This window comes from Scomber japonicus, chromosome 1 (assembly GCF_027409825.1).
Source record: "Scomber japonicus isolate fScoJap1 chromosome 1, fScoJap1.pri, whole genome shotgun sequence".
NCBI lineage: Eukaryota > Metazoa > Chordata > Actinopteri > Scombriformes > Scombridae > Scomber > Scomber japonicus.
Window position 1 is genome coordinate 29420527 of NC_070578.1, and position 243793 is coordinate 29664319.

At 39.9% G+C, this 243793-nt stretch overlaps 11 protein-coding genes across 14 annotated transcripts; 5 read left to right on the forward strand and 6 right to left on the reverse strand.

Annotated features, from left to right (window-relative positions):
• The first annotated feature begins 37815 nt into the window (after window positions 1–37815).
• On the forward strand, window positions 37816–51783 carry sema6dl (sema domain, transmembrane domain (TM), and cytoplasmic domain, (semaphorin) 6D, like). The gene is made up of 19 exons (XM_053318837.1): window positions 37816–37936; window positions 38487–38598; window positions 39705–39765; window positions 39980–40042; window positions 40168–40269; window positions 40531–40621; window positions 40857–40976; window positions 41318–41406; window positions 42299–42516; window positions 42613–42744; window positions 43386–43541; window positions 44019–44192; window positions 44525–44665; window positions 44897–44974; window positions 45091–45149; window positions 45743–45799; window positions 46333–46515; window positions 47604–47845; window positions 47941–51783. Exons 1-19 carry the CDS (start codon window positions 37816–37818, stop codon window positions 49069–49071), a joined length of 3330 nt encoding a protein of 1109 aa, XP_053174812.1. The 3' UTR covers window positions 49072–51783.
• Window positions 51784–71720: 19937 nt separating this feature from the next.
• LOC128358544 (E3 ubiquitin-protein ligase RNF128-like) lies at window positions 71721–74393 on the reverse strand. Its single transcript, XM_053318874.1, has one exon. The coding sequence runs from the start codon at window positions 74160–74162 to the stop codon at window positions 73077–73079; it is 1086 nt and encodes a 361-aa protein (XP_053174849.1). The 5' UTR covers window positions 74163–74393; the 3' UTR covers window positions 71721–73076.
• A 3799-nt stretch (window positions 74394–78192) lies between these two features.
• On the forward strand, window positions 78193–84096 carry slc24a5 (solute carrier family 24 member 5). Its single transcript, XM_053319950.1, has 9 exons — window positions 78193–78349; window positions 78671–78850; window positions 79742–79825; window positions 80127–80230; window positions 80393–80493; window positions 81046–81329; window positions 81451–81657; window positions 82954–83055; window positions 83396–84096. The coding sequence occupies exons 1-9, from the start codon at window positions 78193–78195 to the stop codon at window positions 83716–83718; spliced, it is 1542 nt and encodes a 513-aa protein (XP_053175925.1). The 3' UTR covers window positions 83719–84096.
• A 443-nt stretch (window positions 84097–84539) lies between these two features.
• On the reverse strand, window positions 84540–94977 carry myef2 (myelin expression factor 2). Its single transcript, XM_053320383.1, has 17 exons — window positions 94827–94977; window positions 93363–93565; window positions 92557–92609; window positions 91535–91542; window positions 91343–91436; window positions 91003–91194; window positions 90758–90911; window positions 90616–90665; window positions 90471–90531; window positions 88588–88689; window positions 88067–88111; window positions 87853–87948; window positions 87648–87743; window positions 87395–87439; window positions 85784–85968; window positions 85319–85370; window positions 84540–85097 (listed from the first exon to the last, which is right to left on the reverse strand). The coding sequence occupies exons 1-17, from the start codon at window positions 94934–94936 to the stop codon at window positions 84934–84936; spliced, it is 1710 nt and encodes a 569-aa protein (XP_053176358.1). The 5' UTR covers window positions 94937–94977; the 3' UTR covers window positions 84540–84933.
• A 5035-nt stretch (window positions 94978–100012) lies between these two features.
• Window positions 100013–100258, forward strand: ctxn2 (cortexin 2). Its single transcript, XM_053321719.1, has one exon. The coding sequence runs from the start codon at window positions 100013–100015 to the stop codon at window positions 100256–100258; it is 246 nt and encodes an 81-aa protein (XP_053177694.1).
• Window positions 100259–105753: 5495 nt separating this feature from the next.
• Window positions 105754–117465, forward strand: slc12a1 (solute carrier family 12 member 1). 3 transcript variants are annotated; one of them, XM_053324346.1, is made up of 26 exons: window positions 105754–106150; window positions 107509–107649; window positions 108065–108140; window positions 109286–109381; window positions 109790–109929; window positions 110022–110132; window positions 110245–110356; window positions 110487–110614; window positions 110877–110961; window positions 111208–111368; window positions 111456–111563; window positions 111692–111815; window positions 112024–112125; window positions 112313–112468; window positions 112566–112665; window positions 112831–112942; window positions 113224–113364; window positions 113964–114070; window positions 114192–114274; window positions 114899–115018; window positions 115754–115882; window positions 116358–116469; window positions 116677–116763; window positions 116889–117024; window positions 117164–117231; window positions 117330–117465. In XM_053324346.1, exons 1-26 carry the CDS (start codon window positions 105887–105889, stop codon window positions 117463–117465), a joined length of 3135 nt encoding a protein of 1044 aa, XP_053180321.1. In that variant the 5' UTR covers window positions 105754–105886. The 3 variants fall into 3 exon arrangements, with proteins under 3 accessions (XP_053180321.1, XP_053180313.1, XP_053180329.1); XM_053324338.1 differs by having other exon boundaries at window positions 105754–106144; XM_053324354.1 differs by having other exon boundaries at window positions 105754–106144; window positions 115760–115882.
• Window positions 117466–119993: 2528 nt separating this feature from the next.
• Window positions 119994–122909, forward strand: dut (deoxyuridine triphosphatase). Its single transcript, XM_053323267.1, has 7 exons — window positions 119994–120119; window positions 120816–120972; window positions 121283–121374; window positions 121528–121572; window positions 121690–121764; window positions 122523–122593; window positions 122717–122909. Exons 1-7 carry the CDS (start codon window positions 119996–119998, stop codon window positions 122771–122773), a joined length of 621 nt encoding a protein of 206 aa, XP_053179242.1. The 5' UTR covers window positions 119994–119995; the 3' UTR covers window positions 122774–122909.
• Window positions 122910–123373: 464 nt separating this feature from the next.
• On the reverse strand, window positions 123374–183891 carry fbn1 (fibrillin 1). Its single transcript, XM_053323294.1, has 66 exons — window positions 183605–183891; window positions 183103–183389; window positions 181262–181344; window positions 179663–179761; window positions 178608–178703; window positions 177576–177671; window positions 171202–171399; window positions 170108–170233; window positions 168854–168979; window positions 167513–167665; window positions 167151–167417; window positions 166402–166554; window positions 166188–166307; window positions 165940–166065; window positions 164909–165031; window positions 163635–163757; window positions 162480–162632; window positions 161857–161910; window positions 161599–161724; window positions 161360–161485; window positions 161118–161237; window positions 160591–160728; window positions 160449–160499; window positions 160211–160336; window positions 159852–160079; window positions 159638–159763; window positions 158227–158355; window positions 156543–156668; window positions 154954–155079; window positions 154706–154828; window positions 153796–153921; window positions 153065–153190; window positions 148933–149055; window positions 148336–148458; window positions 148110–148235; window positions 145739–145861; window positions 145348–145470; window positions 145046–145213; window positions 143695–143763; window positions 143454–143579; window positions 141492–141614; window positions 141217–141375; window positions 141020–141091; window positions 140803–140928; window positions 140533–140655; window positions 138681–138806; window positions 138467–138583; window positions 138219–138344; window positions 138013–138132; window positions 137107–137232; window positions 133570–133722; window positions 133426–133488; window positions 133228–133347; window positions 132882–133001; window positions 132664–132786; window positions 132000–132131; window positions 131067–131192; window positions 130114–130320; window positions 128970–129095; window positions 128608–128730; window positions 127882–127998; window positions 126498–126626; window positions 126282–126401; window positions 125525–125756; window positions 125272–125446; window positions 123374–124831 (listed from the first exon to the last, which is right to left on the reverse strand). Exons 2-66 carry the CDS (start codon window positions 183291–183293, stop codon window positions 124448–124450), a joined length of 8733 nt encoding a protein of 2910 aa, XP_053179269.1. The 5' UTR covers window positions 183294–183389; window positions 183605–183891; the 3' UTR covers window positions 123374–124447.
• A 16430-nt stretch (window positions 183892–200321) lies between these two features.
• Window positions 200322–211380, reverse strand: LOC128360851 (SHC-transforming protein 4-like). The gene is given in 12 exon segments (XM_053321421.1): window positions 200322–200434; window positions 200515–200666; window positions 201144–201234; window positions 202265–202337; window positions 203249–203441; window positions 204182–204308; window positions 204413–204464; window positions 205797–205850; window positions 206446–206565; window positions 206685–206745; window positions 208557–208627; window positions 210826–211380. Coding segments are annotated over 12 exon segments (1662 nt in total).
• A 1869-nt stretch (window positions 211381–213249) lies between these two features.
• Window positions 213250–230332, reverse strand: secisbp2l (SECIS binding protein 2-like). The gene is made up of 18 exons (XM_053323209.1): window positions 230086–230332; window positions 225188–225420; window positions 223000–223327; window positions 222741–222879; window positions 221847–222070; window positions 220990–221014; window positions 220752–220867; window positions 219964–220074; window positions 219751–219861; window positions 219477–219644; window positions 219121–219262; window positions 218577–218752; window positions 218277–218418; window positions 218014–218176; window positions 216933–217153; window positions 216605–216759; window positions 216183–216402; window positions 213250–216093 (listed from the first exon to the last, which is right to left on the reverse strand). Exons 1-18 carry the CDS (start codon window positions 230104–230106, stop codon window positions 215465–215467), a joined length of 3324 nt encoding a protein of 1107 aa, XP_053179184.1. The 5' UTR covers window positions 230107–230332; the 3' UTR covers window positions 213250–215464.
• A 2340-nt stretch (window positions 230333–232672) lies between these two features.
• cops2 (COP9 signalosome subunit 2) lies at window positions 232673–239761 on the reverse strand. 2 transcript variants are annotated; one of them, XM_053323242.1, is made up of 13 exons: window positions 239613–239761; window positions 239005–239118; window positions 238826–238903; window positions 238605–238730; window positions 238421–238510; window positions 238243–238320; window positions 237708–237882; window positions 237413–237591; window positions 237182–237234; window positions 235690–235787; window positions 235500–235582; window positions 233973–234031; window positions 232673–233186 (listed from the first exon to the last, which is right to left on the reverse strand). In XM_053323242.1, the coding sequence occupies exons 1-13, from the start codon at window positions 239664–239666 to the stop codon at window positions 233042–233044; spliced, it is 1332 nt and encodes a 443-aa protein (XP_053179217.1). In that variant the 5' UTR covers window positions 239667–239761; the 3' UTR covers window positions 232673–233041. The 2 variants fall into 2 exon arrangements, with proteins under 2 accessions (XP_053179217.1, XP_053179208.1); XM_053323233.1 differs by having other exon boundaries at window positions 239598–239742.
• Between the last annotated feature and the right edge of the window lie 4032 nt (window positions 239762–243793).

The following is a 243793-nucleotide window of genomic DNA, read 5'->3' on the forward strand; positions in this document are numbered from 1 at the left end:
CAATATAAACTGCATAACAGCTGATTACATATTAATATAGCAGTTCTAATAATCTGATTAGTATGTGGATTTAACACAATTACTTTGTAATACCATGGGTAACATTTTCAATGCAGGAATTTTCTTTGTAATGCAATATTTTTACAATGTGGTATTGCAACATAAATAAAGGATCTTAATATGTCTCCCACAACTGACTGTATTTAGTTAGTGTTGTAAAGGTTACACATGAAATAATTTGTTGTAACCATTTGGTCACTGAGTATTAATATAGACACATTGTTAAACTGTAAGCAAAGCAGCAAATTGCATTGAAATACTAATTTTTAAATCAGACAAATTTTACTTACTAATTTTATGGATGGGCCTTGAACAAACAGCAAGAGATTCTGAACAACTGCATAAGTAGGTTACTTACTGGAAGTACTGTGTAGGTACAACGTCATCAGTCTACCAATTGTCTTTTAAAGGAAATCTCTTTAAAATTCACTTTTTGTAATTTGTGATTCAATTTGAAGAACGTCCCTGAGACTGTCTGGCATTCCACTATCCAATCTATCTGATGATATAATTTGTATCCAACCTCATTTGAAATTTTAAGAGGATGGATGGTCCATTCCCCTTAGTAATCTGTCAATACAGAGCACTTAGTGGAGACACAGTTCCAAAAGCACAATTGAAAGTGTTCTAGCAGGGCTTGATCTTAAGTCAGGTCAAACCCACTTGCTTCATGTCATGGGAGCCTTAACATACTATGTCATTGCTTGTTACTAACTTGCCTGGCGGATTGTAAGCTGTTATTAGATAGAATTACTATTTGTTACAGTTTAGGCACAATGTGCAATACACAAAAATCCCCGTCATAACAGTGGCCCAGAGGCTGAAGTATTTAAACAACGGTGGTATAAAGACTACTGTTAGATATGTGAGTCTGAGACAGACAGCCAAAAAGGTAACTACCAGTGAAATGATTACTGGGATGAACTAATGTGCACTAGACTGTGAAAACATCTCATCATTATGTCTTTTTGTCCCTGCTACCCTTAACTTTCAGAGACATTTATATCCATCTGAGTGAAATATGATTCAGCAAGTTAGAGGACAGGAAGCCAAGGGAAAAGTGGACATGAGAGAAATGTAGATAATGCTGCCTTTGTTCAAGTTTAGTTATGCTGTATCTTTTTGAATACAAAGTCACAAAATGCCTCTGCCATATACAAACCATATGTGACATGATTTTTTTTTGTTCAATGTGTGGGAGTTTGCTCATGTCTATTTTCCATATTTTTCTAAGTGGATGGAGATCTACACCCACTCGGAAGGTCAGACCTAAGCCACAACTCCACACCAGCAACAGATGGACAGCAGCATACTTTCAAAAAAGGTACAGTGATCAAACCAGTCAAGCTTAAACTGAGAAGGTGTGTACACATTAACTCAACATTAAACTTTGTCAACAATGTTTTGAAATAACGCAACCTGTGAGTGAGTCAACTCAAGAATTACTGTATACAGTGAGCAATTAAGATAATATCATGTTACTGCAGGTTTCAGTGAAGGAGTGGAACTAATCTCTATTTTCCAGTCTCATGCAAACAATGCATTAAGACTTCAGTAAATAAAACTGTCTCAAAGATAGAATATGTGATTAACTGAGTCAGACAAAACTGTGGATTATGTTTAATGTTTACATATTCAAATGTTGCTACTGTTCTTAATTATTCCTACAATACCTTATGTGTGCATGGAAACTAAGGTATGGTTAAGGAATGGCAGGCAGGACAGGAGAGATGAACCAGTAATATAAATTTCCAGATGCTCTCTCTTTGTCTCTACTCTGGTTTTCATTCTCTCTCCTCCAACTTAACATCTTATCATTCCACACCTTAAAGTTGTAGCACCATCTTCGGGGAAAAAAAGTTAGCTCCCAGTTAACTTCAATCAAGTTAACTTTCCACTCTCAAGTGTTGTTCTTTCACACTGGGTCCCTGTCCACCCCTGTTCACTAACATACACTACACTACATACAACACTGAGTAAGATGAACATGCATTTTGTGAGAAAAGACAGCGTAAGGTGTGAAAGAAATGGATTGACTCACCCGACCTTGAAAGATGTATTTAAAGTCAAGAGCAAGCAGCACATGCACCTTCAAAGCCTGAAGATCACAGCCCACTAGTTGTAAAGCCAAAGCCCAACAAGATTGTTAAGACAACCAATATTTTTACTGATGAAACAAACCTCCACCAAAGTGTCAAACTTTGCTGTATGCACAAGTTCACAGGCTGAAATAGTTTCATATGTCTCAGTGTGAGATAAGTCATTTCGGCTGGCAAAAACTAGTTCAAATATATGTGCACCTTTATAACAAATTAAACTGCTTCTACGACCCCCCAAAGACTTTTTTTGTTGTTGATGTTGCTATCTGAGTTTTTTACATTGCTATTTCTGCTTTCCCTGGGTTGCTGTTACCTTTTAATCTTTGTGCATCCGCAGTTCTAAATTTGCAAACAATGTAAAGCAACAGAGCGACTGTACACAAATGCTAAATTAAGCTGCTGTTTTTTATTGTTTTTATGGGCATTATGTTGGGGCAAGAAAAACTTTTTGTTGGTATCACCATCTTCACCCTTTTCTTCCCGACTCTCTCATTGAGAGATCTGGCTTTGGTTTAATAAGGGCAGCTTAGCTAAGTTTGAGAAAATACATAAACTCTTAGAACAGGAGCTACCAAGACATGACTGTGTCGTTCAACTGCTGTACCCAAAGGCTCAATGTGGTCTACAGTTTCATGGTAGATAAACAGATTGAATGTGTGATACAACACTAATCTATATCTATGTCACGCCTAAAGCAGAGTTTACACGTACACAGTAACTTCAGTGGAGTTGCATGTAGGCTTCGCAGTTACACCAAGACCCCTCAAAATTGTAACCACACATCGGGCCAAAGCGATGATTGAGGTGGAGATGTAGATGGACCATGCGAGGACCGCAAAAACTGCGATTAGCTGCTTGTGTTTTCTCCTTTTCTGGTGCCAGAGATTGTTGAGATAAAGGCTTCTCCTTTTCAGGAACACACAACTAGCAAAGTCATTGCACTGCAGACCTTTGCCATGATTGCTGGTGTGAACAAATGTAACAGCGATTGCATGGTGGAGAATCTACATAGCCCACTGTCATTTTAACACAGTAACTATGGGGAATATCACTAAACCAGAGTACGGCCCCATCATGTACAATACATGTTTCTAGCTTTGCAGTGGTGAAATCCTTTCAAATCTAATTCCAAACATAATCAACTATAAATCAAAACTTATAGCACTGGTATGTACAGAAAGACAACCATTAAACCCTTGCATCAACTATAAAGCCATCTTTAGACTGTTTAAAATAAAAAAGATGAACGATATTTTACAGTGTTTTTGTTCGCATCCAATGTAAGACCTTGTTCACCCTCCTCCTCCATGACATCATTCTGTCTGGGAGTGAGGTACGTGATTGACCTTCAAATGTCTTCAGACATTACAACATACTCCAGACCCATTCTTCTTATCTTCCCTGCAGTGCAACCCCTTAGAAAAACCAGAGTATCAAAAATGATCATTCATTTATATGACATAAGTATAATACACAGACAGAGTCTTTGCTACTACTCAGCGCTTTTTAATGGCACTGTGGTTTCAATCCACCTGGCCTCATCTCTTTTACTCTCTGTATCCTTACTGTAGGGGTTGACCTTCCTTTACACTGAGAACTGAAGAAACATCTTCAGTCTTGTTATGAATTGAAAACTAATTAGCTCAGAAAATGCTTCAAAGATATCTACTCCTCCTGAATTTCTCTACTTTCTATACTAACTGATTTTGTTATGGTAGTATCTTTTTAAGTGCATGTTTTGCCCGGCTCCTTTTTCTTTGCCAATTGCATTTTCGTTGTATTACAGCAGAGCCGCAGGAATACATTTTCTTTATTTACAGTATTTTGAGCCCAATATTCCTCTGTGGATAGAACATTAGTGCATTTTCTACATTGTCAAAGTAATTGAAACAGAAGGCTAACCTTTATGGATAAATAATCCAATTATATTATTATGAAAAGAAAGACTGAGTTTTTGTTTGTCATACAATAATAGTTTTTAGGCAAAGGTAGCTGTTCCATTTTTATTTAATTATTAACACTATGGAGCTTTTTATCATCAACATGTTTTTGTGCTCACATTAATAAGTTTTTGCAATAGAGATCTCTTTAAAAAAAAGGCTGCCTAAAGGTGTGTTGTTATTCAGTGTCCTTTAGCTACCCTTCATTCACAGCCGTATCACACTCATTACAAATCATAAATTTCACTATGCCAGGATTTTAATGCTGCCAATTGCTGCTGTTTTGATCGAGTTTATGTACCACACACACACACACACACACACACACACACACACACACACACACACACACACACACACACACACACACACACAAACTGGTGTACTCATTAGTCATTCTGTCATAAAAGCAATGTCAGCATGAACAATAAACACGGCTCATCCAAAACAAGGCTTTTGGATGTCTAAAAGAAATAGTGTTGGCAGGCAGTGACTCTAACAATGCAAAAACCAAATAGGCCACACAGACAGTACAGTACTTCATGTAATACAACGGCACACAACACCTTTGGGCCTGTCTGATTACAGTAGGTGATAAAGCAGTGAGAAATTAGCCTATCTACCAGACTATCTGAAGCAAACGCAAACAAGGAGAAGTAGGACAGAGACACAGGGGGAGGGCATAGATAAAGCATACAGAAGAGCAATTAAAGAGAGATGAGGAAGGATCATCAGAAGAAGGTGGTGGGTGACGAGAAGGAGGAGGGGAGTGAAAAAGGCAGTTAAAACGTCAATATTTGCCTACTCCTCCATACAAATGTGACAGAGTGAAAGGTATTGCTACACAGGTCAACGGGAATATTTTTACAATGTATGCTAAATATAATAAATGGCAAGAAAAGTAGACAAGTAAAAATTAGCAGTGAAGGAGGAAGGTAAGAAAGAATAAGAGGGTCTGAGAGGAAAAAAAATTGTGGTCAGCTGGCCAACATTGCTCGGCCATGAAATACTAACTCTGGGAAATATGGACATTTCACACACCTATGAGCAGTAGTGAAGTATTCCCTGCTCTGATGTTCACACAAAGCACAGAGAGACAGTTCAGCCTGAGACCAGATGGTTCAAAATTCTCATACACATGCACACACATACACATACCAAGCGACGGGTGAGCCTCTGATGCTCTTGAATTTTGGGGGTTTACATGTCTAGACATCACCTAGGCAGTGGCAGACTGGTTCCAGTGGCAAGCGTGTGTCCGGATGCATAATTAACAGGCTGGTTTGGCACCTGACAGCCTCAGAGGTCATGGTGTCCTCTCCATTAGGCAGGCGCCTATCAGCCTCTGGATCACCTGAGCACGTCCTTGTCCCAACAGCAGATTGCCCAGAGGACATCAGTCACATTATACAGCCCAATCAGGGGCCGGGACTCACACAAAGGCCTGAGCACAGACAGCTAGAGATAGAGTACAGTGGTGATGTCTCCCAAATGAAGCTGAACTGCCACTCAGTGCAGATGGGGCACAAGACTGAGCACAACCCGTACAAGGATACAACCTTCCACATGCAGACACGTTCTTGCAATGGCACAGATCAACACAAGTGCATGCTGACGGACACGTACTGATTCAGCCTGACTGATGTTGCCTGTGGCAATTAAATTGGTTTCTTTACTCAGTGCTGGATACATTCATATGTCTCTTGAATCAGATTTTCCGCAGAAACTCCAATGATGGGTGCAAATGTGTTTCTTTTAAATGTCAGTCCCTCGTAGGTCAGTATAATTGTGTTTCTGAAAATGCCACAGCAGGTATCACCAGCTTTAATTTATCTTGGACATTTTGTGGCATTTTGTTGAGACGTGTTGAATAAGTTTTGTGATATCAATAAAAAAATAAAAGATTACATGGACTTTTGTTTGAGTACCAAGACCCAACCTCTGCCTGCGACCAGGTGATAGGATTTAAAGCGGGGGCCAGCATCTCTGTCATCACACTCATATTAGTACTGCTGCAGTAATACTAAATACTTAAGTCAGCAATACCTCAAGTCTGATGGAAGTTCTAAAGCTACTTCAGACCGCTCACCAAACAAAACATTAGTTCCCACTCAGAGTGCAGCTCTAAATCTCTGGGCTCCCATTGACCTGGAACTGGGCCTCAACACAATACTGAAAGACTCCTTTGAGAGGGCCAGTACGGCAGGCAGGAGTAGGAGGGGTTTGAGGGCAGGGAAGCCGGGCTGGGATACTGTGAGTTGGGGGTCCCTTAGCTCCTGTTTCTCAGCTTAGAGTGATAGGCCCAGGGAGATGAAAGACCCTTAGACTCTGTGAATTAAGCTCTAGACAGGTCTCACAAAACTAGATGTGGTAACACAGGGCCTCCTTCAAGACTGCAGAATGACTGCTTTCAATTTGCAGTCCTATTGTCTTTCTTTAGAAAGCGACCGTTTGACTTCTGATAGGCAGCAGTGCAGTGGATATGTGCTATTGTTGTGGCTCAATTGAAGGCTTCATTTGGTACGTTAGGAGCTGTAATGAGATTACAAATTCTACTTTTGTCCCTTTTCATGCTGTTATCTTTGCTTTGATTCAAACTGATGTGGCCACGGAAGGATCCCAATTTCAGCTTACAATTTCAGTTAAAGTTACTGCAAGGAACATTCATTTTGTGTTGATTTTGGACAAAAGCAGTAGTGTTTCACTGAATGAAGATGCATGTCCCATGAGCACCATCATGAATGAAAGACTCAACTTATTTTTAATACTTTAAAAAAAAAACACAGCTTTTTGCAGGATGCATAGCAATGAAGTAATGTGGTAATGTATTGGCTATTTGTTCCTATGTAAGATTAATAATTGTAATTTGACGATGGTGAATGGAAATAAACTTTGTTTGAGCACTGGTCATACACCTAGTTTAAGGCTACATTCACACCAATCACACCAGAGATGAGTAGAGGTGTCATTGTTTGTTTGTGCTTTAGAACATAATCGCCATGAAACAATCAAAAAATTAAATCTTATTTCTCTGATTCTCTGCTTTATTCTCCTTGCTGTAGCTCCCTCTCCTCATTCACTCTCTAGCTCACTCAACCACTGCTGCTCTCTCTCTCTCTCTTGCTTGTGCTCTGAGCTTGCTCACACTCTCTCTCTTTTTCTTGTCTTTTTTAAAATGAGTCTGGAAGCTGACATGTTTTTTTACAAAGGGGAATGTCCTCCAGGTATCCTCCCCTCATCCTGGTAACATCTTTGTACTTCTTCATGCTACATGCTATGCTATGCCGTGTATGTAATGTAATGTAAACATAGGCCCTTTTGGTCTGTAAATCATTTCATCTGATTTCACAGTGTATCTGATGTGGTTGCAGGCATTTAAAAATAACTATATAGAAATAGTCTTCTCACTGATGATCTTGTTTGCTTGTAGGTCATACATGGGCTTTGGTATTAAATTGAGACTATTTCATAACCAGTTAAAAACTCCATGTAGTTGCTTTAAGAGTCCTTATTGATAAGGAACATTTCTTAAAACTGAGAGGCACCTTAGGATTTAGTGAGCCCATAGACAACCGGTTTGATGAACCAAACAGCTGTGATCAAAGCTGAAAATGCTTTTTGTACCTTGTACCATTAATTTTTCTACCTGTCCTTAATACAGGTAGAGATCAGGTAAACTAGCTGCTTGGGTAGTGTTTTCCTTGTTTCTTGGCAGGTCATCTGTGAGCATCTTGTGCAAAGGGGGTGAGTAGGAAACCAGGCTAATATGTCTGTGTTCATGCTGTCAAGCAATGCCCTTGCTCCTGAAGCTAAAGGCACCACCATGCTACGTTAGAGTTGTATCACCCATTAGCAGAACACGAGGGAGGACTGAATGATGTGCACCTAAGACCATAACTACACTGAGTTGGCCACCTCATCAGTGCTGCAGGAATTGCTGCTTGCTTCATTAGCAGTAGCACTTACATGGCTTACTTTGTAACATTAGCACCACCTATGCTGTTTACCTAGCGATTGTTGAGACAGAAGATGAAGTAGGAGTTGCCACTGAGTTCTTTGCAGAGTTGTAAAATACTGTATTACAAATATGTTTAATGGGGTTAATACAGGAATGTCAGTAAAGCGGTCTTCATTGATCTATACATTAATATGGATGATTCTTACACTATCATGTTGTCCACTGGCGATTTGTACAGTATGAAAACCTTCTCCTTCTGTTCATTAAATCCCTGCAGGCATCTGAAGGCAGCTAGACAGATATGTGTGATAAATCTCCCAGCTTCCAATTTGAAAAGTGCCGTGCCAGACCGCAGTGCCATTACACACAGCCGTCTGCAGCATTTTACTTAATTAAATTATCTGAAAATAACACCAGGCTATTCAAAAAATAGCCCCATAAACCTCTATACACATTAGACTGGTCAGTCATAACTCGGTATTCTGCCTTTTTGTGGCAGACATCAGATTCATTTAGAGCTCATTGATCTTGTGCATCATTGTCTTCTTTGCAATTTTATTTTTAGTAGACGTTTCATATTTTATTCTTTAAATGCATTACAGTGCACACATTGATGTGTCAATTACTGGGAGATATGGTAGTACTGCAATCAAATTGGACAGTCTACTTCTGTTGTTATTACTGTCTACTGTAATAATCTATTGTAAAACTAAAATGCTTTTGATTTTAGAGTGGATCTTGACCTGAAACCCCCTAGTTTGTCATTTACACATATAAACTGTGTTTTCAGATTTATTCGCCTTTGTGTAGATGTAGTTTAAATCCTTTTGTATTTAAAGGCTTTTGTGAGCCGAAACCGAGCTTACAGTGACTACAAACGTAACAACAGTGCTATATGGCATCCTGTTATGTATCCTCACCGTTGTGGTGGCGGGAAAATCCATTCTGCACCTGTCATTGCCCACATAAGCAAAATCATCACTGAGCAACAAAGAAGAGTGGACCACACAGCCCTTCTGGCCTCTCTGGCCTAGTTTGCCTTCATTTTCCCAGCCAAGAGTTCTTCACAGAGTTCTTCACAGAGCTCTGCCCACGCTTCCATCCTACTTGTCTGTCAGCTAGCTGTGGAGGTTTTGTTTTTAGTCTGAGAGTGCTTTAATCCTCTCAAAAAAGTCTGAAAGCAGTTGGCTGGTCAGTCTTGACCATGTGATGAAGGGTCTTTTTGTTCCCCTTTGAAAATATAGATGTGGGTCAATCGTAAATACACCATAAAGAGGTTGGCTGTTAAAATTCACATAAAGAGTCTGATCTGAAAAAAATGATACGCTTCACTAGAGAACTTAAACTATGCAATTTGCATGATAAAGTTTTGATCTGTTGGTGGAGCTGTAGATGTGAAGCCAACTGCATGCAGACATGCTCACTGTCTGTGATGAGGACAGTTTTTTCTCTCACAGACCAGGATCTCATTTAAGTGAAGTGAATAAAGACTCTACATCAGTTAACCAACTTTAAACATCTTCACTTAATTCACACACACCAACACACCAACACACACACACACACACACACACTCACACACAAACACAAACATTGCCCAATTAGTTGCCGTAGCCTGTGCTATTAACATTCCATTGAAGGCAACTGTCAATCTGTGACACAGAGACACAGGATGAGTTTCTGTCTCAACCGTCTTCTCCCATTATCAGACGTCTGTTCATTAACAAATGGAAACCACACACACAGAAACACAGACAAATAAAAGCAAAGTAGCCATCATCAATACTCATTTTACAACATTTGTAAGTAATTAACACGTACTCTTTTGTTAACTCTTGTAATTGGAGGGAATATTGATCAGTAAATGGAGTGTTCCGTTTAGGATTTCATAAACTTGCAACAGAATTCCATAACAAGTCAGAGCCACACAGAAACTGAGATTTACATCAATCAATATTATATATACCTATATTTTTAGGAGAAATATCACAGTCAAAGTTCAGACATTTGTATTTATTCAATTCAGTGATAATAACAGTCTCATCAAGCCAAAGACATCGAGCTTTTCACTCGAAAATTGCATAAAAATGTAGACATTTACCTTTTTTTTTTTACAAGCACAGATTCTGCTCAACCCCATTATGCATTCCCAAAGACAGCGCTACGTTGTCAAAACAATTTTAAAACAATTCCATAAGTGCAAATTATCAGATACAACCTAATAACAGACAGTAATGGAAAACCAACCGCTTTAACTTTGTCTTCCAAAAATAAATGAATGGTAACAGACAGAGAAGATTACCTTTCTTGCTATAAAAAACAAAAAACTGAAAATAACTTTTTTTTTAAACTAGGGTATAAGGTTCATATTACATTTACAGAATAGCAAAATAGATCCTATTTGGATAACAGCACGATTTTATGTGGTTGAAGATTATTTTTGTTGATATTCGTGTTTACAGTCACCCTTGGTTGAATTATGTTCCCAATAGTGACAATTGATTAAGGCAACCATAGTTTATCATTGACCAAAACATTTTAGTTTGTCGAAGTGTATCTTTCAATGGAGAGCTTTATAATATTCAGTCAGAAAAAGTGGACAGGCTGTGATTCTAAAGTGGCTGAAACACGCATGCTGGAATAATTTATAAACTGTCATTATAATGCTTAAAACAGCCTCCCAAAAACTCCTCCAGTTATAAAAAGAATGAGCACAGTTAGATAAACAGTTTTTATCAGCTGTGTTTTCTCTTGTAAAAGCGCCAATATGCCTTCACCACAACGTCACCCCATACCCTTCTGTGACATGATTGAAAAATTCCTCATTTACTTCTTTATGTGTGTCTGTGTGTGTGTGTGTGTGTGTGTGTGTGTGTGCGTGCCTGTGTGTGTGTGCGTGCCTGTGTGTGTGTGTGTGTGTGTGTGTGTGTGTGTGTGTGTGTGTGTGTGTGTGTGTGTGTGTGGCTCTGCTGAATATATGTTGTGTCACAGGATCACCTCCTGGGCCAGGGCTTTATTTACTGACCGAGTTCAGTGTGTGTAGTGGGACCTCAGACGCCACAGATCACTACACGACCTTAATTATGTTATCAGTCAACTCCGGGTGTAAATATCCCAGAGAACATATTGGGCCCAGTGGGAAACATGCACACAAAAATGCACTCACACACAAACACACACAGCTAGTCACAAACTCTCTCAAATGCATCCAGTCCTTTAGTCAGCATCAATCACATTCTATTTCTGCCATCTGACTGATATGTGTGTGATCAATATGTCTTAGGAGGCACAGTGTACTTCTTATTTACAATCTTAGCGTCTCACCAGGTCTCAGACAAGGAAAGGGGAGGGCAACAAAAGAGAAAAATTCAAACCTCACTGCAAAGGATAGTTACAAGGAAGACAGTAAGACAGAGACAGATAGACACACACCGGGTGGGTAAAAAAGGGGGAGATATGAAAAAAAGAACAAAGTAGCTGCTCCTCAAGGACTGCTCTAAGCAGAACTGCTCTGTCACACATTTAACATTTATAACACACATAAAGCACATGCACACTCACACATGCACATTTAGACACATCTTGACATACTTCAGTGCAAGTAGCAGGATTGCCAGAGTCAGAGTTGTTTATCCATAGTGAATATATGAAATATGGAGGATGGCTGTGTCTGGCAGCCGCGAGCAATACAGCCTGGATCACTGGGATAAATAACCATCTTGTGCCAGAGAGAGTTCAGGTTTGTTTTCAAAGGACGCTCCAGCCAACATTGTTATTTTGGCTCTGAGGGCCTGCCTGGACCCATGCTGCAATAATAACTCACTCTTGAGATAACTTTCAATATTTTCACCTCTGCTGTAGAATAGCAAACAAATGAGAGAACCAAGTATAAGGTATCACAGCACTCTTGCCATTTGGTGCTACTTTGGATGTCGAGAGTTCAAACTGCACTTTAATTAAATCCTCATCCTTTATGATTTATTTCTGAGGTCTCTCAGTAAACCCAACTCTGCTGCTGCTCAATAAGAAAAATGTGCAGATTGAATGGTCTATTTATCGCACCTTCTTTATGAATTTTTCAACACATCACTGGCTTTTGATACCTTACCTGACACAAACTACCACTGACTTCCTCACAGTGAAGACATGCCTGAAACTATGTATTTGTCTTTGTCTTAATGGTGCGTATATTTGTCTCTGTGGTGTGCTTGTTGATCTGTAGCTGGTATTTTAGTGTCACTGGCCTTGCTGCGGTGACAGAGTAATTACTATGTGTGTGACCCTCTCCCATCCTGTGCTGTCCTGTCTAATTGTGGTTGTCACCACGACTTCCACTTAGTTGCAGATAAGAAACTGCTGGATGCCCATACATGCAGACTTAAGTCTCTTTTCACAGAGGGCACATCCCAAAGATAAATGTGTTTACTAATAAGTTGTTCTTAGCCTCCATTCAGGCTGTTCAGTGCCTGTCAGCTGGTGACTAATTCTCATCAGCATCAGCACAGGACAGGCAGAGGTGTGATATTACAGTGGTGCGTTAATTGGTACAGTATATAGCTTGTTGTAAAAAGGAATTGATAGAGAAGTTTTGTGACATTTTTTTATGAAGACAACATTGACTCACAAAGTGCAAATAAACTGATTATTTAGATCATTACATCAAGAGGGCCAAGTTGTGTGTGTGTGTGTGTGTGTGTGTGTGTGTGTGTGTGTGTGTGTGTGTGTGTGTGTGTGTGTGTGTGTGTGTGTGTGTGTGTGTGTGTGTGTGTGTGTGTGTGTGTGTGTGTGTGTGTGTGTGTGTGTGCATGCGTGTGTGTGCTTCAAATGATGTATGATGAGTTGTTTGACCTATTATCATGCGTGAGCTCTAACAGCCAAATGTACCATTAAACCCTTTGATTATATAAAGAGACTTACATAAAGCCCGGAGCTGGCTAAAAATACAGCGCCCAGTGGTCTCAACCCTATATATAGATCCACCACTGAATAATTCAATACAAGTAAAGTCTGACAAAAAAAAAAGAACACAATTTTACGCAACAACTCAACAGTCTGCCTGCCTGCTGAGATTTGAGGTCACCACTGTAAAGTGGTTTTAGCAAAGTTTGCAGCTGTAGTTTTTAGTAGGCAGTAGAAGGCAGGGAGAGGTGAAACAGAGCTGAAGATAAGCAGGGATGACTAGCTGTGAATGAGAGATCACAGACAGATTCATGTTTTGTTTTCATTTTTCTGTTTGGTAAATTGAACTGTTGGTGGCTGCTTGTGATGCTGTCAATACAAAAACGCTTTGCAGCCCAACCTGTGGCCTCTGTGTTGTCTGGAAGAATAAAGACAGTGTTCAGTTTTAGAGTTTTATTTTGATCTTCAGAGAAAGGGACAACAGCAAAGGGAGATATGTGCTTTCAAAGTGACTGCTTGACCTTGGTGCACTGGTAAAGAATTCATCAGCTGTTGGCATTTTTTCAACATGCATGAGCCATCTTTTATGCAAACATGAAGCTGCGCCTACAAGCCACCATGCCACATAATATCATTGACTCATAGACAAATACACACACAAACATATACACACACACACACACTCACACACACACTGGAAAGCAATCATTACATATTTATTTGAACACGTAAACTTTTAAACACACACACGTTATCCTTTTAAACCTCACCCTATCTCTCTCTCTCTCTGCCTTATACACTCACACATACAAATATTAACACAATTGTGAAAATGGCCACTCCTTTCTCCACACCTTGTTTTTGTTTTTATTTCACCTACAGTTACAAATCAAGGCCCTTTCTTAATCTGCCGAAACTGACGATGCTCTACCTTAGCTGTAAAGTCAAACAGACACAAACCCCCAACTAGGATGCCCAGACACAAAATAGCAGGAAACCTTGTAGCTGACTAAACTGATTGGACAACAGCTTGAGCTAATGTTGTTTATGGGTTTGAGAATGTTTTTGTGAACAGTAAGCTGACTCTGGATCTGTGTCCCATACCCAGAGGGGAGCTGACGGATGGGATGAGTAGTAGACCATTTGGCGAAACTTGAAAGCCTTCTTGCTTGGACCCTAGTGAGTCTGTTTGTCACAGCTCGGAACACTCGGTTTGACTCTGTTTGGACGTACAGTATGAGTGTGTGTGTTTGTGTGTGTGTGAAAGATTGTTTGTATGCACGCTAAGATCCTGGCACGACTTTCCTTATGACCAGAGATTGTGGATTCAGAGAGTTCCTTTTGATCTGGTTTGTGGTAGAGCAATGAGGCATCCAGGGGAGAGTCAAAGGAATAGAAAAAGTTCTCTTTCTTTTATTCTCTTGATATGAATGACTCTGCAGGTAATGCATGGTCCTGACAATCCAGTCATTATGGAAGCATCTGCAGTATTGTAAGTCTTAATACAGCAAGTGAAATTACTCTTTTGATGTATAGAAACTTATAAACAGTAGTAGGAGTACTTGTTGAAGTGAGTTAGCCTCAAAGTGTCCATTGCTGTATAAAACTATCTTAAAACACAAGACGCTTTTGGGAGAAAGAAAAAAAAAACATTTTGGGAACATTTTAGGAACCATAATGGTTAGCAGAATGGGCAATTCCACTGAAATTTTCCATCTGGATCTCATCACTGGAAGGCAGTGAGTGGCTTGCTCCTACTGCGGTGACTGAACTCACCACACACACACACACAAACACACACGCGTGCACACACACACACACACACACACACACACACACACACATATATATGCATACACAATGACTCATCCACGACAGGAAAGGGAAGTGGTGTATAGCTAAAACATGTATAACTGTACCTAAAATTAATTGTTGCATCCTAAAAACATAGTTTAAAAGTCAACCTAACCATGCATGTACATTCCTCTGTAGGGCACGGCCCCATATATAGTGTGGCTGCCATCGTATGCCATGCAACTGGCAAACAAGTACCTCATTCATGCTTTCATGAAAGGAAACTAAAGTTCAGGTTTTTTGTCCAATCTGGTATTCGTGAGAGTATGAATTCAGTTCAAATCAGTCGGCAAGGACAAGGATTGCAAAATGAGATATCCCCCTTTTTTCAAGATTTCTGGCCTCAGCTTTTCTCCCTCATTTCATCCTTTGACATCAATGGTTTTGTCCCATTAGCAAAATTATTTCTTCCCTTGTCCTCATTAATTGTTTTTCAAAAATATCTATAATACCAGCTAAGATTTAGAATTTTAGTAGTTTTAGAAACACACTTTGCCCTTCCCCTGGTGTGAATATCACTCTCAGATCACTGCATGCTGGCTGAAACCAACTAACTTGGCAATTTACTGACCACCTGTTATGCTGGCTCCACACAGGCAGACTCATATACTTTAATGAAGATTACATTTTTATTGAGAAAAAAAATGTGTTCCGTGTAGTAAAAATTATTGGCTTTGTTGGTTGTGTTTTTTCAGTTCACCGGTCTATAGCATTTGAACAGCATGCATGCATACTCATGTGCATGCACAATGCATAGAAAATGTGGCTAAATATAGATTCCACTATGCATTCCTCTGTGATCTTGGAACGAAAACATTTGACCCTACTCAGCTCCAGCCACAGAAAGGAATAGCTGGTATAAGTGAACATTTATCAGGAAGAAATTAGAGAACAGAAAACAGGACAGGTGGAAAACATTGCCTCTATTTGCTCTTTACCCAGCCACTTGACTTCAGACAGCGCACTCTGCTCTCCTTTTTTATAGAAGGCCACTACAGAAAGATAAGAAGGAAGATAGTGGCGAAAACACTACATTAAGGCTGGAGTGCAGGACCTTTACATATAAATGAACATCTATTACAGTCAAGCCTTTGCCAAACGAGAATGATGATTAAGCCTATCACCGCCAGGTAAATCTCTCTGTGTTTCCCAGTATAGGTTTTAGTCTGGTGCCTGTGGTGACATTATTGTACTGATGAACAGATTTCAACCTGCAATGATTGCCAGAGCTGAAGGGCACCCATAGAGCATGTGTGCAGCTCTTCTAGACTTTGCAAATGTTATCGGACTGAATGGATAACATTCTGTGAAATGAGCTTAAAACAATTTATCCAGTGTTTTACAGTCACAAAAGTAGGACTGTATTTACACATGTACTCATAAAACTGGACAACCAGATGACAACTATATACCCTCACTGCCAGAGGGGGGAGACAACAGTTCCGCACTGCAGGTTTAAGGTCGCAAAGTTTTTCTGTATGTAAATGGCAGTGAAATACATTAGAGAAAGGGGCGGAGGAAAGAGGATCACCTCCTCAGCCACAGTTTTACCCTGACAGAAATAAAACTGTATGGATCATCAAAGGGTTCTTCCCACTCACTTCCTGCTTGCTATGTTTAGACCTGTGTTCTCTCTGGCAGCCACCATCAACTTTGGAAACCCTCTCTGTCTGGAATACAGACACTGGTCTGGGGTCAGATGAAGATCTTCCCCTCTAGAGGATGATGAAGCTCTTTAAGGCGAGAGCTCTGATCGAGCATCTCATGCCTCAGGCAGGGTGTGGTGTGAGACAAGCTAGCTGATGGGAACCTGGGGGACTCCAGATCAGCACTGCCCAGCAGTCATTAGGAAGGTAGGAAAGCTATAGTGTGAGTTGGAAAAACACTCAGCTAACAACCACATGGCCTCAGTCACACAGATCTGATCCAGCAGCCCTTTCTGACCCCTCATAACTCATGCATCCACTTATACACACACAGACACACACACACACACACACACACACACACACACACACACACACACACACACACACACACACACACACACACACACACACACACACACACACACACACACACACACACACACACACACACACACACACACACACACACACACAGAGAGAGAGAGAGAGAGAAAGAGAGAGAGTCTTAAAGAGGCCATGACTGCCCAACAGTTTGGAGAAAACAACTGTGTGAGCTGCAGCAGAGTAAATTCTCATGTATTGAGTGTGAGTCTGCATGTTTGTGTGTGTGTATGTGCGTGTACGCATGCATGCACTTGTGTGTGAGAGAGAGGGGTGGAGTTGAGGCTTTTCTATAGAGCGAAAGCAAACAGTCCATAAAGAGGCCCTGCCACTCTCCCATTTCAATGTAAATGAGTCTGACTCTGTTAGGGGGTTAAAGAACTCTCTAGGGGCCTGGCGACTACCACCGCTGGGGTCACACATGCGCATGCATGCACACACATACACGCAAACAGAAACACACAACACACAAATGCACAGGCACAAACATGCACGCACGCACACAAATTCTGAGGCGAGAGGCCCAGATAAAGAGCTCAGAGAGCCTGTCAGAGTGTCAGCTCCCATTAGGCCAAAGGCTGTTGTGTGTGTGTGTGCAGGCAGGCGTACTGCTTTTTACATTTCATTCAGCACACACATTCTCTTTTTCTCACACACACATCCTCCCAGAGCCGCCCCGCCTGGCTGACATGCTGTTTCAGACAAGACACACAAAAGACAACGGAACCCGCCTGAAAAGACAAACATCTACTACATTTCCTACATCACACACAGCAGGAAAAAAGAGAGGAAACAAAACAAGCTTTAAATGATTTTAGATGAGCAGAGGTTGCGCTGAAAAATGTGGAAGCTTGCAAGGATTCCCTACATGATTAACCTCTAGCGAATAAGAAAAGAAACTCCTTCAGTAGTGCTGCATTTTAAGTTTCCAGTTTCAAACATCAGAGTGCAGTATTTATTTGTCATGGCAATGTAAACTGTGATGTCACACATTATTATACAGTAACTGAGTGGAGAGCGGAGAGTAAACCACATCACAGAGATGGGGGTGGAGGCAGAAAGAGTAGAGAGACTCAGAAAGGTTGCATAACCTCAGTGACCTGCACAATTAGTGCTGCGCTCCCTTGACTGCCTGTGGCCAGCAAGTTGTATGAAGCAAGACGGGACTGTTAGGACACAAACACAGAGCAAAGGAGGGCTGATCTACTCCCACAGAGCCTGCAAAAACATATTACAATTTAAGGGGGAGTGGCGACAACAACAAGCTAGAGGGGGAAAAAGACAAAGAAATACAGAGAAGCACAAAGGAGGAAAAAGCTTTTAAGCCCATGTTCAACCCAAATACTCGTAAATAGAGCTGTACACACCCACATGTCTCTAGCCACGCGTGCCCTGACTCAGCTGTACAACACATCCTCATGATGAAGCAACCACATAGGTTGATTGTACCTGCCCTCCAGAATGACCCACAGGAATGTTTTCTGATATGGTGTGTTTATCTGCAGTAATAAAAAAGATGTTATGCTGTGGCAGTGCTGTGATTAGGGTCTGGTTAGATTTTGGCACAAAAACCACTTAGTTATGAAAGATAATGGATTGGGTTTGAATGATCACTTTTTGTTAAATGCAGGGGAAGTCATCAGAGCAGCTGTCTGTGTAAGGACATGACAGTCTCCTGTCTCCTGCACCCATCGAATGGTGAGGGAAGGCTGGCAAACTGTGGAGAGAGAGGCCATGGCCAATTCACATAGAGAGCATTTTCTCACGGTACAGATACGCTTCAATTTTATTAAATGTGTCAATCCACACAGCATCCAAGCCAGTCTTATGGAGACCCCCCCACATTTTTTTACGCTCTGAGTCTGTTTTTGTCATGTTTAGTGAAGCATAATCTGAGCTGTACCAATTAATCAATGAATACAAACATTGTCGATTTCTTCCCATGGAGCTGACATGCAAACTATTAAGGTTCAGTAAATTTCTGCTGTCTGTCAGCCTGGTGAAGGCAGTCTGGCTGCTGTACTCTCAGCTCCTCAGGAGCTGCAGCTGACAGGTGGCTACTTCTGTGGACAGAGATGCTGAACGCATGTCGAGTGTGAAATGGGGAGGAGTGGATGCGGAGTGTGGATGAACTGTTATGCTCACAAGATGATTTTTTTTTTTTACTCGTGATACAGTGTGAGAGGAACAGAAGTGACTCAACAACTGACACATTGCTGTGGATTCCACCATATTTGTCTTTTGGTTGTTGCCTTGGAAATGTGTGTCCATGACTTTGGGGGATGGAGCTTCTCAAGAAACACGAAAGGAGGGGTATATTTGTTTGGGTGTTTAGTTTAAATGTCAACAATCTTTCTCCAAAATGGACAACTCTACATACCTAGCTATATATCTATATATATATATATATATATATCTAGCCATCCACTCAACCCGCCTCATCCTAATATGAAAATGTATCACCTTATAATGATGTCATCTCAAGACCAATAAATGGCATCTGTCACTTAAATATAAGTATGTGTATATAGTATAGCGTCATCTATAGCCATTTTAGCTGGCTGAATTATTGACCAATAATGTCTTCTCCATAGTGAGGATGGGCTGGTCAGGCAGGTGTGTCAGTATGTGTTAAACTCTAAAGCATTGGCATGCTGAGGCAGCAATATTAGCTCTACCCTGATAATACAAAGTGTCAATGGTAAAAAGAATGACTGGGATGACTTGAAGTCTCTTTGTACTTCTTTTCTTGTTTTGATCCCTGGTCTTTAGATCTAGACCTTTCTTGCCTTCCATTTCAGTCTTTTATGTCTAGAGAGCAGTCTGACAGCTGTTACTAAAAACAGTTGTATAAAAACAGTGTATGTGAACTAGGGGGAACTCCAGCCACCACAGAACATCATCCTATACTCACACACGGCTAGTCATGCTACTGACACACAGCGCAGTCTGACTCCCCTGCCTAATCACTCCCTCTGTTCAAAAGCTTGAAACCACAGCCCAGACCCCCTCAGGCAAGAGACTGATTCGCAAGCATACAGTCAGAATCTTTCCCGTACACATGCTCATTATTGAGTTCACTTTTCACCCACATTTATCTTCCCCAGTATAGGGATTGGCTGTGCATCAGTCATGGCCCTACATGTAGACACAGGCTCAGACCGGTGGGCAAATAGAGAAACAAACACACAAAAAACAGACGCATACAAACTGCTTATTATGGAATTACTGCTGACGTTCACATGGGCTGAGCAATAAGTGTGCGTGTGATGTATTAACTTATCAGGAACCTGCAGGTCTTTCAGGGATACACCAAAGAGCTACGGAATGAGTTGAAGAGGCCATGTTTGGCCATGCTCGCTAATACTGATTCAGTACTACAAATAAAATAGGTATTTGAAAGTGCTTTTGCCTCCCAAACTCTGGCCTGGAGATCAAAGAGCCTACAGTAATAAAGCTGGCACGGGCTCACATAAAATCTTTAAATATAGCTTTTCAAATTTAGAATCAGACAACATGCCAATTTGGGGTTGTGTCACAAAGTACAGTTGAAAGTATCTAGGGAAACATTTTGTACATGTAGAGAAATGTGAGAGCTGTAATGTGGATTGTGTATTTCTAGATGTGATATTTACAGAATTTGAATTCAGTGATGCATGTCCATTTTTACAGCTAATATTCAAAAAAAAGTTTCTCAAATGCTTCTTGACTGACAGAATGATTATATTTTCAAACACTGGATCCTCTTTAGGTTCAGATGTTAATTGATGTTTTGGGATTACATGGGTTATTATCTTGGAATGCATACCTATCATACCTATGTCAAAAATTAGTATATACAATCAGGCTCATACGTATGTTTATGTGATTAACTGTCTAAATCTGCCTGAAATTCTAGTAACACACATGCTTTTTAAAATCCTCTCCTTGTCCAGAATCCTCCATTCTGCGCTCCAACAGTGCCGCTCAGCCAAACCACCTCTAAACCCCCCGTCACACAATACCTGTTGTTTCTACTATTTGGCTGTAAACACAAGGACAGGCCATAGCAAAATGCTTACATTCAACTCTGTTCGTAACAAGGGCGAGGCTATTGCTGTAAGAAAACGGCAAGTCAGCAACATTTACCACTTAGAGAAATGGAAGTTCAGGGCACTGGGCAGTGGCTCAGCAGCCTCCTCACCCATGAAGTATAGATAATTGTTTTGAGAGCCCCTATTGAGATCTGCTGCTTCATTTTCATCTCTCCACAGTGGTGGATATTATATAGTGGTGGGGACACCATGATCTACTGAAAGTGGCAAACTGTATAATAACCCTCTGACAGCTACGTGCTAGTTCTTCTCTATCAAGCAACAGATGTGGGAATTAGCAGGATTTCAGAGGGATAAAAAGAAAGAGAAAGAGACCAAAAAATAAAGAGATGAAAATGCAGACAGACAAAGAGAAGGATGTCAGAAAGGGAGACAGAGAAATGGAGAGAAGCAGTGAATATAAAACAGATTACCTAGGATAAGGCTCATTGGTATGACTTATCATCTGCTGGTATCCATGACTGCAGCTGTAACCTTTGGTAAATGACTCTACTTAGTCCACGACACGACCACCAGCACGATGGGAGATAAAATTAACATCCCACGGCAACAGTGCACAACACACACTACACATGTAACATACAGCACGCAGAGACAATATTCATTATTATATTCACAATATTCATTATTTGCCTTCATGAGAGAAAATATTCACTGTTCACCTTACTCTACAAAATGGGAGGAAATATAGCATGATGTAGATTACTGTGATATTATAATTTAAGGAATTATCCCATTAACAAAGCATGGATGGAGAGACGAGAGGAGGCAGAGATGTGAAACACAAAAGAAGATTTCATTTAACTTGAGGAATGGAAACCACAGAGGAGGGGCTCAGAGTGGGGAAAAGACTTTATTTAACATGCAGGATACCACTTGTCTATAGCCCCAGGTAGGACAGAAACACAGAGCTAAGCTACTTCAGCACTCCATCCACCAGGAAAAGTGCAGAGAAAGGGTTTTCCCTCTAATGGAAGCCATTAATTATCATATACCCTTATACTTTACAGTCATCACCATGTTAAATCCTTTAGGAGGGAGTGGATATTATCAAACATAGTGTTTTTCTGCACTGCAAAGGGTTTGTCTGTCTGTCTGTCCAGAGTACACTTAATGGCTTGTACACACTGGACCTTTCTTATGGAACTGCTTGATGTTATCAACAGATGAATGGCCATACAGGTCAAAGGTCAAGTCCAGCTCAGTTGTTTTGACTCTGAAACCCAGTGTGTTCACTCTGCTTCCTCTCCTCTAATCCCCACCAGCTGCGCGTGTTTGTGTGGACATGCGTTTAAGTGTGTGAGGCTAATACAGAGATAAAATAGGAAAAGTCAGAGTTGTGTGATGCTGTTAAATCCAGAGGACTTAACAGGGAAATGAGCTAAGTTTACTTCAATTAAATATAATCTACCGACGGGAGACATAAGACATTATTTTTATTCAATGACAGCTGGTATCCAACAGGGGCAAAGAAATCTATCAAAATATTCATTTGGCGCAACGGGAAGGAGAAATCAATCCCATAAAAACAGAGCACTTAATAGAGTTCCATTAAACCAACTCTTTGAGCCATACAGACATGGCCACACCACTGCAGAGAGGGCATTGAGAGGCCACACAGTTTTCACCAGGCTACAATTTAGATTGAATAAAGTCATGCTCCATTTTCAGCCAGTCCTGACAACTGTTTTTTTAAATGACACCTGATACCCTCACACCCCCAACGCCCCCCTCTACCACCATTCGACTGGAGACACACTTGAAGAGGGGCATGCGTGGGAGGGAGGGAGGGGAGGGGGGATGAGAAATGGATGAGTGGTGTTTTGGAGACATGTATGAGGGGGTCAGACGCCAGGGTTGCACATCTCTGTCCAGCCAACATACACGACTGTCTCCAAGTGTTTGTGGCAGGGTGCGTTTCACATTCCACCTGGTTGGTGACAGTCGGAGTGAAAGTCTGTCACATATTTCCAACCATTCGTCCCAGTCAAGTAGTTATGCTGGAGTGTCACAAGCTGGAGTGTTAGTGAAACATTTGATAAATCTGTTTTTCAAACCTTTCAGACAGACTGGTTTTATTTTCATAGTCTGATTTTATTAGTTTTGGCCATCATTCCTGTAGGTTATAGTAATGCTGTATTCATACTGCTGTGCTCAACATAATTAAAAGAGGTCAGACAGCTCTTATAGGTTTTCTATAAATCCCTAGGTTAGTAAAAATTTAGCTTAGAAGAAAAAATAAAGGCAAACTGTACAGGAAAAAAAATCACAGTTGTGTGCACACTGTTTTCCAAACCAACAATTGTTAGATACTTTAGGTGTGCTTGCTGATTATTCCACCTTCAAATGTAATAAACAAGACTTATCAATTAAAATTCCAATTAACCATAATTACAAAAGCTCATTTCACTGGGGTGTATTTAGCCATGCTCATTTGGGTTTTATTTGTCAAGTTTTTGGATATTGGTCTCTGCCATTCTCGTACAATGGAAATTAATAGACATTTGTTTTTGGCACTTGCAGCATTGAGAAACTGTATTCTTTTTAAATGGCAAGACATCTATCTTTCCATAAACAATGTCCTGGTTACTCAGAATAATCCACAGGCCTGACTGTGAACAGTTTTTATTAGTCCTCCAAAGAAATTTTGAAAAGTCTTTTTGAAAAGTAATGATTGTGTGTTTTGTGGATTACACAGAGAAACAGGGACACGGTTTCTTTTTATCGTTTCAATGAATTTACTCTTTAAAAGCGAGGCTAATATTAAAGGGCATGGGAAAACATTCGGTCTGTCTTAGAGAAAACAAGATCGACATAACACAGCGATCCACATCCAAGTAAATTTCACAGAAAAAAGTAATCCGGGATCCCATCTAATCCCAACTACTACTCATCTATCTCTTGATCCCCTGAGGAGGTGTGACATAGAAGCTGGGAAGCAGGAGCCAAAGCATGTTGGAGCTGGTCAAAACCCCAAGTGTGGAGGATGGAAAGTATTAACCCTGCTACGGCTGGCTGGAGAACTGGGTGTGCGCTGCAATATGGGTCTGAGAAGGAAAGATTTCCCTGTTGGTGTGTGTTAATTAGGCTAGAGTTAGTGGGGCCTGCTACAGCTTGTCTGATGGCTGACCTGGAGAGACGGGATTACCTTCTCCAGCTGCTCTCCTCCCTGCTGTCTCCCCTAATGCCACCTTTATTAAAGGGACAGGTGACGCTGCCTGTATCTCTCAATCATCACGATTGGGCTATTTGGTAATAAGGTGTGTCACAACCAGCTGGACGTAGAGCATGAGCCAAGCCACGTACGTCACGTGAAATGTGGGAAGACTCAGTATATTTACGTAATATTCCTGATAACACTAAGAATGCATGTCAGTCTTTATTTCACTGACTAACTGGCCTGTGACTTTATGAGGAAATGAGTAATAGTGAAACTGATAAAACAGTAAATGGAGCTGATACAGCGGGCAGAGTCCATGGTGAAGGGATTGTGTGTTTGGTATGAGAGTATAATAATCAGGCGTGATGTGGGTGTGAGCATAAACATTTGCTCTGCAGTTGAGAGTATTTGCATGCACATGAACATTTGATATGTGATAAGAGCTGAAGACGGTCCAATGAATTCCAGCATACTGGTCCTCCTTGTAAAGCCCTGCATTTGTTATTGTCATCCAGGCGAGGCCATTCTTGTCATTTCCTCTCTTACACACACACACACACACACACACACACACACACACACACACACACACACACACACACACACACACACACACACACACACACACACACACACACACACATATACACACACATACAAACTCACACCCTGGCCCCTAGCTGACTCTGTGTGGACACCTGGTCTGGATCTAGCGGCCAATGGCATTCCCGAGGGCTGGAAGCTTAATTCCCCAGATTAGCCTATACAATCCACTTTTGGGTTAACCAGCATCACATCGCACCAACTCGACCTTTGTTAACACCCACTCACAATTGCTTACAAACACAGATGTAGAAAAAAAAAGTAAAATAAACAACTGTAAAGATAATATTAACTACAAGCTCCATAGCCCTAAAGATTAATTTCACTCATGAAGCCATGTGTTTGCTCTCCTAGAGAAGTTTGCTTACCACCTTTGAGAAGCAGAAAAGATGCCATTTGCAGCATTTATGGTGTTTTGCTGACATGAGACATTTGCTCGCCCCAGCCTGTAGAGAAAGTCCCTGGATAAAGGGCTTTTCCCTTAAATCCTTGATAGCCTCCAAGCTCCAAGGAGGACTTAGCTGGCGACTGACAGCCCGGATGGGAGGTAGGACCGGGTGTTGATGCCTGAGCTTTTGACTGGAACTGAGGTTGGGGAAGGGGGTAGGTAAATATTTGGGCCAGCAGTTGTGGTATAAGTGCTCCCTTTGGCAGTTTGTGGAGCTTGTTGGAGTCAGAGTGAGGGTCAGGCAGCTACAGATATGGCTGTGGGAGATTCCTTCAGTTTCAAGATCGTCCTACACATGGCTTCCTCAGTGTGTTGGTGTGCATTGCTTTGTTTTGTTGGGTAAATTCAGTGTTTTGATACAGTACCCGGAGCTCTTTCACCACAGAAGAGCTCATAAACATCAGGGAAATGTTCTTTATCGTAAAATTTTATTTATACATTTAGCATTCCCCGTATATTTTTACCACCTGTCTTTTATGGTAGTTGTATTTTCCACACATTGCATAAATATACTTTATATAAATAAATATATACGTCTTTTCTCTTACCTTCTGTTTTTTTGGATTGCAATGAACCACTACTGATTCTGGTTTGAGGATGTGCATCAGAGTCAGGGCTGTGAACTCAAAGGTAAAATATCACGCTGGAGACAGTAATTTCTGTGTGGGTGGTGCAGTTGGCTTTGGGGCCCTGGAATGGCACCTTGCAGCTGCCCCAGACCTCTGTGTGTCTGCGTCCGGTAGTGAGGTCGGAGAATGCAACAGCTACCTCCCAGTGCGGCCCGGACAAGCTCCTACACACAGCTGTTCACCATACAGTCAGTACCACACACAGCACCTGTCTGCATGTGTTTGTGTGTACGTCTGTCTGTGCATGTATGTGTGCTAGCCCAATTGCACACAAGAATAGACCCATACTTCAGAGCGTGTGAACAGAGCAACCTCTGTGCCTCTTCCTTTCCTGGTCACACTTCAACCTCAGCCTGCTAAATCCCACTTCTATCCTCTTCCTCTCTAAATTAAGTCATATCCACCCTTCCTGAAAATGTCGACTTCTCTGTTAGCTCATTAACTTCATTACTGGGAACGTGACAAGGTCTCGGATAATTCTCGTGGTTGACTGCTATGTTTAGAGCATTCATTAATGGAGCTACAGTGATGGATTTTAGCAGAGATGTTATGGGATCAATGCTGTAATGAAGGACATAGTGTGTAGGAGGAAGCATTTATTATCATTATCAGAAGTAATAAAACTTTTGCCCCCTAACTGTGGCCTCCCTCCCACACCAAGTGAATGTCAGTGTTAGGCCTGGGCCAAGAGTACGATCCTTAATTGGTAGAAACATTGTCCTAATGGTGTCAAGGTGGCATTGCATTATAGGCACATCGTCATTCATTTCATACATAAGACAGAGGGCAACTGTGTCACCCATCAGTTCAAATCTGCTATATTTCATATGACTCTCCTATACGCAAGCACTTCGATAGCCAAGCAGATTAAAACATTTAGATGGGAACTGAAATGGGATCAATAAATAATGAGTCGAAAATGTCATGTGTGTCACTCAATCATCAGCAGTTCACATTGATATGGCAGCTTATCGCAGGCTGCAAATTACCCACAGCACTGGCTATGAATATGATTAGCATTCTCATTTTCCCCAAGAAAACCCTAATAAACACAATTACATTATATCAGAATTTATTTCATACCTTTCCATGCATTTCCTTGAGTAAATGTGACACTCATCAGGATTGTATCAAAGCAAAGTAGATTCTGTAATTTCCTTAAATTTAAAGCAGAAAACAAGCTATGACAAAATAGATTTGATTCTCTCCTTCCCTCATCTACAAAATAGTCTCATAAAAAGGAAAGTGAAGGAGCAATACGGGAAAAGAGAGCACAGGTCATTCTCTGCAAATTAAGAGTTATATGTTTTCCTGCTAGATCCTGTATTTATTAAACCGTTGGCTATAAAACTAGTCACCTTTCCCTGACCTTTGGTTAAGAGAGACTTTTTATAAAAGCAGCTGATGAGGACGGCATAATTGTCAAATTTACAATATGTGACATATAGCTCACCTCAAGAACAGTAAAAATGTTATTTTCTCCAGTTATGAGCTGTATTCAAAATGAAATAAGAATTCTTCTCACTTTTTGTGTAAGTCAAAATAAACCAATAATAGCCCACTGAGGCATTCCAGATATTTTATATTTGTCAAAAGATGGTAAAACAATAACCTTCTCATGGAAAAGGTTTACTAACATTTGAGGGTGACATGCTATTAACTTCTGTGGCGTGCCAATGACTACAGAAAAATCCCTGTATAATATATAATACAATTCCTCTTTTTTAAAACAAGCTAATGTACTATTATGCCGTGCTATTTATGACATTTATTCCTTTACATTCAATATTTGGGAGGACCCATCACACTGTTTAGGTTGTGTACCACTTTCTACTACATTGAAGTTAACCTAGCTTGCTAACGTTGCTAACTCATTCCCATCTGACATTACTTTTTATTCATGTTAAATAAACACCTCCTGAGACTTTGGCAGCTATTGCACACTCAGTACTGTTTGTTCCCTGGTAGAAAGGGCCTAGTGTTAACTGTCTCTCTTTCATTGGTGTCCAGACTGTCAAAACTCACAGCAACAAGTCATTCTTGACCTTGGCACTCTTTTATCTTTTTTTTTTTGTGATTCACTTTTTATTAGTTTATAGCAGAATAAGACATACACGTACATATCATATCACAAGCCAAACAATGCCAAAACAGAACACCTACAAAACAAACAGACACACAGAGGGAGTTCAACAGTAACTACACATATACAAATATGTGCATGTAAATGCAGACTGATTACATTTTTTTTTTTTTTTTTAATTAACAGAAAGGGTGCAACCCACCATTTTACTAAGATACTGCTGTATAAGGGCCCCATATTTTCATGTATAGCTCTTCCTTGTCAGAAGCCATCTTGGCCATTTCGTCAAGCCTGACCTTGGCACTCTTGTTTGTTTCCATGTATTTAAAATCACCATGCAGATTCGCTCTCCTACAGAAAAACATGTTATCACAGCAGGAAAGAAAATACAATTTTCATTTGTATATATACATGAAGATACAGATTTTTTTTTTAGAAAAAATACATTTAAATTTCAGCTAGCCGTTAAAAATCTAGCAACCTGAGATAAATACAGTAAGATATCACTTGTAGACAAAGTATTTCATGTATCTGTTATAGTATCAAGTATTGTTTTAACATGCCATTTGTTGTTTACTCAAATCCAAAAGGCGGGGCACCAAAGTGAGTGAACAGATTTTTGACATGGGTGGCCGTAGTGGATCCGGCTGAGTTGGGGATTTAGTGAAAAGGTCTGCATGTAGATTGGAGGACAAGAAGCTTCTCAACAGGACTGCACAGTCAGGTGACAAATGGTGCCCCAGGCCAGCCAAGTGCCAGAAATGGCCTCTTAATCAATCAGAGGTCACCATGAAGGCTTACGCCAGACTGCTCCCACGCTGAGAGGCAGCCATCTGATGGAACACTCAATGCCAAACCACGAAGCACACAACCTTTTCTCCTAGTTAGTGCTCCACTGCTGCTGACACTGTCATCTTCTCATTGCTTCTGAAAACTGGACCACTCCTGCAGATGTCTTTGTCTTTCTTTTGCTTGATGATTATGAAAGACATGTGTAGTCACTTTATCCTTCTTTGATATGATGTGAGATGGAAACTGAGACATGTTTAAATTAAACTTGAATCTGTAACTTAATCTTTATTCCTCCAATTAGCTGGTGGGAAGTGGGGACATTGCAGTAAAACATCAAACCCTCTGGCTCTCCAGCCACTGACCCAACCTTAAGCCTGCAACCCCCATCATTGACACACGGCCATCTGTACTGGCATTTCAGGCAGTAAATAAGGGAGTGGAGGGTGGTGCATTCTCTGGTAGGCCTAACTTAAGGCCAAGCCCTCACATTCTCCTCTGCACCCCAAGGCCCACCCTCACACACCCCCTGGGGTTGACCTACACACTGCAGAGTCCCCAGGGGAACATATCAGACTTTGGGAGTAGCACAGCCCTTCTGTCCTCTGTCTACCCCCCCACCCTGCACGCATATCACTCTACTCTCCCACAATCCATCTCTCAATCATTCCACCGTTTCCAACATCAATACATTCATCTGTCCATCCCATTATCAATCCAAACAGAATCTCAAAGACCTTTGTCTATCACCCATCTGTTCACTTGTACTACTGTTTGTGATTGTGTCTCCATTTAATCATATATTCTCTTATGACTGTTGAATAAATCTCTTCTTTTATTTTCAATTAAAACTTTTTTTTTAAAAGTACGATCATATCACTTCTAAAGAATTCCTCAACCTCATAACTTCACCCTTTGGTTTTCTTACTTTCTCTATCTTGCTAGTAATTATCATTAGATCACAATATGGGATACTTTGTCATATAAACTAGACAATCCTACAGATGAATTATCCTTTTATTAATGTCATTGGGTCAGTGATAATTCACATTGATTAGCGTAAAATTAAGCTACAAGCAGATTAAGAATTGTAAAAGCCAACAATTGTACACCAAAACCTATTAAAACCTACTGAAACGTTGTCACATTTCCATTACACTCCTAATAAAACTGCCAATTCAATGGAAAAAAGCTGATCAATACAACCACCAATCACCAGACACCCACAGATCCATACATCTATTCCCTTGACCTGACACTTACTACCTGCTTCTGCGCAAACCTTCGACACATTGATCTATCCATCTTCCCCCCTTTCCTACTCGTAGATGCTTGTGCTGATTCAGTCCCCACAGGATACAGGAGGATACACACAAGTAACCCAGGACTGACAGAAACACTGACCGGCATGATTGAAGCACAAGGGACACAAGGGACAAAGAGAGGGCGAATAAAAGTCACATAAATGAGAAACTAAACTCCATCAGCTGACATAACCCTGGTGAGACTGTAGAAAAACTAAAGAATGACAAAAAGCATAGCATATGTCAAATGAAGAGACATGATATCAACATGCAACTCCAAAAAAAAGAGGAAGAGAGTAGGACAAGTGAGGGGAAAGCAGGGACAAAGACATGCGAAGAAGTGCCAAACAGGGATCAGGCAGATCAGCAGTGCAAACTAGTGTTTCCTGTTCAAGTATTGAGATGCAGATCCCACTTTCCCAGCTCATAATGGAAGCTGTCAGGAGTGTGTGTGAGTGGGTGAGGATGTTCATGTGGGAGAGATTCTCACACATCTGCTAACCTGCAGCTCTAATGGGGTGCAAATGGGCCTTCTTTGTCCAGCGTTTGCAGACCTGGTTGGAATGACCTGACACGTTCGATGACGACTTCAGCTTAGCATGCACACAGGAACACGCACTCACACATTCATGTTTACATACACATGCACATGCAGAAAGCCTGCTGCCTGCATTGTAGATCCAGCTGAAAAAACAAACAGGATAAGATAATAATCTAAGATAATAATCTTGAATAATCTTGTGAAGATGTATGATGCATCTTAAGTTTGTAGCCTCTATTTTGGTTTGCTTAGAAATCTATTTGTGGTATGAATTCATATATGGCATTTGAAGTTGAATGTATGAATGCCACTTTCTTTTTTTCTACACTTGTATGTCTCAGTCCATAATAATGACTCCACTTTGTAAAGAAAACACACTTTCACAATGCTATGAAGTAGAGTAGAAGTAGATCTGTGCTTAAACAATCTCCCTCTTTAAATCTAAACATTTTCTAAAGCAGCCACAACTCAGCCGAAATGATTTTAACTAGGCGCTCTTGCTGACTTGGAGTTGGGGGATGGGGTTTAACAGCGAGGAGGGGAGGGAGGGGGGCAATACGGGGTCACACAGAAGAAGAACTGGGAGGGAGGGGGGTTTGCTTTTTTTCTTTCTCTCCGGGCTCAAGGAAAGAAAGGAAGGAAGCCAGAGCAAAGCAGAGAGAAGCCCAAACCAACTGAGAGATGGATGATGGGGGGAGGGACTGGAGCAAGAGCGCTGCTTATTGGTAGGCTGTGGATCTCTCTCTGGATGGATTGACTTAGCACGGGTCGAATTACACCATTTGCCGTGCATTAGTTTGTTTTTCTCTCAGCAAGGAGAAGTTGATTCACTACGACGCGCATAATCTATTTTTTGGATTACAGCAACACAAAGGGGATACAATATAACTAATTCAGATGAGGTGAGTTTTCTTTGCAGATATGAATATATACTTTGTTGCGGCGCATTACGCAGTGAAAGTCGAGGGGGGGAAACTAGAGAGGAGAAGTCTTTGCTGGGAAACAAAATATTTCTTCTGACCACGTCGCTATGCTGCTCTGCAGAACTGATGGTTGCAGGACAGAAATAGTTCAGGTCCGCACTATTTATACTTATGCTTCAGTCTAACAGACTATGCATTCATTCATTCTTTATAGCCTGGGACTGGCAGCGTTTATCTGTCCGGTTCGGAAGCGTCTTTCCAGCGCTCATTACGGGGCGTAATAGAGAGTCAACCAAATCTAAACTGTTTACTCACCTCTTTATTTATGTGACAGTTTACCCTCCTATTGAAGCTGGCAATGCCTTATTGTATTAACTTGCATAGACGCATGATGAAACCATGTATTATGATAATGAACACAAAGTTTTGAAGATATTCTGTATAGTATAAACAACAGAAGCAGGATTTGTGTCACTATAGTTATTATTTTTTCACACCGGTGGATATGTGCTGTATCACGCTCTCCTTCAGTTCACACGCCTTCTATCGTTTTAACCGGCATTAAATCAATGATTGTACGTGAAGTAAAATGCGCGCTGTAGCGAGGATAGCGCGTCGTTAATGTTTATGTCTTTCCCCTCTGGTTTCCAAAGTTAATAGTAGTGGAAGGGGCTGGTGTATTGGGTGTATGAGGGAGGGGGCTGTGTGGTCGTGGCTCTGCTTTGAAGATCAGTCATCAGAGCTAAGGGGCCCGAGGACGGAGCAGTCAGAGTCATAATGCTCCTATGTGGCGAGCGGAGCTGAAATCTTTGCGCAACTGGATAAAAAGCAACCAAAAGAAAGAGAAAAAAGTGGGTCCGGATGGAGCTTAAAATAACAGGAATATTACATGTTTTTTTCTTAAATGGATTACCAAAGGAATATGACATTCAGTCGGATTGACCCATTCATGAGTGAATTCAAATATTCAAGGTAGGTGTCCTCTGTGATTTTAAATGATACGTATTTTTCTTTCTTTTTTAGGATACATTAAGTATTGTATTTTTAAGATAGATATCGAATTTAATAAAGGACATTTTACTATTCGCTTCTTTTTAATCCGCGGAGATACTTTGTGATCGAAATTTATAAAAGGGAATCGAGTCCTGCTTAGATTTCAAAGTAGCCTAAAATATAACATTTTAGATCAGATACACACAGATGATGACTGACCAACAGTAAAATCAGAGTTAAACCAGTGTCGAGCTTTAACAGACCTTTCACGCTGAGAAGTGTCCTTATTTTTACTACAGTCACAAAATCTCACCTATTTCGTTATGGGTTTTTTCTGAGTTTTGTTAAGTGATTCACGATAAGAAATAAAGTGTTTTATGATATTTTAAAAATTAAAATAGGAATGAAGGCATTAACCTGCACATAAATGATCGGATCATGCTGGCCAACACAGTTTCTACAATAAAGACGAGTTGAACGTACAGTTTTACTTAAATGGTTGTTGAGTGTCCTCTCTCTGATATACCTTGAATTAATTTGATGTATTCTCGATTTCGTCACGGTATACCTAGCTATATTGGATAATACAATGCGTTTTTGGAGGCAGAGCAGCACAGAAGCCCAGCCCTGTGCATGCATTTGTGCTGTGGAGGCAGTTAAAGCCTCAGCCCCATCACTGTTGTCACTCCATCGCTGTCCCTTTGTTGTCTTTTGTATGAGTCCTACATGTGGACTAAAGCGGTCTGAAAAGATTTACCACGGATAAAACTTGAATGCCTTTACGCCCCAGTCAGTACAATGCAAGCATTTGAGCCCGGGATGATACATGGATTGTGTGCGCAAAAGAGGAACGGAATATTTCCACGCAAAACTTTAAAAAATGACCAGCAAGTGAAGTAAGAAAAACAGAATAATGCAGAATAAACAAATAGAGAGAATCAAAATGGTTTAATTGTTTTATTAGAAGGCGTGTATATGTGTAAATAGTAGTTTAAGGAATTGTTCTACTGTGTGTCATCTGAGAAGATGAGCCAAATGAAGGAAAATGAGCATGAACCAAAAGAGAAATCTCATGGTTTATTCTCATATTGTCCCTATTGGATGATCTGGTGTGCTAAAATAATTGTAAAATCGAACAAAAGCGTACAATTATATTTAATTTCAGTTAATTAAATAATTGGTATAATTTTCTCAAAAGTGTATAGGCCAATCCCAAGACATAGCTCATTTATTTAAACACTTGCACCAGGTTTTTACACTTCCCTGGAAATCTGGGGTGTGTGAGCTCTGTCACAGAGATAGGAGAACCCCATTCTAGTTAACTGAAACTATAAACTTAGTGTTGGCAGGAGCACCCCCACTACAGCCAGGTTAAACATCAGAACTAGCCATAAGTGCACTGACAGCACAGCTGGCTGGTGTGTCTCACTCCGCCTCACTAGACATAGGGTCAGAACTCAGTGACCAGAACGGCCGTCGTTAACCTCCACTACAGCCAGTTATAACCCGGAACAACTGCCATTAAACCATACAGTGATCAGTGTTAACCCCTTTACAGCCACATGTTTGCCCTAAGCTGCTTCTTGGAAATCAGATTATTCAATGCTGAAATGGTTGAGTAATAAAAGTTGGACCCTTTGTGCAGCATTTGGAGTCAACATGTTTATATAGTTTGCTTTGTTATTTCAGAACTCCCTTTTAGGAGCCTCTGAAGCGCTCTCCTGAACATAGGGCCACTGACCGGGGGTGGGGCTCTATTGTGTTGACTTGCCCAAAGCCCCTTTTGTTTCTTGGTCACACCTGCAGCTCAGCCCCTTTGTGCTCGACTATAGCAGAACTACTGCTGAGAACTGCCTTTCTCCTGTTTCACTCCTCCTCTTGCCAAGGTAGAGAAGAAAGGGAGGGAAGCAGAGTTTAGGGTGGCACAGCCATCCGCTTCAGCCAAATCTCTGAAGCAACAAGTCCAACCAGGCCCCTCAGAAGTGATCCTTAGGTAAAGAGCAAGTGATTAGGGGGTAGTGGTTATTACTGAAGTGGGAAAAGGAGTAGTAATCATTTCTGGGCCTGTGTGGTGTCTGCTTTAATCATCTGGCTGACTCACTCTCCGCCGTGGCTGCATCTTGATTACTTACTCAGAGTTAAGACAACCGCATTATAAGACATATCCAGTTTTGGACGGTCTGTCACGCATGCTTACACATGCATTTACACATACAAACACCAAGTGTGAGGAGTGAAATGTCTGAAACTGAACTCCTGGGCTATCTGATTTCCTGTGCTGTTAGGTTTACAGCTCAGCATGGTGCAGGATGACAAGTCAGGCAGCCTCAAGCAGCAACAGCCATTGTTCTGCTGGGATTACATCCACCCATGACATTCAAACACAATTTACGAAACATCACGCACTACTGTTGTTTGCCATCCTTTTATTAGCTCCAAATTCTTCCTAATGGGTCTCCCCTGCAAAAATACATCTAGCATTGCAGCCGGTGAGAGATTGTGGCAGACATATGTCAGTGAAAGCAGAGCTAAAAGCAGACTATGTGTGTTAATCTGTCATTTTAAGCTTGGAACAGTAAATCTTCAGCTTTAACTACCAGAATTGGGCTATAGACCCCTACACCCACAAGCAGCAGAAATAGCAATCCTCCAGACCCCCTCCCCACTTCTCCCATCCCCCGTGTTTAACACCATGGGCCTGAGCCAACAACATCAGCAGGGAAAGTGCGTGGTTGTAGGACATTGAAAAGCCTGTAATAACAGAGGTAGAGTGAGGCAAGGCTGAATGGCACTGAGTTGCGTGACAAGCCCAGCGTCTCTAGGCTTGTTGAGGCCTATATGTACATGTACGCACACACACATACACACCCACCCACACACACTCAGTCACACACTCACTGGAGGGCAGGAACCAGAGAGTGCAAAGGAATAGTCAATAGAAAACATGCTGGGCTCACTAGAGATTGAGAAGTAATTTTAGATCGCTGACCTCTGGATGTCTTCTGTTTCTGTTTTACATTAAAGTTTCTGAGGAAAGCCTTCGCCTCCGCAGTATGGCTATTACCATGCAAGGAATCATGGGAGATTGGAGCTGAGCTTCTGCCTCTGGTTGAAGTGTTTTTCTCTTGAATTGTTTAGTGGGAGAGAATGGCAGGAAAAAGCGATGTGTATTTCTGTGCTTAGGAAGAGGCGATACAGAGCAGAACTCTCAATTCTGACATCCACAGAAATGATTTACCTGTGAACATAGCCAAGTTTGGGCTTGAAGAACAGTCTGCAGCCTGTATGATAGCACTATAGAATTGAAATGCAGAGCTTGGTTTATTTACCTTTCATAGCTCTCCTTTTTTTCTATTGTTGTGAATTTTGTATCTATTCCTGTCTCAGGCTTCTCCTAGAAACTCAGCAATTTATTGCTTGAGTTTTAACACAGCACATTTCTTGGTGCCAGTGTCTAAACCAGGTAGTAAAAAAATTGCCGCAATGCTTTTAAGGAACATCACTGTCTGTCTTTGTAGAGCAGTATCATCACTTCTCGTTTAGATAAAGTTGCTGACAGTTGTTCTTCTCTATAGATCTGCCAACCAATGTGCACAGATCTGTGTCCAGAGATTTATTCGCATCCAGATTAGAGTATAATGACTACTCCAGCACTCCATCATTGATCTCTTTAGTCTTCGGAAGAATGAGATATACTTTTACCCTCATACAATCTTCCTATTTTGTCAAAACATCAAACCATTCATTTAACTATTAAGTGGACTAATTGAGATGAAGCACCATTTCGTCCAGGCCAGCAATGTCATAATGACATTGCTCTTTCAAAAGCATCAGGATCCCACAGAGTACTGAATTGGCATGATTACACACAGTTAATGACTAACACTTAAGCGTTACTCACTTCCTTTTTTCTATGTAAAATATTTATGTAGTTGAGGCGATGGGGTCAATTTTTATATTATGTAATTCATATACAATATATTGACAAATGACAGCTGTGCTGATATATATTGTAAATGTCAGGTAAATACCTCACACAGTCTGATTTTCTACTTTACAGCCTTGTGTGTTATGGACCATTTAAGTCTGATAATGTTTAGCGTGTTACAAGAAGAATGTGATCAGATTTGGAGAAGTTTTCACAGGGCTACAGTGACATGGCCCATAGATTGCCTCTGCTGGCTGCTGATCTGCCATGCTTCCTGTATGGATCAATCAAAGCACTAATGGCTTGGCAGGCCAGGCTCACAGACAGACTGGAGCAGGTGTGCTTTGGGGCTAATTGAAAAATGAGTCAATATTGCGTGTGTTTGTGTGTGTGTATGTGCGTGCACATGCATCAGTCTTTGCATTACACCATGTGAAAGAGTTATGTATGAGCAGCTGTGTGTGTGTGTGTGTGTGTGTGTGTTTGCGTGTTTGTGTGTATCCATCCCAGTGTGCTCCCAGCTAATCCATCCCTTTGCCTGTGTGACGTCTCCCGGTAAATTGTTTATATCCGTTCAGGCTTTGCCTACATGAATAATTTGTTTGCCTTATAAATATTTGAATGTACACCGATCATTAATATGCACAGACACAGTCTGTCTAAAGCTCTTCCCCACGCACCCACATACACACTAAACCCCTGCCACTCCCACAATAAATTGTTACAAATGTAGTTGCTGGTGTACCATGGCTACAATCAGATGCTATGCAAACTATTGTCCACAAGAATTACTACTATGTCAAAACACCTGTCCGCAGCTAGATTCTCATAACACAAAGATGAGTGAATCACTGCACTGCAATAATGCGCACCAGCCCTAAGGAGAGGCTGAAGCAATAACAGCCAACAGAGCGCTAATAGAAGTCGGCTAAGGTCAGAGCAGAGGCTGCACTACTGATGGTGATGAAGTTGCAATGTGCTGATTAGCGTTGAGCCTGGCCCAGGACAAACCAATCAGAGCACAGATGTACAGAGACAGCAGGCCTGCCACGTTTCTAACAGAGTGGACTTCCGCTGCATCCAACACAGACCGAGACACCCCACCGGTCAGTTGGCTGACCTTCCCTTAGACAGCAGATGCAGGGAGAGGTAGAGGGGAAGCGCCAAGCACCACCACTGAGAGCTCAGTCATCAATAAGCCAGAGAGGGCATTATGTGTGCATTATGTTTGTATTTTACTAACATAGCGGGTATCTGCAGACACATGGAAAAAAACATGGAAAAGTGAATATTGTGCTCTTTTCATCGTTCTGATTTTCATAAAAGACTATAACTTGGCCATGAAGCTACAGTTTTTAGCAGTATGAGTAAAATATAACCCGGAATGTGATTACACATTAAGTAACAAAAGCTTGCGTTTCTGTGTTTCCAGGTAACATCTCCACTTGTGTGAAACAGGAAGTGTCGTCTGTGAGCAGCCATGGGCCAGAGAGCTGCGCTTCTGCTCAGTGAGCTGCTGCTGCTGCTGACAGCCTCACGCACTCTCCTCGCAGTCAGCTTCCCCGAGGACATCGTACCCCTCGATGTCGTTGACGCACACTGTGAGTACACACACGCAAATAAAGTGAGCAGAGACAGGGGCAGAGATTACAATTTCTACAACATCACCAAAAAGTCAAGCACTATCCTCAATATACACCTTTCACATGCTCCAGCAGCTGTGTTGTTAGGTTCAGTACACATAAAATAAAGAGACACATAGGCAGTCTCCTTCTAGTCGTGTCAGCAGTTCAGACACTAGCGTGTCATATCCATAGTAATAAAATCAATCTGCTGTATTGTCAGGTCTGGCATTAAGTGGATTTCATTTTCATCTTTGAGATGCACTGAAAGAACACGTGCTGACGTAGGCATACGAACACAACACAATGACACACAGATATAATTACACATAATAAAGATATTTGTATTGTACCATTACCTTAATTGTAGGAGGATTTGTATAAAGCACATAAACAGCATATTTAGGTCTAATCAGTACAGTTGGGTTTAATGTAGCGTGAGGTGATTGTGGTTTATCCTTGCATGGGTGTCTGCTTCTGCCACAAGCTTCCCATTAATAGCATGTGTGCGTGCATGATGTTTTCACAGTTTCACGAAGGTACCCTGTGTTCAGAGGCAGGCCCTCTGGCAACGAGTCACAGCATCGCCTTGACTTTCAGCTGATGACCAAGATACAGGACACTCTGTTCATCGCTGGCAGGTAAACTCAACACACACACACGCACACTATCTCCCTCTCTCTCTGTCTCTTCCTTTTTCTTTCACACATCCCCCACACCAATATACTCAGTCACTCCTTGGCAGGTAAACAGTGGCGCAAGGGGGAGGAAAAAAAGCTCTTAATGTTATTGGATCTGTGGCTTCTAGGCCTGCATCTGATGTATATGGCCAGTATTGATCCAGGAAAGACGTCTATCATCCCAGGCTGATGCTCTGTCAGGGATTTCTTGGCATCTTTACATGTCTTTTTGGTATTTATGGGCACTTGGATTAATCTGACCGCCAGCACTAATATTGTAGCAGGAAATCACCTTGACATCTACAGTATAAAACTCCCACCCCTGGAGCCCCTGTAATCGCCACCACATGTATCACTGATGTCAGGTGAATCCTCCTAGTGCCAGTTTGGGGTATTTGCATGTATTTACTGAAAGTGAAGAGACGTGTTGTTTTTCAGGGATTGATTTATTTTTTTTAATTTGGATGTAATTTTTTTTAAATAACTGACATATAATCACAATATGGGACTGTCATAAAATAGTGTCACAGAAAGGATAATCAGGTAAATCAGTAGTCACTTAGCATTAACCTCTGCAACACTCTGTCTACTATTTGATATTTTACTATATTTTTGGCTCATCATTGTGTTTTTAGACATAGCAAGAGTAAGATTTTTGTTAACACAAACCCAAAAGTTGCATTCTATTTGATGCGAGAAGAGGCGGAGAACATAGTTTACAATAATTGAGATTTCTCTTGTCACGAGCACAACTCTGAAAATCTCCCAATAATAGTGAATAAATAGAAAAATGGGAAAACAATGTAAATGAGCTGCTGATTATGCACCCAGCTCCCTTTTAGTACGTACAAAACTAGAAATTGTTTTGAAAATGGTAATGTTTGAATTTGGATCTTAACGTGGATTGTATCATTGATTTCTTAATCCATTTTTTTGCTCTTTTATTAATATTCAAAATAAAGTCCCAGATTTCTTTTAAACAAAAAAACTGACAATTAAGAACCCTAAGTTTATTCATAGTACTGCTGTGTTACTGAGCTGTTTGTTTTGTTGTTTTCTGTCCACAGAGACCAGGTGTACCTAGTCAGTCTGAGAGAATCCTACAGGAATGAGATCATTCCTTACCGGGTAAGATTCTCACCACAAGCTGCTCTCTCAGTCCACAAACACAAAAAGGGCTCCATAGAAAATACACAGCCATTCATCACAAACTGGACAGGTTGTAAAATGAGAGAGTGGAAAAGGGAGGACTGTGTGTATGAGTGTGTACATGTATGTGCACTTTTAGTGTGTAGTGCCGTGCATGTGTCTAATGCTCTCTGTTTTTTTGTTTTTTTTATAGAAGCTTACATGGCGATCGGGCCAATCTGACAGAGAGATGTGTGCCGTCAAGGGAAAACACAGAGTGCGTACCGAAATAATTCACCTTGCACCTTTTCTTTCTATTCCACCGTATGACAGAGACGTTAAGTGTGAGCAGGAAAGCTGGCTGGCTCTCAACATGGTCCTGTGTTTTGTCTCTGTTTTTAGGACGAGTGCCATAACTTCATCAAAGTGCTGGTTCCCAGAAATGATGACCTGGTCTTCATCTGTGGTACCAACGGCTTCAACCCAATGTGCAGATACTACAGGGTCAGTATCTGCAGCCAGGGCTTTCCACTGTACTGTAATGAGTAAGAGTTTGCATGCTGAGATGTCCACATATTCACACACACAAAACTAGTATTGTGTGTATTGAGTCTTTAAATTAATTACAATTAACCATTTGTGTAAAGCAACCTAAAATTGACTAGACTAGTTTACTTATACATGTGCATGCTGATGTTTGTATGTGTGTTCATTGTGTCCTTCAACAATCCCTCTTTAATGTGTGGGTGATTATTTATCCTTCAGCTGGATAACCTAGAGTTTGATGGGGAGGAGATCAATGGACTGGCACGGTGCCCATTTGACTCCAAGCAAACCAACGTTGCCCTTTTCGCTGGTAAGGGTCAAACACACACACACCCACACACATAGTTGGTCTTACTGAAGAAGAACTAATGTGTTCCTACTTATGCTCTCATTATCACCTCCGTGTCTTTGCTACAGTAAAACTGTGCCTGCAGCGATAACAACTCAGCCAATTAAGCCTTATAAAATAAGAGAAACAACAAAGCAACTGAGACCAGCATACCCTAGTTTTTAGTGAATGTGCTCCTTGTTGTCTTGTTTCTTAGAGGGGAAGCTGTATTCTGCCACTGTAGCTGACTTTCAGGCCAGTGATTCGGTCATCTATCGCAGTATGGGTGATGGATCAGCCTTGAGGACTATCAAATATGACTCCAAATGGCTGAAAGGTAAGCAAATGCACCTTCAACACTTTCAAGCTTTATTTCTCATTCCCCAAACCTTCATGGACACACACATGTAAACCTGGCAGATAGCTACATACCCACTGTGCCATTGCATGGTGTATGTGTGTATGTATGTATGTGGCTGTCAGAGCTTTTTATCGGAGTGATAGAGAGCTCTCCTGCCTTGCCAATCTCCATGGGGATATGTCCTGTTCTCTCCCAGGCAATCTAGGTCACCCCCAGTCATATACAGCCTTGTACAAATCCCTGAAATATTCAACATGCACAGTGGTGGTGACGGTGCAGAAATACACTTCAACTCTCTGCCTCTGTCTCTCCCTCAGAACCTCATTTCCTGCATGCAGCAGAGTATGGGAATTATGTGTACTTTTTCTACCGAGAGATTGCAGTGGAACACAGCAATCTGGGCAAGGTAAGACAGTCCACCTGCCGTTTATAATACATTATATATTCTGCACAGATGCAGTGTGCAGGCCTTTATCCAAAAACAAGGTTACACCTCCCTCAGTGCATGCATTTCTGTCACAAATGGCCCCAGTGCAAATGGGGCCCATTCAGGCGATGACAGTACGACGCATTAGAATACACGAGAAATTTCAGCAGTCAGTGTTTGCTGGGAATGTTCTACTAATGTAAAACCATTACACAGTGAGAGGATTTGTCTCCCAGAGATTGCATGCTCTGTGTCTGCCTCTCTATGACACATACACATATGCAGAGGGCATTAGGATGTTCTGTGTTTGAGGCCAACTTCAGATTTGACCATGCCTCATCCTGAGCTGGTCTGGCTAAGCCACAGAAAACCACCCTCCTCCATCAGCCACCAGCTAATAAATTTTTCAACCCTACTAATGCTGGGGTGACACCTGGCCTCTGATGGAGGTTTGCACCGGTAAATTATTAAAACTGTTTAAGCCAACTGCTTCACACATTTAATTTATATTCTAAGCCTTGATAATGCTTTACAATCAAACACACATTCACATGGTGTTGCATTAGGCCAGTCAAGGCCATTCATTGTCTTCCATTTTTAAATATTTGCTCTAGTCATGGTGAACAATCTCCACACACAAAGTTAAAGATGAAACTGTGTGTATGTGTTTGTGTGTGTGTTTGTGTGTGTGTGTTTGTGTGTGTGTGTGTTTGTGTGTGTGTGTGTGTGTGTTAAGTTGTCTGTGCCGCCGAGATGCTACAGGATGAAAAGATGCATTATTCAGTATGTTGAAGTGTTTTCAGTGACGTTCACTCAGCTTCCTTCCTCTTCCACTCGTCTCTGTCCTCTCTTAAACCCCTGCTCGTCACAGGTTGTGTATTCTCGTGTGGCCCGGATCTGTAAAAATGACATAGGTGGGTCACAACGAGTGCTGGAGAAACACTGGACATCATTTGTGAAGGCGAGGCTGAACTGCTCCGTGCCAGGAGAGTCTTTCTTTTACTTTGATGTACTTCAGTCCATCACTGACATCATTAACATCAATGGAATCCCTTCGGTGGTGGGGGTGTTCACCACACAGATGAACAGGTGAGCCAAGGTTGCTTTTAGCTAACAAATCCCAAGGACAGCAATAAGATATTTAGAAGTGAAACGTGACCATTACATTGCTCTACTTCTCCACAGTATCCCTGGGTCAGCAGTGTGCGCCTTCTCCATGGCTGACATAGAGAAAGTATTTTTGGGTCGGTTCAAAGAGCAGAAGACTCCTGACTCTGTGTGGACTCCATTTCCAGAGGAGAAGCTGCCCAAACCTCGGTAAGAATTGATTTTTTTTTCTCCTCAGAAGATATTCAAATTCAAAACCATCTAAAGCTAGGAGTGAAAACAAAACAGCAACCTTAGAAAAGATCTTTAACCTAGAACTTCAGATCTTAAACGTGACTTTTCTTGGAGCAGTTGGCCCTTGACATGACGAGCATCTGTTTACCGTCTGTCAGTTGTCCCCTTTTCTTAACCCGTCTTTGTCCAGGTTAAACTCAATGAAATCAAATATTTTTCACTACTAAGGGACCAGGTTATTAGTTATGACCCAGCACACACATTCACCATCTGCCGATGATTAAATAATTAATTTGGTATAATTAGACACAATGCATATTTAACCTGTTCACAGTCAGCACGTATATTTGTAGCCCTGTCCTGTGTCCAAAACACAAAGACCACGCAGCACCTCATTACCCTAGTAAATCATTGATGGAGGATAACCATGCATATGTATATTTTATGTTTCCAGCTGAGGCCTTTTTGTGATCCTAATAAGCACCTGCTCCTCTCCCCCACCCTCTCGCTGCACTTTCCATCCATTTCAATACACATTATTATTACTCCCTGGTGTGTGCTCATATTGGCTGCTCTTTGACCTTTTGCCCTCTGTGTGTGTGCACCCTCCATCCTAGACCCGGGAGCTGTGCAGGTCATGGTTCAGCTGCATCCTTTAAGAGCTCCATCGAGTTCCCTGACGAGACCCTGCAGTTTATCAAGTCCCACCCTCTTATGGACACGGCTGTGCCTTCCATAGGGGATGAGCCTTGGTACACCAAGACGCGAGTCAGGTAAATGAGATCATTGGTATTGATACTGGTGCTAAAGCAATACCAGAGTTTTGGAACCAATACTTTTATTAATACCTTAGTTTGAGAAACATAAACAATGTTTCTACAAAGCCATTGTTGCTTTTTATAAACATCACTAATAATAAGATGAAATAAATACAAAATGTCAATAGACAACGCTGACAATCAAAAAGTAGTGAGGTTCAATACCTAGCTCTATATGATGGCTTGACAGTTAATTATTTACTGCAGATTATCACACATGGAGACATTAATATTGAAATGTATCTCATAGCTTATGTGGTCCACTATACATAGTCATGATGTTGACACCAAATGCAACACATAAAGAAAAATGTTTGACCCCTAGTAACAGAAGAGCAGAAGTGATTTTTGCATTCAAAAGGCTTCTCCTATTTTGCATTGGTTGGATAACCCCTGCTGTGAGTAACACAAACCTCTCTGCTGTGTTTGAAGGTACAGGCTGACAGCACTGGCTGTGGACAATGAAGCAGGGCCCCACAAGAACTACACAGTGGTGTTCATCGGGGCCGAGTCAGGCATTGTCCTCAAGGTTTTGGCCAAGACTTCCTCTATGTCCCTGAATGACAGCCTGCTTCTAGAGGAGATAGACGTCTTCAACAGAGCCAAGTAGGCATCCATGAACTTCTCACCCCCTCTGTCTGCCTCTGTTCTCTTTTTCTCTTCCCCCTTTGTCTTTCTGTTTGAGGAGTCAGCAACTTAAAGCTTCCTAGAACAGATGGCTGTTTCTGTACATGCACTGTGTACATGTGATATTTTGTGTGTGTACGTGCTTATTTGTGGATGCACACTTGCATGTGACAAAGATTAAAATCCTGTTAAACTGTGAGAAAAGGCTTTATGTGACTTCTCCACCTAACAAGTGATTAAATCTACGGGGACTGAAACAGTAGACAGACTTATCTGATAAACGTCTGATCGGGTTTCTCTTCCCTTTCCAGGTGTTTGTCTAGCCATGAGGATGACAAGCGTGTCGTCTCGCTGCACGTGGACAAAGATGCCCACAGCCTGTATGTCGCCTTTTCGAGCTGTGTCATCCGTATTCCCCTGAGTCGCTGTGAAAGGCATTCTTCTTGCCACAAGTAAGTGACGTGCTGTTGCACACGTAGTTGGTTAAAGTGAGCTTTGTATGGTCAGTCATAGGTTTGTGACTTTATTGTTTTGTTTCCAGTAAATGTCAGAAAGGTAATGGAAACAGTTTTATGTGTTCTGGTTAATGTTCAGTCAGTCACAAATCATTATAGTGTTCTTTCAAGAATGATTAAACCCAGTGATCTAATAGTGGGTGTGTGCTTGTGTTTGTGTGGCACCAGGTCATGCATCGCATCAAGGGATCCTTATTGCGGCTGGAAGCCTCATGGAGCCTGTGAGAGGATAGAGCCTGGTGTTTTGTGAGTTCAAGCCTCAGCTCTAATATAAAGTGCAAATATAGATGAGAAAATGAGATCCCATGAATTTTTTGCTGCTTTTTGATTAATCTCTTTATTTGTCTCTCGCTCTCTCTCAGAACTGGCTATGAGCAGGACATTGAATTAGGAAACACTGCACACCTGGGGGACTGTCATGGTAAGACTCTCATCTCCATACCATACCATCTATTTCCAGACACATAAATATGCACACATACAGATACGCAAACACTGACACACACACACTGACATGCAAATGAAACACAAACTCATCTCCACATACACCATGAGCCTGCACACTCACACCAGCAATCACTCCAGTAACTTACCCCTACATAAGTCTATGTGCAGTATTAACACACACATCTACATACAGTACATGGCCACTTGTAACTAATGCCACCTGCGAGGCAGAAACATGGACATGTACAATTGACGGTCATGTTCAGCCGGTGCAAATGGTAGAGGTCTTATAATATCTGATAACCAGAAAATGCACCTTTACTAATTTTACTTTGAGATGTCTGTCCCTTCATTTGTACCAGCTAAACATGACCCAAGCTGAACCACAGTATTGATCAGAACCAGAGGGCTTCCAGTGACTCCAGTGAGAAAAGGACACTACTAGCGAGTGCTTCATATCTTTATTGTTAAACCAACTAAACTGCACTCTTAGTATCTCATAGGGATTTTATTTTTTTTACCTCTGAATTCCCTTATACTGATTTCTTGTCCTTTTAATTCTTTTAGCGTTTTTGGGCACTACATCAGCGCCAGATTACAAATCATTTGGCGACCCTACCTCTGGTTAGTTTGATCTTTTACTCAAATGGTTTCTTTCCTTGAGTTCAGCATCTCCAACCCTGTCTTTCCACCACTCATTCATCTGTTCTTACCAAACACCTCCTGAATGCTAATGTCACCTGCTTCATTTTCAACGTCACAAACAACAGATTTACCAGGCGATATTGGTGCTCTATCGCAACGAAGATTCACTTCTTCCTTTTCACTCATCACTCCCTGTTCCGATCTGTCCTCCCAATTGCATGCCCACTATCATCCCTTGGCATCTTTACTGTTGTGTACCAACTCCTTTTTGAACCTCAGTGTCCTCTTTTTTCTCTTTTCCAAATTGTCTAAACAAAAACCACCAGAAATGTACTTGCATTGGTTTGTGAACATAAAATTTTGTTTAAGGTTAATCATGATAAGTTTCATTTATTATTCTTTCGGACACTAACATTTAAAATTACCCATTGCCTATGCCTACTAACTGGGATGATAACAGTATGCTTTACCCACGTCTGCACCGTTTGTTAACAATTTGTTTGTCACCACAGACATGGAGTTTTCATCAACGCCAGTCACTGTCCAGCCCAGTGGGCCCATACCCCCCCCAGTACTCATACCCACTCAGAGCCCCAGCTCTGGGCCTGGTCCAGAGCTCTACGGCTCAGGCTTTGTGCAGCAGGATGACCCAGCCACCTCCCATTCTTTAGACTCTATCCCAGGGGGCCAAGAGGGTAAGGCCCGCAGGGAGGCAGCCAGCATGCTGCATTGAGCCCGATATGATAGCTGCCAACAACTGTTACTAAGCCACACAAACGAGAATCCACACATAGGCTCACTTTGGCAAATACACATTCACACCATGGCAGCTATTTAGGATTTCTAGTAAATAACATGGCAGATTGTAATTAAGTATCTCATTAAGTATTTTCAAAAATACATATTTTTATACTATTTCCATTACATATATTATTTCTGTTTTTATCCATATTATATTTTTATATTACCATTGTTTTCTTTCTTTTAAATTGTAATAGTGTTATGCTCTTCCTTTCTTTTCTTTCTTTCTTTTAATTTAATTATTTTCCTCAGTTCTAATCATTAAACCTTCAACTCCACTATTGTATTCTTTCTTTAAAAGCTTTAATTTAGATTTAACTTCTTTCTCTGCCAATATAGATCTTTTAACCATAGCCCTAGTAACAGTTTACCCTGGCTGGTAGATCATTGGCTGGGCCTGCTCTGCCACATCTTTATAGTGGCTGCACGGTGGATGACTAACTCTTTCAATGTCTGTGGTTACTAACAAACCTCCAGTAGAGGAGCAGCTATCTCAACATTTGGAGGGCAAACACTGCACCTCTTTCCGCTGACCAACTTCCTGCTGGTTGATCTTTTGAGCGAAAAGATTGATTCGGCTGTCTGTCCCAGATAAGAATACAAGAATACACTCCTAACTCTTTGGTGATGGTTAAACGTATGACGGAATGCCTCTAGTGGAATAGTTCAAGTTCTCCTTTCTAAACTAACATGGCACGACTTCTAATAGATGGTGAAATGGATGTGGGTACCTAACAGCTTCTGCCAATTTTTACCATATTTCTTCTTCATCTGTGATGACTAGGAATGTGTCAGTATTTATGACATTTGGTTGTGGTTGACTGGTTACATTGTATGAGGAGAGGTGTAAAAGCAGAAACTCATGCATGGTTGTGTTCACACACAAACACGCACATTTCTGCCATTGAATGAAGAGGGACGCTTCACTGAGCGCTTCGACTGTTTTCACCAAGGGGTTAACCAATGCTATGTTGTGTTGTAGGTGTGTGGGATATCCAAGCAAGTGAGACCAACCAGATGGTCCACATGAACATCCTCATCACCTGCGTGTTTGCTGCTTTTCTCATGGGTGCTCTGCTTGCTGGTCTGATTGTCTTCTGCTACCGAGACTCATTCCTCCGTAAGCCAAGACATGTCCACAAGGATGCAGAATCTGCACCATCCTGCTCAGATTCTACCGGAAGCTTTGTGAAGCTCAATGGCCTCTTTGACAGCCCTGTAAAGGTACAGTCCTCAGAGCTTTTGTGGAGGAGAGTGATTTAAACATGACGTGAAACTGAATTTAATCTTGCTTTCATGATTTATTTTCGTCTACATAGGAGTACCAGACCAACATGGACTCTCCCAAGCTGTACACCAATCTGCTGAGCAATGGCAAAGACCTGAATACTCCCAACGGGGACACCAAGACCATGATCCTGCGAGATGGCTGTCAGCCCCCTGAGCTGGCTGCTCTGCCTACACCAGAGTCCACCCCTGTGCTTCAGCAGAAAGGCCTGCAGCCCATCAAAAACCAATGGGAGAGGGCTCATGGGAAGGCCAGTGGTCCGCGAAAGGAGTCCAACTCATCAGCCATCAGTCCTCAGTTCCTCCCTTCTTCTCCTGCTCCACCTAATTCAAACCCTCACCACCCTCACCTTGCCCTAGGACACTCTCATATCCCTAGTGCGGTTGTCCTGCCGAATGCCACACATGACCACCCTAACCTTGACAACGGAGATGATACACTGCCACGTTCATCTGAAAAGAAGCAGAAAAATCCAGATTCTAAAGGAAGTAGGAAAGACCAGAAGAGGTCTGTGGATGCTAGAAATACCCTAAATGACCTTTTAAAACACCTCAATGACTCTGTGGCCAACCCCAAGGCCATTCTTCAAGAGGGATCAGGGCCACGCCCAAGACAACACCTCACACTGGAGCCAATGGAGGAACTGACTGAATTACCCCCCAAGGTACCCAGCCGTGAAGCCTCCTTGTACTCTCCTTCATCCTCCCTGCCGAGGCACAGCCCCACTAAGAGGGTGGATGTTCCCATGCCCACCACTCCCACTACACCAACGGGCAGCTTGAGCATGGGAGACACCCTGGAGAGGCAAAGGGGGGGTTACCAGCTCCATCGGAGTGCCTCTCACAGGCACTCCTTATCCACCTCACCAAATGGGGTAACCATGGGGGTGTCTGTGTCTCGCCAACACAGTATGAACAGAGGGGGTTACATGCCCCCAACACCCCCCTCCAGACTTGACTCTCATGGCGGAGTGATGGGGGCAGGAATGCACTCCGCCCATCCGTCCTCTGTTTCCCGACAGAGCAGCTACAGTGGGCATGGCTCGCTCCCTCGCACAGGGCTGAAAAGGACCCCTTCGCTAAAGCCAGATGTGCCCCCTAAACCCAATGGGTTTTCACCACAGACTCCACAGATGCGAGTGGTCAATAAGTACAGTTATTAAAAGAGCATGGACACCTCAAAGTGAGCTCTTGGCCTTGACTGTAGAGCTTTGAGCCCTGAGGGCTTTGGGTGGGGGGTGGGGGGGGTTTCGGATGGGGTAGGGCCTGGTGTGTGTTTGTGTATCGACTTGAGGTGTGTTCCCCCTTTAAATGATATGCACATTCACTCACACTAAAAAGGGAAAATCACACATGTGGCCAAAGATACTCCTTGTGGCTTTTTCGCTCCCTATGTTTTCATCTCCCTCCCTAGTCATGGTAGCCACAGGATACGAACAGAGGACAGTGGTGAATCTGCTGCTCCCCATTGTATCTGGGCTTGGGTGTCACCTGTTCCCACATTAGGTACGAGGTTTATGATACCAGCAGTGGCCACTAAAACGTCTGTGTGTGAGGTACCAGGTCAAAAACAGTGGAATACTTGAAGAATGGGTCTCATTTGTTACTGCCCTTGAGCACTGTCTTCCCACTAATGTGAACTGAAACAGAGAGGAGAGGTAGACCATACGTTTGTTAGTAAGATGGCTGGGGGCAGAAGAGAGGAAACTCGATAATTATCGGGTGAGTTAAGATACATATGACCATAAACAGTTAAGAATACAGAGATAAAGAGTATATGATTGTGTGCATGTGTTTGTGTGTTGAGTGATTGGAGAGCAGGTTTGTGTAAAGGTTTACACCTGTTAATCAAGAGTCGGGCCACATGCAGAGGATGTATGTTAAGACCTTTCTAAGACCTATGTCACCGTCTCTCATTACAACTGTGATGTTTCTTTGGTCTTTGTTTTGAACCTATCTGAACCAAGCCTAAACCATTTTTGAATCATTCTGTGGTGTTTCTGGTAATTAGACTAGGCTGAAGTTAAGTTGGTCATGCTGGGTGTAAGTCTATATTGGGACTTTGCAACTCGCTGGGAAATTTTCCTTAATACATATGCTGCTATTGGTTTTGGACATAGTTTGTCTTTGATGCATTTATTTCTCTACCAGACTTTGACAGTCCTGTTATAGGTGTGCAGATCTGCATGTGTGTGTGTGTGTGTGTGTGTGTGTGTGTGGGCGTGCACGTGTTATATTGTGGACAGGGGCCAAGAATTACAGTTGAAGCAACCAAATGCACTGTTAATACTGATGGTTAAAAAATTATTCTCTCCTGGACTGAAACCTCTGCCCCTTTGTAGGAATTATACTGGTGGCTGAAGAGACCTCTTTATGTAGCAATGGTATTAAGAAAAACATACATTTCTCATATCATATGATAAATTAATTTTGAATAAAATGATTTGCCTTTATAATGTTTTACTATTTTATTTAAGGAATTTACCATATGAAACTAAAGCAACACCAATGGTTTAGCCCATGTACATGAATTCAGCATTTCAGGGCACCTCTGTTAAAGTTGTGAGTCCCCTAATAAAAGAACACTAGAATTTTCCTCCTACATTAACCCTATTAAAGGTGTAAACTGACCCTAGAACAATACATGGATGTAACTGCTCTGTCATCTGTCGTGCTGGTTCTGCAGCCCGTGTTCCCTGTGCAGCTTCCCTGTGCGTGGCCAGTGTACAATCAACACAACATTTACCAATGTGTCCAAATGAGTCATGCTGGGAATGACAAGATCCTGTATATACTTAAATACTATAAATAAGGAGTATAAATATTTTTAGGCAAGTGAACCTGAATCTGTGCATTGTGTGCCTTATTCACAAAATGATCTACTACAGTATATATATTGGCAATGTCAATTGGTTCTCTGTATCTTATTGTCATTTACTGTATAAACAATTTTTATATGATCAATTTTAAATTCTGCAAGATGTGTTGAAAGATCACTACCTAATCTCAACTGAAGTGATGGGAAAAACAAATTGACCGATACACATTCCACATGTGAATGACAGTCGTGCAAAAGCAACAGTCAAAAACACTTTTTCTGGGTATAAATTGATTTTCTCCTTTATTGCCGGTGTTGAAAAGAATGGTGTTAATCCACCACGTAGAGGTGCCATGCAGTGAATGTATTTTCTTGACAGTGGGATGTAGGGTGGTTATACCTTGCACTGTGGAGCAGTCGGCTCCACACAGCACATCCTGCCCACAGTCAATGTATTAACACAGTGTTCAAATGAAAAGCCGTCTTTAGGCATGGGCTGCGGTTACGCGGAATATGTAATTCCCCAAGATTGCAGTGACAGAAAAATTTTTCTCTTGGCCAGTAGGAATGACTGAGGGATGATTTCTCTTAGCAGTGGGTGCATCATTTGGGTGACATCTGCAATCTTATCTGAGTGTCAGTTGCCTGTTTAGCCCAAAGCCACATTTTGTTTACAAGTGATGATTGTATGTAAAGACTTTCTGCCTGTCATCTAACCAGTGTTTGGGCTCTCTTTTCTACTAGACACATGCACATTGACATACACAAACATACACTGCTCAACTGCCTTGTACATTGCAATATGAACTGGGTCTTTCTGTTGCAATCTAAATTGAAGCCTTTATATTTCAGTCTGAGCTCTGTGTATGTGCAGACGAACCGGATTTTGTCATGTAATTTTGATTTTAAATACTGTGCAACATGGCGATGCAAGGCCAGCTATATATATATGATCTTCAGAGTATTTGAGCGTGTAGATATGTTGTAAAGTTGTACTGTGAATGTGTAAATAATAATGATGGTCTTTGTTTCATGATATTTTTTGTTGATTTTTTAACACGGCATGTATAGTTGAAATAAAACATTACTGCACAGAAAAGAGTAGTCTTAAGGGATTTTGTTCATGCTGTGGACATGGATTTTAACTTGGTTTGGTTTTGTAAGTTGACTCCGCACATTATGTTGTGTGTTTCTGGTGTGAGAGAGCATAACGAAGAGCTGCACGGACTTAAAAATCAGATGCTCAGTGCCTTGTATATCCAGCCTAAGAGCCGTGAGATTTATTCGGAACTTAGAGCATGTCTGGGGTGAGGGTAATACTGCCTGTGTCCTATAGCTGGGCTCTGTGAACTGACTATCAGAGACATTAAGAGTCTGCAGGATGATTATGAGCTTCAGACTATTTTTAGAGCTGGGTTGTTTTGAAGGTTGGGGCCAGCGCAGAGTCAACCACACCAGAAAGCATGTGGGAAAGTTTCCAAAGTAGTATGTTCATGTAGACACTAAACATCTGGACTAACTACTGCTCAGGGCATAAGATCTAAGCCACCAATGAGCTGTGGAAGAATGCACACTCTCTAGCACATGCATACATTTAGATGCATGAAGCATAAACATCCAGAGCACAGTGTTTTCCGCACAGATAGGACTGTGATAAGATTAGTTGACAACAACAAAGAAGAAAGGAGAGATGTTTGAAGGATAATCATTTCCCTGTGTTTCCAATTTGCGGAATGGAAAATTATTAAATTACTCACTGATGAATGACCATCTCATTGCCTACTCAAAAAGACCAAAAAAAAAAAAAGCACAACGAAACTCCAAGTGTTTTTTCTTTTTCAGATGCGCTTCATAGCACACAACATCTGATAGGCATCTTTTCTAAGGGCTGGGTTATGCTTGAAAAGAGATAGTTTGTACGATGTGCTGTCAGATCATGTCAGAAAGTTCAAGTGTTGTAAAAGTGTAGCTGCTCACAACAGCCCCACTCAAAGGCAGGATCATGAAGTGCACCTGTTGTTATGCACATTCTGTCATTTGAAGGTTGACTGGCACTGTTTTGATTATGTAATTTAGTTGTGGCTTCTTCCTCTGCAATGGCCTAATATTATCTAACTGAAGAATTTGTGCCACTAACTTTTTTTTCTCCATGAATCCCACCCCCAGATTTTGCATAACAGTACTGCATATTCATAAAAAACTGTTATAGATGTAATTCAGATTTTCTTTTGCCAGTATTCTGGTAATTCAGTTAAAATTTGCACTAGATTTGACTGTAGAGAGAGGGTAAAACACAGTCATTTGAGGATAGCACTGCACATTTACAGGCATTCAGAGCATTGCACTCAATTTTACACATGAAAACTGACAGAAATATTGTAAAAAAAAAACAATGAATAAAAAGGGAGTTCAAACCCTGCTTACCTTCTCACCTTTGTGAAAAGGGTGCGAATGTCATTTTCAGTTTTGAAAAAGTCCAGAAATTGTTGAAATTGATGTAGCTCCCCAAATTGCAACATCAGTAACGTGTGGGGAGAAGGGGTTTCTGAAGCTATTAGACAAACTTTCGAGCACTTCTTATCAGGCATACTGGCAGCTTAAATCCAGAAATCCGGAAAAATACAGTGTGAAATAAGACTTGGTGATAAAACATGGGGACATAAATGCAGAACATCTGTCCAAATGGTTCAAAATCACAAATGCTGGATGTCAAAGGGGCTTAGTGGTCTAATACACTCCACATAAGAGTTTGAATATGTCATCCCCATCTCTGTCTTTCTCATATTTCCTGTGCCTCCCTACTCTATACTATCACATACTATCAAATAAAACCAAAACACGCCAAAATACAAACTTTTTATCATCATATATAATCACCAGTTTAGGTGATAACTCTCTGTCAGCAAGTCAACAACAACATAAACATTCAAAGCCAAATAAGTTAACAAGGAAATAGTTTTTCATCTCACTGATATGCACATAAAGAAGAAGTGCAGTAGGGTTTTGAGGGTAAGGCTCTTGCTTTTTTTTGCAGGGAGGTGATGCAGCCCTTTGGATGTTTGGCCAGCAGGCTTTGTGGCTCATCACTGCCATCAGAATGTTGACACAAGTGTTCCTTCATTTGCTTTCAGCGAGACCTCCTGAAAACTCACACCTCCTAGCAACCCAGCTCTCTCTCTCTCTCACACGCGCACACACACACACACACACACACACACACACACACACAAGAGAAACATTCTCCCCTTTGGGTGTTCTAACAGGGGCTGGGGTGTGATTTGGTTGGGAATCGGGAACAACAAAGAAGCGCCTCTTGCTATTCTGATGTACATCCCATCCTCTCAATTTATCAGATGGTCTCTTTGAATTAATGGAGGCAAATCAAACACAGCTAGTGATTCTGTAGCTGTTTCATTCATTTGTCCATCCGCCCGGCCACACTTTAGTCTCATTACTAGCACGGACTGTTCCCACACAAAAAGCATGCGTTTCTGTGTGTGTTTCTGTGTTTGTGTATGTGTGTGTGATTGTGTGTGTGTGTTTATTTCAGCTCTCAAGGGACAGAGGAAGTACATGCTAAAAAAAACACATACATCTCTTAGTTAAGTGTAAGTGGAACACAGCAAGGTCACTCATCTGGATGCAAGAAGATGAAAGTAAATTGCTTAAATAGAAGTACAGATTAAAATGTGCTTTGAAACAGCAACGACACACACACACACACACAAACACACACACACACCACATGTAGTACATACTAAGAGAGAGAAAGATCTGATCCATTTCTCTGCTTTTTTGGCTTTCTCTGCCGCATTACTTTAGAAATTTAAGGATGGTGATTAGACTGAAAATCATCCATCTGTGCTCCTTCCTGTCCTCTTTTCTTAAAAGCCCGGAGGTGAAACCAGCGATTTCATTTACAAGCCTCAGTCATGTAAAGGTGCTTAGAGGGTTTCTTTGTGGGCTTTAGCAAGTACATGCACTCTCTCTCAGATGCATTAAAACCTGACAGTGTCCGGGCAATGCTTCATTTTAAAAGTGGAATTAAATGGCAGGGAGGAAGTCGACATTTCTCTGAGTTGGATTGAAAAAAAAAAAAAACTTTTGACGCTTTTGCAGAACAGCCTCTACAGTCAGAAAAGCCATCAAAATCTAATCCACGTGTCAAGAGCCCTTACATTGACAGTTGCTTAATGGCAAACACTGCTTTGAAAAGTGACTTAAAAGGCAAGGAAAGTAAAAGCAAGGAAGAAAAAAGGTCTGTTGAACTAGGAGGACATGGAAGTGCAGACATGAATGTACTAGTATTTCCTATGCCTTTATGAGCAGATACTAACATTTTGATTGTGGATCAACTATAAACAAAGCAGCTTCATGAGGGGAAAAAAAGCACAGCACATTGAGGGACTTTTCCCAGTTATCCTTTACTGAAGCTCAGCCAAGCTCTACAATCAACTGCATTGTCACCAAAGACAGAGAGAGAGTGAGAGAGATGGCAGTAGAGTAAGAACTAGGCTACAGAGATTTTAATTCATTGGCATATTATATTATGGATGCTAAGATTTCCCTGCAGTGAACGGCTGCTGTGTTCCTAGATAACCTCTAGAAAATAACATGACATTTTTTAAGCCTGCGTCTTTTTTATCAGAAGAAGTAATTATTATGAAGGGATATGGAATGGGATACATATGAAAATAATTAGGCCCAGACTGCAAAGACAATGCATTATATTACGCAATGAAGTCCAGAAATTACTTACAGAGAATAGGACATCAAATCTATTACTCATCAGTTTTTTCTTGCACAGTAAAACTGTAGCTCTGTAGCCTCATGTTAACAAAATAAGCACATTAGAATAATGAATTTTCTCGCTCCCTTTTTTCACCAGCAGTTGAACACACCACGGTGCCTGCCAGGGCATGTTTTCTCTTTCAAGTAAGATTCAATGTGATGGATGCATCATCGCATTTTTCATGCCTTTTAAGTTTAAAGTGTCATTTACACACAACACTAAAGTGGAGTGAAATCACATGCTGCCTAAGAGGGAGGAAAAGCCTCCAGAAACCTAGAGCTGTCTATGTTCTGTAAAATGGTCCAGTGTAATGCATGACTTTGTAGTAAGCATAGAAACAGTGTTACTTCATTAATATAAAATTGCCCTTCTGCTGAATAAATGTAACACGTTAAATATGAACAATGTGATTTAACAAGATAGGATATGTTTGTTTTGTTACCCTGCTAAGTTGGAATTGTGGTAATGAGGAGACAAAAGCTATCATTGTTTATAAAGATATGTCAGTAAGGGCGAATATCTTTCAGGGTAAGATCATGGTCTGTAAACATTAGCATAGCATGCTAGCCACAAGCTAAATGATAACATGTTAACAACATACTGAAGCACTATTTATGACCAAAGGAAGAGAGGTATAGATGTTACATAAGGTGAACACATCTATTCTAAATGCTAACTACAGAAAAGTGCCAAGGTGTCAATAAAGCCCTATTTTTAGTTTAAGTCATATTGGAGTTAGGCTACTGTAATTACCAGTCTCAGACTTGTAAACAGTGCTCAGGTTAAGTTGTAATTATGACTTGGAAACTCAGATTGTTCTGAAAGCTCCCATATATCTGACTGAGCACTTAATAATAAGGCGGCGATAGAAAAGTACCATTAGCAACATCTGTGACCTCAGTGTTCAGTACAGCCATGTTTGTAGTTATTTTGAGTGAGTAGAAAAAAATGGACTGTTTATTATTATTCCAGGCAGCCTGCAACATCCCTGACATCACAGATACTTTACAAGATACAACCCGCTGCCAGGAAATCTAAAAAAATAACCTTTTGACTTTTCCCCCCTGAGTAGTATAGTTTATGTGACCAAATCACAGAGTAACATACAGAGAGGAGATGGGCTACAGTTCCAGTTTTAGTTTCTGAATAACTCTGGAAATTTAAGTAACAAGGTACTGAATCTAGATTAATGTCATTTGGTATTACAATGCATAGCGTCAACCCTGTGATATGAGCCAGTCTGAGAGAAAGAGTCAAGAGACACAGATAAAACAGCGTTAAGAGCAGGAGGAGAGTGAGATGAATATCTGTCCAATGTGGTTCTTTAAGATGCACAGACTCTGCTCCAGCACCTGCAAGCAAAGGTGCTTTATCTGTCAGATTTCATCTGCTCACCCTGCCGTGTGTGTGTATATGTGTGTGAGTAAAGCGAGTGTTTTGGAGAAGGGGTGGGAGAGTGGGGCCAAGTAGCAGCGAGCCTATCAAGCACACATTCACTTAGCAAGACTGTAAACACCTGACATTTGAGTCTCACTGTTGTTGTTAGAGTAACACATGTTCAGAATAAGGATTATCACAACAAAGTGTCCATCTGATAGCTACATAACAGGCAACCTGCTTCGTCTGGATGGAAATAAACAACTTTATTTCTCTCTGTCTTTCTTCTTCTTTTGTTTCTTTCCACTCTCTCTATCCGACCCCCTCTGAAGCCTGACTAAGATTCTTTACAGTGTGGGTGTTCTGGGAGCTTTGTTGGTAAACCAGCAGATTATCCCAATTGCTTTATGACTAAAGCCTAGCCTACTATTACGGTGCTTTGTCATTGGGAAATCACATCTTCCCAGACACGCACCCTGAGACACACCCCGACACACACACCCTATCCCTGAGGGGTGACGGGAACATACACATTGCAGACAACAGGGCCTTCATCACCTGCAAACCTCAAAGCCTGGGAAAGCCCCTGATGCAAAAATACATACAAATACACATAAATATCTTCTAGTGTAGACCTGCATGGCTGAATTGCCAGGATGCTGTAATAATGATAAAAAGCTTTCACTGTTCGTGTCAATATTTCTTCATAAAACAAAGTGCCCTTTTAATTGCAGTTCAGATCTGTAGAGCACACCTGCACATAGACAGAAGACATGAATTGCAAAAGTCCTAAAACATTAATGTGTCTCATGGATCCGATTATGCAGGGCAGTTGTAAGCGCAGTGCACTGGCGTTGTTACCCGGCTTAATTGAACATAGCTTGGATCTGACGTTGGCTAACAACATGAAGTTAGCTCCCTCCTGCATTAGTGCCAGAGCAAATTAATTCTCCCTACAGATCAATGGGCTTATAGTCTATACACATCAGCACAGAGAGATTTTACAAGCAGGCTGCTGTATCAGCTGCCTAATTTTCTGCCGCTACGCTACAACCATCCCCCAACCAACCTTGTTTATCATTGGGAAGAAATCAGTGCAACACTCAGAGGGCAATACAGAGCCAACAACTTTCTCTTGTTGTTTCTCTCCTTTTCTTCTATATGTATGTGGCCTCGCTGCCCTACACAGAGTCCAGATCAAGACGTAATGGGCATCCCACTGGGTAGATGAGCTCTCTCACACTCTTCCCATCCTGATCAAACACTGTCTCTTTGTACCAGTAAGGCGCATCTCCAGTCTTAGAGAGAGCAAAGGATTGAAGGAGGGTGGCTGGAAGGAAATAGAGGAGTGAGGACAGAGAGTGACGGAGGGGAGATGATGGCACGAAAAGGAGGGAAGAGCTGAGTGCCAAGATGTTGCACAACAACCCCTAGTCTTTCCAACAGGCAGAATTATCATTCAGGGCAAAAACACATCAACAACGATCCAATACCCTGGACTCACAGGATACAGCTTAGCACCGCCCCCACACCCAATATTACATACCCACACATTAACTAAAAGAAGCTTTCAGTCATTTATATGTCTCTATATATAGCTAAGAAATATTATATTTCATTCCTATAGAGGTTACAGTAAACCTTACAGAATAAGACTGGTGTTATTCTATATTTTTCATATTGTCAACAAATCCCATGACAAGTCCATCTTTCTCTACCATATTTGTGGCTCTTAGCCCCAAGCCCATTTCTTCCTTCTGAAGATGTAAATCTTTAAAAACAGGCCTATCTACAATTTCATTTTTAAAAGGGCTATGTTATTTCTTAAAACAACTTGCCATTGATGTTTTAGTACATTTGACTTAAATAGGACTATATAGTGCATTTGTTGTGGACTATCTTCAGCTGTGGATTAATACACATGCATTAGTGAGTATTTATAGCCTCAAAATAAAACACAGTGCTCATGTTTATCATAATGAAGGAACACCCAGCATTACTGTTCAAAGAACTGATTCGTTGTTGATTTTGGTCTTTTCATGGGATTGGTTTACAATAAGAAAACATAAAACAACAAAAGTCTTTTCTTTTAAATATCAAATCCAAAACTATTATATACTTTCACCACAGTTACTGGAGATGCACACAAACAATACGTTTGAATCAGTTTCATTTTCACAAATGAATAAAAGCAAAGCCACAACAGTACAAAGAAGCCAGAACTACAGACTTTTTTTAAAGGTATGGCTCTGGCTTCAATTAACTTTTCTTTTAGAAATGATAGACCTTAACCCAATTTCAGCACAATGTAACTGTAGCAGTAGTCAGAAAAAAACTGCTTTCACAATACTTTTTCAAGCTAAATCTTCATGCATCAAGTGCTTTTAAAATCTACATCATGTGGGGAAAATGGCCAAGAACATTTAGTCTCCGACAGTCTGCCCTAGAGTGCTGTTCTTACAATACTGGCTAGTCAGAGTAGTAGCCTTAGCTTAGCGGTTGCGCCTCTGCATGATGTGAAAAGTAAAAAGGCTGTCGTCTGGCCTTAGGAGCACTTCAAAAAGCCCAAAGCAGTGTGAGCTGCAGCATAAGTGACAGACACACACATGGGGTCAATGGCTAGTGTGTGTATGTCTGTGTGTACTGTGTGCATGTGAGTTGCCACATAGGTGCACGTGAGTTTGTGTACACCAGCGCATGTGTGTTTGTATGTGTGTTCTGTGTGTGGGTGTGTGTGTGCTGGGTGAGGGGAGGCCTATTAAAAAGCTGCCTGAGGAGAGGGCTTTCAGTAAGGAATCTATGGGGGGCAGAGAGGATGGCAGGGCCATTGTGTGTCAGAGTTCCATCCTGAGAGCTGGAATTAGAGCCTTTCTCCTCTGCTCGGCTGGAAGACTCTGTACCACCACCGACCCCATGTTTAATTAGAGCAACTCTAGAGAGACAGCCGAGGGAGAAGAAGAGAGGGAGGAACACGAGCCACGAGAATAAGAAACAGACGAATGAAAACACATAATCATTGAGGGAAAGAGGGGGAAAAGCGAAAGAAAAATTGGATTCACACCGCTTGGCAATGCTGTGCAAGTTTGATTGGATGTGTAATGAGGTGTATGATAGCAACATGATGTGAAATATGATAAAAGTTAGACCTGGTGGTGTCATGACAATCTCTGTAGCACGCCACTGATTGGAAACAACAGCTAATGTGACTAACTTTCACAGGGTGCATTCGACTTTCAATTCAATTAGCCTCCACTTTTTCAGGAGTCCTCATGTAAACAATGTTGAGGAGTGCACGAGATGCCTTTTTGGAGGTTACAGTCCAATAAAATTAGGTAAACAAACATTAATGGATGATAATGAATGTGAGCATTATCTCCAAACAGAGTGGCCATTAATATTGATGATTGTTTTTATCCCACAGTATTGCACACCAAAGCAGCATCAATATTTGTCAAAGCAAATGAGTGTGAGAATGTACATTTATCAGTAATTGGATAACTAAATGGAAAGATGGAGGAGATAAACACAGGCTGTTGTCTCCTCTGCTGATGATCTACCCGTTTAGGTTTGTAAGGTTCATTTATGTTAAATGGGTTGATTGTTATGGGAGGTAAACAAGATGTCAAGCTTTATTCCAGAACAACTCATTCTGCTTAACAGTTAATGCTATTAAGACCTGCTGGTAAAAAATGGTTTGTCTTTGAAAGAGCTGCTTGTTTTTTAAACTGGCAGGCGATCAAAACTGCTGTCCAACTGAAAAGGCAAATAGTACTGTACATGAGTATAAATGTTCTTGTTGTTGATTTGTAGCTGTGTGTGTTTGTATGCCTTTAAACTCCCACCTGACCAGATTCCTCACAAAGAAAAAAAGGTTTAGTGATGTTGATTATGGATGTTCTGAGAATCCCATGTCATAATACTGCAGAGCAATTAAATAGGAAAAAGGCCTATCATGGGACATCACAAGACTGGGTCTATAGTACACACACATAGACACACACTCCCCTAGCGTGCGGTGTGTGTTGACCCTGTCTATATTTGGGCTTTCTCTCTCCAGTGTGTCTTAATCCCGCTGTCTGCTGTGTTCCACCTGATTAGTCTGATCATTCACTTCTGACAGGCCCATTTCTTAACCCTACAAACACACACACACACACACACATAAAGCACACTCGTACAAGCAAGCATGATACATCACACACGCAAACACTCTGACTCGAAGGGCAAGAAAATAAAAAGCCTGAAGAGAATGACGTGTTGGCCAAATCACTCACAAGGAAAATATTCCATCATAGCCTGCAGTTACCAGTGTCACACATCACTTCACATGGCCAGTCACAAATACTGGCTCATTTAATGCGAAGTGCACACACACACACACACATTCTCACAAACACATAATTAAAGCTGATCAATGTATATAAATCCCTTAGGAAAGGGTTTCCACATCAAAATATGCATAATGAATCCACGTATATTCTCCTCAGGGATTTCAGGGCTGAGAGATAGAAAAGTATGAACTCAGGAAGCTCAAAACGAATGCAAATGTGACTGTGGGTAGAGGCTATGTCTCTCATACAATGCTGAACAATATTGTCCTTCACCTGCTGAGATCTGAAGCAGTAATCAAGAGGCGTGGAGAGCCATGGTGACTATTTCTGTGCGGGGGCCCTCGCTTACGCTGACTGACTCCCTCAGGCTGCAGATAAGAGTCAGGATAGTTTGTGTGTGTGTGTGTGTGTGTGTGTGTATTCAAGCATGTAGGTGACGGAAGTGTATCCCTCCCCATCTGAAAGCCATCTCTCTTTCTCTCTGATGCTCTTCCTTTCATTGATCGTGTATTCCGGACGGTTCCTCGATGTCCAACCTGCTTTTGTTGGAACTGTTGTTGTTGTTGTTGAAGTTGATTTAGTTGAACTTGCCGTGCCTGAACTCTGAGGGACCATTCTGCTCAGTGGCTGTAAATTACATTTATTTACAAGGAGGATAAAGAGAGAAGGGAGAAAATGTGCGTCTGTATATGTGTGTGTGTGTGTGTGTGTGTGTGTGTGTGTGTGTGTGTGTGTGTATGTGTGTGTGTGTGTGTGTGTGTGTGTGTGTGTGCGCCAAACCAAGACAATATCACTTTCTAATAAGGCACCTGTGAGAGGTTTATATAAGTTGAAAAATGAAATAAAAAATAGATCATCTGTAAGTAGAGAGTGAATTATTTGATTAATCTGTTTGCTGATCGACATCAAATTGGCAACTATTTTGATAATCAAATAACAATTGTTCAAGCAGAAACGCCAAACATTCTCTAAGTCCAGCTCTTCAGTAGAACATGCTGCTTTTCTTTGTGTTATGCGATAATAAATTGAATATCTTTGGGTTTAGTCTGTTAGCTAGACAAAATTAGCAATCTGATCACATTCTCATGAGCCTTTAGGAATTGCAATAACCATTTTTCACTACTTTCTGACATTTAACCAAATGATGAATCAGTTAATCAAAAAAATAATTGCAGCCAACTTTAGGGTTTCCTGGTTGTGAAATATCCCTTTGGCTGGAGTTTATACTCCTCTATTCCTCTTTGCAGCTTGAAAAAGTTCCTTTCCTATTAACAACTTATTAACATTTACAACAGATGTGATGGACTGTTTTCTGTTACTCATTTTCTAAAAAGTCCTCACGCAACATTAAAAACAATCCATCAAGTCTGCAGTTGTATAATACATTGTTAATGAATGGATTGTGATCCATACGCACTGCTGGATTTCTCAGAGCTCAACATACAGCACAGAAGTCCAACAACAACTCACCGCTCGGGTTCAGATTGGCCATAACAAACAACATAAGGGTGTTCATATGTGTACCTGGTACCAGAGCACCCTAGGCCAAAGGTCGATGATTGACTTTGTAGTTGTATCATCGGACCTGTGGCCGTATGTTTTGGACACTCGGGTGAAAAGACTAGCGGAGCTGTCAACTGATCACCACCTGGTGGTGAGTTGGATCAGGTGGCGGGAAAGACTGCCGGACAAACCTGGGAAGCCTAAACAAGTGAACTGGGAACGTCTGGCGGAGGCCCCCGTACGTGAGGTCTTCAACTCCCACCTCCAGAGGAACTTCTCCTGCGTTCCTGGGGAGGGTGAGAACATGGAGCCAGATTGGACCATGTTCAAGACCTCAGTTGTGGAGGCAGCTGTGATGCGGGCGTTGCACCGGTCGGTCTACGTTCCAACCCTCACCTATGGTCATGAGCTTTGGGTAGTGACCGAAAGAATAAGATCGCGGATACAAGCAGCTGAAATGAATTTCCTCTGAGGAGTGTCTGGGCTCAGCCTTAGAGATAGGGTTAGGAGCTCAGACACCAGGGGGAGGCTCGGAGTAGAGCCACTGCTCCTCCGCATCGAAAGGAGTCAGCTGAGGTGGTTCAGGCATCTGGTAAGGAGGCCTCTTGGATGCCTCCCTCTAGAGGTGTTCCTGGCATGTCCAACTGGGAGAAGACCCCAGGCTAGACTTAGAAAATGCTGGAAGGATTATATATCCCTTCTGGCCTGGGAACGTCTGACGAACGTTGCTGGGGAGAAGGATGTCTGGTTCACATTGCTTAGCCTGATGCCACTGTGATAAGCGACAGAAAATGGATGGATGGATAGATGGACAACATACAGCAGAGGAAAAGCTAATCACAAGAAAGAAAAACAAGTTGTTACAACTTACAAATGTTTCACAAAAGGTTCCTTACGAGATAATAGCACTTGAAACACAAAGCACAAACATTCATGCTATTTCCCTGGTGGCATCCTAACCTCACCTAAACCACAAATCCCAGCTCAGTCTAGACCACACAGGAAACTCTCACAAAGAGCTGTGGCTGCAGTTTGGAGAAGGTGAACACAAACAAACTTTGTCAAGTGATTCCCTCTGTCTCTCCCACTCTCGTCGGTGTAACAAATCCTCTTCCAGCCTGAGGCCAAGATCCCCTTTGTTTACGTGGTGTCACGTGGTTTTCTACATGACCCTACCTGAAGCCAGAGAGTCATATCTATTTCTCATCTCCTGCTCCACATCCCTCCCTCTCTCCCTCCCTCCCTCCCTCTCTGCTCAGGCCTCGGCTCAGCCACAGACCAGCTATCCCATTGCTTGGACAAAGGAAGCTTCACTGGGATGTAACTCATGCTTGCACATATAGAAAGTCAGGACAAAGCCTGCCATTTTCCTCTGGCAACAACAACACCTTTTGTCTTCGCTCATAAAAGAAGATACACCCTAAGCATTTGCCAGCAAGAACTAAAAGAGTTACAAACAGTCTCAACATTAATTTGAGATAAATTAGACACAAAGAGAATGCATAATAAAAATATGCCCTAAAACACCATCAGATTATCCTCTTAAATGTAATGACATTTTCTAATCCGACAACAGGGGCTGATCAGAAGGACCTCTGTGAACCCAAAATTTGTGCCAAAATTACACATGAAAATCAGGTGACACTGTAAAATTACTGTACTGTACTGTAGTGTTTAGAGACTTATTGCACACATTAAATAAGATTAATATGTGAATACACAAATTATTATTGTTAAAAACGACTTCTGCTATTTGTTTATTGTGTTTTGTAACCAGGAATAAAACGTACTCTTGCATGTACAATTCACAGCAATAAACAATCTGGATCTTATCTCAGAGTCCAGTCTCCTTGCTGCTTATCTGCTTACCATGTGATTTTTACTGTGTGTAAAATGTTATTGCACTTCATAAATGTAAAGGTCACAAGGAATCGGTACAGTTATAAATTTGAAGCAGATATAGTTGAAGTTAAAAACAAAGACAGGATAGAGGTGTTGTAAAATATCATAAGCTGTCAAAAGAATTTAATATCATTCTTGATTCTAGCCAGGAACAAAATTGTTTATTGGTTAAAGAGAACAGGGATTTGGAGTTAATTGGATTTCTTGGTTAGCAAACAAGAAAAAAGGTAGGGAAACAAGGATATTGGCAGAAAGAAAACGATGTACTTAAATAAACATTATGCTAGTTTTTCATACCACTGTGATCCAAATTATAATACACATAGGCTAACTAATGAGACAGGTGATCCCTAACTTCATGAAACATAGTACCCACTCAGTAACCACTGTGTCACACACACACACACACACACACACACACACACACACACACAGCATCGGGATCAGGTGATTTGTGAGTAAGGTTATATTATAGGGTATATTTGTATGATCTATAGATGTACAGTGGTAAAGCCTGATATCCTCTATAGAGACTCTCCAGAAAGGAGAGTTTATGTCGATCTGTGGTTTGGTTCATAAATCTTTTTAAGATCTAAACCACCCTCCTTTAGATGCTACCTACACTGCAACCTCTTTATATTCCTCCCCCATTACCGTTCCATCCTCCCCCACCTCTTCCCATTTCCCATCTATATCATTTCACCATGTGAAAGCGCCTGCTGTACCAACTTAAGCCAGCAGACATAGCACACCCTGGCATGATGACTTTGCATGAATACAAATGCAGGAAAACGTGGTGTTGCAGAAGTAAACACAAGGCAGACACAGAAGGTGTCTCATAGCAGTTTAGTAGCAGACGGCTTACAAAGTCAGACAGAGGTAATCCAACTGGTATGACAAGTTACATTCTTCCAAATTACTTCTTAACACATCACACATCAAAACCAGACACAACATTTGCGTGTTTAATGCACTAAACACACAGAAAACAATACTAACCAATTAGAAACTTATATAATGAGTCTGTTCTTTATTTTCCAAACAATGCAAGAATCTTGACTTGTTACTAATGAAATTTCAGTGGAATAAGTTAAGTTAATAAGTCTTTTTACATTTTACATTATAGTATAAATTACACAAAAGATCTTACATTGAGAAGACATTGACATTAATGAGTAAGATTTCATGTGCATCAAGTCTATGTACATTTTAGCAACCTACTTTTTTAAAATATAGCCGTAGCTGAGCCATGCCCCAGCACTCACCCTCAATGAACAATAATTAGGACAAACCTCCAAGTGACTTTTATTGGTGAACCAAATGGTAGCCACAGCTTGTGGACAAACTGTGTAGGAAAACCCAGGCAGGCCTGTGACAGATGGTCAGAATGACTGGGTGACTGCTGTCAATGTGTGCTGCGTTCAGGAATGCATATTCAGCACAACGACATAGAAAGAGACAGAGAACAACCTGAAGCTTCTGTTGTGTCACATATAAACCCACACACACACAATGAATGGGGACACAGACACTCCCACACACATGCACAAGAAGCCAGCAGGACAGAAAAATACAATGGTAGCAGGAAAAGACAAGCAGGGACATATTTGTTGCTAGCGCCATGGGACTTCTGCCTGCTACATGTTATGCATGCAACTGAGATTCATTTTCTAACTCCCTCTCAGCAGCTCTCTCATGTCCAAATCCTAATATAAACATCAAATCCTAAGCAATGCCTCTTCCTTTTCCCTTTGTCCTGCTAGCTCTTTGCAATTAAGCAAATGGGTCATTAATTAATCGCTGCAGGCAACAGGACACACAAGGAGTTAATCAGACTGGATGGATGGACTGCTGGGAAAGAGCATGACACACATATACACACATACATAAGCACACACATACACAATCACATGCCCACTTTCACAAACTATTGACATTTCTGAAAAGTGAGCCTCCAGTAAGATATGCAAGAATAAAATTACAGAAAATGGCAGGAGTTGATGAAAAGCAGCTTGATCATTGATTTGTGTTGTCAAACTGTGCTGAGTGGCAGTTTCTTCTAGGAGGAAACTTTGGTTGAAACCTTGCCTCAGGCCATCAACATTCAGAGTGAGACAAGAGGATATTTTTCCAGCATATGATGATACACAGCTCAGTCACTCAGTCCGAAGACTGCTGACAAATAATTTTTATGAAGTATAAACAAATAGGGCTATTGATGGGAAAACCACACAGGATTCTTATAGGCTGGATTTTTACTTAGCAAATTGGTGTGACAAGTACAGGACTGGTCCTAGACAGATGTGGGCTCAGTGCTGAGACATCAGTTTAGCTGTTGAGACACAGACAGATTGAGATGCAGACATGTTTCTCAGACCTTTTCTGCTTTATAGGTGTCTTTCTCTTGAGGCACATATAGCATCTGCCTTTATCTGTCTTCCTCTTTCTCTGGTTCTCTTCCTCTCTCCCTCTAATCTCTGTGTGTGTTTGTGAAATAGACATGTCGAGGTTGAAATGAGGTTATAACACACAAAAAATGTTGGGAACATTTGGAAGCTTCAAAAGAAAAGGAGAATAACAAATGTGTGCCACACCACAGAGCAGAAAGTACAAAAACATAGAGGCGACATTTACTATTAATGACTATTACATAAATTAAAGTAGGGCTGCCACAATCAATCCACTGATTGTTTTCTCAATTAATTGATTAAACATCCTGTTTATAAAATGTCAGAAAACAGTGAGAAATGCTTTCATAATTTCCCAGAGCCACTAACAATTCAAAACCCCAGAACATTTAATTTGTTGTCATATAAGATGAAGGAAGAAGCTAGAAACAGTTAATGTTCAGTAGTTCTACTTGACATATCTCTAGTTAATTTTCTGTCAATTAACAAACCTAATAATTGACTAACTTTCAGCTGTACATCGATGACACATTATTAACCACTAATGACCCAACCTCCAACTACGACATGCACAAAAATATATACACTTGCATGTAGCTCAGTTTCAGGAAGAGTAAATGTAAGATCTGTGGTGGCAGACTATATTCCTGCTAGTCAGCATAATACTGTATTCATATTTCTCCAGTTGGTGGGAGACTTAATCATTGCAGTCCATTTGGCAGTTAAACTAAACCACAGATAGATATGTATGTCATTATGATTAAGAAACCCTGAGTAAAATAAGGACAAAAGGACAAAGGCATAACACACATAGCCAGACACATAAAAGCATCAGAAACAATAACAAAAATCACTAACTAAAGGTTAAAAGTTTAAAATCCACCAGTGGGATGAGATATTCAAGTTTTAAAATCCTCTGTAATACATTTCATTTATAAGGTGCAAAGTAGTGGAGGTCGGTCTTTTCAAGTTCAGTATTTACCCGAGGTGTAACTGGTCTGGTGAGCAGTGATTTGACTTTGAGAGGAGAGGTGATATACTGAGGCAGTTCTTGCAAGAGACATTTATAAATAAAAATGATAGAAGGTAGTTCGCGTCCTGTTGCTCGTAAGGACAAGCCTAGTTTTTCATAGTGCACAGCGATGTGTACGATATTTATCTCCTGTAATGAAACGCAAAGCACAGTGATAAACTGCATCAAGCTGTTGTAGTAAGGTAGAGTGAGCAGCATGACAATAAAGGAAAGGCTTAAAACTTAAAATAGATGAAACGCCCGGTGTCTTTACCTAGGGTGGTCATCTGGATCATTGAGTGGGATATAGATAACCATGCCACATGAACTTCCTTCCCTGCTATTGAGTTGGAAAGGAAAGGGATTTCTTCCTGGGACATTCTTTCCATTTCCTTTAACCTCATATGCCAAGCTGCATGCCTTTTTACAGTCAGCAGGAAAAGAGAGCAATGGAGGGTGAGAAGGCTGGCATGTCAAAGGACAGGACAAGTGTGGCCGTAACGACAATGACACACAGGATGAGAGTTGTTTTGTCCCATGTATTTAGGTATACTCAGCATTGTCTGATGTGCCATGGGGACCACACATTATGCTGGGGACATTAAATATATGTGGACATGTGGAGCAGACTTTTCCTGATTAGATAATACTGGCAGACATTTCAGCATGCTGCTGCATTAAAAAGCCACGAGCCACTGAGACTGAGTCTCCCTAATAATGTGACCATAAACTGATAGGCCAAAAGACAGAAATCCTGCACGAAAGAAGTTGTGACTAATATACTCAATATTTGCACTTCATCACTGAGTCAATGAAAAGTTAAAGATGTGGAGAAGGGATTACATACCCCTTATATATAATTCATATATGTATATTTATATACCAAGGCATTTGATCTTCCACATGTCTTGAGGCTGCAAAATGAATTGTCCTGTGGGGATAAATAAAGTTGTTTGATTGATTAATTGATTGATTGATAATGGTCTGCTTAAGCAATACAAAAGAAATGTTTTATGTTGTGCTTACTGACTAAAATGGATTAATTTGCTTCTTACTGCACTTTTGTAATCACATTTTCCTCCTTCATTGGGATAATTACTCAAGACAGTCTGGGAATAAAGAGCCAGAGACAAGACAAAATACAATAATTTAATTAGAAAGACTTTCTTTTCTTTCTCTCAACTAAAACTGCACATCCACAGCAGAGAAAAAGACACAGAGACAGATAGACAGACAGAAAAAAAGACAGCCAAACAGATAGACAAATAGACATGTGTGCATATGTGTGTTGAAGCCTCAATAAAGATTAAGAGGGGCCAAAGACAAAGAAGAGAAGGAGAACTGGGCCGTTGGAAGAATAAAGCAGGTGAAGTACTCTATTTCATTATGGCAGGATTTATTACTTTGTACTTTCCACTCAAGCAAGAAATTGATCCTGTATCTGAGACCAAAAAATGAAAGGATGGGACTGTCTGGATAACGTTTTTACCTTTGCCAGGACTGAATTCAAATTCATTGCGAGTGATGATATTCTCCACCAGGTGGTGTTGCAGGGCTATTATAACCTTAACTGGGACACTGAGTCACAGCACTGGGCACAGGCCTTCAGCTTAGCCTAACACCAACGTCATCTGTTTATTTAACCACAAACATAGACCTACTCGTTATATCTTTTATTCAGTCCCATGCCTCCACGTTCTTTCCGACAGAAAGCATGAGATATTTATTATGATTAGACTGTACAGGAGTAGATAAGGTCTGAAACCGCTCCAGTAGTTAATTCCATTGTTTGATTCTTTTCTGGAAGTGAAGGTCAAGTGCGGTGTTAGAGTACAGCCACACACTAGTATGCCATTAAATGAAAACCTTCTGACTCAATTTTCTCTTTAACAACTTCAATAAATCAGAGGAGCACCACCGCTGAGCAGACCGTGCCTCTAACCCCGGGCTTGCTGGTTGTTCCTAGCCTGGCCAGTTAGTTCACTATTGATTCTCTGTCTCCCTGTGATACCACTATAACCATCTGACCTATGAATGCTGAGCTCACAGCTCTGGCCTGAAATCCAGTACACGTGCTGCCCTCAGAGGGGAGAGGGAACACAATGAGAAAAAAGACTCGGTTCATCCTCTGAGCTCCACTGCTCTCACAAAAAACTTGTGCCCTCAGTTCATGTCCAGTTAGTCTACCTGATTTAGCTTTTACACCTATTCCCCCTACCTCCCCTCACCTGGATGTTTCATATACTTCAACTCCACTGACACAATATAACCTACACATACTTTTTAAAGCGAACTCTTTTATGGTACTGTGAGGATAGCTTTAAACCAATAGTTCAGTGCCAATATGAACATGGAAATAGGTTTTCCTCTCAGTAATCATTCCTTCTGCTAATACTGTCCATTAAATGGTCCCTTCTAAATGTGCTTATAATGGAAGTCATGAGGGACAAAATCCAGAGTCCTCATTTCTGGCAAAAATTTATCTAAACATGTATCTGACGCTAATGAAGCTTCAGCAATTAGTCTTATCAAATGGATATCGTCCAAAGTCCATTTCATATCAACGTGATATGAAATTAATCTTTGTATTTTCCATGACAGTGTTTCCTTGTTGAGCTGCAGTAACAGGACTACAACATAAAGGGGAAATTCTGAACTAAAAAAAAATATATATTGAAAGATTTGGATCGATAAAGCTCTGTATTAGCTCCAGATAAATATTTACAGAACAATGACTTCTGTCCCCCATGATTTACATTAGGAAGGAATCTCTTAATGGTCAGTATGAACAGGAGGAAAGATTACAACAAGAAAAACCTGATCAATGTTTATTAAGGCACATGAATATTGTTAAAACTGACTTGAAAACCTGAGAACCTACTTTTACTGACAGTATGCTATAATGCAGTTCCCAGCCTGGGGGTCATGACCTCTCAAGATGTCCCACAAACATTTTAAGGAGTCACCAGACACCTGTATTTACACAACATAATGTATATTTCTTCCCAACAGACTCATACACATCTTTAGGCTTCTGAAAATCCTTTAAAATGAAACTATCCGAGACGGAAAATAACTGTAAAACTGTAAACTGCTCACTTAGCATGTTAAGGTCATAACCTGTGCTCATGCATCAGAAAATGACATTCTTTATTTTAAGAGGTCAGGAGCCAAACAGGTTGGCAACCACTTGTCTTAAGAACAAGCTCATTTTACAGTGTGTCAGCTGTTTATAATGACACCGACTCGCTCCGTGAATATGCTCAATAGCCTCATTAAATTCTTAGAAAGGCTTGCAATTTTGTTCCACATTTAACTATAGATGTACCTCTAAAAGGCACTCGTTAAAAAAAATCTTTCCATTCCATTGCCATGCAGCTGCGTATCTCTACGTGCTCGGTCAGGCCCCTCTACTTATGTGATATGATGATTATCCAGCTCAAGCTCAAGGTGTGTGCAGATCTGCTCCCACCTGTGCAGAGGTAATTACAGATCCACTCCCCTCCAAGAGTCATAATTCTAAAAGTGAGGCATTATTTAATCATACATAGACCCAACATAAAGGAACACACCTGCCCATTCACACACACTCACATATTTCCAAAAATAATCCTACATCCGCCAAACACACACACAGAGAAACGCCATTCTTATAAGCACATATGCTCGTAAATTTGGCCTCATTTTGAGGGATTTATTGCGTTCTAATAAGCATCAATGTGATTTAATACAGCAAGTATATTCATTTTTACAGAATTCATTTTTAAGACTCCTGGAATCTGTAACATTGCAGTGAAAATGATTTAATATAGAAAAATATATTAAGTACCATTATCAGTTTATCCCCACCAGCAAACAAGGAAATGAAACAATTCTTTAGCGTTATCATTTACCAAGGGACAAACCTTATCTAAGGAATTGGAAGAATTGTTAAATATATTCTAAAATGTACCCATGTGAGAGTTCAGAGGTAGACCACAGGGATAGAATAAACTCCAATCCAAATAATTCAAAGGAAAAACCTGGAAGACTTGCTAAAGCATAAGAATTTGTGCATACACATGGAAATCATCTGTTCAGAGAAAGAAAGGAATATACATATTTTATGCATAACTTTCATGTTCAATCTCATTATAAGGTATATATAATTTCAAAAAACAGTACACATAAAGATAATTTCCCCCTATCCAGCAAATATTATATCTCTTTTTACAGTTATATGATCTATGGTTTCATTGACATTATTACATTGCTGCATTACTGTGGGACTTCTCTATTTTTCAATAGAAGCAACACATCAGGATGGAACTAACTACTCTCACTTCATTTGCGGTAAAATGTTTCTATAAATCATGTTTCTAAAGAGTCTCAGCCCCTCAGGTGATATTATTCACTCATCACAGTGAAATGTGCGTCATGCTGTTTTTCCTGTTGAGGGTGTGTTCATAAGGTTGGCTATAAACACAGCCTGACAACCTGACTATGAAAAGGAAACAAAAAATATATTCCAATTTAAAAAGAGTAGACATCAAATCAAAAAGTCAAATTGTTGCTAATTATGGGAATGAGTATATAATACACTCTGCTCTGGTTTTTAAAATTAATTAATTATTAATTTTCAGGGACTGTGACTATTTGAGGAAATTTGGCCACGATTTCAAACAGATATTCAAATGTTCTGCTGCACTTCCTCCCCAGCCAGTGTTGTGTTTGTGTTCAGTATGCAAAACAGATATTTGACACTGGCATCAGTCCACAGCTACTCATTTTATAATCTAATTGAATGACCTATGGTTAACTTTATGAACACACCTGATGACTACACACATGCACCAAAGATGGACACAAATAAAATGTAATGTTAAAAGTCCATTAACATCTATATATCTGTGTTTCCTGTTAGGACATTTTAATTTGATTCCATTGTGCTGGTTCAATCGATGTGTCCCAGAAAAAGTTGATTTCAAACAGGTAATGTGACTGTGTCCTAGTTTGTTGCTGTTTTGTTTCCGTTGCTGTTGCTGTTCACTCTCTCGTGGCCCGTGAATCTCCCTCAAAGGCCCTGTTGTCATAGCTGTTCTGATGTCTCAGTAGGTCAGGGTCCGCTGGGTCATTCAGTGGGACCTCATATAAGGGATCGCCTCCTGTTATTGTGATTACAGTGACCTCTGGTGTTGACTCAACAGAAATATCTTTTGACTCTTCCTCAACTCCCAAGGCCTTCAGGATGTCACACTTACACATAGGGCAGGTCCTTTTCTCCAGCAACCAGGGCTCAATGCAGGTTTTGTGGAAGATGTGGTCACATATCAGCACTGTCACCACTTCGCCTGCCTTGTAGGGATCAATGCACACAGCACACATATGGGAGTCGGAATCAGTTTCATCATCCCCTGTCTTCAGTTTGCGCACTTGTAGACGTCCAATCGCCTTCTTGGCCTCCGATTTCAGCCTTCTCTCATCGCGCCTGTGCATGCGCATGTTGTAGAGACGGTTTGCAGAGACAAACACAAAGTAGGAAATCGAGGCTGCTGTCACAATGAAGAAGGCGATGGACAGGAAGTAAAGCCAGTAGGTGTCCATCCAGGGTCCGTGAGGGCTGCCTACATCAATAAGCATCTGCACTTCTGTTCCATTTTTCACCAAGTTGACAACCTCCATGCCCTGAACGTTGCCAATCATGATGGCCACAATACCAGCTGCATCCGAGTGCGTCATGTGAGTGGTGCTGTTGCCACTGCCATCCACATTATACACAACCACACCTGATGCTCCTTGACGTTTGGCAGCATTGATCTTGTCACTGAAGGTACAGTTGCCCCTTTTAATCAGGGCTATCCAGGGTGGAACGCTGGAATTGCGAGTGTAGACAGGATCTGGACCACAGCCTCTGGGATCTCCCTTGGGAAGTGCAACTATGCCTGAGGCTTTCGTCACGGGAGAGCTACGGCCATACACCCCACACTCACAATACCGGTCCTCAGTCTTATTGTTGCTGTTAACATAGCTTATTTCCACTACAGCTGTCCAAAATACCAATGCTGCTGAACAACGAGCAAGTCCTGACAAACACAGCAAAAGCAATAGACCATGTTGTGTCTCCTTACCCATGGTAACGCTCTTCTTTAAACAACAGGAAGCACTCTGTTAGCTTCTTTAGCTTCTTTAAAAATCCTTTGTGAGTCCCAGTTCCTGGTTGTTTGAGCCCCAGCGATCTGAATACAACTACAGTTTCAGCCAACCTGCTGTCAACGGTAATCTGATATGAGTCTCTGGTAACATAACACGAGCTATGCGTCAGCCACTCACCTCTCGTTATCTTCCTGAACCTTGAACACTGAGCATTCTGCGCAGAGGGCAGGGCGCTGCTATTCAACAAGTTGAAGTACAAAAAAAACACAGGGACCTGTGCTGTTTCCAGAGCCAAGGAACAACATTCGAGAAGGCAAGACGCGATAAGCAAATGATAAGGATAATTTCATGGACATAGGTCAATAACAGAGCAGTCCTGTGAAACTCATAAAAGCTGCTGAGTTTCCTTGTGTAATGATGACTAAGGCAACTCAGCTGGTTTTTCTTGTTTGACTTGTTTCCTTCCCCTATTTCTTCAACCAAAACTGAGAAAAAAAGGAAACACGTATTACTCCACTGTCTTGTGCACAAAGACAAATGCGGACTGCTCTCAGGTCAAGCCTTAACAAACATGTAGAGACTAATTATACATGTGTTATGTAATTCTCACAGGATTCAAACACAATCACATGGTAAAGTTTCCTGTGTTTGGATTGTTAAAGGTACTCAGCTAAAAGCATAGCAGTGACAACTGAGATGGAACAGGGCATTGTCAAGTTTCCACTGTATCGTCTTACACACAAGTGAAAGCCCACATACACACACGCGCACGCACACACACACACGTACACACTGAGAGAGACAGGAAGGCTTCCAGTGACAAAAGAGATGGAGAAGTTTCTGGCCGAGTTACTTTACCTTAGTTCTCCAACACGCACGCACGCACACACACACACACACACACACAAAAGCAGTACACAGGCTCCTGCAGAATGTGCTGTTAAATAATTTATCTTGGTGGGACAAAAATCTGTAAATAAAAGAGAGCCTGGTATTTATTCTTAGTATGGGTGCAGCTCACAGTACTTGATAACGAGAACAATGGTGCTGCTATGACCCTTAAATGCCTGAAACTGAAATATTTACCTAACAGGCCAAAGTAAAATGTACGAAACTCTAATTTATGTTGTAATAACTAACACTGTTTTTGTTTTTCTCCATACCATATTTGGGTGAATTTAGGGATCATATTTTCATACAAAGATACCTAAAACTTTCTGCACATATACTGGCATCTGCTGGTCAGTTAGAGGTCTGATCAAAGACAATAATAAAGTGCAATTCATTCAAGCCCCTCCCCACCTACCTGGCAAGGAAGAAGTTGATAAGGGCAGGTGTGCAGAGCAGAGCATGGAGTCAGCAAAACTCTGTGGATAACAAATAGCATATCTGCAACAATTAGTTGATTAGTTGGCAACTATTAAATTAATCACCAATTATTTTGACAACTGATTAATCATTGTGAGAATTTTTAAGAAAAGAGTGTCCAAATTCTGTATGTATATGTTTTCTGGTACCTTTAGTCTTCTATGACAGTAAACTGAATATTTTTGGATAGATTTGGATTCTTTGTGCATGATAAACTGACTTCAAAACTAAGAATAGATCTAAAACCGACTGAACCTGAACTACACACTGAAAAGACTGACTAACAACTAAGGCATGAGGAAACCTGAACATACCAAAACTCTGAACTTTGTTACACTATAGGGGACAAGTAATTACTTCAGAGGCACTAAGGGCATCTTTATGGCTTATTCAGAAGTTGAATAAGTTAAACTATAGTCTTTTATTGGTTTTAACAACATGTTTTTCTGCTGTAATATAGCAGAGAAATATGGATTGTGAAACTATTGCAAAAAATATTTTGCATAAGGCCTCCAAAAAGCTGGAAAAGGCCCATCCATAATCTAAATATATTCAGTTTACTATCATAGAAAACTAAATGAACCAGGACATTTTCATTAATTACTAATTTTCTGTCAATCAAATAATGATTGCAGCCCTATATTACACACAGTAGCTATGCCTGTGGAGTAATAACTTGCACCTTTAAAAAAAAAAGATAACAACAGAAAACTGTAGTCAAATTATGTGGGTTTGCTGTTAAATAAACAAATAAATAAACTTCTATGAATAAATATGGAAAAGATACAGAGTATAGCATAACCATGAAATGTGTCATTGTGAAATGAAATGGCAACTGAGGAAAATGACACAACAAATATAAAAAATAGACTTTGGTCCCCGGATATTTTGCAATAAAAACAGCTGGAATTAAATTGCAAAAAAAATACATTTCAACAAAATAAAATAATAAAATAAAGTACGGTACACAGCAATAGAGAACATTTGTGTTTTGTCCTTGTGTATGTGTGTTTTGTGTAGGCTAATGATTTTAATCGTCTGTTAAATTTTAAGCGCTTTTGGTCTCGATAACACACATGATCGTCACACAAAAGCTACACATTAACCACAGCAATGCCAGCGAATGCCTCACACCTGTCTAAACCAACTATACCACACAGGGGCGCCATTCACTCAATGTTGTATAGTATTACTTGACAATAAAGTATTGTTCTGATTCCTGACATCCATCATAACAAGAGCAGCACGTGCAGTTTAATGTGCCGGGGAATCAAAGTGCCACATAGACTTTAGGGAATACCCCCCTTGGTGGCAACCTTCAAAATATCTTATTAAACGTTTTGCATCCATTTTACCTGCACATCAAATTGTCATTATTAACATAAATTAAATAAAGAAGGAAACTTACCACTTGTTTTGTTGGTGGTGTGGATTGTCTGCAGCGAAGATTGACGTTTAAATCATTAACTTTTAGTTTCCTTGGCGCGCAGATGTCTTCACTTGTGCACAGAAACCGCAAGAGTGGTACTCTGTTGACTTTGGGGAAAACTTGGGTCCTGTCTAGATGGTAACCCTAGCCTTGCGAAAGATCTCGCGAAACTGATCATTTTAACCCAAAGCACGAATTTTCCCTAATCAAGTGGACTGTGTGCCTAAAGCTAACCAGACCTGAATCACAGCGTCGTTACATTAAAAAACATAATTATTTCTGTACAATATGATCGTCGCATACAATGAAGGAACTAAGCGTTCAAATCTCGCGAGAGATTTTCACAATTTGGGGGTTACCTTAAAGATACGCAACTTGGGGCATGTCCAAACAAGTCTGATACCCCATACTCCCCTACAAAAACACCACACACCCCCTTTTAGTTCATATTAATTAAACAGCATATGTGGATGTTGTAATCAGACTAGATCATATAGTTTACGCTGAAACATTTGGTAGTCAACAACTGAAAAGCTTAATAACTGTAGGCAGGATCAATCTATGTACTGATGTAGCCTAAAGAAGACTGAGATTCAGGTGAAAGCTCGAAGAAAGCTCGTAAGTGGGTTTTTGATTTGAGATTATTTTATTTGATGCTTTGTCATGTTTTCTCGTTGTTGTTTGTTTTTTTTTGTTTTTTTTTATATATATTGTGTTGTTGTATATTGATATGTTGTCCTGTTGATGGATATGATCAATCATAAATCAATCATCAAAGTGTTTTAGCTGCAGGCCTATAATAGATATTCGAAAGCTTGACCTATAGGCATGAAAATTGTTGTGAGGTTTCTAAGAAAAAGGAAAGAAAAGACTGATTTTCCACATTTCCACATGTGGTTGGACCTTGTTATAGTTGAGGTGGGTTTATCCTGTATTACATCCCTGAGGCGCCTCACATACAGGAGTCTGCTCAAGTCGGCTGGAATGACTCGCAACTCGTGATCCCCCACTCTTAGTAACACCAGGCCTTAAAAGATGCTTTCTCCCCCCCAGTAATCTCTCTCTTTGCAAACTCGTAGTTGTAGTGTAGTGTTAGATGCAGCTCTAACACACAGCTTCAAGCCACATTTAATCTTTGCATGCTTGTTAGAGTTTATGACTCCTTGGAATAATTCCTAATTTATCTTCTTTCTTTTTTTTTTTTGACTCACCATGAACAAAGTTACAGCTCTGCAGAAAAAGAAGAGAAAAGATTTTATTCCTTACTTCCTGGGATTTGTACTATTTTTGTATTGCACGCTCCATCTTGTGTCATTCACAGCAAAAACAGCTCAGGAAACCCACTCTACCAGGGTGCGTCGGGCTCTTGGTGAGAAGATTTATATGTGTTTGTGATAATCAAGTCTATATAAAGTATATTTAAACCCCAGTATAGTTTTATAGAATGTTAGTCTAATTTTATAACCTATTTAATGTGTAATTTACAAATGTCACAGCTCATTTTTGTGCTTTTACAAACTGTGAGTAATCAATTGTGGCTCAGCGACTGTGACTGTTTCCTCCACTAATACTCATGTCTTATTGGCATGAAATTCCATGTAACTGCCATTTCAAAGTTTAGACAGGCTGTTTGTGTGGTGTTGTGAACAATGAGTACTGAACAATATGTATGTGTGTCTTACTATTTCAGAGAATGAAACAGAGTGTGTCTTACCACAGTCTTCTGAGTTTCCTGCCGGCTTTTTCACAGTGCAGGAGAGAAAGGATGGAGGGCTCATCATTTATTTTATGCTTATTTTCTACATGCTTTTGGCTGTAGCAATAGTCTGCGATGATTACTTTTTGCCATCCTTAGAAGTGATCAGTGAGCGTAAGTGACATGAAATACAAGCTATTTGATGTTTGTGTGTGTTTAAAGGGAGTGTGGACAAAGCTTAGCTCATTACATTAACAGTAACTGTAATGTAACTGTTGGAATAATAGGGTTTAGTCTATAACTTGGATTAAAACCTCACTAGTTTTATAATAGCCTACTTGTATATTCCATTAACATGACTATTATAAGGTGTTTTATTAAGGTATATGTAATTCAAGTTGAAAGTTTGTTTGCAGTTTATATTGGTTTCATCTGGGGGGGGATTTTATGGTTTAGATTAGTAGAATTAGTAGACTAGCACCTAACAAGTATTTCTATTACTGATTAATCTGCAGGATATTTTGTCAATAAATCTATTAATCGTTTGGTCTAAAACTGTGAAAAATGCCTGTTATGATTTCTTTGTATTTATGGTGACATTATGTTTGATGCAAAAAAGGTTCAAATCCTCACATTAAAGCATTCAGGCTTAAACAAATGTAAGACAAAGATTAATTACACTAATACACTACTTTACAGATGCAGTAGACAGATGGACAGTGATAACATTGACAGATTGTGTACATTGATGTATGTTAAATAAATAAAAATGATTTGTGGGAAGATAATTTTCACCAGGGTGTGGGTGGGCTGTGTTTCTATTCTTGCTGTAGATGAGGGTATGTGTAGGCTACCGCAATCAGAAGTTATAATACACACATTTAACTAATAAACTGAGCAAGGATGGATCATTAAAATAACAAAGACACTGTAGACAAAGTATAATTATTTTCAGTTATTAATTTTGAGGCTGTTGGATTATACAGTATATCATCAGGTGTGTTAACTTGTACAAAAATGCATATTCTAATCATGTATTCTGTCTGTTTTCTGTATCTCTCTCAGGTCTGGGATTGTCTCAGGATGTAGCAGGAGCAACATTTATGGCAGCTGGGAGTTCTGCACCTGAGCTGGTGACAGCCTTTCTGGGTAATCATGCATTTGTATAATAATTACAACCACCAATGTCAATGATGACAATGGCATCATCATTACTGTCGCTGTCTCCTTACCAAACCTGATGAACTGTGACTTCAGCACCATATGGGAATAGAAAGAGACTGTGGCCTTTGATTAGGACATCTTTCCTCTTGGCACCTTGTTTGCTCCCCAGGCCTTTAGCTCATCCTTCTTATCAATGGTGCCATGTTGTCTCATTGTCTGCTGTGCTGATATGTGTTTTTTTTCTTGTTGTTGTTCATTTGTTTTTTTAATGTGTGTGCTATGACAGGTGTGTTTGTGACAAAGGGAGACATTGGGGTCAGCACCATTGTGGGATCAGCGGTTTACAACCTCTTAGGAATCTGCGCTGCATGTGGAATCTTGGCCCCTATGGTACATTCTGACGCATGCACACATATTCAGACAAAGATTACATCCATACCAATCACGTGTACTACAATAAAAGAAGCAACTTTACTGTGTCAGAGCGGAAGAGTCTCTGTTTGCATTGTGTTTTATATGCTGTAAACCATTTATTTTTGTTCTCTTCATTAGGCAGGACGTCTCACCTGTTGGCCTCTGTTCAGGGACTGCCTGGCATATGGCATTAGTGTTACAGCTGTTATTGCCATAATATCGGATAGCAAGGTGTACTGGTGAGTGCGGGCTGTGACTGTGTAAGACCTATCCATAAAAGTGGTTGTTTATTGGTGTTTACTGTATCTTGTCACTATGAACAAAATAGCATAAAAATAGATCACAGGTAAAGTACCGAGTGGTACAACGCTGTGACTCACACACGTTTATTACTTACAGTACCGTATAGTGCAATAAATATCCCGTTTTACCATATCACATCATAACACAACAAATTGTTTATGACATGTTTCTATGACATGTACCAGATTAACTCAACTTTGGTGATTGCACAATGAGACAAACAAGGAGCGTTGTCTTATTAAGATCAAGATATGGAGTTTTATGAAAGCTAAACTAGATATTTTTTTGCTTTAAAATAAAGAGATCAAATTGAACTATAATAAAATGCACAACAATGTTGGCTAACAACACCAAAATTAAATTGAAAACAAATTGTTTTTTGTCTGCAATCCACAGAACTGTCACCTGAACATAGGTCTTTTAAAAATAACCATTTTAGACATGTAACACTCTTCAAAGTCATTTATACATGTATGTCTTGTTTACAGGTATGATGCTGCCAGTCTGTTGCTGGTCTATGGTGTCTACATTGTGGTTCTGTGCTTTGACATTCGCATCAGTGAGTTTGTCCTGAGGAAGCTGAGTCCCTGCTGCACCTGTCTGGGTAAAAGGCCCGGTGAGAAGGCGGAGACGCAGCCACTGATGGGCTGGAATGACGAAACAAGTCTGCGAGTCCACAGTCGCTCCAGAACAGACAGCGGGATCTTCCAAGATGACTCTGGATACTCTCAGCTCTCTCTCAGCCTGCATGGTCTCAATGAGATTCCTGAAGGTAAGATGCATCTTGCAAAGATGGTGTGTCCAGCTGTTGACACGCTTGCTTGACCTTTATAACACCCCTTGATGATATGATAGTACCCTACCCATAAGCTGTTTCTCTGCCTGCATCCCAGAGCATAAAAGTGTGTTTTCCGTGCCGGAGAGCGACTTTAAAAGGATCCTCTGGGTTTTATCTCTACCCATCATCGTTCTGCTTTTCCTGACCATCCCCGACTGCAGGAGAAGGTTCTGGAAGAAGTGGTTCGTGGTAACCTTCTTCATGTCAGCTGTCTGGATCTCAGGTTTTACATACCTGCTGGTGTGGATGGTCACTGTTGTTGGTAAGTATTGTTTAACTATGAATTCATGATGAGCTCTATGTATTTCCTTATGTCTTAAAAGGTGGTCAGCAGGTGTAAGTCACTCAGTGTGTTATGGAGCGTTCGTGGATCACAAGTGTTTGAAACTTGTGAGAAAAAATGTGTGATTTGCAGAGTAGAATCACATGTTGGTCTGCTGGCTAATTCCTGAGATGCCATTGTCCTGGAAAGTTAAGACGGGGGTTATTGTAGCTCCAGTGGGCCATGTGCCTATCCAGCCGCAGAAGGATTACAGGCTGCTTCACCCCTAAGGAAATACAGTCATGTGAGCCGTGGTGTATACAGAACTACCCACAGGCACGGCTCCAAGAACAGCTTCACCCTCTCCATCTACAACTGAGATGTAAAACTGACCTAAGATCAGGATAAAAGGGCAGCTTCATCATGTGACAGTGGCAGGTCTACTGAAGTATAATGAGATTATTATTCTGTAGTCGTAACAAAGACTCAGATGGAGGGCGACTTTAGTCTTATGAAAGAGCAGATGGGAGACTGAGCAGATACAGTGCAAACATACAGTATGTGATTGAAAAGGTTTCCCTGTGGCTCTGTTCTGCTCAGTGACATCATACTGCGTGACTCAGGGGTCTCATGAAAGTCTACAGGGAGGATGGGGATTCATTTCAAGTGTTGGTTCAAAATAGTGGACTACTATTTGGGTTTAAGACTGAGGGTGGGGCTCTGCTGGGTGAATGTGGTCTTATGACGTCAGTATTTCTAAAATCCTGATTAAAGCCCTCCCTCCAGTGATACAGTTTCCATCAATCATTTGGTTTATTTCTCAAATCACAATTGAAACATTCACACCATCTACTCACTTGTGCACTCCATAAAACCAATCTCTTATCCTGCAAATACACATTCATGCAAATAATTGTGTACAATTGTCTGCTGTTTCCTACATTATCAATTGCTTATGTCACGCTGATGAAAGTGTTTTATACTGGATGATGAAGTATTTGTCATTACGATGGCACTGACATGTTCATTGATATATGAGTTACTTCTGAGAGATGAATTTAGGATTTTGAGTTAGGTACGGGCTTTTGCAGGTAATCCATTGTGTGGTGCTGTTTGTACCAATTGTTTTGAGAATTCACTGTTTTCTAAATGTTAAGCATGATTTGAGAAAAGTACCAGATCAAAAAGAAAAACAAATGTATTAACTCTATAGCCACAGTAAAGATCAGCTGCTGTTCTCTTTGTAACTTGATGATGTTGGTAAAGGAATCTGACGTTGGTGTTTTGTTCACACAGGTGAAACACTTAGCATCCCTGATACAGTGATGGGACTCACTCTGATGGCTGCTGGAACCAGTATACCTGACACCGTAGCCAGTGTGATGGTGGCCAGAGAAGGTAACATCAATATCATGTTTTCCTGGTTATGTAGTTTGAGAACCCATAACAATACAGAATATGAAAATGTTACGTTACAATCCTTTACTTCACCACTGTTGGGAAAACTCCTTTAAGTTAAATTCTCACAATTATATTCAAATCTGGCAACTGCCTAAAATGGTTGTTTTTAACCAGACCTTGTGAAGTATTTCTTCTTGAACCACATTAAATTGGCAACTATTGCTATTTAAGTGATAACTACCGCCATTGAAAATGATAGTAATCATAACTTCAAAACCCAAAGTCTGGATAGGTGTCGAGACTTGAAACCAAATTTATAATTTTCTCTGCTTAACAGGGAAAGCTGACATGGCGATGTCCAACATCGTGGGTTCAAATGTATTCGACATGCTCTGTCTTGGACTGCCTTGGTTCATCAAGACTGCATTTGTGGACACCAACAACCCTGTTGAGGTCAACAGCACCGGACTGTTATTCATTTCCGCCACACTCCTCCTTTCGATTGTCTTCCTTTTTGTTGCTGTTCATGTGAACGGATGGAAATTGGACTGGAAGTTGGGAATTGTTTCCCTCTTCTGCTACATCCTCTTTGCCACCATGTCCATCCTCTATGAGCTGGGGATTATTGGGAATAATCCCATAAGACTGTGCAGTGACTGAGATCTGACCTTCCCAGGACCAAAGCCATATTGAGACTCTTAACAGTCCAAAAAGAACAAGAAAAATGTTAAGCCTGTAAGATCCTCAAATGTCAAGACAAGGAAGCGTGATCCCACTCCATCACACTTTTGAAGATAATGTGCCACAGAAGACGTGCTGGTCACATCTCAGGAAGAGAATGATCTCTATTATTACATATTTAACAAAAGGTGCCAAAGATCTTGATACTCTTGCGTGTGCCTATCAAGCCTATGACCTGGACTGTTACAATACAATGAAGACTCATTATCCATTAAGTTCTGGCATGTCTTACTAAAGGCACATAAACAGAGAATCTGTTGTCACAAAGGTGAACAACAGACCAGAGAAGTAATAAAAATGTCCATTGAACTCATTCACCGTGTTCTTCCTTCTGAGCAGGCTGGTAAGAGACAACAAAGAAGAAAATAAACATCATCAAAAAAACCCTGATAAGGATTTATGGTCTTTACTACCTGCAAAGGAGGCAGAGGAAAAAGCCATAAAATTGAAGAGGAAAAAAAACGGAAAACTTTCCACTTGCATACTCTTATCTAAAAAGTGCAAATAGAATTACTTTTCTTTCTTTCTTTTTTTTTTAACATCAACTAGCAACTCTGCACATCTTAAATGGGCATAACACACTTCACTGATGTGTGCTGAGATTTGTTACAGTGAAGTGGCAACTCTCTCCAACTAAAACAAAAACTACTACTGATCTTAGAGGTCTGAAAAATGAAATAGCTTCGTGTCATGAGACTTGAAGACCATGCCCAATAAAATTCATGCTCATTCAGTTCTCTTTCTACCAGCCTTTGTGCTTAAGGCAGAATTTCACCACTCCAAGAGGCCACTATACGGCAGTGTTAAGCAATAATGTGTAATGGATCAACACCTCCGGTTTATTTTACACACTGTGACAAACAGCTTTGAGACTTTGATCCAAAGGAGATTTTTACAACCACCAGGTTTAAAAATTAAAAAGTTTATTTGTTCAAATAAACTGCCTGACAAATTAAAAAGGGCTTACAAAACAAAAGATAAAAGAGCTATGTAGTATATATATATATAAACAAAAAAAATATGAAACAGTGGAGACATGGAGATATGAATTAATAGTGTTTTTAAAACAAAACAAAAGATCATTGGCAAGAGGGCTGAATGTGGAAGTGTGTTAGCTTGACTTCTACAAAAGATCTAGGCGTTGCGATCGATGCGGACGTCCACCTCTCGGCCATTGATCTTGGTTCCATTCATCATCCTACAGGCTTTCTCAGCACTCTCTGGTGAATCAAACCTCACCGTTCCACAGCCCTTTGACTTGCCATTCTCCATCTTGATCTCAGCGAACATCACTTGACCTGCAGTTAGCAAGAATAAGCAATTAATGAATTCTGAAATCACAATGTTTCACAGTGTAGATACATTTTAAACCTCACATTTTGGCATCCTTGTTTTCCTACCATCCATGTGCCAACGTAAGAGGAATTCTAATATTTGAAGTGTATGTGGTATGTGATCTCAGAGTTCTGCTGATACATCAGTAGTAAACATTTTATGAATACAGAGAAAAAAGACTCACCACAGTGGCTGAACTTCTCTTTCAGCTTCTGCCACGTAAGATCGTAGGACAGCTGCAACACAGAAATAGATTCTTAAGTACAAATAATATGTACAGTATATTAGTAGTATAAATCTGAGAGAAATATTAAAATTAAAAATGAATGCATGGATAAAGCATATGGTACAAATACATCCCCATGAAGAGATGAGCTGAAATGTAAAATCTTCCAACTATAAAAACCCTACCACTCATCAGCTACTAATTTATAGCATCATTACCATTTATATGAATGCATTACGAGCATAAATTGTGCCACATCAAAACTTCAATCAGTATGAAGGCATCAATGCAAAGAAATGTATTTATCAATGAATGAATAATTCAGTTGGCAAGTCACAGAGATTAAACTAATCCTATTTAAACAGACAAATTATCTATAGCTGCAAAGTTGACACGAGAACCGAATATCAAGCTTGAGCTTACATTTCGCACAAAGATCTGACAGCCTGCTTTGGACCCTGAGCCTCTGTCAGACATGCCTCCACCCATGTGGCTCGGACCCCCACCTCCGTAGCTTCCGAAGCCACGGTTCATGTCCATTCCTGACATGCCCATACGGTCAAAGTTGGAGCCCATGCGATCCATCGACATGTTGCCCATTCCACCACCTGCAATTAACACACAGATGCACAATATGAGTAAGTTCAACAGGGTGCTATATGGGGGCTCCAGCACTGCTCATGCCCCTGCACAGACTGATCAGGGTCATTTATATCAATAAGATTTTAAGACCATAGCAGTGATTTGGTTACCCCGGATATAAAAAGAGCCATATACTACCGACCTAATTCACACTGACACCGGTCACTGAATTAGTCCAATGATGCGTCACTTAACTGTGTATACAACACTGTAAAACTCTCTTCATGCCAATATCGCTATTCCATAACAAAACATCAGGTGTCACAGAGTCCAATGTCACTGACACTGTTTGCACAGGAGGGGCATGCTTTGTACCAGTTTGTATTCTTAGTCATCAAATAAACTCCACAAGGCAGAGTCAACAGAAATTATGTGAATTACCTTGTGAACACATATTATTCATTTACCATTTGTATCTTGTGTACAACTGCACGTGTCCCAAGATAATGCAGTGTTACACATAATGCCACTGACATAATAATTACAAGAAAAGATTACTGACAGTTTTCTTTAAATATTTTAAAACAAAGAATGAAACAAGTGTTCATACACATGGCGATGACCTGGCCGTCTCTAAAAAAAAAAAAAAAAAACCTGTCTGTAATATTGAGGACAAGAACTCCAATCATCACATTTACATGGAACTAGGCTCAAATACCAATCTCAAAGCATGGTATATTCACTGAGGTATAAATGTAAAAGGAAGCTTTGGAAGCAAACATGCTACCAAAGGTGTATTATGAAAACTGTCACGTTCTGAGATGGCGCCCAATTCACTCCAATGCACACAAATTGCAAACAAAGGGCTTTTTCCAAGTTTTCTCATTCTTGGCCTGCACAACATGTAAATTCATTTTTTTCCTCTATCTCTGCCTGACTGGCTTTGTGCCCAAACACCTACATAACTCAAAAATAATACATTAAGACACTTGGTGCTTATCAGATACATACTGCATCTAATGATTATGTGATAATTCATTTTATAATCGAGGTGCATGGAGAAGTTTTTCATCCAGAAGGGGTCACAGAGCTATTGATTCTACTTGGTGATTCCATGTTGTATAAGGACATTCTTGTATTGAGGTCATCTGATTGAAGAGCCATCTCTCTCAAAATGACTTGGCCACCCATCAACTGCTCAGAGAGTGATGACACTTAATGACTTGCTACATCATCATAGACCAATACCCATCCCTTTGTTTACATGACTGGCTGAATAATCTCTCAAAGGACCATGAAATGGTAAGGACTAATACATTTCAAAACTCAATAGTGTTAAAGCCACCTGCCATTTGTCTAGAGACAGCCAGTGTGTATTTATAGGGGAAGGCCATCTGACATATAACTAATATTGGATTCAATCATAAAAACTGGATGGAATATCTCACGTACCTAATCCAGTCCCAATGTGCCCCATGCCTCCTCCAAAACCACCACCTGGAGAAAAGGATGCAAGTTAGGTTAGTCCATGTTACAACAATGTCACAACAGCACACACAGAAACAGAACACGTTACAAAAAGTAATCCCTAAATCTCATAAAGACTCAGCACTAATCTACAGAGAGGAACCTGCTAACATTCACTATGTCTGATGTTTAGGTATGTATGCTAATCAGAATTGTTTGAAGTCAGAGTCTGGCTTACCCATTCCTCCAAATGAATCACCAAATCCTCGATTCATGGACATGTCACCGTGGCCAAAATCACGATCCATTCCTCCCATTCCCGACCGGTAAATATCTGAAAAGAAGAATAAAACACTCAATAACACTTAAGATTTTTTTTTAAAGTGCAAGATCAGGAAACTGAACCTCATCTCAGCCAATTAGGATTGAGTACACTTTCTTACCTCCCATCCTGCCAACTGGCGCCATGTCTCTCCCTCCAAAGCCTCCCATGTTGCCCATGCTATCCATGCCCCCAAAGCCTCCGCCACCACTCATTCCTGGCAAAAGCAGCACCACATTTAATCATTTCTCTCTCCTTTCCTCAACAGAAAATAGAAAAAGGTCCCACAGCAATACTTCACAGACAGAAAAAAATAAAATAAAAAAAGATCTAACCTGCTCCAAGTCTGTTCATTCCACCATAACCTTGAACATCTATACCTACAAGAGAAAAGGAAGTCTTTCACACAATGCTAATGGACATATACACTAAATATAATGGCTACATATCCACACAAATATACTGCAGGTAGCCTGATTATGAAACACTGTTCAAAGGGGACATTAGGGACAAGGTCAGTTATATACTAAACAGTGTAGAAATCCAGTGTAACAGGCCTAACGTTTCTTATCTCTTTAACCCATATTGAAACTGCCACAGGGTCAAAAGATGAGCCCCGTAAAGGGAAGCCGAGAGTTAATGGGCGCATGGTTCACACATTAACTGTGTGAAATGGATGAAAATGCTGGTCAGAGTTGTTGGTTCATGCTGTGTTGTGGTGCTAATGTGTTGGATCAGTTAGTGGAGATGTTTCTTTGTGAGAAATATTTGCCTCTAAAGACAGTATGTATGTATGTCTGTAGCATACGTGAGCATTACCTATCCTACACAATTCAAAATATCAACTGTAACTGACCTCCAGGCCCCATGGAGCCCACATTTCCTCCACTGTTGAGACGGTTAGCATTTATAGGCTGCCCTCCAGGTCCAAGTCCCATGCCAATGCCACCTAGACCACCTACACACGACATACACAAAAAAAAAGAAGCATATGATATGTAATTAAATTTTTCAGTTTTTGTTGACATTGTCAAAAAAGTGATAATTCTATTTTGTTTATTACTGAGGTTGTACTAAGTGGTGGTGGTGTACTTGGGTGCATTACATTGAATGGTGTTCTTATAATTTTGCCCTCCTCATGTATGTTAATGGAGAGGACAAAATATTAGGATCACCTTTCAATATAATGCACCCTAATACATCACAATCACTCAATAATGAACATAAAGCAGAATTTTCACCTTCTTGTCAAAAAATGTATAAGCTTCATAAATGTATAATGCTGCTGTATTGGATTAAATTAGATTGCACATTGAGTCTATTTTATATAGTTAACTTATTCTCTGAACTATATGTTATAGTAATTACAAGTTAAATAGTATTATACAGTTAAGTAGTGATATTCAGCTTCAGTAGCATCACATTTTTGTTGAATCTGCCTCACTCTCTCTCTTCAGGTCTGTTGAATGAGAAACATCTGCGTGACTTAAAATTAACGTTTTGTAACATCAGCTGATAAAACGTGCAGCACCGCAGCATTTTACACATTGCGCCGCTAATATCACCTGTTTAGTTAGAACCATTCATATACTCTGAGCCGGTTAGCCTGAAACTTGTTACTATAGTAACGTCACAGTTACCCGTCTGAGAATTAACATTGTTAATGTTGACATCACATGGGGCTGTTTGCATTAGTTTTTCGGGCTCGGCTGTTTTTTTCTGAGCAGGTTCTGCCTCAGATGATGTAGATTTATGTTTTAACTGTGTTTGTTTCCTTAAACTTAATATCACTGTTAGCATGTCTGTGTTATGCTAGTGGGAGGTGCAGAGAGACCTACAGGTGTGTTCAGGGTCGGAGTGAGACAGTTGGACACAGACTGTAAGCACCGCTGCAGACGTTGGTTGAACATTAATATACATCGCTGTAAATGTGTACGAGAAGTGTTGGACTGCGGGAATATATATAAAATGTGTGTTGCTTAGGCAGCCACCTAAACTGTAAAGTGCTGTGGGAAACCCTGTGTGAGAATTTATGCATAGCTCAATCAGTATTCAGTGATGTGAATGACATTCATAACACTAACATTGCTGTTGAGGATGTTGTACCATGAAGGCAGCCTGTTAGTGAAAAAACAAATGTGCCGAGACACATCTTTACTGCATCTGCAATGCACCAACCCTCACTGTTCGCACTGCACAGACCATACCAAACTTTAAAGGTTAACAGACACATTCACCCATATATCATTTAGCACATTTAGTGTAATGTTTCTGCATCTTTTTTTTTCATAAATAAGCAAAGTAAACAGTAACATTGGTGTCTGCTATGATCTAAACCGACCTGACAAGTGTTTCAATCCAAAACCTCCTACTTTTTTTTGTTGGCAAAGAACACAACCATCTATGAAAAAAAAAACATCATCTGCTGTTTAAACGAAACAGAACCAAAGAGTTTTGAGATACCCCATGTCGTATTGAACTGCAACTTCATGTACAATGTCTGCATGCCTTTATGTGTGAAGCTGCACATATCCTGCTGGTAGTAAAAAAGTTGGAAGCTACTGCATCTTTACTGCTCCAACAAAATGCCTGCAGTTTTATTATCATGAGCCATTCATTCACAGCAGGCATCATATCCCAGACACTGACAACGTTGGTGGTATACTCAATTCACTGAGCTTATTACTATAGATGTGAATTTGATATTAACAGCTGACAGAGAGATAACAGAGTACTCACGTGGTAACTGGGGTGTTTTTTCTACTTGATGGAAATCATCAGGGGGAAGAGATTTCTCATCCTGTAAAACAGCAACCAATGTAAAAACACGTTTTTCCAACATCTGTACAACTTAAGCAGGGTGATGTAATGAAAAATAACATACCATTTTAACGTGCATCTGTCTGTCAAAGAGCATCTGCCCATTGAACATGGCTGAGTCCAGAGTCAAGGAGAAAAGTCACTGTAAAGCTGTAATGCATTGCTGTGTGTTTTCTGTTTTATTTCCATTTTAGTGGTAAGGATACATATGGCCTGAACAGCCTCCAGTGACTGCTCAAAGGTCACAGTCCCCATTCCGCGGCTCTTTCCATCCTTGTCCTCCTTCACATCTGCTCGTTTCACTACACCTGCCATGCCAAACACCTCTTTTAACTTCTTCCAGCCCACTTTGAAATCAAGCTGTAAAAACAAAAACAAATTTTAATTATAATTTAAATGATTAATAATCATTATCAGTTAGATTTGGGGATAGTTATCACTATGTCCTTACATTGGCCACAAACACTGTGTTTCCCAGTCGTCCGGCTTGCAGTGCATGGATGACCTCAGGTGGGATGTTAGGGTTGTTGGCAATAGAGGGTGGGATGTTCATCCCACCAGGCCCCATGTCCTGCCCACGTCCTCCCTGTTGTCCTCCTCCAATGCGCTGCAGCACACGCCGGGCATGTTCTCCATCTGGGTCCTTGAATAACAAAATCATTGCAGTTTACCTCTCAATTCAGATAATATGGCAAATGTCAAATTTAGATGATCGCAAGGAATCAGTCAAGTAAGTTCTGCTAAACGAAAAGTCCATTTTGCTGTACTCATATACCATCATTTGTCCTCACCTCCTTGATGTTTAGGGGTCTTCCATTTAGGTCATGCTTATTCATAGTTTCTATTGCCTTCTTCACAAACTCTTCATCTTTGAACTCCACCACACTGTTAAATCAGAGACACAGAACACATTCAATGAGTCCATGTAAGCCTAAGATTAATAAAAGAACATTTATCTTTGAAAATGCATTTCAGTTTCTTACCCACAGCCCTAAATAAGGTTGTAATAGGGGTCCAGGTGGTACACATATCCAAAGCAGAGGGAGAAGACAAAATACAGTTAAAATCAAGACAAAGCACTTGACCAGTGTAAATTCAATGCATCTACATGCTTCTAGTATTTTCTATAGTGCATGTTGGCCATATTTTGTCCACTGGCCTGAGCCAGCAGGTTAATAATTGTGTTCAAATATATTGCAAACCAGATAGACAGGCCAATAACAAAATATTCTCAATCATTATTCAAAGCAATGTTAGATAATCTATAGTTTTTAAATAACAACAATAATAATAATAATAATAATAATAATAATAATAATAATAAGTGTATCATTTATAGCAATCTTTCGTACAAACATTAGGCATTAACAGATACAGTGCATTATGTATTGTCATTTAACATTTTAATGTTTTGAACTGGACATTAATATCAAAATAGTAAAAAATAAAAATGCATTAAACGTATTTAGTACATGATTGAGAATTAACTAGTTTTACCACAGCAATAAAAAAAATGTGTGGTACACCTACACATCTAAGTTATGCATGTATTTAAAATAAAAACATGTCAATAAAAAAATACTACAGGACCTTAAAAGACTGTTTTGTTCCTTTGAAGAGAGAGCTGTGCCATATAACAGAATTGTAACATAAGATTTTGAGATGTGAGGGTCAATCAATGGACAAATCACACAATCCACATTTCCCTTTGGAAAATAGCCAAACAAACAAACTTTTACACCAATTGAAATGACAACAACAAAAGCAAAAGTGTACTCTTGGATGAGTTCATTAGGCTACTTTTCCAAAATCAACAGGACATCTCCCTTTCAAATGAATATCAATCATTAGCCATCTACCAGGCTCTAAAAACAACCTACGGTAACTCCAGTTCAGTAGCATAGTGAGACCCAAAGGATCAGAACCTAAAAGAGCACTTAGAGATTAATGAGAGCCTGCTGAGGGCATTTAAAACCTCGTGCAGCAAGTTGGCCACATCACTTACCCTTGACTTTCCTTCTGCATCCTTAAAGAGCTCCACGTATGTAACCTCACCAACTACATGAGACATACAAAGGAAAAAATACCAAAAGAACAAAGGAATTTAAGTCACCAAGTCTTCAAGTCGCCGTCGGCCTTGGCAATGCCGCTACAGATGGAGATGCCCCGTTAATGATCAACAGTCAGCCCAGACCAACATCCCACCAGACAACACCATGCCTTTCTGGGCAATGACTGAGATACCAAAGGCCAAGGCCAGAGATAAACACAGCTACATTAAACCTGGGAAATTCAAAAGACTTCAACATTGATCAGTTGGTCAACAAATTCCATTCATAGCAGTTGAATTATTAGGCTGTCCGTTCACCTTTCAGGCCTCTAGAGACCCCCATAATTCAGAAAGTAGAACAGAATAATTTCATTCATGTAATCAAAGTTCACCTTGCAACAGATGCAACAAAATCATACAACAGTCAATTCTACTACAGGTTTGAGGTTACATTTTGAAGCTGACAATGCCATAAAACAAGTGACAAAATAACTAAATTCATCTTCCTTTTCTCACAGACATATCAGCCCAAACTAAATTAGTGCCCATCCAATAAAAAGAAAAAAAAGAATAACCTAATATCACTATGCTGTTTCCCTACTATGTGAACTAGGAACATCCAGAGAAAGGTGGGAACTAAGTGACTACTGCTAGAAGCAGGATGATCCATCTGGTAACAAAGGAAAAGATGTCAAGAACTTCTATTCACCTAAAGACTCAGAAAGAGGGGGAAACACCAAGCCCACCACTGAAGAAATTACCTTTCTCACGCATTAGATCTTTAATTGCCTGCCACTTCATATCATAGGGGATATTGCTGATGAACACACGGTTCCTGTGAGCACCCTTCTTTTCTCCACCATGTTTGTCTTTGTAAGGATGGTAGCGGTTTCCTCTTCTGCTTCCAGAAGACTTCTCTTTAGCATCATGTTTTTCTTTAGAAGGCTTGCTTTCCTCAACATCCCTACAAAATGCACAAAGCAGCAAGTGAGAAAAAGTTAATTCAAAGTTATGTATTAAGTACATTAAAAGAACTGCCTAAAAATGTTTTAAAGAAAATAGCACATTCCTATTGAGTGTTATTTATTTCAATATTGGGACTGTTTCAGTACACTGAGCTCTATGAATATTACATTAATGACTACACTTTCCTTGCGGACTAAGTCAAAACGATCATTGAGTAGCATAATGAAATATTATCACTTATGTATGGGAGAGCTGAGTAGGAAGGGGAGGGTACTTGATAAAGAAATGTGCCCACTGAGTACAACATAAATGTGGTTCTGACAAGCAAACACAAAAAAAACTCTTGAGTCTGATGTTGATAAAAACGAACTTCCTTCATCTATACAATGACTGAAGACAGACTGCTCACCTGAACTTTTATTTTATTGTTTATTACATTGTTCATCAGATGTTGTATTTCAGATTCATATTTTCATAGTCTAAGTACTATTTGTGTATGCGGCTGTTAACATAGGAATATACTCGTGTGGATTATTCAGGTATGGATATATGATGTGTCGATTATCCAGGTGTAAATATTTAGGTCTCTGGGTTATCATGCTATACCTAGCAATAGCTACCTGACCTTTCTATTCTATTCTTTTTTAGTATTTGAGTTAGTTTATGTGTTATTGTATATTATTTAGACCATTAACATTTGTTTCTTTACATACACTAGTAAGTTTAGTGTTTATAATTTTTAATCTAAAGACTTAAAAGTTGCCCTGCTAAAAAAAATTGACATCTGGTGGCGTGTGAGGGGCAAATTCAATTAGCTAACAGTATCATCATTTGAAGCTGCCTTCACGTTACTGTCACAATGAAACACGCACAACCGAGCTGAAAAGAGCTGCAACGCTGTTTAAGTCAAGAGTAAATTGTTTGATTCATGTAACTAAAAAGGTTACCCGAGGTTAAACAGGCTTTAAATATAGAATGAGGTCAGCTTTAGCTATCAGATTAGCTATGCAACTCCCCGCAAAGGTTGACCTATTGCACTGTGCTTCACGTTATACCTACAGTGCATTATTTACAGACTCCAGATAAAAAGAAAATAGCATATTTCTGGCGCACAAACCAAACAGCTGACCACGCAGGTCCTTACAACATGGTTTACAAGGCTGCTTAGCTAACAATAGCTAGCATACGAGGACTCCATTTTAGCTACGCGTGCTAACGGATGCACAAGCAGCACAGAACAAAGCCTCGTTTTCACCCACGTTTTCACGCCATTCGGTGTTTCTTCAGACGTGTCTTCGATGTCGGACTTGACGGATGCGGTAGATTCCTCTTGCTTTGGCTCTTCGTCAAGAGTCACAACATCTGCCATGTTGAGGTTTGTTTGCCACTGCACAACACAAGATGCCCCTGATGATGCTACGCAGTTTGAAATGTGCAGTGGCGATTTGTGCCGCCAACGCGAGATTTGGCAGCTGTTGCTAGGCAGCCTGGGTGAATAGAATAGAATAGAACGGAAAGGAATATAGAATAGAATAGAATATACAATAGAATAGAATGGAATAATATGGCGCGGAACGGCAGATAGATAGATAGATACATTATTGGTCCATGGACAACACAATATGTATACACAGAATGTATGACTATTTTCATTTCATTTCTATAATAAAACATCTAAAAGCAAAAATTTTGTCAGATGGGGAATCCTGACAAAATACAAAATCTCACCAATTGTGGTCTGTGGTCTAATTTGTGTCAGTTTAGAGGTCCTTTGCATGAAAAAGTTTGAGAACAACAGGAATAAAATAGAATAAATAGCAGTTAGGTAGTTGTGGAGGAAAGTTAATGAATCAGCACAAATAAATTAGGCATATTTGATCAGGTTGTGCATGTGATCCCACTGTTGGCAGACAGGAGACAGCAGATGAATGGCAGAAAGTGACTGACAGGCCAACTGGAGCCAAAAAACTGTCAACTTTTAATAATTAATAACAGAACAGTGGCCCCACCCAAAAAAACCACATGTAGCCAGTTCTGATCAACACATGTAAAGTATCACCGTGAATCAGTATGTCCTGGAAACATCTGCAAATTGAATTATGCAAATTACATAGTGAACAGTACATTGTGCATTTGTTTTTCTGATTTGTGTCACCGTAATTCACTGAGCAGTACCAGTAATACCTATAATCTACAATACCCCAGGCAGCTCGCTCACAGTGTCAGACAATATATGGCTTGCCTTATTGATCATCATACAGAGCCAAGTCAATTCATCATTCCTGAAACTATTGATTGATACACTTTTACGCTCGTGGAGGAATAATTCTATTTTCTTCATCCAATATACTATAATATTTGTAGAGAATATGCTCAGCAAGTCTGTGCAGATGTCACCACCAAGATAAAACACTTAGAAGTTGTAAATATGACTTATAAATATACCACATGAAGTTGACTGAACTCCTAGAGAAACCTATGTTCAGCTCCTAACTGTTAAAACAGTTTTAACATAGGACAAAATAAAAATGGGACATTTTGACCTTGAAAATAATCATGTTCAAACCATAGTTTTAAGTTGTAAGTCATTTAGACACCTGCACATGTTTCCATCTATACAAGAAACTCTAATGGGGCAATTCAATACCAACTGTCATTTAAATCTTTACATAATATTTCCAAATATTCTAAAGAAACATTTCCAGGTGTTGGATACACCATAGGGCATTCCCAGGATCACTGTCACACTTCCAACAAGTTTACACAACAGCCACATCTAGATAGTGATTTTATGTGTTCATATCTACAGTATCTCTTTAGCAGAGCTTATCCAACATCAGATATTGCATTGCTTTTTACTGTATGTTTAAATGCATGTTAAATATACCGGTATTGTGATTTATTTGCTTACATTTATGCAGTTCGTTATATCAAGTCCTGTGTCATAAATGGATTGCAACTAACCACGAAACAGGTTGACCTGTGAAATTGCAGTGAAGTTAACCTTTAACATATAGTGCAGTACATGTATTACTCTGTCCATGAAGAATCTGGTCAATAAACTGATTGTTCATTTCCTTGTGGGCTGTTTCGTGGCAAACATCCAGCAGATGATCGCTGCACAATTTGTAACAAGAGAAATGATTAAGTAAGTTGGCTTCATTAACAAAGTACGGACAGCTGACCCAAGTTACTGCAGGTAATTTAGTTAATGTATGAGTGTCATTTATAAATTTAAACTTGGGCGTGACTAAATCTATATCTGTGGTCAGGTAGCAGTTTTTTCATCTTTTTTTTCTTGTTCTTAAATGCAGTGTAAGTCAATAGATCATGTTGTTGGTAGTTACTAAATAATACTTCTCTCTAGTGGCTCCTTGGAAACAACCACCTCTACATTATGATTTTAATAAAAATATTGCAGATGATTATATTAATTGTAAATAGTCTCCCCTTGCAAAATATAATGTAAATTTAATTAAGTTGTGGGCCCCAAGGAGATTAGTAATTGCTACCGTCACTCTAATGGGAATAAGAATCAAAGTATTTAAAGTCCTTGACATTTGACTGCATCTGTCTTTGTACTCTGTCGCACATATCATATTATGACACTGTAAAACAAGGTGTGGTGGAGTTCATTAGCATTAAAAAGGATACCGTGAATGAGTCCCCACAATCATTAATTTACAGTTCTCAATATCAGTTTAGCTCTTGACTTGCTGAGATAAAAGACAGACAATCTTGATCCTTGTGTTCTATAATCAGTGGATAATATTTTAAAATGCTTTATGCAACATGTTCAGATTATCTCAGCCGTTTCTGTTTTAGAGCCAAATAAGTCCAAAGCACATCAGCACATGGTGATTGTTATATGATAAAGACAAATGAGAAGCAAATGTCAAAATGTCTGTGAATGTTTGATAAGTCCAGTATGAAAAGGCTTAGGTAATCCTTTGTTCATTGTAATGGATTAATAATATTAATATCAATTATTAATACATTAATGATAAACTATTCACAGTCTCTTTAACTCGACTTCATCACTGATGTTTGCCCACTTTTGTGCTGTTGGCCACTAGTTTTACATTTTGACCTTGTCTTGAATTGAAATGCAGGTGATTTCACTGTCATTTCATTCAGCGTGACCTCTCCTCATCTGATTTTCAAGTATGGTCCTTCAAACAAATGTCAACAAAAAAATTGTAGCATTGAGTCATTCTAGCTCATACAAATTCAGTCAAGTATTAACAGCACAGCAACATTAGAAATTGCTACTAACCCAAGGCATTTCAAGAGACACTGCAGAGGCTTGAAACTTTGAAGTGAAAGTCAATGTGAAGGAGGTAATACACCTCTGCATTTACATTCTCTCTGGGAGATATTTTGTTCTGTTTACAACTGAAAAAAGGGACTTCCTTTGCCACTTGTAAAAGCCATGAGATAGTGCACATCACACACCAATGATGACCATCTCCCCTGTGGCATGCCTTATCCTTAGATGCGAGTCACTGCACCACTGTGACAAAAACTACATAGCTGATATGAATCTGCACTGCATAGCAACGTAACAGATGGCAAGACGCTTCACTGCTGCATTTTGTTACAGTGAAAAATAAGATGATCTGCTATGTGTTTCTATACAATGCTGCCTTTCATTTACTACAGTAAAATCAGACATATAGTAATTTCTGTTCAAGTTCTATTCTCATCCCCTCATTATGTTCAGGGAGCTTGCATTTGTAAGCTTTTAAGCAGAGGAACTAATTCAATTTGACCACAGCAAACTGTACCAATTAAAAACACATCATCAAACCAGGCTTGGAGAATAATGCTGTACTGTACCAAAAATACCTTTGCAGCAGCATTTACTATCCAGGAGCGATGAGAGGCAGCATTTCTCCTGTTGGCTAAGCCATGATATTCCTGTCACATTTTAGTGGAGTCATTTTGAGAACAGCCAAATGAGCCAGGGAGGGCAGAAGAAGGGAGAAGAAAAACAAGAGGCAGATTGCTTGTTTATGCTGCTGCATCCGTCCTGGTGTTGCTGAGGGGGGGAAATGTTGTGAATGACTGAGGCAGCAGAGCAGCTGAGTGAGACTAACAAGTGGTTGCCATGCAGCAGGAGCAAGCGTGCGTGCTTCTGGAGGGAGAGGTAGAGAAACAGAATGATAATGAGTAGGAGGCAGCAAGTAAGGGAGCAGTATCTCTGAGAAGAGACACATATCATAGTCTCTCCCTTGCTTCTGTTTCTCTCTTTATCTCTAGCCTTTTGTTTTGATGAGAGATTAGCCTAGCACATTCAATATGTCAGCAATGGATGGGCTCATGGATATATGTCTGAGGTCTCCAAGAAAGAGGAGTTGTTCGCAAGAAACGGCAGCAACAGGTTTGTGAAGATGGCACGATAATGACGGTGAGACGGCTGCTTTTCTTCCTTAGACATTCACAACAGAAAATCTGTCAATGCAGTCTCTCTCTTCACCCCACCTCACTCCCTCCCTCACTCCCCTCTCTCTCACCATGCATACTTGTGCAGTGTCCTCCTCATCATTCTACTTCCTTCTCCATCGTCTGTCTTTCCCAATTCTCTCTGTTCGTTCCCCTGTCCCTGTCTGTATGTACCCTCTCTCATCTAGCCCCCTCCCTTCCTTTCACTCGAGCCACCTGCTGCTTGTGTTCATACGAAAGATTTGGGAGGAAAAGAATGACAGAGGCAGACTTCCACTTGTGTGACCATGGCAATTTTGTGATCATGTTTTGTCAATCACCATCGTTTTCTTGTCTAATGGAATTACACTGTCTGGCAGGCATCTGCTCACACGCAACAGGTAGAGCCTTTTCTTCTAAACCCAACATACATAACGTCACATCTTCATGATAATGAGTTTTCATTGATATCTTAATGCTATGCCTATGTTTAACAGTTGGCTATGCACTGCGACAAACTGTAATTCTAACCCGACTTAAAGGAATGTAGTCATAGCATTGGCTCATATTCCTGCACTGATGTCCTTTGATTGTTGTGATTAAACCCATCTTCATGCAGTCACCCTCACTCTTCTGTTCATGTTTGCTTTTTGTAATTTTCTGAAAAATTCCCAGAGGGGAAGACTGAGAGAGAGATCGAAGTCTCCAGACATCTTTTTGATACCACTATTTATATTTACATGTAAACCCTGTTTCATAGTCAGCTCATTTCTCAACATCAAATTTAGCTATCTTTTATTTCTGCTACCATAACTGCACATTTATTTCTCAGTGCATACGCATGATACATATTCAATGTTTAGTAATACTGAAGTAGGTTGATTAACTTGATTATCTCTGCACAATAGACAAGACAGCACTAATCTGAAGCCATCATATAATCTTTGTTCAGGTAACATGCAGGCTTATAAACGCCTGACCCTATCAGAGGAGAGATGAGGCACCTAGATGTTGGTTTACCATGTGTAGTGTCCACTACAACCACTCCCTTGCTGCCATGAGCGGAAACGACATGATGGCGCACTCTTTGACCCTGGAGCAGAAGACAGCATTTGCCTTTGTGGGGATGCTACTGGTGTTCCTGGGACTGCTGATAGTTCGGTGTTTCAGGATCCTGTTGGACCCCTACAGCAGCATGCCTTCTTCCAACTGGGCTGATGGCATCGAGGGGCTGGAGAAAGGGACGTTTGAGTACGCCCTTACTTAACACAGGGACAGACGCATCCATAGATGTTCTCACAAACAGAAATGCCTATATTTACACAATTGCATTCACATTCACACTAACACACTTGCACACATGCAAACACACCCAAGCCACAGTCCCATAAAGCCCTTGCACCTGACACTGACACATCATTAAGACATCTCTCTGTGATGGACTGAACTAAGAGACTGAAGCTGTGTATGTTGTTCAATGTCTTTGCACTGTTAGTTCAGAGCCAGTGTAGAACCTCTCTACTGTATGTGACTATATGTTGTTGTGTGTGTCTGACTGAGTGTGCGGCAGATGCTGTGTCATATTCTATGCCCTTCTGCCAGTGGGTGTGCGTTTCAGCTCATCAAATTACATGAAAATGGCTGAAGCTCCCTTTAACCCATACCTGCAAGTTGAATGTCTGTAGATGATAACGCCAAGAAGTGGACACTGGTGCGACAGGGTGTGGTGCAGTGGGATTATTCAGACGTAGTTTGAAGACTCAGGGACATGATTCCTTATGTGAACTAAGAATGGGAAAAAAGAGTGGTTGCATATCTGCATAGCAGAGCTGTTCTGCAAATGAATGTATATGGCTGGATACAGGGTATTATGTCAAACTAGTGCTTTGTGTGGACTTATCAAATCCAATCTGTTGGCGATTCAATGGGATGCTGCTGCTGCTGCTGCTGCTGTTGCTGCTGCTGCTGTGTGTGTGTGCGTGTGTGTGTACAGATTGGTCCTTTCTATGGTGTCTTGGTTTTTGAAGGTAACTGAACAAACTGTGATTTACATTACGGTGTTACTGTTTCTAAATGATGCAAAAACAACTCTCAGAGTTTGTACTGCTGCTGTCTTTGAATGATGGTATACTGTATGTTGCCAAAATTCTATGTCTAAGTGAAAGAAATAACACAACTGTTTACGTTTTGACAGTATCTGTCTGAAAAGACAAATGATGATGTTGATATATGGACTGTCAGTTGTTCTGTCTGTCAAGCATTCTGTCTAAAGATTGGCTGATGCGATCAAGCCAAAGAACTTTAAAGAGAAAAAAGGATTAGAAACTAGGAAAGACTCTTTCTCTCTCTCTTAGCGCTGCTAGTTTTCTAAAGACAAGGAGAAACTCTCACTACCTGTCTGCAGAGGAAAAGGTCATATGGAAAATAGAGGTGGGATGTCTGTCAGCACTGCACATGAACATCTTTCTCCTCCTTTTCTCAGCCATCCTCAGCCATCCTCACCTGCTCTCCTCTTTCCAGACAGAGGAAGACAGGACAGTCTTAGACAGAGAATCTGTAACATGGCAGACTGGTTGAATCTTGAGTGTTCCTTTGCTAATTTTTACGGTCCACGGTTTCTCCTTAGTGCTGTGAATCTGCCTTACTGTGACCTTCAATGGGTTTATGTGCCTTCATCTAGAAACATTAGAGCACCTGTTTGTGTATATACGTGTGTATGTGTGTGTGTGTGCGCGCAAGCGTGTGTGTGGCATATCATGATGACAGATAGTACGTCTCCTGACCTGTTGCTTGCTCAGCTGGTGGTAGAGATTTCTCATTGATATAGATTTGATTCAATTATGTGAAATAAATAGAATTTCTTCACTTTAAAATATTGTTGGTCAAATCTGTGCTTTATGGGTATCTTATTGAAATTTTTGAAGCATATGAAATGAAACATAATGTTTGTGAGATTCATTTAACAAATATATTAAATGACAAAGCATACGTTTTTACACTGTGGCAGTCCTATCGAATTGTCCAACATCACTGCTGCACCAGAGAGGGGTTGAGAGGGTGTGTAAGAACAATACTAGAAGTAAAAGAGGTTAATCAAAACTGTTAACTGTAACACTGAGAGGAGTTAATTCTTACAGGAGTTTGTGATACGTATGAGCAAGTGCGTCAATCATCTAGAGAGAGAAAGGAGCTAATGCAGCAACAGAAAACGATACACACCAGCATCCATTGACAGTCTGGTAATAAGACAGGCTCTGCAGAGCCTACCTGTCTTTCCTCTGTGGTCGGTTCACAGTTAGAGGCCAGGCCACTGGGCACACCTCTCTTGACACACATCATTTGTCTGGAATGCAATCATTGTTGCATCATTATCTCTGTCACCTATGTGACATCCTTATCTGAAATCTATTTTTAGTGGAAAAAAACACTGCCCCTTTCCTCTCCAGCCTACAAGCCCACTAACCTTAAAAGAAAAATGAACCTAACTTCTAACAAGGGTTGTAAATTAGTCACATTTTGACAAATACCTTTGGGTTGCATTGTATTTTCAGATCTCAGTGTTCAATCAGGCCGTGTGTTGTCCTGACTGCATACATATGTAAAGTCTATACCATAAATCACTTTCTCTTCATTTGCTGCATTGAAAGTTGAGACTCCTGCACTCATCTTTTGTGGATGAGTGAAGCACTGGACAGTAAACAGAATAGTCAAGATATTTAGAAATGTTTATCTTTTGGTGATTTTTAATTTTATTTCTATTTTGAGGTTAAGTGGTAATTAAGACACTAATTTCAAAAAGTAGGATATAGGCTGAGTACTTTCAAAATCCTTGTTACATAATGTAGGGGTCAGTCTATACAAATGAGTCATTTGAAAAATGAACCTTAGCTTTTGCTGATTATCAATCAGTTTTATTACTTGTGGTCTTCGGACCTCAGAAGCTATGTCCTTGTGATACGGCCAGAAGATAAAATAGCCTTTCTATTACCAAAGCTATCTACAGTAAACTGCTGTAATATACAATTAATGCTACTTTCAGTGCAGTAAAAATAAAGAGACGGGTCAGTGAACTGGTGAATTTTGTAGCTTATGTGTTCTGTTATTAATTAAAAAGGCTGTGTTTTATGCCTACGACTTTATTGAAGGGTAATTTCTTTTTTTGCACAACACAAATACAGTTTTTTAGTGGTTCGATCAGAGAATACTGTTGCTACTGCTGCTGTAAATACTGACGGAGGTGACAAGATCATATTACACTTTGTCAAAAGCTTGCATTGGTTGCTTCATGTTTTGAAATGTCCTCACGTCAAATCTAAAGCCTGAGATTTGTCTGTCAAAATGATACCTGAGTTAAGCCTGTCAAGATTTTAGGCTTGGCCTTATAATGATCATCTGCACAGGCCTGTATGGGTGCATAGGTCAGTGATTACCTACCATAACATGAATAATGTTTTATAAAAGTTATTAATGATTATTAAGCAGTTATGTTTAATAATTTACTTTTTATTGTAAGAACTGTACTTGCACAGTGACATAATCCACTCAGTTCTGGGATACCAAAGAAATATCAAATTTCAATTCAAATTTTAAACTTAACATTTTTAACATAATTGAATAAAGTAAAATAAAATGGGATCAACCATATTTAGATATTTTTATTTACTATGCATATGGAGTTTTTCCAATTTTAATATTTATGACACCATTGAAATAATTGACTTAAAATCATAGGAAAAGACATGTATGCACAGTATATCTTTGTCTGGCAGAGCACACTACGGTGCAGCAGGTATGAAGTCTTGAGTCCATACTGTCAGCAGGGACTGATGATCTATATGCAAAGTCTTAATCGTGCATATGGTCTCTTGTACATTTTGGAATAGCTTGTTTTGGTCTAAAATGGATTATTGTATTGTCATGTAAGGACAGATCAGGTGATATAATTAATTTGATGAAAGTCTTATATATCTGATTTCCATACATTTCTTTATAACAAAGAGTGGATCATGTTTGATTGGAAATATTTCATTTTCTTTATGACAGATATACGTGTATATATATATAATTACCAGGGATATACTGACTGGACCAGAAGCTGAGATGAGCTATATGGTTCCTCCAAGTTTAATTATTTCAGCCCTTTAAGATGTAAGAATCCTGTCTGCTGCTGTATGCACTTTTGCATTTAATCACTTTTTTTCACGTTGCAGAGAGCAGTGCGAGGTTTGATAAATGCTGCAGAGGGATTTTTTTCCCCTGCCTCTTCCTTTGGACATCAAGTAGAGTGCAGATTGCTTTGCCTCTTCTCATGTAGTCCATACAAATTGGAGCATAAGCATCAGCAAGTGCATATGCTGGCCATAGATGCCATAGAGGATCAACAGTTCTCTGAGGAGACCTGCAGACTCTGAATTTACTCAAGCAGAGCAGACAAAAGTCTAGCACCCCTGATAATAAAAAAGGAATCACCTTAAAGTCCAGAGTGTGGTAGAGTCAGTAGTGCCTGAGGATCTCTAACTGCACTAACATGAGTGCAATGCAGCATAAAATTAGACTTTGTTGTATTTTAAAACAAAATAATCTGACAAGGAACATGTGACAGGATTAATGTCGCCATTAGCAATTGAATTTATGCCTTGCATTCTGAGTGAGAATGCAATAAAGGCAGGAGTGGAGTGGCAGGAGCCATTTAATTCCATGTGGAAATTTTTCTTTTCTCAGCATGACTCAGATGGTATAATTCTTCAAGAAAATAGTAACAACTTTCCGAATCTGATAAGCATTGTGCAATTGATTGCTCCCTTTCAATCTTCACATAAAACACGTGCTGAAGTATTTTTCTTCACTTGTGATACAGCCAAGGTCAGATTTAGAGTCATTAGCCTGCCTTTCACAGTGTGCATAAATCACTGTGGTATATCAGTAATAAGGAAGTTTACCTGTAAGGAGGCCTTTAAAAGGCACTTCAGAAGTCATGTGGCCATAGAGAAGTGCCTCAAGCATGTTCCTGTAATTCATAGTCTCATATTAACTTTCATTCTTCTCTTACAGCCAATCCACCAACTTTCCTTCATAACACTTTGTGACAAAGAGTATCGTGACTGATAGCATTTGATTAATAGTTTATATGACTTTTATGGGCCCAGCATTTAAGTCACTAGAATATTTATCTTCAGCTTGTTATCACACTGGTTATATTGATTATATCCTGTTGATTATATATCCCATATGTAATTTATATGTTTCCTCTTTATCTTTATCAACCACAGTAATACATACCATTACGGATCTGTAACCTTGAACATTTTGTTTCATTATGTGGGTTCTCCTTAAGTGGAAACTTCCATATGGATGTTTCCCGATGATTCATCCAAAGAGGTCGTTGGTCTGAGGAAATACTACACATAGCCCCATAAACTGCAACCACAGAACAACGTGTGCTGTTACCCTGCACTTCAGACAATAATATTAGTAATCAATTCTCCAGAACTCAGGCAATGAGCACCTTTATCTCTCGTTTGGTGTTTATGACTTGGTTAATCGTTAAGCAATGTCTTTGTGTCCCTTCGGATGGAGCAAGGACATATCTGACACCCCTTGTCCAGATTTCTGAGGGTTGATCCAGAGAGTTAGCCAATAGCTGACAGCCAGTGTATGACCCTGAGACATAGGATATAAAAAGAGGGCCATTTGAGACAAACTGAGCCAATGTACAGGAAGCTCAGAGTAGCAGAGGATATCTTAGTAGTCTACATATCAATAAACAAGGATAACCACACCAGTTGATGCAGTGCGCTGCTCTTTTAAAACATTGTTGGATGACTGAAGACTTAAGACCAACACTGCTGTTTTAAAGCTGACTGTTTAAATCTGAGAATCTCATTCAGCTTTCCTGATGGAGAGGCTCAAGTCTAGCCAGGGGGAGTATGAAAACCCTGCTTTTGATGCGATACTGGGTGATCCTCCTGTCTATGAGGAGACCAACTTATCTAATGGGGAAAACCGGACTGTGCGGCCCTCGGTGGTCAGTGCTTTTGGTCATGACACTTTGGACAGAGTGCCCAACATTAACTTCTATCGTAATGCAGGCAGTGTGAGTGGTCACCGGGCTGTGCGACCTTCCCTTCAGGAGCTCCACGATGTCTTTCAGAAGGTGAGTGCACATGTGTGTGAGAGACACAAAGAGGTGATGTTAAAGTTGGAAATATGACTGATACATTTCATTATCACTTATGATCTTTTCAGGTCTGTCTGTTTTTCATGCAATGCTAGATCTGTATTGTTTTCTCTCTTGTGTTGCACCTGTTTGTCCTTCACCTCACCTTCTGCAGAAAGTAGTTGACACCTATTTTTCTCCTTGAGACCCAAAGTCTCAAGTCACTGATTTTGAAACAGTATGCTTTGTTCAAACCGCCTTTCCTGCTCCTGAGCTACGCAGATTCAAAAAAGAATGAAATGAGATGTTTTACAGTTGTTTAATCATTCAAACATCAGTAACACGGTGCCATCACTGGCACTGTCCACAGGTCAGTCGTTATCTCTTTAACTAAAGGCTTGTGAAACTACAAACACACTGAATGTTATTTCTGGAGCTAGACGCTTGACATACTTAAGACTTTTAGTGCATTTTATTAGATTGTTATACTGCCTTGTGTTGCAAAAGAGATGGGGTTAGGAGTAATTTGTCTTTTATAGGGAGGCAGACCTTGATTAGAATTACATGAACTTCCTGTTTTAACAGTGCTTTGAGAAAAATCACAGATCTTTTAGCAGCCTTTTCCAGAAATAAACAATAAAAGAAAGACATATTTCAAGATATGGTGCAAATGTGTAAGGTCATCTATCACCTTGTCGGTTTTCTTGACAAAAAGATCTTGACCAATTGCTGGTGGGAAGAATCCTGAAATGCATCTGGAAGTATACAAAATTAGTTGCAACACATTGCTGACGCCAAGCCCACATTACCTGACAAAACACAGCTGACTCATACTTTTGTTGTTCTCATTATGGTAATTTGCTGTGATGGCAAACTCCATGCCACTGTAATCAAAGGCTACAACTTGGTAATGAAATGCATCTGAGAGTCTACACTAAATCAGATGTTGGAGCATAAGCATCAGGCTGGAGAGTCATTTAACAGTCAGTATCCATCTTCATAGAAAGTTAAAATAAGGTTTGTCTTGTTCTCCCTTTTTTCCCCCTCAGTTTCTAAGAACAGACACACACCTGTGTAATCTGCACTGCACATGTTTTATCAATCTTCATCCAAAATCAAAACACATGGTCTCTTCTATTTCTTTAAGTTCTCATGTGCTTTGCAGACAAGGAGAGAGAAAGCCAAATATACGTCCCACATGAAAAGACAGCTTGTACCTCCTGTGAGCTCAGAAAACACTGACTTTGCTCCAGACAGTGACATCATAATAAATGATAAAGGCAGATTCACATGGATGTATCCTGTTTACAGCTTTTAAGATGAATTTACATGTTTCTCTTTTTTTTCTGTTTTCCCAACAGAATGGAGCAATCTCTGTGCCAGACACTGTTCAGGACAGTGGTGAGGGGAGTGACGGGACCCCCTCTGACGATGTGGAATCTGCCGATCCCATTGTCAGCGACAAAGGAGCAGTAAAGTTTGGCTGGATAAGGGGTGTCTTGGTGAGTTATGTCAGGTCATGATGGGCTCCCTCTGCTTTATAGAGGCAGGGTCACTCTGCATAACTGTGACCTGGCAAGTAGAGGCTCCATGTGTCTCTATAACACAGCAGGGCCAAGAGGGGTTTCCAAGACCAGAGTCTGGGAGTAATTTGCATTTGCTGAAGAGCTGCTGGTTGATCATTTATGATGCTGGCAAGTAGATTAGAAAAGTCCCTTAATGATGTTTTGTTCTGTCTTTTTAATTGGGTTACAGATGCTCTGGTTTGTCATTGAAATTGTAACCATGGTTCTGACAACCAGTTCAGTGTTGTTTGAAGTGTAGTCCAGAGTTACATCATTGGTATGCTACTGTACTCAATAAAAACAATGACCTTAACTTAAGACTTAGAGCTTTAATTGTTGTTGTCTTTCACAGGTGAGATGCATGCTGAACATCTGGGGTGTGATGCTCTTCATCCGTCTGTCCTGGGTGTTTGGTCAGGCAGGCTGGGGTGAGTGAGACAGAGACACAGCACATGTTGTTCAGTTGGGACACACAGGGACACAGCGTGGGGGCTCTTGGATGTATTTTGTATTTCAACAGACTGCCTAATCTGTTTGTTAATTTTTTGTAATTTGCTTTTTCCACCCATGGATACCTTCTTTCAATTCTTTCTGTATATATGCGTAAAGAACCAGTGTGTAGACTTTGGGGGCATCCAGCAATGAAGTCATAGATTGCAGCCAACTGAATAGCTCTCCCCTGACCCCTCCCTTTCAAGCATGTAGATGATTATACACTAATTAAAACACACTTGTGAATATTATATTCCATTTCTGCAAAGTCAATTTCTCTATATGCCATTTATTTATTTATCTATATGCGAGTTATGTAATAGTTGGAAACTAATTGATTAATTGACTAATCGTTGCAGCTCCAGAACCACACACACGCACAATTGATTTGACTTGATTGAGTCTACCTGTCAGTCAAGCTCCTCTCCATCTGTGAACCAGAGTTATTTTCAAGTTGATTGTGTTGTATGGGGCAACAGCAGCCAGATCCTACATGTCTGCACTTTGACAACAAATCAGGAGTGGTGTTGGCAGCAATTCTCTGGGCTAGGGACAATTAAGGGATTATAGTACACTCATTAGCAGGGAGTATTAAATTGAGGCAAATTCAACTGAACTAACTTTTCTGAGTCCCTTTAATGATCAAAACTTGCTGATGTTGCTGAGCCAAACTTCTACAAACACTGTGTGTGTGTGTGTGTGTGTGTGTGTGTGTGTGTGTATGTGTGTGTGTGTTGCTGTAACAAGTAGAGAGAAAGAGGAAATTGTGTGAATGGCTTCATGAGTGTGTTCATTGCTTAATAGCCTATCGATCAGCACCAGCTTTTGTTCAGGCGGCGTAACTAAATGGTTTTGAGAAGCAGAGAAAGCCACAGACAGTAGGCAGAGCAGGTTCAGCAGACGGCCGTAACTTGGAGCCTCAAGGCTCCTCTGGGACTTTCACTCTCACTGTGTTTAAATATGACTCTGGGGAGGAGGGTTTCATTTAACAATCAAGATGTTTAATGACTGATCACCAAAATGAAATCCCCAAATGGTTGGAAAAACAACTATTTTGAACTGTTACATGTGTGAATTTCAGGTCTGGGAATTGTGGTTATCGCTCTGAGCTGTGTGGTGACCACCATTACTGGCCTTTCCATGTCAGCCATTTGCACTAACGGTGTGGTCAGAGGAGGTAAGTCAATGCATTGTCAACTTACATGTTGAGACATCTTCATATGCAGATATGTAGAAGAGACTTAATAACTGCAGTCAAACTTGACCTACCTTATTTGAAGGCATTTCAATGCAGCCACTTGTATCACATACTCAGCAACAGAATCTGTGTCTGTCACTGGCACCAACAGTTTAAAAATTATTCATACATTTATATAGTCTGAGCTAATTCTGACATAAAATCTTTTACTGAGAGAACGGAATGACCAGGAAGATAGTTTGTGTAAAGACACAAGGTTCAAAACTGCACCTGAATGACACTTCTGTGTTTTACGACCTACTTAACTTGTCCTGACACAAAATCAATGAATCTGTGATATGGTTATTAATCATCCACTGTTGTATGAATGTGTTTTGTCATTTTTAGGAGGAGCCTACTACTTGATATCTCGCAGTTTGGGACCAGAGTTTGGCGGGTCAATTGGTCTGATTTTTGCCTTTGCCAACGCAGTGGCTGTAGCTATGTATGTGGTGGGATTTGCTGAGACGGTGGTCGAATTGCTCGTGGTGTGTATGACGTCATAATGATCAGGAGTTGAGGGAATCGCTCATTCCCAGACATTTAACTGAACACCCATTCCTCTTTCTGTCATACTCAGGAACATGATCTTCTTATGGTGGACCCATTGAATGACATCAGAATTGTCGGAGTCATTACAGTGGTTTTTCTGCTGGGCATATCAGTTGCTGGAATGGAATGGGAGGCCAAGGTTAGATGCACATCATGCTGGTTGTTTGCTAGTCTTTGGGATTGTTGTATTAAAACATCCAACTATAATTTATTTAATTTATTTAATCCATTTAATTCTTATCTCCCCACAGGCACAGATTGTTCTTCTCGTTATCTTGCTGGTAGCCATAGTGAACGTATTTGTGGGAACGTTCATTCCTGCAACTGCTGAGAAGAAATCCGAAGGCTTCTTTAATTATCAATGTAAGGATACTATTGACCTGTAAAAAACAAAACAAAAATAAACCCCAAAAAACAGAAATGTACCTAAAAAAAGATTGGACTCAAGTTAACTTTATTTTCTCCCTTTCTCTCCATTTGTCATTCTTCACAGCGAATATCTTCTTAGAGAATTTCGGTCCACAGTTTCGAAATGGTGAGAATTTTTTCACAGTGTTTTCCATCTTTTTCCCTGCTGCAACTGGGATCCTGGCTGGAGCCAACATCTCTGGAGACTTGCGGGTAACTTTCTCATACAGATATTATTGCATAAGAATAATGTTTAGGAATCATTAGCTGCCTCTTTACATTGGTTTCTAAACAATAGGATGGAAGCAGAACTGAAACACCACAGGGTTTTTTGGGGGCGGTTTTTATATGCTGAGTGAAACGTGTATAGGAAACACATTTACTTGATTCATTAATGTAAAGTTTTTCAATATATTTTAAATACAGTAACAGAGTGGAATATGAACTTTACTAACAAATATCTGCTATTTTATAGGATGCTCAAGCAGCCATACCTAAAGGTACCCTGTTGGCAATCTTAATCACAGGTATCACCTACCTGGCTGTTGCCCTTTCTGTCTGTAAGTACATTAATCCTTGATGTGTAACTCCTAAAACGTCAGTAATTTCACATTTATGACTCTCATAATTTAAAAAAGTTACCTTTGTTAAACACTGTTGGACATGATTTAGACAAATTCAGCTGTAAAAGCAAGATAACAAATTTGTTGATGTGACATACAAACATTGGAAAATGTTCCATGTCTGTGAGGTTGGTTATTAGACTTTTTAAAATTCCTAATCTGTATATCTCTCTAATTGTTCAGCTGCCTGCGTTGTCCGAGATGCCACAGGAAGTACATTGAACAACATCACTGGCGCTTTTGATTGCAGCAATAGTTCAGCAGTCGCTGCTTGTGAGCTCGGCTATGATTTCTCCTCCTGCGCACAAAAATCCTGCAAATTTGGCTCAATGAACAACTTCCAGGTAAACAGCCTTCAAACTCTAATTTGCATTTAAGAGTTTTTTTCCTTTTTCATCTCTCACGCTCTCCTTTCTTCACCTCTGGGTCAGGTGATGACCATGGTATCTGGATTTGGTCCCCTCATCATTGCTGGAACGTTCTCAGCCACCCTTTCATCAGCCCTGGCTTCCCTTGTCAGTGCTCCCAAAGTCTTCCAGGTCAGTACTTCCAAACAGTTTTCTAAATGCATTGGAAATGCAAAGCTACATTTTAAAATGGCTCTCAACTGAGATTTAACTATATTGCAGCTCCTAACCCCTGAAAACCAATGTCTGTCTTTCCTCAGGCACTGTGTAAAGACAACATCTACAAGGCCCTGCACTTCTTTGCTAAGGGATATGGCAAGAACAACGAGCCAATCCCTGGATACATCCTCACTTTCATTATTTCTGTGGGCTTCATTCTCATCGGTCAGTTCAGTTATTTATCATGATGTGGCCATAATATCATTATAACAACTAACATCTTATTCTTTATGTTATGTTAATATTTTTTGTGTTTCTTTAAAAAGGTGACATTGTGTTTATTGTTATCCAGTTAGCAAACTTTTATGCATTATAAAAAGGTGAATTCCAATGTGATTCTGAATGGGTTTATTATAAATGTTTGTTTCTTTAGGTAACCTGAACATCATTGCTCCTATCATCTCAAACTTCTTCTTGGCATCTTATGCTCTCATCAATTTCTCCTGTTTCCACGCATCCTACGCCAAGTCTCCAGGTGGGTCAGGAGTGATGTAAATGAATGTGAATATATTAAGACAAGTTTCCTAAAAAACTTAAGTTACATTCGATAATAAAAACTAAAGTAAGATATTAAGAATCAAACCAACATGTTACTTTTAATGATTTCTTTTTTCAGTTTGCATTTACTGACTGCAGTCTTTCTGCTGTTGTGCCTTTCCTAGGTTGGAGACCAGCATATAAATACTACAACATGTGGCTATCTCTGGTGGGTGCAGTGCTCTGCTGTGCCGTTATGTTTGTTATCAACTGGTGGGCTGCACTCCTCACATACGGCATTGAAATCCTTCTCTACATTTATGTGACAGTCAAGAAGCCAGGTGAGCTGTTGGTATATGTTCATGTGTTTGGCGGTACATTCATGATACCCGTTGATATCTTATGACTCACTTGTTATGACTCTTCTGTTTTCACCAGATGTAAACTGGGGTTCATCCACACAGGCAGTGACATTTGTGAGTGCAGTTGGCAATGCTCTGTCACTAACTGGAATAGATGATCATGTCAAGAACTTCAGGTAAAAATGTGCAATGCATCAGTGCAAATATATCGTTCAAAACAGAACTTGAAAAAAGATGTTCTTGGCATTATGATATATAACACCAAAATATTAAACAAAAAGACATTTTCAGACTGTCCAAATACTGAGTGACATTGTACCATATTGCTGTTCTTTTCTCAGGCCTCAGATTTTAGCATTGACAGGTTCGGCACGGTCCAGGCCAGCTCTCCTAGACCTGGCTCACTCCATTTCAAAAAACTATGGACTTTGTATCACCTGTGATGTGTTTGTGGTAAGATTATATTGTATTCTATATCACCCTCCAATTCAAATTGAGATTTACACATCAAGCCAATTTAAATTGACTTCACATGCAGTATATATTCAAGGGAATATCAAGGAGGGATGAGGAAAATGCCAACCTTGAGACGAAGGTTTAGGGTCAGTTGTGTTTTATGGATAGGAAAAGGGTAGAGGTAGTGTGTGGGAACTCTTTTCTCTCATACACACTCACACCAACACAAACACACAGCTGTTGATATAATGATATAATGAATGTTTTGACCTCTCCAGGGCCCGAGATCAGAGGCCCTTGAAGAAATGAATGCTGGCATGGAGAAGAACCAGCAGTGGCTGAGGAAAACCAAACGCAAGGCATTTTACGCTGCTGTGGCCTGCAACAAATTCAGGGAAGGGACTGAAAGCCTGCTGCAGGTCAGTGTGGTTATGATATACTGTTTTATATATATATAACTGTTCTTTAACTAAAAAGAAAAAAAACAACTGAGAGGGATCTACTTGTTTAATGAATAACCTGAGAGTTTGCAACACAGCAGGAACACTTTTTATTGATCAAGTTCTTCCTCTCAACACTGAGAATCTGACTCTGGTCTGGACTTGTCTTAAGGATCTGGCCAGAGGAGGAGATAATTAATGAAGAGCAGGAAAACATTCTTTTGGCTCTGGCTATCGCAAAGTTGAGATAAGGCCTGGGTTCATTGTCAGGACTGCTTACTTCAAACAGCACAGCAGATTAAAAGCTATAATTGATTAACACTGAATTGGATGAGTCCCTGTAGACACAAAGATTTGGAGAGTGATTGGTCATAATTTCTGGCAGTAAAACAGCTTCACAGCCTCCTTGTCTGGAACATTTTGAATCTTTTTAGAGATTTGTTTTTTTTTCTTCTCTAATTAATGAGGACATCAGATTTATACCACTGCAGGGTAACATGGTGCCTGTGTTTCTTCAGTAAGCAGTTCATTCTGTTTTTGAGTTATATCTTTATGCTATGGGTGTTGTGCTCTTAAAGGCTTCTGGGCTTGGTCGTATGAAGCCTAACATACTGATGATGGGCTTCAAGAAAAACTGGAGGGCTTCAGGCACAGAGGATTTGATGACTTATGTGGGAGTGCTGCAGTAAGTAACAAATAAATACTCATATAAATGCATACATAAACATTTTTGTAACCAATAATTAAGCACAAGTAGGAGGTATTTTCTTTAAACTGGTTCTTGTGCTTCTTCCTTTTTCTGACAGTGACGCATTTGACTTTGAGTATGGAACAGTGGTGTTGAGGATGGACCAGGGACTTGATCTGTCACACCTTGTCGAAGCAGAAGGTCAGTATGAAACATTACTCAGGCTATGTGCTTTAATCTACAGGACATCGTTATGAAGACAAAACAAAATGACTGGAAGTGGCTTTAAAAGAGCAGCATTAAATATTTGGAGCAGCCAACATAGTAGAAAAACATAAATGAAGTAAACTCACAGTAAAAGAATCAGACATGAATATGAAAGTTATGCAGAGAAGAAAAGGCTGAATCACAATTAAGAAAGAAAAAAAGAAAAAGAAAAAACAATTAGTTAACATAGGTCTTAAGATAATTTCTGAATACAGAGATAAGAGTAGCTAACCTGAGATGACAAGACAATTTTAAGCTGCTAAAGAATAAGAAAACACACCACTGCTGCAAGATGTTGACTTTTATTCCACAGTCATTGACGATAATAAAATAACTGATAGGACAGGGTACTTTGCTCTATAGATTACAAAGTATTTATGAAGGTCAGGTAGTTAAATGATAAGCTGATAAAAATAAATGCTAATAATAATAAAAATCAGTTTATAGCTTTTCTGCCTTAACAGATATCTGCACTTAACTAAGAGAATCCTAACCAATGTAACACACACCCACCACAATATGTTTATTCTGAACTGGAAATGTGATTGTGTCTTTCAGAGGAGATGATGAAGGCAGCGAAGGAGCAACAATCACTTGAGACTGACATGAATGGAAAGAAATCCAAAGGAATGTTCAGGAAGTCCAGAAATTCCTCTCAGCAAGTGCTCACCACCAGAGGTATCAACACTTATTTGTCTCAGTTACAGTCCTACCTCACATTAAAGAGAGACTCATAAGCTATGTAAAGCACACAGATTCTAAAGGTTGCATCAATAGATTAGTATGATCTTTAAATATGTGCAAAGAGGACACACACACACACACACACACACACACACACACACACACACACACACACACACACACACACACACACACACACACACACACACACACAGTCTCACATTTCCACTGATCCAAAGAATAAAATAACATACATTTAACAAATGAAATCAATGGCACACATCTTTTTTGGAAACTTCTCCACACTCCCATTGAGATATAATTAAATCAAACGCTCATACTAAAGATGTCTCTGAGGGTGTAATCCAATAATATGGTCGCTTTGGTTCCAGTTTGAAAAGCATCTCTCAAGAGCAGGCTCTTAAAGCAGACAGCAGAGGGTTCTTGCTTACCTCTCACTCAATCTGTCTCTGTCTCTACATCACACACACACACCAGTGAGCTGCATCTTGGCAAGACAGCAGTGGTTGTTAGTATGCAATCTGCGTCCCACTCATTGGAACATTAGACCTGAGAGATGGCTGTTCCTGCTGATGTAGAGTCAGCTCTTAATGTTGGTTTGCGCTAGTTTCCCCATCCAACTTAACTCTCCATGCTCTGATGTATTCCCTCCCACTGCTTCTCTCTCATCCGGTTCTCATTTCTCCTACCTTTTTCTATTTCTTTCAGTGTCAGTGTGCGGTCCTCCACCCCCGCAGGTTGCCAAGATGAATGAGAGGCTGATGGAGGCCAGTGCTCAGTTCAAGAAGAAACAGCCTAAAGGCACCATTGATGTGTGGTGGCTGTTTGACGATGGAGGTGGGTGTTGCTTCCCCGAGGCAGCCTTTTCTTATGTACCTTACCATTATATTCCAACTCCCTGATAATAATGCAGACAACCACGGATTGAAGAATTCTAACAAAAAACACTTGAGGAAATAAACCCCTCCAAAAAGAGAAAAGATGGTTAACTTGAAGTAGTTAGCAATATGCAAATTGCTGTTACCTCTGTACAAAAATTAAATTATTTCACAACTTTTAAAACACTCAATTTGGTTTCAGTAATCATCTAATAGCAGAAATACTAGATCTGGATCACCACCAGAACTAAATCAATTGTGTCCTCATTCAAGCTTGAGCTCTCCTACAAATTTCATTGTTGAGATCGCCTGCTGACATATTAATAGAGATAAAATGGCATGTGCAAAAAACATTACAGGTGAAATGTACAGATAATCCTATCCTATTTATTTGGGTTTACAATAAAAACTGCTTCTTTCCCACTACCTCTCAGGTCTTACCCTTCTGCTCCCCTACATCCTCACCACCAGGAAGAAGTGGAAGGACAGTAAATTAAGGATCTTCATTGCAGGGGAGCCGGGACGCAGTGAAGTGGATAAACAGGAGTGAGTAAAAGAAAAAAAAAAGTTTCAATATCAATTACAGCTTAATCGGGGGGAAGTTAAATTAGGGAAAATTAATTGGCAGCATAATATGCAGACATGAAAATTCATGAACCAACAGCATGCAGCTGTTCTTTAGCATTAAATAAAAAACATTAAACATAAACATTTATATGTAAGTAAATCAATGTGTCATTATCTGTCTTGCAGGATGAAGTCCCTCTTGGAGAAATTCAGAATTACCTACACTGAGATCATTGTCATTGATGACCTCCACGTCAGACCCAGCTCGAACAGGTAACCAGATGCCAGATGGTGCAGTAGCAATAGTAAACTTTAATCACCTCACAGTATCATCTTATCATATGATAAAAATGAATATTTTCCACAGTCAGCTCATGTTCTTATCTGCTTTCCTCCAGCATGAAGAAGTTGGAGGACATGATCGAGCCTTTCCGTCTGCATGAGGGGTCTAAAGACACCCCCCAGGCTGAAGCCATGCGTAAGGAGCATACCTGGAAAATCACTGACGAAGAGCTGTCAACATTCGAGGAGAAGGTAAAACCACAAACTTGCAGTTAGGACTTTAAATATAGCGTTGATATTATTTTGTATTACTTTGGTTTGGAGGTGATACTTTAAATAACAGAAGTGGGTTGGTAATCATTGATAAATGATAACTACTGCTGTTTTACAGACCAACCTCCAGATACGACTGAATGAGTTGCTTCAGGAACACTCCAAATCAGCTAATCTGGTCATTGTGTAAGTATAAGCAACTGTTGCCTGAGTTACATTGAACCACCGCAAGCTTAATTGTGTGAGGAATGAAAAAGTGTAACATACGCTCTCACCCTTTGCAGGAGCATGCCAATTGCCCGTAAAGGGTCTGTCTCTGATCACCTCTACATGGCCTGGCTGGAAGTTCTCACACAGGACCTCCCACCCACCCTGCTCATTAGAGGAAACCACAAGAGTGTGCTTACTTTCTACTCTTGAGCACCTTGCAGGCTCAGTGGTAGAGTACTAGGTAGCTTGAAAGGAAAATAAAAGGTTGTACCATAATAATGAACCACGTTCATAAAGTGCACCGCAGCCTTGGATGATATTATTCAGTCTTCCAGACCATCATCACTGTGTAACACAATCCAACATTTTAAGTGAAGTCCTGATGAGGGGATTTGAACTCCAACTGGAACATATACAGTAGTAATTGTCATACTAAATGTTTTACTTACAGACACATACTGTATGTGCTAAAACAATAAAATATAAGAAATATATGAAAGATATCTGAAAAGTAATCACCTGGCTTAGTTGACTGTGGTATAATTAAAACATTTCAGTCAAAGCTAAACCCTGTTAATATTTTACATGGTCTGGTATGTGCTGTTTCATGAAGGATTTTGGGAAGTTGTAAGTATATGTATGTTGTAAGTAACCTTTTTAGTATGATACTACACTGTATGACTACCAATGTTAACTTTTAACTGCTCTGCTGCACCCAGAGCTCTCTCAATGCTGTCAGTGAGGAGCAAGACTGGTCTCAATAAAAGAAAAATGTATTTATGATATTGAATATTGAATTAGTACATGTCAACAAGTCTGAGTGTGAATTTGGGAGCACAGGCAAAGTTAAAGCTCTAAAGCACAATTGTATACTAACTCATAAGCTGATAATTAGGGATTCAGATACAAGGCTGCTTTCAATGGTTAAACTGACTATGTTGCCTGTGATTGTAAAATAAATGTATATAGTAGATGTCTGAACTTCTTAAATATTTTTTGAAGAAAAACCCCCTTTCATAAATGATTAACAGCATGATATTGGCTACATTACAGTTTTTTAAACTTTGTAATGGTAAGATTATTTTTTTAAACTTTATTTGATATCCACTTAGTTTAAAATACACTACTATTATAAAGCTGTTTATCCTTTTCCATATTGTACTGTTTAAATATCATTGAGGTTACTCTCAATACACTTTTTGTTTGATGAAAAATGCATAAAACAAAATATTGTCAACTTAATTCCTCTGTGTGTTATATCTTATTTTCTGTCTTCATATTTAAATACATAATTGTGATTTTCTGATATTAAGAACGAATAAAAGTTGAGCTGTACTTGTTGTGTCCTGTCATTTATTGGATGAAGGTCCAATAAAACATGCTCATATATTCAGCACTGTGACCAAAAATGTCAAAACAAAGTGGGAAAAGTAAGAGGAATGTCAGCCTTAGAACAGGCAAGAGTTTATGCTTTTATAATGAGAGCAGAGCGAAACAAATGTATGAGCCATTAATCAGACTGAATAATGGATTTGGATAATGAAGTCAGTGTAGCACTAAATGGTTAAAAATGGGCATTGCATGAAGATTTGATTCGATCAAGACCGCCATTTTCATCTCTTCAGGACAAAGGAAGAAGGGTAAAGTATTATCATTCAAAAAGCATTGAGGTAGTATTAGTATGTACTTATTTCCATCGTATTAAGTAATATTACATTCATGTGAATATATGGGTTATATGTGAAAAACAGTATGATGATAAAGTCTAGTGCACTTTCACAAAAAAGTATCCAGCAGTTAAGAGTTAGATCAGCTACAACAATAAGACTTCTAAATTCCTTCTGTTAAGACAAAGGGGGGAAAAAAGAAGTATTTCTTCGACCAACTGGACTAAGGTCTCTAGATTTTTGTAATTGGACACATTCATCACAAGCAAATACAAATGTATTTAATGCAAAAAGACTCATCATAAGTATTTGTGCTTAGGCGGCATAAACATCTTGACTGTGTGAATCCTAATTCTAATCACTGGTTCCCTGTATGGAGGTTATTAGGATTGATTCTAAAATCTTAATCTTTGCCTATAAAACAGTAAACGGGATAGCTCCAACACACCTCTCTGACACGTGAGCAGTTGCTTTTAGTTAGCACAGGGGAAACCGGGCCTTTTCAGTTGCTGCTCCCAAACTCTGGAACGAGTTGCTGCTGCACATTAGACTGTCCCTCTCAATGCCTGTTTTTAAATCTCAATTGTTTTAAATGTGCCTTTTAAATAAATTTGTTTTGATCTTCAACATCAAGAAGTGGCAATGCTGGTTTATTTCCCATAGGGGGCAGCATGGATTTGGATCTGACTGCAAATGCTGGCTATATGTGGTTTTGCCTCAAACCTCAAGTTTGGAGTGAAAGTAAATGGAAAATGGGCCGGCTGCACACTCGAATAAATTGTGTGCCATTAACCTTACTTTATGAGCATTTTTTTTTAAAGAAAAAAACACTGACCCCCTTATTAAAATGTGTTACAAATCAAGTATATCATAATAACAATAATTAACTAAATATATATATGAGGTGATCAAGTCTCAAGGAGGGTGAGAAATACGTGCTTTTGTTTCAACATCAGCCAAGTTATTGCTGGTGAGTGAGGAGCTGCAGCACAGGGGGAGGAAGTGCGCTGCAGTCAGCTGCTGAGAGGACAATAGCATTTAGCTGTTAGCCTGCAGACGACTATGCTAACAACATGACACACACACTAAAGCTGCTCAGGATAAAGAGTCTCAAGCAACAGTGCTCCCCGTTTATTGACGCTGCCGGCGGCTTTTTTGGAAAGGAGTGTCGGACGCGGATGTACTCTCATAACAAAGGCAAGCAAGAGCTGGGTGGATAACGTTACCATAGGCAACATGTCAAGGGCTTGTTGACGTTAGCTTCGCCATTTCTAGTATTTTGTAACTGACTGCTGTCGTTGTAACCAATAGCTTGTTGAATTTGAGCTTGTCTGAACGCGCAAACTACACCACAACTACGTTAACCTCATCCTGGTGCAAGAAGAACGTAACATATGCTTTTTGTGCTTTGTGTCGTGGATTTGTTTTCTATTTATCACAACGTCAGTACCGTCAGTCCCTCTCGCGATAATGTGACGACACGGGTCGCCATAGTTACATAGCATAGTTACTTCCTTGTCGATGTCTGTTTTAAAATATCTTTTCTCCCCAAATACGCTTAATGACAGGTGTGCAGTCGCTTACATAAACCACCAGAGTTGCTCTATTCTTCTTCATTTAACTAGAGTTGTCCTTTGCTGCGTTTCGTTGTGTATAAAACCGCATTTGTGTCAAAAGTAGGCGGTTTAGAGGAGGAGCTAATTTGGCGCAACTTCCAGCGCGGGAAATTCATTCAAATAATACAGACCGCCAAGAAATTGGGGCAGAAGCTTGGGGGTTCTTCTAACTTGACATCAGCCGTATTTTTGTTAGCGAACAGGCAGTCTTCAAGTCAGCAGAAATTGTTTAGTGTCCTCTCGGTTGTAACTGTAAAAACCAATATGCCTGTCCTAGAAGTTGCAGATGCATGTGCAGTTTCTCCATCTAAGAGGGGAAGGACAGAAACAAATCTTGCAGAAGAGAGACCTGTCCTCAGATTCGCTAAGCTTTCCGAGCACGCCACGGCACCTTCCAGAGGATCAGCAAAAGCTGCAGGATATGACCTCTACAGGTTGGTGATTCTTATATTTTACTTATAATAAAAAAGTGTGTTTGTGTTCAACATTGCATTGAGTTGATGTGAGCCGCTTACATAAGGTAACGTTTTCAATGCAATCAGACCACATACTTTTAACTGGCTGTAAATATGAAATATGAAATGTTTTCTTTTTCTTTTATTTGTTATTGTATATTTCTGTTGCAAAATTACCTTCTGTTCATGCAGAGGCTGAACGCATTTTACTGTATGTTGTATAAAAGCGTCTCAGATTAATGTGAGGCCATGTGAACTAGCTAACCTTAGTTTTCTGAATTTTGAACAGTGCTTATGATTATTCCATCGGTCCAATGGATAAGGCCATTGTGAAGACAGACATCCAGATAGCAGTTCCACATGGCTGCTATGGTAGAGTGGGTGAGTGTTTTTTTGATAAGCTGATGCAACCCTGCAGCATAGTCTTCCTCCTGTGAGTGAATCGACTTCCTACTTCCTATAGGTGCTTAAAGTTACACCATTTGTTCAACAAAAGTCGTAACTAGTATATTTTTACGGTACATTTCCTTTCAGCACCAAGGTCTGGACTGGCAGCAAAACACTTCATTGATGTTGGTGGTGAGTTTATTTTATAATTTACCTTTTTGACTATGATGAGACTATAATTGTTCAGGTAATGTTTAAACCCATTTCTTATGAGTCACTCCAATGTTTTTTTCTGTATGTTCTTCTCAGCTGGAGTTGTAGATGAGGATTATAGAGGAAATGTTGGAGTTGTTCTCTTTAACTTCAGCAAGGAGACATTTGAAGGTGAGTGGTGGCATCTGTGAGAGAAGCGTCTCCTCACCTGCAATCATATTAGTTTGCCCAGAGTTTTATTAGTAGGGTGAGACATATGAAGCTCTCTTGGAGGAGCACGATAACTATAATGATAATTTCGTCTCCAGTTTATTTAATAGTTACCAAGTGTCATCCATAATCATGTTTTTGTAAGGATACACTATGGGAAAAACAAAAGCCAACAATTGTTTTGCTCTAATTTATGGCAAATAGTCATGGTCATGTAAGCTTAATATCTTTACCTAGTTGAAAATAAACTGATTCTGATTTGTTAGTAAATAACTCTTATATCTATCACATCTTTACCATTGGTGTCAATGGTGCTGTCAAGTAAGACACATATTCATAAAAAGTAAGATGTGGACATACTGTACAGCAGATTTAATGCAGTATTGCATTATGTTTGGGCAATTTTTGCAAATCTTTGACTGTGTAGAGACAGGAAATATTAGGAAAGAGATGGGAAGAGGCTACTGGGGCACCCAAGTTATTGCATCTCAGACAGTAGAGCTATATACATTCTAAACCTAAAAGTAATCTATGGATAAAATATTTGCTCTACCTTTCCACTTACTGCACCTTGTAATATTTCAATTCACCTCACCTCAAGGTCAATAAGAATTAATAACAGATGAAATATGTTGCTGTCCATAACCATTTAGAGTTTTTGCAACTTCTACAAATATCTCATTTACATATAATTCTTTCTGTTCTTCATTGTCTCTCAGTGAAAAAGGGTGACAGAGTTGCTCAGCTGGTGTGTGAGAGAATCTGCTACCCAGAGTTGCAGGAGCAACAGGTAAGAAAATCAAACACAACACAATAGAAGCACATATTGTCCAAAATGCTTCTCCAAACTGTCAAATATTCCTTTCCTCTACTGCAGTAGGTTTCTTACATGTATATGTCATCGTTCTTTCAGACACTTGATGATACAGAGCGTGGTGATGGAGGTTTTGGATCAACTGGGCGCAACTGAAAGCTCCTTTTATATTTCTTGAAAAATGTATGTGTTGAGAATTAATTGTACTGTACTTAATAAAGATCTTTTTTTGTACTTTGGAGAGTTCTATTTGTATACTGTGACATTCACACACATTTTTAGTAAATGTTGTGTTCTATCTGATTAACCTCCCTATTATGTGAACTCCCATGAAGTTAAAAAAAAAGTTCTCCAAAACTCCACAAGGGGGCAGTGCATGATAAGAGTTGCCACTGCCATTTTAGTAAACTTGATCCTTCCACTGGAGTATTTTAAGTTTCACCATCTGAAACACTAGTTGCAATTGACCAGTGTTTACCTGAAGAAGAGGGGGAACCAACATGAAGCTAGCCGCTCACTGCTGAACTCACTGACTCATTGATTAAGGGGAAAGCACAGCAGCGAATACATATACACCAAAAATATGTTTTTATTGTGAATTTACAACTAAACCCTCACTGATGTGAACAGGAACACAGACTGGTGTAAGGCTGGTCCGTGGCAATGCAGCACTGATTGTACTTGTGAGAGAATGTGTGGCCATGAAGACCTCAGTGCATAATCATGAAGGCCCAGGTTTGGCATCATCAATGTGTATTGTGTGTGTGTGTGCAGGTGTGTGTATGTATACACAGTTTACAAAGGAAGTAGTTGGTCATTATAAGCACCATTACAAACCCCTCTATTCCAGGGGCTTCCTCTAGTTTACAAATGCTTCATAGATTAAAAGTGGCATTGATTATTACAGTATAAACACAATTTACATGTAGTATAGAGGAGAGCAGACAGGCTATGGAAGCTAGCTGTTACGGTTGCAAGACATGAAATCTTCAGAATGGCCGATGGGACTGTATCTTGTTGACTACTGAGTTTTGTATAGTAGTACAGTGCATTCAGAAGTCTATGTGGTTGTGTTGCTAGCACCAGTAAATATGAATTATTCTAGTCAGTAGGAAAGATGGAAAAGCATAGTTTAAATATGCAGTAGGAGTCATTCAAGCTCAGACATGGCTACATCTCAATAGTCCATAGTGGGTTCCTTTCCTCTCCTAAAACATTCTCATAATCTTTTTTCATCTTCACTCCATTAAATTAATATTTGGGGAAGGAGAAATGTATTTACTTCAATGTATTCAGGTTTGTTCAGTCATTTACCTGAGGGGAGGAAATGAATTTATTTCAGACTATTGGGACTCACCCTTTTCATCCACCTAAGCCAAGTTCTAAAAAACTCAGCCTTTAGAGCTTCCTGCAGTCCACATGCCTTTCAAAGTGGCACCTGATTCCACATATCATTATACAACATTAAACCCTACAATTACAAACCTTATTCACACCCTCAATAGTGCTTTACACACAGCTTAAGTTGTGTGTTGGGGCAATATGTTCTTCATTTGACTGAAATCTTTCATACTGCCTCATTCAGCTGACATTTTCCACAGAAATTGTATCTATGATATGTAGAATCATCTTTGGCAATCGAATGATGCAGTCCCTCCCCCCACCCCCTTCTTGTCTCTTTGGTGGCGAGCCCTTCTCCCTCTTGGAGCAAGCAGAAGTTGCCCCCAACTACTGACCCAGAGTCAGAGATGTTTGGCGTTTTGGGGAGTGTGAGCCTGACAATGGATTAGCAGCTGCTGGCAACATCTGCCTGTCTCAGTCTTGTGATGGTTAATGGAGGATGATCTGCACCCTCATCTTCAGTATTTCTCCCAGCTGTCCTGTGAGGTAGTCTTTATCATGTCTGTCCTCCAGCTCAGCCAGCTCCTTCTTCCTGTAGAGGGCCATACTGCTGATCTGAAGGTGGTACGCCCCTGGGAAGAGGGCCTTCTTCTTGGTCAGATGCAGGTAGCTGACGCCCTCTCTCTGGTTGATCTTGAAGTAGCCTTCTTCATTTCCATAGTCGATGTTATAGCGCACATGGTCACTGAGGGTGGATAAGGCTGGTGTGAATTCGAGGATGTGGTCACGGTTGCTCAGGTCGCTGATGTTCAGGTGGAACTGCAAGGTGTTCTCAATATCCACACTGGCCAGACTGACAACCTCCTCTGTCAGCTGCAAAAAAAGAGAATAAGATCAAACGTTATTTAGTGGATATAAGACAAATAACACATGTTTACTGACAGTAGTCTGGCTTTCAGCAAAACTGAAATCCTGGCCTTCACATTTTGACCAGAAAGCAACAAGTTGTTTTTTAATTACCCAGCACGAAGGTCTCAATGCTATTACGTGCCTTTTCCCACACTTCCTGTCATAAAATTCTGGTGGAGAAATGCTGAAACCTTTATTTCTTTATTACAGGGTCAGCCCAAAAGTAGTACAATTTAAATGAATTAATTTGAATTAAAAAAAATACTGAAACCGACTTATAAAACACCTACCATGTGTAAGGTTTTAGTTGTTGAACGTTAGGTTCCCTCAGGTTGATACAAAAGAAATACTGTGAACACAACCTCAGTGTCCTGTAGCTACAGCCCTGCATATAGACAGATTACCTGCATGTCTTCCTCCTGTGTTGAGTTGGTGCTACGACGTTTGCGTCCCTTCTTGGGATAGCCATTGATTTTACATTCGTAGCAGGCCTCAGGAGACAGAGAATTATCATCCACCTCACCTCCCTGTCCAGAACCAGAGCCACCACTACCAAAGCCCAGACCTGAGACACAGTGCCTAAAACAATGACAAGGTCACGAGTCAGCTGGGAACATCTAAAAGCAGCTTTTCAAACACAGTAATCAACTAACATACCCTTGTCCTGCTCGGAAGTATCCAGGGGGACAACCACAGAGATAACCTCCATCTGTGTTTGAGCATCCAAATTTGCAGGGGTTCTGGCTGGTGGAGCACTCGTTGACATCTGAGCAACCCCCATTGGTCTGCTCATAGTTAAAGCCAGTGGGACAGAGGCAGCGGAAGCTCCCCAGGGTGTTGTGGCATGATGCTCCCCCGCAGATCTGGGTGTTCAGACACTCGTTCTCATCTGGGTCACAGGACGTTGATGGGAAGTAAACAAACGAGGTCATTCCAGTTAAAGGATACAAACAATACTGGGGAAGTTTCCTACAAATGCTACAAATATGTGGAGAGATTCAAACTAACAACATGAGTTTTACTGAGAAAAGCTTGTTATTTTAAGGTATACACAAACTCATACCCATATACAGTACTTTGCCTATGCCTGAGCTATTTCTAATTATATTATGTACTGTATTTTTATCTCTTTTTGTTAAGTTGGAGTGCACACAGAATAAACAAAACATAAATCTACTTTTTAGTTTTAACATAAAATGTTCTCTTCTCATGAGCTTATCACAGTAAGGGACGGGTTGTACGTCAAGAGGCAAGAAAAACATTTTGTACATGTTTATATTTTTAGAGGGGCAGGAAAGAGGAGAGCGATAGATGACTTGTGCCTGACTCCAGGTCATCAGGATGCCCCAAAAGGAAGGAATTTTTATATTTGTCGATGAAAACAAACACAAGGGAGAGCCAGCTCTTTACTCACCCACACATTGGTTCCACTGGTAGTGCTGCAGGTAGCCTTGTGGACAGCTGCACCTGTATCCGCCCACTAAGTTCTGACAGCCATGTTGACACCTGTGGTTACCATCACACTCATCCATATCTGTCAGAAGCATACACATACACAAAAACTACTGTAAGAGCCCATCTTCTGTATTAAATCAGCTGATATTGAGGTTGGTATCAATTGTTTTCGGACCTTCACAGCTTTGTCCATTGGGATCTAATGAGAATCCCCGCTGGCAATCGCAATTAAAGCTTCCTGGAGTGTTTTGGCACATACCATTGGAGCCGCACAGATTGGGGTCTGTTGCACATTCATTGTTGTCTACACAGAGAGGAGAGAAGGTTCAGATGAGGACAAAACACAAAACATTGATATAAAGGCTGATTATGAGCCCATGACTATGGAGCGTCAGCACTGGTCTGCTAAAAAATCTGGCAGGTCACCACGGACTGTTACTTGCACACTGGCACACGATACAGTCTCATAGTCGGCAGGGGTTAAGAATACAATCTCTCACCTACTGATCAAACCTCAGACCAGATGGAGCCATTGCAAATGTTTGATTCTTGTGACTGGAATCTATAAAAATTTGCGCATGATAATGTAGTTTAATTTGGTTAGCAAATAAGATCTAATCTCTAAATGTCAGTTCTTAAATATGTGATATTGGCTCTTTCCACAGTTTCTAATATTTTAATATTATTCTTAGGTGTTCCTAGCTTAATACTTCTACTTAGTTGAACATTACCCAGCTATCTAAATATGGATCCCATCCAGTATTGCATAAAGGTGACAATCATTGTTAGTTAGTGAGTTTAACCAGGAAAATCTTAAACCTTGATTAAACTGGATAGGGACACATACAGTTCCACAGCAGCTTGGAGAAGCTGATGTACTGGGAGGGATAAGTTCTTTCTTACAGTGTTTACAATATGCCTGTATGATTGAACCTAGCATGAGATTGGTGTACAACACTAAAGCACATCAGTTGTAGTAACTGAGGTATGATTTGTAGTGTTTTTTGTCACACCCATGTTTCTCCATCATCCTTGCTTTTAAATTAATAACACCGCCACACTTCTGTATGTCATTAGATTGGGGATATTCCTTCAGTCAAAACTGAGGGTTCCCTGCCTCTGATTTGACATGAGGTCATGTGAGCAGCTTTATGGTCTGGAAAAAAAAAGTTTGTGGTAGTCATGGTGATCCGCTGCAATGTTCCATAACAAAGCATTGCTAAGCTGCCATGACTACAAACCAGTCTAGCCTAATAAGATCAGTGTGATATCAGCTAGAGTCCATTAACTCTGAGAGAGAATTTGTAAAGGTTAGACAAGAGGATGCTTGAGGGGTCTTTTATGGGCCGGGCTGGAAGATACTTTAAGAAATTACACTGTGAAAGAACAAATTGTGTGTGCATAGGGCACGGGGTGTACGGTGTGAGTTGAATCTGACTTGTCATGCCACCATCTGGCTCATTCAATCTGGGGATACACAGACAGCTGTTTAAAGAACATTTGTTATTACAGCATTTATGGGTGTGCAGTATATTCATGTTTTGCTTGTGTTTATTTACCAATGCAGGCTGTATGATGTTGGGTGAAGCCAGGAGGACATTTACAGGTGAACCCACCGATGGTGTTAACACACAAGAATTGACAGTTATGCTGTTTGGTTGAACACTCATCCAAATCTGAAAAGAGAAGGAGTTATATGATATGAAATCAGCTATAAATCATAGTGTAGCAGAAGTACTTTTAAGATACTATTGTTGGAGCGGTGTCAGACAACTGCATGTACTACTGTATGAGGGCTGCTCTATTCTGTGAGTCAAATTCCAGTCCTTCTACAGTCACTGACCTACAAATGAACTGCAAATGAACCAGACACCGGAAACATAGAGAGGCACTGAAGAGGGGGAAACTAATGCTATGGTAAATAAAGATGAAAAGAGGCCTTAAAACCTGACACCAGCAGCACACTTGTTTAGACTCACAAACAAGCCTGATAAACAGAGACACTACCAGATGCGCTGTGTCATGGGCTCTAGACACAAGGTACATGTTCATGAACAAACACATGAACATGGACACATTGGTCCAAATTAAGCGACTCGGGACAGTGAGCAGAACACTGGCAGAGGGCCTGGCCAACTCAGCACTACTGTAGCTCTAACCTGGAAACTAAGTCAAACAAGAACAGCATGACGCTGAACTCAACTGATCTGAGAAGCACTGAGTGTAATGGGGGATACTTTTGAATAGACAGAAGTTCTGTTTTGCTGTATGTGTGTGCGTGTCACCTCTGCAGCTCTTCCCATCTTCCTGTAGGTTGTATCCGCGAGGGCAGGAGCAGAGGTAGCCTCCCTCTGTGTTCTTACAGATGAAATTACAAGGTTTCGGTGCCTGTATACACTCATCCACATCTAGAGGGAGAGGTTGAGGGTGCAAGAGAAAGAGTGAGAGTTTGATCTTGTAGCCAGAAATTCCATAAGGGGAGATGATGAGACAGACAGACTCGGAGCACATTTTTCAGAGGAGTGTGTGGGCAGTCCACCCACGTAGTTTTAGCTCTTTACTAGACTGCAGGAATGACAACAGGAGGTAGGCATGGTTGCAAAAGAGTCTATAAAGTATAAGTGGTGGAGGTAAAATTCCGCCTTACCCACACACAGAGAGCCAGTGATGTCAGTGGTGTAGCCAGGTTTGCAGGTGCAACTAAAGGAGCCCAAAGTGTTGATACACTGGCCGTTCTTGCACAAGTTCCCCATTACACGACACTCATCGATATCTGGACAGAAACAAGAAACATTAGCGCTATTTAGATTATATTGTAACTACAGTGTATGCTCTCTTTGTTCCTTACATTATTCACCAAGAACTGAATTTTAGTGAATAACACCTGTGTGCCCCAGTTTTGCACAATCTTTCGGAAATATCGTTCTATGTGTTTAGTTATGCCTCAGTGATGTGTCAAGTATAAAAGTATTGATTTGTGCTTTCTGGCTAAGAAACCATCTGTTAATTCAACATCCATCTGTTAAAGAACTGGTGGTTCAGTGGTTGAATGTTTACATATAACTGCTGACAAATTTCCAAAGCATAACACTTAATATCCTACTTTTCAAAGCAGCCATTCATCTGCATGTTTTCCATTCTTGTCAGTACACACAGAACATTGACTTGCAAAGACCGGAAACTGGTGATAATCCATCACACTGAACAATTAATTTCCTTATCGTGGTTATCATAGTTGTAAGAAGGAACCCCTTTTGAAAACATTGCCTGTTTGTGCTGACCGGCCCTAACAGGAGTGTTTTAACTCAAAATTAGATGAAATTGTTGTTTTCATCTCATCATCCATGTTTGCTTTTTGTCTTCAGGATTTGTTCTGCTGATCTCATTGCTAATCATAGTTCCTGCAGGCAAGTCTCAAACTCTGAATGCTGTGGCATCCTTAAAAAGCCGAATCAAGAAAGTTTTCAAAATGAGTCGCGCTTGTTATTGCATTGTACGGAAATGATTTGAAGTCAGTGGTTGGCTGCGAGTAGGGTATAAAACTAAAATAAGTACTGTAGACTTGTAGTCAAAAACAAACTTATGCTTATAACTACCAGTAGAGTCATTTAAACAATTTGTGATTTAACATATAGCTTTTAAAATCCAGTGAACAAAATTCTTTTCAACATAAAATTATATCAGATAAATATTTGCACTTCGAATTAAGTGCATTTACTGTTGATCATTGATTGATTTTTCATTTTTAACATTCACGTTTAATATAAAATCAAGTCTCTTCAGTAAGATACCTCTTCCATCAGTGGTATACCCAGGTCCTAGGGGACACATCTTCTTGTACTGGGTGGTCCCAGGGAGGGGGCAAAGCTCACAGTTGGTGCCCCAGCCCCTGCCTCCATCACAGCAACACTCTGACTTGGTCACCAGGTTCCTGTTACTCGATGTCATCTGACACAAAGTAGTCAGAACCTCAGTGAAACAGAAGCCTTCGCGGTTATCTAGATGGTGCGAGAGGGAGAGGAAAAGGAACGTGATAGCGAGACAAACAGGCAGGCAGACAAACAGAGAGGTGGGTCAGAGGAAAGCAAACCACCCAGACAGGACCTGGCCTCAGAGAGCCAGACATAAATAGATAACCCACACTGCTCTATCACTACTGTCTGTAAGAGGAGAGATAGAGCCTCAGTCTCTCTGGAGTTTTTCTCACAGAGTTCAGAACATCACGTCTATCCCGTGGTATATATTTAGATTTGGGAGGAGGCCTTTGAAAATATTTCCTTGCCTATCTTGACAGTTACAGACACATGGTTTTCAACGAAGCAAAAGAGACTATCATGGGAGGGTTAAAGTCCCATGAAATATGAATTGCTTTTGCACCTTGTCAGCCAGATGTCAGTCACAGAAAACATTTTAATTTAAATACAGCTACTATTAAACCTATTCATTTTGTATCTTACAGGAAAATGGCTATTCACTAATATTAACTTTTAGACTCTGCACTGCACTGCATCGAAGCATTATATCCTATTCGAACATCCTATTTCAGTCAGAAATGCAAGAAATACAGAAGCAAGACACCACAAAATAAAGGTGTCAAAGAAAAAAAAAAGCAGGAAAATAGGTTCTGATATAAACTCTCCCTAAGGTTAAAAAAAGTTCATCTGAGGTTTCAAGAGATGGTTAGAGAGAAAGACATATATGTGACAACAGATGAAAACACAGAAATTGATAACAGTGTACGTACCAACACATTCAGTCTGTGTGGGATTAGCGATGAATCCCTGGTCACACCTGCAGCGGTAGCTTCCCACTGTGTTCTCACAACGGCCGTTCTTACAGATGCCTGGTTTGGCTGCACATTCATTCAGATCTATAACATACAAGCACATGGATAATGTAAAGATAAAATGGAAATATTTGGTCCAAAGCTCTTTTTGTTAGAAATGAAAGTTCAATCAGTTCAACCAATTTGTTAGGCATGAGGACCCCGCCTCACAAATTAAATTTCTTAAGACCGTTTCTCAAATTCAACATTCTTGAAAAATTTGTTTGCAAACATGTCAATACACTTCCTTCTTTCTAACAGTTTAGTCCAAATCATTAATAAAATCTTTCTGTTTTCCACTTTTCCCAGGGCCAATACTAATCAAATCATATCCTCCCTGTCAGTTATTATATGCATATATCGATATTTCCCCATCCGCTCATCATTTGGGGATCATAGTATCATTGTCTTTTCAAATTCCTCCTCTCTTCCTGTATTCCCAAATGTCCTGTGTTTTGAACACTTAACATATAATAAGTAATTCAACCTTTTAATCATGTTGGTTCTTCAGGTTTAACTAACAATGTATTACTTGCAAAGACAGGATACAAAATGGAGATTTTTTCAAGGTAGATATTTGCCAATATGTGTTTTTAAGAGTATTTTTAAATAAATATAATATAATAAATAAATATTGTGTGCAAATATTCAGAGCTTCACAGATGATTTACATGGCAAGGCTCAATTTATCTCCTAGAATCTGATAGCATATTGAGTTGCTGGTATTTCAGTAATCATCAATACAGAATAAAGGCTAGGTTCAAGGCCATAAACTAGAGTGATGAGTAATCATTTCAAACAGTAGGATACAACACATTGGGACTGTAGCACCCAGGACTCAAGATGTCTCACCCATGCAACCCTCTCCGTTGGGCTGGCGTGTGTATCCAGGGGAACAGATACACATATATGTACCAATGAGGTTCTTGCAGGTCATGCCTCTGCTGGCGCAATCATCAATACCATCTTCACACTCATTCTGGTCTGGAAGACAGACAGCATAATATGAATTCACAAATACACAGTAATACATTATGTGTATATGCATACATGTGCCTCAATTACACCAGTGATGTAACACAGACACATGCACACACTGCAGCACTTCACAGTTTAATCTAATCATCCAATCCAAAACGGAGCTCTGTAGTGTTAACAGGAGTGTAGTGAGTTGGTGGTCTGTTTGGAGGTCTAACGTAAACAATGACTCTATTGACATTGACAGGTTCCTCCTGTCTCAGCGCTTCCCTCTAAATACAGCCGTTGCTATGGTGCGCAAGCTATCTAAGACAGCGGAGGTGTAAACAGTGACTCGGCCAGTTATAATTTCCAGAGAGTGCTTTAAGTTCATCCGAGACAGAGAACCCTTGAGGATCTCACAAAGATAGTGTGTTACGTAACTTTATGGTGGAACCAGCATGTCTTTATGATGTACTTCGTTTCTACCAACACTTTCCAGTTAATGGACCTTGACTGAGAAAGCTGCATGTCTGAGTGTGTCATTTAGTTGTAGTACCTTTACACATCCTCTTGTCCTCACGAAGTACATAGCCTGTCGGACATTTGCACTCGTAGGAGCCCACCACATTAACACAGCGGAAAGCACACAGCAGAGGATTCTGGGCACATTCATTGATGTCTGTGCAGGGAGCAGAAGGCAACAAGTTACAGTAGTATTACAGTATTGGAAAGATGATGTGATGGAAGTGAGAATGTGGACATAATTTCACATACCTTCACAGGTCATCATTGGACCAGGCTCAAAGCCGTCGTCACATGCACACTCAAAACCTCCGATGACGTTAGTGCATGTGCCGTTGCCACAGGGATTACCAATGTCACACTCATTAGTGTCTGCATTAAAGACAGACACATTAAACCCACGGATCATGTTAGCCTTTCAAGGGGTATCTTCACAAGGACGTAAAAATGTGTTAATAATGAGAGACATAAAGGGAGATGATGATATGAAGACAGAGAGGGAGGGAGAGAGAGAAAGATAGAGAGAGAGAGAGAGAGAGAGAGAGAGAGAGAGAGAGAGAGAGAGAGAGAGAGATAGCAAAATAACAATAAAACCTGCCTTCACAGGTGACTCCGCTAATGTCCAGTCGGTAACCCATGGGACATTCACAACGGAAAGAGCCGTCTGTGTTGATGCACTGGCCATTAACACAAGGATCATTGAGGCATTCATCAATATCTACAAGCAAGAAACATTGTGAATTAGAAACCACCATTATAAATTGGACTGAATATTCAAGGTAGATGACAAACATACCTTTCGGACGGTCATCTTCCCCCCGTTGATATCCCTCATTGGGACAGAGGTGAGGATACACATCTGCAACCATTTAATGCAAGTCATAAATACAGTAACATGATGCTAAAAATGTCATGTATGAGGATTTGGAAGTGTACATACCCTGTCCCTTGCTGGGGCAGATTTCACAGGGGTCTCCCCAGCCTTGACCAGGCATTGCAGTGCAGCAACATTCGGCCTTGGTAGTGTTCTGGGGTTTTGGAGACAGGCAGCGCCCATTTTCAAACTTGGTATAGCAGTAGTTCACACGTACATCTAAGGGTTAACAGACACAGAGAGGAAAAAGTTGTGAAAAATATGAGAGATTGAAGGTGCAACTGGAAACATATAAATCTTATTTTGTTTATTCTGCTTATATTATTTGTCCCAAAGGAATAGTTTGACCTTTCTGGAAACACGTGTGTTTGCTCATATTTGCTTGTTTATTTGTTACATGAGAAAAATGATACCAATTTGATATGAAGCTACAGCCAACAGTTGGATAGCATAAAGTCTGGAAACAGGAGGGACAGCAAGCCTGGCTCCATCCAAAGATAAAACAAAATCCACTTAATTAGGTGCAACATTATGTCTCATTTCCTTAAACTATACATACATTTTTAACAATTTTTGGCACACATCACCACAAAAATTGACATTGTATTATTGTTTAACTATCATTGAATGTAATCTAAGATAACCTTTTCATGTCAGGTGCTAGCCTGTTACCACTTCATTCAATCTCAGTAAAGAGGAGGCATACCAGATTGCAGGGTGTGAGTAATTGAAGAAAACACTGCATTCTTGCACCTGTGTCTTATTGTCAAACTTCTGGCCAATGTAACAATAGGTCAGTGTGACATTGTAATTACCACCATTATAGAGATTAAAATGGGTTTCAAACAAATTAGGCTCATGTTTCCATGGTACAATAGGACTCTGTTGAGAAGCTGTGTCCAGCATGGCACTCGTTCCTACAATCTTGATAATAACAGGGATTAGTACAGTGTTATGCTTACTTGTAGGTACTGTATATCAGCCAAAGTCAAACAATGAAACTAAGAAAAAAAAAGTAGATTAGCAAAGTATTATATACTATACTGAGTAGGGAGGTTGGCTAATTACGATATATTTAGTCAGGAATCAATGTGTCACTGTGTCAGTCTCTCTCTCTCTCTGTCTTGTTTCTGAGGGCTGTGGTTCATTCTGGACCAGGCACTCACTTGTAATGAGAAGCATATGGTCGCGCTCTCCTGCTAGCACTGGCCTTCACTGAACTCAACACAAATAAGCATTCTGACCACCATAGATCACACACACCTGGCTCTGAGGCAAAGATCACATACATGAACACCTGGTGCTGTGAAGAGAATGTCAAAGTGTGTCATGTTACTTTCCTCCATGAAACTGATTTGTCAGCCTTTCCACAAAAGAAATTTATGGTGCTTTTGAGCACAGCTGTTGTGCAAGTGTGTATGTCTGTTGTACAGTATGTATGTGTGTGTGTGTGTGTGAATCTTCACATGTGTATGTCATTCATATTTTACATATTAGGAAATATATACAAATTGTTTTATGTGAGAATTGTTTTTCTTACATAAAATTCAGGTAATACTGAAAAATAACATAATAATATAACATAAAATGCAAATAAAAAAACATGAATATTAGAAAATCAAGCTTTGAAATAAATCAACACTAAGGCCACAAGAGGTCTGACAGTGGTGACACAAATTTGATGGTGGTGACAGATATTTAATCATAATGATTATGGAGATTTCCAAAACCACTAAAGCATTTTTAATTCAAAATATGCCACTAATTGGTGATTCATGTCACTAGTGGTTAAGTTGCACAGCATGTAATGTTACCAATAGTTCAACCCCATCCCTCTCTTTCTGTACTACAACTATTATTATACTATATAATAAAGAATAAAATTTTGTGTGTTATTAAGGATTGTTATGATGATAAATAAGACATGTTAACGTGACTTTAACATGACAAAGCAAATGTGAAGTCAATGATCAGTGTGGCTCCATGTACTGCCAATCTACCTATGCAAAGTCTGGGTCTGTAATATGTACAGTATGTGTGAGCCATTTACTTCACACACACAATTGATTTTATGATGCTTGACAAAATGCCTCACACATGCAGTATACTGTAAATACAGTAGATCTAGCATGTAGCACGATATGTAAAAAAAACATTTAAGTAGGCCTATGTAATGTTTCAAAGAACATTTTAAAGAAGAAATTGCACATTCCTACTCTTAAAAAGGAACATTTGAATTCATGAGCAGATTTTTTTCTTGATACAGCATTCTTAGGTATAGTATGATACTTAGCTTAGGTGGCTAATGTTAGCTAATATTTATATTGACATTTCTGTGTAACTGACATTACTGTATCACTTTGATGATTGTATGACTCTTCTTTACTCAACTGATATGCTGTTGTTACACTACCTTTATGTATTTGTCATTCATTCCATACTGTTCACTTGTAGCCACAGTGGTCAATGTTAAACTAAAGTTAAATAGTCTTATTTTAATGGATTCATGGAAAAAGACCAATTATATTTTTCTCATCTTGTGAGGCACAGGGATTACATGTGGCTTGGGCTTCATGACCGTGGATCAGTTTACTAGGCGTTTAAGAAAATCAAAATAAATTAATTGGGTTGAAAAGCTTGAATGGGCAAAGCTATGGATAATATAAAGTGACGACTTCACTGTATTTGTAATAGACTCATTCACTGTTTTTTGACTGTCTTCCACATTAAAGACCAATTTATGTCTTTTCAGTCTTTATGGAGATGGTTCTTATCAGTATTAGTAGAGTGTAGATGGGATATGTAAACAAATCCAATAAAAAACATTTATTATGCTATTGTGCACAAAAACTCTTCATCACTGTTGCCATCATGATTTTATCAATTTTCTTTAAATTTCAACAAAAAAGGCTTTCACCAGTGGGACAGGGGTTTGTCTTTGTCAGAAAACCTTGAACTCCTTTTCTTGCCAATGTTGCTCACCCTCCACCCAGCTCCTCCTATTTATCCCCCAACCCTCAGTCAGTACTTCTGATGCTAGAGAGAAAAGTGAAATGCAAACTGTAAACTGCCTCAATGAATTGATGATGTCATCACTTCAGTGTTTGGAGAGGGAACTCCCTAACAGAGGACTCAGTGCACTCCCACCCTACCCCAAAAACACACATATGTACACAAACGCACACACACACACACACACACACACACACACACACACACACACACACACATACACATACACAAGTGAGGAAATGGAAAAGTGATCTGTTCAGAGCCACCCTTGGCCTTGTTGAGGCAGCAGCAGCAGAACCAGCTGGAACATAGTGTGCTATCTTGACAGAGCAGCAAAAGTCTAACACCACTGACTGCTGCTTAGTCTCCACCAGCACTCAGAGACAGACTATACAAATATAGTTAACAGTATACAGTATTTGCAGTTTGCATTTTAAAACTTGATGCATGAGATTAGAGTTTCATATCCTCTCTTCCCTCCTTGTCTCACCACCCCCCTCTCTAAACACACACACACACACACACACACACACACACACACACACACACACGCACACACGCACACACACACACACACACACACAAAATTACCTAAACATCTGCGTCCAGAGGCAGAAAGCTGGAATCCGTCAGGACACAAGCAGGTGAAGCTTCCCTCGGTGTTGGAGCAGGTCCCAAACGAACAGATCTCTGGCGACTGGGAGCACTCATCAATATCTGACGCACACAGAAAGGAACAGTATCAACCACTTCATCAGCATGCACTGCCAACATCATTCAAGGGAACCTCTCTACTTACAAATCTAATCAATTAAAATCCATAATTTGTACAAAAACTCATGCTGAAGTACTTCACTGACATACTGTATAATTTTCCTTTGAACTACAGTCAAAGCTGCAAGGATGAGGTCATACCAGTACGTCATAGTCTATCCAAATGTGATAAAACAGAATGTAATCTCACTAATGGATAGTTGGATGAAGGCGTATTATCTGGAATAGCCTCTGTGTCACGTGTTCGCCCATCACAATGACCAGCTGCTGCCGCTACTGATGCTGAGAATTCAGTGCTGTTCCTCCCTGATTCCAGGAACAGAGCCCTAAGCAGGAATGTGTTGAAGTCTGCCGAATATCTCTTCATCAGCCTCACTGTATAAACAACCCAAGTGTTCTGGCTTGGGCCCACTCCCACGTGTGAAAGGGAGAAGACGGGTTGTCTGTAGCAGTGGGGAAACTGATGAGGAGCAGCAGAGGCAGCACTCTATTCTCTTCTTGCACCTCAGCAGAGCTGGTCTGAGCTATGATTTGATGTGTGTGTGTGTGTATATGAGTACGAGCATGTTGCATGTGAGTAAGGTGTTCCCAGTGTTGCCTGAGGTGGGATTCACCCCCACGTGCAGATATTTTATTACTCAGAAATTCCTGTTTTTATTATTCAAGTTTTGACTTATCTTTATTTACAATGATGCAGAAAGGAGTGGCTCTATGCTGCAGTACCTTCACAGGTTTCCTCGTGGAGATAGTAGCCAGGTGGGCAGATACACCTGTAAGAGCCGTCCAGATTCAGACAAGTGCCAGCGCCACATGTGCCTGGATTCACTGCACATTCATTGATATCTGAAGAGGGAATACATGAGGGAGATAATGTAAAACATACAGTACAGATCATATTCAGAAAAAAATTGACAATTTCAGTTCCGTACCTGCACACGTTCTGCCATCCAGAGTAAGTTCATATCCATCATTGCACACACAGAGGAAGGTTCCCACAGTATTTACACACTGCCCGTTACGACACAGGCCCCTCTGGGTCGAACACTCATCGATGTCTGATCAAAACAAAAATAACACAGTGTGCATTAAAGAGACAATAGTGCTCTTAATTTATAATGTCACATTGATAACCTTGCATATATTATTCTTTGTCACACACAGAAACACCTAAACGCACCTATGCAGTCACTGTTGTGTGAATTCTGAAAGCCGGGGTAGCAGAGACAGTTGTAGGAGCCCACTGTGTTTTTACAGGTACCATTGCCACAGGGTTGCCTCTCACACTCGTCCACATCTGAAACCACAAAGAAGCATCACAGAGTTACGTCAAACAGGACAGTGCTCCACATGTCAAGAACCAACGCTAGCTGATAGGATCCAACACAGCTTACCAACACACATTGACTCGTCCCGCGTTGTTTTAAAGCCATTGGGGCAGAGGCAGCGGTAGCTCCCCAAAGTGTCAATGCACTGACCAGGTGTGCATACACCGGGGTTCTCAATGCACTCATTCCGGTCTAAAAGGGGACAAACAAACTTGTTAGACACTGAGAATTCAGTGGTATGCCACAGATTCTGATTATATATCAAACAGTTAAAGGAGAAATATGCAGCACTGACAGCAAGCATTTAAAATGGGTACTGCAGTCCAAATTCAAAATATTGGAAAGAGTTGTCTCCCCACGCCCTTGCTCCCCAGACTCAAGGCTCAAGCGGGTTTTTAGGTCGAGTGGAATCTATCGCAGTTAATCCAGTTTGTTTTCTTGCTTCCATGGCTGCAGCACGCTGTGTTTGTGTGCCATTGTTTCATATCTGGCAACCCGGGGTGTCGAAATGGGCGTCAACCTGATCTCACAGAAATATGTGAAATGACCACGACCACTTAACACCGCATTACATGGAGGTGGCACGTAATAAATAAAAATAACGTGCCAGCACCATGATCAGGTTGAATGGGCAGTGGGCCGAATCACACACGCCAAAACAAAAACAGACGTTCTGCACAGGAATGGAAATTTCAAAGGAGAACATACTGGCTGATGTATTATAGTCAGAGAAGCCAGTACTTCAACTTAGCATGTTTCCTTAATCTCTAAAAACATATCATGGTCATTTTATGTATTATATATTGGTTCTTTAAGATCCTGTATGTAAGTGTCCCATAGAAAGTTTTTTTCATTGAAACGCAACATTGGCATAGGATATATAACACAAGACGGGTTAACGCAAATGACTAAATCAAAGTTCAGTAAATCACATCATACAAAATCTGAAGCTTTTTGGGGGTGTTCATTGATACACTGTATTAATGAACATGGTACTGTATTGACAGTATTTTTTGATTCATTGCGATTTTCATTATTATTTGGATATTTTTTCAATCAAGAAACAAACATTATGTTCTTATTTGTTGCTTAGCAATCAATTACACAAGTTGACACAAGTTGCATTACGGCCGATTATCATCACGATAATTAAAGTCAATAAAGTGTAATTTTTTAAGTACTTTAGATATTCAATTTTATACTATGCCTTGCAGCAATTATTTGATTTTTTAAATTCATTATAAGTCACTGTAAAATTATTATTTACACAGTTACACAGTTTTACATTCTCACTGTAGTCTGGCCATGTTTTGTTGTTAAGACTCGCAAGAAAAGCAGGAAGCACAACAGGATGTTGATTTAACATTTGCTTATCAGCGAAGACTAGCCAGACTGACAGCGACATGTTTCAGATACACTGCAGCACATGCTCAACAGCTAAACACATGCTTCACATTCTCTCTTCCTTAATAACAAGCCCACCATGAAGAATTCTTCCTCAGCTCTACTGTCATCATGCTGCCTCTGGTGCTTTATCTTTGGCAAATAAATGGCAAGAATGTGCAGTTCAAAGAGTTTCATATAACTGAATTTGATACAATAGCTTGAGGAGGCAAGACTGCATCAGGCTACAGGAAATCACAGAGACATCAGCATCACCCTCATGGACAACAGCAGACTTCTGGCTGCTTCCTCTAATCCTCTCTCTAATCCTGCTTCATGCTTCCACCAATTCTGTATAATCTTTACTAAGGTCATTAGGAGTTGACTGAACCACTGTAAGTTGAGTGAACTCTAACAATCCTGCATGAAACCAGACAGAGTCCATACAAAGTTCCCATGTTATGTACTGTATAATATAAGTGCAGACACCTTTTACCTCTTCAAAGATCAGAGCTAATCACAACCGCAGTCTTACCTAGACATTGTCCAGTGGGGGTGAAGCGATATCCAGGTTTACACTCACAGCGGTAGCTTCCTGGCAAGTTGAGACAGGCAGCATTCTGCTGGCACACTGGCCCATTCTGACACTCATCAATATCTGACAACAGGAAAACATGTGATCAGAGACAGTCAAATGCCAGTGACACTTTTAAACTGAGTTGGTTTATTTAAAGATTTACAACATTCAACATTTTTAGAATGGCCCTCTCTGTGGCAGAGAGCTTCAGTGGAGTACAGGTCGTACCTTCGCAAATCAGCAGCTTGTCATTGTAGATGAAGCCAATGGGGCACTCGCACCGGAAACTACCGATCATGTTGATGCACACTCCATTCTCACACACTCCTGGGATTTCCCTGCACTCATCAATATCTAGCACACAAGAAAGGAACAGAGAGATAAAATATAAATAAAACATAGTTTCCTTTTCATCACATAAACCTTTGAATGGCAAAAGTCTTACCAATGACCTGTCCAGTGGTGATGTCAATGTAATATCCTGGTCTCTCACTGCCACACAGGATGGCAAATTCATCTGAGTAGATATAAAACTTGAGTTTACAAAAGTTCACATGTAGTTTTTACACTTTCAATGTGTGTGTGTGTGTGTGTGTGTGTGTGTGCATGTGTGTGTGCATGTGTGCGTTTGCAGGACCTCACCAGTGCTGGGCACAGGACACTGCTCACAGGGTTTATTCCATGCACGGCCAATGTTGTAGGAGCAACAGCACATTTTTTTGGTCATGTTGAAGGTCAGCTCTCCATCACATGTCCCGTTGTCAGAGTAAAAGTTCCTGTAGCAGTAGCTCTTCCTCATATCTGCATGTTATAAGAAAGACACAGAAACAGTTGGATATGGATGAGGTACTGCAACAATGTCAGTGCAGTAAATTTTGTTAATTAACACAGTCCACTGACAAAGCATGTTGACCTACCCATGCAATTGTTCCCTCCATTGACTTGCATGTAATCCACAGGGCAGATACAGGTGTAGTTCCCGATGGTGTTGTAGCACTGGCCTGGGCCACAGATACCTGGTCGTTCACACTCATTGATATCTGCAAACAAAGAAAAGAACAGACAGCAATTAGTCAATTATTTTGATAAATTTCATGTTTGATTTTGTTACATGTCGAGTTAAAATTGGCAGTGGGTTTAATTATTAAATTCAAACAAAGTCAACGTCGCAATTATAAAGAGTTAGATAGTTTGGGGAACATGTGTATTTGGTGTCTTTTCGAGAATGAGACGTGAAGCTCACTGCCAATCTTGGTTAGCCAAGCTTGGAAAAATGACTAAAAGCAGTAGGAAACAACCAGTCTAGCACTGCATCTGATCTGTGCAATAGGTACAAAAAGCAAAGTGTAAAACAAGTTGTGGTTTTCCATGTGTCTATGTGCTGAGCTATTTCTTTGCCAGGGGCGATGACGTCCTAACCAACAAACTAACCATCTTCTGGTGGTAGGAAGTACTGTGTTATAGGAAAACCACCAATTCTACCCATCAAAGTCTGTTGAAATGACTCGAGGAGTACCACTACATATGTTAAAGAAAGTTGTATAAACCTTTTGTGGCTCCAGAGGGAGCTGCGCAAAATCTGATAATTTAGTTAGGGTCTGAAAATGAAAAAATTTGGGGGTGTGGAGTTAGAAAGATGTGAGGTTAACAGACATCTGTAGCCTGATCCTCATGTCTGCTTGAGGCTAGCGGCTTAAGGCTACATTATCCAATTGAATCGAGTCAAGTTGTATTGTGGGTAATATAAAATACCAGGATTTGACAAGGAAGAAAAATGATTAGAATAACAAGATTGATATCTATGGTTCAGTCACATCAATTTTAATCCTTCTTTTTTAAAACAATCCATCATGATGAGAGTGCAGTGCTAACTCAGTGGAGTACTCCGTTATCTTCACATCTATCTCTCAGCAAGGCAAGGACTAAACATATTTCCCATAATGTCAAGCCATTGCTTTAAAATCAATTTGCTGTAAACTGTTCTTCCTCTGGGCATCTGCTTATTCATTTACTTATTCCCCAATGTCATCTTATGGGATCGTGCTGTAAGTTCCACATCCAAAACAACCACTGCCACAGCTGCAACAAAATGTAATTGCTTTTTAAAAGCTTCTCTGTTCATATCAGTTTTTGTCATTTTTTCAACAGCTTTCCTCAATTCTATACTTTGACCAACATTATTGCAAAGCAGCAAACGCAGCACTTGTTCCTTCCAGCCGAGCTAACAGCTGAACTGTTGATTGATTAGAGACATCCTCGATGTAGAGTCCTGGTCTTTACAGAGCCGACACCAGCTTTTGTTCTCCTGGCCAAAAAACACACGCTAATTAAAATGCCGCCAGCCACATGTCATTGTCTAACCCTTCGCCCTCTCCTCTTTTCTCTGTTCCTGTTTCTCTTTTCTAAACACGCTTCTCATTTATCTCTTTCTTTCCCCCTATCTTTCATTCCTCCGTCTCTCCCTCCCTCCGTCATCTCTGGCCTGTCTACAGGGGACTCAGTGTACTTCCCTGAGGAGAGGGCTGACCACATCAGAGCCTAGCTCCTCTGGACACAGTTAGGCGCTCAGCTGTCTCATCATCCTGACTGAGCTTTGCTGGGTTAGCAACAGACGGGAACTAGAGCAGACACATATTGAGCTAGAATGAGCTGCAGTGTTGTCTACAGGACAAAAGGACCCAATATTTCTTTGTCTTTTTGCTCTCATTGCTTTTCACTCTCTCTCCATGTGTCCTCGCTGAAAGAAGGCCTCGACGGCTGGACTCAATTTCCTTCCCACTTGAACATCCCAGGGCAAGAGCGAGAGAGGAGTAGGTCACCTGTGTGTTCATGTGCCTATTTATGTGTATTGGTGTTTGGTGTGTGTGTGCATCAAATACCTTCACACACTCTGGTCTCTGTGTTAAGTGCGTAACCTTTCGGGCATTCACACTGGAAGCTGCCAAAGGTATTGATGCATTGTCCTCCCTGGCACAAGCCTGGCAGCTCCTGGCACTCGTCTATGTCTGCAAGTGTAAGAAAAGAAACACTCAGTGACCACGTGTGGGCATTGTCTCTTTAAGTGTCTCTGTATACAGAAGCAACCTCACGCAAACACATGATAGTATGTTGCTGTCTGACCTTCCAAGATGACAGTGATGGGGTTCGGTCTAAAGCCTTCTCCTCCAGGACACAATGTCTTGTACTCCGCTGTAACACAGAAAAGCACCACATGACGTTAACCTGAAATAACCTGAAAGCTGTTTTATTGCAAAATTTGACAGTAGTGATTGGCTGATAAAGATATTTTGAGTTGTTAATGAGTTTTGTCAGTGGTCAAATTGGTCACCATTTCGCCTATCTGTTCTTTTTCTGATGTGTCATCTCAAATCTCAGAGTTATCCATAGAACCCTGTGGACCGGACATGACTGCAGCTACTCAGAATTACAAAGGGAAAAGAAATAGGGTTTGTTCTTGTCATAGAAGCAAGCATTTCCTTCAGCTGAAAAGGATGAGTCATTCCCTGTAATGTTTTGAACCATCTGTTGACAATTTCCAAGTAAGTTGCACAAAGCTGTCTCTTTTTTACCAAGAATTACAGCAAACACACAGTCATCGCATGACAAGAGCAGGCTGCATGAAGCCTGCATGTTGGCAGAGTGGCTAAATCACAACACTTTATCAGGCCTGATTTAAAATGTTGGTATGTTTATACATTGATATTTTGGTTATGATTTTTCATGTTACTGCTGGATGCATCAGTAACAGACAACCTGAAACCACTTCAAGTGACTTAAGGGCATTAAGTGCCAAGACTGATTTCTTCTCCCATGGTACAAAACAACTAACAGATGAAGTTGGCAGGGTTGTTGATCAAAGCCAATGATACATATATTATGTTGCGGTAGTTAGATTAAAACAAAATTTTAAACTACTTTTTAAAACGGAGATTCCCTCTCTCAATCAAATTTCAAAACAGTCTCTGACTTTACTTAGGTATGCACATTAAAAAAATCTGTTCTCAGCAGCAGTTTTATCATAGTAGCCTTCATTATAGATTTGTGTTGGTATCCCAGCCTTATAATCTGCAACTGATTTGACTAAATTGTTGGGTTGGTGGGAATAACCTGAAGATTATTGCTGCTTCTCTTGGGTTAAAAAAGAGACAGTTGTGTTGTTGGTGAAGGTCCACTCAGTAATGTTGTAATGGCAAGTGAACTGTTAAAAAAGACTGGTTTATTACTTAATTAACTTCTGACTTCACTAATTTGAAGAGGCTTGATGATTAACCAGTGCTTGTGTCTTATCCATTACTTATCACTTAATAATGGTGGCAAAGTGTTGATCAGATGACATGGTGAGCAAATTATACATAGCTACTGTATATTCACATGTTCTATGAAGTGGCTGACAATTACAACATGTGCAATTCAAATGAAACATGAAAAGAAACATGTGTAATGCATTGCAAAATCAAATGTGTTGACTCACTTGAGTTGACAGAAGGGCATGATTCACATGGATTTCCCCAGCCCTGGCCCAGGGAGCAGCAGCAAGATGCCTTGGAAACACCAACCCCGATCTCATTGGAGCAGTCCAAGCTCTCTGACGCATCTCCGCGGGAACGAACGTCCAGGTAGCAGCTTCCAGAGCGAGTGTCTGTGTACATTAACACACACACACACACAAAGGTGTTGAGGTTAACAATTGTGTTAGCTTTTGATTCCAAATTAGTTCTAGGATAGTGTAGATCAAACACTGAAAATGTGTAATGAGAACTTGTGGAGTCTCACCCACACAGCCCACCCGGGTGGGATTAAGTTCAAAGTCTGGTGGGCAGTCACAGTGGTAACTTCCAGGGATGTTAACACACATTCCATTAATACAGATGGTTGGGTCTGCACATTCATTGATATCTGAGAAAGAAAGACAATGCAACAAGTCTTTGAAAATGGCATCTCCACAAAAGTATGAGTGCAATAAAAATGAGAGTTCTTCATATTTAATTAATATGTCATTATTTGCCACAACAAGAACAATATGAGCAGCCACTTTATTTGTGTAGCTCAGAGGAGATGATGGCTGCTACACTGGCCATTGGATTTTACTCTCTTTCAAATTTTCTCTGTCAGCACAGAGCATCATTGGGGCAGACAGCTGTGCTGGTGTTTTGACTAGTCTTACCTGTGCAGTTGCCTCCACTCCTGTCCAGTTCATAACCACGGTTACATTCACATCTGAAAAGGCCTGGGATATTCTGGCAACGTCCATTGACACAGATGTCAGAAAAGGTACATTCGTCTATGTCTGTAAAAGAGAAAGAGAGAGAGAGTGATAAAGAGAGGGCAAGAGAGAGAGAGAGGCCCAGCTGTGAGGGATTAGTGGATCATGGGATCATGGTGGAAAATTGGCAGCCAGCAATAGGAAGTGAAGGCCGCTCACCTCTGCTAAAGAATGACAGTTCTGGGGCAAAAAAATGCCCAGACATATCCAGACAGACACACACACATACACTATCAGAGAACCTGCCAAGGTTATGAAATTGTGCTCTTCCACATCATTAGACTCTGCACAAGTCATTACTGTCCAGTTGAGGCAGGGAGGACTGGACAGGTTATTTCAGGATGTCTGACACATCAGCACAATGAGGTCAGTCTGCTCATTCAATTGGATCCAGCACTTCCCTTATCACTTGAGATAGGATCAAACTCGTTTGCTACCAGTCACACGTAAATGTGTTCATGTGTTGACTCTACAGTAGGTGAGGATCTCATACAGCATCCCTTCTCAGTTATCGAAGGCTACATGCACACTTACACTTTCTTGATATTTTGAATAATTAATATTTGGGGTACTTGTACTAGTAGTCTTTTATTCTATTCATGAGTTGACAGATGTTTACAGTACAGCTGTATCAGATCCATAATATACTCTTCTGTCTTTTTGATACCTAAATAGGAAACTCTATGTTGCAAGGTTGTGCTGTGTTGATTTCTATCTACATGATATATTTATGGTTAGCCGGTTATATGTTTGATACAACGTTATTTGCGAAAGATGCATGTTCCAAACAAAAATTATTAGCAACATAAAAGCAAGTGTCTGGACTCACTTTAAGTAGCAAGAGAGGTGTCATGTATTTGTGTGATATTAAAAGTATCTCTTTTTATTGCAAACGCAATAGGCTGAAGAATTATTTCAGTCGATATTGTTGTTAAACAAAGATCAGTGTGCTGCTTACTGAGATCTGAATCCAGAGGATATGATGTGACTGCTTGATATGTTTTGTATATCTATGAAAAGCTTTACTCTATGTTTAATCTGAGTGTAAACCTCTTAAATGGAACTGCCTGAGGACGCAAAATGAATTTTGATGACAATGAAGTCGTATCATCATACGGCTAAAAATGAATGGTTACCACTCCATAACATTTTCAGCGTTAAAAGGGTTTCATTTATTCTTAACCAGTCACTAATGACTGATGTATCCAACTGCTTTGAAGGTATTTTCAGTCAACATTGTTAGAGAGATTTAAATAGTGGTGTTTACAACGGCTTCAACAATTAACAATGTTTAATGCTCCTCTCTTGTGTTTTATATGCCTTCTTGATTGAACAAGCAAAAACATTTCCACTATAACGATCGGTCTGCATTGTCCACCACGTTAGCCGTTAAGTATGTTTATAGAGAATGGAAGTGTATATTGAGAATAAATGTTCATGATTTTTATGATGCAAAGTAAGAGTTTCCTTCGCCCAGTCCACTGCTTTCCTGCATAAGAATACCATAAAGACCTTTATCATTCTTATAACACGGACACTGTTGAAAGAAGGCTGTGTTTAATTAACTCAACACAAATAGCCTGCTTGAAGCACCCAAGAAGATTCATTGTCGTTTCAGATTGCTCAGCCTAGTGTCTTGAGTTATTATGCAGATGGTGGCTGGCTAATTTAAATTATGTGATAGCAAGAGGAAAAACAGGATAAACAGAAAACATAGAGTGTATGTAAAAACCTAGAATCTTTACATAGTCTATATTTAAAACAGACTGTCATGGCATTTAACATGTAAGCTAACATGGCTAACTAGGAAGTGTTAGCCCATCCAATAGCAAGGCTGACATCACCAAGGGTCTTACAATTTACTCTGTTGAGGAAAAAACATTGAATTGACCCACTTATGTGGTATTACCCACTTCATCATGAATGTTTTTGATTGCCCAACTCAAATGTTGCTCTTGTGAGTTACAGTCACTAAAGTTTTCTGATAGTGTTCAAAGGAGTTACTTTTTTAGTGTTTTTTTTTATTGTGAGTCATTAGGGGTGTTCTCACAACTTAAAAGTGCTTGAATTCTGGGAATATTGTGCACTTGAATTCCCATGTCTAAAGCAATATCCCATAAGTCTCATTATAAGTCGGCATCTGTTTGGAAACAACCATTCACCAGAGCAACACCAGACCTTTTTCAATCACCAAACATAATTCAGGATGTGGGCAGTGATTCAGAGGTCTGGTTCCTGGATTGTTAGCAACAGCAGTGTTATAATGCCTTACCCTCGCAAGCCTTGCCATCAGGAGTGGGGATGAAGCCCATGTCACATTCGCAGCGGAAACCCCCCGGCAGGTTCAGACAATGGCCACTCTCACACAGGTTGCCGTTCTCTGCACACTCGTCGCTGTCTGTTAACGGTGATCAAACACACACAGTCTGTAAACACACAATCCATGTAATTTTTGTTAGAGATTTCTGTATTCAAGTATACTGGTTTGTAGGTGTGACCTGAGCAGTAGAATCCATCTCCGGAGAATCCCTCCTTGCACGCACATCGATACGAGCCCATGGTGTTGAGACAGTCAGCGTTGTTGTTGCACATGTGTGTCCCATTGGAGCACTCGTCCAGGTCTGAAACATGACAAAATCCAAAAGCAAAATCATGAACATCCAGGGTAGAGAAATCAATGCATCAGTCCCTCTCTCAATACCTTCTCTACTTTTTCTAACTTTTTGGCAAATGTAACTCAAACAGGAGTAAACAGTTCATTTGTTGGGGACTATTTTCACCCACAGATTAATAGACAAGAGTATTTACATCACCTGGACAGTGTATGTGGGACTGACTCAAAATAAACTACAGTGCCCACATTAACAAAAGTTAGATTTTTTAGGTTTTTTGAATTTTTATCCTTTGTTTTGGCTGTTGAATCAAATTCTTAACCAGCAAGGCTTTATCGCCTCAGCTTTCTTGGATGTTGAGGAAATGAAATGCAAAGTGAAATGTATTGTTTATATTCTTTCTATTTGTGTGACTGATGATTTACAGAATATATATTATGCTATATACATTTTTTAATGGACCCACTAGGCAGCAGCATTTACCTGTGCATTTAAGGCCGTTGCCAATCCACCCTGGAGCACAGTTGCATTTGAAGCTGCCAGCTGTGTTGGTGCAGGTAGCATGTCTGTCACAGTTATGGGCTCCAATCTCACACTCGTTGATATCTGTCAAAGAGGAAACAAACAAGAAGCCAAGTGAAGAAAAAATGATGCTGCTCTGATGGTCTGATGATTTGGGTCTGAATTCCAGTGGGGTTCTTGGCGCTGTGGAGTGAGTTGAAGCCTGGTTTGAATTGTCTAAAGACAGCAGCAGGAGATGACAGAACTAAATCTTTCTGGCTCACTGTCTTCATCCATGGAGAGCTGCATTTCAGAGCTGAAGGCAGCGAGACATTCTCATGATCTCTGATACTAATAGCCTTCCTGCAGAGGTTTAATGAGCAAACCCAGTCTCTGGATTTTCATTGTGCAAGTCTGTCTAGAGGTATAAAAAAAGCCAAGAGGGAGAACGATATCCTAATACTATGGCCTTGTTCTGTCTGCTCTGTCTGAACAAGCCTATGTGAGGTTATTTTAGGCAAAGATTCACCTACAGACATTGACCCTCTCAGGCTTTTTATAACAGCCTATTACAGACCCTTTTTAAATGCTCATGTTTGGTATACTCACTCACATATGTCAAGATTGGCAAATGTAATATTTCCCAAATATAATTTCTATAAAAATGTGATGTGGTAATGTGCAAACTCTACAAATAAACATTCCTTCATGGCAAAACCTGCATTATAATTGAATCTGCACTCTGCCAATAAATGAAATATTGAGGCACTTAGTAGATGTGGTTGTAAAAATACCTTTCTATATGAACCAGCCTTTTGTAATGTGGCTCTGGATTCTAATAAAGCAGAACAATTAATGGGAACAATCAAATTGGCTACTATTAAAATCTGCACTTCCCATAAAGCTGTTTACATCCTGTAGGGTGTAATCAATAAGGATCTCCACGCATGAACCTGGCTCTGCAGCTTTTGTTCCACAGGCAGCTTTGACATGATCAATTGTATGGCACAATGGAAAAAGCCTTTATGAGTGTAAAACAATGGTGACTTCTAATATGAGCCAAAATGACCAACACAATACCTGGCTTTAAGCCCGTGAACTCAGTGTTACAGCTTTGATAGAGGGATTGTGCAAGTACTGTACTGTATGTGTGCATATGTGTGTGTCTGTACATCAAGGAAAGCCATGCTATGAACTCGGTCATGATGTTAAGATTTATCAGCCAATGAGACACACTTCTCTCTGTGTCTGTCTTTGTGAAGGTAGTAATTCAAAATACTGTCAATTAGAGATCAGTGCTGCTGGTTTACAGTCTTCCTGAGGAGAGGGTACAGTATATTTACACTACATTTGATGATGGGGTTAATATGAGGGCTGTGAGCAAATGAATCTCCCTGGATTAGAGACAGAATTAAAGATCATTTCCCCTGAGACTTTGATGACAGAGAGAGCATAGCAAATACACACACATTCTCATGTGGAGATGTAAAATGCAAACAGGGGTAGTTGCATGCAAGAACGCATGTCAGCGGTTACAGCTGGTGTCAAAGAAGAGGTTTGATTTAAGTGGGCTAATGTTTGACAGATGAAGGGCTGTCTAGCTGTCTCCGTGTTTTTATGCCTGCCTGATTGACTGTCTGTTCATCTGTTTGCATTCCTGCTCCGCTATATGTCTAGATGTCTACTAGTATGGTGGTCTTCCTGACAACCTGGCCGTGTGGTAATATCTACTGTATATGCTACAAAAAACAAACAAACAAGGGAGGCAACCAAATGAAGAAAAGTAATATTTGGCATGTTAATTGTTCTACTTTTTTCTTCATATTGTCATTGACACATTTGGGAAGTATTTTCGTGACAAGCTCTATGTTGTCATCTTCCCTTTGTAGACACCAGCAGAATAATGACTCTATGAAACTAAATTGAAATAAATAAACTGTGGTGTTTGTGGTTACAAGTGACAATAACAAGATAATGTAATGCAGTGTGAACACAAGTGGAGAAAAGTCGTTAAAAGACTTGTTTACAATTTCTCAAGTCTGTCTTCTAACAATAGTCAAGCGCCTAAATGAACATTGACACATGTTTTGCCATAATCATTCCTCCTGTTCATACTGGCCATTAGAAAATCTCTTCATAATGCACTTACAATGTAAGTCATGAGGGACAAAATTTAAACGTTTATGTGAAGCTAATATGAAACTTCAGCTGTCCAAATGAGTCAAATCAAGTAGATGTCTTTCAACATTACAATCCCTTTGGTGCCAAAATCACTCTTTTTGTTACTATACTTCCACTGAAATTTAACAGGGGATCAAAGAGGAAATTTGATGCTAAAAAGACTGCAAATGCGGCAGATATTCACTTGATATGACTATCTCAGACTGCTAAAGCTTCATATGAGTTTCAGATAAACTTTTACATTCATTTTTGCACAAAATGACTGTGTAGACACCCTGTGGATTTTGGCCCTCCTCATTTTAATTGAAAGCACATTTGAAGGGTATCTTTTAATAGCCAGTATGAACAGGATGAATGATTACAGTGAGGAAAACCTCTTTCAGTGTTCCTATGGACACCTGACTGCTATTTTTTTTATTACTGAAACTTTGAATTAAAGAGGAAAATTTCTTGTTTCAAAAGTTTCATAGCCTCTCTTTATGTGCATTGTTTGACGTTTTTGTTATCCAGCAAAAAGACGATGAAGCCAATGTGTTTAACCCGTCACCCTGATTCTCTTTGCTAATGTTAAGACACTCCCATGCTTGTAAACTCCACCAGTATACCTCCACCCAGTCCAAACTTTCCAATACCCACACACAAAGACACAAAATGCAAAAGTATATGTACAAATACTTACACCCTGCCCTTGAGTTCTCAATGTTGTGGAATAAAATAGAGAAATCAACAGCTGGATCTGATCTGGGCCTGAGAGCACCACTCACTCATTAACCCTCACAAACACGCTAAAGGATTTAGCCCATACATACCAACATGGCCACATAAGGCAATTCGACAATGACAACCAATTTTTTATGCATTTTTTTTGTCTGAATATATTAGAGGGAGATTCGTTCCAAAAAAAGTAGCAGGTTCTGTTTGCTTGTCTTTAACAAGACATCCTGCCTGCCTGAGAGGAATTAGCGTCTTGATTCCCTGATATTCAAGGGCTGAAATTCCAAACCTGTGAATCAGAACTGGCTGATTTACTGCAACTCCAGCTTTCTCAAAACAAGGAAAATACTGTATGGACATTTTAATGGGATTAGAATGAGCAAGAGTGGGTGTGTATGTGTGTGCACGCCTGCGTTTGTGTGTGTGATTGAGTAAGTGAGTGGGGGAGTTTGAATCGCACTTCAGACAGACCTGTTTATTTGCGTCTGAAGGAAGACGTGCTGCTGCTGACTGTATGTCTGACTCATTTCGATCATCGAGATGAGGCCAGATAAGATCTCTCGCCAAACTCTCAACTAGCCCTCAATCCCAAACTTTTAAGTGGCCTTATAAATCAGAGTTAACTCTGGCTAGACGAACAGTGAGTCCAAACTAGCAGAGGAGTCTACCAGCCGGATGGACTTTGTATTTATGTGTTCTGGAGCCGTTACAGGTGATTATGTGCCGCAAAACTCTTCCAACCATCACGTAATGTTTAACTGACCTTAATGAAAGAGCAACAAAGGAATAAACAAAGGTGCAATGTGATGCATACATCTGACAGTAGATAGTGATCCCCTGCTAATGTTGCTGCTGGTGTATGCGTCAATGTATGCGTGTTTGTGAACGTGTTTCTCGTCAGCTCAGACAGGAGCTCTTGGGTGAGTAATGTCAGAGCTGCTTCTGGTTAGCCAGACATTTGCCTTCATACTTTCATTTCTCACCTCTCTCTCTTGCTCTCACTCCTGCTGTTCAGCAACACCACACACACACACACACACACACACACACACACACACACAGACACACAGAGACATACACATATGCACTTCTTCACTGCTTAGTCAGCCGCAGCCCTATATTGACTCACCATCCTTTCAATCCCATCTATGTTCTTCCACTGACAGGACATTTTGTTGTGGGTAGGAGTGCTCGTGTGTGTATTTGTTGCTTCGCTCACCTGTGCAGCCGGTGGTTCCTTTGCGTACAGAGTATCCCATGTCACAGTGACAGATGAAGGATCCCTTAGTGTTCTCACAGTTCCCACTCAGACAGATGTTTGGGTTCAGCTCGCACTCATCCACATCTAGACAGAGAGGGAAGAGAACAGCGAAACAGAGCAAAAGCAATGTTAAAGTGCCAAACACAACTACAATGAAGGAAAAGGTTAAGACAATGAATAAAACTGAATTAGCTTTTGTTGATTGGGCCCGCCAAACAGGGTTGATAAGCTGTGATATGTGTAAGTGAGTCACATAAAAATTTCATCACGAGTCGTATTAAAGCTTTAATATGTGCTTAATTTTGATAAACACAGCACTAAAAGAGACTGTGTTTATGCAGACTCATTTATATGTCATTAAATAACTAACGTCAAGTTTTTGTTTTCTCACTCAGTGGAACCAGACATCTAAATGTCAGGCATTCCTCCCAGCTCAACCAAACTTACACAATGTCCACTGTCTTATAAATCAACAACAACATTAGATTAGTCTCTGTACTCTCACACATTTGCTCAGAGATCTGAGTCATTAAGTCCTATTTTCATGACTCATATCTTGGATAACCTTTAAGATGATCATTACTTTGTTTCAGTAAAGCTTTAAAAACCACTTGAATACACAAAGAGTTACAAAGGGGGGTACATTAGCTTCAGTGTTTTATTTTGAGCATAAAATATGCATCCATTACCGAGGCAGGTCTTCATATCTTCAGAGGACATGAAACCATCAAAGCAGAGACACTGGTATGTCCCTGGAGTGTTGGTACACTGGCCTCCATCACAAATGTCTGGGCTCTCCTCACACTCATCAATATCTGAAAAATGAAAGACAGACAGAGACACAGAGAGGTAGACAAAGTGTAGATGAGAAAAAAGGAGGAGGGACAGAGCTTATCAGCCATCTTGAATAAGAAAACCCTAATTATTATTTGTTTTCAGGCTAAACTTAACATGGCAGTAATCAAAAAACACCACAAAACCTGACAGTCATTAAAAGAACACATCCACATTAGAAAGTGAAACAATCTTATTTCAGAGACATATTGCTCCTCCTGTACAGGGCACAATACAAGACATAAAAGTCTGGGTGGCAATCACAAAGGCCAATCCAGGATTAGGCTTGTGCCGATGACGCCACACAGAAAACTAAATATTATGCTGAGCAAAGGTAAAGTGATCCTCAGCTCTACTGACTTTTAATGGTAATTACTCTCAAATTACCATTGTGCTGCCTTGATCTCTGTCTGTATACAGTTTGTCTCTGGCATGAAATAAGAGTCAGACTTTGAACACATGAAGCCTATTGTCACTGTATACAATGAACCCATTCTAAACTGGAAACGCTGGTAAAATTTGCCAGATTAATCGATTAGCAAAAAAAAAAAAAAGTTAAAATGTAGTTTAACCAAGTGTTAGACCATTGTGTGCTTCCTTTGAACATATGCCAGTCAAATCATAGCAGAATCTCCCTATAAACATCCATTTGATGTAGTTACCTTATCTTGATAGATGAGGTAAAAGTACATTTAAGAGATACATAACTCTCAGTGGATAAGAGATGAATTAAGAAAGACAGAGATACCAACAACCGCTACTTACCGGTACAGCTCCTCAGATCCGGCATCAGAGCGTACCCAGTACGGCAACTACACTCATAGCTACCCTCTGAGTTGGTGCAGAAAGTCTCACAGCCACCGTTCTCAATGGTACACTCATCGATGTCTGACAGGCAGAAAAACACATTGTCACATACCGCTGACATGCATGCAAACTTCAGACTACTGAATGAAGACACAAAAAGTATATCTATGTGTATGGAAAAAGTTGGTAACATGTTCAATACGCACCAACACAGTCCAGTCTGTTCTCGGTAGACTTGTATCCTGTGTCGCAGGTACACTGGTACCGACCGATCATATTGACACATTGGCCGTGTCGGCAGAGCTTGTCACTCAACTCGCATTCATTGATATCTGTTAGAGAGTAAAGCAGTTAAATTATTACACATAAAATGTCTGCAGTATAAAAATAAGCAACCTATTTAAAGCTGGAGGTAACAGTAGCATGTTGGCATGATGATTGGCAGTTTAAATCATTGGGCTTTAACACAAACCTGGATGGAGTAAAAGGAATAAGTCACTTGCCTTTTAATGCGTCATTGAGCAAGGCCACTCGCTACATTAAAGCTCTGAACTGTAATTGTGTGCATAAGCTATTTAACTGAACACCTGCCTGAGACCAGTTAACTACACTGGAGACCAATAATGAGTGTTGGATGAAAATTGGGACAGATGTTTCATGATGGATTCAGGCCTTAATGTTGATAAATAGAACAAGTAGAGCAAGAAATCTGACATCATCTAGCACACTGTTTTAGTCTGTATGAGATTTGCTAAATAAACAATATCTATTATTATTATTATTATTATAGTAGCACTTCAGCCTGTTACTTCATCAGAGATAATGAAGAACATTGTCTCAGCAAGGATGAGGTGAACACTTTTCATTAATTCTTTCTTTGCTTTTATTACTTTGGCTGGCGATAAAGAAAATAAATGAGCTGAAGGGGCAGTGATTGAACATTAGGTCATTGAGACCTTCACACACTGTGTTAGGTCATTCACCCAGTGATGAATGCATCATTAGGCTCAGTGCTATAAACATGGGAGTTATGAAACTATGGACAACACTGGAAAAGTTGGCTCTTCTTTTGTCTTTGTACACACAGTCTTCTTCAGTCAAGTGGGTGCTAAGATAACCAGATAACTAAATGTGAAATGTTAATTGTCAAAACAAACTAACTCACTGGAAGAATCTGCTCATTCACTTGAGAACTTAATGAGAGTGTCTTACAGAAGGATTAACAAATATGGCTGAATTTCATCAATTATTACTACACAAATATAAGTTCAGCACCTAAAGGATGAACAAATGTTACATATTATCATAGAAAAAATAGCATTTAGCATTTAAATAAATATTTGAAATATTACAATTCAAAATTGCAAAGCCCTGTTTTGATATAAAACTATAATTATCTAATCCTAAAGTCAATGTCATCCTTTCTCTAGGATTTCTTGTCTTGTTATGATCCAAGTGCACTCTTCTACACACTGGTCTAGAGTTCATATTAGCCTGTCAATCAAATGTATACATCCCACACATACACAGACCCGAGTCAAACACCTACACCCCTACACAGAGCCTCAGTGAGCCCACACACAGAGACAGAAACTGAGGTCAATGGAGGGGGAAGATCCAAAGCTTGCTTGTCTACTCTTTGACAAAATATCCCCCCTTACAAATCTTTCTGCTCCTTTTGTCTTTCTTTCATCTCTAAGAAAATTACATTTTACCACACCAAGACGGGAGAAAAGCAAAGAGGAAAAGTTCTGAGATGAAGAGTTCACTCCTTTCCGATGACCTCACCACTCACCTAGACAGGCCGAGCTGTCAGGCGCGATCTCATGTCCCTCGGGGCACACACACTGGAAGCTGCCCTCGTTGTTTACACAGTCCCCTCCACGGCACAGCAGAGGATTACGCTCACACTCGTCGATGTCTGACAGTGGATGAGAATACACACACACAAGTAGGCACATTCAGTATTAGAGCTCAGTCACACAATATATTTGTTTCCCTTATGATTCATTTGAAATGGAGCCTGTTGAATGGATAGGATCAAAACTATGTTTCCAGATGTAAAGCAGACACTGGTTGACTTTGAAAAACTTTGTTGAACTTTCACCTGCAAAAAATTTACAAACCAATTTGAAGGTAAGTGAGTGACATGTGCATGAATAACTAACACAAACAACAAATCTGTGGCTGGCAGTTACTTTAAGGACAGGACTGACAGTGACATAAATTATGTGTTTGATAAAAATGTGTATAATTCAGTACTTTATGGTTTGTTTGTTAGCCTCTTAATCCAGTTAGGACCAACCATTTAGGATTACAACCCTGCCCCACATTTCCAGTCCTGCATGCTATTTTTGCCACAGCATGTGAGTAACTGTCGTCTCGCCAGTTCTACTCTGATGACGGCTTTATGCCAACATAAGTATTGAGACACACCATTTTGTGTGTATGATTTCTCCCAAGAATTTTAATCAAATGACGTTGAAGGCAAACCAGAACAGAAATAGAGCATTAAGTATTTTTACAGATGGCAGAACATTTAAGACTTGTAGTTGCATATAAAATCATGCTGCTGGGCAGCTGATTGTGTGTCCCTTGCATGAAGGTCAAGTATGTAATAAAGAACAATTATCTTTAAGACTTTCTGGAGCCATTTTGTGAGGCGATTGTGACAAGAGACTAGACCCTTTCATCACCCCAAAGGGGTTTAAATATAGTCAGTTAAACCTCTCTCTAAACTTCTCTCTCTCTCTCTCTCTCTCTCTCTCTTTCTCTCTCTCACACACACACACACACACACACACACACACACACACACACACACACACACACATACACACACACACACACACACACAAACACACACACACACACACACACACACACACACACACGCACATACACACACACACACAAATGGACACAGCCTGAAATTTTCAGATTACATCAGCCATCTAAACAGTGAGTTCCAGGTCTGGCATGTTAGTCTAAGCACCTCATCCAGAGCTTATGGCCAAAGAGGGAGCCTGGGGTTATGAGGCAGGAACTTCCCCACACTTAGGCCTTGTTGAAACTGCCGGCCCAAATCTGTTTTTTGGCATATCCAGATTGATTTTAGAAAGCATGGACAGCAAAAAAACGCATGAAATGCAATTTTTGCAAATGGAATCCAAGCCAAATTTGGAGGTGGTTTGAAATGCGATTCCAATCAGATTTTTACAGATGCGTCCTGACACTCTGACCGCTCAAATCGGATTTAAAAGTGTCTTTTGTGTCACTAGTGATGCAACACATAATGATGATGTCAAATCCAGAGTAATGAAAATGCATCAGGAAGCCGAGAAAGGGTCCATCAGCAGTCTTGCTGACCTACACGAGGCACCCACTTTACAACGTACCATAACGGCATGCTAAAGCTAGAGAGGTAATTTAGTGTATATGTGTTTGCAAATGTTTGTGTGGGAGGATTCATCACTCACCCATGCAGTTTTTCATCATCATGAAGCCACTCTCATATCCTTCAAAGCACTCGCATTCAAAATCTCCTGCTGTGTTGACACACCTGCCCTGTCCACACAGGTCCGGAGAGATGTGGCACTCGTCGATGTCTAGAAGGGAGGAATGCCACAATATTCAGGAAGGTAGAACAGCAAGGTAAGAAGGTAGAGTAAATAAATAAAATAAAGTACATCTTTTCATTACATTCACACATGCAGTCATTTGGTGAGTTCTCTGTATTCACAAAATAAATAAAATCAAAAATCAAAATCAATATAAGATATAGAAACATTTGTTTTGATGATTTTCAAAACAGTTACAAAGTAATTTTCACAGAAGTGAGTAATAGATCATTAAAATAATTAGTAAAAGCAATAAAGCTTGGGTATGAAATAAGACAAACAAAACATTAAAGTCAAAAATATTTTACACAAGTTTAAACAAGCAAGAAAAAATGGGGTTAGGGGTTGAATTTAAGGATGATGCAAATGTGGGCAGCCTAAGCTGTTAAAACAGCTCCTGGTTTTAATTTACATTTTGGAACACTCAACAGCAACCTGTACTAAGGTTTGGGGCCGGGATCTCATCATATGGGGTTAAAATGTCCCAGATATCACTTACTCATGACGAACATATACATTATTTCAGAAAAAAGCTGTGGCACTGGCATTTAAAGCTAAAATGATGTACAGTATGCATGTTTCAACAGAGCAATAATGTAGCTTACCAGACTACAGGGACCAGCTCCAACAAGCCCAAAGCAGCCAGACTCCCATTAGACTCAATGAGCTGGATGTAGGCAATAGCTTTATACTACTTTACTGTAATTAGTGTTGGCAGAGAGATTCAGAAGGAGGACTGATGAGGAACGACTAGACAGTGGAGCTATGCCATTGTCATAGTTGATTTTGAACAAGCACATGGGATAAAAATAAAAGCTAACATACATGTAGCTAGCTAAAATCTAGTCTTCATTAAGGTAGCCATTGCACAGTTTATGAACTGTGATTTAATTACCAGTAAGGCTGCACCTAATTGATCATTTTCATTACTGCTTAATATATTGATTATTGTTCTGTTAATCCATTTCGTGTTTACTCTTGCTAGAAAATAGTAAAATATGCTCACAAATATGCTTACAATTACCCAGTGCTATAAATGGCATCTTCCAATTGTTGTTGTTTTGTTCAACCAAATGCCGAAAGCCCCAAATATATTCAATATGCAATAATATAAAAAGAAAAGTGGCTAATTCTCACATTTGCAAATCTGGGACCAACAAATATGTGCTTAATTAATAACACAAACCATTAATCAAGTTTCAAAATTGCTCCTAAAACATTTTCTTTCTATGAGCTATTCAGTTCATGGACTAATTACTTCAGTACTCACCAGTGCAATTCCTTTCATCTGAGTCCAGAGCATATCCATTATCACAGCGACACCGGAAGCTGCCAATGGTGTTTCTGCATCTCCCATTTGAGCACAAGGTGTTTATCATTCGACATTCATTTATATCTGGCAGAGAGAAAGGATGTGTTTTTTATATAATATGTACAGTATAACATCTCGGACGATCGATGCAAACTATGGACAGCTCAGTTACCTTTGAGGAAGGGCCTGCCGTTGATGAAGTCACCCCTGTGGGAGAAGCCAGGTCCACGAGGACAGAGCTGGGCGTACTCTGGAGTGCCCTTTTCTGGACACTCGTCACACTCGGGGCCCCAAGCCACACCCACTGAGCAACAACAGGCATCCACACGGTGTTTCCCTGGGACAGGAGCACCACAACGCTCATCCTCATGGGTCAGATAGCACTGCTCAGTACGCAGATCTGGAAGACACAGACAAATCTTTTACAACAATTTGATATGAGAATATAATGTAGATACATTCAAACATGACATTATGAAAGCATAATGACATCAATACAGTCACACATTGACATAAATTTACAGTACCCACCAATGCACATCCTGCCGCTGACATCAACAGTCATTCCTGGAGGGCACTGGCAGAAGAAGGAGCCTTGTGTGTTGATGCACTTGCCGTTGATACACACTCCAGGAAACACTTGGCACTCATCCACATCTGCCAGTCAGCAGAGATAAAACAAAGCTCCATCAGTTTACATTATGCACTTTACAGGCATGAAATTCAAATCTGAATTTCCTGGTCAACAATGCATCAACGCAGATCTCACCTTCACAGACATTGCCCTTGACTCTAGCGAAGCCCTTACCACAGATTGGATCTGAGAAAGACACAACAGTATTTCAGATGAAAATGTGGTTCACTAAAAAGTAAAGTGTTGACCTACTCGACATCAGCACCTCCTGTCTCACCTTTTTCACATTTGGCACATGGGCTGTTCCAGGCTTCTCCCAGTGTGGCACAGCAATGAGACTTCAGTGTAGCCCCGTTTATGTTGACCTCACAGCGATTATTGATCATCTTCAGCCAACAGGTACTCTTGGTAGTCTCTGTTTCATCAAACAACCAGTTATAAGATATTCAGTGATGCATGACTGAAGTGAAGAAGTGAACATACAGTATAAGACAAGAGGAGCTGGTTTGGTAGTCAGTAAGTGTTAATTGATACAACATTTCAGTACTTCCTTTGTTAACCATATCTTTCTATCTACACATAACCATTGTTGGTCTACAATTGCAGTTTCAGTACAGTTTAATTTTTGAAGCAAATTCTTCTCACATTTCTTGTCAAATCTTTTGTCAACAATAGTTCCAAATATGAATGAACAAAAAGTTCATAATAGTATTCTTTCATATTTTCATGATATTTATTAAGCTAAACATTTTTCCCCAGGTGCTATAATTGTTATCAAAGTCAAACAACACACTGCTCACTTACCAATGCACTCTAGTCCAGTATTGTCCAGTGAACTGCCCATCGAACACAAACACACAAATGACCCTTGGCTGTTCCTACATTCTCCATTTATACATGGGCTAGAATCACACTCATTCACATCTGTGGGAAACAAAAAACTTTTTTTTTCAAATAATCCATCATTTATAAATCCAAGGTAATAGATAGAGTATGTGCAGTGATTAGAGAAGGAGATTGTACAACACAATGAAAGTGCCTCTGACCTTCGCAGACATCCGTCTCAGAATCAAAGCGGTATCCTTTGGGACACTGACAAGTGAAACTGCCTGGTGTGTTCCTGCACAGACCATTTTCACACAGACGCCTGTTCATCAGACACTCATCAATATCTGAGGAAAAACACAGACAGCCATGGGGTCTTTACTCACACTGGCTTTTGATTCATGGTGGTATACTTTACATTTTCCAAGATGCTGAGGGCATTACAAAGCAGTTCACCTACCAATACAGTTTTTGCCTGTCAGGTCTACCTCAAAGCCTTCATTGCAGGTGCATTTGTATGTCCTCAGCATATTCTCACACACTCCATTCTGGCAGATGTCAGGGTCGAGGGCACACTCGTTAATATCTGAGAAAGCAAATATTAACCTGTTGAACATCATCAGGGTAGGAAAAACCCTCAGAAATAACATTCTTTAATTTATGTGGTCCTGTTTATCCTGCATAGTTTACACATTACACACATGCATGCATGCGTTACCTCTTCCATCGCCGGTTATGCCAATACCATTAGGGCACAAAGCCAGGAACTCAGCTGCAAAAAAAGAAAGCACATAAACAGCACAGTTTGGTTGATAAAAAAGAAGAAATACCAGTGTTTGAGAAAATCCAAGAAATCTCAAAGTACGACATTTAATACCATATCATTATCCATTTCCGTGCTTTCTCATTTAGCCTACATGTATATAAAACCACCTCTTTAATGTGGTGCAGCTCTGGCATCTTTTGACATAGAAACTTTAATTGGCAGGGTTAATGAGAAGTGACTGAGTGATTGAGTGTGTGTGTGTGTGTGTGTGTGTGTGTGTGTGTGTGTGTGTGTGTGTGTGTGTGTGTGTGTGTGTGTGTGTGTGTGGAGGCAGCCAGTGTCTCATAACTGTAGCTATCTTTGTAAAACAACTTCATCACCACTATTATGTAATTTATGGAATCCAAGTTGGTATGTCAGAGCCGACAAAGTGTTTGATCTGGTCATCCTGGCTTTGATAAGTATTAAACACAAACTGTGTGTGTGTGTGAGTTTGTTTGTGTGAGTGTATGTGTGTCAGGCAGCAGGAGGTGGCTCCATATGTGTTAAGGGTGGAGTGATTTGAATATTCGTACCAGAGCTTTGTGGTGGGCAAGGTTGGCACGGCTCTCCGTAGGCGTACTCTGTGCTGGCACAGCAGCATTCAGACTTGGTCACAGCTCCAAATAAAGGCCTAACACACTGCCCTCGCTTGTAGCCACCATAACACGAACTCCGCATATGTGTGTCTGTTTCATATGGACAAAAAAAGACAAACAGAGTGTATGAGAATCAGATACGAATCAAGAGATCTTGGAAGAGTCTCAGGACAGAGCGAAAAAGGGTAGGGGAGGAGAGAGTCCGGAGCTCTAATAAACAACAACACTGGCAAAACAAACGGTTTCTCTCTCTCCATAATATCCAGGGATTTGAAGCATTCTCCTGCACTGATATCATCCTGACGAAAACTCACCCAGACTGAACAACAGCATTTCAACACTTTTCACACAATACACAAAGAAATGTCATTTAGGGGAATGTAGGAATGTTGAAAAATAAAGGCATAAACAGATCTGCTCTCCATGTGCCAGTCAAGGAGGACTGGAGCACAGGAAGGAAAAAGTAAAGGACACAAGAAGGACATGATCACAAGTAATATCAAAAACCAATATTGATCAACACATGCTCTCTATTGATTGTGACTTCACTATAGATGGTGAGCATGTATCTATATTCTAGTTCTAGTTCTATTCTAATTCTAGTTTTGCTTATTTTATCCCTGAATTGGAAAATGTATACTGGTTAAAAGACAGGTGTGACTAATCAGTCTTGAAAGGATGCTAACTCTGTGCTTTGAAAGTAGGACAAACATATATTGATAAAATGCTTTGTCCAAGTATACCTGGGTGAGACAGGAGTACAGTATGGTAGCCTGCACGGGTTGTGCTCATAGGAAAACACAATCTTCTTCACAAAAGACTAAAAAGAACTAAATATTGGTGGACATTTTATGGTTATCTTCTCTGTGTTGTTGCAGAAAAAACACATGCTGGACACACACAAGATGATCACTTTTGTTCCCTTCAGTAACTCCTGAAACAAAATGCATGCCTACATAGCTACCAGTACTGCACACCTCTAAGAGGATGTTACTCCTGAGCAGAGATTAGAGAGAGACCACTGTTTGCATGGTATCCAAAAGTGAACAAATGGACCATTCCTGAAAATAGACAGCTGTTACAGTTACTTACCAACACAGACCCGCCCATCAAGGCCCACCGCCATTCCAGCCATACACTCACAACGGAAAGACCCCTCTGTGTTGACGCAGTGACCGTTCATACACATGCCTGGAGTCTCACATTCATCAATGTCTAGAGGAAGATAGTCAAGCACAAGGATTCAGGATGTTAGATTATATTACACACTCTGGAAATCATTTCATTACACACGCTCCTTCTGCAAGCGAAAATTATTCAAATACATAAATTCCCAGCTAAAGAAGTCCTTAGGTATTTGATTCATCGTAAAGTGGAGCAAAAGTTTCAGTTTTATGACCTCACCTAAGAAAACACATTTCCCTGTGCATTTCAATAATTATCATAATGAGTGTAAACAATAACATGGCATGAAAGCACATGTGTGTGTTTGAGTGTGTGTGTGTGTGTGTGTGTGTGTGCTCTCTATCTGGGTGTGTAGGGGGACAGAGACATTTTCCTCGACTGCAGATAGAGACAATGAGGCTCCAGGGCCCCTTCAGACTACACATTTCATTAATGATTGCATACATCAGCACACTTCACCCACACCCTGCTCGTCTATTTATTTATTTAGCTATGACTTAACCGGGTCAGAGTCTCTGAGACCAAACGTCTGTATCCGAAGGCACATGGAACAAAATGGCTGCAGGATTCACACAGATTTCGTTAGGGGGGGGGGGGCATTGGTTGTCTAAATTGACCTTTGTGGTATCTATTTTAATCATTATATTAATTTATCATGTTCTGTTTGATTTTTGGTTACATACAGCATCTGATAATGGAAATATACAGTTAAATGATTGCTTAATACTGCATGAGACTCATGAGTCAGATGTCAAGTGGTAAAGGTTTAACTTTAACCTGAAATACATTTCAAAGTTTTCTAATCAAAGCCTCATCTGACATGTTTTGTCAGTTTTATGAGAAGCCCAAATCTCCTTTCTCCTTGCACTGAACATGTTTAGGGAAAGCTGACTGCTATTGGATGTCAGAACAGGCGGGCCCCAACTATCCCCATGTCCAGCTGGCCTGCCAGGATACTGAGGGATTTTTCCAAGGCTTTTAGGGGGATTTTTACCCTGTGTGCTAAGACTCACATAAAGAAATACTAACATGCCAGAGCAGTAGCCAACTTCCAAACTAGCTGAAAAAAAAGTCAAAATAACAATCGGCTCAAATTGATGGTGATGCAGCCAGTGAATAGGAGAACGTATAGATGTGATTAAAATGATCTGATGATGGAGCAAGTTTTCTGACAAACATACCTACACACATGCGTCCACTGTTGTCAAGCAGGAAGCCAGATTTACAGATGCATTTAAAGCTGCCATCATCGTTGATACACAGTCCGTTGAGGCACATGTTCCTGATGAGACACTCATCCTGGTCTGTGGATGAACAGAAACAAATCGATGGATTTAAATGCTCTTAAGGAAGTCCTACTGCTTAAAGACCAAACTGGTGGTTTTGTAAAGTTAAGTCAATAAACAACAAATAGCAAATACTTCACTGACCAGAGATAAACTATATTTTAGTTTATTTCAGTCTCTCTTGACAGTCAGACTTACATAGAACTTGCTTTCGTCAAAGTCACATTGTTGTTGTTTGAGACTATTTTCATAACCCTGCTTGGTAAAGGACACTCATACACTAGCGAATTGATAGCTGATTGCCAAATCACTACATTTCTGCTATTAATGCTGTCAGAAAATCAACCACAGAAAACAAACACTAAGCAAACATAAATATCAGGATATTTTATCTTGTTTAAATGTTGCTTTTGAGCAGTCAATTGTTAAATATTAGATCGAAGTAAACAACCGGTGGAGATTTCAGAACACTCCGTGCTTAAAACTTCATTATAATGTGTCTATAGCGTTGACAAAAAAATATAAATGCGACAAAACGTTCCTTGTGATGGATGACTTATTAGAGCATGTTTCAAGACTCTGCTTGTTAATTTTTATAGCATTCAGAAATGAATGGAAACAAATGGATGCCTGCAAGGTAGGAAGTAAATATTAATAACAGTCCTGGAGTCCTTTGGAAAAAGGTTTTTAGAAATATAAAATATACATATTTCGTAGTTAATGGCCTGTAACACACAAAACCACCAGCGCAGTCTTTTAATATCCTGTGTCTAAAAGCACATGCCTCCTTCAGGCATTGGTTTTAAATCACCACCTCTAAAATATCCACGGTCCATTAAACATAAATATTACACATACTGTGTTCAATACAGAAAACTACACTTTAAATGTGTCTCCATAAATATAGATGTCTGAACTTGACAGACCTTGACAGTTTTTGCCATCTGCTGAGATCTCAAATCCAGCGTTGCAGACGCAGTGGAAGCTTCCCTCAGTGTTCACACAGCGCCCATTGTTGCAGATGCGACCATTGGCCACACACTCATCCAAATCTGGCAGAAACAAATAGATAGAAAACAGTAAACACATACATCATCTTGGTGTGTGTGTGTGTGTGTGTGTGTGTGTGTGTGTGTGTATGAGTGTGTAATCAGTCTGTGTGTGTGTGTGTCACCTCGACACTCTGTCCTAGTTGCAGTGGTCTGGAATCCAGCAGGACACTGACAGATGTAGGACCCAGGGGTGTTCACACACTCTCCATGTGCACACGGGCTTCTATCACATTCATCCTCATCTGAAGTAAAAAACATGGAGCTCATAAACTGCCTTTATCTTCATGTGCTTCCAAACTGGCTCTTGAGAAAGGCCCCCAATCTCCAGTAACTTACCGATGCACTCTCCCCTTCCGTCCAACTTGAAGCCCATGTTGCACTCACAGCGGTAACCAATGCCAGGCATGGGGATGCACCTGCCATTCAGGCAGAGGTTGCGGTACGCCTGACACATGTTGGTGATATTCTGGGTTTGGATTATAACTGGACCTGATAGAAACATTCACACATACTATATATTATCAGTGAATCGTAAAATGCCACAATAAAAAAGAAAATAGAATAAAAAGAAAGTATGAACAGAATATTCCTTTAGTAACAGAATGACTGAATGGAATTAAGTATATCATCTTAATATTTGTTTTAACAGAAATGCTAGATACTGATATTATTACCTTACCTTTTACTAAGGTAAAATAAATCCTTTGAATTGTTTGCACATGACTTATTAAGCTCTTGACAGGGTTGAAACATTTACTGTTACTTTCAGATATGATGTTTTCTGTGTATATTCTCTATATATATTTACAAGCCCTGACTCAGTGCACAATTCAGGTCTTAGTCAACATTTCCCATAATTTACATGTAGCTCGTTAGTTTGAGTTTCGTAATGTGTAGGGTTGTAATTGCTCAAATCTGGGATTGTGGACATGGCAACACAAGGCGAGTGGGTGGTTGAGTATTGTACATCCACTGAGTCAGAAGAAAAAGTGTGACTAATATGGCACAAATTTACTTGAACAACCTGCCCGTGTGGAAGTGTAAGCACGTGAAACAGATACTAGAGAAAGAGAACAGCTGCACACCTGGTGGAGGAGGCTGTATCGGTAATTGTCCCGGAAACTGGCCTGGATATGGGAATTGTCCTGGGATCTGTCCAGGGATTTGTGGTGGAATTTGGCCAGGGACATGTCCTGGACCCTGGATTGGAATTTGACCAGGAATGACTCCAGGTCCTTGACCAGGAGTTAGACCAGGAAATGGAACTGGGTAGATACCGGGTAGGTCGGGACCCCCTGGAACACGACCTCCAGTCGTATCAGGCATCTGGATGCACAGTTTCTGGTGCTCTTCTAAAATGAGTATGTGTAAAAGAGTTAGCTGTTTATTGAGACATGGAGAAACATAGATACAAGCAAGAAATTGCAAGCAATGTAAGTGACCCCACCTGTTCCACGAATGGGGCACATTTCAGGGGCGGACCCATCTGACCAGCAGCGCCCACTATCACAGCAGCACTGCATTTTAGTCAACAGCTGCGAGTTTTGGTTGGCGCAGCGCCCGTTCACCAGACTAGCGTAGCAGTACCCACCACGAGCATCTGTGGGAAACAACACAGCCTAAGGTCAGTTGAACTTACTGCAGTGTATGGAATATGACATGTGTTGTCTGCATGTTGAGCAAATTGGCAAGAGTACAATCAAAAAGTGGTCGCTGGGGCTTCAGATTTTCCATCATTTGGAAGATGGAAGCCACTTCCAATAGTCATAACTTCCTATTTATGAGAACCTTTCCTACATCCTGCAGTTTCTGGCACAGTGCACCAGCATGACTAATGCTCAGGTTCCCTATTAACATAAATATATCATGTCTTGTTTCACACCCAGTCCATCCAGCGTATTCACATGGTGAAACTGACAGGCTCCGCTAATGATTGCTTAGTTAAGTTCGACAAAATGTCAGGCAAGCGCAGCGTTGGTTGGAGGAAAAACAGTTGGGCTCTTGAGGGGCCAGAGTGGCTGTTCCTACGTGGAGTGTTGCTGCATGGGAAACAGACTAAAATGTTTGGCACAACAGTTTTTCTGGAGCGAAAAACTCAGACATTCCTTCCTCACAAACATCCTCTCCTGGGGGGGTAATGTGAGCGTGAGTTTGCGTATGTTTGTGTGTGTGTGGATACATGCACGTTAATATGTGCGCGTACTTCTAATGGACCATTCTGACCCAAATTCCTCCCTGGTCTGTTTTGGGTCAAACTGAGCTGAACCTGCAGGCTTTACAGGCTTTTCTAGTGATCGTGTGTATGTCTGCATGTGCACACTGGAGTGTTCACTGATACACATGCAAACACTTCACTGTTCACACAGACTGACAGACACACTCACACACGCACTTCACTTCCTCCAATCATGATGTCGAAAAACAAGTCACTTAAGTGAGTAAAAATGGGCTTGACACACAAGATCAGTCCACTTTGCTTCTCTCATCACCTCCCCTCCTCCGTTTGAAGAAAATATAGCTCATTGTTGTGGAACTAGAAACAAGCAAGTGACTACTGACCTAAATTCTACCAGCTGGAACATTGGACCCATTTCAGTTCTTTCTGCTTTCAGTGCCAGGCAAAGAGGGAGAAGAATCAAAATGGGGCGGAAAAGTGGAAAGAGAATGGGGCGGCACCTTTTTTGCTCAAATGCTTTGTCTCATATTTTTTATCCACCCTAGTAACAATTAAGCAAAGTCAATAGAAAACAGTCAATTATCCTTTGGAGGAATGTGATAAAGGACTCACCTATACACCTGGACCCGTCCACTGAGGTGTAATATCCCTGGGGACACTTGCAGAAGTAACTGCCAACAGTATTAGAGCATTCGCCTACACTGCAGAGGCCTGGGATGTTTGAACACTCGTCCAGATCTACATGAGAGCAGAGGAAAAGAAAGGAAAGAAGAGGAAAATAATTTATTTCTCATTTTCATCTCTCAATTCCCTCTTGTTTCTTTGTTACCATTTAGTTCTCTATTGATCTTACGCCTCTAAAAACTGCAGAATAATCGTAACTGTCGATTGAAGTGATTAAACTGGAAACTAATTTGAAACGTGAATGTCTGTCAGAGTGACTAGAGCATGTGTTGGCAAGGACATTGGAAATAAGACAATGTCACAGGATATTAAATCCAGGAGTCTCAGTAGCTGCTCTTCTGTTAGCACCGTTAACCACCAAGTGCACATCATCAGGCACAATATAGTGTAACGCAGACCCGTTTAAATCGTCTTTTACACAGTCCAGAAGTTTTCCGACAATTATTTCTGGGCATTAAATAGCACATATTTTACTCTTCAAATGAATGCCACAAAAACCCTGCTCAGTCTGTTTCACTAAATTCCAGCCCAGAGTTAAACTTGGTCTGGAAATTGTCATATTCATGTCTTAATGAGCCAATATTTTTCAGTTAAACTGTAGGTCTTTATTTTGGGAGAACAGAAGTGATGCTGAGAGAAGGATTTTATTAAAGATTTTACAAGTCAGAAACATAATAAGAAATTATTGAGTCTTTCTGCATCCTTAATTATAAAGTAGAAAATAAGTGATTAACAAATGTGATTTAACAATTCATAAAGCCACTCACAAGTTGACAATTACACACCCCAGCTCTTTCCAAAACTACATGTGGCTGTAATCTTCATTAACGTACCTGGCTGAGAAGCTGTTACATTTTTCAGCATTTCATTCAAGCCTCACAATTAAGTGTCATAATAAGATTAGTTTGGATAAAATTACTGAGTGCTGCCCTGGTTTAATTAAACATATTTTAAGGGATGGCAGAGGGACTTATGTGTGGTCTTTACCCACAAAGTAATAATCAGTATACCACGACTGAAGTGAAGTAAACCACGACCCGACGGATGTGGCTCCTAACTCTACTTTCACGTTGTTAATTAAGCTTTTAACTTAAATATTTTTGTCTACTCTGTCATTCAAACTAACACTGAAAGTCAGACACTTCACAGTTTTACTATGACTGCTCCAGACTTGATTCTTACCTTCACATTTCTGTGAGATCTCATTGAACTTGTGCCCAGCGGGGCATTTACATTCAAAGGATCCCACTGTGTTGATACAGTTTCCTCCTGCACAGATGCCAGGGATGGCCTGGCACTCATCCACATCTATACATACAGAGCATATGGTTAATACTGACCCTCACACCCACAAACACACACTCTTTTCATCTGAAAAACAAAAAAAATGACACAGAGATGCTAAAGTAAACTCAGCATATGGACAAGAAGGCAACACACAGACTAACATTACCACACAAATCTGCACCCGCCTGGATGTGCATAGATTGACATTGGGTCTGTTTTAACAGTCTGGCTCTGACTTTCCTGCGATCAACAGTGACAAGGGAAAAGAGAGGGAGAGAAAGGAATGTCTCCTGCAGGAGGAACAGAAATTGAAGCCAAGTCAACCAAGGAAGAGATAGAAAGATTGAGGAAAATACAGAAAGGTCTACAGTCAAACAGATGGATATGGTTGTGAGAACATAGTGACTAACCTATATGACAAAGTAATTTTGTGATTTATATTTACCATTGAATTCAGCCTATTTAACAAATTTGACAGATTAAAATGTAGTTCTCATGCTGAAAACCTCCAGGAGGCTGTGACCTGATGCAGCCTCAGAGTACTCTATGTTCCTCTGGGTCCTGGCTCAGGTCCGCATCCCCTGCAGTGGTTCTGATGTTGTTGGGTCTGGAGCAGGCAGGCAGAGGGCCGTCTTACCAGAAATGAGCTCTCCCACGTGGCACCGCCACTGACCCGTGTTACTGACTCTGACAGTCCCGCCACAGCGGGTGTCTGCGGGCATTCCATACACATGTGGGAGGCACTGCCACCCACCCCAATTTAACCCAATTAGAACTAATCCTCTGGAGAGGGGATGTTGGGTAGAGATGAGGGGATGACAGAGGGAGAGGGGTGAAGGCAGACAAGGAGGGAGAAGGAGTTAAAATAGGCAGAGAGGAGAGAAGCTGCACTTTTCTTGAATATGGCGAGGGGATGGAGAATGACAGATAGAAAAAGAAAAGAGACAAAAACAGAAAAAGAGAAACAGACACGGAGGAACAGACTTTACCTTGGCACGCCCCGGTGCGGTGGTTTGGGATGAACCCTCTACGGCAGGGGTGAGGCTGGGCTGGGCACATCTCACAAGGGTGACCCCACGCCCGTCCCACTGTGGCACAGCACAAAGTCTTTGTGCACACAATGCCTGTGAGCTGGCCTTGACACATCTGGTTATTCACCGAGGCAAAGCACGGCCCAGTGCGGTAGTCTGCAGAGACAAAGCAGGAATGAGTTTATGGGCAAACTTAACTTTGTCTATTTATTTCCAAACTTACACAGTTAAAAAAAGCAAGGTTAGAGCCTGAGAGGGTTGAACACCTTAACAGAAATTTGGAAAACAGTTCTTGATATAAGTGTTTTATGTTTAAGAAATTGTAGAATTGTATATTTTTGAAACATCTTGACCAAAACTGGGATAAATAAAGCTAAAACCAAAGTTGAAAAACCTACATCCTGTACTTGAGTCTGTAAGTGAATAACTGCCTGGCATACGCAAACAGAGACACTCAAATGGAATGTAATTTTGCATGACGTCTACAACTCACTTACACTATATGTGATGAAAGTGCTGCATAGCGGACAGTAACACACTCCATAAAGAATGCATTGTCTGTTCCTGGCATTTTAATGGGTCTGGCTCTCAGGTGCATTGTATGAGCATGTATGTGTGTGTGTGTGTGTGTGTGTGTGTGTGTGTGTGTGTGTGTGTGTGTGTGTGTGTGTTTGTGTGTGTAATACAGGAAAGCAGAGATAGGGAAGTGGTCTGGAAAACCTTTTAAAGTTGTGTGGGCGGCTGTGGAGAGTAATAGACACTAGCAAGAGTAAGCAAGAGCACTCAGACAATGAAAAATCAGTCTGGTGCACATATTATATGATCATCAGTTCTTTAATTATCCATACTATGTTTTTAAGGTGAAATGCAAACTTTTTTTAAGATGTAGAGTGCTGCTCTTTATTATTTTTCTCATGATACACAATCTAGGGAATAGGTCATCATCCCTAAGGCTGGCTGAGGCTGACTGACAAGGCGTGTCTATGAAGCACAGTAGGTGATTTCCACACTAGAATTAAAACTAAATTGCTTATGATAAATATGAGCTCAAGAGTGTGAAGAAAGTCCCTCTGTCGAGATTCTTCATCTCTCCTCCCCTTCAAACTCATTTAAACATCATTCCCCTGATCCCACTGCTTGCATGCATCTATCCCCTCACTTCATCCTTTCTCCAAACACCACTCCTTAAATGCAAACTCCCTACAGATTTTACAAAATCATAGCGTCTTATCAGGTGAAGGATTGGAAGATGGTGAAACAGAGATAGGGACAGAGAGAAAGAGAGAGGGAAAAACTCATCCCTCCCAAAAGAATCTGGACTCGATCCAAAGGCAAAAATCATTTCCACATTTCACGGCAGACAACAGACAGCGAGAGGAAAGAGGCAGACCAGTTCCAACAGCACAGTCGTTTAAAACAAACGAGACATTGTGCGTTTCCCGTGTGGACCGGGGCCCAGCCCAGACCCGTCACGTGCACCACAGCCTCCATGGTCTCTCTGCCTCTGGCACCAGTACTGTGTAAAACAGAACTGGGTCATCTCTCCTCTTTCTCACTCCCTCCTGCTCAGTCTCTACTGGATAACGAATGCTTTCGACTCTTAAGTCTACTCCCTCCTTACAAACGGAGGCAGAAAGTAACTTTAGTATATTAAGTCAGGTACTGTACTCACGTACAGTTGTGAGGTATTGTACTGTACTTTAGTATTCCTTTAGTATTCGTATTTTGTCCAACTTAATATTTTACTCCTAGGGAAATTTTGTATTTCTTAAAATCTATTACTTACAAAGTTACTCATTTGAAGATTACATACCTGTAACATACCTACCTGAAATATGTAATCTAATATAATATATAGAACATAAATATATATAAGAACATACAGAATATAGAACCAGCTGGACCAGATACAACATACTGTAGATGATCGATACTACTTTCATGTCCTATCTGCCAGCTAGACATGAAGCTACAGCCAGCAGCTTAAGAGGAGGAAACAGCTAAGACCGGCTCTGTCCAATAGTAACAAAGTCTGCCTACTACCACCACCTGTAAAACTCACTAATTAACAGGTTATATCTCTTTTGTTTAATCTGTACAAAAACAACACTTTGTGGTTCCAAATGAGGTTATATGTTATTTTTACACTTTTTAGCATAGAGACTGGAAACAGAGGGAAACAGCTAGCATTTCTCTGTCCAAATGTAATAAAGTCTGCTTACAAGCACTTCTAAAACCCACTAATTAAAGCATTGAATCCTGTTTTATCCAAACAAAAAACAAAATGTTAGAGTTTATAGTTTTACATGGGATTACGAGCCATTTTTAAACTTTTCACAAGTTTAATGGTTTGATTGGTGAGCTTTAGAGATAGCCTAAGTATGCAAACGTTGTTACCTTCAGACAGAGCCAGGCTAGCTGTTTCCCCCGTTTCCAGTCTTTATGCTAAGCTAAGCTAACACAACCATCTCCTTACTCTAGATTTATAAATAACAGATATGAGAGTGATAGTGATTAACCTATTTCTCAAAACGTCCAACTTTTCCTTCAAAGATCAATGTTTCAGTAATTTATTAAACTCTAAATAGGGTCATTCTGCACTTTTCTCTTGTGATACTTAAATATATTCTATATCATGTAAGTTTTCTCTTCTTTATTTCAATTTTTTAATGCATGGTTATTACCTTTAATTGAGTATTTTTACATTTTAGATTGCAGGATTTAAACTTTTTCATTCTTCCACTACTACTTTCAACAATGATGAACTTAAAGACCACAAACTCAGTCAGTTATTTACTGTACCAACTTGCAGCCTTCATTACAGTGTGCGCCTTACCTAAAATAACAAAAGAATACACCATATATAAAAAGTAATAACAGGAGTTATGGAAAGTTTTTACACTGAACCAAAATAAACAAAGAAACAGACCTTGTAAAGAACTCAAGTTTCTCCTTTCATCAGATTCAGGTTTATGTGTTATTACTGTCAGGCTGCCACACATAATCCATCTGATATAATACCTGCTTATTACAACGGTTAGTGGAGGCGAGCAAGTGCTAAAAACCCAAAGATCTGAGCATGAAATAAAAAAAAATACAAGTGCAGCACTAACAGTCAGCTGAGGTAAACAGGGAGAGGCTGACAGCTGTAGGGTGAAAGTGGTGTCATTTCATCCGTCATCTTACTGTCTCTCTATGAACTGCGTACAGCTGGGGGATCCACCCATGTCCTGTACATCTGGGAGCAATCGCACGTGTTCACACAGACACACACACACACACACACACACACACACACACACAGAATCTGAGCCAATGTCCCAACCCCTCATCCGCAGTCTAGCCAGAGATGATCTCAAAACAGACCAAAACTTACAAAAATGTTGCTCTTGCTTTTGCTTTACTGCTCTACTTTTGGAAACACGTTTGCATATCATCACAGCTGTCTCAGTAAACATGCATCTTAATATGGGAGCAGATAGTTTGTTTTGAGTCTCATTAGCAAGCGATTTCATGTCTGCAGAGGTCCAGTTACTTTGGAACACAATAGAAATGTTGGCTTCCTCAAGGACCGGTGAGTTTATGAACAACAACAGCCTCAGTGTGAACAGGAGGGAAGCCCGCCGGGAAGTGGGTCAAAAGAGTTTCCTGGATTAACTCCAAAATGTTTGTACACACACAAAAAAATCTGTCCACCGTTTCTATATCCACCCTTCCTCAGTCTCCCCCTTTTCAGACTGCGCTCACAGCATCTTTACATGCCTTAACATATGTATGATTTTGTGTGCATTCCTCCATGTATACAGTATGCACCATTTGTGTGATTTGTGTGTGTGTGTGTGTGTTCCCATGTGTTATGGGGTCTCATATCTGGGTGGGTCCTTCCCTGTTGACCTGTCAGCAGATTTCTCCATCCTCTCTGGACTAACAACTAGAGCACACACACAAACACACACAGACAAACACACACTTGGTTATCTATCTACTGAGGTTTGTATTGGGCTAAAACAGAGCCTGATAGTGGAGAATCAGAGAGGCTCTCTAAGAGACTAGAGAGCTGACTGACCAATTTCCCTGTCCTGCTCTGGCTGCTGACTTACTGACTCATATGTTGCCACGTCTCAGGCCAGTCTTTCACCATCAGCCCAAATGAATTCAATGGCGTCACACCGAAAGCTCGACTTTATTTGCTTCGTAGCTAAATGAGTCTGCAGCAGGAGCAAATAGCCCTGCGTGCAATCATCAGCAGTGTGGCTGGATCTCACCAATCCCACATGCCAGCCTAAATCACATTTGTAAGCAACAAAGAATACGTTGATGTACCAGGCTGCATTTTCATTGCTGTCAGCTGTGCCTGTTGGTGGGTCCACTAGTCAGCAGATCACCAGTTACTTGGGAAGCATACAGCTGAAAGTCACACAGCTCTGCAGCAGTTGTTCCTTTTTAGGACTTACAGCACCAGGATCTTTTCACATCTAAGAAAACCTCCTGAGTGCAACCATTTCTCCCCCGGTCAGATCACGTGTTCTTGCTAATGTGATAAGATCATTCCATAATACAGCACGGTTGTAAATTGCATTAAAAAGTTTGTGTGTGTGTGTGTGTGTTTTATGTACGTCATGCATGTGCTTGTGTTTGTGTGAGCGCACAATGGCTTTCCCTTGGGTGGTGGTGGTGGAGGTGATGGATATGGGCCAAGGAAATTCCAGTGAAGGTAACTTAACCCAAAACACCACCATATACATCGGCCCACTCTCTCTATCTCTCTTTGTATAACATAATGTTAGATAAATACATTTATTGGCCTGGAAATGTAGATTATTTCATTATCGAGCAACCTGTTGATTTTTTGCTTAAGCAATGAATCATTTAGTCAATAAAGTTCACAGAGTCTAACATGTCATATTCAAATAGCTTGTTTTGTTTAACCAACAGTCCAAAACCCAAGATATTCAATTAGGAATGATACAAAACAGAAAAAACAGCATATCCTCTCCTTTGAGAAGCTGGATCCAGAAGATGTATTGCAATTTTGGTTAATAAATGACTTGAATGACTAATCAATTTTTCAATTTTGAGCACTATATTATAATTAGATCAAGCACAGGCTGGTTCAGGCATAGCCAGATCTTGGATGTCATGGAAACATGAACACTCACGGATACCTTGACTACATTTTTAGTATACTGTGTTGCTGTGTTGTGCTCTCCAAGCAGCTGTTTCCAGACAACAAACAGCCTGTTTCACTCATAGAAAGAGACCCTTACTATTGAGCAAACAAAAAACTACCATTCATAAACCAGCAGACAGTGAGTGTGGCCAGTCTGCATACTTGTCACATTAGATAATAAATCAAAGTTTTAAAACAAGTTGTGGTCCAATATATTTGCTAGTGTACCATGTCTTCATCTGACATCATCACACAAGACACAATGGCAAGAATCTTCTGAGTTTCCTTGTACTTCCCTACCATCACTGAAAAATATGAGTCTATCACATACTGTGTGCTCAGAAGGCTCCCTCATTTGAATTCCTCAACAATCTCACAAACTCTTTGGCCAAGCTTGCACAGGAAGGAGTGGAAACCAAAGTCACAACATCTAGAAGTGTGCTCCAGCAGATAAGGCCTGGCGCTAACCCATCAAGCAACCAGATACTGCCTTATTAGTTGCAGTGTTGAAGAAAACAGTAGAAAACCAAACCAAAGGACAAATTCTGAGCCAGACCTATCTGACAGGCCTCTGAAGCCTAGCCTCGTTAAAAGGGACAGTGCTAATTAGGGGCTCTGTTGCCAATCCAAATATTAGCTTCACAAGGTCACCACTTTGACCTCTACAGGTCATCACTACCACAGACCCCCAGCATATACACACACACGTCTGCATACATGCACGTTACAGTCAAAAACACAGTTCAGTCTGCACTCGGTTTGCGTGTGCTTGTATACTTTGGAGCCTTTGCTCACATGTGCCAGAGAGCAACCACAGGAGGTTGGGAGGTCTTCAGTTAACAAACAGTGCACATTTAGAAAGACATTACATTCCCCAGAGCCTCGTTTCAGAGCAGATGTGGAAAATAATGGTAATTTCTGAGCTCAGGCTTTCATGCAAATGTTCCACAACAAACCACATTCCTGGAGCTGGTGGCATGACTAAGCAGGAATTGTCTTTAGTCACAAAAAACAACCGCCATTCAACAACGAGTCACATTTTCACGAAAGCAGCACCGTGGCTTTGAAAACCACTTCAGCAGTAGTGAATTTAGAGCACAGAGACAGTGTGATGTAAGATGAGTGAGAGAAATGCTGAGTGCTGCAGCGTGGAGCTTATTACCTCTCTCACACTGAGCCCCGGTGAAGCCGTAGGTACACACACATCTGTTGGGAGCCACACACCTTCCTCCGTTAAGACAGCCATTTTCACATACAGCTGGAAAAAAAGAGAGAAAAACAAACAATGACACAATACTAAAATGAGGACACGACAGCAAAGAACAAAAGGGAACTTTTTCACTTTATACACCTTAGGTCTCATTTTTTTTAGTCTGAGACATCATCACTATCAGTTATGTTAACATTGTAGTCACCAAATTAATTGCTCAGATCTGGAAGCACAACAATAGAAGAGGCATACAAATTCATTGTTTAACATAAAGTGAGGTTATATATAAAAAAGAAGTCAGATGAGGCAAGAATGGAGAAAAATCACAGCAGGTAGTTTTTGCTAATTATCTAAACCTAAATGAAGTCATTTAGAGGTATAACCGAAGGTGAGCTCACGTGAAATGTCGTTATAATCCCTCATGAACTACTGAAAGTATGCTGGGTTAAAGTTGAATAACGAAGTTCTATAAACTCTGATACACTTTCCCCCTCCTTTTCTTCTCCCAAATAAGAACTTCCAGTTTCCTAATTTAAAACCATATTGAGATTTTTATTGATGACATTAAAAATCCAACTTTGGAAGACACTCAGTGTCAACAGTATGTAATTTATCTCATTGAATATCAATATGTAATATCTTTTTATAGGTCTAGACGATCATGGGTTAAATGTCACCAGCAACTTGACAAAAACGGCAAGACCATGAACAAGTCAAGGGGCCGTGACTAGCTCTAATATTTTATAATAGAGCAGACTGAATGATGTCAATGTTTTTAGACAACAGAGGCTGAAAAAATGCGGAAACCCTTCTTATTTGTATTGATGGCCAAAAATACAAAAATAAGGCCTAACAAGTCATCCTTTGAGGATGGATTAACTAGAGAAAAGCCTAAAAAAGCAGGAAGAAACGTAAGTTTATAGTATAGCTATGTGTTAAATAAATCTACAAGTGGTCTTGTGGTGTTTGCAGAGTGATCCTTACGTTGACCACAGTGGTTTCCCACGTAGCCTTTCTGACACATGCAGTTGTCCTCAGCACATGTTCCCCCATTCATACAACGAATATTACAGTGCTGGACTGTGGGGAGAACAATACAAACACACACATATACAGACAAACACAGACAGCAATACAGGAGTTAAATTCAGACACCAAACATACACTATACATAAGATTAACAACAAAATGCAGTCCGAACCAAGTTTCTTGAAAGTCATATTGAAATATTATTTCCTAGAAATTTATGGTGTACAAACAGATGAGCACATTGGGTAGAAGCAATGTGAGCTGCAAGAGAGCAACATGGAGGAGATGTTGATTGTGGACCTCTTCCAAAGCACATACACGCACACCCATTCGGCTCACACACACACACACACACACACACACACACACACACACACACACACACACACACACACACACACACACACACACACACACACACAACAACCCACGAGATTGACCGCTATTTTCAAGAATGTGATTGCAACATACTTTATATCATTTGTTGCAACCTTGGGGCAGTTTCAAGGGATGTTTTCAGGAGATTTTTTGGCTTTGTATCTCATATTTTTGTACTATGCTAGTTAGCATTCATTACTCATGATGAGGAGAAGATTAACAGAAATGTTGTTGCATTCGTCTGACCAAAAAAACTGACAATTTCTTTGGCTTTGGTCCTAAAGGAAACCATGTGACAAGATAACATACTTTTTTGTCATCTCTCATCTATCATTGCTTGTCTTTACTGTTACTGTTTGGTCAATGTTTTCTTAAGATTACAGCTCCTTTATTAGAAAAATGCAAAGACAGGGGTGTGGTCTTTGCCATCCCTTCCAAGAAACACAAAGTTTTGACATACAGTCCTATTTAAATAAAGCATATAATTAACATGTTTCTCTATTGGCTGAGTACCAGTTACCCACCCATCTATGAACATTATATACAGTAATAAAACCCATGAAGATGATAATACTGAGTTTCAAAGGAGTTCACTGTGTCATGTTGGGAAAGGGGAGGTGCTGTTAAACGACCTGACTTGGATCCACAGGACGGGGAGATCTGGCCGTTGGGGCAGGTGCACATGTTGGGTCTGGAGCAGAAACCATCTCCACATGAACTCCGGCAGATCGCTGCAAAGAGGAACATGAAACTCCTTCAAACAACATAAAAACGTCCCCTATAAGGTGCAAGATTAAATAACTCCCCCATGCTCACTTGGAGCCAGGATTTGTCTTGATTGTGCGTGAGAGAAAATTCATGTTATGTATCTGCTGTGTGTCAGCCTGTCTGTGGCAGGTTTTGAATATCAGGTTAGAATTTCATATGGTGCAACTTAGGCCGTGATCTAAACCTCATACTGAACTCTCATCTATAATATTTCAAAATCTCAAACAGACCACAGTCCAAATATGGTCAAATCTTGCTTTTAAGCCTCATCATGGTTAAGTTATAGAGGCCCATTGGCAACAGCACCAAGCTATTTTCTTCTCTGAGTTGCCATAAATGTGTACCAGTGTGTGTTTAGTTGGTACTGGCTGTTTTCGCTCAGTTGTTCCCTTTCCCACAGACTGTTGTTGGCATGGGCCCCTGCCCCCAGCTCCCATCAGGTAGAGTCCAGCCACTGACCCCTACTCCCTGAACCCCACTGCTAAACAATGTCATTAGAGCTGCGACAGGCATCTTGCCAGCCAACCAGCTAGACTGCAATCATACAACTCTACGGCCTCTCAGACCTTCCTGTCTACTGAGGGGGAGAGAGAGAGACAAGGTGTACAGGAGAAAGAGAGCAGAAACTAGAAAAAGAAACTGCTGCCAGAACGCCAGTATAAATGAACCAGAGTTGAAGACCAATTTCCACTTAGTTACCATGTTTTCTGTTCACCAACAAAACAAGCCACACTAAACCAAAACTAAACTACAGTGGACAAGTGTGACATAGTGAGTGACAGAACACATATCATTTGAATGATACGATGGAAATATATGGAGATTTTTCTCTAATTAATGAACACAGTTATCCTAGTCCAATGCAAATTGAGTTCCAGTATTTACGTAAACTGACAAAATGTAAGTGTCAAACGTGAATTTGCATGTGGCCAATCAAGAAAATATCTTTTTGTGCCATCTAGTGAGCATCTACTACTTGTTAAGATTTTACATTAGATAATGTTTGCATGTCATATTCATTGTGTATGTAGGCTATAGATTCAGAGGTTTTTGAATTTATTTTCTAATGTCACCATGCCAACTGTAGTAAGATTTTTATCTTTATTGATACCATAAAACATAATCCCCTAATAACTGAAACTGTAATGCAGCTTTGGGCAAGTGACAGTTCAGTTTTACCTGGTTGGACTGTATGCAACAAGAGTTCATTGTCTAAGAAGTACAGTAAGAGTCCCTTGTTGATTTGAACTGTAGATAAAACAAACTCAAGTACCCAAAGATAGAGTTAATAAGGTTGCATATTCACAATAACAGTACATTTAATTTCTGCTAACTTGGATGACTGTAATAAAAACACAGCAGGGTGCCACAAGGGAACCTGAAAACCACTGCTCGTGATGATGAAAAACATAAAGTGCCACCTGACTTGAATAATTGAGTGAAATAATTGAGGTGATACTCACGAACAATACACTGGTTCCCTCCAGTCAGAGTCTTCCAGCCTGGGCAGCAGTAGGCGTTGTTCCTTGAGCCGCACACATTGGGTCTGCGGAGACACGCCATTAGAAAATCAACCATCCATGTGTCATATATTTCAAAGCACTCCTGAGTAAAGTCAAGTCCATTTTATTCACATAGTTCAGCATATACGACTATCCTTAGACTCTTGTTTCCTCTCTACTGGTGGGAGCTTAGTGATTGCTGATCCACATACTGTTGGAGCAATTCTCCTGTTTCTTCATTCTCTCTGCAGACGACCAGAGGCAGCAGGAATAGCAATTTTTGAACATGCGGTTTGGTCCGGTTAAAGAATGAAGATTCCGTCATCACATACTCACCTCCATGTGAGTCAAAACTCCAGTAAAGTTTGTAGGATGAGTAAACAAACAGCTAACAGTCTCTCCATCTTAGCTAACACAAACACATCCAAACAAGCATAATACCCATAACATTTCTAGACACATCTTGTGCATCAACATTCAGCTGTTTAGTAGGAAAATAATACAGTGTAGACCCATATGTTTACTGTATTGACTCATTTACTACAGATATACAGCATTTGTCACCGACCTTCTCTGGCCAAGATTGTTTCTTGTGGAGAATTGTCGGGAATGTTGAGCCATGCAGCACGTTATAGAACAAAATTCTTTTTGAGATTTGACAATAATGAAGCAAATCAACAGAGCATGTAACAGTTTGATTTCTCAACACCTGTATAATGTTGCGCAAGGTGTTCAAAGAGATCTGATGCACCTGTAAAAACATTTCATCTTATATGGAGGTGTCTGCCTGAGCCATCCTGCCACCTACAGGTCTATGTCAGGTCTACATATGTTAAAGTGTAATCATCTACTGGACCTATATTGACCCAGGTGTCAGTGTCTAAACTGCACTGTAACTCCAAACAGATCCATGAGGTGAATAATGAAGCCTGGATGTCTGAAACATTCTTATAGTGGTAAGTCAGCGTGACACAGTATGCAGCCTGTATGCACTTCCTGCCTCTGAACCCAGATGTTCTGATAAATTAACTTAAAGCATGTCAAATAAAAATGCCTGTGGAGAATGCTCATTGAGCTGTCTACTGTGTGACCTTCGTCAGCTGTTTTCTGTCATCACTGGACATACTTTCTATTCTTTTTCTTTTCTTTACTTTCTTGCTTACTTTTCTTCTGTGTCTCTCTTTTTCTCTCCGATTCACACACACACACACACACACACACACACACACACACACACACACACACACACACACACAACCTCTCCAGCAGTGACCCACTGTGTACAGCTGCAGATGTGATTTATCCACAACTGGGGTGTGGTGTTTTTGGCCAGAAAGAGGATTAGGCTGTTAGTCTCTCTCTCTCTCTCTCTCTCTCTCTCTCTCTCTCTCTCTCACACTCTCTCTCTCTCTGTCTCTCTCACTCTCTCTCTCTCTCTGCCACAGCCACACACGACCAATGGCCTCCTTTGTTTGGATGTAATTTATTATTGCAGGCAGCAGGAATGTGATATTCTTGCCAGTATTTAATTACTAAACTTTGCTCCAAACTTCCAATCACAGACAATGTCACTCATGGGTCTCATTCTGCCTTATTAAAGTGTTTTTTCTGACCTTCAATGATCATCAAGGACCAGAAAGTTACACGTGAGATGAAGAGACACCTGCTCAGAGCCAAATAATGAAATCCACACAGCAAGATGCTCATTTAAAATGAAAGGCAGAAAATAATTGGATACTGTAAGAAGAAAATAAATTGTTCCCAAATTGGTCTAATCGTAGAGGGATTATTAGTCACATTACCCTCTGAGGACGTCCGTCCCTCCTCTCCTCTTGGCCCTGCTGGCTCTGGAGTCGGTCTGCTTGGTGACCAGATCGCTGTCCCCGGTGTCCACCACCTCTGCAGCGTCTCCAAGCTCGACGCAGAGCGACAGCAAGGCCACCAGAGCCACGGCCAACTGCAGCAGCCGTCCTTCACACTTACTATCCGGCATATCCACTCTCAAGTGTACAACTCCAGTGCTCGGTAGAATAAAAGTCTCCTTAACTAGTTTCCCAGCCCCGTCGACCTCTGCAGTCTGGAGTCAAAGCTGCAAAACAGAAAAAAAAAAACATGGAAAAGACGCAGAGGAAAGTTCAGGAGATGCTGCGCACAAAAGAAAAACAACTCTGCTGCACTCTGAGAAGCAGCTGGTCTGACATGACTTCAACCATTATTAAATTGGAAAATCATTCAGCTCAGAGTCGCAAAGGCATGCATTGTAAAAATGATAATGTGCCAGATTGCGCACGAGAGTGTCGTTACCTTGTCTCCCGAGCAGGAGATTCGCCTCAGACCCGACAGAGGACTACTTCACTTTTACTTGCAGGTATTGCTGAATAAACGTTTAAAAGAAAACTGCGAAGGAGACGAAAAGTCACTCAAACCTTTCGATAAATTGCTATAAATAGATGCGCATCGTAACTTTTGTAGTCTGCCAGTGCGCATCCAGTTGTGTGTTGATTTTGAACAGATTAGAGGTTAGAGGAGCTGATGCATTCCAGAGGATGAGAATGGTAAAACTCACTGTGTCTCTCCCTCACAGCAGAGCTCTTTCCTCATCCCTGCTCTGCTCAACTTTCCTCAAAACTTTTTTTCCCCTTGCTCTCGCGATACAAAAGCTTCAGAGCAAAAATGCACAAGTTAAGCTCTGGACCTTTGGCTTGGACATCTTACTGATACAGTGACAATTTATTCAGCTCAGACACGCTTGGAAGACTGAAGACAAAGCTCTCAATCTTTTTGATCAGAAATAGTCTAGCCTACTATGACATATTTGAGATTTAATATTTTTATGAAATAATGCACCTGTTCACTCTTTCCTCTAAAATGTGTTTAATCATGCACATTTTTTTAAATAAAAGATTTATAAGCTCAAGCAAATTGATTTTGGTAATGTTTTAAACAATTAACTAATGTACAGCAGTGGTTGATCATTTATAGATCAGTTAAAGGGCTTTAATCAGAATAACTATGAAGTTAACAAGCTGTAAAAAATCTGTGGCTGGTATTTATTCTTTGCATTTGGCAACAGTTATAAATATTGGTAACCTTTAATATACCCTCGTGGGCTTTTCTTACTTTCAAATAATACATCAGTTCTTCCGGATTAGTAAGACATCAATAAAGAGGATTTACAATTACCCATTAAGTTGTGAATGTGAATACAAGTCCAATAAAATTAGTTTTGGTCCACAGCCCTTGTGGCTCTTTTCCAGAGTATTCCAGGTATTCTTCCTGATGAACTACAAAGCTAACAGGACAAAGCAAGGACTTTGCATCCTGCTGGAGGAAGATAAACAACAGAAAAGGGATTTTTTTACCCCCCACAACCTGCTAACCTAAAAGTTAATCCTATTAATGCCTTATAACAGATCTATAAATGATGCCTTATTGAAGAAAGTGGTATTATTTAAATGTACTAGTTAACCTTACTTAAATATGTATATGTTTTATTTATAGCCAGAGTATGATGACAGTTAATGTTCTGTATGCATGATTGTACCAATAAGAGTGTGATTTATCACCACTCAGGGATTCTCAAATATTTTTTTAGTCAAAATAGCAACACACCTTAGTTCAGAAAATTCTGTTTTTTTCCCCAGTGAATACTGTATGGAAACTTTTTTGATGCTCTTCACTCAGTATTGAATTATATCCTGTTAATATTGACACTGCTTGTTTTGAGGAATTTTGTCCAGTGCAGTGATAGTTTTCACACACTGCTTCATGTCTGCAACCACACCCAGCAAATATAGTCAGCCCGGCTCCTCTCTCAAGTATACTATCACTCTAAAACCAACCAACCAACCTCTTGACACTGTATATTCCACTACATTTGTTTTCACTATCACTTTGACTTTTTTCTCTTCATTTCCATCCACTAGATACTTTTCTCTTCTACTTATCTTCCCCCTGTACTTATTCATAGATTATATGTTGATTTTGATTTAGTTTTGATGGAGACAATAGTTACATGAAATATGATCACTTCTGAATGTTTCCAGTGCTACGTTGAGATAAAACACTGAATTTCCTTTTTTGTTGTTGTTCCACTCCATCTCGTCTCGTGCAACTTAAGCTTATTTTCTTTAACCTCTTCCGTACAGAAAATGGTCGTGATCTGTCTAAGCTGATCCAGCAGACATCTCATTTTATGTAGTATTTCATGTGGTCTACAGGATAGTATATATATCATTAACTCAACTTCCACAACTCTTCTTTTCCATCCCCTGACACTCAGGTTGAGGCACGCATCTCTACTAGCCTTGCTGACATCTCCAGTTGGATGTCTGCCCACCACCTCAAACTTAGTCTCAACAATACTGCACTGCTTTTTTCCTCTGGAAAGTCCTGCCCTCTGCAAGGCCTCTCCATCACCGCTGACAAGACCACGTTTACTCCTGAACAGACTGCCAAGAGTCTTTGTCTGCTTCAAGACAACCAACTGTCAGGCAGCACCCAGAGTGCAACTGAAAGTGCAATCCTGCAGGTTTGCTCTCTTTGACCCCCAACCACTCTAACTTTTTCTGATCATCCTTACAGAGCTTCTTTATTTTTTCTTTAGTTATGTCCTGTTTGGGCTTCAGCTATTCCCTCTCAGAAAGCCTCTCAAAGCAGAGCCGCCAACCCACCAAAATATTAGAGGTCACCCCATCTTCAGTTTCAAAGGTTTCTCTGTTTTACTCACTTTGTAAACTCCCCTTCCCTGGCTGTTTGTGGCCTCTTGTCTGCACTTTGTAATGTTGATGATTTCTTATAAGGGTTTAAAGACATTTTCCTCCATCCCCCCAGGTCATGGTCTCTACTAAGTCTAAACTCCACTGGTTACATTGCATTTTTTTATCAGCAGGAGTGGTTTACTTTCTCTTTTGTATATGAATGGACTAACTTCTGCGTGATCTTTTATATGCTGATGACACAGTAGTTTATTAATCTGATCCAAATGTTGGGGCAAGAGGGTGGCGGTTCACCATCAGCTCTGAGTTGGCAAATTGCTCAGTCTTTTGTGGTTTTGGTCAATCAGAATGTGATGGAAACATGTTTTATTGAGATTGATTTCATGGTCCAGAGGCTTGAGACTTTTACTTTCCATTTTTTCCCCTAATGTTTAGTTTGGCCGCCTGATAAAACTGGACTAAATTTTGTAAAGTATAGTAAATTAAAGTACAGTAGATTACCATATTTATTTTAATGTCCTTTGTTGATTGTATGTTGAACATATAGTCAGTTCTATAGGGTCTCCAGGACAGATTTCTTGGCAGAAGTGCTTAAAGATAGAAATCTTTACAAATAGGGTTATATGGGGGTTCACCGAGTGATGGTGACTTGTTTATTCGTCTACAACCCTGTTTTGTCTACCGTGCCCCATCGCTTACTGTTGTAGAAAATGACAATTATTTTGACCATCATCTGTGTTGACTCCATACGATTATGTTACCAAGAAGCTCAATCAAAAGAATATGTGTGTCAAACAAGGTTCATTCAAGATTCATGTCAAACCCTCTCTCTGGATTTATCAATTGCATTATTTTAAAAACCGTCTAATCTAATTATATACTTTGTAACCTTTTACCAAGACAAGACAGGAAAATTGGAAAAGCACTTGACCTTGTACCAGCTTTTAGGTTTTTCAGATTTCATCGACTTAATAAAAGACATGCTATGGGGTAATTAATAATAATTACAGTTGCGGTAATCTCTTCTTCTTTACTTGGTCTTGCTCCCCTTTGCTCTTACATTATTATTATCTTGTCAATGAAATATTATTTGGGAGCCTTGGACCCATATCCCTGGGCTCCACAATAATAGAAGTAATATAATAATGAAAGTACTGGTAAGTACATTTGATGCCATGTGAATGTGAATGAGAATTGAAACATATACTGGACTCACTTCAAGATAAGTACATCAATTACTGTAAATGGTATGTATGAGTATTGAAGGATGTTGGCAGAGGAGAAAGAGGTCCAGAGGAAAGGATAAAAGGTCTTCGTGAGTCAAGGACTGAGGAGGTTTTGGGGAGAGGCAAAGTGGCCACGGGTGATTGGTGTGGATTGTTTTGACAGGGAGACAGCCTCTTCCTGGCTGTCTTGGCGCCTCGACTCTCTCTCTGAGGGCAGAGCCGAGATCAGTCTCAGCAACATAACTGTGATCTGGGTGTGAGAGGCTGAAAATGAGGGTATGATGAGGGAATACCTCAGTGCTACAGCGTAAAGTGGCTTCAGGGGTGTTGGCGGGACTCAGAGACAGCCCTCAGCTTTGACACAGAGACTTGAGGTCAGGCATCAAGAAGCTTCTACTGTATCTTTTTTTACCTTCAGCTGTGGAGAATATGTTTACACAAATGTTTCATAATTTTGGGGGCATTTTATTCCTTTATTATAGAGTACAGTAGCTGATAGTAGTGAGATGACAGGATATGAATGGAGGTAGAGATGAATGATATGCTAAAGTCCTCGAACTGGGACAGTTGGTTGGCTGTTGGTCACGCTTTGGGAATATAACTCTGTTTACAGTTCTTTGCTAGCTTGTTGTGCCACACCTCACAATCTTTTGACACTGTACATTGTACATTTCTTTTTGTGATATGTAGCACAAGAAGCTAGCGAAGCACTGTACAACAACAAACAAAAACGCCTTCCTACACTCGCCTAGTCATGTCTGGTGTACTATTGAACTGAAAATGTAATTGCTGTTTTTAATCGTTTTTGAACAACAGCAGAGGTCTACAGCACAGAAGAATAAAATATATCAGGTTTTGGATACACACACGGTACTTGCAAGTAGGATCAATACATTGTCGGTTTGGCTCTGCCCTGAGGTTTGCTGACAATAAATAAAATATAGAAAATTAATCACCAGCCTTATCCTTCAAGTTGATGGACTCACAAGAGAATGTGGGCAGACACGATGCATCACTGACCATGATATCATGTATTTTATTTCCTTGTATGGGTCCAGCACAAAAAACAATGTGCTTACATTTCCTAAAATCCAACCAAGAGTATGTTTCAGTTAAACCCTCTCTGCCTGGTAAACGCCCATGTCTTTCAAACTCTGCCCCCCGTTCGTAACGCAGGCTTTCTGTTGTAAACGTCTAGACTACATTCTCATGTTGTAATCACTCAGGTAATGTCACTTAAGTAATTTTCTTAGATTTCACAAAGCTCCTCTACGGCTTCTGAACTGAGTATTACTGCCTATGACTATGTGTAGAATTGGTGCAGTACCCTTTAAAGTGTCAGTTATAATATAATAAGAATTTGATACAAAACACTCTGACATTTAAGTGTGCATAGGACATATTGCAAAACAATACAGAGAAAACACTACTAAAGACTCTCTCTCATTCTCACACACACACACACACACACACACACACACACACACACACACCACATTGTAAGTGAGAGCAGTGATGTCAGACCTGAGCGTTCCACTACAGGACCGTTTCAAATGTATCTTTTAGTCATCAACAAGATGCAGTGTGGGAGAAAATTGATGCCAAGCAGTACAGGGTTGCCCTCTGCTCTTCATCAACAAAGAGGGGGTGGCATTTACAGTAAGATCCCACCTCCCAAGCCCACCCTCCCTCCCATACACCCATACACCCACCCACCCCTACGTCTCACCCCATCCTTTTCTCAGTTAATCTCCCTACTGTTAGTAACTGAGCATGGGTTTCATTTTAGGGAATGTTTACTCCTCTGGTCTAAAATGGCTGATCTAAAAAGCCTGAAATAGCAAGACTGAACTAGAGGTTAGCTAAACATTTTTTTATTTCAATACCAAAACAATATCACTCACACTAGTTATTGTCATTTAATAGCAACACAACAAATCCCATATTCATCGTTTCTCTACTGACAGATTGTCTTCTGTCTACGTCACAACTATTCCTCCAACAATTCACTTTATCCTTGCCTGTGTGCTTCATATATCCCAAGGCAGTTTTTTAATAGCTTAGATTGAGATTGTCTCTTACTGTGCTGCGAGCAGTAACTGTAGCGAGACTTTCTCACACTGTGTGTTGTCTTTGGCTCCAGCAGCCACGGTTCATTTCCTTTTGTCTTCTGCAGCAGAACTGCTGCCAATATTCATGTGAAATATTTCAAGAAAATGAGCTGCAGCAGAAATGAGTCTCCCTTCATCTCTCTCTCTCTCCCTCTCACATACACACACAAACACTCTCTCTACATGTATGTGTGTAGTGGGATTGCTTGTGATTCGTTGGGGGAGTTTTGGGGTTGCTTTTTTGTCACAGGGATAACGTCATGATGGAATTCTATCAGCTGCTTGGGCTTGGTCGTCTATTATCACATATGGTCTCCTTCACTAACACACACTGCACATACTGTGTACAGTACAGTGCTGCAGCACAAAATCAAACATCAACCACAAAATTCAGAGGAATCCCTTTTCGCCTCCAAATGGATCATTTTCTTTGTGTGTACCTAGGCTCTGTGTGAACTCATTTCCCTTGAAATTTGTTTCCACAGAAGAACAGAGCAGATTTTTTTGGATCATAAAAAACTGTAATTGGTGACCTTCCACATCTCTTTCATGGAGAGGATGCTACTTTTAAGCAACAATGATGCATAAGAGGAGGAAGAGGAGAGGAGGACCACAGGGATGACCATGTGAGTCATCTCTCCGACTGTCCTGGAAGAAGTTTAATAGCTGGTTTACTCAGGCTGGATGTTTTTCGGCCACACGCTGACTCTGGCGTCACTCTTGATTGAGAAAACAGGACATTGCATCAGAACACCCCCCATGGATGGAGAAAAGTACTGAGAAAGCCCCTTGCATCCAAGATCCTCATATCCCCATTATAAGCTCCTATTCATGGGAGCAATAAACACTCTTGAATCTGGAAATATAAACACACAGGAGTGTATACACATGAAGTTTGGGTGTGAGGGGAGTTTCATTTGAATGCGTATGCCCCCAGTATACAAAACAGGGTTTGCAGTGGAGATGGCTTTGTTAGATGCTCATTATGTTCACTATCAACAATTTCCACTGGCATTCGAAACTTGTTGGAGAAAACACAAGCAGCCATAGCTGACCGGTCACAGTTCTTGTGGTGCCCATCAGCTAAACTTTAGCCTGTAGCATTTGGAGACTGTTCCATAACCTCATACAGTTATAACCTTGGCTATAGAACTGCTGGTAGGCAGAAGTTCCCCTTCACTCAAAAACAAGTTTTCATCCTGATCGTACAGTTAAAAGTTTGAGTCTCACTGTGCAGAATGATGTATGTGCAGAGTTTGACACAAGAAAGCTATTTTCATATTGATCTGCTGAAAGGGCGAAGTTTCTGTGCTCATTGAAAATCAGCCTATGAGCATGATAAGTTAGGAAGCCAATCCTGGTCCACTATGCAACACAAGTGCGATGTGGAAACTTGAAGCCTTTGGTGTACAAACACTGAGAACTTCACAGTGAAGATAGGAGACGTTGTGTGTCCAGCTGTTCAACTTTTGAAATTAACATTACTTATATATTCATAGAGTCTGGCACTTTTAATGAGGGAGGAGTGAATCTAATTTTAAGGATCTTGACAAGATAATTCAATTTGTTTTGTGGAAATACCATATCAGACATGGTTTATTATTAGAGTGTCTCATATACTTCTTAAATCATGTCTTGAGGGGTTTCTTAAAAGTCTAAAAGACAGAGACACAGTAGATATTTAAGCCTTTTTTTCAGTCTTAATGCTAACCCTAACCATCCCATGGCAGCAGCTTTACATTTAACAGACAAAATTGGTTTGGTTTTGGTTTTTAGTATCATAAAACAACCTACACATAGCACACTTTTCCAAATATTCACCAAGAAAACCAACTAACAAAACACAGATTCAAAACATAAACATAAAACACATGCAGAAAATCAAAACAAACTAAGAACTATTAATGGCACAGAAAACAAAGTGTTATTCGTAAAACTGAAACATGATACAGGATAAAAACAACCAAAGTTAAAAATAATATTTCTATCGTGGTATGGAATATATTTTTCTATCACACTCTCTGCAAGAAAGCAATAAACATATTTCCCATGCCAAACTATTATTTTAATGAAGCCTGCTGATGAAACCATACATTCATGAATCAGAAAGTTTGAAGCTGTACTTGGTGATATTGAATTGCATTACATTATACAGAGATCATGTTATTTTGTCCACCTGCTGTATCTGTATACATACAGCTTTATTCAGGGTCTGTCCCCCGTGGGGCACAGTAGATAGTATTTTTGGACTCAGCCATCCATCCAGCCTGGTCTAGCCGCCCACTTATCTCCCCTCCACATGTGATTTATGCAGAGTCAGTGTCCCCCCACACAAATCTGACCATCTTAGGGATGGAAAACATTCCCTGTTGAGTTTTCCCGCAAAGGGTTCACTGCCACCATCTGTAAGAGACACTCAGCACAGATGTAGAGATCCATAAACACACTCCATGCAAATAGACACATACAGAAATATACTAATGTACACACACTACTCCTGTATTAATGTGATTCTTGAAACCACAAATGTACATCTATTTTATAAAGCAGAAGATGAGGTGATGAGGACATACGAAAGATACTACAAAGATACAGTAGATAAGATGCAAAGTGTTGGAAAAGTGAATGCAGAGGTTAACCTCAGTGTTTTGTTGACATTGGATTTACTTCCTTTTGGTCCCAGTGCTGTTTGTGTGAAAATTATGATAATAATAGGAAAAACAACCATTTTTTTTCCTTCAAATGTTTTTTTTTCTTCTTCTAAATGATATGTAGAAAAGTATTAAAAGTTGTGACACTTCCCATTTCCACAAACTAGGCTTGTACATTTGATGAAGAATGACATAAATGAGAATAAAGCATAGCTATTCCGCCAAATAAAAAAATATTCAACTATTCATATGGGATGCACTTCGACACATGTAGAGTACTTTCATTTATGAAAAAGTATTTCAGAGACAAAAAAAGTGCAGAATATGTCATCCACCACAGCAACTTTTACTAATTTTTGGGGTCAATTACAGTGGATACTAACTCCCTGTTTGACCACAAAACTCATATAACAGAAATCAAAATAGATTTATTTGGGCTGTGGGAGTTAAACGTACTCCAATCACAGATACAACGCACATGAAAATCCACTGTATTAAAGTATGTTTTACTGCTGAGGTCTATGAAACCCCATACAGACCTAAAGTGGAATTTTCTGAAACATTTCATCAGTACAAAATCATTTTTATGAGCAGTTCTTGTAAAATTAGGAAAAGCCATGAAGTTTTAAACTAATAAAACTATGTTATGTGTATGTCTTGAGCTGTTAAAGAGGATCTGGGTTCTGCAGGACCTCAAAACACAAAGTCCAGCATGACAAAGATTCACTGAATCATCCCTCCTGGTGTTTGCTAGAATCCAAGTTTTGATCTCAGCCTCTGCTTGAAATCCAAGGGAGAAGTGTGAACTTCTGGCCAAAGCATGAGGGAACGGCAGAGGAATGGAGAGCGAAGAAAGACCAACGCTGGAGGAAAAGTCGCCTTTTGAAGTTGGCCAACAGAAAAGTTTTGATTCAAGTCTCCCACATCTGTCTGCTGCCTCGTGCAAGAATCCTGGAATCCCCCCGCCCCCTCATCATCACTGTGTCACACACACACACACGCACACACATACGCACGCACACAAAGGCAGAGTCAATTCAAATCCACTGGCACAGAGCATGAAAACAAACATTTTCAAGGAAGTTCTTAAGCCAAGTGGCAGATAAGCATGGCTGCTAACTGAACATGAACATTCACAGACACACAGACACACACACACGCACATACACATGCACATAAAGTCATACACTTGGAGCAGAAACTAATAGCATGAACTGACACTGACCTAGTTTCCAATGGCTCAATGATAAAGAGAGAGTGGAAAGATGAAGATTTGGAAGAGGTAAAGGAACTCCAGGGCATGTTGCGCTTGAGGACAGAGTGCATTGTGTGTGTGTGTGTGTGTGTGTGTGTGTGTGTGTGTGTGTGTGTGTGTTTCCTCTCAGAGATGCCTGCCAACAGCCAACAGTCCACACACCCATCGGAGCTTCAGAAACAAGCCGTCATGCTAAGCCGGGGTACAGGGGCTGAGGCCTGAGACCAGAGGGAGGTAAACGCTCAAGTAGAGCACTGCTGAGGAGTGAGGCGATCACTGTGGGGGTTACACACACACTCATCTATTCTGCACCGACTCAGGCCAACAGCAGCTTACTGTATACTCATTTAACAGAGACTCTTGGCGCGCTCCTTTCCGCAGCATGCCCTCACTGGTTCCTGATTTGTGGAAACAGGAAACAGAACCAGGCACAAAAAGCAGTCCGTCTCTTTGTTTGTGTGTATTTGTTTGCAAACCTCACATGACTCTGTCTCCTCCTCTGCGCTGCCTTGGGAGGAACATACGTGTAGATTTTGGCATGCTAGTAACTCCTGCAACATAGCCCAGTCAGTGGCCAAGTCTTGTTTTGTTTCCTCTCAGAATTGAACTCTGTATGACTCTGATAACATTGAAATGAGAAACAATTTCATGCTCTCGTACCCTGGGTGCTTTTTATGACTTTAATTGTTCCATTAAGGCACTTCAGGGTCTGGGAATGCTTTGTCATAAGTGTAAATGTATGTGTGTCTGTGCGTGTGCTTAAAGTTAATACCCTCAGGCTCATCAGCACTCAAGTTTATTCTATAAGGAATTCAAAGAGATCAGGCTTTTTAATGCTCTGGATCTGAACCAAAGCCACAGAACCTGAAGATTATACTGAATGTTTATCATTTCCTGTTTCAGAGGCTGTCATGTCACTGGCTGGGTTCAAGGAATGCACACACGCATGCACTAACAACTGTACACACAACACATGGTTGCATACATTAAGGTGAAGTGTCTCCTGTGGTTTCAGCTGTAGAGTTTTAATTTCCCAGACCCTCTAATAATTAACCTGCTGATGAACTGATGTTTGCCTAAAACTTCTCTTGGCACATTTTGTAAAGGCGGAACAGGCAGATCATGTGCAAGTAATGATTAATTTGATTAACGGTGTTTGTGCAACTAAACACTGGTGATTTTGTGAAAACTACTGCACATCAGTTATTGAGTATTTTTGGTTTTTACATGATTGAAAGAACTGTAAAAATACAGATGTAATAAAATATTGTAAAATGTAATATACGTAATATAATTGTAATATAAATGTTTAAATGGTTACAGATACTGTATACAATGTACAATACTGTGTTAACTTGTGCAGTGGTTTCCTCTGGTAACAGCTACCCTATACATCATTTGATTGAATATATGTGTTGTAACATTTGTAGACATTTGCTATAACCCTCTTAATAAATCAATCAATTTGAAGTATGGCTGGAAGGTAAAATAAGAGGAAAATGGAGATCATAGTGTCAGTTCAGCTTCCCCAGTAGACCTATTTGATACAGATAATTAAACGTCCCTTTGATACCCTACACAGAGTATATTGACAGCTTAAGTGAATATGAAGAGTGGTTTCTTTGAGTTGATCTCAATTTATGACTAATTTATTTCATAGAGGTGCCAAAATTCATTCCAAACCAAATAAATGATGTTGCTCTGGCTTTTAATGCTGCAGATAACATCTGGAAAGAATGTTGGATTGGCTATGGTCAAACATCAAAGGTTAATAGATATTTTATTCAAATGGTCAAAATGTGTTTTAATGGTATAACTTAAATGAATTGTCACTTGCTGATCACTTACTGATTTTTCAAGATAATCGCTCCAATGATCGTCCCACCTTGTGTTTCTAAAATAACCCTCCCAAAACTGCTTTTACAGTTACACCCACAGGTTGCCATGCTGCTGCATTGACATTAATGAGAGGTCAGAGGTCAAATAGTGACCTCACAGGTTTGACAACATGTGATCATCAGCAGACCTCACAAGCCTGAGAGAATGGCATCATACACTTAGTTTTCTTTTTGGGAGGGGGGATGGGCGAGGTCTATGACTCAGAGAAAATCCAGAGGGATGGAGTGAAGCTGGGCAGTAACTTCACTTTGCCTGAAAAATCACTTAATTTCACATTTATGATAGCTTTCATGTTAACCGATGAATACATGTGTGATTCTTAGTTTGTCAGAGTTTTGACACTTTCCATCTCTGTTTGTTTACTGACTGAATCAGATAAGATGCAGACAGCATTACCATATCTAACGTTGAAGTGTAAAAGAGCAGAGATAACATTTACTGTTTTTAGTGACACACCAGAGAAGCCCTCTTTGACACCCCAAAAGTCGGGGATTGTGGAAAGTTAAAAAAAACCTGACAGAATTATCTGAACAGAAAGGTTTTCAGTGCTGTTTTTCTTTAGATATCCTATCCGTGTTTATCTTTTGTGTATCTGTCCACAGCAGAGCTGCTTCTCTCCCCATCAGCTGCCAGCGGTTCCCTGAGCCCAGTCTAATAAGCTGAGGGTGATTAATGTGGGCGAGACCCTCCAAAAGCTTCTCTCAGAGGACACTGAGGGCCACAGCCCCAAAAACAGTCAACTGCATATTTTCAGCACATCGTCATCTTTTAGTTCACCAAAATGTGCAAGTGACAGGCTGGTGAAAACTGAGGGAAAAGTGCTGCAGCACTTATTATAGGCTGTTTACTATGAGTCATTGTCACTGCTCCTTCATAAACACCTGTTTCAATAACACAGAAATAACCAATGAAATACAGGACATAATTTAAATTATTATTAACATGAAATATGTAAGATTATGGAGAAATGCAACAAACCACATAAACAAATGGAGAATGATTATTTCCTGGTATTTGACTGGTCAAGAAATAGTATATTGGTACTTGTTGAAGGTGGAATAGCTTGGTAGAAGACTGTTAGCACCATCTTGTGGTGTAAAGAATCCCAGCTGTTGAAAAAACCTATTTCTATATTATCACAGTGATTTTTCCAGGTTTAGGCACAAATGAATGAATTGCAGTCCTATTGAGATTTTTATGAAAGAAAATAGACACAAAACTAACATAACAGTTTGATGCAGAAAGAATTGAACATTTAAAAAGTTAGAGCACTATGTTATGCATTTTACCTTCATTTCTTAAACTTTATAGAGGTGCCAACATTTAAATAATAATCTTAAAGCAATTATGGTGATGTTATTTTTTGACCTGTAGGTATATATACTATAGTCATTTACTGCTAAACATTAGTGACACATTCTTAGATTTTTGTACATTGTATAATACAGAATGTCCAATAATGTGTTGAATGCATAAACCAAAATATCATTTGATCAGAGAATTCAATTATTATACTAAGTATTTCATTTATACTCATGTCTCTTGATTAATCTTTTGATTACTGGCTGATTTTCTGCTGTTATCGCAAGAGATAATGGTCTGTACGTCACTCTTAATAGTGGATCTTAAAGTCTCTTTTAATATTTTTCATCTATGTTATGTCCAATCTTATGGATAATGATATCCATAATCTAAAAATCAGGAGTAGAGCTAAAAAAAAAAAAAACTCTATCAACCACTTAACGCACGCTGTTCCGTCCACGGAACGGGACGGATGTTAGGAGGTAGCCACAAGTTCTTCTGAATGTTTTAAACACCAACCCTTAAACATATATATTCATGCCGTACATCGTTGGAAAGCTTAGATTGTCCTGATTCATTCAAGACCACTCACGACTTATATGGTTGCTCACAGCCGTAATAGTATTAGCGATTAGCTCGGCTAGCCCCTGAGCTAAGTAAGAAAAGCTATAATGCCTACATACCTTCAAAGTCTTCCCTTTATCCACAACGTTCATCTTATGACTCAGGACTTTCTGTACAGCTCGCCAAGTATCCATTCTTGTGAAATATGAAATCCGTTTCCATAAAACCGAAATACTTTCCTCAATATGTCCATGTATTTAGTCCAACACGTAATGTAATAATACAAATAACAAACCATATACGGTCCGTTTACGTCATTTCCTGACCTGCACGTCCATCTCAGAGTACACGTGACTAGATGTTTACGACCGTGAGCCTCTCCTGCTTCTGACGACACCACCACACACAAGCCAATCGGTGTTTAGGTTTAGGCAGTACATGCATGTCTCCAAAGCCAATGAGGACATGTGACCGACAACAATGACGACATGGCTTTGATTGACTGCTGTTCTAGCCTATGGAAATATTCGGTGAAATGAAGTTGATAACCTTTTAGCCAATAGTCTGAGGTTTCCAACGATGTATGACACTAAGCTATTAAGTTTGGCTGTCCATAAACAAACTCCAAGCGGCACGGCATTTTGGTACACGGTTGGTTCTTCTTCGACTTGACATATGACTTATACCAAAATAAACAGATAGATAGATAGATAGATAGATAGATAGATAGATAGATAGATAGATATGGCCAAACAAAAAAAATATGGTTATATGTAATAATAATAATAATAATAATAATAATAATAATAATATGGCGTCAGCTTTCATTAGAGACCAAGATTTTGATTGTAGGCAAAGGGGTTGTAAAGTTATAGGTGTTTGATTGTGGTTATACAGCTTTGGTAACCAAGTGTCCATTTGGAGTCTCCAAAAAGGACCTGAGGAAAACGCATGGACATACCTGTTGAAAAATAATTCAGAAAAATTCATCTTTTGGTCTTTTGACTCCAAATTTGGACTGCATGAAGCCAAGACATGTGGCTGTGGCCTCATTGTGTCTATATCCTGCTGAGAGGTCCCTGAATGTCTGTACACATGTCATTGTAAAGGCAAACCTATGGGCAAGTAAACAACCCCATCATTGTAACCTCTGCCACTCTTCTCTTTGTCAGTAAGTCACAGAATCACACAGACACTTTTACAAGAATCCTGAGAGTGTTTCCTTTCCAATGATACCAGACACATCTCTGAGTCTCAAACTATGTGGGATCTGTCTCTCACAACTTGGGCATGTCGTTTAGGCTAACAGCATAAAAAACAGGGGCGTGTATTAAGTGGTTAAGATTATGTAAGAGTGCAGGTAAGTCACTGTCATGAGGACAGAGGGCTGACATTAAAGCAAACCCAACTAGCAGCTTTTAATTCCATCCAAACACGATAGTGGAGGATTTAACAATTTGATGTGCTCTGTTTTGTTTTGCATGATTCAGTAAAAACACTTCTGATTTCAGAAAACCTGAAACCTTGTGAGCCCCCGTTGCCTCGGTTCAAGATTCTTGTTCTGATGTAGTGTGAAATTTGTATGAAGATTTACATTTACGTCTACATTTACATCTACATCCACATTTACATTTACATTTTGTCATTTGGCAGGCTCTTCTATGCAAAGCAACTTACAAGCGAGGCAAGACAATCAAGCTTTAGAGAGCAGTGACTCAGAAACAACTGTGGTACAAATTTTAATGTACTGTGGCTGACCAGATATAAGTCTAATGAGGAATAGCGCTAGACAGAGGGTTGTTTTAACTTTGACTATGTTATCATATTCATCACGAGAACAGTAGTTTAACAATAATGCGATGAATGCCTCACCCACTGGTTGTGCTGAACTGAAGTAGACACACGGTAATGTACAAAATCACACCATCTCCTGTCTGCACTTAATAATGTGTGCATTTATGTTCACATGTCTCCAAACATCTTATCCAGCGTGCTCTTAACTCCCCGTGTGTCTTTGGTCACATTGACACCAGAGTGTAAATACAAAATGAATTCCAAAATCACTTATTATTTTCATCCAGTTGACTCATTATTACTTCCTAAAATGTTTCCAACTAATGTACATGTGCAGTTTTTGAGATGAAATAATCATGAATAATCAGAATCATGTACGCAGTTACAATCTCACTCGGAGTCAGCACTGTGAACACATTAGGATAGCAGTTAATCAAGCTGTACTAGGAAACTTTCTTAAGAATAACGTAAAAGCCATACTGTCAATGATTTGCTAAGAGGTTTTCTTTTTTTATCAGTGGAAATGAACTCCAAATATTGAATATGGAGATGCTACATAGATATGAAAGTTTGTGCCTTTTGTGTTGGTGAACAGCATGTATTGTGGCACTCATTGCTGGACTGGTAGCTGCCATAAAGAGTAGTTAAAATTGATTAAATCTTCTAAATTAGATAATGATTTATGTCAGGTTGTGTTGTGATCACACTATTCTTCAAATGATATCTTGGTACCTTTAAACCAGAGACCAAGAATTCTAAACTTACAGGAATAAAAATGAATAAAGTGTTTCTTGTGATTGAGGGTTTACGAAGAAAGACACAACAGATAATTAAGAGGTCAAATAATCAATTAAACTGTAAAAGAACTGAAGATGTATTTTATTACCTTTTATAGAGAGCAAAAATCATTATTTGTGTGTTTGCCACCTTATATGAGACCAAACTGCAAATCTGTATCTGCTGATTCTTGTTACAAAGAGCATTTAGTTTCCATTTTTAGACTGCAACAAAAAAGAGGAATAAAAGGTTCTTTTCAAAAGTCAAGCATGGGAAAAGACAACGCAGAACGTCAACAAATCAGACAAATATGACAAGAGGACAAATTTAGCATGTAAAAAAAAAAAAGACTTTGAAAGTCTGCCAACATTCTGGCTATATCCTCCCAACTCCAGTGATTGTGCTTCGACTTTGAGTAAGCACCAGCAAAATCAGAAAGAGACAGGATGTTTCTGCAGGCCAAAGACTATTCTCACTTGTCGTTTTACTCAAACGTAGACGCCAACTTATTACACCCACCGTAAATGAACTGTAAGGTGTGTGCATTTTATCTCCCACATGTTGAGAGGATTATCTCGATTTGATATTTTCAGACAGCTAAAAATGTTGAAAAGTTTAGAATTTTGTTGCCACAAGTACAGCTGCTGAAGGCTAAAGTATCTATGTGACAGCCTGTGAATATATGTGTTAGTGTCTCTGTAGGATGGGCTGTTTCAAACACAGCTCACTGCACCCAGAGACGATGGGCATCTGGCTCTCCATGTGGAAACGCACCAGGTGACCGACGTTCAGGAACACCTGATCACGGGTCCGTACCTGCATGCACAAAAACACACATAGACAATGAGCTTAAACTTTGAGGGCAGCTGCTTTTCTTCTCTCCTCATACTGGCATAGGTCTACATGTATATGAAATCCAACCTGTCCGTGTGGATCAACCAGAAGTAGGTGACGCACGGTGGATCCCTCCATACCACTGAGGACATACTGACCGGAGGCAGAGCTGCTCTCTCTGACCAAGAAATCCCCATCGCAGGTGAGAAGAGACTCTGCCTGCTCTCTTCCTAACCTGGGATGAAGAAAAGCAAAGTTACTGAGAAGGGAAGATGGTTATATGGTCAGTTTATTAGGCACACCTAGCTAAAATTAATGCAGTTTAAAACAACAGCCATGCAATAAATCCTATCTTCATCAAGGTTATAATGTTTAGTTTTTGCTGAACCTGTTTTCAGAGGTGTTGATTCAACTTAACTGTTATTTTGGGGTCTGTTGAATTATACTGTTATATACTGAGAGGCGGTTTTCTGCAAACTCCTTCCTCCAAAATGACCTTAAAGTTGAATTAACCTTTTAATTAACCACCTATAGAAAAGAATTTCAACAAAAGCTGAACATTAAACATTCTGTACGCATATAATATCATAGCAGGGCTGTTGTTTGTCTTACTTAGTACTTAATAATCTGGCAGCTGAGTGTATATTAGCGGTCAGAGACACAAGGTTTTTAATTCAGTGGTAGTAAAGGTACAGAGATGTTGATTATCCACCTGCCATGAAACCAGCCCTCCTCCTGGATCAGGTTCTGGATCCATATTTCAGACAAAGGAGCACACTGTTCAGGACTGACCGCAGATTCCACTGATGGAGAAACAATAGAGGAAGAATATAAGAATACACCAAGAAATATGAGTGGGTTGAGATGATTGCAAAAAGTCTGTTGACTTTATCAGCAAAAATACTAATTGAGACCACATGGAAGTTTATGGATATTCTTGATTAATATTGAACAGTGTAAGTGTCTATTTCTCTTTCTTTTCTTTCATTTGTTTCCATTATAACCAGTTAATGCTTGCTCGCAAATGCTGCTAGAGGATACAGCACAGTTCTTCTTATGGGTGATCATTTCCATCTGGAAATAATCTATTCTGGCCCCTGCTGTTTTGAAATTCAAACTAATGTTCAGTTTTAGTCAAATTAACCCTTACATAATTTTGAGTTCAAATTTTTATCATTTTTATATTTGAGAGTGGTAATAACAATAATTATATGACATCTTGTAAAGTGACCCAGAATATACAAGAATGGAAATATTTTGACTTTTAAAGTTTTAACCTATACCTGGTGTTTAGAATCATAAGTCAAAAATATTGCTGTATTCTTCCTTTTTAATTAAATTAAATTAAATCATGATGGCCGTTATGTTCTGTTGTTTTAAGTAATATAGGACCATGATATAATGTGAATGAAATAGTGTAAACCCTAAAGAATACACTCTCTCTGCCTTCTAAAAGCTTCATTAACAAGTAATCCTCCATTTATAAATAGTGTTTTATATTTATTAATGATGACCGATGAGGTATTTATGAATGAATAATAGATTTTTGGTTCATTTGGTGTAAAGGATAATTATGAGGGGATATTGTGAAGGGTTAGAATACAACCAGTATGAAAGGATTAATTGAAATCAACCATTAACCATTCATTAATTCAGTGAAAATGTTTTGACACAAATGGGATTTAATTTAAATTTAGGCATGCACCACAATGCACAACAACCCATACTTGAATTCTTATGTTCAGAACCACAGTAAGAGGCACAGTTGTGTAGTTACATACTCAAATGTTGACACATTTCAACTTGGGCCGGCAGTGTGCTGATGATTTTTACCTGCAGGTGGAGCTGGAGTCTCTTCTGTGATGGAGCAGTTCTCATACAATGAAACGGGCTGAGATGAACAAACCTGCAACATCACCAGATGACTCATTCACACAAGACAGAGACCTGTGCATGTGTGTGTATGTGCGAGTTTATTCAGGGGCAGCAATGACTTAAAGCTTTGAGATGTGTGCTCATGGCAAGAAGATTGCTGACTCAATTCTCAGAATGGCAGGAAGGTGAATATCAGTGTTTGTGCCTTATTACCAACCACTGAAGTGCCCTTAAGCAAAGCACTTCAATATGAACTACCTCTGCTCACTGATCAAGTTAATCTGCGTTGCTCCAATGCAGTGTGTAAATGTGGAGCAAAGAGCATTTGTGCTCAAAGAAGCTAACCTGGATTAATAAAGGAAGTGAAGATGTCACATGCAATGTATGTGGCTGCCCGTGTCACATTCAATTATGATAATATGATTATTACACACAACATCTATTGCACATCTGTACAAGAAGAGGGATCCCTCCTCTGTTGCTCCTGTGAGTTTTTTTAAAAACTGAGGGTCTGTGAATGGGGATGTTAAATGTTGTACAAATTGCAAAGCCCCCATGACTCAAATTTGTGATTTGTGATATTGAGCTACAGTATCTTGTCATTTAAAAATATAGCACAAAACACATACATCCTAAAAACTGAAATATAAATGCAGAGCATATAAAGCCATTATGGCATATACAACTCCACACCTTTTAAGTAAATAAACAATAACTTTACTTTCATAAACTCACTTTACTTCACTTCATGTTGCCTCAAGAAGAAGGCATCAACCCTCCAAACCAAAACAATGATCAACATAGGGACTTACCTAACTATATCTTGTGGTCTTCCTCAGCAGATGGATTTACTCAGTTTTAGGTTAAACTACTGTTTCCAAAGTCACTAATTGATAACTGCCTAAATATTGCCTGTGATATGATACTACAATTCACTCTTACCCTCTGTGTGCCAGAATCCTGTTCATGTTCTCCTCTTGTGAGCCGCAGGTCCACTATTCCACCAGGAGGTGGTGTCTTTCCTGGAATCACGTTATAGTAGTTTCGGTGCTCGCTGACTTCATCATCCTGTTTGTCTTTCTGGTCTGTTATGGTCTCCTCTGGGCTCCAGTTGGTGCAGATTCTCACCACTGACCTGCACACAGAACATAACACAATGACATACTTCACATACTATCTGTATATGCATAAAAATACACATAACAAGATAGAAAAATTTGCTAAAATTTAAAATATTGATATTTTGGGGGAGGGAGGCACAAATGCACTATACCAAAAAATACTTTTTCATTAATAATCTTCCAGTCATTTTCTTGATCAAATCATTGTATTTATACAATTATTACAGTGTTGATATGCAGTTGGAGAAAACATAAGAAATGCTTCTATTTTGTTGTTATTTACTTAAAACAAAGAAAAGCAGCAAATCCTCAAATTTTCGGCAGCTAGAACCAGCAAATATTTGACATTTTTGCTTAACAATTAAAGGACGAGTGTGTAGGATTGAGGAACATCTAGTGGTGGAGTTGCAGATTGCAACAACTGAATACCTCTTCCCCTTCCAAGTGTGTAGGAGAACCTATCCTTTCCACTTGATGCCACTAAATTCTACAGACTTTTAACTGTTCATCAAACTAGCTGCTGATTTTCAGCCAATATACTCATTTTTCAGCTCTACACAAACATATAAACAAAAAAAGTAACACAGTGTTGGATAAAACTATCAAAGTTCAACATTCACATTTATATTTGAGACAACGGCAATGAAACACTGATCAGAGGGGTGAAATATAAAGTCTATTCAAGGACATTCAGGACATGTGGCACTTTATTGTGTTGCATCACATCAAAAGGATAATTAAACAGAAGGCGGACCTGGGATTAGTTGAGTGGAGTGACGGTGTATGGCTGAGAAGTTGGCGGAAACGAGTCTCAAAGGCCTGACCGATGCTGTTTATGACCTCACTGGCCCGACCCTTCGGACACTCTAAGATGTGACATGCTGACAGGGAGAGAGATGATTTGTACATAATGATAACAGTAAATTGTTGCATTTTTACACAACAAAGCTAGAAACACCAATGGATGAACAAAAATGTCCCATACCTCTCTGGTTGACCAGGTCCTTAGCAACATAAGCAATGTAATCTGCCATGTCCTGTAAACAAATTGAGAGAAATTTTTTTAAACAGCATGACCTGAAGATATTCTCAGCGTATACAGACATAAAGAGAACTTCCTGATAGTGTTCTTGTGAAACTGAGCATATAATCTGTACATCTGGTGGGTTAAGGTTCTGTTGTCAGCCTTTTGATCAATCATTTTAGGATGGTAGTTCATTTAATCATCAGAAAACAAAGCAGACATTCCCAGTTAATGATCATCCATGTGTTTCCTCTGCATTAATTAACTATTTCCCTATCGGTGGTTCCCTGATACTAATACAAGAGCAGAGTCAGCTGAATATGATTCACCATAGAGCCTCAGTGGCAGATTTTAATTCCCCTCCTATCTTCCATGTGTCCGAGCCAACTGAGCCGAGGCTTAGAGCACACTACAAGATTGTTTGAGCTAATTAATTAAACAGCGAGCTATAATCCCATCCATAGCTTTGCCAGGGTTGTGTCTCCCAGAGAGAAACAACTTCTCTGTTTTACCTAATCTTTGGCCGGTGCAGCGTCAATATGGCAATTGAATATTACAGTGTGTACCCAGCGTTTGTTTTTTTTTTAATTTGTGGATGCTAACCAGGACATAAACAACATTGACTTTTTGTTAGTCAAGCAAGTTTATTAAGCAGCATTTGACCTAGTCAGAAGCCAATAACGGATATGTCCAGCTGGCTAGTAACAGGAGTGCATTGATTTTTTTTCTTACTGATGATTGTTTTCATTATCGACATTCAGGCTACAGTACAGGACCTTTAAAACTCAGGATGAATAACCCAAATTTTGTCATATGGAAATAATGTGGGCATGGACAGGAAGAGAAAGAAAATAGATAAGAGAAATTAGTTTGAAACAGACTCTGCGAGGTGCAAAGATGATGAAAGCGCATACTGTAGAGGCTTTGATGGTTACATTATGAAAGAAAGGTTTTTATGATTTGTTACTTGCAGCAGCCTTTATCTATATGTGGTTCATCACCCCATGCAATCGTATATCTTCAGCGTAGACTAGTAAATGCTGTTGGACTGCAGAGCTGACCTCGCACCACCAATTAAAAGTATAGAAAGGATCAAGAGTTGGGGTAGGAAATAATTCAATCCTCCACAAAATGGCAGCAAACCAAGCAGTAATCAAACTAAATCAAATTATGCGCTGTGTGTGTGTGTGTGTGTGTGAGTGTGTGTGTGTGTGTGTGTGTGTGTGTGTGTGTGTGTGTGTGTGTGTGTGTTTGTGTGTGTGTGTGTGTGTGTGTGTGTGTCTGCGTCTGTGTCTGTGTCTGTGTGTCCATGAACATACAGCTTTTTTACAGAACAAAAACTTACTGGGTCTCCTCCTGAGGCAAATGAAATGGCCTGCATGGGGTGGTGGGCAATCTTCTGCAAAAGAGAAAAGACAAAAAAATAGAAGGTTTTCACTGAATGGCTCAATAAACAAATGTGTGACAGGTCAACAGTCATAATTTAGTTAAAGATTGTCAACAAATCTCTTGTGCAGAGCCAAGCCAACAATGAACTGATCTTACAAGTGTTGTGTGTAACTAAAGCTTGATATGAATTATTCCTCTGTGCTGTTGGCTGTTGTTGGCCAAAAAATATTAAAAACATCTTAATGAGTCACATCGTTGCACTGAGGAAATGTTTCTGCATCTGCTGTACAAGGAACTACCCTCCTGAGACAGAAAATGTGACAGAGAACATCACTGTTGCTAGTCATTGGATCTGTTTCTAAACAAACTACCATAACCATAGTTTTTTAGGCAGAGGAACATATCATCCAGTTTAGTGGTGTGGCTCATTAGCGTGTTTTCAAATGTTTTTGGACAACAATTGAGGTCTATGCCACAGAGGAATACACTTTGGATACACGCACAATGTTGTAGATACGATTGGGTTCATTGTTGGTTTGGTTCTGCACATGAGATAAATATAGAAAAGTGCCAGCCTCATTCTTTAAGCATGTTGAAGCTGTCACCTGTAAGGAAGAGGCAGCGATCAGAGTCATGCTGTCGATGGAGACAGTGAGGATGATCCTGCTCCCAGAAAACTGCAGGTTGATTTGACCCAGAACAGCAGACAATCCTTTAAATGAAGGCTGACGATGACAAAAATCTGTTATTGTAGTTATGCCTGTGTTGATTGCATTAGTGAGTGTATTTGTGTGAATGTGTGTGTGTGTCTGTGTGTGTGTGTGTGCGTATGTCTGCGCCTTACCCTTTTAGTTTTCACTGCCGTCTTGGCGGATGTCCTCTCACACAGTCTGCTGATTGCCTCTCTGCATAACACACACACACACACACACACATGCACGCACGCACACACACAAACACATGCAGGGATTATAAACATACACACTCCAAACACAGAGATACCTTTGTAAATATGTGATCCAGTGCGCCCTGCTAACATGTGACTTGCATGTGAAATTTTGAGAGGAAGGAAAATACATTACAAAACTCGCATCAACAGTAAATCATTATTAATTAAACAACATATTTGGAGAAATGTGCTATGTGTGGGTTGTTTTATGACAAAATAAAACTTGAAAAAATATTACATACATTACATTTATAACTAGTGCAGAACTATGCACTATGCATTATACACTATACATATACTGTACTCCACTATATTTTAGAGGGAAATATTGGTACTTTTACTACTGCTTATTTAAAAGCTAAAGTTACTTGTAACTTTGCAGTTAGCATTCAAAACATGTGATTTACCTACCCTGCACTCTATAAAGTAGTTAGAAATAGCTCCACCTCATCCAGCTGTAACAGTAAATAATGCTTACACAGTCATGCATCTATAGTGATTCAATATTATAATCATATAATAGTATAACAATGTCAGGAGCCATTCAGCTGTACAATAATTTTCTTTACTGCTGTTAGTATTCTTTGATGATGATACCTCCCTTCTTTTACTTTTAAGTTTGAATGCATGACTTTTACTAGTATAGAAGGATTTTTTTATATTGTGGTGTTGCTACTTTTCCCACCACTAATTGTAGCCTTAAACTTGATTACACTAAAACTATATTTGCCACAGAAATGGAATAATCAAAACCAAACTGCAACTGTAATGACACTGCTAAATGTACTATGAATTAGAAGGAAAGTCTTTTAATTGGGGACATTCTTTAACATTGGAGATTAGCATCAACTAGCATTGATATAACTCAATCTCACAAAATTGTTTAAATATATTAAAGAATATGACATTTGACAAAAAAAATCCAAACGCCACCCAAAAAGGATTAAAACAAAACATTGTTAATCTAAAATCATCTGACTGACCAAAAATATAATCCCTGTAGGTGAGTTTATACAGAGCCTGTAATTCTACAGAGCTTTGCAGTTGCTAACATGCTCGTCTTCAGAGAGCTGATGCTTGGGTCAGAGAGGTCACCCCCCTCCCCCACCACCCACACAAACAAAAGTAACATCTCACTATCTAGGAAGGAAGTTTTTTTTTTTTTTTTAAAGGAAGCACTTTTTCTTCTCCTTGAAAACAACTTCTATGTAATAGATTGAGGACTCTCTCCCTCTCTCTCTTAATAAGACTATGAGATATCATTCGGAGGAAATTCATCTAATTGGATTTTCTGCCCCATCATTCAGCCGCGCTGTTGTGAACAGAGGCTGCTGTGTACATCTGCGTTGTTGCATCCTGCGCTAGGATGTCAATATCAAATGATGAGGAGAAAGCCCCGCTTTATGAAACGTTATACATTTAATTTGATTTCCCCCTTTGAAACATTTTTTAAATAAGCCACACATGTCTTGCTTGGCAGATATATATTGTGTATGAATTCAGGCGGTCTGGTTCAAGCATTGTACTCTTTTTTTTTTTTTTGTTCTTCCATGCATGTGCAAAACATCTGCTTCATTAATGCATAGATTTACTTTGAGACAGTGTCAGAAGTTTATTCTATGCATATGCATATGTCTCAGCATGTGTGTATGTGTGTATGTGTGTGTGTGGGTGTGTGTGTGTGTGTGTGTGTGTGTGTGTGTGTGTGTGTGTGTGTGTGTGTGTGTGTGTGTGTGTGTGTGTGGTTGTAGTGGAGGAACCTCCTACCGTGTGACTTGCATTCTCGTATCAAAGTCGAGGGTTCGCATGGACTGGGTCACCTCTACACTACCCATGTACTAAGAAAACACAAGAGAATATCAGTTACACACTCATTCAAATATAAAATAATATGTGTAGAAACAGTTCAGAGTCTGCAGTAACATCAGACAGAGTGTTGACAATGTTTCTGTCCTAGTCCTCAATTTAAGAGCCTCCCATTGGGGGAGATAAATAAATTGGACAGATTTTGAGATAATCTACAAGAACGGATGAAGCTAAAGACAAAAAATATTTCTTATACACAAAATCATTTATCTTGTCAGATGTTCATTTAATTCCTTGTTTAAAAAAACACTCAAATCAATAATGTATTTTCTCAGTAAAAATAAGTGTGAAAATGTAAGAGGAAATTCCATTTCACACCAAAAGCACAAGTTCAGCATTATACAGATCAAGGTCATTATTCCCAATGGAGTAACATGGGCTATGTTGATTTTCATCCAAATTTAACTTTGAACAATAATATGCTGACCCTCATAATGTATGTCCAAATTCTGGCATCAATGCAAGGCAGAAGTTATGAGGGTGACCATTTTACAGTACGGACTGGTGGAAAATTAAATTATGTGCATCTCTGAATCCCCAGAGCTCTTTAACTTTACCCTCCTGTCATATAAAACAAAAAAGAACAAAATACCATAGAAGGAAGAGGTAAAAGGTTAGAAAATGAATGGTGATTATTCACCTTATGTTGTACTTTGTAGCATTGTATTTAGCTGCTTTATAGGAACATGTGTCTCTCTTCATTTTGTGATCCACCTGGCACAAATAAGTTTTGCATTTGGTCTAAAACAACAATTATGCAGATGACACCCAACTGTATTTATCTAGTATCTGATGGCACCAAAAATCTAAACTGATTGAATGGTAACGGTTCAATTTGCAGCAAAAAGTTTAGGGATCATCTCCCTTTTTAAAAAAAGAAGAAAATCTTGTGTTTCCCAACCAAAAAAGAATCCTTTCATGCTTTGACTATTGCAACACACTTTCTGGTCTACCCAATAAATCATTAAAAAAGAATGTGGCTTGCACAAAATGCAGCAGACAGAGAACACATCATAACCATATTTGTTCCTTGTGCCTTTCAAAATTGTTTTTAAATATTGTATTACTAGTTTAAAAGGCTTTTACTTTCATGCATAGTTGATTTTATCTTTGTCTACACCCTGAATGTTTGGTTTCAGTTTTAGAGCATTTAGTATGTGTTCATGGACCAAACCTTGGAATAGCCTGTAAATAACTGTCCGATGTGCAACTTCTGTAAATTCCTAGTATAAGAGGTCTTGACATATATTTGATTGTAAAGAGGTGAAGAAGATGGAGGAGCAATTAATGCAAGCAGACACTGTCTCATTCAGGCAATGTGCTCGGATTCACTTAGGCTGGAGGCAGGATGAGTAAGTCCACTGATGGAGACCAGACTTAAATCAATACGTGTGTGTGTGAGTATGAGTGTGCGTGTGTATATGAGCGGGCGGGGTGAGTGGGTAGGCGTGTAATGTATGTGTGTGCTTGTTTATGGAGGACAATCAAACAGTCCATTCTCATTTCCAGCAGTGGTCAGCTCACAAGCCCTGCTCCTAATCACCCATGCGGACACACCTCCGGTTCTAGGACAGCATGGGCTCTGCTGATACCGGATACATTCATACACTTACACTCACTCATACACACATGCAAACACACACACACACACACACACACACACACATACACACACATACACACAAGCAGAACAGATCTAGAGAGGAGTAGAGAGCCAGGATGAGTCACTACTGCCTACATAGGAAGCTCTATCTGCAAGGGAGGGAGTGAATATACGAAAGTGAGTGTGATGGTGTGGATAGAGCACAAGGAGTGTGTCTGTGGGTGTGTGTGTGTCCTGTGTTCACATGCGTGTGGTACACTGGTAGGAATTAAACTGCGTATCTCAACTCTCAACTGGGACCCTAGAAAGGAGGTTAGCTTCACTTTCTTGCCTAGTTTTTGTGATGCAGTGTAAAATGAAAAAGCTTTACACTGACACATCACTGATATTTTAGTAAGGTTTTAATACACAAACTATTATAGTCAAATTTGAAAGTGAAAAACGTGAAGAATAGACAAGCAAGAAAATTCACACTCACTCTGAGTTGCAGTCCACACAACCACACATATTTCTGTTGGTGCACAGCAGAGTGTATTCATGCACTGTAACATGTGTGGTGATAGGTACCTTGATGTGATGGTGAACTGCTCTGTTTGCTGTCCCCACCATTGTGCAATCCTCTATTGCAGAGAAAGTCTTCAAACAGCACAAACCACCTTTGTGTTGGGAGAAAGGGGGACAGCCCGGGGTCCAGGGGAGGCTGGCCATCCGATGCAGGGTGATGGGTCTTTTTGTGTTGTGCAGAGCCGAATGAGTTAGGTTTTGGACAGTGGATAGTGGCAAGGAAGGTTGGCTACAAAATGTCTGATTATGTCCTGAGCCCCACTCTGTTCTGGACAAGGGTCTGTCAGCATGTCCATCAATGGTTCTGTCCCCAGGTGTGTTTGTCTGTCCCCTTAGGCCCCGCAGGGAAATAGGACTTTGTAATCGAATGTTAGCCACACGGGGGATGAAGTCCCTCAGGGTGGATGGCCCATGGTGTGCAGGCGTCCCGGGATCCAGCTGAGCAAAATCAGAGTCCAAGCAAAGGTCCCTCTTCAGGGGCAGCATTTTTTGGGGTCGATCCTCCAGAGACGTCAACGAATCGTTGCGCAGACGACTGTATTTGGTGCGCTTCAGCATGCCTGTAGAAGAGTGTTACAGTAAGATAGGCAGCACAGAGATTCTCATGTACTGACTGGATGTCTGTAATGACTATAAGAGCTACCTGGTAAGAGTCCTGTCTGTGACTTGAACCTGGGCAATGTCTGTTCTCTCATAATCAGGGAGCTGGACAAAGGGGACCATTGAGACAAATTAAAAAAAGAGAAAACCTTCCAGGAATTAGACAAAGAATTACAGCAATATCACCCAGAGGTTAGGCTTGATGAAGTTGATTTCAGTAAAGAAGAGAACCATGAAATGCATTAAGTTGATAAATTTGGTCAAATTGCTGATCAGCTGACCTTTGAGAAATTATCTTAGTGTCTGGCAGTCTGTCCTCAGCAGATGATTAGATGGTATGCCGACTGTCCAGTACACTAGATTCAACTCACCAGCATGGGACAGGGGATGTCCTGTGTAGTCTTAAGTCCAGTCAAGCTGAGAGCAGTCCCATCACACTGACCCGTACACTTTGTAGCCAGGCTTCCAGCTTGTCTTCACCCCTGCTCCACACCACATCAACTTTCCTCCCCTTTCTCTTTCTTTCTGAGGCGCAGCAGAATTGTGCAGCTTTTATGAATGAACTTTCTCTTTTTTTATGAATGAGAGGCTCTTGCTCACTTCCTCTCTCTCTCACTCTATGACGGTGCATGCAGATGAATGTGTGAATGGAGCAGAGGAGAGATTGACAGACTGCCCCTAAGGCTCTCTCCCCCTCCCTCACCTATAAACTACTATCCAATCACAGGCGGGTAGGGTGACTCATGCTGTACGCGCACACAGACACAAACACACACAAACACACACACACTCACACTTATACACTGAAGCACAGCCAATATAGTACATGAGAGGTCTATTCCTCTCTTCTAACATCAGTTGCACCTCAGAGATGCTGTTTAATTGTGTTAATACATTATTATTTTGGCTTTTCTCGCTAAAAACTGTTTTCCTGTGTTAAGAAATTAGATTTTAACATCTGTTTCAAGTGTAGAAACTGCTCAGATTGACTAGAATGACAATAAAATACATTCCATAGTGTAACTGAGGCATGCGATATTCAAATGCTCTGCAGGAACATATAAGAGGAAGAGAATTAAACAGAAAACATTTGCATTTCCGTCTGATTCTAATCAGAACATTATACCAGGCGCCGATTGAAGAGTGTTTTACATACTGTACTGATTAAAATATTATCTTTCAAAAGCAATAAGCAGGCACAGAGAATTACAGTATTGCCACACTTCAGCGTGGTATTACAGGATAAATTCAAGAAATTCGAAAGAATAATTTTTGTCTTCAGGAGTCTGTTTATTTCCCCTAACAAATAAATTCATTAGAAATAACCTGACAAGTGCATACTGTCTGTAAAGAAAGACAATGAAAAGACTTGATGGTTCTGAGTGCATAAAATACAAGAGAGCTTTGTCCCTCCCTAGTGGTTGTTCTGTAAAAGTGCAACCTAGGGTTACAACTAACAATAACTTGAACAATAGATTCAGAATTGTGTCTATAACATTTTGGACAACTGCAGAAAATGCCCGTTACATTTTCTCTGAACCAATCATTAACTTATTCAAATTGCTTGTTTTATCTGATCACCTGTCTAAAACTAAAATTTGTCCAATTTACTATCACATATAACAAAGAAAAGCATCAAAGCCTTGAACATTTAAGGACAAGGACACAGTTTTTTGCCATGATTAATCCATTCTTTAAATATTAACAGACTCATTTTCTGTCTGTCGATGAATCAACTACTTCAGCTCTACTTCAATGAAATTGTGTGCATGTTGGTGAAATGAATAACATTTAATAGAAAAGGAGTCATCAGTCAAATGATTTACTTAAACAACATTTTAATGATGTTAATCATCAGTCCATATAGTTTAAGAGTGATAACAGGATTATGAGAAACAGCCTCTAACAATGTTGCTAGTGATGTACAGTCTGAAGGAGACGGTCTTAAATATCCATATAAAGACGAGGAACACGCTGAAAAAAGTACTTCATTGAACCGTTTTTTTTTCTTTGTTTTGCTTTTAAGTTCACATTAGTTACAAGACCTTTACCAGTACTGTATTTACATAGTGCAAAAAACACACTTGCTGTCAACGAACATACTTCAAACACTTTGATGGAAGTGATAGCAACACAAATCCTACACACAGCGTACCTTTTATCAAACCAGAAATACTTTCATAATCCACAGTATGATATTCAGTACACTGTCATCTCCCATCACGGGGCTTCACATTGCATACAGCCCGACATACTGCATTAACACACCGCATCACCATTGACTGGCTGAAGTCTCACCATGATTCACTATCAAATACCATTATCAAATTGGATTCCAACTGATAAAATGTTAAAAACTATCAAATGGCTTGGCTTTAAGAACAGGGTGATTGTATTTTTTTTTTTTAATACAATGCAAAATCAAAATCTCTTTTGTACACTTGTATTTACAATGAGCTATAATTAGTATGCGTTTGTGAGGACTTGCTTGACTTGAGTGGTGACTCTGTCCCTCTGCTGTGGTGGACTGACTTTAGACTGGCAGTTAGAGCTGTATGCCTACATTAAACCTGGCAAAGCGCTACAAAGATTTATTTCAGTTGATATATTTTTTGGTCAATATTGGCATTGTTAAACTTCATAAATACCAGTGAAGACATTTTTGTCTTGGTTACTTTGATTTAAGTGGAACGTTTTAAGACAATAGAGTCAACTCTGGTAAAACTGACTGAAAACTGTTTCTGGATACTTTCATGATGTTGTAAATTATACAGAAAGGCCTAAGTTTGCTCTCCAACTTAGTGACTAACTCTACTGAGGTCTGCTTTCAACAGCTTTCTTTACAAAAACACTTGCAAAATAGCTTTTTTTGGATGAAAAGACTTTAAAAAGGGCTCAGTGTTGATGATAAATAGGCTTCTAAAAATGGTATAAGGTCATTAACCAGCCTTGTAAGAGACAGCTTGAGAGCCCCCGTTTAGTAGACAGACCATCAGAGAACAAACACCACCAGAGAGAACAAACAGGTCCACATTTTATGAAACACACACACAGCATTTGGGAACTCAAGACAATTCCTGTCAGAGGAAAACCCCGAATAGTTTCACACAAGGCAAGATCAATATAACAAACTATTACATAGCAGAACCACCTAGACAGGTTATATACACAAAGCTTGTTTTGCTTCTTAGAAGTTAAGTCATTTTAATTAATTATCTGCATACAGAATGGGACACTTTGTTATTTGAACATTAAAAAAAACACTCTGAAGACTGATGGGTGGGAGTGGTTTTGGTAATAAAAGACAGAACCCCTGACACTGTTATATTCTGTGAGTAAAACTAAACGCCAACCAAGCAATAATTAAGAAATTATGCCTCTCCTTCCCTCAGTGAGGTGAAAGAAAGCACACGCATCAACACATTATGTACAAAGATAAAGCTAATGAACACAGCAAAATAAATGCAAACTATGTGCCTGTAAAAACACACACAAGCACACAAATATTCGCAGAGCTGTAAACCGTCTGAGCTCTGTATGAAGTAAGATGGGAGCTGAAAGGTTCCAACCTTCCTCCTCTGTGAGCAACAGACCGCAGTTCTCCATTTTCTTTTTTCTTTTCTTTTTTTTTTAAACGCTCAACACTCGCTCCTGAAAAACGTCCCTGACTCCATGAGAGTTCAGTTTCGGAGGAGGAAAATCAAAAACTTTCCTCTGAATTCAAGTGTAGCAGGTTATGGGCCGAAGAGGTGAGGGCATCCTTTTAAATTACAACAGAGTGTTTGTTTTCTTTTTAAGAGGGGTTGGTGTCTGTTACTATTCTACAGACTGTGTTAGTTTGGTCTGCGACCCTGTGTGTTTGCAGGTTGGTCAGTTTCTCTGTAATGTCTCACTGGTGTGTGTGTGAGTGTTGGCCAGTTGGTTGGATACCTGAGATTATGTCTGGTGTCAGGGGTTAGAGACACAAGGAGAAAGGCTGCTGGTTCCTATGAAGAGGGATATGTGAGACAAACAGAGGACAGAGGGAATGAGTAAGAGGACATCAACCAGTGACTTTCTTGGCCTCCACTTGCTCTTTGCTCTCCACCCCCGTCTCTGTGATGTCCGCTGAATCGAGGCCCTCCTCTTCCTCACTCTGCACTCTCTCCTCTTCTTCGTCTTCCTCCTCGTCCTCATCATCCTCCTCCTCTTCTGTACTGTCCTGGCTCTTTCCCAGCTGCAGGTTCTCCAGGGTCTTTGACACCCAGGATTCGATGCGGCTGCTGAGGGTGGGCACCTCCACAGATATAGGTTCAGGAGTGTAGTCCTCCTCCTCCTCTTCCTCCTCTTCCGCCTCTTCCAACATCCCGGGCACTAGGGTGGAGGTGGTGGAAGTGATGGAGGAGTTCAACGGGCCCCTACAGCTCCCGTCCAGTGAGCCCGTCTCCGTGCTCTGCTGAGAGGCCAGCTCAAGCCGGTCGTCAACCCGTACCTCATCTTTCTCTCCGTTAGCCTGTGTCAGAATACCCAACCTGGGCTGGGGAGCAGTGGAGGTTGGTGGGGCAACACTGTTTGTGGCTGCAGGGGCCTCAATGTCTCTCTGGGGGGCTGTGGAAGGTGCGGGGCGGCTTGGTTCAGCCTCTACAGGCTCCAGGGCATCTGAAGTCTCCACCATACTCCTCCAATTGGTCTCTGAAGGAATTAAAAACATTTTTAAATCTAGGCAACATTACAGATATCACAAAGATGAAATGCAGAGAACAAAAAGCAAAGAAGCTTACCGTACTCCTTTTCATTGACCTCTGAGATGGGCTCAGAAAATACAGAGCAAAAGGAGATGGCAGAAGCAGCAGAGTGGTTTCGGGAATGTCCCATGTGGTGTGGGACTTTCTTGTCGTTTTTCATAGCCTCCTCTGCCTGCTCCTGCTCCAGAGCTGACACCATATCCTTGTAGGCTTTCCTAGCTTCTTCTGTCAGAGACACTAGTCGGTTGAAAAGACCCTGAAGGAGGCAGAGAGATTTAAGTTAGTGAGAGCTTAAGAAAAAAAAGATGTCAAGAGATGATTAACTGTTTCCTGTCTCTACTGCTCTATACTGACAACTACTGAAATACTGCCAATACTTTATTGATCATTAATTCGCCCTCAATAGCTAATTAAGTATTAATAGTCATTTGTAACAATCAATATAGGACTGGTCTTACCTCAGCACCAGAGAAGTTGAAGATGCCAACCACACTAACAGGCACAAGTTTATTAACGCAGCGTCCCAGAGCTTTTCTGCCCAAAGCAAACACGAACGGGATCTCCTGCTCCCTAGCCATGGCAATTACGTTGTATAAAGCCTCATCCAAACCGCCTGCAATACAGCAAGAGATTAGTGACTCAAATTTATCAAATATGAAAAAATGAATGAAAAAAAAAAAAGTACAGAAATGAAATCTAATCACTTGAGAGTTTTCTGCTTGGTGTCTACAGTGAGATTTCAAATATGGACTGATGCTGGAGAGAAATCTTGCAAAAATTCTGTACCTTTGGCCTGGATCTTCTCACAGTTGGGAGAGATGATGACACACTTAATCTTATGCAGCTTCATATGCTTAGTGACCTCTCGGAGACCCATGACCAGGCGGCGTTTGGACTTAGCCTTGGTGGGATCCTTCTGGTAAACGCGCTCCTGGAAGCGAACCAGCTCCTGTAACAACAGGGTCACACTCTCGTCTATCTCCTTGCTCAGCACTTGGTTACAATACCTGCAAGAGGAGAAAGAACAAATGATGGAGGTTACAGATGTTCAGAAACACACCTATTTATTCTATTTATCTGTTGGGTGACTAGACTACCAAACCAAAAAATGACTTGCTAGTAATGGCTTTCTAGTTGGAGCTTTAAAATTCAAGCTTTTCTTGTGATGATTTGTTCCTCTTCTTTATTTTGTGAGATCATTCACTGAATAATTTTAGGGTTTTGAATTGTGTGATCTGGCAAAAGAAGCTATCTGATGATGATGACAACAATGCTTAGTTGCATCCTTGAAAAAGGCTCTAATCTTGTTCTTATCCTTAAAATGACTCACTCACGTTTCTAAATAAGGAGCCTGAAAAACAAACCCGAACAAATCAGAAAGCATGCATAGCTCCAGCAGCTTTAGGGTTAAGCCAATAAAAAGGTCGACGTAGTGTGGTCTGAGGAACAAGTGTCCCGGTGGTCAGAGCTGAGAGGAGGAGCTCGGCTACAGAGGCCGTTTGGAGGCTTTAAAAGAAAAATCTGTTAGAGAAGGGTGGGCTGGGACAATAGGCCTACAGCAGAGGACACAGGAGGACAAAGCCGTGTTTGTGACCACTGGCATACATTTTTGCTGAGAAGGGACAATGTGCCAGGCATCTGTGCCATACTCTACAATTCTTTATTGTACAGTTCCGCCCTTAAAAACACCCGTTAACTTTCTGAGTACATGTCTCACAGCCAAGGCTCTGTGATTTTTGGGTGGGACAAATATTTGCTTTGCTAATCGTTTCTTTTTTTTTTTGTAACCACATGGTGCATTTCTGAGACATGCCAATTCCAGGGATTCCTCCAAAAGGTCTGCCCCGGTCAAAGAGCGTGCACTTACTCTCTGAAACGTCGGCTGTGGATTTTTGTGATGGCGTTTGAAGCCATGGGACTCCCAATCCCGGAGCTTGCGGGAGAGCCCTGGGATACTGGGGTGATGCTATACGGAGAGTTCTGGCTGGCGGGGGAGAGGGATGCATCACTGGGCATACTCAAACCGTTCTCTGTGATAGAACCATAAGACCAGAGAAAACAATTAGAAACTGTATCATGGACAAAACATATGGGAAATGTTTGCACCTCTTCATAATGAATTGCCCTTACCTTCTTGGGAGGCAGGCTCTCTTGCAAGATCATCAGTAAAATTTAGACACTCATCCCCATGCTCCCCGTGCTCCTCTTGGCCTGAAGACTCTTGTTCTACACTCGTCTTCCCTTTCTTCCCTTCACGTTCCTTCAAGATAATCTATAAAAACACGGAAGAATAATGTGAAAAACAGGAGCACTTAAGAACTACAGTGTAGCTTAATGGTTGAACAATCTCCTTTCCTTTTCCCAGTTTTTATATACGCTAAATAAAATCTTCCTCCCACTGCTCATTAACTTCACTCTTAAATCATTTACCTTCTTAAGAGCTGTGGGTCTTTTGACTTTTGGGATCTCTCTCTCTTTTCCTCTTTTGATACGAGGTGCAGTGGAATCCAAGGCATTATGTGGGCCTGAGTATGGCTGCTGATGACCCTTCAACATGGACGGCAAGTTGGTCGAGGCTGAACTGTGGAATGGAGCAGTTGTTCCGACTGGAGAGAAATACAACGATGTTAGTGTACAGGCAGAATGTGAGCATGTGTTTATGTATGTTAACATGGGGCTCAAAATGTTGGGGTTGTCAGGGGGTTTTCTCAGGGGTTTTGAGTCAATGGTGGCAGTAATTCAGGCAGCGACCACTGACAGTTATTAACAAGTCTCAGTCATAGCTGTAGTTTTTCCTAAACATGGGTGAGCACAGATATTTACAATTAGGAGGGCGCAATGAGGCCTGACACCTTCTAAATTGTTGAATCAAACCTTACTCAAACACTGTAATGATATTAATTATGGCTATTGCAACTATTTAAAAACAAAATCTGTACACCTCTTGATCATGTCTGATTGAGTTTATGTATACCTGTAAAGGACAGTGGCTTGGTATTGGTGAGCTGTCTCGCTTTCATAGCCTGCTGATGTTTCTCCAAAGCTGCCAGCATGTCTCCCAGGTCCAGCTCAACAGGGGTTTTGCTCTTCTTCCCTGCTGCTTTGGTAAGTGCTTCCTGCCAGGTGAGGAAATGAAAAGCCGAACAATGTCACATCAATGAACCAGTCAAATACAACTGAAGATTAGAAAACTAATTAGAGTCCAGGCAGTGGTGGGGATCAGAACTAATGAAAATAAAAAAGGTATGAAAATGTGTTAACAAGCGGTAATATTCAAACTGTTCAGTCTGGACCCGGACCACATGACCAGCAGTATATTACAGTTTATACCTGTAGTTTCTGCTGTTCCATGCTGATTTCAGAGTACTCCTGTGCAGTGGCCAAGGCAGCAGCAAGAGCCTTCTTCCTCTGGCTCTTGGCCCTCTTGGGAACAGAGGTGGTTATAGGGATGGGTGTCTGCACAATGTTGATGGGGGAGTTTTCTGGTAGGTTATCCAGCTGTGGTGAATGTAGAGACACACCATTTAATAAGTTCTGCAAATGATGATATGATAAGCACATTAGATCTAAACATCTAGTCATCTAATAAAGCACTTTCTCTTACCAGGTTTTTCGGGAGTTTGGGTTGCGTGTGTGTCTGGGCTGGAGTAGATTCTGATTTGGCAGTGCGTTGGACAGTACCCCCAGTGGCTAGATCAGGGAACTCCTCTTCATCCTGACAAACACATGGAAGACATTTCAGCACAATTAATCAACTTTGCCTAAAATAAAGTGTGATGGTAAATGTGCTGCAATGAGAATTTATTCCTTCTCTCACCTCAAAGTAGAGGGGTTCAGGGGTGAGCTCTGTGCCAGTGACCACTGCTGGCTGTAGTCTTTGTTCTGATTGGTTGGGCGGCACACGCCCTGGATAGCCACTGTGGAAATCCTGAAAGGTAGAGAAGGACAGATAACACATGAGTGAGACAGGATACCTTTGGTACTCAATATTGTTTTGCACTCTGTGTATTTGTGCACATATTTTCAACGGACGGAAACATGGTCGGATAGGAGAAGAGAGACATGGCAAAGCAAACTCACACATGCAGCCTGAGTGGCTCTGTCTTTTTTTTTTTGTCATAAAAGTTTCTGCGTCAATAGGTTGACTCATGTATTTACCCCAGTGAGTCATTAATAGTTTTATAACAATTGTGTGACAAACAACTGATGTTTATAGTGACAAATTCTGACAGCCCTATGATCCAAAAGGAGAAGTGAAACTGACTTCATTTATGTCAGTTAGGAATGGTAATATTGCAGAACCCTCTTTTTCTGGAGTCTGTCCTGCTCACTTGCTTCAATCTGCTGATACCACAGTATACAGTTTTTGCTACACTGCTGCTCATCTGTTGTCTCTGTGTATTTTTGCACCCTCCACCACACAGGTATCCACATGTAGGCTCTGCTTCAGTTGGACTAAAGATACCTCCCCGCCCCTATCTGCTGCTCAGTAAGCTTTACAAGGACTTAGATGACCAAAAATTAATTGCATTTTTGCTGTTTTTATAACTCAATACTCAAGTTCCCCACCAGACTCAATGACTACTCCTGTGAGATCTACTGTACCTGTGAGAAGTTTCTCTGTTCAGGGTTCTTCCTCTGGTCTGCTCTGTGGAATTGGCCGTTCCTGTCCCCCCAGGACTTCTGGGTAGCCTGAGAGGCTACATTTACCCAGGTACCAGCTAATGAATGAAAAAACATGTTATAATATCATATTATATTCAGGATGCATACGGAATACTGAAGAACACTGAGTATGTGAGGGAAAGGAAGAATATCGAAAAAAGTGTTGCGTTAAACTTACCTGTCATGACACCAGCCTCTACTCCCTATACAGGACAAACACATTTGGAAAGGGTAGAGAAAAAAACAAGTTCAGATATATACAGTAGTGTCTTATACAACACAGAGGACAATGGTTAATTTAAGGACCATTATACTTTCTCCATCATGCTACATGAGTGGAGTCATGTATATTGTGACATGTTTTGGTTTTTCCTTTTGGGTTTAATGAGACCTCTACCATTATCACAAAAACACTGCCATGACAAGAATATATAATTTTTTTATGATGAAGACATCACATTTAAAGTGTACTACACTTGCAAATTAATTCAGCTACAGTTGAGCTACAGTTTCACAGTTTTTAACCTCTTTTTGCTCCAAAATCCATACCTGCAATTAAAAGCATTTAAAGTCATGTATTGTAGTAAGTAGAACATTCCTTGAGTTTTTTTGCTAAATCAAAAGAAAATGTTAATGACTTCTTCACCCAAATTAATCTGTTTAGTCAACTGTTACTCCCAGGCCATGTATCTCTCCAAACTAGCTCCATCAAATCTATCCATTTAAATGTCTTTTTTCTTTTTGAACAGTACTCAGCCATGAGATAGGCAAAGCAATATCTGTGTCAGAGCAAAATATTAACCCTATAATGTATGTAACATTCACCTTACTACTTCCTGGCTTACAGTCTGCATAGCTATCTTATCTTTTTTGATGCTGCAAATGTTGAGTTTCAACCCTCTTCCTTGACAGCACCAGAGGAGCACTAAATCAAAATAAGGGAAGTAAATATAATTTTGCTTTGTCATAAGTAAAAAAAAACAAAAAACAAAACTACAGTCATGACCTGGGTTTGATGGGAAGTAGCCAACATACCGTGGATGCTGCTGCAGTTTCGGCTGTTCGTTGTGTCGCCCCTGTTGCCTGGTTGTGTTTGGGGCTACAGTAGCCGCTGTCGCTGTCTATATCTGCCTCACTGGCACCTTGTTCGTTGTAGTTTTCAGCTGGGTGGGATGCCCGTCTTCTCTTTGTTCGGTTCTTCCACAGCAGGGGACTAGCCCGCTCAGCCGCACACCGCCCTGACACCTCACCTGGAAAATCTGAGGACAAAGTGGAAGTAACTTTAACCTGAAATTAACTTGTTGCTTAGTGTGACAAGGCACAATGAAACTGCACCACAATCAACGTACCAGTGGGAATAACAAAGGGCTATAAATACCGCAGAGCATTCAGTAGAGACTCACTGAACACAAACTTTACTTGTTTGTTTACTTGTGAGATTTTTGTATGACGTTTTTCATGTGACATGAACTGGAAATAGTGGTAGCCACACTGTTTATACAGGCCCACTAACTCACTCAATAATAGAAATATCATTGGTGACATCATGAGCTGCACACGTGTTAAGCTCTCCAACTGGAAACTCTGCATTCCTGCTCTTTAAGAAGTTTAGCACGAGCATCATCACTGTCAACCTGTAAGACCAGACACTGCTCTTACTGGCATTGTGTCCCACTTCCTCTCTCATAGGAAAGATTCTGGCTCTCATGCACAGCAGCCAACTTTATCAGAGTCAGGAATGTTTTGAGCCTCGGCTTCATTTCAGTCACAGGACTGAAGAAGATCACTGACTCATAATTAACTGGAAATTCCAACTGAAATTTCCCAAATGCTAAAGCCTCATCTTTGGTTGGCAGATTTTTGTTAAGTAGGGTTTTATACACTCTACAAGACTTAAAGGTTTCTTCATTGATGCAGCAGTATTCTTACCAGTCTGCTGAGCTGCATCTACCAGCATGACCGTCTTGGTTCTACCATCAGGCCCCATGGTGCACACCTCCTTTTGCACAGCAACACTCCTGGTTGGAGGCCGGCGACCCCTTGGAGGCTGACAAACACCCAACTGTTGCTGTGGGACAAAAAAACAAAAAAACACGTCACACTCACTATATAGTCTGTGGATGAAGGGTGACACAAATGATGTATAACAATGTGAGAGTATTACATTAAGACTGTAAACATTTTGTACCTTTGGGAGAATACTTGGTCGGACCATGCCTCTGCCCCGCTGACTGGCCATCCCATATGCTGGCCCAAGAGGCAGTGGCCTTTCACCGACATCAGCTGAGACAGGGTTGACCACCCCAGCCTGCATGGGCCCGGCATAGGTGCCAGGGAAGGGTTGGTAAAAGCCCATCACAGGGGGGCATGGAGCAGGCATAATCTGGTAGTAAGCATAGTCATTGGAAACAGGAGGCTGGGGGGAAGACAAGATGGGGTAGGCCAGGTACGGACCACCAGGGCTGGGGTTTGGCTGCTGCCAGCGCAGCTCCCCTCCATTATACATTGGATGTTGCCTGTGAAGCAAAAGAAACGTAATATATTCACTGACTTCTGAAATTCTTCTTTCATCTTAGACAAATCACAAAGATCAAAGTATTTATCACATCTGTTTCAATTTTGAAAGAACTTTGAAAATGCTGGTTGGTCTAAAACTGTGCCTTGAGTATTTTGTGGCAGCTGATGATTCGGAGAGGTTATCCAAGTCCAGTTCAAAATATCATACTGCAACATTTACAGAATGACCCAACTCCCCTCTCTCAGTGGAAATTAGGTCACCATTATACAGCGTATCATTTAATTACTGTGTAAATCTTATTGTGATAAAAATGTGTCATATTACAATATTTACTGTATTGTAACATGTTGATGTATTTATGCTACAGCTACATACAGCAATGTAGTCATAAGTCTAAAAGAGAAAGTCACATTGCTGCAGGCTCCACTGTAGAAGAGCAGAAAGATGGAGCAACCTCAGCCATGTGGAAATGGTTTGTGAATGCAGCCTTTAGAGAAAAAGAGTAGAGGCACTATACACAACATACTACATCATCTAACAACGATATTGACCATGAGACGAGCCGCCTCAGGATCTGATTTAAATCAGGTGACAATTATTGACCGGTCATGAGATTTTACATTTGCATTGCGGTAATCAGAGCGGTATGTCACAACATCCTGGAAAAAAAAAAAAAGAAATACGTTTTTACAAATTTACAAAAGGAGAGCAGACAGTGCTGCCAGTTAAATAGCAAGCTGAAGTTAGTTTGCTTCCATCCAGGAAGCAAATTTGACCTAAAACTGTCTGTACTGAGTTAAAGTTATTTTTCCTTCCCATATGATTCATCTGCAAGACTCTGGCTGGTTACTGTCAAGCAGGTCTATTTAAGTCAGTGACCGATCAGAAATGTATTTAAAATCAGAAAATAGCTCCTCCTAAAAGCCTGTGAATCCTTCAGGTACCATATAGACAGAATACAGAGTCTGACCACACTATCTGAATGACATTTGTAATCAGATTTATATTACAGTTCTATTACTCGCTGTTAAAAGAAATCAGACTGGATGCAAGTTACTACGACATTCTTAGTTAATTACAAAACTGGACATTTTCTTTGTGCTTGGTTTCCTTTTCTCCAAAAAACATTTATTGTTGATATAAACATGCAGCAGTGTTGAAAGGGAATGAGGCTCAAGAGAGAGGCGACGCCTGAGTAAATGTCCATGATGCCGCAGTGATGTGCATGACGGTTGGTTTGTTAGAGGGTGTGTAAATTGTATGCAGAAATCTTGATAAAGATCCAGATGACATTTTCACAGCCAGCTTTCTATAGCGGGCATTTCCTTGCATTCAAATAGGGGGGAAGGAAACAAAGGAACGGATGTGTGCAGGATACAGCAGATCACTCTGGACAAAGAAAGAGCCACTGGAAACGTAGATTGTGGTTCCATGTAAACTGTGGAACTCTGGGGAGGTTTCCATTCATAATTAAGCAGTCTTAAACTACGGAGCGGTCTAATGGCATTAACTCAATACATTGTTTTAAGGATCTGATCATGAGCTCTTTTGTGAAGGACAAAAAAAGAATATCAGGGACATGGTGTTCTCTTCTCCTTATTGTAGTAAACAGTGCAATGAATTAGTTACTCTGAAAATAGAAAAAGGGTCCAGATTGTTCTTGGGCAGTTCAAAATGGGGACAGCAGACTTCCCACAATGTCACAGAGAATGGTGACATTTCTGCCAAAGTTGACAGCGTTGGCACAATCCATAATTATCCTGAACGAGAACGACTGATAGAGTGAAGTCGGGTTAAAAGAGTGCAGGTCCACCTCACACATTCTTACATCTCCCCTGCTGAGACAGAGTAACTGTACCTGTTGGGTTGGTTCTCCTGGACGAAAGGGTAGCAGGTGATGAGGTAGCTCGGTATGGGAGTGGTTTCCACCCCTCCGCCGCCTCCTCCTATACCTCCGCCCCCTCCTCCTCCTCCTCCACCTCCTCCTCCACTGCCGCCTGCCTCTCCAGAAAGACTCATGCTGACTAGGGATCCTTCTAGACCTTTCTTCTGTGGGATGAACGGTTCCACTTCGGCTGAAAGCTTCACATCCTGCACAAAGACAAATGAACAGCCATTACTGTCACACTGTGAACAACGGCAGTCAATTAATAACTAAAATGGTGCATATGACAGAGTAACAGGTCTATGCCTATGTGCACGGACCTTTCCCTCAAATTGCTCAAATACAGCTGCATTCTGTGTTTTAGGGAAGTTCCTCTTCATATCCATTGAATTTACATATTATAATGGATCATATTATTTTATTACCCACCCAAACACCTATAAAATGGTATTTTCGTAGGGTGCGAAGCAATCATTCGTATCACCACAGTCATACAGTTTTCCATGACATGACTTTATGGGGAGGTGTGTGTAGCTCGTTAAGTTATCTCTCAAGGATTTACAATTTAAAAAGATTAATGACACAACTTGCCAACTCAATTAGGGTTAGATTAAAAAAAATGGCAGTCTAATAAGATAATCTATACCCAGACATTTTAAAGTCTTTAATTTGAGCGCTAAGTGTGTCATAGACCGAGTCATCAGCTGCACACGAGCAGACTAAGCAACCTCCCATTTGTTTAGCGTTTATCAGGCGTTAACACAAGGATATAAAACCTTTTTTAGGTCAAAGATTACATAACACACTACTCCCAGAGGATCCAGGCAAAGTACACAACATATCAAAAGACAGGCGCTGGCAATTTTTTAACAGTTTCTTACGCCACTATGACAACTGCAGCTGGATAAACAGAAGTGAGGAATAAAGACAATGGACAGCCTGTTTTATTAATACAATCTTTTCATGCAGGTAGACTAGGACCACCTCTGTACAGTACTTCAAAATCAAAATGAGGCCCAAAATGCTCACTCATAGACTTTACCTTAGACTACATTACATGATTACACAAAACTCACCACTGTTGCCATAATTTGCAGGCAGTGTAGAGCTTTGCTACTTACCAAAAAGATAAACATTCAAAAGCAATATCGATCAATCAATTCAATCAAAACTGTGACTTATTTATAGAAGCCAACATCGTGATACACTTGAGGTCTTCTTCTTCTTTTAGTTTGACTGGTTTTACTGGTTTACTGATTTATTACCTGAACAGACCGAAACCAAACCAACAGTCAAGACTCTGTTGTGCTCTCGAAGGGTCAAAGAGCAGAGGTCTGGAGGAGGGGGGGGGGGGGGGGGGGGGGGGGGGGGGGCTGGCGTCTAAGCTCTCACAGACACTTCAGACACTTAAGAGCACAGATCTAATGAGGTAACATGTCATTGTTTAATGTATGTGATATATACTACAAGTAACCACCGACATTGTAGAACACATATTAAAGAGTAAATTAAGACAAAAAGTGAAAATCCACATTTTAAAGCCCTATAAAACATTTATTATTGTCATGTTTGTCAGATATAAACCATAAAATAAATGTTTCTTTTCCTCGTGTGAACCACAGTGTGCTAAAATGGAAATAAAAGCATTCATTCATCATTCTTTACATTTTTTTGTGCAGCTGATACACATTTTTATACATGCAAATATACGAAATTCAAAAAACACAATTAAAACATTCTGTTGTATTCTTCAAATTATATCAAAGTGTTTTATCATAAAATAGTCCCCCCCCCCCCATAATAAATCAAAAACACACTCACTCTCTCACAGCTTCAGTAAGGATTAATCAAATATTTAATAATAACAAAATTACTAATGGGGGAATGTGAATTGGTGTAGAGGCTAATTATAAGTCAGAATATGAGCAGGATGTAAGGGTTAAAAGATTTGTTACAATACCTCACAATTATTTTCTGTCACTGACACAATTATATAAGTTTTGTATTTTTCACTGCAAGCATCTTCCACACATCTGAAGGCTCCTCATTTCACATCAAGCGACACTTCAGTGTAACTGAAAGGTGGCAGATCTATCTATCCCAAGATGCACAATTAAAAAAATAATCTGGTATTTTTTTTAAAAGGATGACGAGAGTTGATTGGGTTCAGAGTACAAAGAGGCTCCCTCAATTCTCTGAAACAGTGGTCGGGATGCATGAATAGAGTATCAGTGCAGCCAGTGGATGTCATACAGACAGCTATTGTCTCCCACGGGCTCTGACTGTGGGTAGTTTTCTCACTTTTCCTCTGGTAATCTATAGGTCCTATCCTATCTAAACAGAGTTGTAGCAGATGAAGCCTGTTCAGCTTGTTCAGTAAAAACTGTCGTAAAAGATTTTGAACCTCAGGAAGCCGACAAAGGGGTTATTAGCAACCTTCATGCTTGGACTGCTATAGCTGCAAGGGTTTAGGGTTAGGGTTAGGGAGGAGAAGTTTAAACCTATATGATGGCACAGTATAACTGATGGAGGGTTGTTATAGGATTAAGTTTCAGAGGATAAAGTAGGGACACTACCACAGGATAAGCTAATTATACAGCAAGCTACAGCATGGAGGCCTCATGTGTGCTGGGTGGTGAATCTTGAATTCTGAACACAAGTGCACATATTCGACTATTTAAACAAAATAAAAAAAGGTGTGTAGGAAGCCTGAGCGGTCAGAAGATCCATCTCTTGATTCACCCACGTGTGTCTTTGTGTATCTGTGCATGTGTGTGCTTGTTAGTGAGATGGTGAGTGAGAATAGCTGTGATTGTGAAATTTGCAGTGAGGTCAGACCCAGATGTGTATCTGTTGGGGATGACAGAGCTGGTCGTGATTAGGGGCTGGGGAGGGGATGGGTGGTGGGGGGGTTACTGATCTCACAAGCCTTTGTTTGTGCAAGCATTTATTCTCACACCAGTTGCTTTCAAACACTATCAGACAGCATCTGTTTCAGCACTGACTGTAGGGTGAGCTGTGTCGAGAGCAGCAGCACGTATGCATTAAATCTTTTATAAGAAAAAAGTTTACAATTTTTTATGTCTTCCTTTCAAACTGTTTGCAGGTGAACATATAAATATTGAAAAAAGGTTGTAATCATTCATCCTGTTCATTCTGACTATTAAAAAAATCCCCTTCAAATGTGCTTTCAGTGTAAGTGATGGGGGCCAAAATCTACAGTGTGTCAACGTAGGTGTTACAAAAAACCCCGGACCCAGTGCAATAATTAACCCTGTGCAATCATGAACTGTCTCTCATTGCCCCTTATTTATTTATTTATATTTTAGACCATATTTTAAGGTTTATGGGTATGGGTGTGTCGTGTATTAGTGTTTTCTTTAATGCTGCATTGGACTGCTCAAACTGAGCTCCAAAGTTATTTTGTATAAAAATGCAATTTATCTGAAACTTATTTGAGGCGTCAGTACTCATATCAAGTCTTTTTTAGCATAAAAATTCCCTCTTTGTGTTTCCATGTTGAGTTACAAAGGAAGAATAGTAACAAAAAGAGGGAGTTTGGCTCTAAAAAGACTGCAATGTTGAAAGATATCTATTTGAGTTGACCGATTTGGATGACTAAAACTCCATATTTGCTTCAGATAAACTTTTAAATACAGGCTTATAGAAATAGAGGCTTGCGGATTTTGGCCTTGAATCATAAGTGCATTATGAAGGGATCTTCTAAATGGCAAGTATGAACTGGAGGAATGATTACAGCACATTTCAGTGGTTGTACGGGCATGTGTGACTACTGTTTCAAAACTGTGAACCTATCCATTAAAAGCTTTAAAAAGAGATTAAAGAGACCAAATTTAATGAATATCACAACAACAACACACCTTCAGATCCTGTCAGGAAGTCATTTTGACACATTTGACGTTAACGGAAATATCGTGGTTTAAAGAGCTAAAAAAAAAGAGTTTTAAAAAAGGGTATATGAACACAAAAAAACACCTTGCATCACCAAAACCAAACCGGGGTAAAAACTTTCCGCATAGCAAACAGCGTCAGAGGAATTTCATACATGCAGAAGAACCAGATGATCCTCTCCAAAAAACACCTCTCCTCCTCCTTTTCTCATGCATGCATACATTCCTCCTGCCTGAGTGACGGAAACTTTCTTCCACCACCCCACCCCGCTCCCCAAAGTTTGATTTCTATCCCCCATAAAAGAGTGTGACGATTTTATTTTATTTTTTAAAGAACAAATACTGCTTCAGCTTGTCATCTGTCGGCCAGATTAAAATGTGACAGCTGAGATGTTTAGCTTTTGAGCCTGCTATCCAATGCTAAGATTAACATAGCTTTTATTTTCTAGTGCTAACACCCAAAGGAATATAGTTTTTTTTAAAAAGCATGTCCTTTAAAGATATATAGGTTAATTTGAGAAACGACTGATTACATATTCATTGCAATAGATGACAAAATAAATATGCATTATAAGCTGTCTGTTTGTATTGAGCTGCGATTTACCATTAGCTCTGTTAGCTTACTAGCCAAATGGGATAACTGTATGCCTCTGCCTAAAAACACCTACAGCTACAGTGCTGTTCAACTGTCTAATAACATCACAAACAAACAGTTCATTTAAGTGTCCGCAAAGCAACACGGCTATTTTTGTAATGACTATAGCGGAACAATGGCTTTTTAATTACGTTTATAAGACTCCAAATTTTGGGGCCCTCAGTAGCACAAAACTAACGCTATGCCCCCCCCACCCCCCTCTCATCTACCACAAGCTAAAGTAAGACCCCGACACACACACGTACACATACACATACACATACACACGCACTAAAAAGCAAGATAATGTTAAAATAAAATGTTACCTTATTGTCATTTGAGTCCATGTCAGTCACAGAGCGTCATTGACCACAGTGTGGACGTCAGGATGTAGGCCTTTTTAACTTCTTCATTGTAAATAACAATAATAATAATAATAAAAATAACAATGATAATAGTAACACTAATAATACTAATAACCAGTGAAGGCTTTAAGAGTGACTCACACCCAATCTCGTACTAAGTGGACCCTTCACTCCTGCGTCAGCTCGCTGCTCTCTCCGCAGACTGGCTCTGAGCTGTCTACTGTCACTGTGGAAATACGAGTCACCTGGAACGGAAGCCGTAGAGGACCAGAAAGGCGTTTTGTTTTTTGTTTTTTTCTCTGCTGGATGGAAAGCAGGGGCGATTTCAGGTCCTTTTTATGGGTGATCTCAACACCCCTAAAAACGAATAAATTAGTATTGTATTTTTTTTTCTCTAAAAATGAATTTACACAACTTTAATTATTTTGCGAGCCTGTCTGTCAGAGATGGGACAAACACTTATGCTACAGGTTCAAATGGTTTTATTTTAACAGCTTTAATGTACTTTGGATAGTTCTGCCATTGTCTTCCTCTCAGGGTTCATTAACTACCTAACCCTAACCTCTCTGTAGAAATGTATGATTGTTTATTCTGAACCATTAATATTATACATCATAGTAGACCACTCTACTATGTTATCCAGTGAATTGAGTAATTTAGCAGGGGGTTTGAACACTTGCAGGGCATATGTCAAATTCTCATTAGGAGCTGAGCCCCCATAAAGGTCTGATTTTAGAATCACTCCTGGTGGAAAGTGCACTAGGGTGGATTTGGGTAATGTGGGACACTGACTAATGTGGGGCAACTAGACTCCAGTGCATTTATCACTTTTTCTATTCAGTTATTTTAAAGCTAACTAGTATATGCAAACTGTGTAAGTTATAATGTGTAACATTGACACACAGCTATTTTTAATGTCGAATGCTGTGCAATATTAGTATTTCATATATACTACTAATTTGAATTCAACTGTGCGATTAGTATTATTGTACACTACTATGTAAATGTCATGATAAATCAATCCAATACAACAGCTCTGCTATAAATTCTACTTTTATAAACTTTATTTATCTGTTTTTGTTAACATTTTCAAAAACGTGATAATGCCACTTTATGTTTATCATTGTATAGTAATAAACATAAGGTACTGTAGTGTATAAGATTTGTACTACACTTTTCATTCATAGTGGAAATGATAACTATTAGGAATACATTTTTTATTCCTAGGGGTTCCAAAGAAATATCATCAACATTTTGTCTGTTTTTTAATAACTTATACTGTCATGAGCTTTTAATAACTAGACGCAGTTTTCCAATTCCTTTTAAAGAACAATTTTTAAAGAGCCCAAGTCTGTAATCAAAAACCATTCATTCTCAATTAATTAATCTTATTAAGAGTCACTCATGTTTTGGTGGAGCAGACAGTCCAGATGCTCTATGACAAGAAATGTATTAATAAACATATTAATCAAAAATTTTAAACAAAATCACTAGAGGAAACTTTGTTACAAACTTCTCACAAACTCACATTTGTAAGAAAAAAGGGCCAAATTAATTTTAAGTCAAAGAAGTTCATGTCAAAGTTTTCCACTAAATGGATCCAGTGACTGTCTAACAGTCTGTAGTCTATGATATGATATGTATGAAGATGTTGGTTCTATTTGTGAACATGCTGATGAAACATCCATTTAGTTTTTCACTGTAAAATGATCTAATGTTGGTCTGACTTAAATTCTCATGTTTTTAACACCACAATGTTACTCACTGGTTTACTCTCAAATATATAATTTGTTACTATGACAATATGAGGAACAACTCTTTTAATTATGTTAATGCTTTAAAAAAAATGTTTTAATTGGTAAAATATTTTATTCACAAAAACAACTTTTTTAGGTTCCAGGTTTTTTACGTCAACTCAAAGTTTAACTCTTTCTCTTACAAACAATAACAGAAGCAACAGGTTCTTAGAATATTATAAATGTATTTTCATCCCTTATTGTAGTATTTATTCATTTATCAGCATTCCTGTATTGTGTTGTGTACTTTTTGTGCCTGGCGTACCAATTGTTTTTTAAAAAGTGATTGAAAGAAATACATGTAAAAATCCTACATAATTACCCCCAGTTTTGTATTAGATTTTGCTGATGTTAACTTTTCTGTAAAATTAATTACTCACTCATCTTTTTAAATTGTAACAGTCAAACTTTATTAGTTATTTCTATCATAAACATGATTTAAAATTTTATGTTAAAGATATTGAAATTTGAATGTAAATACCCTAAAATTATTGTAATGGCTAATTACTATTATTTTCTCTGTTCCTTCATAATGCATGATTGGACTGAGGAAATTAAATGTGTTAAAAAAAGAAGCAAGGAGCACAAGCAACTACAACTAAAAATAATGTCTGAAATCAAGCCAAAGAAGGATCTCATCATGTCTCATTTATGACAGTTAAAAACACTTTATTTGACTTTTACTCGATTAATTCCAGGTTTAGCCCGCCACACAGTTCAAACTTCGAAGCTAGTCAAAGGCAGCTGAATCCTTTTAGTGCTGAGAGCAATCTGTTTTTATTACCAACAGTATACATTAAAATACTGTGTACACGTTTTCATACACATTTGGGCTTTTTTTTTTTTAAACAACTGAAGCATTTGTGTGTTGCACATGGAAGGATCTGCCAATCAGGAACATGAAAAACAAAAATAAGTGTCAGTGATTTCCTCTCATCAGGACAAAACAACACACTTTGAACACGTTCTGGGCGTTCTTGGAGTCTTCTTGAAATTGGTGGCATTCTCAAAATCTGTGCTGTGTCTCTTGTCTCAGACGATATACTTGAAGAAGCACAGTAGCATACTTTATGGATGTATTCAAACATGCCATTTTCCTTGTCTCTTGATTTTACGTGCCATCATGTGAGCTTACTAACAATGGCTTGGTTGAGAGAGTTCAGCTGATTTGTCCATTTGTCTAAAGCTGTGTAGCGAGCCCCTCCCCTCTTCTGGTAGTCCAGTTCTAGTAGCTGGTTGACTTGGTCAATTCGGCCGTGGATTGTGCTGAGGGAGGAACAGACAGTTAGCGGAGGAGCTGAACAAGTTGCAGTATAAAAATAACTCAAATCTAGGGCATCACATTGACTGAGAAGTCAGCGCATTAATGCCTCTACTAGTACTGTACATATCAAGCTTTTACAATAAAACTTTTTTAGTTAAAGCATAATCATAATGTGTATCATGTGTAGCTTTGAATACACACACAACACTTTTGTGTTTTAAGTTACTTAAGTGTAAGTACAGTCAGTTGATTGTTGGTTTGACTCTGGAGTTTAATACAATAAAAAACACAAATGACGACATCAGTGGTATTATTTCATGAGAACTTGTTCTGAATTCCCCAAAATAATCTAGCTATAATCTAAAATAGCTCCACTGACTTCCATGTAAAAAAAAAACACTTTTTGTTTTCTCCCAATGTTCCCCCTTGATAAATGGCTTTAAATAAAAAAAACACTCTTAACTTTCAACTTAACAGCAACAATTTATTTCTGAAGTTGTTTTAAGATTTTACTCAACAAGTTTGACTACATCTATAATCAGAATGTGTTGACGTTTTCTATTTCTACCAAGTCATTTACGTCAGATAACCAGCACAGCTTGGACATGAAGCTGTAAATAGAAGCATGACAATCACTTACATAGACGTAACTGAAACTGTTGATTCTTTCCGCCTGATTCTCTTGAACGTCAAAGAATGCAAACTATGAGGAACTATAACAATTTAAAGGGAAGGAACTATTTTCCCCCCCCTTGACTTCTCAGAAGACACATGAGAGTGACACTTACTTATCCAAGATGCACTGCACCAGCAAACTCTCCACATCACACACGTCAATATTCAGCTCCTGTAACACAGTGGCACAAGACAATATTCATCCTCACATTTGTAAAGAACCGGGGTGGGGGAAAGGATTGATTCTTAGATGCATCCTTATGCAGATGTAGACGATTCTGCGCCGATATGCAAAAGTCAAAATTTTGATCTAAATGTTAGTTAATAACGTGACACTGACGATAAAAGGCGCAACTCAACTGCGAGGGAAATGCAGCACCCGGACAGTCTACAGTATACACCTGCTAGAGTTCTTCAAAAGAGGCAGTGGTTGCAAGCATTTTTTAAATTAATGACTAAATGCAAGATGAAGGTGAAGTATATTATTAACTTGCTATGCCGTCACTCAGAGACTTACGTTAGCGGGCAGGACCAGCAAAACTCCAGCTAATACAAACAATACTGACTGACCAACACACACTGCAGCATGAAACCTGAACCAGCTCTGAGGTGAAGAAAATTACTCATTGTGGTTCACCTCAGAAACCCCGTGCCCGCTCAGCATCTTGGGCAGCGAGCTAACGGTGGAGCAGAGAGGCTGCTCTCCACTGCAGGAAACATGATATTAATAACACAACAGTGCACTCCATCTCTCCCTCAGTCTCGTATTAACATACAAGCAGGAGACTGTAAGAGGCTTTCAAATTAATGAATTAATTAATGCAGTTAACTTTTGAAAAAGAAAACCGACGACATATCTTATCTCGTAGTTACACGTCACATTGTATTTGAGTGGACTAAGAGCTGAGAAGAAATTAATTATGTATAGAAATCAAAAATTTTGATGCATTAAGACGCATCAATAATCGTTTTATCATTGCATCGTAGCCCTCTGAATCAGAATCAAATCGAGTCATCGGGTGCGTAGAGATTCCCACCACTAGCAAAGAAGCATGCAACTCGTATGTTATTAAAGGTAAAAAAAAAAATATCAACACACTGCAGGTCATAATGTAAATATTGAATTAGATTGGAAAAGACCAGCAGATAAAAATCTATCACCCAAGTAAGCCCACGTAAACGGAGAAGTAAATAAATAGTTACAGAGAATTGGTTTATTTAAGTATAAACAGATACCATCTATGTACAAGTATTTGTAATCAATGTCACAGGTGTTTTGTAAAGCGAAATGCAGCCGAGACTTGAGAAATACTTCCTCATATTCATGCTGCCTTTCTAGCTGTTCCTTTTTTTGCTGTCATTTACAATAAGATGTAATAAGATTGCAATCCCATACAATTAAATAAATAATAACTTAGATCTAATACAAAATAACTGTATGAATGAAAAAAATACAGAGGCATGCATGTGACATGTATTAATCTGTTTTTGTGCTTTATTCCTCCAACTATACCTTTTTTTTGTTGACTGGCTTTCAATGCGGACCAATTAATAATTAACAACAAAAAGGAAAAATAGAAAAGAAAAAAACAACAACTAAATGCAGAGTAAGGACTTTTTTTTAAATCACATGGTCTTACCTTTGAAATGAAAGGGATGTGTATTCTTGTGTACGGTTTGATGAGTTTGATAAGTACTTGAGTTCTAATGTTCCTCAGGAGCTCTGCAACAACACAACAACACATTATTAGTTTCACTTTCAAACGAAACAAAGTTTTTTTTCCCCAGCACATTCATCACACGTGGACCAAAGTCACGTTCACCACTCACCCTCTATGTGCTCTCTAATGAAGGGATCGTCCATTATGTTACTGTGGTTGGTTTTCAAGATTTTCTCAAATTCGGTGATGTCATTGTTCTGGTAGGCGCTGGAAGGAAAAACAGTTGGTGTTGTTATACTCTATACATTGTGTCAAAATGACCTGCACTAAACTTCTCATCCTGATAACTGTCAAACACAACCCAAAATATTAAAAGCTTGTGTAAACACTATTCTTATAACAATTTTGGGTGTGTTTTATCGGTTTCTTGTTTATACAACATAATTTTTAAATATATGCATGGATCCTGAGCAATTACACACTGTGCTTGTTATTTATATAACATAAGGACAAAATAGACCAAACAAGGAAGCAGAAGACAACTAAATGCTTGAGGAAGACAATAGCCATCTTCCATACGTCATATAAACACTATAAAATGTACACCAACTGCTTCTGAAATTGGTATACATGACATTATTACTGACTGATAATGTGTCATTTTGTACTAAAAGGAAATGATACAAGTCATGAAAGATACTGAGCTTTATACGGAGTATAAAGCTACTGTTCATACCAAACTGTCTAGAAAGCATTTGGGACATGAGGAATGAGAAACACAGCTGAGATACAGACCAAAGGTTATACAGTTAAGAGGTCTTGGCCCAAAATGATAACTACCCATTCAAAACATTATGGGAACATTTTTCATTACTAGCAGTCAAGTGTTCATTTTAAATAGTCTTGGCCATCATTTCTGTCTGTTGAAATAACATTTTCCTTACCAACTTTGTTGTCATGGAAATGAATTTAACAGATGTCTTATTTTTTTCTGACCAACAGCCCCAAACCAAAAGATATTCAGTTTACTGTCATATATGAGAAAGAAAAGCATCAAGTTCAACCATTTGAAAAGCTGCAACCAGCAAATGTTTGGTGTTTTACTACAAAAATGACTAAAACTAAAATGATTATTAAAATAGTTGCCAGCTAATCATTACAGCTCAACTAGTGCTAGGGACTGGCAATAATAATAGCCAATCACATTGCTACTTTTTATTAGATCTACTCTACCCATAAGAGCATTGTTATGTTTATTGACATAGTCGATGGCTTTGCGCCTGTACAAATAAAGAGTGACTCTGTCAGACAAAGCCTTACGACAGTCATTTAGTGATCACACATTAAGCCCAAAGTTTAAACATATGATCATAGTCTATTTTTAGAAAGGACACAGTGAAGAGCTTAACTCAAGTATGACAACATTTCAGGTGCACTTCCTTTTGTTCTCTTGTTTATCTGTGAAACCAAATAAGTTAGACAGATAGGTTAAACAACTGCAGGTTTAACCATTTGTGCTTCTTAGGAAAGCTGTGCAAAGCTGGTAGATCTCAGGAATAAAGTAAGTAGGTAAAATGTTATAACAAGCACTAATAATGGCCAACACTACAACAGCAAGACTTGTGAATAACATTTTTCTATTAACATAAATACTTGCTTACCTTACTAAATTTGTCATTGCTAGGATCTCCGGGTCATTTTTGTATGGTTTAGCCTTGGAAAAAATATGAAAGGTTAAGTCTGCCTTGAAGAATTATGTAAATGTTCACTGTATAATGACCACAAAATACTTTAAGCAAATCATTCTGATTAGACATATTCTTACACTGAGTATATGTAAAATATTTAAATATGTAAATGTATGTAAATGTTTCAAACTATTTCTGTCACACCTCTTGAGAGTCAAAGGGGTTGATTCCTGACTTCATCAACATGTTGGCTAGGACCAGGTACTTCAGGCATGTCGTCCTTCTGGGACTTCCGGACTCATCATAGTTTTTAAAGGCCTCAAAGAAATCTGTGTGAGCTTTCTCAAACTCACCCTCTCTCAGATGCATTTTCCCACCACACTCTGGTTGAGACCAAACAAGCACAGGTCATTCATCAAAAAGCTTTGACAGTGCACAGTGCGATAGTCATCAGGTAAATATCTGTTCTATGAATGAAAGGATTTAAAAGCTGCCGTACCTCGGATAACACCCATTATAAGCGGGTGAGGAATGGCAGATTTAATATGAAGCGACTGCTCATACAGGGCTTTCAATTTCTTGTTGTTTTTCTGTGCCGTATACATCTGTATTTCTAGAGCATAGATCTCCAACAGCTGTGTGCCTTTCTTCAGGTCATCCTCTCCATCATCTGTCTGAGATTGACAGAAATACAAAACATCTAGTTAGGGTAATCATGTCTATTTATCAAATTATAATCATCATCATTTTACCCGCGTCTTTGAGTACCAAAAAAAGCGCTATACAAATAAAATGTATTATAATTATTATCTGTCTGTATCATTAAAGCAGCAGATACATGTTTAGAAAGGCTCTACTTTGGTGAAAGAGTTTGATATTCTGGGAAAGTGACACTATTTACTGATTATCAAAGTTGGAATTATCATGCAAATAACGTTCAGCAATTACAACACATTTTAAGTGAGATCTGCAAAGTACTAGCTCTATTTTTTAGATTTAAAGCGAAGGAAAATAGTAAAGATGAGGTTAAGTACCTGACATGACTGGTGAAGTTGCCTGAGGATCTTCTGCAGTTTCCCATACTCTTCTCTCTCCAGGTACAGCTTTCCCAACTACAGAGGGGAAAACAATCAGAGCATTTCCAAGCACCTGTTTTTTACCAAGATGTGATGAAATAAGACTACCTGAAATAAGTGGTTAACCTGGGTTTACCTTTGTGTTAGTTTTAAACCATAGTCTGTCATTTTTCGCGTCTTTCAAAGCCTCCAATGTGGTTTCGTAGAACTCCTGTAGCAAGTCCATCTAGTAATACAAGAACAACGTTTCAGAGAGACACATTGAGAACACCCACTGCTGCCCACTGTGTTTTCCTCTGTCTCATACTGTCGATCCATACCTGTTTGGAGGTAGAGATGTAGTCCAGGATGGAGTTGATGGACTTTTCTGAATAGTTCCTTGTGACAGCACTTCTGATGTATGTAAGCAGCTGCTTATATCTGTTCATCATCTCTGGAAAGTTGGTCTGCAGGGTTAAAGCCACACAGAAACCACTTATTAAAGATTCATGACTTATAGGATATGATTAAACACACAACGGTCAGTATTACAATAACGTACCAGCTTGAAATTGATTTTGATCATCTGTTTCAATGCTTTGAATCCCCATTCTCCTTTCTCTCCTTCTAGTTCCAATACCTGAACACAAAATAAGAAAAAAACAAGAGGTGGTAGTGAATGAGTGAGTTATGCAGAGATGTAGAGAACAAACACCATATTTTTATGGAGTGGCACTCCACCTTCTGGAAACTGCTGAGTGCTGCTTTGGGATCATCCTCCTTCAGTGCTTTGGAATTGTAGTACTGGTTCTCCAGGTCCACATTTGGCTCTGAATTGCTGTCTTCTGAGTATTCCTAAGTTTAAACACATGAACATTTCAAAGTTCAAATCATAAAATCCACATGTGATGGATTACACATCGGTAATAGGTTACCACGTTTGCTAACAAAACAATAGCCCAAGTACAAAGCTGTGGATGGCAGACTGCTTCTCAGTATTATTCTGCATTAACGAGCCTCGGCTAGCGTTAGCCACAGCTTGCTAACTAGCCGTGTGGTTTGCTTTTAGCAGCTGAAACTCAACCCCAGTGACAACGCAATGCATAGACCCCTGGTTAGCCATCCAGCATAATTAATATTTATTAATAATAGCAGGTTGTACGGCTGCTAAAACCTGCGTGAAGTATCGAAGCTAACATTAAGTCATCCGCTGTCAGCTCCAGGTTTGCTATTAGCCAACAAGCTAACCAAACAGCTAACATTAGCTCGCCCGTGCTGTGGTCACTCCTCTGGCTTTTAACAAATGCTTAAAATACAAACACAAGCTCAGTAACTTCAGACGCGAGTACCAGGTCGTAGTCTTCCTCGTCGTCGCACATGAAATCGTCTTCCATGTCAGACATCTTGATGGTCTTCCTCGTCCTCACTCAGACACAGTCAGTCGGCCGGCCTGCGCTGTGTTTTGCAGCGGTGTGTGTGTCAGGGCGGCGAGGAGCAGTAGCGACGTGTTCCTGCCTCTAGATGGCGCTGTTGGATCACCTCAGATACATGAAAACAAACTGGAGCAAGTTAACCCAGCCTACTGCAGTCGTGTGGATGTTGTAAGAATAAGAAAGGCTTTATTAATCCCGAGGGGAAACCATCCAAGCACACATTGCACATAATAATATACTAGAAATTAAATAGTAAAATACAAATGTTTGTTATTATAGACCTACATTGTAAGATAAGCTAAGATAAGATATTCCTTTATTAGTCCCACCATGGAGAAACTTGCATTGTTACAGTTGCAGCAGTCGACAGCAATAATAATAAATAACAAGTACAAAAACAATAAGAACAGTAATAGTAAAAATATGTAATAAAAATAATTGTGACATTATTTACAAGAGTAATATTGGTATTGAGTGGTAATATGCCAGAGGTGATATTCTTATTGCACAGATTAAAGTGAAATAAATATATATGAATATTATATTAATATTGCACACAATTGAAATTATTAGTATTGTCGGCATACATGAAATACCAATATTGCAGAGTATTTGATTGTAATTACATATGTAGCATATAATGAAATGCGAGCAGGGTGGAGGTTTTTGGTACAACTTTACCCACTTCCAAGGTGCATGAAGAAGGAATGAAGAGAGTCTAAGCTCCAGCAACATTTGTAGTGGGCTATAGGCTAAATTTATTGGTAGACCAACACGTTTCGGCTTGTGGATTACCCTGATTCAGGCTGTGAAGCCGAGACGCGTTGGTCTACTAATAAAGTTCTCATACAAGTGTTGCTGGAGCAGTGAGATAGATAAGAATAGTATCAATTATCTAGTGTTGGACAATGTCTATAATGAAATATTAATACTGCAATGTCATAATTGAATAAGTATTAGACTTACACTTAGTGGTATAAAGTTCCTAAGTACATTTTTATACTTAACTACTGTTATAAGTACAATTTTTACATACTTATTTTTCCCTTTTATGTCTCTTCTACTTCACTACATTTCAGTAATTTATCTGACATATATAATGAATCACAAGGTCTAATCCATACTCAGATTATATATACATACATACAGCACATACACAACATATCAATGGTTTCCACTAAGAAAATAAAACAAGAACAACGTTGATGACCATCTTAAAATATGAAGAACACCCCTTCAATAATCTCTTTAATGGATTGAACAGTTCTTTTAGAGCACGGCTGCTCATGCCCCGAAACTCAGAAAGATTGAGAAGGTCCTTCATGCCGCTTTTTAATGACGTTAAGTGGTCTTCATGATTATTTATTACGGCTATTAGGCTTTGATTGTTTGTTTTTTTATAGTTTGAACTTCCTATCCTGACTTTGATTGTTTTAACTGTCTTAGTCTGGCTTTAATGGTCTTTTTCCTCTTGTCATATGTGTTGGTATGTAGTTTCCTTTGTAGTTTCATTTAGTTTCATTGTAGTTTCCCCTTTGGCGATCAATAAAGGAAAAAATCTATCTATCAAGCAGTAAGACAGGACATTTCAGGCACTCCGTCATCCTCCAGAGCTCTGCGTTGGACTATTGCACACAAACTGACACTTGCACATGAACAACAATATGTAGAAATATATCCGGCCTGTGTAGATAACACTACTGAATCTTTTATGTATATTTTATACTCACTACGTCACCTAAATAACATGTATATACAGCCAGACATACACCTGCCAGAACCATTACTTCTGCACATATTTTGCACAACTTTTTATTTTCACAATCCACAAGGTCATACCCTAAGTATTGTAATGTTTATAATTACCCCTACTCTGTTTCCCTGTTTCCTACACTATACTGTAACATGCAACTCTCCTCTCTGGGGATCAATAAAGTCTTACCTTATAAAATATGATGCATCATTACAGATTAAACTGCCCGTACTGTAGATAAAATTTACTCTACCATGACCAGCTAAAACATTGGAATGTTTTATTCACATTTCTGAATCAGTGATAATATATAATACATCATATTTTGCTCATTATAAAATGATTCAAGGGCTATACTATTTTGTAAAATGTCCTTGTTTTCTGGTGAATTTTTCTGGATGTATGATTCTTTTTTTTTAACTTGTGGGGGAGGATGGTTTTATTTGTAGAGTTTTGTACAAAAAGGTTTTTGTTATGTAAGATGTTTTGTTCTTGTTTATGTACTGACTGACTGACTATACCAATAATATGCTATAATAATATAAAACTGCCAGGGGTCATTCTGCATTGCGGTGTGACACTTTTACAACACTTTTACTTAAGTAAATAATCTCAATACTTCTTCCAACACTACAGTTCTGCTACAGAAACTAAATTATATGTTTCATTATTTTTCTTGAGTGGTATTGTGGGCAACTTTTGGTTAAAACAATAGTTTTGACATAATATATAGCTCTTGTAGTTGTATATATAAAATACGAAAAAAAAACATTAATTCATATGGTTTTATTCATAGCAAGCAAATGTTCTGTTTCTTTCAGTCCTAAAATATGTGACTAGACTACTAATGTACCCATCACTGACCCTAGTGCCTCAAAACTGTGGGGAAAATACAAGCAAGCGACCAAACAGGAATAAGCACAGACAACACACACAGCCACCACCACCACCACCACACACACATACTTACATACATACATTCATGCAATGTAGCCCAAGTTCACCAAGTTCATCTAAACTGTTGGTGGTGTGAAACATTTACCCACAGCTGTGTCAAAGATGATAGGCATGACTAAATGACCAAATAAAGGGGGGAAAGTTAGAATTAAGTACTGTAAATATATAAACAAGAACAAATATTTAGTGATGGAAGAAGTTTTCATATCCTTTACTTGAGTAAAAGAAATGATAGCTTTATGTAAAATGTTCCAGTAGAAAGAAAAGGGATTGCATTAAAAAAAAAACTCCAGAACAAGCGTTATCCACAAAATGTAATTAAAGAATCAAATGTAAAAGGTACTCATTATGCTGATTTACCCATTTTAGCATATTGTCATACATTTATTTTTTTATATTACTGGAATATTACTGTTGATGCATTAATATGTAACATAGGGAATAGAAGAATAAAGTTGCATAGGTGAAGTACTTTAAAAATGTAATGTCAATTAATGAAACTTTACTTTGCAACAGTGCAAATATCTTATGAACTGTGGTTGTGCGTGTCAGAGTTGAGTCAGTGCTGTATATCAGGTTCATGTCAAATGGATTTCGTGACTGTTCTCGTAACAGCCTTGGCTGCCACACAGAGAGACCATTGGCAGCATCACATCCCTCTCCAGATTCTGCTCCTCACTCGGGGGGTCATTCCTCATCGGACTCTGTGAAAGATTTTATTACTAAAGAGATTACGTTTCTGTTCCGACAATTTACGAAATCAGTTTGTGTGTCATCAACTTAATGTGTCATAAGTTTATTACAAAAAACTGATGAGTGTGGGTGAAAAACTCAAGTTCATCATCCTACGCAGTCAGTTTGGCCATAATATTTACAATACCCGGACATGAATCACCAAAACCAATTCTAGAGGGAAGAGTGTATCCAAAAACTGACTTATAACTTTAGAAGCATTAAAAATGTTCAGAGTAATATTATTTGTATGAGAGTATGTGTATACAAACGTTTCACAGACAGTGCGCTTTTCTTTCCCATATTATCTTTCATGTGTGCACTGACAGTGAATTATTGCATCTCTTACATAAAAGCCACGCTGTGGCTGTCTACTGGTTTCACAAAGAAACCAAAATTGCTCTGCATCAACGCTGGGTTGGTGACGTCTATGTGTGTTTGCACAAGCTGTAGAGACATGATACAATGTGTTCACACCCTGTTGTTGCATGCGTGAGATGCATCATTCTAGCGGCAGTGGTGCGTGTGCAGTGTCTGTCAGCATTTCATTAATTGCACCAAGTTTACATCAACAGAGAGAAATAATGAATGAGCAGCGCTTCCCTGCTGGAATCAACAATGCCAGAAAAGCTCTGGGTCTGTGACAAAAGACATC

Coding starts and splice junctions, on each gene's coding strand:
- sema6dl (XM_053318837.1), top strand. CDS start 37,816: ATGGGCCAGAGAGCTGCGCTTCTGCTCAGTGAGCTGCTGCTGCTGCTG. Junction 40,622..40,856: donor CAACGTTGCCCTTTTCGCTG/GTAAGGGTCAAA, acceptor CTTGTTTCTTAG/AGGGGAAGCTGTATTCTGCC. Junction 44,666..44,896: donor AGGCATTCTTCTTGCCACAA/GTAAGTGACGTG, acceptor GTGTGGCACCAG/GTCATGCATCGCATCAAGGG.
- LOC128358544 (XM_053318874.1), bottom strand. CDS start 74,162: ATGGGTAAGGAGACACAACATGGTCTATTGCTTTTGCTGTGTTTGTCA.
- slc24a5 (XM_053319950.1), top strand. CDS start 78,193: ATGAACAAAGTTACAGCTCTGCAGAAAAAGAAGAGAAAAGATTTTATT. Junction 78,350..78,670: donor CAGGGTGCGTCGGGCTCTTG/GTGAGAAGATTT, acceptor TTACTATTTCAG/AGAATGAAACAGAGTGTGTC. Junction 81,658..82,953: donor GTGGATGGTCACTGTTGTTG/GTAAGTATTGTT, acceptor TTGTTCACACAG/GTGAAACACTTAGCATCCCT.
- myef2 (XM_053320383.1), bottom strand. CDS start 94,936: ATGGCAGATGTTGTGACTCTTGACGAAGAGCCAAAGCAAGAGGAATCT. Junction 87,949..88,066: donor AATGAACAGACTTGGAGCAG/GTTAGATCTTTT, acceptor TGCTTTTGCCAG/GAATGAGTGGTGGCGGAGGC. Junction 85,098..85,318: donor AGAGAAGTTCAGCCACTGTG/GTGAGTCTTTTT, acceptor TGCTAACTGCAG/GTCAAGTGATGTTCGCTGAG.
- ctxn2 (XM_053321719.1), top strand. CDS start 100,013: ATGTGTAGTGTCCACTACAACCACTCCCTTGCTGCCATGAGCGGAAAC.
- slc12a1 (XM_053324346.1), top strand. CDS start 105,887: ATGGAGAGGCTCAAGTCTAGCCAGGGGGAGTATGAAAACCCTGCTTTT. Junction 112,126..112,312: donor ATCCTACGCCAAGTCTCCAG/GTGGGTCAGGAG, acceptor TGCCTTTCCTAG/GTTGGAGACCAGCATATAAA. Junction 115,883..116,357: donor GTGGCTGTTTGACGATGGAG/GTGGGTGTTGCT, acceptor ACTACCTCTCAG/GTCTTACCCTTCTGCTCCCC.
- dut (XM_053323267.1), top strand. CDS start 119,996: ATGACACACACACTAAAGCTGCTCAGGATAAAGAGTCTCAAGCAACAG. Junction 121,573..121,689: donor ACACTTCATTGATGTTGGTG/GTGAGTTTATTT, acceptor TGTTCTTCTCAG/CTGGAGTTGTAGATGAGGAT. Junction 122,594..122,716: donor CAGAGTTGCAGGAGCAACAG/GTAAGAAAATCA, acceptor TCGTTCTTTCAG/ACACTTGATGATACAGAGCG.
- fbn1 (XM_053323294.1), bottom strand. CDS start 183,293: ATGCCGGATAGTAAGTGTGAAGGACGGCTGCTGCAGTTGGCCGTGGCT. Junction 133,348..133,425: donor GGAAGATGACCGTCCGAAAG/GTATGTTTGTCA, acceptor TCTTGCTTGTAG/ATATTGATGAATGCCTCAAT. Junction 130,321..131,066: donor CACACAGACTGAATGTGTTG/GTACGTACACTG, acceptor CGCACCATCTAG/ATAACCGCGAAGGCTTCTGT.
- secisbp2l (XM_053323209.1), bottom strand. CDS start 230,106: ATGGACTCAAATGACAATAAG. Junction 219,263..219,476: donor TGGAACAGCAGAAACTACAG/GTATAAACTGTA, acceptor CTCACCTGGCAG/GAAGCACTTACCAAAGCAGC. Junction 218,419..218,576: donor GACCCACAGCTCTTAAGAAG/GTAAATGATTTA, acceptor GTGTTTTTATAG/ATTATCTTGAAGGAACGTGA.
- cops2 (XM_053323233.1), bottom strand. CDS start 239,666: ATGTCTGACATGGAAGACGATTTCATGTGCGACGACGAGGAAGACTAC. Junction 238,904..239,004: donor CACTCAGCAGTTTCCAGAAG/GTGGAGTGCCAC, acceptor TTTTGTGTTCAG/GTATTGGAACTAGAAGGAGA. Junction 233,187..233,972: donor GTGCAGTGCATCTTGGATAA/GTAAGTGTCACT, acceptor TTCCTCCCTCAG/CACAATCCACGGCCGAATTG.